At 37.2% G+C, this 217018-nt stretch overlaps 6 protein-coding genes across 9 annotated transcripts; 3 read left to right on the forward strand and 3 right to left on the reverse strand.

Annotated features, from left to right (window-relative positions):
* Positions 1-10167: 10167 nt before the first annotated feature.
* Positions 10168-58851, reverse strand: LOC138323553 (voltage-dependent calcium channel gamma-5 subunit-like). Its single transcript, XM_069268233.1, has 4 exons — positions 58048-58851; positions 19366-19455; positions 17380-17514; positions 10168-12585 (listed from the first exon to the last, which is right to left on the reverse strand). Exons 1-4 carry the CDS (start codon positions 58301-58303, stop codon positions 12296-12298), a joined length of 771 nt encoding a protein of 256 aa, XP_069124334.1. The 5' UTR covers positions 58304-58851; the 3' UTR covers positions 10168-12295.
* On the forward strand, positions 30355-34862 carry LOC138323552 (alpha-(1,3)-fucosyltransferase C-like). The gene is made up of 2 exons (XM_069268231.1): positions 30355-30583; positions 31976-34862. Exons 1-2 carry the CDS (start codon positions 30500-30502, stop codon positions 33044-33046), a joined length of 1155 nt encoding a protein of 384 aa, XP_069124332.1. The 5' UTR covers positions 30355-30499; the 3' UTR covers positions 33047-34862.
* Positions 58852-93047: 34196 nt separating the features above from the next.
* Positions 93048-189004, forward strand: LOC138323554 (cGMP-dependent protein kinase 1-like). 3 transcript variants are annotated; one of them, XM_069268234.1, is made up of 17 exons: positions 93048-93750; positions 132249-132415; positions 147370-147483; positions 149067-149172; positions 163315-163378; positions 169446-169523; positions 169743-169837; positions 174274-174345; positions 177498-177569; positions 178160-178247; positions 180908-181047; positions 181599-181688; positions 182111-182252; positions 184226-184389; positions 184881-185003; positions 185348-185477; positions 185839-189004. In XM_069268234.1, the coding sequence occupies exons 1-17, from the start codon at positions 93410-93412 to the stop codon at positions 185935-185937; spliced, it is 2085 nt and encodes a 694-aa protein (XP_069124335.1). In that variant the 5' UTR covers positions 93048-93409; the 3' UTR covers positions 185938-189004. The 3 variants fall into 3 exon arrangements, with proteins under 3 accessions (XP_069124335.1, XP_069124336.1, XP_069124337.1); XM_069268235.1 differs by lacking the exon at positions 93048-93750 and adding an exon at positions 114279-114592; XM_069268236.1 differs by lacking the exon at positions 93048-93750 and adding an exon at positions 126561-127568.
* Positions 189005-199054: 10050 nt separating this feature from the next.
* LOC138323557 (DPY30 domain-containing protein 1-like) lies at positions 199055-204118 on the reverse strand. Its single transcript, XM_069268241.1, has 5 exons — positions 203984-204118; positions 201164-201318; positions 200602-200724; positions 199970-200197; positions 199055-199603 (listed from the first exon to the last, which is right to left on the reverse strand). Exons 2-5 carry the CDS (start codon positions 201308-201310, stop codon positions 199544-199546), a joined length of 558 nt encoding a protein of 185 aa, XP_069124342.1. The 5' UTR covers positions 201311-201318; positions 203984-204118; the 3' UTR covers positions 199055-199543.
* Positions 204119-204141: 23 nt separating this feature from the next.
* On the forward strand, positions 204142-212471 carry LOC138323556 (protein SPMIP2-like). 2 transcript variants are annotated; one of them, XM_069268238.1, is made up of 6 exons: positions 204142-204276; positions 208770-208993; positions 209228-209286; positions 209876-210081; positions 211573-211633; positions 212019-212471. In XM_069268238.1, the coding sequence occupies exons 1-5, from the start codon at positions 204198-204200 to the stop codon at positions 211629-211631; spliced, it is 627 nt and encodes a 208-aa protein (XP_069124339.1). In that variant the 5' UTR covers positions 204142-204197; the 3' UTR covers positions 211632-211633; positions 212019-212471. The 2 variants fall into 2 exon arrangements, with proteins under 2 accessions (XP_069124339.1, XP_069124340.1); XM_069268239.1 differs by having other exon boundaries at positions 209876-209973.
* An 89-nt stretch (positions 212472-212560) lies between these two features.
* LOC138323555 (transcription intermediary factor 1-beta-like) lies at positions 212561-216665 on the reverse strand. The gene is made up of 2 exons (XM_069268237.1): positions 216536-216665; positions 212561-215117 (listed from the first exon to the last, which is right to left on the reverse strand). Exon 2 carries the CDS (start codon positions 215086-215088, stop codon positions 213118-213120), a length of 1971 nt encoding a protein of 656 aa, XP_069124338.1. The 5' UTR covers positions 215089-215117; positions 216536-216665; the 3' UTR covers positions 212561-213117.
* Between the last annotated feature and the right edge of the window lie 353 nt (positions 216666-217018).

A 217018-nucleotide genomic window follows, 5' to 3' on the forward strand; every position in this document is an offset into this window, starting at 1 on the left:
AAGAGACATGGTCACTTCCGCCTACAACGACCTAGGCCGTTTTTGGCTCACTGGGCGTGACCTATCTTGGGAACGTTCTTTGTCATACTGAGCTTGGTCAAGAGAACTGTCTTGGACTTACCATTGGCGACACCGGACGGTGTATATCCCAGAAGGCTTGGCTAGACTGGATGGAACACATCTTAGAAATAGGCTTTATTTGATTGGAAACGTCTGCAAGTTCTTGGCCATATCATGAGGGGTTAATTTGTTATTGCGTATCGAAAGGTTCTTGGGCATGTTCATGATAATGTCTTGCTAGAGATTTCTTAAAACTATCATCGGTTATACTGTAGAGTGAGGGTAGATGTTTCTGGAGTTAGTTTTTTTTTTTTAAATAACCCGTTTACCTGTCAGAGAACAGAGGGAGCATTTCCTTTAGTGGGCCAGAGGGGAAACTTTATATAAATGTTGGGTTCTTTGAGTGTAAATCTTGTAATTCAATAAAGAGGCGAAGGATTACCGTATTGTTGATAACTCAATAGAAGTCAATATAATACAAGAATCAATAATGGTTTTAATATTATTATTTCCCAGTCAGCAAATCTCCGGCCAATACGAGTTAGATGACGAAGTTGAAATGTAAGTTAGGTCAACATGTTTGATGTGTATCGCATACGGTTGAAGAGTATGACAGTAGTATCAAACCTTGCTATCTCAAGGTGTTTTATGGTAAAGAAAATAATATAATTTATCCGTAAAACAGTATGAAACCTTGCTTTCTCAAGGTGTTTTATGGTAAAGAAAATAATATAATGTATCCGTAAAACTGTATGAAACCTTGCTATCTCAAGGTGTTTTATGGTAAAGAAAATAATATAATTTATCCGTAAAACTGTACGAAACCTTGCTATCTCAAGGTGTTTTATGGTAAAGAAAATAATATAATCTATCCGTAAAACAGTATGAAACCTTGCTTTCTCGAGGTGTAAGAGTATGAAACCTTCCTATCATGAGGTGTTTCAAGGTAATCTGTCCTGAAATAGTACGCAATCTTGCTATCTTTAGATTATGGTAAAGCTTTAACTAACCTGCCAACCCGAATCTTTTAGAAAAAATGAATGCCGATGAGTAAAGTCCATATCGTATTAGAGTTATAATAAGTTTTAGACTCGTTTAAACAACAGGGTATGTGTACACTCAATGTACGGTTATATCGTCCTTCCAGTACACGTGCTTGTTACGTCGGACCAATTTTCTAGAAATCCAAAAGGACTCAATATGCATCATTTATAGAGGTGCCTTCATCCATATATCTTGTGTAATACAAATAGTGTTCAATATCTTTGTTATATTTCTATATTTTAATCGAGTTATTTTTAATTAAACTAACTGTCATTACCACTATTGACGTGTTGTTGTTTGTGTCCCCAACTTATTACATTTGTGTTAGTGACAGGCTTATTTCTACAATAATAACACGTAAATACTGTTTGAATGGGAATATTGAAGCCCAAACCTTGGCCATATGGGCGGGTTTCTCTTGGAAACGTTCTTGGTCACACTGGTTAGGAAATTTCGGAGAGTATTGTTATACCGGGCGGGGTGTATCTTAAAATGTTTTTTCCCTATTCTGGTTGGTATTTATCTAAAATTTTCTACTTTTGTGAAACAGTATTTCTCGGAATCATTATTGTAAATATTTGCTTGAGTATATTTCGGAAAGAGACATGGTCACTTCCGCCTACAACGACCTAGGCCGTTTTTGGCTCACTGTGCGTGACCTATCTTGGGAACGTTCTTTGTCATACTGAGCTTGGTCAAGAGAACTGTCTTGGACTTACCATTGGCGACACCGGACGGTGTATATCCCAGAAGGCTTGGCTAGACTGGATGGAACACATCTTAGAAATAGGCTTTATTTGATTGGAAACGTCTGCAAGTTCTTGGCCATATCATGAGGGGTTAATTTGTTATTGCGTATCGAAAGGTTCTTGGGCATGTTCATGATAATATCTTGCTAGAGATTTCTTAAAACTATCATCGGTTATACTGTAGAGTGAGGGTAGATGTTTCTGGAGTTAGTTTTTTTTTTTTAAATAACCCGTTTACCTGTCAGAGAACAGAGGGAGCATTTCCTTTATTGGGCCAGAGGGGAAACTTTATATAAATGTTGGGTTCTTCGAGTGTAAATCTTGTAATTCAATAAAGAGGCGAAGGATTACCGTATTGTTGATAACTCAATAGAAGTCAATATAATACAAGAATCAGTAATGGTTTAAATATTATTATTTCCCAGTCAGCAAATCTCCGGCCAATACGAGTTAGATGACGAAGTTGAAATGTAAGTTAGGTCAACATGTTTGATGTGTATCGCATACGGTTGAAGAGTATGACAGTAGTATCAAACCTTGCTATCTCAAGGTGTTTTATGGTAAAGAAAATAATATAATTTATCCGTAAAACAGTATGAAACCTTGCTTTCTCAAGGTGTTTTATGGTAAAGAAAATAATATAATTTATCCGTAAAACAGTATGAAACCTTGCTATCTCAAGGTGTTTTATGGTAAAGAAAATAATATAAATTTATCCGTAAAACAGTATGAAACCTTGCTTTCTCGAGGTGTAAGAGTATGAAACCTTCCTATCATGAGGTGTTTCAAGGTAATCTATCCAGAAATAGTACGCAACCTTGCTATCTTGAGATTATGGTAAAGCTTTAACTAACCTGCCAACCCGAATCTTTTAGAAAAATGAATGCCGATGAGTAAAGTCCATATCGTATTAGAGTTATAATACGTTTTAGACTCGTTTAAACAACAGGGTATGTGTACACTCAATGTACGGTTATATCGTCCTTCCAGTACACGTGCTTGTTACGTCGGACCAATTTTCTAGAAATCCAAAAGGACTCAATATGCATCATTTATAGAGGTGCCTTCATCCATATATCTTGTGTAATACAAATAGTGTTCAATATCTTTGTTATATTTCTATATTTTAATCGAGTTATTTTTAATTAAACTAACTGTCATTACCACTATTGACGTGTTGTTGTTTGTGTCCCCAACTTATTACATTTGTGTTAGTGACAGGCTTATTTCTACAATAGTGACACGTAATTACTGCTGGAATGGGAATATTGAAGCCCAAGCCTTGGCCATACGGGCGGGGTATCTCTTGGAAGCGTTCATGGTCACACTGGTTAGGAAAATTTCGGTCGCTGGGCGTGACCTATCTTGGAAACGTTCTTTGCCATACTGAGCTTGGTCAAGAGAACTTTTTTTTTAACTTATCATTTTGTTTGCGCCACCGGACGGTGTATATCCCAGAAAGCTTGGCTAGACTGTTTGGAACACATCTTAGAATTAGGCTTTATTTGATAGGAAACGTCTGGAAGTTCTGTGTCATATCGTGAGGGGCCAATTTGTTATTGCGTATCGAAAGACTCTTGGGCATGTTCATGATCACTTGCTAGAGATTTCTTAAAACTATCATCGGTTTTACTGTAGAATGAGGGTAGATGTTTCTATTAAGGAATCTAGAATTTTTGGCCCTGTTTTGCGAGATATCGCTTGGAAATCTTTGCTATGCTGATGAGGGACTTTCTTTGAAACGCTTTTATTTACACCTGGTACATATACTGGGATCGGTCAATTTTAAAAACGTTTCTTGGGGATTATGACGATCCTTCATTAAAAAGTTATAGCAAAATTACAGATACAGACTTGTATGACAAGCCTATGGTGAAAATGGCAGAAGGATGCAAATATACGATGTACGGTCATAGCCAAAATGGCAGTTCTCTGTTGAAAATGTTTCAGTCATAGTAGCATACCTATCGATGAAGATTTCAGAGTTTCCGGGTGTAAAGAGAACAATTCTGAGGGGAAAAGTATCAGCGGCATGTAAAAAGCAACATAAAATTATATAATGCTTTTGTGTTTGATGCTTATATACAATCTTCACATCATTTTTTTTTACTTTGGAGATCCAAATCAAGTGACATTTTACACGTAGCTAGGACAAAAGCTGTGTGCGGCCTAGTTCGAGACACGCAGGAAGTGACCCTGCCTCTTTGTAGATTTTATACGCACTACAGTCGACATTTCAAGCCAAGATAATTTACGGTAATCTGATAATGTCCGAAAATATCAAAATTTCTTGGACCTGTTTGATATAAATGTAGACAAATGTTGATGTGAAGGTCAGCCCTTTTCACAGACACTTATTTTGATAACTGTTAATGGAAAGAAACGACAATAAAAGAAGCGGCATTGCGTCTCTAGTGACCTTGGAGCGCTTCGGTAATTTAGTAAATAAATTCTATTACAACGAATTTACCACTTTAACCACCATTTATTCTAGTAGTGAGGACATAACACCTTTTTTCAGTTTTTTTATTATCTATGTTTCGAGTATTCCACGACCTTGGTTACAATCAACCACTAAACATTCAAAAAGAAACTAGGACTGGTAAGACAAATGAGATTTCATAGATAAGATCTAGAGACGTGGATGTTGATGATAATAACATGCGAGAAATTTTTATGTAGAGTAGAAAAAAGTATAAGGAATTTCTGGTGCGACAACATTTTTAATAGGAATGCCATGTCAAGAATATTAATTTTAATTGTATAGTTAATATGGTATCTTGCCTAAGTTTTGAACATTTTTAATGTTGTTTTTAAACTAGTTATACGATCAAAATTCAGGGCTGGGATCTTCCTCTCTTTAGAGGATTTCCTTCTGATTGAACAATATCTATGAGAAATAAATCATGTCTGATGTGTCCTGTACATCATAAAATGACCCTTTGAACACTAGGGGAATAGTTTCTTATTGATAGCCTTTAATTAGTCGAGATACTTCCTGTCTTTGCTGCCTGAATCAATCTCAAACCGAAAACTTCTTCCTTTTATCAGTCAGGATACTTTCTTTTCTTATTTTTCAGTGGAACTTATGCAAACTTTAGATTAGATATCACGATTTTGTAACCATCAACAGGACAACAAAATGACTATTTTAACAAGCTAGACTTTCTTGAAACCCAAACTCAGCTTTCAGGGTTTCCCAGCATGAGAGATAAATATCCTAATGTGAAGGATATCATGTTCGTGCTTTCTGGAAATCCCGGGAACCCCAGCACGAAAACACGACACGTCATATTGCAATCAGACGCGCGCGTGATTTATCATCCAATCAGAAACGTGTATGCATACATGTAGCAACACTGGAAGGCGTTTGGAGGATTGGAAGACAGTGTAAGAATAGTTCACTTCTCGTTTGTTGCAAGCACTTGGTTTGTTAATATTCCTTTTGTTGACGAAAATATGTGGTATTGTGTGACAATATATTTTTTTCAACTTGCTGTTCAAATAGTTTTGCCAGTAGAAACATCAGTTTTATGTCATTAACAAAGTCCTATAGTATTTCTGAGTACTTTGAAATCATTAATTTTCGTTGGGCTTAATTTTTATCCTTGACTTGAGTAAAACAGTAACTATATTAACCATCAGGAAAACAAAAAGCGAAAACCACGAAAGTAAACCCCCACGAAATATAATACTTTAACAGTATGTGTTAGTGAAATATGTCATCTATAGTTATAACTTTCTTCTTCTATTTAGCTCGACTTTCCAAGAAATTGGGGCTTATGGAATCACCCTGGCGTCGGCGTTTGTTATAGGGATTGTATTTCGCTTTTATGTTAACCATTCTTATATGGAGCAATTCCCCTAAAAAAATATTCTATTTGAATGTCAACAAGTGGATTACTAGCGGTGCATGTTAATGATACACATTATTAAAGTCTCAAAGAACAAAGACAAGATAATTTGTTTATAACTGACCTCTATCAGAGGGCATCACACCCACCCACAACAAAGACTCGATAGTAGGACGAACAGGGGCATCACACCCACCCACAACAAAGACTCGATCGTCGGACGAACACAGACACAGAGGTAATGTTTACATTTGACATCCACCATTTTGAACAAAAATGAAAGCACTGCGCGTATTATATATATATATATAGACACAATATACATTTTTTTTTTACATTTTTCCAAACTTTTATGAAAAGCAACCCTACATGTAATTTGCGTCTAAATGAAAACAAGGCCATGTGTTTCCTAAAAAGTAGCCCCCTGTATGTTGCATGAAACATTTTGGGTCATGGAAATGACAGCTTCTGCCGAGGCGATGATTTTTGCAAGTTTCAAGGACAATATCGATAATTTGATGTAATTCATTAGTTAAATGAATCCCAATTTGTTGAGGAAAATACAAGAATAAAAGAAATAAACCTAGATAAGATGTAAAAACTTGTAAAACTCTATATAATAAGGAAAAGTAAACGGCGCCATTTGTTAACTCAAGCAAAAGTAAAATATAGCTCTATGTTGATCTCAATTTACTGTTTGATTAAGGATTATTAACGGGGAATAGTTTTACACGAAGCTAAAATTCATTTGCAGGACACGTCGGATAGAATGTTCCGAGGGAAACAACGTGTTTTGTGATAACATTGATCGTCCGCGAACAACAATGGAGTTGATTAGAAATAAGCACTCTGATTCCCCGTCCAATATTTACACACGTTCTATGAAGTATATTTCCCAAGCATCTACCACAAACAACATTAACTAGCAACAATCAGACGAACTGTCAAACTCGTTTAATCAGTCGAGAATTTTCCATCGCGTTTGTTGATATTGCCCGAAAGAGCCTGAAAGGCAATGAAGACATTCAACGGCATCCGATACAAACGTCTCAATGATCATGTCTCGTCCAACTAATTCTGAATCGGCCGACAACAGATCCGGCTACAGCTCAACATCCGTCCGATATTAGCGGGTTCGATAGATATGGTCTGTCCGGCAGCCATATTGATTGTTTCTTTCAACATTTGTTGAAATAACAAGAACCATCTGTCTCAGAAGGTATAATCTGTAGTTTAGTACATATATGGGGTCAAACATGCTATCTGAAATAAAGGGCGCAAGTCAACGTCTACATCAGATCGTTTCAAAGTTGACACTTCCAGTATTTCCACAAACCTACATCGACATCCATCACAGCAATGTGTTGAATAACTACCGGAATAGTTTGACAACCGTCTACCAAGACAAGCACATCAATAACCCACCGAAATATCCATTTCAAGTTGAAGATTTATCGTCAAGTAGAAAAATATCCCGAGAATAGTGCTTCGAAAAGTGTTGGTTGGTTTCGTGATTCCGACTTCGGATATTTAGAAAAACGCGGTCTTTGACGTGTTGTGTTATTTAATTATAGAAGAATTCACATCAAATATTGAATTTTGCCACATGCCTTGTGCGATTTGGGAATTGTGAGTAAATCCAGATGTACGGCTTTGATTGTGATGACGTAATCCTATCGGGTATATATCCATTCTGTGTATTTGATGTGACAGCAAAGATTGCCATATATTGTATAGTCATATTTCGTGTAGACAATTACCAGTTTCAGTTCTGAGTAGAGATACATAAAAATATGGCATGCTATAAATGAATTCAGGACGCAATATTACAATAGGATCCCCAAGATACGGGGTTTAAAACCCGCGTGCTTATAGCTCGTAATGATGCCGTGATTGCAGATTTCATGTACAGAGACATTTAAGTTGCTACGATAATTTCTCGTATATTTGCAAGGAGTATGCATGTTATTTTCATACTATTGTTTCGTTTTAGATTAAAGCAATTCATGATTTCGATTCTTCCTTGTCACAACAAGAGAAGGAGAGAAGGACACGCCATCAGGCATCAATAGCCTACATCATTATACAATATCGTCAAGAACACACCAATTGTCAATGTCTTTATACAATGTTATCAAGGAGACCCCAATTACTTATGTCATAATACAATGTTGTCAAGGAGACATCAATGTCCTACATTATAATACAATATTGTCAAGAACTCACGAATTGTCAATGTCATAATACAATGTTGTCAAGGAGACCCTAAATACCAATGTCTTTATACAATGTTGTCAAGGAGACATCAATCCCCTACATCATAACACAATATTGTCAAGAACACATCAATTGTCAATGTCATAATACAATGTTGTCAAGGAGACCCTAATTACCAATGTCTTTACACAATGTTATTGAGGAGACATCAATGACCTACATCATAATACAATATTGTCAAGAAATCACCAATATTGTCAAGGAGAACCCAATTGCCAATGTCATAATACAAGCAGTCTCGAGGCCTAATACTTAAACAGTCAAATATGAAACTAAAAAATACTTTCTGTTGAATCAATGTTTCAATGCATCACATGCACCTGTAATGGAAGATGGGGTGAGGTATTTGTCAAAGTTGGGACCAGGAATGAGGTCGCTGTGTCCTAATGGCTACATTGTCAAACATTCTAAACACACTATACATTTATATATTCTATACTATTCTAAAGGAAGCACAAATAGGACAGTTTCTGTAGAATAGACGCATATTAATGGGGGTTTTTTTCTCGGGGAATCCGACTTTTCTTTCCTACCAAAACTTACCAAGTCATTCAAAGACGTAGGTTACTAATATGGCTTGTATAAACAAACCAACAGAGATAAACTTGATGACGAGATTGCTACGTCTTAGGAAGGAAGACATGCAATTCTCTACATAGAGATGAACATGGTGATACTATACAAAACGCATAAAACATTTACGATATAAATAATCAATTACTTTTACTGGTAGGAAATAGCTGTGATACGATTATTGATCGACACACAAGGTTAAGTAATCCCTATACACAGTCGTTACGGGGGTTGTGTTGTGTTGACATCAATGTTTCCAGGACTGATGCAATATACGTTGAAAAATCTTACAGTGGACGCTGTATAGAAATGCTCGTACTATTGAGTACTTTCATGTGGCATTGTACATCAGTTAAGTTTTTGTACATCTTACGTTCATTTGGTATCCAAAGTCAATTAGGCAATGCAAAATTTGAAAGCAAAAGAAAGGAAAGTACTGCGAGAAAAATCACAGACCTACGGTCATGCCCGGTAGCTCCAAGTCGAACTCATGACACAAAGGTGAAGGGAGGGTTAGTGATAGAATATTGCTATACTACCGCAGCCTTCAGCTCAGAGAAATGGCGTCTAGTATGCTCTTTTTGCATATTTTTGGCTACCTTTATTCAATGTTTAGCTGTATTCATCTAGAAACTAGATTATTTGTAATGCATGCATTCATTTAATTGTAAATGAATTTGGGTTTTTGTGTCCTTGTTATATTTCTAATATTTGTTTTAGCATCACGTATAGATATACAGTAGTTAATGCTATCATTTGAAAGTTTTTCTTCCTTTTCAATAAACGTTTCATGTAATTGTATGTGGGTCAAGTCCCATAACTGCTATATATGGTAAAAAAAAGTCGAAGGTAATTGACCCAGGGTCTCGTGGACATCATTGATAACATGGATTAGCCAATAAGACTGGTTCCCGACCTCAGTTACCTCCCTTGCGCAAGCTACACACAGAAGAGCGCGGCCTGACGGAGAGTAGAGAACTAAGGGAAGGGAACCAGTCGCAGAATAAATCTATGGTTTTGGAAGTATTCTATTATATATTATGTTTATAACATTTCTTACCAATTGATTAAATCAATCATTAATACTACTTTTCATCTGATAATGGTGACGATAAACATTGTACTGGCTACATGTCTAATTCACCATTAGGAAGTATAAATCAAAGGACTCGGGTTACCAGCCTCTAGAAATGACAAAGATGGACATCTTACCCCAAGAGTACAATGTTAGATTTTCTCGATATTATTTTGTGCACTTTCATCATGACACGAGTACTTTGGTATTGTTTAAACATACTTATTGAAGCTGACACACACAAAATTCATTTTTGTTTTCTTTGTAGGTTTAATTTTTGACACCTAAAAGATAATTGCCTGTCATGCCAATGAGGTTGCATTTGTCAAGTTTGCAAACGCTATATATTATGGAAAGATTCTTACAGTATAGTATGTGTTTTAAATTAAATGGCATATGGCGTTTATCAAAATAAAATATTTTGCGTGAAGAGAGGTTGGAGTTAAGCTTACTATTAGTTATTAGGGTTATTTCCCCTAGCAAAATTCAACACTGACCATGTACATCATATGATAACTCTGAGTCGTCCTTTTACAAAAAAACATTTTATTTGAAACAAAAACAAAACGTATACAAATTGTGTTCTTTACACTTGGTGTAAACATTAAGACAACTTAACGGTAGGTTATGTTGTTGACATGCCTGTAGCTGTCGATATCGTCAATAACTTCTCAGGTATTTCATAGATAAATAATTATATAATAAAACAATAAATATATAGATCAATATATCATAACTCAGTGTATACATGTAGCTGTATTTTCACAGCATGAACAAACCTAAGAAAACATAAACATTTCAGCCAAACAACTGTTAAACCAACTGATTTTCGCGCGGCGACTGAATGTCGCATTTTTCTCAACAATGACATTTTCACGACAATTTATTTTCGCGATCCAGACCCTTATTATTCTACTTTGCTTTTACTTGAAATAATTTTTCAATTATTTATTTTCGCGATCCAGACCCTTATGACTCTAATTTACTTGTGTTTGAAACAATATTACGAGGATTTATTTTCGCGATCTAAACCTTATTATTCTATTTTGCTTGTCGAAACAATTTTTCGATTGTTCATTTTCGCAATCTAGACCTTTTGATTCAGATTTATATTGTTTTAAATAATTTTTCGATGATTTATTTTCTCGATTTAGACCCTTATGATTCTACTTTACTTGTGTTTGAAACTATTTTTCAATGATTTATTTTCGCAATCTAGACCTTTTGATTTTACTTGTGTTTGAAACAATTTTTTCGATGATTTATTTTCGCAATCCAGACACGTTTAATTCTACTTTACATGTGTTTAAAACATTTCGTGGTAAATTATTTTCGTGATTTCCAATCGCCTGCAGAATACGTGAAAATAAATAGCACACGAAGACAAGTTGGTTTACAGTAACTCTCCGTCGGTATATTATTATAGTGAATAAGACTGTCAGGCTGATGGAGGGAATCCGACTTCACCTTTCGGTAGTACAATGCAATCTGGAAAGTATCTGTATAGTATTGGAAGACCTCTTATTTCAGAAAAGAACATCGATCACTACCGATGAGGAAATGTGTCTTCATGTGCATGTTCTATCGACCATACGAAATACCTATAAAAGGCATGGACGAAAACAATACATTACCAATTTTACTATAAGCTAAGTCCAGGTTCATCAGCATTCTTAATTAAGAAATCCCGAAACTTCTTCAAAGGAAAGCATTACAGAAGTCAAACCAAAGTTAAGGGGCTTTCGTAATCTTTTGTAAAGCTTTCCTATGAAGAATTCAAAGTTAAATAATTTCTTAAAGTTAAGAAATATAGGTGAAACTGGGCCCTATAGAGTCGTTTTGGACGAACATGTCACAGTTCGTAATGGTCTAAACTCTGTGAGCCTCGTTTTGAATGACACATGCTTATCTTCTTTAAATATAGAACTATCATGACCTCGTCAAGAGAACTGTCTCACTGCAATGACTTTTGCTTGCTTCACCATGTGGGAATCGACTACAGCCTCGTCTTGAGGGCACATTGTGGTTGAACATTTTCAGCTTCAGTTGGAATGGTACTTGCAAAGCTTCGCAATATGAGTAACGGCCACGGTTTCGTCTTGAAGGGTAGGTCCTAGCCCCGTTTTGATTGGACGTGTATCAGTCTCGATTTGGCCGACACTTTTTAGACTCACTTTGGATGTGACTGTCACAGCCTCATTATGGATAGAACTGCATAAAGAAACACTTCTGATTCCCATAGAAAACACACAAGCGAGCTAGTAGTGCAATAATAGAAAATTATAAGACAATTCATGTATATTGGAAGACGTTTTCAGAACTTATAATGACAACTGTAAATGTTTTCGGCTTGTACCAGAAAGAGAAGTCAGCATATTGAAAGACTGATTTGTACATGATACCATTTCGATGTATCCCATCGCCAGACAAGTACGTATATACATCTATATGAATAGGTTGTCGTCACGTATTCAATTCGACGACAGATCAAACAAGAACATATCACCATTTTGCATTTTAACAAGAAACTATTTCGGCGTAGGCGCCAGAAATATTGGTGCATTTAAATGAAATATATGTAGTTCCAGTTCTGTGTTTCTCTCTAGCGGACATAAACTTATCAACAATGTCTGCATATTGGCTCGCGATAGAATGCCGCTACATCATATGATGACTGTTGGGTTTGCAGTCCCCGTGTCGCTTTCCAAGAGTTCGTCAAGGCCCGGGATCACGCGGACCATTTCTTCCTTTCGTGAGTTCCTTTGGAGATAGAGCGACACATGAATGACAGCCGAAAGCATGGCACACAGGAAGGCTGTGCCGGCGAAATAGAACGACCATCCGTACGTGTAGCTAAACGAGCCCTCCTCTTTATCTTTTTCCTTCATTCGATGACCAACCTCGTCATTTATCACAGAGATGTATAGGATCAGGCCCACTGCTAGGCTTAGGCCTGTGAAAATAAACATATACAAAATCAAAGCCAACTGCTAGGCTTAGGCCTGTGAAAATAAACATATACAAAATCAGGCCCACTGCTAGGCTTAGGCCTGTGAAAATAAACATATACAAAATCAAGGCCAACTGCTAGGCTTAGACCTTTAAGAAATAAACACATGCGGAATCAAGGCCAGTGCTACAGACATGTAAAAATTAATATATGAAGAATCAGGGCCAATGTAAGGCTTAGACCTGTAAAAATGAATTAGTACAGAATCAGGGCCAATTTCTAAGTTTAGACTTGTAAAAATAAATATATACAGAATCAGGGCCAACTGCTAGGCTTAGGCCTGTGAAAATAACCATATACAAAAAAGGGCCAACTGCTAGGCTCAGACCTGTGAAAATAAACATATACAAAATCAGAGCCAACTGCTAGGCTTAGACCTTTAAAAATAAACACCTGTGGAATCAAGGCCAGTGCTACGTTAAGACATGTAAACATTAATATATGAAGAATTAGGGCCAATGTAAGGCTTAGACCTGTAAAAATGAATTATTACAGAATCAGGGCCAATTTCTAAGTTTAGACTTGTACAAATAAATATATACAGAATCAGGGCCAACTGCCAGGCTAAGGCCTATCAAGTTGTTAGCAGGGCCACTACAATGGCAGAAATCTAAAAGAAGATAATGGTAGATATTAATTTGTGAAGGTTCTAGGCCTATATTAAATTTCGGTTATCATGCTCTATTTGCAAATGTAAAATAATTAATATTGAAATACTGATACTTGTTAAATGTCTTATTAAAAAAATCACAGACCATGGATTCGAGGCTTGCAAGACCTAGTATGAAACCTTAGCTTTACCTTATTGAATGCCAGGATGCATAGTCAACGTAACGGATACATTTGCTAACAGACATGTAACTAAAAATATAGTCAACTGCCATTCCAAGTTTCCTAATTCTGTCACGCGAGCCTGTCTCGTGGAGAACGACGGTACCAAAATACATTTTAGCAATGCAGACATCTTTTTGTAATATCTTCTCGTGAATAATTCATGTATGCAAGCACATGTTGCACTATTTCATTAACGTTGCACACACAAACACGAGACATCTCCGAAAGCTCAAGGACATATGCCACACTTTATTTCAATTAGGGGCTAAACTAGTCCATGAAACCAACACGGCACGGGAACCCGTTTCTTTATTCGCCCCTATTTACTGACAAACAAATCCAAGACATCGTCAGAATCTACTGTATTATACCATACGTTGGCATCAGGAATATTCAATCGAAATCTCTAACCATGGAATTAATTATATTTCCTCTCACTTTAACACAATTACGACAAAACAAAAGAGTAAAAAGTTAATTAGAAGTTCGTGCTTTCAGATTTTAATTGAATTACATTAACCGATATTAGTAACACAGCTTATAAACCGTTACTCTGCGAATTAGAACGAATACAGGCGGACCCGTAGGTTTGATAAAGGTACCGGCTTTTGCGAAACTCGCCAAATAATTTAAATAGATAAACATGCCGTACATTTAACGTGCCAGAGAAAACACAACAATACCAGCATCTAACTATTTCAAATGTCATAAATGAGGGATGCTGTTAAGAGATCTGACGATCGATCGCTGCGGAATCATGACGCTTTATAGATCAAGATAAATGCTGTAATGGACGATTTTGTTTCCTGTGACGAGAAAGCGCCATGACCTATGCTTCCTCGGCTCACACTTCTGACAACGTAATGTATAGCATGTCACTGATCTATTAGTTTTCTTATGAAAGACCTGGCAGGGATAACAGTATTATTTTAAGTTAAACTCTAAAACGACTATCAATTTTATATAAACGTAGACGGAGATTTCAGAAACAATTGTTGGCTTTGCAGTTTTTTTGCATGTTAGAATCCCTTTTTTTGGTATATGATCAATAAAAAGATAGTAAGTGACACGACGTTAACCTAATTTGTTAATTATTTTCACACCATTAAAGAGACACATACTGGGTGATTTTGATGCACTGAGTAATTAGATAAGCTATTATCAATGTGCAAAAATAATTCCATTTACGTGTGTTTTCAACAATATTTACTACAGATGCTTTTGGGTCTTGATTAAATGCCAAATAATATTACATAAATCCAAGCGTTTTGAAAGACAAGATCTTTTGAATGTTTGTAAGAATCAACCAAAAGCCAAAGTCATCAGAGTGTGTTTTCTCACATGGCTAGCCATGTAAGATAGAGTTGTCCCATGAAAGACAGCTATGTAAGATAAATCTATCTTACATAGCTGTGACGTCACAATTGCCGAACAATCAGATGACGTCATATCAGCCAAAGTTGACGTCATTTTTCTTCTATTTCGATTGATTTGCCGGATTTATTTACCATTTCATTCGTTTAATTTGCATTTCAAACCGTTTTACCTAAGATTTCTTGTTTATATTTATTAATATAAACCAAACTTTGATGAGCTCTTTCGAATGGCGCTCTTATTTTTAAAATCGATCAATTATTTAAGAAGTTAAGATTTTGTCATAAAATGGCTGCCTCACCTTTCGTGCATCTAACTCGACAAGCAATGTGAGAAAATAACTCTTTCATATGTAAATTATGTAGGATAGAACTATTCCACCCTCGGGTAAAGAATTTTGGGTAAGAAACCTCGGCAAGCCTCGGTTCTAACCCAAAATTCTGTACCCTCGGGTGGAATAGTTCTATCCTACATATGTACATATGAAAGAGTCATATATTCCTCTATGAAGTATCTGTCATCAGAACCTATATTCACACTCTTTTAAAAATAGTCTGTTTCTTTGTTATGCTTTCGAAGACTCACATATATGGTGTGTCTTCTTGTGATAGTGGAATTCTTGTCTACTTTGGTACTTTATAGTGCACTTCATTGAAACATTCTGCAGAAGACACCAAGCAGGGCTACCAAACCAAGGACTGGGTATATTCGTGTCTTACATCCTTGTACTAGAGGAACTCTCACCCTTTTTATTGTGCTATCTCACCGAATCATGTCGTCAAAGACACCAAACAAGTACACCACACTCGGACACATTATACGGACAACTGCTTAACCAGTCGTCTCTCTTAGGACAGAGAAATACGACGCTATTTCAATAAGGAAAGAAGAGATATGTGCCCTAGACCAAATCATTATAGAATACTACACGACTAATGGAAGAATAGCATTGTTAGCGTCCACCGTCGTCCTATACAATGGCTGTGTACGCCTGCTGGAGCATGCTAAGTGCCAATATAAAGATCTGTTCATATATATGAAATGTAAAACTGCTAATAAACCTTAGCCATCAGGGAAATCGGCATTACAAATTCAGCCTAGTCGGTTCAGTTAAGGACAGTGGAACTAGTCCCTATGGTGCCTTGGCACATGTCTGGCATATATATGTCCTTGTAATGACGGGTTGCCATGACGACTCTCAAACTAAGGACACGGCCAGTAATGATGGACGTTATCAGACTAGCTGTACATGTTAGGTAAGTAAAACAGATTTGAAATAATAAAAAAAAGGAATGAGTTCCATACAGTTCCATACAGAACATGTAAATAGGTCTGCGATCTTGGCATTAATACCGGGGAATTGGAATTCTTTATTCTTCATGTGTATTGATCTTCTTCGCGAGGCAATGTCTTCTGATACATTTTATTTTATCCAAATGCAAAAATAAATTTGTAAAATGTAGATACCAATCTAGCACAACATGGTCTTAGAAGCCATTATCATTTATAAATTTTATAATAATACAGTTTGCAATTATTTCTAGATCATGAACAATAAAATCGTAAAAAATTCCGACAATCGGGAGATATTAGAGTAATTATATAAAGTCTTGAGCTTCCATGTCTAGGGGGGTTCCTTTCAGATAACGTTCCATAATGAGTTTTGCTTTGTTGATATGATGTAACATTACTTCAATTAGTCCCCGAATATTTCCACAGCACAAATAGAAGCAGTAACTACAATCTGATAATCTCTCTGCTAGACACATCATATTCTCCACACCAGCAATTTACTGCACACAGAATACACGATCGACATCACACTATAATGGATAATACCTCTACTGCAACGCGAACCAATTCCTGCCTAAATGCACACACTCCTATCATTAACTAAGCTATACATATTATTGTAAGTCGTTTTAATTGATTTGTTGCACTCTGTTATTCAAAAGCGTATATGAATGAAGAAGTACACCAAATGTGAGTCGATGAAGCACCTTATATGGTCATATTAAGTAGTCTGCTTCCAGCATTTTTGGCTCAGATAATGCAGCCTATTTCAAGAGCGTCTTTGTGAAGCGCCGCTCAAAGAAATATGAAACAGTATTCTAATTGACTCTTTATACTATGTTTTTAAATTCAATGCGTTTGCTACAAGATTCGTTATAATAAATGTATTTTAGTTTTCAAACGAAAACATTATTTATAATGAAAATACTATATGTAATAGTTTTGATACGAAGACGATCCGCAATAAAAACTATCGTATGTGGGGAAGATTATGTAGACGACAAAGAAAATTATCATGCATACGATAAAGGAGATGGTTGTGTAGACGATGGAGGAAATTATTATGTAGACAGTCGAGATGAACGTGTAGATGACAGATGAGATGTTTATGTAGAGGACAGAGGAGATGATTATGTAGACTACAGGGAAGATGATTATGTAGACGACAGCGGAAATTATTATCCAGAGCTCGACAACGTAGATGATTACGTAGACGACATTTGACGATCACCTTACCCGCTAGTATATAGATGACAGCAGAGATGAGCGTCTTGATGTCCTGCCGGAGGTTGCCTAACACACTAAGAACCGCTGCGACGGTGAGGAGTATGAGGGAGAGCACTGGTATCATGGCCGCCACTCTGTTGGATTCTAAAAACCAAACAATAAATCTAAGACGCACATACAACAGATTGACGCAAAAGAAGACGTACGTTAAAAAAACTTACTATCGATTTCTTAACGAATCAAATTCAATTTAATTCTTTCTAAGGATTCGCGTGAGTGTAGCTTGTGTTTTGGTATTTATCTAAAATAATGTGACTCGAATTAATATTGTAAATTAACTTTTCTTAGGTAAGGGATCCATAAAATATCAAGCATTTCATGTTTATCTTTTCTTTTAAGTGAATAGGCTATTCACAAAAAAACGGTATCTATGTTGTTTTTTTTTGTTTTTTTTTTTAATTTTAAATACATTGGAGCATAAAAACGTTACCATGGTGACTCACACGGCAACCCTCTGAACTTCTATAAATAGACGCAAAAACACTCTTAATAACCTTTTATGGTAGAATATATGTGTAACCATGTCTTTATAATTAAATTATTCGGTGTTTTAGGTCTATTTTTATCTTCATTCATCGTAATTTCTGCTTTGTTAACAAGTTACTTTTATCACGCAATACGATGTAAATTTTGCCGTTTTTCAACAACAAAGGGTGGCTTCCTTATGAGGTTTTGCTGATCGTCACAGCGACGAGGCACCGCGAGTGCTAATTGAAATGGCGGAGATCCCAAGGGGAACGACACCACGACGAGAATATGTACGTGTTCAAGTATTTAGGTCACATTTGTTTATAACCAATGAATTAACGAGGAAATATGAACTCCGTAATTGCTGTTAATATAGATTGTAAGGATTGAGGTCCCAAGTGTAAATATTCAACTGGTGTCATAGTAACGCAAAAAACTCACTTATGAGTACATCTAATATAGAGAGAGGTCACCCGAAACCAATCCAATCGGAATCCCTTCATTCTGGACGTAGAGGATGAATATTTATCGACACTTTTAAGAAGTTTTACAATCAATCTGACGCCGGTCGTTTTATTAGATTGCCATATGTAATTGTTTCACAGCTCTTCAGGGACTTTCTTAATCTTCTTAATGGTCTTCAGCGGAGGAAATGTCAATCAAGCGTGAATGAACATGGATCAAGTTTATAAGTACATTAACAATAAAGGGGTTTTGTTAATAAGTCGTTTCGTAAGGGCGACTTTTTATAGTATAATGTAATCGTTATCCCGTATGGCGCATGGACGGAAATTAAAAAAAAATCTACAGCTTCTCCATAACTACATTTTATGTTTCTCCATAACCATGTCTTCAATCTGAAGTGACTACCGTATGTAATAATTACAGATACCTCCGAATGATGCGCTCCTTCCATTTGCTATTTTAACTAAAACTTGTTTGTGGCAGGGGAATATATTGACACTAAACTGATTTGTGCCATTTTGTTGTTTTCGAAGCGGTACAAAAATCCCCAAAAAAACACTTATCTGTGAAGAAGTCTACAATATTAAAGCTACAACAATACATAAAAACAACAACACAACAACAAACAAAAATAAATAAAAAGTTGATATTCAATGATTCTCTTTGAATGATGTTTGCTTGGTCTTATTTGCTGCTGACAAATCTAGCAACACAACCCATTCCTGATATCTACAGAGTTACATTGAATTGTATATATATATATATAAATTTCACATAAAGAACCTTACAGATGACAATACAATTTAAAAATAATGCATTTGAGATTTAGAAAATAAAACGAATATACCATTTTTATAAAATCGTTGGAATACAACATGGTAGAGAGAGACAATGACAATTGCTGTCTTCGACAAGGGGATATTTCATAAACGGTTCTTGCTTATTTCAAATCTCAGATGATCCGTTTTTAACTTGCATTGTCAGCTTTAACCAATAACTTACTTATGATGGCGAACGATGTGTCTTGTCCTTCGACACGATCTGGGTCTTCAACAATGTTTTCCACCGTTAAACAACTGGCACCCGTGCTATCTGAAACAGAGATTTCAAAGTTAACGTTAGTCGATTTTTATAAGAAATTGTTATTTTATTCTGAGAGGGTCAATCTACATTGCTACACATTCCTATCAATCATCAATTATGAACATTTTTTGAAGTCACTATGATGATAAATCAAGCGACTTACAATTTTCATCACCAAATTTCTTATGTAACAGAATCATTAATGTAGAAAGTTTAATAGAGTTATTTGATAAAATTCAATATTTTAAATAACGAAACTGTCTGGCGAACACCAAATTATTTATAACGAAACTGTCTGGCGAACACCAAATTATTTATTGTTTTTTTTAGATAGACAGGAAAAATGTGTGCAAAATAAGAGGCCATTTTTTTTCTTAGCAACCATAGACAATAATATATCTACTTTCTAATATTTAATTTCAACCCTGTACAATATGGTATTATCAATACTTGTGAAAATAGCACATAAAACATATTTGTCACCCTGAATTGTAATCAACGTCATATTAAATTCGATTTATACACGTAACATATTGGATTTATCTTGATTCTGAAATAAGATACCTTTTAATAATCCAAAGTTGTATGATGAGGCAGAACCATGCATACATTCTCAAACCATTTAGTTTTTGTTACATTTCCTAATGCAAAACAATACCGAATTTTTAATAACATATAAGATATTCTGTTTTTTTTTATGTCTAATTTTGCATAACGATTACCAGCCGGTCTAGTTGTTCTCTTTTCCAGTTTTGATTTCTTCCATACGTGACAATATGAGCTTGACGTAAACTATTTAGAGCGTCTCTTTGGTAGTCGTTGCAGACCTTGTAAGCTATCTAACTGGTAATGGTTGAGGCTTCTCTCACTATGACTAACCATTTTATATTTTTAACTAAACAAGTCATCATCCATTCCAACCGTGATGCAATCCTAATAGGTAAGTGTTTGTCTATAATAAAGCAAGCCTTTAGCGAAATAGATATTCAATGGTAGGGCAGTATAATGACATTTACGCTGAACCCGCCATGACAGTAATTCAATGGCCGCCGTTGTTCTTCGTTTTCCTCCCGTTCTGGTAACGACAGGACCCTAAATAATTGACGACATCAACAGAGATGTGTGAGCAAGTGGCGACACATGGTGGTGACTTGTCACAACGTCAATGTTCCGTGATAAGGGAGGTGCGATGCCATTATCTTGAATGTATTGGTTTCCATGTGCAAAGAAGACCAGTTGGTGACCGTGAGAAGGTCGGAAAGTGCATAAAATGTTAAGAAATAATATTCCATATTTAGTTTGTAGGAGGAATGGATGTCGGACTGTCATCATATCGATTTTAAGTTTCCCCAGATTTCTCCAGTGTGACCAGATTTTCCAGCCTTAGAATGCTTTGTATCTGATCCAGTATTTCATGTTTATTATGACGCATTTATTTAAATTAAATCAAAGAACTATTAAAACTAACTTGCAAAATTAATCAAAACCAACTGCATTAATTAAAACCATATTCTAAGAACCATTTAACTAATTTGTAAGTCCAAGAAATCAAAGACACCATCGCCGACTCTATAGCGTCGTCTTTTAGATTATGTACTTCGATCCTTCACCTAGCCATAGATTTCTCAGTATGTTACCATATCGAGGAGCCTAGCTATAGGTTACATTGGGTTAGGTCACACTACATTAATGACCTCTGTGACAAAGGTCATCCACTTCTTGAAATGCTCATGGTTCAAGTGCTCAAATATCTGGACACATTGTCAAATCAAAGTTCCAATGTTGATAACCTTATCTTTAAGATAATTTTAGTTTTTAGTGTATCTAAATATTAACAATATCATATTCTCTCACACCTACTGTCTGGTCCAGGGCAATACACTCATGTCTCCTGCAGCTGTATTGCATGGCTACCCATGCAATGAAACCTCGTGACGTCAGAGCGTCAACCAAATTACTATTTTCTCGGTGCAATTTTAACATTGTTTTTTCAGAAAGTAGACTAGATTTAATTTAAAAGATACAAACAACGGAATTTGCGTCGAAAATATCAAGCATATTTTCATTTATGGGAAATTGACTTGCATTCGCGGTTTTTCGAATTTATTTCAAAATGGCGGGAATTATATTTGTAATATTGCAATAAAACGTCGAGTTATGAGAGAAAAAGACTCTTTCATACGTTGATATGAAGGATATGGATATTCTACCCTTGGAATCACAAAATGTTATAAAACCCTCGACAAGCCTCGGGTTTTACAACATTTTGTGACCCTCGGATAGATATAATCTTGTCTTTCTCTTTTGATACCACAGTTCTAACATAGATATAATTTCAAAAATGCTGACTTAATGTTATCTAAAAAAATTTTCAGTTACAATCAGGATTCTGATTCTGTCAATATGTCGAAGTTCTCCGATTTGTTTCTCTCTAATATTATATTTATCTATTAACCTTTGAATGTTTTGGAATCTTCCAATCTAAGGCTGTAGTTTATTCTCGTTCTCTCATTAAAAAAATACAAAAAAATGTATATGTTTAAGGTTAGTTCATTTTGAAGCCATAGGAGTGCGCAATATATTATATATATCTAATCCGAGTTACCATGCTATAACACGCATTCGTATATAATATCACGCAGTCTTTAATTAATACGCCCATGTAATCAAATCGTTATGCAATCGCGAACCACGTGATTTCCCCATTAAAGTCGACTCCAAACTTCACATCACTTTGTAAAGGTTACATAAACCTTACTTTTTTAATTTTCTAAAGAACTTTTTCTCTTTTACGTAATTGCGTTTTTTGGATGAATACGTAACGTCTTCATGATCGGATTTCATTACAGAGGATTGCCTAGTGTGCCGGAATAAGATCAAATTCGTACTTATCGTTTACCTACATGTAAATCGGAGTTGGTAAAGATGTCTTAAAACTCTAAGGGTACAGGTACTATATTATATGATTTGCAAAATTTTATCAATTTATCACCATTGTCAATTTGAGGTTATTGTATATTTCATCATTTATGTTGTACGGGAGAAGACGGACCATAAGTTCTTAAAATTGTGTCCGATCCGATTTATATGTCTGCAAATACAATGTCTAAAATATCGACATTTCGTGTTTTTTTCAAGGTTTCTTCCACCATCTAAACCTCGTACGTCCTTAAATGACCCTGACTGTTAACAGGATGTTAAACTTATCAGACCAATCCAATCGTTGTTAGCAATGTATTTTTTTTGTGGAAGCAAACGCCAAGAAAAACCAAGTCACATTGGATTGTTTCATTAACGAAGCATAGTAAGGACAACTACATGTAGATCATACCATACGTATCTGATGTAATCTTCGATAAGAAGAGATATCAAATAAGTTTGTGTTCTATCTAATTATGGACTTTTTCAGTCGGTAGCGGAGGTACCTGTGCGTGATGCGGTTCTAAATTGACTTCAGTTAGAGGTTATTTCCATCCGCTTAGAGACATGACTTTGTCACACGCAAATCTTGTCTGGGGCTTGCGTTGTTCCTGGTCTCTCTGACGACAAACATTGCGATGGCTATTTATTGAGTTGAAACAATGAATCTATACTGTACCATCTTTCGGATCGTTTGTTATTGCCAAAAGCAAGGTTATCCTTTATCCTTTTTTATCCCTTTGATTTAAACATATTTCATAGTATCTGATACATACAGAGTGATATTCATTTATCTTTATATATAGTTTTTATCATAAGTTATGATTTATAAATAAATGACAGCCACATTGACCGGGCCGCAACAAAGGTGGGGGAAATATGTCGCTTACGGAAAATGTGTCGTTGTGAAACCCAACATGGTTTTTACTCATCCTCGATATTTCATGAGTTATTATCACTGTCGTAATATCAACCCCTGGGTAATGTTAGATCAAAACTGAAGGCTCTTTCCGCGACAACAGATGAGACAGGTAGAATAAGTCTTTAAATGAACAGCGAACTAATCGAATAATTGTACACTGTAAGTCTTTGAAGATGGACGTTGCTCTCTGTAGTTGTCAATGGAAAACTATACAAGCTTATGATTGGTCAGTGGGTTTTTTTTCTAAAATGCCTTCGGTTTTACTTTGACATATTCCAGGATAGGGATATTACGATAGTGATAGTACCCCTGGATTATCGAGGATGTACTACGTGTGTAATGACTGCAGAGAGGGTTCTAGTGAACTGAGGCGTGCCAATTCGATGGAGGTGAAGAGACGTTTTAATGAAGAGACGGAAGGAATGACCAATGTCCCGTGTCACATGGCTGCGGCGAAATGAAGGTGAAATGGCATGGCAAGGAAGGGATACAATTTAGAGAAGTTGGATCAAATGTCAAATCGACAAGATAAGAGGAAATGGCGTTAAATGGTTCATGGGTAGAGAGAAACTTCAGATGGACGAAAAGGGGCTAAATGGCAAATGGCCAAAGAGGTGTGTCAGTAAAAGTCATCCTAATACCTTGTAGATAATTCGGTGTGAAAATTTCATTATACAGTTTTCGATAAGTGTTCTCTCGGACACTGTCCGAAGAAGTGTGCTAGTCACCATGGGGTTGACACCTCACCTTAGATCGATATCTGCGGAGCCGAATCGCGTGTCAGAATACGGAAAGAATGACAGAGTACCACTTATCGTGGTAGATCGGTGGCGATTGTGTGTGCGCCATAGTCTGAGGAGCTAGTGGCCCTAACAGGATGTAATACCTCCGGTCATCCCCGGGGGACAGGGAGCCACGACGAAACTAGATTACTACGCCACGAAAATAACCTCCGATACCGCAGTACAACACATCCGCTAATCGAATGGGTTCTGTAAATGGCGTAATTGACATGTAAGGGGTCCGTAGTTTATTTGGATAGACTTTTGACCGTCCAGTTAAAATGGAGAAAAAGTAGTAAATTGGATGGAAGTTTAAGTACCAGCTGTCTGATAGCGCAATACAACATATACTACTTACTAATCGGATGCCTCTTTGTACAGATAGTGGCAAAAAATGCTAGGCAGAGGTTCATAGCATATTTGTATAGACTTTTAGCTGTCTAGTTAAAATTGGAGAAATGCATTTTAGAAGGAAGGGTTTAGATATAGCCTCCGATACCTCGATACAGGGCGGGTAAAGGCATGATGCCTGTTGCCCAGTTGTCATTGTCTTTAACATCTGACAATAAAATATTCTGTGATGAAATGAATACCTTGATACAACATATTAATTTTTTTATAGGATTTTTTTTTTTAATTTCCATAATGTGCACGTAAGAAGTTCATCATGGTTTATTTGAAGAAACGTTTGCGTATAACTGGTTATTTACGCGGGTCGAACTATTTTTGTGATTTCAGCAAAAAACGAGAAAATCGAATTTTTTCGATAATGAATTTTCGCGATTTGACTTTTATGGTATAAATGATTCACCTTTTTCTCAATATTTGGCGGATCAAATTTTCGCGATCATAGCAATGACTCGCAAAATCGCGAAAATATCATCCATGTGAACATATTCGGATATGCGATATGAAAAGTAAGTGAAGTACCACGGGAGTAAAAAGAGTCAGAAAAAAGGTTTCATAACAGAACCATCTTGAGTATTATCCCTCCGTTACCCAAACTATATTTCATCAACACAGCAGTATTTTTGTACAGTGGAAATAAAAGGTAGCTTGCACGAGGCAAGCTTGCGTCACACGTGCTCTCTATCTGTGTCCGTGGTGATGAATTACGTGAGACATATCCTACGCTCTAGGCTTATAGATGCATTACACTTGCAGAAAATTACAGCCTCGTAACATCTATCACAAGTGGCAGGAAAATGGTCGCCGAAATGACAAAGACTTTTCCCGAATTCGAATTAAATGCAAGAGAAGTCATTACGAAGTCTTTATAAAGCAGCACATATCCCGATAGAACGCACGCACTATAGATATCAATGTGGCAAGCTTGGGTAAAAATGCTTTTTGTGGTGGTACGGCACAGGAGAAGTATAGGAATGATATTTGTGGAATTGTTGGTGTTGATCGTAGGTCGATAAGAACTGCTCCCTCCAATCCCACTGTGGAAATGGCGGCCAGACTCCAGACATCAGATTGGCCGGTGGAATTAATAATCAGTGTCTATTCTCTCGTTTAGACGGCAAACAAGCCACGCCGGTTTGTACCATTGATCCCGGTTACAATTGACCATACTTGTCGCTGAATTCATGCAACGTCTGGTTAACAAGTAAATGTGCTGCTGTTAACCCGCGAAGGTGGCACTGCTATTTTTCCTAGAATAGATGGCGCTGTTAGCAATACTAATTCAAGCCACCAATTTCCATATTAACAGGTGGTATCGACACTAGCTATTTTTTCCAAACCATTACTTACTTACTTACCATCAGTTGGCGCAAGGAGCAACAAAATGAGGCATTTTGTAACACCAGATGTAAATTTTAAACTACACTATATATAAATATTATTTTAGCAATAGGTGGTACAAATAACACTATACAAAAAGACTATTTTCAACAATGGGCTGCACATGTCCAGCATCATCCAAATTCCTTTAGATACAATTGTACATTTTATTAAAATAGATGACACATTTTACTGACCTAGTATACCACACAAGTATACCAAAATAGTACTTTTCAACACCATGTTGCTATGTTGCAACACTTAGCTTAAAAATGATCTCAAAAGGAAGAAGTACTGTTTACATAAATAAAGTAAACTATTACTAACAACAATTAACCGAGTAGAATTCTTCCTTCAACAAGTTAGACTGTTTGCTACATTATTCAAACTAATGTCGTATAGTATACCACGGTGGTTGAGTGGCTAAAGTGTACCGACTACTACCCCTTCACCTCTTGACACTATATGTACGAAATCCAGCCTGTCAGCATGCCGCAGTGAGACAACACTATAGATATTCCACTATCACAAAGAGACACAATACGAACAAACCGCAGCCTCCCAAACCACATGCAACATACCGCATACACAGGATGGCGTCCTTAAATGAACCAACGTAAAAAGTGACAAGGCACTAACCATTGTACTACGCTTTCTTAATCAGACTCTTGCAGATGACAGGACGTGACACAAATTAACCACAGCCAAGATTAATACATGTACGTTTAAAAAACAAGTGAAGCTGCTGTTATTTTACGTTACAGATGTTTTAAAGTCAGTGAAACCATTTAATATAGAATGAACTAGAACTGTGGTATAAGAGGACAATTTATACCCCGTAAAAATGGGACATAACTATGAAAAAGGTGGATGTGTCTCGTTCCGATATAGATGTATTGAAACCTAGTGTCATTCAAATTTCTCCAGTAGTTTTGGAGAAGACGGTGGATCGTGGTACTACAGACGGACAGTCAGAGAGACAAACAGACCGAAGGGCAATATGAATATTCGGTATAGTTTTTGTAGGGGTAGGGGTGTATAGAGTATTTTCAGAAGAAACTGTTAAATGAATATCATAGAATCTTTACTTTTCAACTTTTCAACAACAATGGTTTCTGTTGTTTTTTATTCTAAATAATTTATTATTTTTGTGTTTTTGTTTTGTTTTGTTTTTATTTTGTTTTGTTTTTTATTTGTTTTTGTTTTTGTTTTTTTGTTTTTTTAGGTGGAACAAGGGTCACTGTTACTTTAATTATATTGAACACCTCATTTTGCATTAAATGTAGTGCTGTTAACTGCATTATACAAAGTCCTGACTTTTTAAGTGAAGAAGGAAATAAACAACGACATTGATGGATAAGTAACAAGTCAATTCGCGCATAGCAAAGTGTTCATTAGGAAACAAATAGATGCCTGACTCTGCACCGCTAGATCAATATCAAGTATATGTACCAAAAGAAAAATCAGATTTCGAAGAAGCTGTTCAATTAACGAACTGTGAAACGTTGCTGATCCAGAGTTGCATTATCAGATCTTGAAATCAAGCCGAAAACGTGAACACGGAAGAAGATTAAAATAATCCCATTCCGGTAAACGATGTTTGTCTTACTTGCCAGAATGTTTTTGATTGATTACTTTTTGGAAGAAATAACTTAAACCGATATGACAGAATGATAATTGTTTTATTAAATGCTGCCAAAAATAAGCAGAGATGTTGTAAGCCGTATGTTGTTTAATTTGTCACTCGGTAATACCAGTTCTGAGCTGACGTAAATAGTATTGTTCTTCATAAAAGACATACTTTCTTGCTTGCTTGCTGAATCATTCTTATTACAGAAAATCCATTAATACAGTTGCAATTGTCATTCTGATAGTTGCAAAAATTAAAAAAAAAACCGAAACGATATTATAATCAAATTGTCAGAATACAATTAATCTAGCTTAAATTATAAAACGAAAACTGCTATGAGAGCGTCTTAATAAAAAGAATAATAAAATCTCTTTAAGCTGACAATGTTATTGGTTGTTGCTATAAAAATTTAATCCGTCAAGTTATAAACAATATAGAAAAGCCATTTGTTATCACATCGTTATATTGCGAAAATTAAATTCCTAAAAGTTTCATTTTCCCATTTTAAAACGAAAATCGCAACATTTTGACACAGGGCGATAACCAGGTATCTACATGTATTGCGTTGCATTTCCAAAAATACATTTCAACAAAACAAAATAAATCCACCAAAAATCCACGATTTATTGAAAAGCTTATCAATTACAAATACTTATGTGATTGAGATATCTGGGACAATTTCTTGCTTGAGACTTGTTGCTGTCTATCTACACATAAACAAACGAGAGGTGTCGTTAGACAATAGTGTTGGTGCCGAAACATCGACTCATCAACAGTATCTGATCTCGAACACATTGATTTCGCCAGCACCTATCATGTGTTTGTGTTTCCATTACACAAAAACTTCCCATAAACACCACATACAGATAAAAGCATCTATTTTCAGAAACAGCAAATAAAGAACGCTGATAAAACTACGTGTAATTTTTCAGCGATTTTGACAAAATGTTGGTTATGTTGTAACGATAGATTTAATGCAGTGATGTCGGCGTTTTGAAGGCGGAGACAAAAACGATCTAGGATACAAGTGACAGACGTGCTAATGGAGTGTCATCCGCAGCTCCAGGAACTATAGCGATGAGTACTGAAAGCATAATAAGGAAGTATTCCAGACCAGCTTCTGTATACTATTAACATGGAAATCTATGTGACGATAAAATTTACGCTAATTACGCAAAGGTCGTTTTAGCGCGAAAATTTTCCCTCGCGTAAATATTTTGTCTACTGTATGTGAAACTATGTTGCAAAAGATTAACAGTCATTGTCGTGAAATAAGGATGTTGTGAAATAATTGAAGATGTCGTGAAATAAGGATGTCTTGAAATAAGTATGTTGTGAAATAAGAATGTCGTAAAATAAGGATGCTGTGAATTAAGGATGTCGGGAAATAAGGATGTCGTGAAATGATTACAAATACAAATCGCGAAATGAAACACTCGCGAATATATCCGAGGTTACAGTAATATGAAATATTCGCTGTATAGACACATTAATTGTTTTCATGGTTGCTGGTGTACCACGAAAATAAAAAAAAATGTTTTATACATTACTGGAATCATTGTTCAACAAGACAACCACGCACTTCTTCACCAAGAAACACTGCAGTATTTTAGTAACTTAATTCAGCTGAGCAACCCTTATCGACAAATAAGGTCTTCTGGCCACTCTGGTCATGACCGTTCGGACAAATGTTTCAAAGTTGGAGCGATATGCTCAATCATGTCTTTTATAAAAATGATTCATTCCTTCAGTGTACAGTCGTAAAGAGAAGTTGAAGCAGAAATTCGATAACCTTGTGAAGGTGTGAAAGTCGATAAATATATTGAAAAGGTTTTTTTTTTAATCAAGCGTTGTTTAACACAGGGAGGTTTTTAATTAAACTATTATATCTTGAGAGTACGGTAAGGGCGTTGTGAAATAGGTCAATTGCTCAGAAGTGAGTTCTATTGTCTGTAGTTCTTATGCGATACCATAAAAACGGATTTATTTCTATTTATCTTTATTTATTTATTTTTATTTTTTAATTTTATTATATCTTATGTTTTTGTTTTTTGCTAACTTTGCTCTCGTTAAACGTCTGTATCCACTCGTCATTGTATCAACATGCGTAACTTTTACGTGTGAATAATTTCGCAAAAGATGCACACTGCTAACAGATTGAAAGTAGGCAAGGAGAAAACCCCAACAAGCGACAATACCACTTTTACAGTACATGTATACAAGTATAGTTTTGAGTAAAACAAGTATCTGTGTATGAGTAAGTCGATGGTATCAAACTAATGTTATTGATTAGTTTTGTGGAATCTTTCCAAAATGTGCACATCAGAGTTTAACTGCTACTGTGGTATAATGCTGTGACAATACTAGTACAATACGTCAGTGCATTGAACACTATGCATTATTCAGCTGATCATCCCAACATCATTTTCCCTCGGTACAACACCCTCGATGGCAGATGATCTGATATGAGATTTGTCCCCAGAAAACAATGCTCTGCATTTATCTTGATCTGAAGGAAGTATACAATCAACTAATGCACCCTTTTAAACTGATCTTAACTTCCATTGTTTTTCGTGTACATAAAAGAAATGCCACGAGTCATTGGTTACCAGGACAGGACAAAAAACAAATATTAAGCAATTTATGTGAGCAGAATGTGTATATATTTCTGCTCGAACTATGAGAAGAATAATACCGCCTGGTATTCCAGTATATACAGGGTATCTCAGTACAAAGCCCCGTCTACAAAGATAACTTATAGTAATTATATATCTTATAACAGTAATGAGGACGGTTTTTATTTATCTTTTAAATGCTTCAAACATCGTGGAATCCATACTTATAGTAGCTATCTATCCGAACATTGATAATGTGATATAACATATTGTAGCTTCTTTGTGAATAATCCTTTGTATACATTTATAGATCTATTTGTAGTGCCTAATTAATGAGATCATCCACCGGAACTCTACAGCTTAATGTACTGTAAATTATTACCGACTGATCGTCTACATGACTCCACTTATTACTACGTATACCCGTGCCCAGAGCGCTGTGGTAAGAAGTATGAGCTGGGATAGGCTCTTTTCTAAAAGGGTACGTATGACTCTTTACATGTAATTTGTGATGCTGGGCTTGGCTTAGGTTTCTTCTAAATAGCAACCAATAGTTAAAGGCCATTTAAACCACACTCATCTCCATTTGTCTAACTATTTAACCTTCTTAGTAGATTACCAAGAACCTTTCCTTTGATTAACAAGGTTAATATAGCTATACTCAATAGCTTCTGTGTGTTTTGAAACTTTTGAAATTATTGCTCTTTAACATTCCTTGAACATTTCTTTTTTTTGCAAAATTTAGGATTTATTTGCTTCTTACAGCAATACTTTTGGCACTTGGCTTCACTAGATGCCTTTAAATATTGAACAGTTGATTGAAGCAGTGTAATCAATTTTGCACTCTTGTTTTATTTTCGATATCTGGTGCCGAATCATTGAGACATTCGATCGTGTCAAGGAAACAAATCCGACTTCGTTTGAAAGTAATTGTTGTTGCGTGGTTGGCGCTATGCATTTTGGAAAACATCGTAATATAGACAGGCGATTTAGACATTGGTTGATAGAACATTTATTTGAAATCCATACATTTATTAGAATTCATTACAGTTATAGTATTTATCAGAATTCACTGTTGTTCTGGCATTTATTAGTATTCACTGCAGTCGTGGTATTGTTTTGTATTCACTGCAGTCTTGATGTTCATTAGTATTTATTGTGGTCCTGATATGTATTATATTTCAATTTATTCTTGACCTTTTGTATTTATATTCATTGTGATCCTGATATTTTTAGGATTCACTGCAGACTTGACATTTATTATGATTCACCGAAGTCCTGACAATTATTAGGATTCACTGCTGTCCTAATATTTTTAGTATTTAGTGCTGTCCTGCCATTTACTTAAATTCACTTTATCATTTGAATGAATGTTTGCTGACTAACACAACTCCCATTAATGTGTTACTGCTTAATGCATTTCATTTCGCAATTAGATAAAACCCTATCTGTTTTTATCAATTAAGCAATTACGATTCTATTTGTAAATAATTGATAGGCTGATGTAATGGCTGTCCAACTCATGATGACATACACAGATACTGTTCCTACTTGGGTAGATAAATTTCCGCGAGATTAGATCAAATGATTACATCATATGTCTATATCTTGCGTCAATTTTTATTATAAAAGCCGTATATTTACATTTGTTGCCAACTACCAAACCCCTGGATGGACAGTGTAACATGTATTTGATGATATAATGAGTCTAAACTGGCGATAAATTCGGACAGGTTTACTGTTTGTTTCCGTATCTAACAATTACACGACAGGGCAAGCGTGTAAAAACTACAGTAAAATATAGCCAGTCGTAAATCGTATTGACATTAATATGTGTGTACTTAAATGGAAATAAAACAAAATTTATTTGTAGGAATTTCACCGGAACAGATGGAAATTAATTGGATTGACGTCGCTTTGTTCTCTGTGCTTCCTTGCGAAACTTCTGTGGAGAATGGGCGCTCCAACAGCAGATCCCGATATGAGAGTCCCGCGGTTTGTGTACTTTTGGAATCGCCCGACCTGGGCAGACGACACACTCTTTGAAGATTGTGAAGCCAAATGCCTTCTGATTGATCAAGATAAACACCATAGTTACAACGAATCACACGCGGTCATATTTCATCTGCCACATTTAGACATTGAGGACTTCCCAGAGAAACTTTCCGGCCATATTTGGGTGGCCTACGTGATGGAATCTCCAGAACGCATGCGCGCCACTTTTAGTAACTGGCGGAATGTTTTTAATTGGACCATGTCATATCGCCGTGACTCGGACATCCTCGTTATGGCGGGAAAATTCTTCTTGAAACAGCAACAAAGTGAAAACATCCGAGCATCTGTGATGTGGGACCAAAAGGTCAAGCCTATTTCCTGGTGGGAAGAAAATTGTCACACTCAAAGCCGAAGGGAGGACTATGTTAGTGCACTACAGAAGTATGTGACGGTACACACATTCGGTAGATGTGGTAAATACACTTGCCCAAATCCCGGATCTCAGGGATCCCGGGAAAACTGTCTACCCGCTATTGAAAAAGGTTATAAGTTCCATTTAGCGTTTGAAAGTTCACTTTGTAAAGATTACATCACGGAGAAAGTGTTCAACATATACCGTTTAAACAGTGTTATACCTGTGGTACGCGGAGGGGTCAACTACAACGTCTACCTCCCCCCAGGATCCTATATCGATGCCTCAAACTTCCCCAGTCCATTTGCTCTAAGTAAGCATTTAAAGAAACTACCCACTAAAAATGCTAATTCTTTTCAGCCATTTCTTTATAAGAATTTCTATGATATTCGTATTGACGAACGAAGACGTTCTTTTTGTGACCTCTGCAAGCGTCTTCATGTTACTAACTTGTCTGAGCGTGTATATGCAGATTTTGAGTCATGGCTTCAGCTTAAAAGAGGTTGGACTTCTTGCTCTGGACCGAGAGACATGTAAACATATGTTATAATTACAGTAGGCGAAACTGCCGACTAGACCATGAAATATTAAAAGTATAAGACGGCAACATTTAACCACAGTCAATACCGTGGTTCGAGATTCCAAAACGACGTGGGTAAAGTACGATTATAATTAGTTACGAAAGTTACCGTCGATAAGTCCCACTATCCGGTGATTATGCCTTCACAGAAATCATATCAAATGATGACGTTACAATCATCGAAGGTAGGGCTCGAAAACACCCAGTCTCATAATTGAGATAGCGCATCAATAAAAGAAATGCGGCATTGCTTCAAACACTGAACTGAAATATTCCATGTCGCCAAATCTATTTATTCGCATCTATTATTCGACAGTAGCTGACCAGACTGCGAAAATGATTATAAATTTCCAGTGCAAAGGAAACCAGAACTCATGGATTAAAATTAATCGGTTTCTGTAGCCAAAATTTATACCGGAACGATTAGGTTTAAAGCATTGGAATGAAGGTCTGACCTCCGGGCTTCACGACGAATATGTTATGTCAAGATGGACACATCCGTCGCTAAAACTAGACAAGCGTCAGAAAGAACCAGACGATATGCAAATTAAAATTCTGAAAACATGGATGACATTTTACGGAACTTAAATCTTGGAGATTACTTCAGGCATTGCCAAGGGATTACGTAGTCTTGTAAATATACTAAATGTTATGTGTAATGTTTGACAGGGATTCAACGCAGACTACAATTGCAGAAAGATTGACGACTGTTCGACTGGTATCCATGTCTGCCAGGTATCGAGAAAAACTAGACACCGTGAAATATGCCTTCTATTATTTTCGACAGTCTGACTCCACGGCAGACTTGATTTGTAGCGTTCAATTTTTACGGGTGTTTGCACAAACCATCGACATTTATGTCTACGTATAAAGCACCTTACCAAACGCATTCAAACGTATGTAGTTTCTAATATCATAGGCTTTCATACACATTGCACATTGTCAGGCATCACTCAGTGACGATACGTGATCTTGGAAAACCTAGAAATCCAAATGTGTTTTTCTCCATAGACTCACAATGTTCAACCAGATGAAATTGAAGATGAAATTGTAAAAATAATATTTTCCTTTCAATTTTCATAAATTCGTGTTTGAAAGTATTTGTATTGTTTAAAAACTTAAATAATATGCAATCACAGCTCAAGATAGATAAAAAGAATAACTATTTTTTGATAGCCATTATGTTATGGCCAAAGATAAGAAACTATATTCGAAGTCTGGGGATTCCGTCTTTGCATACTGTATTACGGAGTTAGCTCCCTTGCGGATATGTATCAATTGTGACGTCGTTATTTTGTGGGCGCAATTAATGTCGGTTTTTTTTCTCTCCAAAATTATGACGTTAAGCTCGCAAACACATGACGTCACAATTAATACCTACACGCAAGGGTAGATAATTAACTCTGTAATATGCAAATACAAAATAGTTTCTCAGTGGTTTGAGAATCCAGCTTTACACAAAGCACAGTAAAAACAAACCGAAGCCACCATCGCGGAGGTTAGCCACTGGTAGAAAAATCAACACGGAGAATAATTCAAACCAAGTCGTTGATATTGATTTCTTGAATAAACGATATATTTCATAGATAAATTACGAAAGTTTTCGCTACTGGCAGTAGTAATACGTCATGCACTTTAGTCGGCGGATCGGATAAACCAAGGCTGAGCGGCTCTCAGTGGACCTGCTAGAGCGATACACAGATAGCGGTTAGGAGATTCTTGAAATTTTTGGAATTTCTAATTCGGATAAAACTTTAAAAAAAACCAAACAAAAAAAAAGAAAAAGGCCCATGGGCCTTAACGGTCATCTGAGTACCTTGGCAATAATCATATAGGAAATTAATTAGATATAGTGTCATGGTTGCCATTTTCGATTGGGGATCAACCAGAGATGTAACGACACTTTGTTGGGACCATGTCAGGCTCCTTTCATGCAAGTTTCAGCCAAATCGAACCGGTAGAACTTGAGAAGAAGTTCAAAATGTGTTTTCAAGATGGCAGCTGTGGTGGCCATCTTGGATTTCGGATCAACCCGAAAAATAAGAACACTTTGTCGGGACCATGTCAGGATCATTTCATGCAAGTTTCAGCCAAATCGCACCGGTAGAACTTGAGAAGAAGTTCAAAATGTGTTTTCAAGATGGTGGCTTTGGCGGCCATCTTGGATTTCGGATCAACCCGAAAAATAACAACACTTTGTCGGGACCATGTCAGGATCATTTCATGCAAGTTTCAGCCAAATCGCACTGGTAGAACTTGAGAAGAAGTTCAAAATGTGTTTTCAAGATGGCGGCTGTGGCAGCCATCTTGGATTTCAGATCGACCTGAAAAATGAGAACACTTTGTCGGGACCATGTCAGGATCATTTCATGCAAGTTTCAGCCAAATCGCACTGGTAGAACTTGAGAAGAAGTTCAAAATGTGTTTTCAAGATGGCGGCTGTGGCGGCCATCTTGGATTTCGGATCGACCCGAAAAATAACAACACTTTGTCGGGACCATGTCAGGATCATTTCATGCAAGTCTCAGCCAAATCGCACCGGTAGAACTTGAGAAGAAGTTCAAAATGTGTTTTCAAGATGGCGGCTGTGGCGGCCATCTTGGATTTCAGATCGACCCGAAAAATAACAACACTTTGTCAGGACCATGTCAGGATCATTTCATGCAAGTCTCAGCCAAATCGCACCGGTAGAACTTGAGAAGAAGTTCAAAATGTGTTTTCAAGATGGCGGCTGTGGCGGCCATCTTGGATTTCGGATCGACCCGAAAAATAACAACACTTTGTCAGGACCATGTCAGGATCATTTCATGCAAGTTTCAGCCAAATCGCACTGGTAGAACTTGAGAAGAAGTTCAAAATGTGAAAAGTTTACGGACGGCGGACGGCGCACGGCGGACGGCGGACGGCGCACGGCGCACGACGACGGACGAAGCATGATGACTATAGGTCATCCTGACCCTTCGGGTCAGATGACCTAAAAAAAAAACCAAACAAAAAAACTTAAGAAAAAACCCAAACAAAACATAAATGAAAAGGTATCATAATATATTATTTAAAAACGGCGTGTTCATTATCGTCCAGCTAAACGTATGAATATCAAAAATTCCTTACCGCGAATTCATTTGAAACATATAGTATAGAATTTGAGAAAGTAAGGATATATAATTGGAATACATAAATGTACTATGACTTTAATCCTTATCTGAAAGACTTAATGGGATAATATCGCTGTTTCAATAATCTTCCAGACTTTTGTAATTATACATATACTCGAATGTATCAATATGCGAGATTCATTCCTGAGTTTCCATTACACTTGCACAAATAAAAAAGACCACCAAGCTGAAGTTGGTTTTCAAGACCTGTTTCTTGTGACCGGAAGTCATTTGACCTATACGCACGTTAGTGACCCTTTATTTACGCTTATACAAACAAATGTTCAATCCTTTCTTCAAAAAGGTTTCATATCTTTTTTAGTCATAATTGATTTGTTTGTATCGAGAGCATGCCGATGAAATGGCAACATATTCAAGAGTTTGCTCTTTTAATGAGAATGTTACGCAAACCAGTGGAGCTGTAAAACAACCAAGAAGAAGCAAACGCCATAAAGATTGCACTGACGATAGTCCGCCGTGCCCTATTATGGCCGCTTGGAGACCCAGACTGCCATCAAAAGTCGGAATAATCCTGCATTAGGGTAAGACTTCAGTGGTAACAAACTTACGAATTCAGGGCGGAAGTTGTCTTTATTGAGGATCGATAAGATTGTGATATGAAGAATACTCTACAAGTCACTATGAACCATTGGAAGATAGGGTATAGTTGCCTCAATTCGAAAGAAGAATAACACATTAAACATTTTATTTACAGCAATATCTGTAAACTATTAATGTCACCGCCTTTATACATCAAAGAGGGACGGGATGGAGTGTGGCAGAACAGGACTTAGACGTCATGGGACAGAGGAAAGACAGGAGAGGACGGGCGTGGGTGTCAACAAATTCTCCTCCTCGATTTTATGGCGGAGATATACAAAGCATAGAAAAATAGTAAAGATGCCCATTACAACATAAAGAGATATAATTCTGAAGCCATGCCTATGTTATGGTCTCAACTACTTCGAGGTCTATGACCTGTGGACGCATCAATATTCACTGTAGTTATTCGTCTATATACCCCATCGATGGATGCCTAAATTAGTTACCAAAGAGTCGCTCTACTTATCAGAAACAACGTTAGCGGCCCTGGCACAAATTGCTTTCCTATATGTTGTAAATTTGGCATTTCGGTTAATTTAGTACTATTCCAGCATCTCGTCTATCTAGGAATCGCCAATAAGTGGATAAGGTTGTCACAAAATGTCAGTCAGCGGGGTAAGTATATATAAATGAAACAGTAATGATTAACTGTAGTGATTCAGACATTTCAGTACGCCTTTACACAATTTGGCGTCAGTTTATAGTCATAACATACTTGGTGCCAGAAATATTCCTCCTAGTACTCATTTTAAAGTAATTTTGCTTGCTTGATAAAATCTTCGCATATGAAGCGGGTGGCTTAAAACTGCAAACATCAATGATTTTAAGAATATATCCAAACACATGTAAAGTAGGTCTCTAACGTAGCATTCTGATCTAGATTACCGGAGTGTTTTTCCTTCGTTTCACTCCATTTTACTGATGGAATGAATCAAAGGCCAGAAACTCTGGTAGGAAAGAATACTACTGTAAATTGCAAAGGAATGGATTTAAGACGTAACAAGTGACAAGTCGATGGTGTTTTATTAAAAACTTGACAATAAATAATTTCCATGGATGTAGCCAGGTATACCACAATCGCCGATATGGAACGTTACATGTAAAGTTTTAAAAAGTATGTTTCTGTAGGAATGAAACGTTAATGGAAAAAACAGAAGGATTCCAAACGCCAATCACCCTCGGAAGTTAAATCATATAGGAAGCAATTTAACCCCTCATCTGAAAACCATTTCATATTGTTCTAAAGTGTAAGCTTGGAATTTAGATGGCCATTTTCTTCGGTGCAGGAAATACGCAAAAGCCCTTTGAAATGACTTCCCTAACATAGTAACCAAATTAACGTTGAATTAGCATTTCTTAAATAAGGATTAACATGTAATTGATTCAAACCAACACAGTCTAATAACAGTCTTAAAACATCACAGAGATACAAAACGCATGAGAAAACTCATTTCAAATGCTAAACAGCGTATTTATTTTCTCGTAAATCGAAAACGTCATGCATAGTGAACCTTGGGAAGAGCAAACAAGTAATAATTTACAAAGAAATTTCAATGACAATAAAATAAAACGCGAAAAGCGATTCCATTTCAGGCATTTATTGCAATTTGTACCGTACAATAACATTTAGAAGGAAGAGAGTGATGTCATAAAGGAATTGAGAATGCGAAAGTTTGGCTTTGGTACATTTAGATTTCCAATCGGTATGCATATGTGTGCTGGGATAAGGGTGGGGTGTAATAATGTACTTTAAATCAATTTTGCTTGCAAAGAACACTTTATTTGCTTAACAATTCACTTTATCAGACCATAAATGAAAAAAAATGAATCCCAGTTTGTAACGTCGCTTCTGATTGACTGAAATAAAGGCGTAATAATTTCATAAAAAAGAGTCCCAGAATTTTGAATTTATTATTTGTAGTAAATTGAATTAATTTGAACATATTCTTGTATGTTTTATGATATAACACACAAAAACTGAGTGTTCTCTCACAACAAACCGCTTCGCGTTTTATTTAAAATGATCTCAGATTTTTGTGTTATATCTCCATAATACAAGGGTATGTTCCAGGGAGCGGAGTTCTTCTAACTTGGATAAACAAGACTTTCTGATATGGCTGTCTGTGGTGGGAGTAGTGAAATACTAAAAAAACACTGCATTTCCCCGTATACAATATTTCGCATCTGTATTATTCTGAACGTGTTCATGAATATACTATGTTTCATACATATGTTCGTGAAATATTTAAATTCGTGTTCGACCAATCTCGCAAAATTACGCAAAATTTGTATATTTCAATGTGTGCCTGTAAATGCCCATACCACCAACTCTTACTTGAAGATAAAACTTATCGTACATGCTTGAAAAACTAAATAGGTCAAAACATGATATCCAGGGACAATAAACATGTGAATTTAAGTGAATCTGAACGGCTCAACACACGAGGGATCTTATGTTATGATATCGCTCAAGAAGATATAAGGGCAAATATAAAGAAACTCGGAGATTTAGGGAATGTATACAATATAGAGAGCACAGCCATATGTTCCTAGTTATTAAGGGTCATCTACTTCGTCAACAGTGTTTTAAAGTACATCTTATAATCTATTAGATCTGCCTTAATTTAAATCGACACATGCAATGGGACACTTAATGGCCCATTGTTTCATTTTCAACTTTAGCTATCCGCATTATCTTATTCAATTGAAAACTGTTTACAGTCACAATTGCCTATCTAAAAAGTAGCTTTACCATCGATCTTGAACAAGATATTTCAATTTTGACGTTTTTCAATTTTTCCAAATAAAGACATGGTTAATGACTTTGATGCCAACGAACGCAATTGGCCGATTAACCTCTTTAGTTTATGTGTGCGTGTTCACGACCTGAAACGGCTTGCTAAGGTAGTTTAAAGGGTTGACCAATTATCACCAGCAGACGATGACTCGCCTGACGAAGTGCAGGCAATGATATGCCAGTTGACAGGGCAGCACGCCAGATCTGACAGGAAACATAGACAAAGGAAGAGCATATTTATTTGATTAGGATTGACCCGCTGTTAGATAACTCTCCATAAACTTGCGTCAGTGCACCGGTGTGTAAGATTACAAACGACAACAGTACAGATGATTAGCAGGATCAAAGGCAGACGCAATACTCTCTTTCTAGAACTTCAATGGTAACCCCGTTCATCTCATCACATCAGTTCAGAACAGTGCGAAAAACGTAGAAATGCACCGTCTGCTTCGTCATTGAAAAAAACCCTGGGGTATCTTATTGTATTGGCTGATTGATGGAGAACATATGAAGCCGCACATATCCTAATATGGTTAGGGAGACGGAATTATCTGGTCGGTGACACGGCCGTACCGCAGCGCCCCCTCGTTAGAAAGGATAAAATCAGCAGCGCCATCTATCAGCGACTATCCAATGATGACAGATTATGATACGTCACATCCTGTTTAAATCAAGCAGCTCACTGTGACTTTTAACTTTCTGGTTTGTGGTATATCAATGTTGATTCTTTGCTCTTTTTCTGTAGGGATTCATTGTTCAAAATGATTCGCCTTGGGTGGCACTATTTATCATTACGTAACTCAATTTCTTTTTGTGTAATCTAACTAATATGGGCTATTTTGAATTAAGGTATTGTTTTTCAAGGACATTGCTTGCCAAATATTTAGATTGAAGATTTTTATTAGAGACTGTTTTGAGACACATGGAGGCTCATCGCCAAAACCAACAGAAACAAAGATACGAGGATTCCTTGCGCCGACAAAGGACGGGGCATTTCCTTTTGAAACAAAGGTAATAAAAAACACACACTTACAGCATACCGGAATTTTTTGTTATAAAAAAAAAGAAATAATATGAAATGGAAACTTATAAAAAATCTTTAAATCATGTTTCAAGCTTTCAAAGACCGTACTAAATAAGATTTGTATGGCTTAAGGGTTGACATCATTAAAATTGTCTTTGATGGTATAGTTACGTTCGTCTTTGTTATGTAAAACGGACATGTCATGCCGGTTCTTTAGACAGAAATAGCGTAATTTGATTTTATATTGATATTTTCTGTACGTTTTGATTTCAGATACGTTTTCTTCCGTATTGTTAATTGTACATTGTCAACATTTCTGATATAACACAACTGACAATGTTTACCATTGGTCAGCAACTGATCGATACTAGTAGACAGAAAATACATTCGGGATTTATCAATTTAATCTGTTTTGTGTGTTCGTTTAAGGAAATAATACGACTTTTTAACATACAATTGTGTTTGATCGAAGATTATATACAGCCAGTAAGAGCCCGAGGCAGAATTGTTTGCATCTGATGTATGTTATACAAAATCTATTTAAATATCATGGATTTGGCATGTATTTTAATTTTCATACAAATCAATAATTATTTTAAAAAAGTTCGAATATTCAGAGTAGAAGATCACGTGTCCATAGTAACAAATGATGTCATTATGTGTATAATTGTTCCAACAGTTTCTTTAGTTTGCGTCAGTGGAAATCACGTAAAAAACGTTGTCATACCATTAGAAGTTAAGTGTAAGCGACCATTTTAATATAATGACTATCTGCTCAATAAAACTACTAACCAAAGTGGTATATTTGGACAGTTTTAGACCCGGTTATAAAAGAACACTTGACTATAAAAACATTTTTTCTATGGTCACTTGGAAGGTCTTTATTGATATGTACTTCAAAATAATACATAAGTAGAATGAATAATACATTTCTAGATTGAATAATACATTTCTAGAGTGAATAATACATAAAAAGAGTGAATAATACATAAAAGAGTGAATAACACATTACCAGAGTGAATGATACATTACTAGAGTAAATAATACATTACTAGAGTGAATGATACATTACTAGAGTGCACGTAGTTAAGTTGTTTTTTTTATTTTGTGTGAGCGTTTGTATCAGTGGGAAACATAAGGAGTATATGAAATCTAGAGAAGTGTAATATTAATTTTAACTAATGAAAAAAAACAATATATAAATGTAACAACAGTACAGCAGAAAAGAGAAAAAGAGTAAAATAAATATATACAACTTCCTGGTATATATATCTATTGACAAATCATTAAAAGTAAAATGACAACAAAATTGTAACCCAGCATAGACATTAAAGGTAAAAATACGACGCTTTCAGTGGAAACTAACTGAATTTCAGAACTCGGTCATCTGCTGTATATATCCAACTCCCTTGGTACCTGCTGACAAACGACGCCATAAAAGTATACTCCTACATGTTTTCTATAAAAGCGTTGATTTTTTGTAAATAATGTTCCTTTTGTGCTTATCCTACAACTATGGTAGTACGTAGACGATGATACTAGGCTTGTATTATTGTTCGAGGCGTGAAAAGGCCCATCATAAATTGTCTAACAGTGATGGAGACCACGGGGAATAGCAGAATATCGCTAATGGAAGGTAGCACTTACACGAGAACTAAATAATGCTCGATGTTTTATGTACTCAAACATTTCCTAGTGTTTTCCCTACTTTAATATGCAACTTGATAAGACACAGTGAATTAAATTATGCCAAATCATGTTAAAATCAGTGAGTTTGTTTGTCCACTAAACGAAAAACTATGAAATGTGTTAATATGTGGCATTAAATTACACCAGATAATTTTCAATAATTATAAATCTATGTCTAAATATCCAGAGAACATTTGGTATTACCATGCAGGATAGGAATATATCTAGTGTATATGCATAACACAAAGAAGCAGATAAGACTTAAGATATATTTATTAAGATAACCCGAAGACTATAATCCACAAATGATACAAAACAAGGACATAGTCATTCAGATCCCCCGCCAATGGAGATATCAAAGCTGAAGTAAGTTTGATTGTGGAGACTTATGTGTATGGAAAAAAAAACAGGAAAAAGGAAGTTGAGCTAAAGAAAGATGGAGTATAATTCAAGTAGAGCGGGGCTGCAATTGTTGAATCAGGTATACAGCCTTGACATTTATATTAGACTATATACACAAAGATGGATGGAGTTTTGCAAAGTAACATTTACCATTTACCATGATATTTTCAGCAATGTTTCCATGGTAACGGAAAAATTGCAAAAAATGAAAACCTAAAAATAGCAAAAGGTACTACTAGACCATAAAAAGAATGTGTCTATGAAGTTTCGTGGAAATATCTCTGCTGGTTTTAGAGTTATGCTCCGGAAATGAACCTGCTACAAAAATATGATATTTTCAGCAATGTTTCTATGGTTACAGAAAAAAAGCACAAAAAGTGAAAACCTAAAAATAGCAAAAGGCACTACTAGACCATAAGAACAATGTGTCTATGATGTTTCTTGGAAATATCTCTGCTGGTTTTAGAGTTGTGCTCCGGAAATGATTCTTACACAAAAAATCTGTCATTTTCAGCAATGTTTCCATGGTTACAGAAAAAAGTACAAAAAGTGAAAACTTTAAAATAGCAAAAGGCACTACTAGACCATAAGACCAATGTGTCTATGAAGTTTCGTGGAAATATCTCTTCTGGTTTTAGGGTTATGCTCCGGAAACGAACCTGGTACAAAAATATGATATTTTCAGCAATGTTTCCATGGTTACGGAAAAAATGCAAAAAAAATGAAAACCTAAAAATAGCAAAAGGCACTACTAGACCATAAGACCAATCTGTGTATGAAGTTTCGTGGAAATATCTCTACTGGTTTTAGAGTTATGCTCCGGAAACCATTCGTACGGACGGACGGACGGACGGACGGAACCCATTTGTATATCCCCCGCCAACTTCGTTGGGCGGGGGATAATAATATTCAATACTTTGGCGTATATGGGGCTACTCACTCAGTAAAAACATATAAAACTAACACAGTACACAAACTTAACTTTGCTTTATGAACAGAGAAGCAAGGTGCGTTCCAAGATAGTAGCTTGACTCTGATCTAAGAGAATAAAATAGCTAGACTCGATAAACCCTAGAGAAGCAGAAATAGACTCGTTAAATCAGAGAAGCAATAGCAAGATAAGACTGTCGCATGCATCTGTGAGAAACCACTTGACTCGGAAGATTGACTCTTAAAGAAGTGGTTTGACTCCAGACTACAAGCGATAACTGTGAGAAACCACTTGACTCAGACGATTGACTCTTACTTAAAGAAGTGGTTTGACTCTAGACTGCCTAGGGCATGCAAATCACTTAACTAACACAAATAGTTTGATAAATGTTGAAGTTATATTCTAATGAATGGCGATTGGGGTAAAAATTCCCCTGAATTAAAAGCCTAAAAACCCCTTCTAGAGAGAGTAGCTCAACTTAAAAGTAATGTGAATAGGAGCAAGATAATTAAAATTGTGCTAGTAGGAAAAAAGAAAAAGAAAATAACATGTACAAGAAGATCACGAAGAAGAAAAAACAAATACATAGAGAGATATGGGGGAAACAAACCAAGGTGCAGCTGGGGATGGTGGGTGGGTAAGGCAAGAGCCTGGAAACTGAAGCTGACCAATACTCACACCCCTCTAGGACGTAATTGCCGATTGTTCAATTACTCTACACCCCTGCTCACTTGAATACAAGATACACTCATACCATCGGCTAAATACAACTTGATAAACTATTGACTATCTGACTTATTTACAACCTACATGATCACATACTACATTAAAACTGCAAATGTAAATATAAAATATAATTCATGCAAATAAAACTTAAGCAAGTAGAAAGAATGGCTGACACAAAAGTTATGCATAAACAAAATTTTGATTAAAATTAAATTATCATGTAAAAGAACCTATCCTATACTTTACAGAAGACAATGCAGTTGAACAAGCCTTTTGTTATTACGGCATGGATCTTAGCTAATCATGTAAAATCAATATTCGTTCTGTTTTGATAAAAACATTTTAATGGACATAGTTTTTGTTATCTTTTTCACATCGTTTACTTTGTACATTGTATAACATGGCTATATTGCTGGGCAGAAACTTTCCATAATTGGAAAATTATCATCTGGCGAATCCATTTGGTTGTACTTGCCATCCGGACTAGATGTACAATATGTAAGCTGTCACTAGAAAACAATAAAATAGGGTGAGATTTTCACAATGCCAACATGGTATAGACTGAAAGTGTGAAGGAAATCTAAAAACAGATAACATTACTAACAAAAGGAGATTTTGTTCCGTTGTCGTTGAATCTAGAGCATTCTCTAAGATTTTTCTATCTTTGAATAGAAAAGGAAGAAGCTCCATATTTAATCTTAACAGAGTGTAGACGCTTAGTCAATGTTAATGAAATTTGGCAATTCTTTTATGTCGCAGAAGTCAATAGAAAGACAAATAGGTCTTATTTCACACGTCAAATTTACGTAATAACTCTAGAGTTAATAGCACCCGCATGGTGCTTATTGAACAAAACTGAATTCGCAATGCGTTACATCACACAACAATACGATAAGCTCCCTATTTACACCATTGTCTACTGTTCTAACATGATTAATCCCACTGTCAGGCTTCTGGATATAGGGGTAGGACAACTCTAAGTTACACACTAATACTTACGGTAAACTATTTTTCTAACGTAACTAGATCAGATTTATTGAGCATTACCAGAGTGTAGAAAGCTGCTGAATTAGGGAAATTTCCCATAGATTATCATTATCGTCGACACTTGAATTTCGATTGCTTATGAAATAAATGGTACTGATTGTACCTGTCAATCCATGACATGATTCTTAGATGCGACTTAATGTCGAATAGATTTTTATTTGCTGTTTCTCTCGTCTTTCTGCAAACACTCGTATTCGAATATATTTTCTTTGAGGCATTGGATGTCTTTAGTATTACAATTAAGTTTGTATAAATCTTGCGTTATTTCAAGATGGCGACTACCAATATATACCAGCCTACTAGTATCAGTAACAACAGTTTGCCATATGGTAAGGTATGGCGGTGAGTACATTATGCATTTTTAACGTAATAATGACGTCATTTGTCCAGTGTTGAACCTGATAAAGGTTAAACAGAATGATAATATAGTACCATAATTCAGTATTGCTTGTAACAAGCATTTCCATGAGCTTCAAAATTTACAAAATAAATAATCTGCCCATAAAGGAAAATTACATATTTGTAACGTTGCTTTTGATTTGCTGAAATAACGGCGTGATGATTTTTCAGAAAAAGAGTTCCAACGTGAATTTGGAATTTTGTAGAGATTATCTATAGTTAATTTAATTTAAAGTATTAATTCAAATATATATTTATGTTATGGAGATATATCACAAAAAATCTAATCAAGTGAATCCTTTAATAAAGTGGGATTATTCTTCTACGTATTCATTGTATCTGGCACGTCCAAAATGACCCTGACATTTAATAGACCGTTAACCTTATAACGAAGTGTATAAACGTTACCACAAGTATTGGTCAGTGACCACAGAACGTTTCTAAGAGTGAAATGACCAATAGATACCAGTGTTTGGACAAATACATTTCAATGAATGTCCATTTCCTTCGCTTCAACAGCATAATCAATATATACACAAAAGTGATATACTATATTTCTCCCGCGGGGATGTTTTCATTATATTATCATCTTCTCTTTAATATAGTAATGGAGGAAATTAAACATTTCTGATCCTGGACGAGAATTGCCAGAATAACGACCATTTATCAACAAAATGGGGTACACGTGTTCGCTGTGTTGACTAAATTACGTCACATCAAGTCCATTAGCGGCTTGAATGTACTCTTCTTAGGTATAAATCACATTGGAAGTCACGTTTCGTTTCACTGTATAGATGTTTTATGATATTTACAACAGCAAATAACTCACTCTCTCCCTCAAATTGTTTGGATACATCTCGAAGGAATTTAAAAAAAAAACACTTGATGGTAATTATGAAAATGTACATTTCTTACACGTAATAAGGTATAAAATATATATTACCCATTTTAACTGATTATAATCTATCTGCAACAAGAATAACAAGGCAAAATTCAGGAATTAATACCTTTGACATTACTTCCCTATATCTTTTTGCTAACTGGAGCACTTCATCCTAGACCACGTAATATAGAAAGTAAAAAAATAAAAAAAAAATACTCTTAATTCTGCGAATATTCATTTAGTTATATCTAGTTGCAATAAAGCTGAAAATGAACTGAAAATGATCCTACCTTACTGATATTTTATATGTAAACATACTTATTTTATTCAATGAGTTTTAAATTTACTAGAAAAAAAACCCTTACTCAGCAATAGGCGTAGAAGGAGTGCATCGACATGTACGGACATAAGTCTAATATAGCATATATAGTGACATTTAATAGCTAACCCCAGTGGTCGTAAGGTAGCGTTATCAAGTGGTTAATTCGTCTCGCTAGCACAAGGAGACAATACAAATACCACAAAAATGATCGAACCATACAGAATGTAACGTCTTTAAATAACCGAAGTTGTTGTCAGGACACTGTGTAAAATACAAACCAGTCCGATGTGATATGCAAATAAAGCTCCAAAGAAACACCTTACAAATTAGTTGCAATAAAATGTTTTAAAGCAGATAACTGTAGATATCACAATGGTTTTTTTCACTTCTAGTATTAAATGAATGGAAGTAATAATAGACTGGTGTAAGAGAAGTATAGAGCAGTTTCGAAAGCGATAACGTCGGAAATAGGTAATGTGTATTTAAGTCTTCAAATAAGATAACACAGTCGAGGTTGGGATGGGGTAAAACAAATATTTTGAATTAAAGAGACATTGAAACATTTTCGACAATCAAAACCTGTCTTTATGTCGACTATCTGTCAGATAGACGGAAGAGGCAGTCACGCCTGTTAGTAGCTAATACAAAAAACAAAATAAACTTGAACCTGAAACGTCTTCTACGAAAAATGTCAACGGCAGCCCCTTCCATCTCACAAAACATACACGGAAATCCGGGAGTCTGTGTCACTGACATAGGAGAATATATCAATGTTGTGAGAAGCACTTTGCCCGAAATGCGACAGAGTACTTACCGTCATGTCAACTTAAATGTAGTTCATGCCACATGAAACTGAGAACGGTCTTATTCGACTGCCAGTGCCAATTACACCACCAGAAGAAACCGTCAGCTACCTATCGTCAAATCTCGCTTTCGTTACATCGAAGGCATAATTTCTTCACTAGAATAAACAAGCAGGCCACTGAACTGCCCATTGGTTGTCAGGAAGTTAACCGTATCAACCGCCACAGAAACTGACAGAGATTTATATTCTGAGAAGAGTGAATGCGTTCGGAGACATTACTTGGCAAGTTGAGATAGAACATAGGTCTGTTTTCAAGGATTTTTTTTGTGGAGAATGAATTAAAAGGTTACTTCGGAATTGTAAACCAATATTTTTATGATGAAACTAATGCGAAGTAGCATCAATAATTCCAAACGGCCTCATTTCTGGGAAAGTAAATCGTTTAACACTGGGGCGGAATAACTTTCTGAATGCTATCACGAGAACTCCCTGTTGTGCACTGACGCTTGCGTGGCTAACCAATATGATCTTTCACCAGCTCTATTTTTGACTTTAGTTCGTTCACTTGACACAGCGCAACAAAACTTTATTAAGTAGGGCAATGTCACTGACATGATATTACGTTAGGGTAAAATAACACCTATTATTTAACCAATTCATTCCTGAAGTCGTATTTAGAATCTTCTAGTTCAAAGGCTGGAATAGTCCATTTTGGAATTGCAGGGATGAATGAGCATTTGTAATGAGAAAACCCGTACTCACGATCTCGCCATCGGCTGGTCTAATTTTCCCTAACAGATATAATGGAATTGGACATAATTCACTTTGTTCGACATCATCGAAGTCTTTCAGTGTATTGACAGTATTTGATTTGAAGTTCGCATTAACCTCCTCCCTAATGCATTCTTCACCGTCATGACTGCCCTCCAATTATTTTCCACATATTCCTTGATGATAATGAGAACTGAAGGATTATTTTATTTGTATTAAGTGTTGGTTACGTCCATCCTACGGACAAGAAGAGAAAGGCATGTGTAGACATTGTGGATCATAGGATGTGACTTGCAAGGAAAGCAATTACACTTGACGTTTCCAGTCAAACACCCAAATGAAAGTTTCCTTTGTCCATATTATGACTTCTTAAACCACTTAAACCATAAATGCTCATTAAATCCAATTTTCTTCACCACTCAAGCTGTTACTTTAAATTAGGTCCACGCTAACCCAGTGGAAAAGATGTTCCGAATCCCACATTTGGCCTTTGCCAAGTAACTATTGATCGACGCGTTTTTTCCATATACTCCGGTTTTCCTTCACCACCTAATCCTGGCACGTTCTTAAATTACCATTGATGGCCAGGTAAAATAAAATAGACTTAAACTCAAACTCATTATCATATCTATTGTAAGTTGATTGACTTCATCACCATCTGAAGCTCGGTTTTATCGGAATATCTACGTGACAGGGAGCGGTATAATCACTTAAGATACGGCGGAGGAATATAAACTGCTTCCGTTCTAATGGATCACATTGGCGCCATCTTTTGCAATGGATATGTGCTTGTGTAGAAATAGGTTATATAACTTAACGTGTAGCAATAGAAGTACTATTGTGTGGCTGATAAAATCATGTTCTGTAACAGAAGTACAATATATACAAAGTAATGTGACAGGGCACGCCGTGATCCAGGTCGTGTTTGTACCACTGGTGCCGAATATCTTGTCGGATATGACTCGGTGGCGACAACACTACACGTTCTATCTGATGCATTCTAGAACATATTTATTAACAGCAGTCGATATTACCAAAACACGTTGCCAAGAAGACTTCAAAACTCCCCGCTCCTGCCTCTTATTTTCAAATAACGACCGTTCAAAACGTCACGTTGGATGATCTATTCTTATACCGTTCAAAATATAATAACAGTGCTTTTCAACCTGGGCTTGATGTATGTACTGTGTAAATAGTGGCGGTTTGGCTCCGTCATAACGTGTGTTTGTATCCATCCATCACCCGAGCCACCAAATATGGATCTGTGATACAGTCTGACACCGATTGTCGGCCAGTCTGGGGTATATATAGCTGTCACGGACACTCACAAACGCTGTGCTGACTGGTGCTATTTTCCCATTAAATGGACCACCAAACCCCAAGTTGATGATCTGAGTTATAATACTAGATTATTTCCTATTTTTATGTATAGTTGTCTCGACCACTCACAAACACTGTGCTTACCAATTCTTAAATTGACAAACCATCAAACCCCATGTTGTTGATAAATTTTCTCATTCGAATTCTAATCCTAGATCATCTCCCTTTCTTTTGAACGTATAATGCTATTTCATATTTCGAGATATTGTGATTAAGATAAGTCAAGTATTAGCTAGCTGTCTCGGCCCCTTACATACACCGTGGTGCTAGTATCACTCCATACACAGCCAAGCATCTTTATCTCGAAGTGGTCTCGATAATACTTCGAGTTATCTGAGTATTCGAGAAAATGTTACTTTCATACACAATAAAAGGTTTAGCAATAGGCAAGAAATGCGTGTACTTCGAATTAAAAGGGGTATAGGAGTTATACATGTATGTGTTCGAGAAAAGAATCACAATAATGAAGAGATATTCGATAACTAACTATCAAGTGTGAACGTTAATCCTATGTAGATCGATACGCCATGTCATACTAATGTGTAGAGGATCGGTGAAAAGATTTTCTTATTAGAATAACTACAAAAATTGTAAATGATAATATAAATGAAAATAATTTAGTTTGTTGGATTCGCGCTTCAACTTTCGATAGAGTTTGCGTAATTTGTTTTTTCTTCTTATCACAAGAAGTCTTTCTTCTCTGATTACTAAGCTGACCAAGAAGTGCCATCTCGCTATCTCGCGACCTTGCAATCTCGATAAGTCAATTAACCTCAATCATCATCCACACTAAAAACGACCCTTATTAAACATTTTCAGACGCATTATTTTACGACCACCATCATCAGCCCTGCTCACTGTGTTGAAAGAGCTCTTACAGTCGTCTGGATAACTGTAACTATGCAGTGCATTAGATAACAGCACAATGCTGGCAGCAACACACAATCTGCATATTGAGAGGAATGCAATACGAAAAAATATAAAACGACAGAGATCAAACTTCCACGAGTGCTAATTGCCTTCTTAAACAATTCCCGAGCAAGCTAGAGACGACATACGGCGATACTCTTCGAAGAATCACGGTGCATCATCCATCTTTATCAATAGATGCACATCCATTTCTAGAAATGCACATTACAGTGTAATGGGATGCGTTGTCAGTTTCAGTGATTGAAGACTACGCTGATATACTGCAGATGTGACACGTAAAGTTGCTATATATCACACAGAACTCAGAATGTACAAGATAATATACTCAGTTTGTCATCATTACTGTCAGCATCTTTCCTTTATGCGATGGTTCGATGGTTAAGAATTGACGAAGAAATAATTTGAAATATTATTTTGAATTACCATTTAAACTGTATCCGCTTTTACGATCGATTTTTTTCTGAATACTTTGAGCTTACTTTTAGCTTTATTAGATCCCTTGATATCAATCTGTCATTCTGCTATGAAAAAAAATGTTTAAAATGGCAATATTCATGGTTCATTATTGACAAGTTCTATTGATTTTAGCCTTATTTTAACACTTTTTAAAGCCGTGTTGGCTCTTTTTGTACATGTTAGTAGTTACGGGTCCCCACAATCGCCATTGTATATAATGAAACATCTAATTTTGGGGTATTTGACCTGAGCTGGAATTCAAATTGCTTATTAAAACGACCAGCATCTAATTCTAATTAAGAAGTTCACAGAAATGCATGGCTGTTAGATAGAGGACCATTACTTCCTATCTCTGTGACAGCTAGTTACCAATTACTGACTTCTAATTGGCTCTTTAAAGTGAAGATGAGCATTCAACAAACGAAAGAGGCAAACTAAGTGGGTGTTGCAGTAATTTCACTGAAATATGTTATTTTTCTTCCATTCTGTATATGTGTGTCTTTTAATTATAATCTCCCCAGTATGGATATTGGGAAATAGATATCTGAAAATTGCAGTAAACAATTTGAGAAAATTTCGCCATTTTCATTAGGTAACCTGATAGGACAATAGAGTGTGCAATGCCATTCCTACACATCCGTCACGTGATTCTGTGAGGAATATTCTGTGTTCTACCGACACACTGTAGTGTCTGCCGCCTCTGCTGAACGTTCACCTAATACGAGGAGTACGACCGGTTTGCCCATTGTCAGTATGATGTGACTGGGCGGGGTGTGCTGCGCGGTATCTTTAGCGGTAATCTTCAATGATACAGTACCAGCAATGTGTGATTGATTTTAAGTCGAGTCCAAGCACCATATTTCTCGAAGTCGAAAACTGACTTGAGTGAGTTATGTACATCTGGAGAGAAAAAAAGGTTCAATTAAGTCTGCATTTTGTTTCGAGAAATCGTGGCCAGAATACATACTTTCAAATTCTGTTGAGTCCTAGTACAAATACATATAGAGGAACATTTTAGAGTCTCACAAACCACAAAAGCTAGCACCAAAAGTAACATATCGCATATAGGGGAGATCGTTCGTCCATCCTTAAACCACCTTAGCTGTCGATAGGGGGACGGTGGAGATAATCAATAAACCAATTAAAATTTTCATTTTCAAAAGAGTCTCCATATAAACAAATTTCTCATTTTTTTATTTGTCTGCGTCCTATTGATTTGAAGAGTGCGAGTCTATTCCTTATATCTATGTATCAATCACTCGAGTGACTGTCGGAATTATATGGGTACTTGTAAATAACAGATAAGAAAATTATTTACATTAGACCCTCAATACCAGTATATGTATATATTACATCGCTACAGCAAATCCAGGCCAATTTTAACGGCTCGCGTAAACGAACCCTTAACTTAATTACGTGCCGTCAGCGCTTCACTATGAGGGATAGACGACGATTTAAGTGGTCAAAGTATGGGAGAGCTTAGTAAGTTGGTGAGGATTGACGAGGAAGGGGAAAAGTGCAACTCCAAATAAAGTGTTAAAATGATTAAACGTGTTGTACTTCACAGGTTCCTTCTCAGGGAGTAAAAAAAGAAATTAAAGGGAAAAAACAGCCATGAAGCTTTTGCAAGTAATAAACAATGGCGGCTGCAGAATGTAAAAACAAATTAGATACTATGTTCTTTAATCAGAATTAGAAAAAATGGGCTTATATCAAATAGAGTGCTACTCCTGTTATTGAAACGAAGGAAGAGACATGCAGGGCCTATGCCTGTTGCCCACTGTAAGTGAGATCTGCACCATAAATATTTTGAAATCAAAGAATACCAAATGTTTATATCATGTTCGTTGGTCATTGCATAAGAAAGCCCAAATCGGCTCTCCCCACTTCGATAAATAATGCTTGACTTTCCATAGGGAAATTATTGCATGATTTCAGGATAAAATATTCTATTAACTTCTGTATGATTTGATTAGGTCTTTAGGATAATTTTATGTTGAGGAATTTGTTTAAGTTAAGAAATATCGAAGAAATGAAACTCTGAAGTTGAAAATGAATCGATGACTTTTTTAGTATTAAATATATATTACACTTTATAGAATGTACTTTGAAGATTGATATCGGGATGTTTTGGAATAAAAGGTAAATAAGAGTTTACCATTCGTCCTTTTACATGAAGGTCCCCTTAGTGACGCCTCGGATAAGACAAACCTAGCGAAACAGAATGTCTCAATGTCGTTTAAAAAGACAGTGAGAGAAGCACAGGCTTTGTATTACAATCACTCCTTACATTATTCACGAGCTTGGGGTCGATTGCACACATGTATATGTAGAATAAACCGAACTCCGGAGAAGCCGTCTGACCAAAGAAAAGGTTTTAAAAGGACACCATTATCATAGGTATTTTCAAAGTTGTATAGTCCATGTCTGCGGAGATTTTGACGTATAGCCCGTTATTTTCGCGGGCATGATATTTGCGCGATTTCGTGGGTCATCGAAGTGATCGCAAAATTTTGATCCGGGAAACATTATCCAAATATTGACTTTTTGTAGGTTATTACGGAGAATTGTTAAACCTGAGAAATGTGATATTCCCCGAGGCCGAAGTCGAGGGAAATATCACCTTTCAAAGGTTTTACAAATCCTAGTATTAACCTACAAAAAGTCAATAATTGTTTTGTTATATGAAACGATGCCCATTTAAAAACCAAATTTGAAGGAAACATAATGACCATAATTTAAACAAAAATTCAAGAAAATCTTCATCCACATATCCTCAGGTATCCTAAATACTTTTAGCACTTCTGATAGGTTTCTACGTAATCTTCGAACATATGGCTACATTTAACATGTGTAAAATATTTTTGCCTACCTGGCAATGTTGTCTGCCATGTTTGCTTATATTATGGTTATTGCCCGATGATCGCCAATGCTCTATTTTTAATGGTCAAAAATGTAGAAGCCATAGGGACACAATCCCTGTGTCTATTTATAGTCAGGTTACCGGATTTGCAATGTCAACCTCTGAACAGGCGTTCATCGGTCTCAGGTTGATATTACATTTTGTCAAGACCTGTCTGGGAGTTGTAGACCAATCAGAAAACGGCAAACTCACAGTCATATAACAAATAGAATTGGTTATATTATATACCCTTGAAGCCAAATCGCAAAATTTGCATTCGTTAAAATTTAATTTTGCTAGATTCCGGTCCAAATCACAAAAATGTTGACTCACGAAAAAAATCGGCTATAAGGTAATCACGAGTGTACTGACAGGTCAAAGGTTAGCACCGTCACGTGATTGTAAATTTGATCAAGGATAATAAATCGTCCTAGAAGGAAGTGCTGTAGAGAAGTTGCACTTTGTAGGTCCAAATCGACGACGCATGCACTGATAATGACATTATACAATAAAGTGTCTTCAATCGAGTCATCCTTGCACGCCGTGCTGCGTTTTATACAGCAACAATCAAATTACAGATCCACATTATTAAAAGGACGTTAAAAAGAATGCATAAGAAATAAGGTTAAAAATAAGGTAATATAATTTACATTATTTGGATCAGTACATAATTATGTAATATGATTATGGGCAAGATATAAAGAGCAATACAGATATTATTTCTGCAATGCATATTACATAGCTATCATTGCATAGTGTCAAAATGGCCACCTTCTCAATAATTTGAACGGAATTTTCAGTTTAATGCCAAAAACTAAAGCATTGTGATTCACATTAAAACGATAGTTTTCCAATTTCAAGTTTTTTATTCAAATTACGATGCGTTTAGCTAATAGTAAATAATGTTAAAAATGGTTGGTCATCATATGCAGGGCACAGGGAAATGGCGTCCCATGCAGTGGAGTAAAAATACTCTTTCATGTGTCGATTTAAAAAATAGTGATATTCTACCTTCGGGATTACAAAATTTAGTAAAACTCTCGGCAAATCTCGAATCTTTTGACCCTCGGGTAAAATACCCTTCATACATATTGCAATATGAAATGAGTCTTATAATAAAATTAAAGCATGATAAAGTATTACAGCGCTATCTTCGACGTGCTTCGCATATTACCGTCAGTTGGAAGTTGTGATCAAATTAACTCCAGGCAATTAAACAAGACAATTCTATCACATCGTATTACCCAATATGACGACGGTTCACGATGAGGGAAGTCAATACCATGTATCGTGTGTTGAAGGCATTTAACATGGAAAGTGGATAAATCAATGTTCCTCTGCCAGCTCGCTCGCGCAACACTGCTCAAACACCTCTCAAACAAAAGCTCAGAGAATTTCAAAATAACAAAAGAAACTTTCAAATTGACTATTTTTTTTTAATTCTATGACATGCTATGACGTCATTGTTCATTACATCTATAAATAGATGAAGAAAGAACAGAAGAATGAAGATTTACACAAAGAGGCCGTTTGAGTTGTTATATCGGCAGAAAGAATAGTTTTTGGAAAAGATCCCACTGGGCAAGACGACGCATGGAAAAAGAAAGAGTTTATACAGATCATTCGGAAACATGACCGTGGTAGGGGAGAGAATTATTTACATTGTAGTTTGTTTTATATTATCTAAGTTACTTAAGATTAACTCCGTCGTATCTACCAATCAAATGCGAGTTATAATCGGTTACGCCATTTTTGTTACGTTATGGACTGTTAATATAATTTTCAGCCGATAGACATACTTATTACAAACAAGATGAAACTATTATATAGTTTCAGCAAGTTTTTTTAAGTCCTATAATTAAGATATGGAAATTGAACGTGATAATGATATGTGTTTTTGATGCATACCAGTTGAAATGTATTGTCCGCAAGATCTTTTTTGTCTAAGTATCGTTTGTTTGGTCAACGACAACATATGATAGAACAATCGGTAAATCATACGGAGTAATTTTACAATGACCACTGAAGCACAGCCACTATCTTGGAATTAAGTAAACTGCGATATGATACCTTAGATAGTTAATTATATCATATTTGTGAATCGGCCTGTTATAAGCCTGTTGCTTTTTCCTGGAAACCGGTACAGCTGGAGGACACTGTACTAAAGGTTACTTATGTATGTATAAGCTAGTAATCCTCTGTTGTTGTCGCCCTACCAAAAATATCGTCTGCAGCAAGAATTTAAGACTGACAAGGCAAAGTTCGTACTCTTGTAAACCTTTGGACAAAACGTCATTAACAATCTTTATAAGTTCCCTCCATCTCCAATGCTAAGAATAGTAACTATAGGTAAAGTACGTTATCAGACATTTTGGGACTAGCTTTTTAAAACACGATCAACCCTTCACCACATAAATCTACCTTCACCATATCTCTGATGCTATTTCTAAACTACCCTTGTCATTGTTTAAACTAGTAAACTAGTTCCTTCATACACGAACAATGCGTCGATTCCCTTTTCCTGCTTAAATTCTACATAATTATGTTCTTTACGGAGACCAGAATATGTCCAAATAGATAAGACTTCATATGCCCATGTGGCTAGGATGAGAAGAGAAGAAAGCCAGTTAATAAATAAAATCGGCTAAAAATACCAGCTGCACTTGGCTAGTATAAATAAAGAGCTATTGTAGTGCGTACTTGTTGCCCCATGAGTAAGGTAAAATGAGCCAGTTATTAGCGTCGTTACTCGACATAACAGGTTGCATGCAAAAGTAAAAGATGGTTTACCAAATTTAGTTGTTTTGGTTTTTTATAACGATTAAACTGAAATTAGATTAAAACTTTTTCATGTAATGAGGTATTGAAAATCGTTTTAAGCTTTTGATAATGAACAATAAAAATACATTTGCGAAAATAATTGGTTAATTTGATATCGCATGTCGACACATGGTTTTTTACGCATTTATCATAATAAAAGCAGCCAATCTGAGTTTTTAATCGTATCGAAATCGAAACGGAAACAAGTCATGAATTGACAACTATCCATTATGCTTTTCAATTTCATATCTCGACGATTTAATGCATAAAGCTCCAAATGGCTGAAATGTCTATATATTGTAGTACTGGGTTAGTCCTATCAACGAAATCGAAAGATCATGTTGTATAGTCTGTATAAAGAAAATATCCTCATGTCGTTTTCTGGCAACAGATAACTTCCATACATCTATGGGAAGCGATTTCCCCTCGTCGATGTAGGTCTAACATGTTGTTCTACCGGGAGGGACACACCGCTCTATGGGAAGGGACACCTCGCTCGGCTATGTAGGTCTATGGAAAGGGACACCCCGCTCGGCTATGTAGGTCTAAGGGAAGGGACACCTCGCTCGGCTATGTAGGTCTATGGAAAGGGACACCTCGCTCGGCTATGTAGGTCTATGGGAAGGGACACCCCGCCCGGCTATGTAGGTCTATGGGAAGGGACACCTCGATCGACTATGTAGGTCTATGGGAAGGGACACCTCGCTCGGCTATGTAGGTCTATGGGAAGGGACACCTCGCTCAGGTATGTAGGTCTATGGAAAATGATACCTCGCTCGGCTATGTAGGTCTATGGGAAGGGACATCCCGCTCGGCTTTGTAGGTCTAATATGTTGTCATATTGACAGGGACGCCTCGCTCTTATATGCTTACCACTAAGCCAAGAATTTAGGTTTAATATCGATGTCTTACTCACCGTCTTCTGCTATTGTGCACACCCTCCACAGTCCAGACCGGACGTTAATGTTGATCGTAAAGGTCTGATTCCCATATTCGGCGGTGACGGGTTCCACGGTGAAGAGCCAAGCGTCCGTGGAAACAGACAGCACAAGTGTCACTAGGGCGATCGCGCCCATGGTAAAAGACACAATTGTGAGAGCTTTGGGACCACAGTGCATTTTGACTTTTGTTTTTATTTCACACCAAATCCATGCCAGTTGGAAAGATATCATCTACGCCCTTAGTGAGGCCAGAGATTATTTGATGACGGCGAGCTACAGGTGGGTAGTAATATATAATACATGTTCAGCACTATGATAAGCTCCCATCCATAGCTCGTGAATTTTCATTTAGTAAGGATCAAGATGACACATACTAACTACAGGAACTAACCACTTTACTTTACTGCACAGACTCCAACAATACAAACACAGGTACATCCTCTGTGACAAAATGGCACTATACTGAATTCCGATATGTTGTAAAAACACTGTGATATTGCAACTGTTCCAGTGTCAACTGTCGTACTAAATCGTCCTGGGAACCACCTCGGTCCAGAAGGGCCGCATGTGATTGGCCCGGAGCAACTATATTTCTCCTCCCTCCTCACAAATGGGGTGTGGCCTAACTCGTGCTGGGGAGTTTAGGCCCTGATCGAGAACATGCATATCTGTGGTGCATGCGTTAGTGTTTCGGCGTCAAGCACATGCATTTCATCTCGTGCACCATGGACACACGCCACACCGAACAACCCACACAGAACCACCAGTCTGTCTCAGTCCGTCTCGTAGACGTTGTATAGATCATATTATGACGTATCGCGGCTTTCCTACTGAATTTTGCAAGCTATTGATTGGGAGCAGACGACCAGAATTGGGAAGCCCGCGAACCTCACCAACGTATATGTATCTGTGTACTAACTTTTATCTTCCTAAACAGCAAATGCATCTATCATTGTGTTAATTGTCTTAAAACCTTGAGGGGAAACCAGCCATGCAATAAATCAAAGTTTAGACCAGATTGAAAAACGAGATTGCTTTTTAAGTCTTCCCCAGTATAGGCACAACATAAAGTTTGGCGAATTTGATTTGGTTTCGTTTCGTTTTATCAGTTTAACGTCATTTAACAGTCAGGGTCATTTAAGGATATTTCGGATTTGTTGGTGGAGGGAAGCCGGAGTACCCGGAGAAAAAACCCTAGCAACTGCCCATATGGAATTCGAACTCGCAATTAACACAAAAGTGGAGGGCTTGTGGGAATATGTCTGGATATCTTAACCATTTGGCTACCGTGGCCACTTGCGAATTTGAAGTGATCGTTCTCTTTTTCGGATTTGAACAATCAGTCTATCTATGCATCTGTTAAGTTTAGTATAGTAGCTCTACAAGACGATTTGTACAACTTTCGGAATATAGCATTTTATGATTATTGCACATACGCGTATTGGTATAATTTTGAAAGCAATAAACGGAGTTATTACACAATAACTGCAGTATGTTTTAACTTTTTGGAGTCAGATATTTAATGAATATATGATCGATTAAAAAACCAGCACAGTTTTATTCAAGTAGAGGTGTTCATTGAACAAGGAGGAATAAAGGCTAAAGTACGTGGTGAATTGATTAGTTCCATTCTCGGCAAGGATGGAGGTTAGAAAACAAGATATCAGGGTAACGAAAGTAAATTTTATTGGTTGTTACAATTCAATATGGCTTATTTCATAAGTGTCTTTTTAACATATGAAAATGTGTTTCTGATATATAGATTACATACAAAATATATTTAATTGAAAAGAAAAGCATTAAAACAAAACAAATTTAACAAACACAACCACGTTTAATCAAAGGACCAATCAAACATAACAAAATAGGGTAAATGAAAGGACAAGCGCACTAGATAATACCCATTTGACTTCCGATGGCGATTACAATATCTCAATCACCAGATGGCGCAATATTGTGGGCGGAAGTGGTGAAATATTCAATTGACTCATGACCCTGGGGATTTTGGTAAATCCGGAGCAGATAACAGATTGCGTGCTGTACCAAGTGAATGTCCGAAGATAAGGACAATATATGACCACTGTTATATTTTGTTTATGGTCTTCTTTACGGACTGCCGTTTTCAATGAGTTTATCGACTTAATAATTCCATTCATGGCTTACCGAGGACAGAGGTGAGGAAAAAGCAAACAACACTGTCAACCAACTTATTATTGTGTGCGATTTAATCTCGCGAGATAAACAAAAATGAAAGGAAATGCCGACCCATGTCAATAATCTCAATGCTAATCCGCGCATTAACTTGGTTCGCAAAATTCGCGAAACTAAATTGCACGCGAAAAAAACTGGTTTAGAGTATTTCGCCAGGCATATGCGAAAAAATAGCCACTTATAGCCAGTTCTGATGTAATGATTATCAATAATACAGTTACATTTCATTTGGTATTCACATTTAATCGTTTCATGGAATTTTTAGAAATAATTTATAAAACAATGGCTTACAAAATATTACATGATTGAAGCAATATATTTTAGGTTTGTGAGGGAAGGTGAAACACGGACATTCCTATCTGAGAAATCAAACGGAATTATTAGCCAGACAGGGACTTGAGACTGGCTGAAGATCTCAACCAGAGATTTACTTTTCCCGATATTTTTTCTACCAACCTCAGACGGATATGGTTCTTTAGTCACCAGGAACAAGGAAAATCGTCATTATTGATCTATAAGTCCCATGGGAGGAACGGTGCAGTGAAGGCCATGAAAGGAAGAGGACAAAGTATGAGGCACTGTTGATGGCGGAAGTCTGGATCGGAACTGGCAGATATTGAGCTACCCTGTTGAGGTTGGATGTAGAGGCTTCCCTGCACAGTCTTGTGGCGAATGCTATCTGCATTGGGGTTGTACAAGACAGCATAGCGAGCTTCATGCTGGGTGTGGATGAAGAAAGACACTAGTAGCTATACACCCACCACCGACGCGCATGACTGATCATCACTGTTGACCCCATCAATAGAGAGAGGGATGGCCTCGGTTGAAGACGTCGGCGGTATTGCAGCATACCACCACAGATGCATAAAGGTAATTAATTTATAAATAAGTGGCCAAAATTATACGGCACCTATAAAAACTGGCTGACTGAAAATGAAAGGTGTTATGCTCCTTTCGGGACACCTTCTCGTTTATCGTTGGTGTAAACCACATGCCAGAGACGCCCAGGGAATAGACAATACATGTATAATGGATACAAATGTGCCATCATCAGTTTCCAAAACCCTATTGAGAATAATCTATGGATACTCTGGTGTGTCTAATTACATATAAACTTTACCTCTTCTCATATTCATTTCCTTAAAACAATCACAACTATGAAATCTTTAGAATAAAAGAAGCAATTTATAGGACCCAAAAGTATAGCAATCGTCAGAAAGCTGAAGCATTGACTTATTGTATATTAAAAATGCTCCACCGCTGTCAAATGATATTTTTTCACCATCAAAAACAGGAGCAGACGATGTAGTATTTTTTCTTTAATTACAAAAGTTACTAACTTTACACCATTACTACCTTCGAAAAGTTTGAGCTTAAATAATAATAATAATAATAAAATCTTTTATTTAACCAGGGTTACATATTTAGACAAATCTAATTTACAATATGGCCCTGCATCAATATATACAGTTATCACAGACAACAGTTTAATACAGACAATACCTTAATTTAAAAGACATATACATTCATATCAACATGTAAATATGGTTGCTTTCTAAACTATTGGTAGAAAGTATAAAACTAAAATTGTGAAAATACATCCTTTAAATATTTTTGTTTAAAAACAGCAACACTGGGAGCATTTCTAATATCATTGTTCAATCCATTTAGTAAATTGGAACAAGTGTAAACAAATGAACGCTTAAAATAATTTGTTCTAGCATTAGGAATATAAAACTTATTTGAAATTGAAGATCTGGTATTTCTCATACTAACATCCCTAATATAGGTAAACGTGTTACTGAAGACACTAGGAGTATCCCCATGTAAAATTTTGTAAGCAAGAACAGCTTTCCTAAAAATAAGATAGTTTTCTATTGGCAGCCACTTCAACTGAGTAAAAAGTACTTTGGATGGTGTTAAAATATCTCTAACATTTAGTAAAACTCTTGCTGCTCTTTTTTGTAGCTTGCACAATTTATGAATATAAGATTTGTTACTGGCCTCACTCCAAACAATAGAACAATATATAAATTGTGGAAAAACTATACTGTGGTAAACTTTTTTCAGAATATCATTTGACATAAATGGCCTTAGCCTTTTCAGAACACCAATCTTTTTTGAGACTTTCTTTGATACATAGTCAATATGGTCTTTCCATGAAAGACAACGGTCAACAAAAACTCCAAGGAGTTTTGCACAATGTACAGATTCAATATGAAAATCATTTATATTTAAATTCAACTCTCGGCATTTGGATAACCTCTGTGCTGATCCAATCATCATGCACTGGGTTTTGTTCAAATTCAGACTGAGTTTGTTTTCTCCTCTCATCCACAGCAGTGGCCCAAGTATTGAACCCTGTGGTACTCCAATATCTATAGGTTTAAAATCAAACATGACATCCTTGTAGCTTACTGCTTGTGATCTGTTTATCAGATATGATACAGCATATGATTTAAGTTTATGTAAAAGAACAGCATGATTAACAGTATCAAATGCTTTTCGAAGGTCGATAAATACAGCTCCAGTTAGAAAACCTTCATCAATATTTTTAAGCCATTTATCTACAATATTAACTAAAGCTGTATCAGTAGAATGATTTGGACGAAATCCAAATTGACAATCACTTAAAAGTTTGTTCTTAGAAAGAAAATCATACAGAGTATTGTGAACATGCTTCTCTAAAATCTTACTAAGAACACATAATACAGAAACAGGTCTGTAGTTATTGACCAAGTTGGATTCACCAGCTTTAAAAATAGGAGTAACCTTGGCCTTCTTCCATTCAGAAGGAAAAGTTCCATTAGAAATGGACATGTTAAACAAAAAGGTCAATGGTGACACAATAGAGTCACCGGCTATTTTAAGTAGTTTCACTGAAATACCATCAACGCCAGTAGCCTTACCATCAGCCATTTTCTTGATTTCACCCAGAACAAAATCTGGTGTAATATTTGGTATAAAATAAGGACTGTCTGTAACAAAATTATCTACTGTTGGTAAACTATCATCAAAGGTTTTACCAATTACAGATCCAATATTACAGAAAAAATCATTAAAGGCATTAGCAACTTCTACTTTTTCAGAAATAGTACTTCTGTCAACTTTTAAATTAACGGTCAATGCTGATTTTTTACTAGGTAAAAATTCCTTTATCTTTTTCCACAGTTCTTTAGAATTCTTAGAACATTGCATTACAGCTTCTAGGTTTACTTCAAATTAAAAATATGAAAAATAATTAATTGCATCCCGAAAAAATTCCCTTGCACTATATCCTATATGGAATAAAGTAATGATTGTGCCTGCACCAAAGGCGAAATGAATTATCTTATTTTCATTTTTTGTTTTAATTAGGCATATATATACACGATTAAACACCAATTATTGTCCAAATGATGAATATCATTTATGCTCTGTCGGCGGTGGAGCATCTTTAAGAGACTCTTTCATATATGGATATTAGAGATATGGATATTCTACCCGAAGGTCACAAAATGTTGTAAAAACCCGAGGCTTGTCGGGGTTTTTCAACATTTTGTGATCCCGAGGGAAGAATAGCCCTATCCTTCATAGCCAAATATGAAAGAGTATTTTTCTCCTATATCTCCCATGTAACGTCTTATTGCAATTTTACTACTGTGATTTTCGGTCTTCTTGAAATAAATTCGAAAAAACGTGACTGCAAGTCATTTCTCCATATATGAAAATTACGTGATATTTTCAACGCAAATCCCGTTGTTTGTATCTTTTATTAAAGTAAATCCAATTATTTTCTTTAAATGTACCGAAAAATTAGTTATTTTGTTAACACTGTGACGTCACGAGGCTTTATTGCATGGGTAGCCATGCAATATAGCCTCATACGACATGCGTTAATTGCCCTAGACCAGCCAGTATTACACTCGTAGATATGAAAGAATAATTAGTTCTCTCATACATTGTACCTACACGTGTAAAACTGGATTCACTTGCAGCCATTTGTTTTTCGAATTTATTTCAAAATGGCGGAAAATGATAGTACATGTAGTAAAATTATAATGAAACGTCATGGTTTGAGGGAAAAATACTTTTTCATACGTGGATATGAAGGATATTCTACCCTTGGGATCACAAAATGTTGTAAAACACTCGGGTAGAATATCCCTATTCTCCATATCCACATATGAAAGAGACTTTTAGTATATAACTAGGTAAAACATTTAGTCAATCTCCGGTATATTCTAATCACCCTTGTGATTTATAACTCGTTCGACCTGTTAACTAATATCATAAGATTGGTGCTATCGTTTCTCTGTGACCCCCTTAAGGAACAAGCTCGACATGTCCTCGATCGATTCCACAGCTTTTTTTCGCCTCTGACCTTGACAGAATGACATCTATCTCACTTTCGTCTTCAGGTTAAGCGATTGAAGCCTCGTTCCCATCAACCTTCTGATCGCCAATCGTTTAAGTGGCACTCGGAATGGATTGATGTATTAGGCATCGTTCTAGTAAGGTGATGATTCTCCAAGGCAGTTTTGCATTCGTAATGCGCGTAATTCACATTCAAATAGGATTCAGCCGTTCGTTTATGACAATAAAACAGCGTTTAAGGCCCGGGTGTAATCAAATCTATCTATTTATTAAGTTAGATATTTTCTTTAAAAAAATCATAAAAGGCATGGTGTTACCAACGGCTGTTTGATTTTTATTTCAAAAACAGTACCGCCATCATCTGATTCGAGAAAACATATTAGTTATTTATTTTTGAAACATTCCAGTCGCCCACAGGCTTCGGAGTTGTCCTTCCGCAAAAGAAATCGACAAGTGCCGTTAACCCATTACTCTCATTTATTCGGCTTTTATAAGTTTATTTTCTTTTATCATTTTACATTTTGCAACTCGATGGCAATGGATTTAGAGTGTCCTCATCGAAAAGCGGTTTCTCACTAGAAAAGCGCTTGCTTTTCATAGAAAGACTCGTGTTTTTCAGATTGTCATCAGTCGAGAAAATCTGAATAATTACAACAATTGCATGGTTTTTTTTTAAAGAACACGAGATCCACCTCTCTCTATCATGCTAATTAAAATTAACCATGCTGCAGTATTCATAACATCCATTTATGTTGATCACGGTGTTTTTGGTGTTTGCAGAAACATTTGTTGTTAACTATTAGAATTGGAAAATATTCAATTTGATAATTCATATATGTTTCTAATTACAAAGAAATAGTTAACATATTTTAATGATTATATCTATATCAAATTATATTTGTTTTAAGAAATAAAAGTGAATTCCCTCGATTGTCCTCTATTGTAATCTCCTTACTAGAAAGAATCTAAAAATAACACAGTTGTCATGATACAGAACTCTCTAGCAAGGAGGCAGATTTAAACTGACACGCAAGATTAATACAAGTCGTTAACTTAGGCATTTGGTAAAAGATCAAACTTTTTGAGAGAGTCTTTCGGGAATATGTAAAGCTTTGTTGTACCAAAAGTTTACTGTTCTCCGCACTTTTGATCCTCCTAGCGTGTCCCGGGGGCCGGGCTGATGGGTCTATCACTGTAGAGGACCAAGGATGTAATATATTTCGTCAACCAGAGAGGGCTTTACGCCGATCGATCATCGATTTTTCTGACAGTTATGACGTCATCAAGCACAAAATAAATAAAATGTGACAAGGAAGAACTCAGAATGCGCCCCGAATAACCGGTTCTATAACCTCGCCATGAATATTTAAACCGCTCCATTGCCAAACTGTCTACTTTGTCGAGTACACGGACAACTCCAAAGCAGAGCAGAGATAGTTTTGACAGCGATACAAGTCAAACATCCACACATTAAATCGGTTTTAGTTTTCCAGATCCCGCTGGGAGCACGAATAAAGCTATATATCTAAGAGTGTTTGGTTATCCGCCAACTTTGCGATTTAAGTACGATCTGTTTTTGTTCTTCCTGTGCTTTGCAATAGGCTCTAAGAACTACACAGCGACGTGGCCCACGAAAACGTTTTAGACTAAATATCAGCGTCGTCAGACACAAGTCGACGTGAAGACCCAACCACAACGTCTTCAGATATCAGCCGACGTATAACCGAACCTCGGCGTTTCCTCAAACAGCAGGTGACACATTAGCCTAACCTCAGTGTTCTCAAACATCAAGCCACGTATTAACCTAACCTCAGTGTTCTCAAACCTCAGAGTTGCCACGTATTAACTAATCTCAGCGTACTCGGACATCTGCCGATTAACCAAACCTTGACGTCGACAAACAAAGGGCGATGACGTCCCAGAAATGTATATATTACCGCTTCATTGTGCTGTATAGTTATTTATCACACTTTTGTCTTTGATAATGAACGTTTTGCCCATGCGATACTGGTGCTGTCCGTGCCGCAGCGCCCGGACTGATATCACATTATGACGTCATAATTTGATATCACCCGGGGCTGATATGAGTTATCGGCCCGGGCTGATATCACGTCATCCGGGTGGTTCACTCCGGATTTGAGAGTTGCCGCTTCGATTCAGTTTCCTGCAGACGATAAGTTGAATAACGTATACAATTGTCAATTTCAAAATAGCTCTCGGATAAACGTATTGAGAAAGATATCAGAAGTCAGAAATAGTCTGTTTCATGATGATTTTACTGGAGATTTTGTCTGAACTATGGTTTGTTTAAGGATGTACTCCTCTGAGAAGTCAAAATTTTCTTGTATTAAACTTTTTTTCTCATATAGATTTTTGGAAATAGGAGTTCATGCCATAAAAGAAAATAGAAGAAAAAACATATGTCCGTGTGCTCTTTTTTGAGCTATTGTCATCCAAAGATACCTAATTGACAAAATATTAGATTTTATGGGAATTTTGCCGTTTTGACCATATACACAATAGATTAAAGCCACAATTTCCGAATGAGGTGTTTGATATGTATAGATGTTTGTAGAATTTATTTTCTAGTAGTCTTCTTTAAAAATATACCAGTTTTGATCAATAAGACTTACATTTTTTCTCAGAATAACAACATATGCTACCCCTACCCCTTAATTTTGAGCTTCAAAATGCACCATTTTCAGCAATTTTTGCCAAATTTAGCCCTTTATAGAAAAAGTTCTGGTATTAAACTTTTGTTAATATTTTGCATATCAACAGGGAAAGGGTTGTTCTTTCCAAATCAGGCAGAAAAATGGGGGGTCCGTGTGCTTACTTTTTTGCCCCATTTGAATATTTGTTATTTTTCAGTATTTTCGAGTAAAAAATAATTGTGCTCAAATTACCATTAAATGTAAAAATAAAGTGACAAAAGTGTATCATTTCACACATTAATGCTCAATATTTTAATTACCACGAACCCAGTAAAGATTTACAGCAAAAATTAGCTCGATACAGCTAAAAATACTGGCGCAGTGATGATTTAAGTAAAAACAATTTCAGTAAAAAATGGTAAAACTGTGGCTCTACTCAAAGCGAAAAAAGACACAATTTCAAAATGGCATATCAACAGGGAAAGGGTTGTTCTTTCTAAATCAGGCAGAAAAATGGGGGGTCCGTGTGCTTACTTTTTTGCCCCATTTGAATATTTGTTATTTTTCAGTATTTTCGAGTAAAAAATAATTGTGCTCAAATTACCATTAAATGTAAAAATAAAGAGACAAAAGTGTATCATATCACACATTAATGCTCAATATTTTAATTACCACGAACCCAGTAAAGATTTACAGCAAAAATTACCTCGATACAGCTAAAAATACTGGCGCAGTGATGATTTAAGTAAAAACAATTTCAGTAAAAAATGGTAAAACTGTGGCTCTACTCAAAGCGAAAAAAGACACAATTTCAAAATGGCCGCCAAATGGGCCATTTCTTAAAATCCCCATATAAAAAAATCTACTAAAGCTAGAAATGTAATTTTTTGACAAAATTTGCAACTGGTAACTTCCTACAGATATTGATAGATTTTATTTGAAAATCTCATAACTTCTTTGATCTATGTCGAAACGAGACTTCAACGGGACTGAAACCTCAGAAGAATACAACCTTAAATACAGATTGTAACAGTAACGCACGAAATGAGATTTGTCCACATTGCCGAAAGCAATGCATCGTAATTCATATTTATAACACAAAAAGAACGTATTTGGTATAAATAAAATCAACGACATGCGTTTGTCAACAAGAAGAGACGCAGGAATAAATTACACGTTTAATAGTTTAATTTTCCCGTCGAATTCATAAGTTTTGTCCGTTGTAAAACTGATCATTCTGAAATGGACCCGCTTTGCCATAATTTGTTGAACTTTATCAATTTTTTAAGTGATAGTAAGCCTTCACTAGGATCTTGTTAAATTTGCTTAAAATACATATTTCAACTCGTTCATTTAACCAGGGATTATGTATTTGTAAAACATATACATGTAATGAAGTTTTTCCACTACTTCAACATTAAATTGGCCTTCATCATGACCAGTGGAATGTCGGTCATTGATCTATACGTTTTAATACATGTTTTAAAATTGTTAAAATTTCTTTCCTTTTTTTTCAAAATGTGTGATAAAAAGGTTATGATATGTCAATTTTGATATCGCACCCTTTATCAGCCCTTGACCTGATACCTGATATGGCGGTCTCGGGCTAATAAAGGGTGCGATATCAAAATTGTCCTATAATAACCTCTAAATACTTGCCTACTTTGTCCCGCATTACTGTTCGTATCCTATTATGTAATCGTGCTCGTTTTGTATGTCTTGATAAAGGGGCAGATCGCATCGAAAATTTGACAATTTGTTTTTGTCCACACGGTTGGAATTACTTCCTTGTCCCATATTTACCATTTGAAGTAATTCGTATCCAACAGACTTAGGTTTGATTGGATCCCGTGTCACCTGGAAAATCCTGTTGATATTCTTTCTTTGACCCATACATGAATGTATATCGACACATATTCTACCTATTTACGACTTTTGGACAACCTAGAAATTGAGAGGAAAATTATGTGCTCGATATCTCAAACATATAAACAGCATTATAAGCTTTATGTTCCTTAAAGATGCTCCACCGCCGACAGAGCATAAATGATGTTCAACATTTGAACAATAATTGGTGTTTAATCGTGTATATATATGCCTAATTAACACAAAAACATGATATAAAATGATTTATTTCGCTTTTGGTGCATGCATATTTTTTGCGAGATGCAATTAATTATTCTTCATATCTTTAACTTGAAGTAAAATTAGAAGCTCAAACTTTTCAATGGTGGTAATGGTGTAAAGTAAGTAACTTTTGTATTTGAAGAAAAATACTAAATCGTCTGCTCGTGTTTTTGATAGTGAAAAAATGCCATTTGTCAGCGGTGGAGCATCTTTAAGGATTGTTAAATACGCCGACAGAGCATAAATGATATTCACCATTTGAACAATAATTGGTGTGTAATCGTGTATATACCTGTCTAAATAAACACAAAAACTAATATAAAATAATTTATTTTGCCTTTGGTGCATGCGCAATCAGTACTTCATTCCATATAGGATATAGTGCCACGGAATTTTTTCGGGATGCAATTAATTATTTTTCATATTTTTAACTTGAAGTAAAATTAGAAGCTCAAACTTTTCAATGGTGGTAATGGTGTAAAGTAAGTAACTTTTGTAACTGAAGAAAAATACTAAATCGTCTGCTCGTGTTTTTGATAGTGAAAAAATGCCATTTGTCAGCGGTGGAGCATCTTTAAGGATTGTTAAATACTACACTGTACTAACTTAGTAAGTATGGCACAGAAGTTAAATAGCATCGATATATATACAAAAGCAGCTCGCAGAATCGTTTGGGTGTAGTAGAAATATCTGAAATGATTTTACCCTTTGACAATAAACTATGGTGTTCCTAAATATTTGTGAAAGCCGTTTTATGGAACTTTCAGAGAACCGTTATTGTTTTATAGTAAGTTTACGAGGATGTTCTGGCTAAGATGACGTCAATAAAAGAATTCAACAATCTCCATGACGACTATCAAGGCCGGTTCCGAAGGCCGGTAATAGAATTACAGTCGTTTTATTATCATAGGCCGATGTACATGAATATATACATATATCGTACACGTGCATAGTTTGCTGACGACATGTGACTATCCTGTGTATTGAATATGTAGGGTACAATGTATGTAACGTCCGAAGTTTGGTATCTACATATTCATCGTGGTTTTAATACTACGACTGCGACTGGTTTAAAATAATGATAATAATAAAATTCATTTTGAATCATATCTAACCACTCCACAAGCAAAATACCATCTAAATATGGTGTTCTTTGTTTCTCGGTCACAAAGTTATTAAAATATTAGCAAATCTGACCTCTGTGACCTTGAATGTAGGTCAAGGTCATTGATGTTATCAAGTTTTGAAATCGTCTAACCAAATCATAATCCAGGCTTAATATTAAGCATCTGGATAATTCTATATAACAGAGAACACATCAGAAACCATGCACGTCCCTAAGAGATTTCCAAGGCTCAAAATTTGATGACCCCTCAACCTGACTTAATGACATTGATTTGGAGAAACGAAAATCAGATACCAAAGCGCATTGTCTACTAATTCAGTTGATATAGTGTGAACTGAATATCATAAAACTTATTTTATAGATCATCTAATTCCGATCAGTCCTCGTTATTTTATTGTCTGAATGAACAGCCATGGTCATGGTTGACTCCCGTGTAATCGATGTACATGTTTTGCGTGTGTGAAGTGCGTGCGTGTTTTTGCTGACGGTACTGCAGTATGTCCGTGTTGTGTCTCTTTGTAACAGTGGAACTATATATAGGACTTTTATAGTGTTGTCCCACTGAAGCATACTACCAAGAACAAGCATACGCCACCCGACCACGCTATATCAACAACGGACATGGTTGGTCAGAGTGGGTTGACGAGATAGTAGAAGATAAGAGAATGGTAACATAACCATCCAGGACTCCTTCCTGAGTCCCCGATGTGGAGAAACTGTAGATCACTCCAAGCTTCTGGACAGGTAAACTTAGTCTTCACCTCGGGTTACTTATCTTAGTGACGGCACTTTGTGTAGTTGTGTAGGATAATTTTGAAAGAAAAATCATCGCTCCTTCTAACGGTAGTAACCGTAACCGGTGTTTTACGAAGACGTGCTAGAAATGTGATTGTTTTGCCGCTAAAGCTAGGTGGGTTAGAGCTTTGGGGTCGGTGAGTTTTCCCCCTATGTAGAGTATGATTTTTACTATATGATTAGTACTAAATGAAGTATGTAGAGAATGATTTTTACCGATTTTTTTATCTAGACCCCTAAAACGTCTAAAATGGTCTAGGGCACTCTGGTGGGTCCATAATTAGTCTATAAACTGTAACTAATTCTCAGATCCCTGTCGTTACCCTAAAAGGTTGAAACTTGAAAGAGCCATAGACCGACACAGTGCGACCATCATGCGTAAACGTACGTAATGACATCCATTTTTAAGGAGGTGTTAGGGTGGGGGAGGTGCTTGTCTTATAGGGTTGAGTTAATTAAGACAAAGCGATTTATAAATTTGATTATAATCCGGATTTCATATGTCAGGTAACGTGGTCTATTTGATGTATGTTGCATAATGCAAGAAAGATAACTCCCATGATGACTTTTATCATCTTTTTGAGATTCAGACAAAAAATATCTACCATCAAACACGCAAAAATGTATTAAGGTGGAAAGGGTTACCCCCCTTCGAATGTTAGCTACTATCGCTATACATTGAATAGATAATGTTTTATCATTTAGCATGTGTCCGTAATTGTAGAGCAGGATGACTGGAATGTAATGAAATTTGCACAAATATTATTAAAAGAGAGAGAGGGTATGCTTCCTTTCAAAAAATATTAATAACTAAAACAAGATATTCATAGATTTTAGATAAAATTATATTAGGTCGGGTATATCAAGAAGAGTTGTTTCCCTTACATTACAATAGGATTAGCCGTGTGAGAGTGAGGGGTAAGGGGGTTACGTCCGAGACCCACGTGGGCGAGTATATAGTCCGCTAAACCTGCTTATATAATTAGGCCTTTTTGTCTTTTTTTTTATGTTTTTTTTATTTTGATAATATGCATGAGGTGTCGGGTTTGTGGTGTTTTTTCGGGTTCTTCGGCTTCTCTCACCCAACCAGTTTAATCTGTCATATCCTCCAAGAGCCCTTTTTTCTTTTAATAAGACGCAAAACAAAATAAACCTAAACCTTATTAAATAAGTTGATTATTTTGTAAGAATTATTGAAGTTTATGCTACGCATACTATGATGTAGATTACACATGTTGTTTTTTTTCTGTCGACGCGGATGTTTGACGATAAGCTTTAAACATTTTAAATGTTATTACATTTGCTCTGTGTAGGCCTATCTTGATCACAGTATCAGAATTTAATCATACCACGCTGTTTGTTATCAGAAATGTAGTTGGTCGAGAACTAAATGAACAAATGTGAACGTTGTTATTATGTAACGCGTACCTCACACATTGGTGATGTGGTATAGTCTAGTGCTTCCATTCTCTTTATATAGTATTTTAGATGAGATATTCACTAAAGCTTTATATCCGTGTAACCCTTGAACTTCTGACCATGTATGTATGTCCGTGCACACACCCTTGTGCCCGAGTATGTCTATTTGTCCGTATACTTTTGTTGTCCATCCTGTCCGTAGTTATCATTGCTTCGTTGTGACCAGTGGTCGGTGTTTATTTTTCCTTCTTCTTCGAGTAATCCATCTCCCCCCCCAGTGATCCCCCCCCCAGTGATCCATCCCCCCCACCCCCCCCCCCCCCCTTTTTAATCTGTGACGCTCTTGCTGTTTAATAGAACAGACAAACAAAACAAACAAACAAACAAACAAACGAAAAGTGGCACAGAGAATCGCTGCTGGAGGACAAGTCAGGAGTGCCAAGATAGATAGCATGCACCGATAAACCTGTTAACAAATCCGATTGATATAAGTGCGAGATACAAACATGTACCACTATAACATTTCACGTCTACTTGTATTTAAGTACATACAGGAACCAAAAATTTCTATTGAGTAAAAACCGTTCAATCTTGCAACCTTGTCACAAAGATGTTGTTTTAAGTTGTGGACGGGGATACACGAATATAGTTATTACTATCCTCGATACCCCAGGGGTTACTATTGCTGTCGTTATATCCCCGTTAGTAATAGTAACCCCTGGAGTATCGGGGATGAGTTATTACGTACCCGCCCTACTATGCTTTCTAGCCAGGTACAAAATGGTCCCTGTTTGCTATATAGTGGAGAAGAGCGACAGTAAATATAATCTAGGTTTCTAATTATTTCATGTTTATAGATGAATGTATGTATCATTTTTGCGTAAAACCAACATACCAATCATTAGTAATTAGTAGTATTACCTACCGCTCACAAGACGTCAATTTCAAAATGTGTAGAATTCCTGTACCTTTTTCTATTGATGTTAGTTTGATTAATTAACGGCCTATTAAAAGCCAGGGTCATGTACGGACGGCCTCCAGTACATGAGCTGTTTAGTGTGTATGAAGTGTGTGTTTTGGGGAGACTGCGGTTTATTCGTGCTGTGTCCACCCCATCCGGTCACATTATACTGATAACGGGCGAACCAGTCGTCCCACTTCCGTTTTTCCTATTGAAAAGACATATTTATATGTAACGCACCCCATCCGGTCACATTATACTGATAACGGGCGAACCAGTCGTCCCACTTCCGTTTTTCCTATTGAAAAGACATATTTATATGTAACGCAAATGATATCCGACTATGACTTAAATCTTTTATTCGTTGCCTTGTAGGTAAGGGATATAAAACTGGCTCAATAACATGCATACAAAGGTGTAAATAGCTTTTTCACGGTCTTTTTTTTTTAATTTTTTTTTATTTACTCTATTCCACTGGCAGTAATGGTCACCAATTATAGCTCTAAAGACGACACTGGTCTATGAGTCTAGAAGTCTTTTGAGCAACAATATTACAGCCAAATTTGAAGTTACTGTACTGTGCCCCTCTCCTCTCCCTTCGCCTTTTAGAACTTTTTTTTTCGTAATTGAGGTGGCTGCTACAATCATACAGCGCGTGCCGTCTACCATATTAAATGTACAAAACACATTTCTTTACCTCGACCGTGGATGAGGGAGTGTATATTACATTGAATATTACCAGAATGTTTTGCGCTGGGCTTTTTTCCGAAGGAAAAGGAAAAACGAGATATATTTGAAAATGTGCATTAATGCAATGCGCCTCTGACATCCGCTTCTGGATACTGTATTTAGATCCAATCTGACAAGGCTGTATGAAGTGCCATAGCATAGGAAGCGTTAGGGTAAGGCATCGTTATTTTGATGGGGTGAGGGTGGGGTTTACCCCCACAACCGCCACACACACACACACACACACACGCACACACACACACACACACAAACACATGTTTGCCATTGATATTTCCCCACTGCACGGAAGAAATCATGTAAACTTTTTTTTTCTGCATAAAAAGAAATCAAATATATGCACTTTCATCTAAAAAACTTTGCACGTCTTTCAACAAAGCCATTAGAATAATACTATGATGATAAATGCTTTAAAATGTCAGAAGTGTGATATGTTATACGTTGTGAATACATTCGTCTACAAGAAACAGCCTAATATTCTTTGCTAGCAGTGGGTATGACAGCCAGAATGTTAATATTCTGTTTTGTGTTCATGACTTTTATACAGGATATCCCTCCACTCAGAAAGTGATGAGCGGAATTATCATAACTTTGTTGATGATTATGGTGATGATGAGGATGAGGATGAGAATGATGATAATGACGATGATAATGATGATGATGATGATGATAATGTGATGATGATGATGATGGTGATGATGATGATGTGATGATGACGATGATGATGATAATGATGATGATGATGATGATGATGGTGATGATGATGATGATGATTAATGATGATGATGATGATGATGATGATGATGATGATGATGATGATGATGATGATGATGATGATGATGATGATGATGATGAATGATGATGATGATGATGATGATGATGATGATGATGATGATGATGATGATGATGATGATGATGATGATGATGATGATGATGATGATGATGATGATGATGATGATGATGATGATGATGATGATGATGATGATGATGATGATGATGATGATGATGATGATGATGATGATGATGATGATGATATTGAAGATTAAATGATGATGGCCAATGATGATAATGAGGATGATATGATGATGATGATGATGATGAAGACGACGAGGAAGCGATAAGGGGGAGGATTGGTTATGTATTTCCACATATCCCCACCCCCCTAAGTAGTACATTATATACTTATTTCTTTAACAACTACTTTATGCTAAATGTTGCTCGCCTTATGTTTGTAATAAGTTACATAGATTATATCTACATACTTATCCAATTAAACAGAAATCTCGCCCAGCATGTAGTTAACGCTAATGAAATCAACGAAAATTATATCTTAAATGGTTTTGTCAGCGCTTGTGTGTAAATTTAAGCATACATGATGTATCGCGTCTGGTTTATAGACACGTCAAAGGTTTTTTTACTCCGTATATTTATAAAATTATATTATTATTATTATTAAAATTATGTTTTGTTTGTGTATACCGTTATTTGAAAATTTAGAACAATTTAAAATGCGTGTGATAGCTGCATTCAGTATTCATGGCTTCTTCGCAACTATTTCTCGACAATTGAGTTCGGTATTAAATGCAGAAGAGTCCTTATGCTATTCCTAAGCGAATGTCTTTGCGAAGTACATAAGGCTTAGGCTATATATAATATGAAGTTTTCACGTGCCATTTCTGCTTTGCAGTATACCGTACATATTGGAAGAAATTCCCTTTGCAATTGCCATCTACGCCATTGTCAAATGATTTTATTGTTTTAGCAATGTTCTGATGTTATAATCATATGACTTAGTGAACATTGTTGTCACATGACTTTGTTGACATTGTCATCACGTGACTTAGAGGACATTGTCGCCATAGAACTTTTTGGACATTGTCGCCATGTGACTTTGTATACTGTCGTCACATGATTTGTTAGTTTAGAGCTTTCAAAAAATTTCATGTTTCAAAAGTCAAAAGGGGGCATTTTAAAATTCTTTCCCATTAACTGAAAGCCATTGATCTGAAGAGGTACTCTGTTAGCATCATAAACATCGTCTATGGTTATACAACAAATGCCAAACTCGCTTACAGATGTAAAAACAGGTAAGACGTTTAATGTAGTGTCGGAATGCTATCGGGCTATGAGTGTAAGCATTAAGAGACTGGGATACACACCTACACACACTGACAGCACTTGTTTTGTTTGGCAAGCTTCACTCCATTTGTTCTTATTGCAAAATTCGGAATTGTTTTGCTAACTTTAAGTTGAATAGCCATCTGTTTGAATTGCTGCAATTTACAGTCGATATGACGAGACGTCTGCAATCCAAATATTTCTAATATCTAACAGTCATTTCCTTCATTCTGACATCTAGGTCTCCCTCTGTTAAGACATCCACAAGCTCCATCATTACATCTGCTGTTTCGCAATTCTACTTTCTTTCTTCTCAACTCTTCATGTTTCTTTCCATTCGACCTTCACTTCTCATCCTTTCCCTCATTCGACCTACACTTAAGTTTCTATCTTTCTCTCGATTCGACCTCTATCAATCCGACCTACACTCTCTCCCTAATCAACCTACACTTCCAATCTCTCCTCAATAGACCACCGCTTCCAACCATACCCCAATCAACCTACACCCCAACCACTCCCCAATTGTCCCATACTTCCAACCACTTCCCAATCGTCCTATACTTCCAACCACTCCCCAATCGACCTACACCCCTTACCACTCCCCAATCGACCTACATCTCCAACCACTCCCCAATCGACCAACACCCCAAACCACTCCCCAATCGACCTACACTTCCAACCATCCCCAATCGTCCCAGACTTCTAACCACTCCCCAATCGACCTACACTTCAAACCACTTCCAAATCGACCTACACTCCCAATCACTCCCCAATCGACCTACACATCCAACCACTCCCAAATTGACCTACACATCCAACCACTCCCAAATTGTCCTATACTTCCAACCACTCCCAAATCGACCTACACCTCCAACCAATCCCCAATCTACCCACACTTCCAACCACTCCCCAATCGACCTTCACTTCCAACCACTTCCCAATCGACGTATACACTTCTAACCACTCCCCAATCGACCTTCACTTCCAATCTCTGTGCAATCGATCTACACTTCTAACCACTCCACAATCGACAAATAAAACATAAACCATTGATACATATCAGGAATTGATAATGAAAACTTCAATATCTCTGTGTAGTTCCATGGTATCATTGATGATATGGCTATATTATGCATTTATGGCCTCGACATTGCTGCGAAGGTTTATTTATCCAAAGGTACAACATTTCTCGGGGGCTTTTCCGATTGAATTCATATCACCCTGCCACTGGGGACACAAATTGTTTATTATACTTATACTAATAATAGGCAATTCGCTATTTCTTATGTTAATTGCCGTTTTAAGTTCGCTCCGCCCGTCTTTTTCCGTGCAATCGGAAGGGGAGATAACATCGTGAGGAAGATGTGGGTTGTGGGTTGTATTAGGATCGTGAAAGGACGTTCCAGTTTGTTGTTCGAGAAAGCTGGAATACCCGTGGAAAAACCACCGACGAAGCTGTCAGTACATGGCAACTGGTCCACATAGTATTCGAATTCGCGACCCAGAGATGGATGGCTTGTGGTAAGATGTCGAGACATCTTAACCACTCGGCTAACGCGGCCCAATAGTATACGTGAGAAAGATAGACAGTCACCTTGAAGGCACGAACCCCAGGGTCTGAAATACGTTGTTTTATTCCCCCAATGTTTTATTTCCTTTCGTAGTGTTGTATTATTACAAACAGTGTTGTTAACACGAAGTATATTAATAATTGCAATGTATGTATTTGCAAAATGTGTATGATTTATACTTGCATTTCATACATTGTAAGTCGGGCTCAATTACATGCTAACAAAATACAACGTAATGGCAGAAGAATGTCTGAATGAATGATTGCATTATAATTATTTCATGTAGAGTGCTGTTTGAAATTAAGTTCATTGCAAGTACAGAAAATTTAAATCGCATAGGTCGCGTCCGAGTCCGCGCACGTAGTACGCCTAATATTGGGCTCTATTGAAGGTCACACAGGTTAGCATTGGGCTCTATTGAAGGTCACACGGGTTAGTATTGGGCTCTATTGAAGGTCACACGGGTTAGTATTGGGCTCTATTGAAGGTCACACGGGTTAGTATTGGGCTCTATTGAAGGTCACACGGGCTAGTATTGGGCTCTATTGAAGGTCACACGGGTTAGTATTGGGCTCTATTGAAGGTCACACGGGTTAGTATTGGGCTCTATTGAAGGTCACACGGGTTAGTATTGAGCTCTATTGAAGGTCACACGGGTTAAACGTGTTCAATGTTATTCAAATGTTTATTCTATAGATATTTTACTTTGCCTGTAACATGCCAGTCTGAAAGGCTTAGTATTGGGCTCTATTGAAGATCACACGGGTTAGTATTGGGCTCTATTGAAGGTCACACGGGTTAGTATTGGGCTCTATTGAAGGTCACACGGGTTAGTATTGGGCTCTATTGAAGGTCACACGGGCTAGTATTGGGCTCTATTGAAGGTCACACGGGTTAGTATTGGGCTCTATTGAAGGTCACACGGGTTAGTATTGGGCTCTATTGAAGGTCACACGGGTTAGTATTGAGCTCTATTGAAGGTCACACGGGTTAAACGTGTTCAATGTTATTCAAATGTTTATTCTATAGATATTTTACTTTGCCTGTAACATGCCAGTCTGAAAGGCTAGGAACTTTGTCCAAACTAATAACCTTTACCTCAATTCGAGGTCAAAGGTCAAACAGACTAAACACTTGATAGAACATGCCTGATATTGAGCGAGGGATGAATGGATACAAAGTTCATTCAAACCTTATGACCTCTACCGTCATTCAAGGTCACAGGGTCAAATCGGCTTAACTACATACAAGCTTCTTGCATTATGTAGGAGATCCAGGGAGCTGATGTTGGGCCTGCAGCATGCTGGGATTCAGGACTACCAAAAGTATTCAAAGTAATGATAATCACTTCGGCTACGATTAAATGACTTCTCTTTAAGTAAGACCGCCACTGACTAAGACATTGGGCGTGTATCATTCGGGGATGAAAAAAGTTAAACGAATAACCTTAAAATTTATTCAAGGTCACTGTAGTTAGATATACTCAAATCTTTTAACATTAGGATTCCTGTCATGATATTGAACTTGTTAATCGCTGGGGCCCATGGGTCTCTTGTATGAACAGAGTAAACGTAGTGAAACGAGATTTGATACACGTATAATATGTCAATCAATTCAATTTGATTTATAAGCGTGTCTAGTTGGCTATATAGATAAAAGAATAGGGTGATATAGCAAGAGATTTAATTTAAGTCTTCATTATAAGTCCAGTGGTCTAGATTACGGTGTAATATATATTGTCAGTTCTTCAGAATTAGGTGATCGAATGTCAGTAAGCCCGTCCGTGATCAGGTTTGAAGAAGTAAACAAGATAAGATATTTATGTTATTTATTGATTTACCAATTTAATAAGTTCTAAGATGTGATATGACCTTATACCTGGCTATTTTATGTACATATCTCAGATAAGCTGTTTTCAATAGGACTTTCCGTGTCTGATCTCATTTCCCAATGCCCTCACCACTCAAAATCCCGTTCTGTATACAGACTCTGCAAAAATATTCCGTTACAGAACAACATCACATTCTCCCAACCCCATCCTCCGTACCCGATACAGACCAACATTCCTTCTCCAAACCCCACCTTCCGTAACCAATACAGACCAACATTCAATTCTCCCAACCCCACCTTCCGTATCCGATATAGACCAACATTCAATTCTCCCACCTCACCTTCCGTACCCGATATAGACCAACATTCAATTCTCCCACCTCACCTTCCGTAACCAAAGCAGACCAACATTCAATTCTCCGACCTCACCTTCCGTGACCAATACAGACCAACATTAAATTCTCCCCACCCCACCTTCCGTACCCGATATAGACCAACATTCAATTCTCCCACTTCACCTTCTGTAACCAAAGCAGACCAACATTGAATTCTCCGACCTCACCTTCCGTGACCAAAACAGACCAACATTCAATTCTCCCACCCCACCCTCCGTAACCAATACAGACCAACATTCAATTCTCCCAACCCCATCCTCCATACCCGATAAAGACCAACATTCAATTCTCCCTACCCCACCCTCCGTAACAAATTCAGAACAAGATTCAATTCCCCAAACTCCACCTTCCGTACCCGATATAGACCAACATTCAATTCTCCCAACCCACCTTCCGTACCCGATACAGACCAACATTCAATTCTCCCACCTCACCTTCCGTACCCGATATAGACCAACATTCAATTTTCCCACCTCACCTTCCGTAACCAAAGCAGACCAACATTAAATTCTCCGACCTCACCTTCCATGACCAATACAGACCAACATTCAATTCTCCCAACCCCAACTTCCGTATCCGATAAAGACCAACATTCAATTTTCCCACCTCACCTTCCGTACCCGATATGGACCAACATTCAACTCTCCCCACCTCACCTTACGTAACCAATTCAGACCAACATTCAATTCTCCCAACCCCACCTTCCGTAACCGATATAGACCAACATTCAATTCTCCCAACCCCACCTTCCACATCCAATACAGACAAACATCTAATCCCCCCAACCCACCTTCCGTACCCGATATAGACCAACATTCAATTCTCCCAACCCCACCTTCCACACCAGATACAGACAAACATCTAATCCCCCCAACCCACCTTCCGTACCCGATATAGACCAACATTCAATTCTCCCCACCCCACCTTCCGCACCACATTCAATTCTCCCCACCCCACCCTCCGTAACCAATATAGACCTCATTCAATTCTCCCAACCCACCTTCCGTGCCCGATACAGACCAACATTCAATTCTCCCACCTCACTTTCCGTGACCAAAACAGACCAACATTCAATTCTTCCACCCCACCCTCCGTAACCAATACAGACCAACATTCAATTCTCCCAACCCCATCCTCCGTACCCGATACAGACCAACATTCAATTCTCCCAACCCCACCCTCCGTAACAAATTCAGAACAAGATTTAATTCTCCCAACCCCACCTTCCGTGACCAATACAGACCAACATTCAATTCCCCAACCTCCACCTTCCGTACCCGATATAGACCAACATTCAATTCTCCCAACCCACCTTCCGTACCCGATACAGACCAACATTCAATTCTCCCACCTCACCTTCCGTACCCGATATAGACCAACATTCAATTCTCCCACCTCACCTTCCGTAACCAAAGCAGACCAACATTAAATTCTCCTACCTCACCTTCCATGACCAATACAGACCAACATTCAATTCCCCAACCTCCACCTTCCGTATCCATATAGACCAACATTCAATTTCCACATACCATAAGACAACATTCAATTCTCCCCAACACCCACATCTCCCCTTCCGTACCCGATTACAGACCAACATTCAATTCTCCCACCCCATCCTTCCGTACCAAACAGACCAACATTCAATTCTCCCAACCTCACCTTCCGTAACCAAATTCAGACAAATTTAATTCTCCCAACCCCACCTTCCGTGACCAATACAGACCAACATTCAATTCCCCAACCTCCACCTTCCGTACCCATATAGACCAACATTCAATTCTCCCACCCCACCTTCCGTACCCGATACAGACCAACATTCAATTCTCCCACCCACCTTCCGTAACCAATACAGACCAACATTCAATTCTCCCACCTCACCTTCCGTACCCGATATAGACCAACATTCAATTCTCCCACCTCACCTTCCGTAACCAAAGCAGACCAACATTCAATTCTCCTACCTCACCTTCCGTGACCAATACAGACCAACATTCAATTCTCCCACCCACCTTCCACCAATCGACCACATAATTCTCCCACCACTCGTACCATACAGACCAACATTAAATTCTCCCCACCCCACCTTCCGTACCCGATACAGACCAACATTAAATTCTCCCACCCCACCTTCCGTACCAATACAGACCAACATTCAATTCTCCCACCCCACCTTCCGTACCATACAGACCAACATTCAATTCTCCCCACCCCACCTTCCGTACCGATACAGACCAACATTCAATTCTTCCCACCCACCTTCCGTAACCAATACAGACCAACATTCAATTCTCCGACCTCACCTTCCGTGACCAATACAGACCAACATTCAATTCTCCCACCCCACCTTCCGTAACCAATACAGACCAACATTCAATTCTCCGACCTCACCTTCCGTGACCAATACAGACCAACATTAAATTCTCCCACCCCACCTTCCGTAACCAATACAGACCAACATTCAATTCTCCCACCCCACCTTCCGTACCCGATACAGACCAACATTAAATTCTCCCCACCCCACCTTCCGTAACCAATATAGACCAACATTCAATTCTCCCACCCCACCTTCCGTACCCGATACAGACCAACATTCAATTCTCCCCACCCCACCTTCCGTATCCGATACAGACCAACATTCAATTCTCCCCACCCCACCTTCCGTATTCTATACACACCAACATTCAATTCTTCCCACCCACCTTCCGTAACCAATACAGACAAACATTTAATTCTCCGACCTCACCTTCCGTGAACAATACAGACCAACATTAAATTCTCCGACCTCACCTTCCGTTACCAATATAGACCAACATTCAATTCTCCAACCTCCACCTTCCGTGACCAATATAGACCAACATTCAATTCTCCCACCTCACCTTCCGTAACCAAAGCAGACCAACATTCAATTCTCCGACCTCACCTTCCGTGACCAATATAGACCAACATTCAATTCTCCCACCTCACCTTCCGTAACCAAAGCAGACCAACATTCAATTCTCCGACCTCACCTTCCGTGACCAATATAGACCAACATTCAATTCTCCGACCTCACCTTCCGTGACCAATATAGACCAACATTCAATTCTCCCACCTCACCTTCCGTGACCAAAGCAGACCAACATTCAATTCTCCGACCTCACCTTCCGTGACCAATATAGACCAACATTCAATTCTCCCAACCTCACCTTCCGTAACCAATATAGACCAACATTCAATTCTCCGACCTCACCTTCCGTGACCAATATAGACCAACATTCAATTCTCCCACCTCACCTTCCGTAACCAATACAGACCAACATTCAATTCTCCGACCTCACCTTCCGTGACCAATATAGACCAACATTCAATTCTCCCAACCCCACCTTCCGTACCCGATATAGACCAACATTCAATTCTCCCACCCCACCTTCCGTACCCGATACAGACCAACATTCAATTCTCCCATATAGACCAACATTCAATTCTCCCACTTCACCTTCTGTAACCAATACAGACCAACATTCAATTCTCCGACCTCACCTTCCGTGACCAATACAGACCAACATTCAATTCTCCCACTTCACCTTCTGTAACCAATACAGACCAACATTCAATTCTCCGACCTCACCTTCCGTGACCAATATAGACCAACATTCAATTCTCCCAACCCCACCCTCCATACCCGATACAGACCAACATTCAATTCTCCCAACCCACCTTCCGTACCCGATACAGACCAACATTCAATTCTCCCACCCCACCTTCCGTACCCGATACAGACCAACATTCAATTCTTCCCACCCCACCTTCCGTACCCGATACAGACCAACATTCAATTCTCCGACCTCACCTTCCGTAACCAATACAGACCAACATTCAATTCTCCCAACCCCACCTTCCGTACCCGATATAGACCAACATTCAATTCTGCCACCCCACCCTCCGTAACCAATACAGACCAACATTCAATTCTCCCACGCCACCTTCAATCTCCGTAACCAATACAGACCAACATTCAATTCTCCCACCTCACCTTCCGTACCCGATACAGACCAACATTCAATTCTCCCACCCCACCCTCCGTAACCAATACAGACCAACATTCAATTCTCCCAACCCCACCTTCCGTACCCGATACAGACCAACATTCAATTCTCCCACCCCACCCTCCGTAACCAATACAGACCAACATTCAATTCTCCCACCCCACCCTCCGTAACCAATACAGACCAACTTTCAATTCTCCCACGCCACCTTCTGTAACCAGTACGGACCAGCATTCAATTCTCCCACCCCACCTTCGGTACCCGATATAGACCAACATTCAATTCTCCCACCCCACCCTCCTTATCTAATACAGACCAACATTCAATTCTCCCACCCCACACTCCGTAACCAATACAGAGCAACATTCAATTCTCCTAACCCACCTTCCGTACCCGATACAGAACAACATTCAATTCTCCCACCCCACCATCCGTAACCAATACAGACCAACATTCAATTCTCCCACCCCACCTTCCGTACCCGATATAGACCAACATTCAATTCTCCAACCCCACCCTCCGTAACCAATACAGACCAACATTCAATTCTCCCACCCCACCCTCCTTATCTAATACAGACCAACATTCAATTCTCCCAACCCCATCCTCCATACCCGATACAGACCAACATTCAATTCTCCTAACCCACCTTCCGTACCCGATACAGAACAACATTCAATTCTCCCACCCCACCATCCGTAACCAATACAGACCAACATTCAATTCTCCCAACCCCACCTTCCGTACCCGATACAGACCAACATTCAATTCTCCTAACCCACCTTCCGTACCCGATACAGAACAACATTCAATTCTCCCACCCCACCATCCGTAACCAATACAGACCAACATTCAATTCTCCCACCCCACCCTCTGTAACCAATACAGACCAACATTCGATTCTCTCACCCCACCCTCCGTAACAAATACAGACCAACACTCAATTCTCCCACCCCACCTTCCGTGCCCGACATAGAACAACATTCAATTCTCCCACCCCGCCCTCCGTAACCAATACAGACCAACATTCAATACTCCCTCCCCACCCTCTGTAACCAATACCATTCTCCAATCCCAACCTCCGTAACCAATACAGACCAACATTCAATTCTCCCAACCCACCTTCCGTAACCCAATACAGACCAACATCCAATTCTCCCAACCCACCCTCCGTAACCAATACAGACCAACATTCAATTCTCCCAACCCCACCTTCCGTACCCGATATAGACCAACATTCAATTCTCCCACCCCACCCTCTGTAACCAATACAGACCAACATTCGATTCTCCCACCCCACCCTCCGTAACAAATACAGACCAACACTCAATTCTCCCACCCCACCTTCCGTGCCCGATATAGAACAACATTCAATTCTCCCATCCCGCCCTCCGTAACCAATACAGACCAACATTCAATACTCCCTCCCCACCCTCTGTAACCAATACAGACCAACATTCAATTCTCCCAACCCCACCTTCCGTACCCGATATAGACCAACATTCCATTCTCCCACCCCACCCTCCGTAACCAATACAGAGCAACATTCAATTCTCCCACCCCACCCTCTGTAACCAATAAAGACCAACATTCAATTCTCCCACCCCACCATCCGTAACCAATACTGACCAACATTCAATTCTCCCCACCCCACCTTCCTCCCGTTACAGAACAACATTCAATTCTCCCAACCCCACCTTCCTTACCCGATACAGAACAACATCACATTCTCCCAACCCAAATTCCGTACCCGATACAGAACAACATTACATTCTCCCAACCCCACCTTCCGTAACCAATACAGAACAACATTCAATTCTCCCCTCCCCACCTTCCTTACCCGATACAGAACAACATTACATTCTCCCAAACCCACCTTCCGTAACCAATACAGACCAACATTCAATTCTCCCAACCAAATCTTCCGTAACCATTACAGAACAACATTCAATTCTCCCCGCCCCACCTTCTTTACCCGATACAGAACAACATCACATTCTCCCAACCCTACCTTTCGTACCCGATACAGACCAACATTCAATTCTCCCACCTCACCTTCCGTACCCGATACAGAACAACATGACATTCTCCCAACCTCACCTTACGTTCCCGATACAGAGCTACATTCAATTCTTCAAACTCCCCAAAATCCACCTTCCGTGACCAATATAGACCAACATTCAATTCTCCCAACCCCATCCTCCATACCCGATACAGACCAACATTCAATTCTCCCAACCGACCTTCAGTACCCGATACAGACCAATATTCAATTCTCCCACCCCCACCTTCCGTACCCGATACAGACCAACATTCAATTATCCCACCCCACCTTCCGTACCCGATGCAGACCAACATTCAATTCTCCGACCCACCCTCCGTAACCAATACAGACCAACATTCAATTCTCCCAACCCCACATTCCGTACCCGATATAGTCCAACATTCAATTCTGCCACCCCACCCTCCGTAACCAATACAGACCAACATTCAATTCTCCCACCCCAATCTCCGTAACCAATACAGACCAACATTCAATTCTCCCACCCCACCTTCCGTACCCGATACAGACCAACATTCAATTCTCCCACCCCGACCCACCCTCCGTAACCAATACAGACCAACATTCAATTCTCCCAACCCCACCTTCCGTACCCGATATAGACCAACATTCAATTCTGCCACCCCACCCTCCGTAACCAATACAGACCAACATTCAATTCTCCCACCCCAATCTCCGTAACCAATACAGACCAACATTCAATTCTCCCACTGCACCTTCCGTACCCGATACAGACCAACATTCAATTCTCCCACCCCACCCTTCGTAACCAATACAGACCAACATTCAATTCTCCGAACCCAACCTTCCGTACCCGATATAGACCAACATTCAATTCTCCCACCCCACCCTTATGTAACCAATACAGACCAACATTCAATTCTCCCACCCCACCCTCCGTAACCAATACAGACCAACATTCAATTCTCCCACCTCACCTTCCGTACCCGATATAGACCAACATTCAATTCTCCCACCCCACCCTTATGTAACCAATACAGACCAACATTCAATTCTCCCACCCCACCCTCCGTAACCAATACAGACCAACATTCAATTCTCCCACCTCACCTTCCGTACCCGATACAGACCAACATTCAATTCTCCCACCCCACCCTTCGTAACCAATACAGACCAACATTCAATTCTCCGAACCCAACCTTCCGTACCCGATATAGACCAACATTCAATTCTCCCACCCCACCCTTATGTAACCAATACAGACCAACATTCAATTCTCCCACCCCACCCTCCGTAACCAATACAGACCAACATTCAATTCTCCGAACCCAACCTTCCGTACCCGATATAGTCCAACATTCAATTCTGCCACCCCACCCTCCGTAACCAATACAGACCAACATTCAATTCTCCCACCCCAATCTCCGTAACCAATACAGACCAACATTCAATTCTCCCACCTCACCTTCCGTACCCGATACAGACCAACATTCAATTCTCCCACCCCACCCTTCGTAACCAATACAGACCAACATTCAATTCTCCGAACCCAACCCTCCGTAACCAATACAGACCAACTTTCAATTCTCCCACGCCACCTTCCGTAACCAATACGGACCAGCATTCAATTCTCCCACCCAACCTTCCGTACCCGATATAGACCAACATTCAATTCTCCCACCCCACCTTCCTTATCTAATACAGACCAACATTCAATTCTCCCACCCCACACTCCGTAACCAATACAGAGCAACATTCAATTCTAATAACCCACCTTCCGTACCCGATACAGAACAACATTCAATTCTCCCACCCCACCATCCGTAACCAATACAGACCAACATTCAATTCTCCCACCCCACCTTCCGTACCCGATACAGACCAACATTCAATTCTCCCACCTCACCTTCCGTACCCGATACAGAACAACATGACATTCTCCCAACCTCACCTTACGTTCCCGATACAGACCTACATTCAATTCTTCAAACTCCCCAAACTCCACCTTCCGTACCCGATACAGACCAACATTCAATTCTCCCAACCCACCTTTCGTACCCGATACAGAACAACATTACATTCTCCCAACCTCACCTTCTATTCCCGATACAGACCTACATTCAACTCCCCAAACCTCACCTTTCGCACCCGATACATACCAACATTCAATTATTCGAGCCTCACCTTCTGTACCCGATACAGACCAACATTCAATTCCCCCAACCCAACCTTCCGTAACCCGTACAAGGGAAGCATCCGTGGGGAGGGCAAACTTGTAGGTCTGTATAGAGTTAAATCAGAGTTAAAATATTTTGTTGGAATAAAAACCTCTTCCCGTATCATATAAAAACTCTCATACAATACCCCGGGCTACACAATTCCCACTCATTCTTTCTTTACATTGTGTAGGCCATAAAACCCCACTCAACCTTCCTGTACACTATACAGACCTTCAAACAAGTTTTCTCACCACTCAACCTTCCTGTACACTATACAGACCTTCCAACAAGTTTCCTCCCCACTCAACCTTCCTGTACACTATACAGACCCTCAAACAAGTTTTCTCTCCCACGCACCTTCCTGTACACTATACAGACCTTCAAACAAGTTTCCTCCCCACTCAACCTTCCTGTACACTATACAGACCCTCAAACAAGTTTTCTCTCCCACGCACCTTCCTGTACACTATACAGACCCTCAAACAAGTTTTCTCTCCACTCAACCTTCCTGTACACTATACAGACCCTCAAACAAGTTTTCTCTCCCACGCACCTTCCTGTACACTATACAGACCCTCAAACAAGTTTTCTCTCCCACTCAACCTTCCTGTACACTTATACAGACCCTCAAACAAGTTTTCTCTCTCCACTTCAACCTTCTCCTGTACACTAACAGACCCTCAAACATGTTTTCTCTCCTTTCAACATTCATTCCTGTACACTATACAGACCCTAAACAAGTTTTCTCCCTCACTCAACCCTCCTGTACACTATACAGACCCTCAAACAGGTTTTCTCCCCCACTCAACCTTCCTGTACACTATACATACCCTCAAACAAGTTTTCTCCCTCACTCAACCTTCCTGTACACTATACAGACCCTCAAACAAGTTTTCTCCCCCACTCAACCTTCCTGTACACTATACAGACCCTCAAACAAGTTTTCTCCCCCACTCAACCTTCCTGTACACTATACAGACCCTCAAACAAGTTTTCTCCCCCACTCAACCTTCCTTTACATTATACAGGCCCTAAAACAAGTTTTCTCTCCCTCTCAACCTTCCTGTACACTATACAGACCTTCAAACAAGTTTCTCCCCCACTCAACCTTCCTGTTCAATATACAGACCTTCAAACAAGTTTTCTCCCCACTCAACCTTCCTGTTCACTATACAGCTAAACAAGTTTTCTCCCCACTCAACCTTCCTGTACACTATACAGACCTTCAAAAAAGTTTTCTCCCCCACTCAACCTTCCTGTTCACTATACAGACCTTCAAACAAGTTTTCTCCCCACTCAACCTTCCTGTTCACTATACAGACTCAAACAAGTTTTCTCTCCCCCACTCAACCTTCCTGTTCACTATACAGACTCAAACAAGTTGTATCCCCCATTCAATCTTCCAGTACACTATACAGGCCCTAAAACAAGTTTCCTCTCCCTCTCAACCTTCCTGTACACTATACAGACCCTCAAACAAGTTTTCTCTGCCTCTCAACCTTCCTGTTCACTATACAGACTCAAACAAGTCAATCTTCCTTTACACTATACAGACCCACAAACAAGTTTCCTCTCCTCTCAACCTTCCTGTACACTTTACAGACCCTCAAAAAAGTTTCCTCCCCCACACATACTTCCTGTACACTTTACAGACCCACAAACAAGTTTTCTCCCCCACTCATACTTCCTGTATACTTTACAGACCCACAAAAAAATTCCTCCTCCACTCATACTTCCTGTACACTATACAGACCCTCAACCTAGTTTCTCCCCACTCAACCCTCCTGTACACTATACATACCCTCAAACAAGTTTTCTCACCACTCAACCTTCCTGTTCACTATACAGACTCAAACAAGTTTTATCCCCCACTCAATCTTCCTTTACACTATACAGGCCCTAAAACAAGTTTCCTCTCCCTCTCAACCTTCCTGTACACTATACAGACTCAAACTCAACCTTCCTGTACACTATACAGACCCTCAAACAAGTTTTCTCTCCCTCTCAACCTTCCTGTACACTATACAGACCCTCAAACAAGTTTTCTCCCCCATCATACTTCCTGAACACTATAAAGACCCTCAAACAAGTTTTCTCTCCCTCTCAACCTTCCTGTACACTATACAGACCCTCAACCTAGTTTTCTCCCCATTCAACCCTCCTGTACACTATACAGACCCTCAAACAAGTTTTCTCTCAACTCAACCTTTTTTTAACACTATACAGACCCTCAAACAAGTTTTCTCTCCACTCAACCTTTTTTTTTACACTATACAGACCCTCAAACAAGTTTTCTCTCCCTCTCAACCTTCCTGTACACTATACAGACCCTCAAACAAGTTTTCTCTCCACTCAACCTTTTTTTACACTATACAGACCCTCAAACAAGTTTTCTCCCCACTCAACCTTCCATTACACTATACAGACCCTCAGACAAGTTTTCTCCCCACTCAACCTCCTTTGACACTATACAGATAATCAAACAAGATTTCTCCCCACTCAACCTTCCTTTACACTATACAGACCCTCAAACAAGTTTTCTCTCTACTCAACCTTCTTAGACACTATACAGACAATCAAACATTACACTATACATGCTATACAGACCCTCAAACAAGTTTTCTCTCCACTCAACCTTCTTTGACACTATACAGACAATCAAACATTACACTATACAGACCCTCAAACAAGTTTTCTCTCTACTCAACCTTCTTTGACACTATACAGACAATCAAACATTACACTATACAGACCCTCAAACAAGTTTTCTCTCCACTCAACCTTCATAGACAAATCCTGGTATGCAAGTTTTCTTTCCCCACCCTAATTTCCCTATGTTCTATAAAGACCCCGGTGCACCATACAATTTTGCCCCTACTAAACGGTCCCAGACCCCTATCTTTTTCTCCCCTCTCACGACTGATCTGCCCCCTCCTATGCAGACCCCACGTCCTATTACTGTTTTTACGATGTAGACTTTTTTTAATGTACCTTTGCTCTTTAATTCACTCTACCACACTATTCCTGATCGTGACCTTGTGACCCTTGTTTCTGCAGCTACCTTTACTTTCAGTAACTTTATCCGCACGTGACCGATAGTATGTGTTTTAATATATTACATCATGACGAATAGTAAAATACGACCTTTGTCAGTGAAGGCGAAAGTTGTTTTGATATAAAAGCGAATATCGGCAAATTACCCAGCAATAATGTTTTTGTAACGACTGTATAATTGAGTTCGTTAAGACTGGCACAGTCACTCTGCCGATCTAAATATACCCTATAACATCTGTTCTGGGGCTTTAACAATCACAATATAACTCAAGAAAACTTTAGTTTCAGGCTTCCAGAATCTCGTAAAAATGAGGACGTTACTTTGTGTACGGTTAATGTATGACCTGATGAGGTAAACATGTTTGGAACTTCCAGCATCATCAACATGCCTGCCAGGCCCGAGTTCAATGAGTAACAGGGTTTGTGATTGGTGAAGGGGTAGAGAGGCAATGGTATGGTTCGTATTGGGTGCATGTATAGGTCGAAATATACGGGATTTTAATTTGGATTGACATCTACCTAATGGGAACCTGTTTGATCTCACTATCTGTTGTATGTACTCTGGCAGCCTGGACTTGTTAATGTCGGACGGCGCTCGGAGTTCTAATAAACGCAAATTGACTGGCGTTATCTCTGATATGACCGACTGTTCAATTCGTGCATTATTGGCCTTTTCTCATTGCTCTCGTTCATTACATCCCTTGTCCTATTCAACAATACAGATTTCATTCACACCGCTATGAAACACCGATAAATCCACGGGGTATTATAGTTATCTCGGCCAATTTGTGATGAAAGCAAAAGCCATGCAGGTGGAATTTAAACGGTCGAATTTTAATTTACTTGTAAGCGAACGTAATATTTCCCTAACACGCGGATGTTTTCATGTACAATCATTTGATTGGATCGTGCGTCATTAAGTGTTGCCTGTTGTAAAATAAATCGCGTGAATTTTCTACCCCTTTTAATGTGAAGTCATGCGATAACAGGACCATCCCTTGTCCAACTTACACTACATTAGAAACTTTCAATTCGAGAATTGTTGATGGAATAATGACCCACAAACATTCAGTTGTGAAACCGTGGCAAATACCCGAGGCGCCATTTTAAATATATTATTGAAGATACTAAAATCCTTTGTTATACTGTCACGTTAATCACAATATTTTGTGTCTAACTCTTATTACTTGATAACTAGTTCAATCAAATGTTCCATACTGCGCCCTATCTACACGTGCTTTGGTCAGGCGCTCGAGTTGGCGCTACGTTTTGCCGTGATATCTATATATTATCCTAGTACATTGTACATCCCTGTAGCGCCTGGCCCACCATCGCATACTTATGTAACGAATATATGTGATTCGGTGGTAACTAATTACATACTGTCGACTTTCCGCAGGTAAAGCTCCCTCACAGCCGCCGGGGAGAGCTGATTTATTACCTGCCCTTGATAAGAGTAAGACTATAACCTAGAGGGTCATGTGACATACCGTTGTACAAAAAATAAGCCAGCTGTGATCAGATGTATACAACTTAAAGCGGAGCCGTCCGAGCGAGAGTGGTTACAGTTATATGGACGGCAATATCAAGTGTGAGATCACATAGTTTAAAGCTGTGTTAGTGAGAGTGTGTACACTCAGTGAATGAGCATATAATAGTTTGGCTTCATGTTTTCATTCAAGAAAAAATAGTTTGATGAAGTTCAAATGGATGTTTCCGGTTTAGCAGACGACAGCAACCTGTCGGATATAGCACCGGACATGGACAACAACAATCTGAAAATGGGATCTCTACAAGATGTGCAGCTCCTTTTAAGGAGCAAAGATGAGCAAATTAAAGCCCTTCAGAGGCAGTTGGAACAAAAAGAGGAAAAGATTTTACAACTTCGTAGTCAATTGGATAAATATCAATCTGTGTTTCCTGCAATTAAAGCGTCGGTTGGTCCAAGGAAACAGCGAGCCCAGGGAATATCCGCCGAACCATACTCTCTTAAAACAATACAGGATTTTGTAGGACAATCGGCCATCAAACACAACAAAAGTAACAGGTAAGTTTATCTTGTCATTTGCAGGAGGGGGCATAGAGGATGTAAATGGGTCGTTCTGTAGAGGGTTCGGACAAGGATAACTCGCCATTGTCCAGGGTGTAGTGGACATGATTCAACTGACCATTTATAATGATAGTCCTGACCGAATTGTCAGTCAAAATCTCTGTGATTTATTGCCTTGTCATATTTTGAATCCTCTAACCTCGAATGTTATCTGGTAAAATCAATTATATGGGTATCAAGCGATGGTCAGGTATGTCAGCGGCGATTTGGCCCGTCCGAAGCGGGTGGAAATATCATAGAGGCTCGAGATTCCAAGCTTATTGTAAAATGTACACATTATCTAAGTGTCGGGACAACCAGTGACACTCTTGCGATGTCGAAAGTAAGTGTGTCACCGTTACGCCGTAGGCTTCGTGTGGGAAAACTACAGACTGTACATTATATATATAGTAGATTTGATGATAGGTGGAAAACGCGACATCTTAATGTGTTAAGTGACGGGCATTAGCATTATGATTTATGCTTAGATAATAATAAGTTACTTTCTTTGAAAAAAATATAGGCACATGTTGAACATGACAAATTGTGTGCACTGTGTTGACGCTGGCTTTTGTTAGTGTGTTTACATGGTGCTGGTACCACGTTTACATGGTGCTGGTACCACACATACATATACACGTACGATACATATACACGGAACAAATGTACGCCGGAAGGCGATAGGAAAACTGCTTGTTTATCAACTCGACCTAACCCCGGACTCTTGACACTTCCGCGCGTGAGTCCGTCACTTGTTCATCAGGGTGTGGTAGTTTGTATCAACTTATTTATTTGTCAAATACCCTCATGATTGAAATACGTGGTAATTTGACACACCAAAAGGTCATGTTTTGTATCCGTCATCGTTTCCGTGTGGTCAGGCTCCCCTTGTGGCGAGGTCAGTTTACGATACTGCCCGCTAGAAATGGCAGCCGTATAAATACAAATCCTGTTATATATAAACCAACGGACCATTTGTAACAGCCCAGCCCTTCTCAACCCTTGATTGACCATCAATCTTTTTGCATGATTGATAAGAAATTATGTACTTCTTCAATCAAGTTGCGACGGTCTGAGTTGTTTGAAACACTTTTCTAGTTTATTTATCTGTGCTTTGTCGAACCCCGATCGGCGAGTATGATAATAATTAGTTTCTAGTATTATAGGAGTAAACCCTTAAGGCCTACTCTCGACACTCAATTTTGGGTTTGTTTTCAGAGTAAACAAATCAACGTGTATGTAGATACTTGAAGTCTAGTGCTACTGAAAGAATTGCTGTTTGGCATATATATTTATTGTACCCAGGGCACTTGTGGGCCATGTACTTGGCCAAACCGGGCATCGGATCGGAATGTCCGTTAAGAGGAAAGATGGGCAGGAACTTGGTGAGAGTGTGTGTTAGGGGGAGAGGGGTGGGATGTATTTTATCTTATAAAGAGTTTTGTTACGATTCTTATGCACACTGATATCGTAATTGAAGAAAAATGTGTTAACAATCTAGTGATTATGACAGTACTATTTATTGTTCTATGAACAAATTAAAACTGTACAGCCATGAGCAAACACTAGAATCAGTCTATCGGCCTGGCCTTTGTTTGTTGTCGGGATTTCAACACTTGTATCAGTGATATGGAGAATGGTACAGTGATAAGGACATGGTGTGTAGACCTTTGTCGGCATATATACGTCTCAGTGCAACTAGATTTGCCTTCATTAGTTAATTATATTATCAAATCTGCGAAATATTGTAATTTTATACGAATGTTTTCGCTCTCTCGTTACAAAAATTAGACCAGTTTAGAAAGCGACCATATCATACATTCCTCCGTCCTTGGATTCAAGTTTCCTGTTCGATACAAAAAAAAACGTGCACCAATGTTGGCCCAGATATTTTTGCCATGTAGGTGGGCCGACTGCCGGTTCGGGGTCCTTTCAATCATTTCAGTTACAGTAGTACGCCATGTGCTTACTGATAAGTTTGTTTTTCTAGCACTTTCACATTTACCCCTAACACCGTTAATATCTTCATTCTGTCTGGACTGTATCGGAGACGAGTGCCAATCCGTGTACCGTATTTCTGTTTAGTGTTTATTTGTCCGTCCTGTTACACGTAATATGCATCCTTAATGACAATTTTACTTATTTAAGTGAAGAATTACATTTCAATGGAGTTTCTCTTTGTCCGGATTTGTGTATTCGAACCCCACAGTATGGCGTGTGTATACCCCACCGATAGCGTGTCCGAAGTTGCATCGAGGTGTAAAACAAATATCATTTTAATTCCTACAGATGTACACCATGCAGGAGATTCTATTCTTCGGGGTTTAAATAAACATTAATGATATGTTCACGATAACTTGATAAGGACATCTATTACTGGTATTTACATGTAGGGCGAGGATCCCCCTTGGTATTTACACTGATGGTTTAAGATTCGCTGGCACGCCTTGGATGCCTGTTGACATAGAAATAGTATTTCTTTACACGACATCGCCACATTGTCACATCAAATAATCATAGAAGTGTAAGCTGATGTGACACAAACGAAATGTGGAAGCAGAACAGAAAAAAACATGCAAGGATGTAATAATTAATTTTGGTGTCAGTTTGGACACTACAATCTAATATATTAACGTTTCTCTTACGGTCTGCCAACTCCCTCCTGTAGACCCCAAAATCACGAAACGGTCTCGAGTCTAAATCAATCTAGAGTTTAGACTTAGCCAATCATAAATGACGTTACAAAAAGTTACTTTATTTTTTACTGGTTTAGTAAAAATTTAGGTTTTCGACTTCGAAAACAACATTGGGGGGGGGGGGGGAGGTTGTTACTAACCATAGTTGATGGTTTTATCCGGACACTCCGGTGTTCTTTCAGGGGGGGGGGGAGGGGGGAAGTTGTTACTAACCATAGTTGATGGTTTTATCCGGACACTCCGGTGTTCTTTCATCCCTTAAGTCTTCCATGTACATGACACTGGATGTTAATTAAAATTCTCAAATTCTCCCATCTCCCGTCCTCTAGGCATGTTAGAATAGGTGGCCTGTTGCTGACAAATGGTGTTATAATAATTTCACAATAAAACATGTAAAATACTTCTAAAATAAAAGATACTAAATTCAAATGATACATCGATTGAATGAATGTGTTAAACTATGATTAATCAAATACCTGTATTTCAATTTGGTCTAAAATACATAATTATGGATAGGTATTTTCATATTTACGTATGAGTTATTACATTTATACTTGGTTGTTTACTTTGTTTTGTTTTGTTCTGGGTCTGATTGTCCTCGCTACAGTCCACTACACACGTGGCTGTTATACTGGTGAAAGATGTCAGTGGCCGGAGGTCTATATCAGGCCAATCTTGTTAACTGTAAAGACAACCGTAGGCATATAATTGCTCGTAAACATGGCAACTGACTCCTAAATAAAGCTCATACCTACTTACAACTCTTAACGACTTTTACACGTGCTCAAAACTATGTTAGCAAGTTTACACGTGCGAAGTTTCACTTCACAATAGACACATAGATCACAAATGGTCAATATTGGTGCGCGGTGGTCAATCTTTCACGTACAGGACAGTTGCCAGACCAATGACTGAAGATCGGTGATTTTACTCCGAGTACAACAGCTTTTATTCACCGCCGTCGCATGGTACATCCTTGAACATACCAAATAAAGCAACCCTAATTGGTCGTTAATAAATAATGAGTATCGCAATGCTGTGCATAACGATGAAGACTATCTCGAAAGACCCGAACATTACAAATGTTCATTACTTACTCGACGCATGTGCAACCAATACAATACCAAGAGACTCATGTCTAAGTTGAGGATGTCAAGAGGCATCGATCACAGGGACCTGGGAATTATTGACAGTTTATATCAGTATGGACCCCCTAGAGTGGTCATACATTTTAGGGTTCTTTTATAAACTGTAACTAATTCTCAGATCCCTGGGGTTTATAGGCCTTTATAGACCGAAGATAAGGAAAATCGGGTTTTATTTTTACCGATTTTTAATCTAGTTCCCTGAAAACGCTTCAATGACCAATGGACAGTAGGATACAACATACGTCCGAATATTTATCTAAACTGTGAGTAATTCTCAGGCCCCTGTGAACACCGTCCCTCCGTCACCAAGTAACACGTAGCTTTGCCACCAGTCATCAATTTCACTGTTGACATATCACATTGACTTTACAGATGTTGTAACAGCCTCTTGTAACACCGGAAAACATCTTAACTAGACTTCAACTCTGGCCAGCAGTCACGTGGTTCGGTGCAATGCTATTTACCAAAGTTCACAAATGAAACCACCGGTAGCGACGACAAACGATGCAAATTAATCCCAACACAGACCATAATTAATGTTGATGTAATGGAAATTTAGTCCGACTTTATTACATTTAAATCTACAATATTTACCCCTGGGTCTCTTCAGGAACAATAAGGCATTTGATATTAATAATAGCCTTCCTTGTTCGTCTGGTCGACCGACTTCAAACTTTCATGCGTTTTATACAATGTAATGGGATTTCTCTTGATATATTACGGAGCTTTATGTATTAATATACACGTGTAAATGTCTTTCTCTCTCTAAATATACAATGTATAAATGTCTACAGTTAAATCTTTGTGTTGATGACAAATACAACTGCTTTAGTCACCGCAAACGTTATATACATACGTACGACTGGCACATAATGACAGTGTCTGTCTGTTAAATGTGTGTATATATACAATATACAAACATATTAGTATATTTATTTAAATCAAGTAACAGAACAGAAGTTCTGTCCCAGGTCTCAAGGTCAACTTGCTACAACACTGTGATAAACCAAGGTCAGTCAACTCGTATCCCAACTCTATTGGGAACTACCTTTGACCCTGAATGTCTGCTCCTAGTGTCGTCACTGGGTCAGTATGCCAGTCCATCTTTGGCCCATATCACATGACGTCAGATAAATTTTGATTGGATGAAGATGTGACGACGTAATGACATATTGACCTCGGATTGCCTTCTTGTCATAGCCTCATGCTGATTCAAACCCATTCACCATACGTCTGAAGTAGAAGGAATGACAACCGGAAGTACCATTCAGCCCACTCTGTCATTGATATCACCGGGGTATCATGGCGCGTTACAACATCGCTGTCAGATAACCGGGCCAGAGATTCTATTTCTGTAGGTGTTGTTTAGTGGTTAACTCAGCTTGTTGACAGATCGTCAACACGCAATGTCCATGACATGAAAATACATACATTTAATACACATTTCAAAGTACATGTAAATTCGTTTAAAAGCTTGAACGGAATAGGTTACTCATAACGTTTTGATGTATTGTATGGCATAGTCATTGAAAAACTTAGGTTCAGAGTGCATACGACCATACTAGAAAGATGGGTATCAATCGGGTCAATAATGAAATAAATGTAAGCTTACACATCTGGGGTCACTGGGGGTCACGGTCACTGGGTTAATAATGATAACAAGGTCAAGTAAAGTCACTCAAATTTCATTCTTGAACATAACTGTTTAAAATGAGTAGAAATATACAGGTAATTATAGTGCAGTTCACCAAATTAAATGGCGGTTATATTGACAATTTTGACCTCGTAATCAAAGATTCACGTTACTTCCGGTTACAGATAAACCATTATGTTATCCATCCTTTTAAATAAAATACCAAATACACGTCTATAGGGGCCTCATTGACCGAGTGGTTAAGATGCCCCCACAAGTCGTCAATCTTTGGTGGTTTTTCTCCGGGTACTCCGGTTTTCCTGTACCATCAAACCTGACACGTCCTTAAATGACACTATCATTTGAAAGAACGTAAAGCTAATCAAACCAAGCTTGTCGATATTATTGTGGGTTTCTTTTACGATTATTTCACATATGTCGTATAGGCCACTCGATATGACCGTACATAATTCTACAATCGTAAACGGACATTATACCCTTGAGTGTGAAATGTGTTTGAAAAGTTTAAGGGAATTTAACAAAAGGGATGTCACCTTCCCATCACAATCTCATTATCCGAGGCCATAAGGTCAGTGCTGCTTTGATCTCGGTATCATATGTACATGTACAATGGGGTGGTGGGAGTGGCGAAGAGGGATCGCCAACCATTTACTACAGGTAATGATAAAATAAACAATCTTATCGCCATCATATTCATTTATTCATATATCTCTTTCAGAATAAATGGACAAAATACTATGTCAGTTCCTGTTTTCATTTATGTAAAATCAATTCACTACCACCTGACGTAGGGAGTTCTGAAATACACACAACCTATTGCCTGAAACAACTGATTTATATTTATATATTTACGTTAACTACTTCCGGGACAACCAGCTTCTCTACCATGCCCTAGACTATTTCTGTTTCAGTTTAATTCCTACCATTTCGTGTATTCGCTTCATGTTTGTATCTCTCTTCTGTATAACTAACCCCACAAAGTTTCTGTAAAGTCTTCCGGTAAAAATACACTACTTCCGATATGGAGTGCATGACTTCCAGATCTTTCTGGGACATTATTTCCGGTACAACTGATATCGTAATCTTTTTGTGGATTAGTATTACTATACCAGTGCAGCAAACATCTATGCAATAAGTATCTCAAGGCTATACATTCGTGCACTACCTACCGGTAGACTTCTTCCGGCACAATTTGTTGCGTTTCTGTACACACTCGCTTCCGGTGCTAATCTGTCAAAGTTCGTAGGTCATTATTATCTACAACTAACCTTGACTTGAAACTATTGTTCGGAAAGTTTCGCGATGATAAATCAAACTCAATCTTTTATTGTGGCATTGTATTATCATTCAATGGCAAACGATCCTTGTTTTGGCATTAATCAAACATAAACACCAATGATATGATTTTGTTGTTATGTTGACAGATGGCAGTAGGTAACAGCAGCACATTGATTTATCGACTATTTTTTACTTCAAGAGAAATATAACTTTAATGTAACAACGTAAAAATGACGCTTTATAATTTCTTAACATGATAATCATCACTTGTCTTTGTTGATGATATTGCAATACAAATGGGAGGGTTTCCAGCTATTAATCTTAGGTCGTTGCCTTTTATCCTGATACTCCGGTTTCTCCCTTTCCAGATTTTAGCACGATCTTTAATGTCAATGGCTTTTAATAGGACGTAAAACAAAATAAACCTTAACAATAGGAGATACCAGGTCACTAAAGTTATGTTAATGTTGGGGTAAACCATATATTCATGTAGGTACAGTACCTATGGGTAAATCAGGTAGGTCTTTACCTACCACTTTCATGTTATGTACTTGAAACACAACATGTATACAAAACACCATTGCTATCGTTTTCTATTGATATACATATATAAATCAATCTATCGTGCCCAGTTATCTCTATATTTCTGGTATTTAGGCGATACAGCATTCCCCATGTGGTGACCATAGGGGGAAGGGTAGCCTATTTGAAAGCTGAACGCGTATTTATGTACACAACACTTCGGGCCTTCTATAATACTAGACTGAAGCCTTTGAAATGCATATCATCAAAAAGTGTATCGCTCTTTAATGAGTAGGGTTGGTAGGGTATTCTGGCGCTTTTATCTAAATCCAAGGTAAGCTTATCCAAATACTGATTACATTGTACACGAGATCTAATTTGTATCCCGGTACTGGTAGATCGATACCCCCTGTATGGTACGGATGATACTGCATGTAAATGATACGTTTGTATATAATGCCTTGGTACTCAATTTTTGAAAGGATAACCCGGTCAGAATTATTTTGTTCCAATTTTACGACAATATTGCTGACCTTGTTTTTGGAAGCGATTTGCCCGTGTGTGTGTGTGTGTGTGTGTGTATGTATATAGTTTTGATAATTTGAGGATCTACATGTGCTACCTATTTCTTGGTATATGCCAAAGGAGAAGTTAGGAAGTAGAAAATCTGTTATGAGGAGAGAAAAGATACAATTCAAATCGTGTCGCCTTTAAGAACATTAAGGGCAGCAGGTACAATCTAACACAATAGTCATGCAGTTTGCATATACGTTGATTGAGGGTTTCGAGGACAATGGGGTATTGTATAGGAGAGTCTTTATAGTGGTTTTTGTACTTGTTATGATTTTTATGTATATGTTATCACCTTTGAGCTATCAAAATGTCGACGTCTGGTGTCGAGGTTACTCAAGACATCTAAAGTCTAAGTCTGTTGTAGGGGTCAGAGGAAACCCGGACTTATCACTTAATTTAATGTGTAAGGGTTTTACGGACAGAAGGTCTCTTTGTCAAGAAAAGGTACACGTATGCAGTGTCAATCTTGATCAAATTCACACATATTAAGTGTTTTAGGTCATATATCTAGGCTACGGTATTTCATTTGTACCGTAGTCTGTCAGGTACTCAATCACTTCCTTATATCAAGATATATAGGTATGCGTACTATGTGAACAGAGGCTGGTCTATTGGGGAATGAACTCTAAAACATACTCTCTCATACTACCATAAACTGTTATTGTTACAGTGAATACCTCATGTCTACCGAGTTACCTCCCATTATCGTAAACAGACCGTGGGAATCATATAGCTGGCGTCATGTTATTGTACAATCATTGTGACAGAGATCTCTGTGCCATCACTGCCTTCTGCTACAGATAAGCGGAAGTGAATAGTAGGGATGGGTGGAATGACAGAAAGGTAGAGGATAGTCGTTAGAAGTAGTGACGACAAGGGGACATGGGGATGGAAAGAAAGGCCAATAGATGGAAGTAAACAAGGTGAATAGGGTGACACAAAATACATTATAGGGTAGACGGTATCAAGACAATAGTAAATAGGAAGACAGAAGATATAGAGGGTGGGTGTAAAACGGATAGATAAATGGAATGAAAGAAAAGTAAAGCATAGTCGGATAAAGTAACAGGAAATTAGATGTAAATAAACGTTTGTATGTTTGTATGGTTAACATCCTATTACAGGCGAAAGTCATTTAGTATAAGGACACAGAGTTGAAGAGGTGGGGGAAAGTAGGAGTACCTGAAAAAAAAAATCACCGACTTGCGGTCAGTAGAGAATGGAAGCAGTGATAGGAATAAATGAATAAACAAGATAATGGGTAGCAGACGACGGATAATAGACACAGACGTGGATAGAAACATGTAAAACAAGAGGTGACTAGTTGGGGAGAGCAGAAACTTGGCTATCAGGCCGAGTTTGACAAGAGCATGATGATATATCTTTAGACTGGCCACCAATCTCTAGAATATTAAAAATAAATCACTTAAATATTTTTGTCTCTACTATATGTCTGATTCTAGACCAAAGTTTCAAACTAGGGGGAGATAATCTAGTATTAGAAGTCTGTGATGGGGGTTTTTTTTGGGAGGGGTTTTATTTTATTTTAGTTTTTTTTTTTTTTGGGGGGGGGGCATGGTTAAAAGATAGTCAACAAAATTAGTAATAAAATACAGCCAGTCTTGGCGGGAAGCAAGAGCGCTTAGAACGTGGATTCCAATCCATTAGAAATAATCTCAGTAAGTTATGCATCGCGTAATAACTCGTACAAATGTTAAGCTGAAATAAGCTGGGAGTTTAAAATGACGCAATGAGGTCTCTACAAGATAGCTAATGAAGAGATACCAGAAATACTGACTATCTGCCAGCATCAAAGTTATTTTGTAAAAACATAATTTTTCAATGCCACAAATCTGGCGTACGGTTGATGTAGAGCCAAGCGTGTGTGATTGGGTACTTCCCATCTTCTTGGCTGTCTACGTCACGAAGTAGTGGGAGGGGATGAAAAAGAGGGGGAAGGGAGTACCAAATCAACATGTAAACATTGTAAACATTTAGTCATGGCGTCCATTTTTAGCCGTGACATCAGCATTCCGTGCTCGAAGTGCCCCGGAAAATTTTATATGGCACGTTTCATTTCCACAAACGAAATGACCCCCAAGACACCTGTGCCAAGTCTATCATTAATTATGTGTTCCTGCAGATGGCGTTCCCATCATATACTTGACAGAACCTATAGGTGGCGCTGTGGTGCACACACAGCATACAAAAAATTCAAAAAAAAAAAAAAAAAAACCATGAAGATCTCAATGACATATTATTGCAATATTTGTGATGCACGCCCTGAAAAATAATATTTGTTTACATGTGTTTAAGTCATAATTTACATCGCGGGTGGCCAGATGTGGTGCTTAACTAATAAAGAAAGACCAGCTACAATATACATGTACACTGTCATCGTTTGTCTAGCACAGGGACTTAATAATTAATCACAGTTTCCATATATTTGTACCCATTCTAATGCGTGTAAGTAATTTTCAGACGTTTTAGGGGAATAGATAAATATTGATAAAATTCATACCACAATAAAGGTATCTTGGCCCTTCAAAATGGTCGATAATAATTTGTGTATGGATACAGTGAGAGATCTACATATACATGTATGTAACTTGTAACTAATTCCTAGGTCCCTGTGAAGATTAGTGCTGATGTACTAAACAATATTTTCTGTGGTCCTAACAACCGTATCACCGTGTATGTTCTGTAACCAGGGGCGTAGCTAGAGTCATTTACATGTGCAAGCACAGGCGAGGGGTCTGGGGCCTAGGCGGCCCCCAGTGGGTCCAGGGCAGCGCCCTGGTTAGGGGGTTCAGGGGGGCGAAGCCCCCGACGGAAAATCGTTTTAAGGAAATGTTTAGCCCCGAAAATGATATTTGATAATGCTTGGTATTGCTAAACTATATTTATTAAAATCAAAGGTATAGGACTGTTTTCTACCTGTACCTGATAATTATGTGTTAATGTTTAGTACTTAAAAAGTATATGAAAATCTCATGATAAGTCCTGCATGTAACTTGAGTGACTCTAATGGGATTTGATGATAGATTGACGGAACTTTCTTACGTTATCGAATTTTTTTATGTGTAAAAATCGAATTATACATATATGTGAAAAAATGAATGAATATAAAAACAGCGCCTCATATTGTAAGGCATAAAAGTCGCACTGATTGAAAAAATAGTTGTCGTCCTTTGACTTTGCGTGTCTTTCGTTTTAATATTGAACAAGCCATCTTGTGTCTTAGAAGATTCATATTAACGCATAACGTATATTTCAGTATTATTAATTTTAGATAAATCATCTACGTAAACGTTTAGGTTATTTTAACTTTGATTTTAATTTACATTCAAGACTTTGACGGATCTACATAGATGTTTTAACTTTACAAGACAATGAATAACCCATACTAGGATTTTTTATGTGCAAGCCCGGGCTTTTTTTTTAAAGAGCAAGCTACGCCCCTGGTAACCAATGGAAACCAACAGGTCAATTACCCATAATGCAAATTAAACAGAAAATCATGGTAGTTGGCGTAAGGCACCAGAAGAAATGTGAAAAAAATCCCATTGTTGATAAGCATTGGCATTATATGTTCAATGTGAATGGTCAAATTTAATTTAAACTGATCAATAAGAATATTATTTGTATTTTTTTTAGAACAAAGTAGAATAATGATATATGATGTATTAGAAACTCCTCCATTGTCTTTCCTGGCAGCAGTGGAACCTTCTTTCTTCTAGCTATTCAAAAACATAAGATGAATGAGAATGGATTTTTTTCTTTTTTTTTCAAGAATCGAGACCAATGGGCAATTTTATTTGTTAAGAATCCTCTCTTATTTAACATTTTTCAATAACTCTTCGACTTTTTTGAAGATTGTTGGGTCAAAAAAAAGTTAAAAACCTTCAGATTTTGTGGACGGGTTCCATAAATTTATGTAGTTATTTCCTGTGACGGAGTAATATAACTTTGGCACTTTAATGACCTTGACTTGTGCTCACTTTGATATTTATAGAAATAGCGGAAACAACTTAATGGTTGTCTCCTGGTGTTCCGGACGACCTGTAATTCTGATATTTCTTCGGTGTAATTTGTACCTGATGAAAAATAATAAAGTTTAAAATAGTACATAGTACTGACTCAGATATTGAAGAATTTCCTTCCTGTGTTCTAGAAATTCCTGGTGCAATTATTGATAGCAACCTGAAGTTAAGTGTTGAAACCATCTCTTTAATAAAATATAATTAATCATCTTATCTATTAACTTGACTTCGATGAAAGTTAAAGTAAATTTGCATTGAACTACGCAAATTACCAAAAAACCATTGTCATAAGGTTAATTGTTTGTGATATCAATGAAGATATCAAAAAGTCATTAGCAGATAGTTTATTATAGCATTATACCTATCAATGGGTATACTTTGTGCGAGTAAATTTTTTTGCGTCTGAAATGAAAGTTCAATTAAAAAGGTTTTTTCCTAACTCGACTTGCGGTTACAGGTACCATGGAATTAGAGTTATCTCCCTTTGTACGACCTGGTCATTTTCTTGTCTAGAGAAAGACCGCAGACAAATGGTATTTTTTCACTGTCAAAAAAGGATCAGACGATTTGGTATTTTTCTTCGGTTACAAAAGTTACTTACTTAACACCATTACCACCACTGGAAAGTTTGAGCTTCTAATTTTACGTCAAGATAAAAATATTAGAAATAATTAATTGCATCCCGAAAAAAATCCGTGGCACTATGTTCTATATAGAATGAAGTTCTGTCTGCGCATGCACCAAAGGCAAAATAAATTATTTTATGTTATTTTTTGTGTTGATTAGACATATATGTACACGATTAAACATCCATTGTTGTTCAAATGATGAGTATCATTTATGGTCTGTCGGCGGTGGAGCATCTTTAATTAGTTGTATGACTCAGAAGCATTACGTAATGTGAAGATGTTTTAGTTCATCTTCATGCCCGAGGGGCTTTTCTTATGAAGTTTTGTTTTTATGAAAGTTTTAAAAGGTTTTGCCATCTTATTTATGAACTGAACGTGTAAACAAATCAAAATATAAAGAGTACATGAACATATAAATGAATGTTATATACATGTAGTACATGGTGCTTTATTTTGTACGTTATGTATAGATCCATACATTGAAAACTTCCAATTGTTTTGTTAATAGCACATACACGTATGGATACAAAGGAACTGAAAGGCAGTAAAAACATACGGTTAGTTGGAAACGTTTTACAATAAACATACGGTTAGTTGGAAACGTTGTACAATAAACGTGCGTTTTAAAGTATATTTCTATATTGTAAGAGCGTGTTCTTTTGTATCATGGACACACAAACACATACATTATGTGTATTTGTATTCATAAAATGTACGTAGCATATATTCACAATTTTATTTCAAACAAATCATCATCTTCAAATAGAATATTAATATATTGAGCTCCAAAACATTGCTCTGAGATAAGTGTCGGATTTTCATTTTGACTAATTGGTTTAATCTTTGTACATTTAATATTTATTTCATGTATGATTTATTACTGCGTGGGTTCTTGTTTTCAGTAGATTCTCGTAATAAACTCTTTGTTAATTATTCATGTTCATTCATTACAATGGAATAGATATGACGTCAATATTTGCAAGAGTTACGGGACTTTAAAAATCGTCAAAACATATAAATCCATGATTTCCTCTCGATAACTTTAGTATTTATTGTCCGATTTCAACCAAATTTGGTATATTGCTTAATATTAATTAGATCTCGCTTAGTTTTATACTTGTAAAAATCCGCAAATATTTGCAAGAGTTACGGGACTTTAAAATCGTCAAAACAGATAATTTCTTAGTTTCTGCTCAATGACTTTTGTATTTATTATTCGACTTCAACCAAATTAGGTGTATTATTTTATATCATTGACATCTCAGATGGGTTAGATATTGGTCAAAATCCGTCAATATTTACAAGAGAAACAGGGCTTGATAACTTCCCATAATTATTAAAGTTGTATGGTCTATAACTTTCGCTCTTTTTGTCATAGTGAAAACTGTTTAAGTGTTATACATATTTTTCTCCGTCTGTCTGAGGTTTAAACTTTCTAATTTTACCACTTTTTATAAAGTTGCAGCACTGGAAGTATCTTTAATTATAAAAGTAAAAAATCTTTTTAACGTGTACACGTGAAAAATAGGCTCGAAAGATGCCGAATCATTCCGAACTCTTCCGAACATCGTCGCGACAATCTCGAAGTAAAACGAGAGTTGTGAAACCAAGAGAAAATATCAACAATTTTTCATAAACAAAATATGTGGTCGACCTCATCAGACTCTATCTACAAAGAAAATAATGCTCGCACATTACAATATTTGATGCACACAACATTTTACGGTAATGTGTAATTTGGCTGTTTCAAATACTCAATCTGTGGACATATACTAGCATGATTTGCTCATATAGGCCAGAAGGAAAACGTAAACAAACACATGTGTGCTTACGCTAGTTACCTGGCTGACCACGTGCAGGTCGTGTCGAACGTCAGTCACGTGATACGATTAGGAATCCGACAAAACCCGAAGTCACTGAACATGGCGGTGATTGAAGGCGCTTTATTCAAAACCAGGAATATATGATTCCTAGATTTCGGCTCTCTTATAGGCCGACTTATGCTTTTGGGGAGCTAAATCATCAAGTTACTTGTCAATGTTTAAATATCAAATGTTTAAGTTACATATCGTAAACAGTGAAATTAGCAGCAATACAACTTTAACAATTACAAAATATTTTCAGCTGTAAATAACTTTTTTGCTGTGCAGGCGACCCATCCACTTCCGTAGAATTATTGTATCGGATATCACAGGGTCCTGGAGCGTGTTATACCGGTATCATAGGGTCCTGGTGTGTGTTATACCGGGTATTACAGGGTCCTAGTGTGTTATACCGGATATCACAGGGTCCTGGTGTGTTATACCGGATATCACAGGGTCCAATTTTGGGTACGGGTTGGTGGGTACGAGTTGGAATGGTTACGGGTTAACTATACCCCCAAAAAAATTACCGCCCCTATTTCAGCCGCTCGGAAATCTGAAGAATGAAAGTCCAAATGTTATCCCTTCCCGTTTCTGGTGTTTGCTTTAGACACACTGAAATCGTTATCATTTGAGCACTTGAACCGGTATGAAAACGAAAGTATAAGCGCAAAAGGGAACAAGATTAAGAAAACGAATGAATAAATGGCGGGTGTTTATGTTGCAACTGTGAGAACTTTTGACAGAGATGTTGCTGTTCCATTTACCGTTAGACGCTTAAAGATTTGTTCGATTCTATAAACGCAAATGACCAAAATGTGATCGATGTGGTAGACGTAAAATTACATGGCTCATAGATAATCCAATGCTTAAAACTACGAACCTATTTTCTTTTTCTGCATCAAAGTCATTGTCTATTAAATATTACTTTTATATTTTACTTTTACTTCATATCATGCCAACAACAGCAATACAACTTACGAATGTTTTTGTTATGATTTTTTTGTTCTAAAAGATGATAGCAAGGTCACAGAAACTAAAATAAGAATTAATGCAATTGAAATTAATATGACGATATTGATTGCTTCTATAGTTTTGCATGTGATAAAGTCTGCCAATACTTTAATAACTAATCAGGATTATATCTACGATTTACCATGTCTACACTGTGTTTTTTTATATTTGATATATACACATTTGATTTTGTGTGACTCCAAAACATTCCAATTATTACATTTGCATACTTGAAAATTCTTTTTTTAATGTAAGTTTACATAAAAAAAGGATTTTTATGTACGCAAATGCACATCTTCAGTTTTATTGGGTGTGACAAAATTTTACAGATTTCCAATATTGTAGATCAACAATATTTATGATTCTCCTACAGTGTTTTTAGTAGAGTACGTTACACCTGGATGAGTAATAAAATCACGGTTGATTTACAGTATAATGTATTTGAATTTGTTGATAAATATATTGTTTGTTTTTTTAATGCCGAGGCATGGGACTTAGGTATTATTGTTGTTAATAACTGTTGAATATATCATTATATTGGTTTTAACTTGTTCTTACAACATTGTTCAGACAACAATTTAGTCTTTAGGGCAAGTCAATAGCACAGAGGTCAAAGATGTTATTTATATCTTTGCTGTTGACTCTCAAAACATAAAATGCTACAACCTGCATGTACATAAAACACAAATATAAAATTTGGCCTTGTGTTTATGTTTGTATACATCATATTCTCATTTTTTTTTGTACCGCTCGCCCCATTTTTTTTTTTTTTTTTGAAAACGAAAATTAAAAAAAAAAAAAAAAAAAAACTCTCGCCCACTTTTTTTCCTAAAATCCCGAAGAACTATTTTTCAAATTGGTATGGCTTTACTTGCTGAGTTTAGGTAAGATAAAATCACAAAATTTTTTGCAGTTTTTTGCAGTTAATGAGAAATGAAAATTTCACTATTCATGGATTAAGCTAATCATGCTTTGAACAACCGGGCCCTGGTGTGTGTCGTCAGAGCTACGATTCCGGTCCCATTGCCCGTAGTGTTGCAAAACATCCAGCGGTGAAAATGTTGCATTTCATGTGTGTCTTGTAATTTTTTAATTAAATTCAACAATATCAAACACTTTTAACATAAAATGATTATTTATTTACCCACCTCCATGTCTAAATTATGTTTGAAGCACTTTTGAATGGCTCACATCTCCGACACGGCTCACTTGGCCGCCATGATGCTTCTCGTTAGATAGTCTCGCGCTCCAAATATGGCACCTAGTACCATATATGGAATGACCTACAAATTTTCACTACGAAGGAAATAAATATTACAAAGTTTTTAACATGAACTTTAAGAATTCTTTTTTGCTTAATTCTTAATAATACTTACATTTGTTCAGTTTCACCATATTTATTCTTAGTTTGCTGGCCTTTTAAAACTTTTAAACATATTTTACCTGTTGAGTGTTTCATTCGTCACGGTTTCCGGTAAATCAAACATGGCGGCGTATTTGAACAGAATTATACATGTGTTGTGTTTGCCTTGGATTTAACCACTAGTAGTTGATGAAAGATTATAATCGAAAGGTTTGTGAATGAATATTGATCATAGTTGTCAGAACAATACAGTACATAAGGATAATACCGAAAAATATATTTTATCAGTCTCAAAGTGCCCGATGTGGTCACATCGGGCTTGCAACACTAGCGGCAACGGGTGGAATTCATACCCTGCCGGGAACGGAGTGGAGGCGGTATGATTATTGTTCTAGGTTAAGCTATCACAGGGCCTTGGTGTGTGTTATACCGGGTACCACAGGGCCTTGGTTTGTATTATACCGGATATCACAGAGATCTGATGTGTGTTATACCATTTAACACAGAATCTTGGTGTGGTTTAAAAATTTATATCGGATAGCACAGGGGCCGCGTGTTATATATCGGATATCACAATGTCCTGGTGTGTGTTATATTGGATACCACAGGGTCCTGGTTTGTTATATACCGGATATCACAGGGGCCTGGTGTACATTATACTGGATTTCGCATGATTTGGTGTGTGATACACGGGTTATCACATGACCTTGTGTGTGTTATAGCGGGTATCACAGGGTCCTGGTATTTTTATCCAGGTCATCACAGGGTCTCCTAGTAGGTGTTATACCGGATAGCACAGGGGCGTGGTGTACATTATACTGGATATCACAGGTATCTGACGTGTGATACTGTTTTACAATGTACACAGGAGATCCCGGGGTTTTGGTAATTAATTATGTTACCAAACATTCACAGAAATCACCAAATTCACTATGAATATGAGGACCAGGAAAAAAATTGATTGAAGGCTATACAATGAGGGGTAATCTCAGAAAGGATGGGGATATGTATATGTACTTTTAATATATCTGTAATTTCCTAATAGTACCCGTATGTTTTGTATCTCCTAGCGCGTGTCAGAATGCTATCTTATGGCGTGAAGTTAAAACGTCGCATTTTTATCGTGTTTTCATCTACACGTGCCAATTTCACGCGGGATTGGTGTGAAAAATGTTTTTAACATCATACCTCTGAACTACTATAAGAACAACCGACGCGTTTTACATACATGTACCCCATAAAGAGATGAATGAAGGAAACTCGCCATAAAACTTCTGTGTAATAAGCTATGTGAAACTAATTGACAAATCGGAATCCGAACACTTCTCCGACAGCTCGGAATGTTGATCCCTCTACATCGGACCCCGGACCCAGGGAAGAGATTACTCCGGCCAAACTGACGGCCGATACATCGTTCCCCGGCGCGTCTGAAGTTTTAAAGTGACCTACGAACTGGTCGATAGATATATTGATAAATAGCTGTAATGCATCAGCGGGTATTTAGACACAGTTATCAATAGTTAGATCTCTTGAATGTTTCTTCTTGTACGAGGCGATTTATAAGTCCTGAGTGGGTAAGACACCAGCATCAGATAGTGCTGGCAGTACCCCCCCCCCCCCCCCCCCCCTAATCCTAGCTGACAGGGCGACACTCCTCCGCCCTTCGTCAACGCGTGGTCGAGTACTAAGACTACATGTACGTTTGTTGTAAAAATCTATTGTCTGTGACAGACAGGTATTTGGCCGAGCCAGGTTATTGTTCGCCGATTCCATACTTGAATTCTGTTCTGTGTATGTCAGCTTACCGATCCAGGGGGCAAAGTGACGATTGGACGCAAATTCAGAATCTGTATTTCAGTGTTTTGTGTCTCTGGCGTGCTATCCATTTTGAAGTTTTGAGTTTTAATGACACATTTTGATATTTTGCAACGATTTGTGATATTTTGTTGTGTTCAAAATCACAATGAAATTATATTATTATTATATAAATGCCTTATGGGTTAGACAATGAACTCTAAAGGACAACTATCATACTATTATGATATTTCAGTGTTGTCATCATCCCACGGAATTGAGAGACAAAAAACAAAAGAGAATTTTAAAACAAACCAGAACGCCAAACATGATCACAAGAAATAATGCTACATAGGAACTTACAACTATGTTGGTAGCGTGCTGTTCAAACCGGCTGAAATGTAATGTGACGAATTGAAATTGAACTAGACCCACACGCGTAAGTCTTTGTACTTCTAAAGGAAGGTTACCCCGTGCATGTAATACAGACGTAAGCATTGACGAACATTGATAGGATCATCGAGTAAAGAGGATCAATGGTCACGTGGTTTCATCAACTTCCTCGCGGTGCCGGAGGCGACATCTTACGGGATCAAAGGTACCAACACGTAACATTTGTCGATGTGGCGACATCTAACGGAAATTCAAGTATCGACAGTCAGGACATGTGGCGACATCTAACGGTAACGTTAGGTGGCGATGCTAGATGTGCGTAGGTGGATACGTTGTGTATGTGGCGACATCTTGCGGCAATGGGTACAGGTAACTAGACGGATGCTAGACAGATAATTACGCCTATTTGCCTCCACAACAAACCGTTTGGCGCATCACAAACCGACCAGCTCCGTTTGATATAGAGATGTATAGATGCGGTAATATATAACCAACAGTCTCTCCCTTTCCTGAATTGTTTTTTGTCCGAGACACCACGTGGCTGGCATAACCTTTCCTATTTTTTACACGGCGCTTGTAATTTGCAATTATTTTTCGTACTGTTTTAAAGATTATTGTCAATAGTTGATGCATTCTTAAGATAACTTCGATCTTAGGATAAGTTAAAGTTTGCCTTGCTTATCCCGAGCTGCCCCGGCTTTAGGAGCTATACAGTAACTTTGATGATGATGTTTTATTACGTCCGGATTCACCATGTAAGATGGGTGGTTGATGGAGTTTTTAGTGGTTTTCTCGTTGTTGTAGTAATATGAATTTGATGATAAGAGGCCAATGGTCCCCTTTTATCAAGTAACCTTTGGAATAGATAGCTCTTGTAATCATAACCGTGTCTCGATGGAATTGCCGGAGAATCACTTTCCCCGTGTGCCTGACGGGGCCTGACGATTGAAACTTGTTGAAAGGCCATGTATTACGGAAACTTCCGGGGAACTGCGAGGCACTAATTTTATAAAATGTCATCGCTGGAAGGTTGTTGTATTAATTTACGACATTAGCATTTATATAATACAATTACTGACTTTTAAGCTGCATGATAGCAGACCGTATCATTTCAACGTGTTGATTGCATGTGGCGGAACAGAACACACAACGGACTGTGTGTCCGATGTTTAATGTGACCAGATCTTGTTCAGAATAAAGGGATGTACAATTTCAGGAGGAATTTTCCGGATTATCGAATCATTCTAACATTGTTTCAAAGGAAAATAAAATATTGTGGCGAGAGTGTTAAAATTAAGTTCCATGTTAATGTGTGACAAGTATCGCAGAGTCAAAAGAATCTTCGAAAGGAGGAAATACGGGAGTTTCTAAATAATATAGTGCGCCTGATTTACGAGGAAACTCAGTGAATGCCATATACTGTTAGAGTTATAGCAATAAATAATGTGGAAGTGTCATGGAACAATTCTTCAGTGATATGCAGAAATTATTTATTTGAAATTCGAAAATTTTGTTAAATGCAATATTCTACAATGGGAACATTGAGGGAGCTACAGATGATGCTTCGGGACAAAATTGATGAACTGGTTCAAAGAGACGAACTTATTGATGAGTTAGAGGCGGAATTGGACCAGAAAGACGAGATGATAGAGAGACTTCAAACACAACTCGACAAGTACAAGGCTGTCCTCAAGCCCGCACACGAGCTTCCTCATAAACAAGTTCGTCTTATCCAGCCTAGAGGAAAGAGGACCGCCATTTCTGCCGAACCTGGCAAACCGGGCTCTATGATCACCTTGTTTAAACCAAAAAGGGTTCCGAAAGATGTGGAGTAAGTATACCTAAAACGCCCCCTATCGGACGGTTTATAGATTAGAGGTAGTGAAGGTAACGACGCACCCTTTCGAATGATTTATAGAGGAAAGGGGCCGGAATTAAGCCCCTTCCGGACGGTTAGCAGACAGACGTGAAATATTAGACGGCTATAAGGTATAAGGTGACTGACGACGGTGTCCATTTTATAACACCTTTTTTTTGGGCGATTTAATATATATGTTTAGATGTATGGTGTATTAAATGTATATCATACTTTTTAACAAACGAATAAAGAATAATGATCCCTCCCTTTCGGACGGTGTCAGGACGTATAATAGAAAACAGATACGGAACTATAACGCCTCTATGGGACAATTTGTAATATACGGGTAAGAAAGTATAACGCCCTCTATCGCACGGGTTATAGCAGGCATTTGATAGAATATAACGCCCCCTATCGGACGGGTTATAGCAGGCATTTGATAGAATATAACGCTTCCTATTGGACGGGTTATAGCAGGCATTTGATAGAATATAACGCCCCCTATCGGACGGGTTATAGCAGGCATTTGATAGAATATAACGCCCCCTATCGAACGGGTTATAGCAGGCATTTGATAGAATATAACGCTTCCTATTGGACGGGTTATAGCAGGCATTTGATAGAATATAACGCCCCCTATCGGACGGGTTATAGCAGGCATTTGATAGAATATAACGCTTCCTATTGGACGGGTTATAGCAGGCATTTGATAGAATATAACGCCCCCTATCGGACGGGTTATAGCAGGCATTTGATAGAATATAACGCTTTCTATTGGACGAGATGTAGTAAATTCCAAACCTATCGGGCAACTACATATATGTAATAGTATATGCATAACGACTAGACAATACGATGATATTCTTTTATTGCCTATGCAAATGTGATGGAATGATACACAGCGTAGCAAACGGGCGGTAGTGGGATGTAGTGTCCAATATTGGACGGTTATAGGATATTGCGTCTAATATCGGACGGTTATGGTAACTTATGGGACATATCGTCCTATATCAGCCGGTAATGTAGTATAGCGCCTAATATAGGACGCTTCTGGAGTAATACGTCCTATATCTGACGTTTATGGAGTGTAGCGTCCAATATTTGACCGTTAAGCAGTGTATCGTCCGATATTCAACGGTTATGGATATAGCGTCAGATATTTGAGGTTAAAGAGTGTAACGTCTTATATCTGACAGTTTATACTATAATGAGAAAGGGTTGAACAGACTTGTACCGGAGAACTATTGTTTTACTTTCCCATTTTTTATCCACATCAACATAGATGGTGTATTATGTCTTACAACAAAGTTCCTCACACATGATCAGACTACTTTGGATCTGACAGTAACTACACACTCAAAGAAAACAATGTATAATGTTGTGTAAAGATTTAAGCTAGTTGGATACTAGGTACGTATATCGCTGGAATAAAAACAGGTAGAGAATAACATTTTTTGGCAGCAACATTTAATCACAGGTGTTACAGTCGATGTCATGCAGGTAATTAGTAAAAACAAGATTATATTTTTAAGCACAGGTGTAACACAGGTACTGATAGGTGTAACACAGGTACTGATAGGTGTAACACAGGTACTGACAGGTGTAACACATGTACTGATAGGTGTAACACAGGTACTGATAGGTGTAACACATGTACTGATAGGTGTAACACAGGTACTGATAGGTGTAACACAGGTACTGACAGGTGTAACACAGGTACTGACAGGTGTAACACAGGTACTGACAGGTGTAACACAGGTACTGACAGGTTAACACAGGTACTGAGGTGTAACACAGGTACTGACAGGTGTAACACAGGTACTGACAGGTGTAACACAGGTACTGACAGGTGTAACACATGTACTGATAGGTGTAACACAGGTACTGATAGGTGTAACACAGGTACTGATAGGTGTAACACAGGTACTGATAGGTGTAACACAGGTACTGATAGGTGTAACACAGGTACTGTACTGATAGGTGTAACACAGGTACTGATAGGTGTAACACAGGTACTGAAGGTGTAACACAGGTACTGATAGGTGTAACACAGGTACTGATAGGTGTAACACAGGTACTGATAGGTGTAACACAGGTACTGACAGGTGTAACACAGGTACTGATAGGTGTAACAAATGTACTGACAGGTGTAACACAGGTACTGATAGGTGTAACACAGGTACTGACAGGTGTAACACAGGTACTGATAGGTGTAACACAGGTACTGATAGGTGTAACACAGGTACTGATAGGTGTAACACAGGTACTGACAGGTGTAACACAGGTACTGATAGGTGTAACACAGGTACTGATAGGTGTAACACAGGTACTGATAGGTGTAACACAGGTACTGATAGGTGTAACACAGGTACTGATAGGTGTTACACAGGTACTGATAGGTGTAACACAGGTACTGACAGGTGTAACACAGGTACTGATAGGTGTAACACAGGTACTGATAGGTGTAACACAGGTACTGATAGGTGTAACACAGGTACTGATAGGTGTAACGATAGGTGTACACAGGTACTGATAGGTGTAACACAGGTACTGACAGGTGTAGGTGTAAACAGGTACTGACAGGTGTAACACAGGTACTGATAGGTGTAACACAGGTACTGATAGGTGTAACACAGGTACTGATAGGTGTAACACAGGTACTGACAGGTGTAACACAGGTACTGATAGGTGTAACACAGGTACTGACAGGTGTAACACAGGTACTGATAGGTGTAACACAGGTACTGATAGGTGTAACACAGGTACTGATAGGTGTAACACAGGTACTGATAGGTGTAACACAGGTACTGATAGGTGTAACACAGGTACTGACAGGTGTAACACAGGTACTGATAGGTGTAACACAGGTACTGACAGGTGTAACACAGGTACTGACAGGTGTAACACAGGTACTGATAGGTGTAACACAGGTACTGATAGGTGTAACACAGGTACTGATAGGTGTTACACAGGTACTGATAGGTGTAACACAGGTACTGACAGGTGTAACACAGGTACTGATAGGTGTAACACAGGTACTGACAGGTGTAACACAGGTACTGATAGGTGTAACACAGGTACTGATAGGTGTAACACAGGTACTGATAGGTGTAACACAGGTACTGACAGGTGTAACACAGGTACTGACAGGTGTAACACAGGTACTGATAGGTGTAACACAGGTACTGATAGGTGTAACACAGGTACTGATAGGTGTAACACAGGTACTGACAGGTGTAACACAGGTACTGCACAGGTATGTAGTGTACACAGGTACTGATAGGTGTAACACAGGTACTGATAGGTGTAACACAGGTACTGAAGGTGTAACACAGGTACTGATAGGTGTAACACAGGTACTGACAGGTGTAACACAGGTACTGACAGGTGTAACACAGGTACTGACAGGTGTAACACAGGTACTGACAGGTGTAACACAGGTACTGACAGGTGTAACACAGGTACTGATAGGTGTAACACAGGGACACTGATAGGTGTAACACAGGTACTGATAGGTACTGATAGGTGTAACACAGGTACTGACAGGTGTAGCACAGGTACTGACAGGTGTAACACAGGTACTGACAGGTGTAACACAGGTACTGATAGGTGTAACACAGGTACTGATAGGTGTAACACAGGTACTGATAGGTGTAACACAGGTACTGACAGGTGTAACACAGGTACTGACAGGTGTAACACAGGTACTGAAGGTGTAACACAGTGATAGGTGTAACACAGGTACTGAAGGTGTACACAGGTACTGAAGGTGTAACACAGGTACTGAAGGTGTAACACAGGTACTGAAGGTGTAACACAGGTACTGATAGGTGTAACACAGGTACTGATAGGTGTAACACAGGTACTGAGTGTACACGTATGAGTGTAACACAGGTACTGAAGGTGTAACACAGGTACTGATAGGTGTAAACACAGGTACTGATAGGTGTAACACAGGTACTGATAGGTGTAACACAGGTACTGACAGGTGTAACACAGGTACTGATAGGTGTAACACAGGTACTGACAGGTGTAACACAGGTACTGACAGGTGTAACACAGGTACTGATAGGTGTAACACAGGTACTGATAGGTGTAACACAGGTACTGAAGGTGTAACACAGGTACTGACAGGTGTAACACAGGTACTGATGGTGTAACACAGGTACTGATAGGTGTAACACAGGTACTGATAGGGTAACACAGGTACTGAAGGTGTAACACAGGTACTAGGTGTAACACAGGTACTGATAGGTGTAACACAGGTACTGATAGGTGTAACACAGGTACTGACAGGTGTAACACAGGTACTGATAGGTGTAACACAGGTACTGATAGGTGTAACACAGTACTGAGGTGGTACTGATAGGTGTAACACAGGTACTGACAGGTGTAACACAGGTACTGATAGGTGTAACACAGGTACTGATAGGTGTAACACAGGTACTGATAGGTGTAACACAGGTACTGATAGGTGTAACACAGGTACTGACAGGTGTAACACAGGTACTGATAGGTGTAACACAGGTACTGACAGGTGTAACACAGGTACTGACAGGTGTAACACAGGTACTGACAGGTGTAACACAGGTACTGACAGGTGTAACACAGGTACTGACAGGTGTAACACAGGTACTGATAGGTGTAACACAGGTACTGATAGGTGTAACACAGGTACTGATAGGTGTAACACAGGTACTGACAGGTGTAACACAGGTACTGATAGGTGTAACACAGGTACTGATAGGTGTAACACAGGTACTGATAGGTGTAACACAGGTACTGAAGGTGTAACACAGGTACTGATAGGTGTAACACAGGTACTGATAGGTGTAACACAGGTACTGATAGGTGTAACACAGGTACTGATAGGTGTAACACAGGTACTGATAGGTGTAACACAGGTACTGATAGGTGTAACACAGGTACTGATAGGTGTAACACAGGTACTGATAGGTGTAACACAGGTACTGATAGGTGTAACACAGGTACTGATAGGTGTTACACAGGTACTGATAGGTGTAACACAGGTACTGATAGGTGTAACACAGGTACTGACAGGTGTAACACAGGTACTGATAGGTGTAACACAGGTACTGATAGGTGTAACACAGGTACTGATAGGTGTAACACAGGTACTGATAGGTGTTACACAGGTACTGATAGGTGTTACACAGGTACTGACAGGTGTAACACAGGTACTGACAGGTGTAACACAGGTACTGATAGGTGTAACACAGGTACTGATAGGTGTAACACAGGTACTGATAGGTGTAACACAGGTACTGATAGGTGTAACACAGGTACTGATAGGTGTAACACAGGTACTGACAGGTGTAACACAGGTACTGATAGGTGTTACACAGGTACTGATAGGTGTAACACAGGTACTGATAGGTGTAACACAGGTACTGATAGGTGTAACACAGGTACTGATAGGTGTAACACAGGTACTGATAGGTGTAACACAGGTACTGATAGGTGTAACACAGGTACTGACAGGTGTAACACAGGTACTGACAGGTGTAACACAGGTACTGACAGGTGTAACACAGGTACTGACAGGTGTAACACAGGTACTGACAGGCGTAACACAGGTACTGATAGGTGTAATACAGGTCTGATAGGTGTAACACAGGTACTGATAGGTGTAACACAGGTACTGACAGGTGTAACACAGGTACTGACAGGTGTTGCTGACAGGTGCGTGTTGATGTTTACTCAAACAAGGCCTTTATAGCTAAGAGTTAGTCATAATGCAGTTTCCAACATAAGGTTATCGAATTTACGGACAACAATACTGTTTGAGCTATAGACCCAAGAGGACTATTATATTTAAACACTACGTTGTGCGTTAATACATGTAATTCTGTTTAAAATAACAAATAATTATTTAAAGTTATTGGCGTAAAATGTCTGTAATCCAAGTCATAACTAATTAATACTAATTTTATTCTGTAAGTACGTTTTAAAGAATTCTTGTTAAAATATCAACTGTATATGTACACTTTAATTGACCTTGGGCAATGTAGTGAAAACTCAATTTTCAGCAATTTCTAGTAAATTGAATCCGGCAACAAGTGTTAATAAAAGAAATTGTAGAAATTCCTGAAAAGTGAAAATACTGTTTAATAGTTTATTTCCGTGCTTGTGAAATTTTTCCAATTATTTTTTTTTATTTCAAGATGCTCCACCGCCGACAGAGCATAAATGATATTAATCATTTGAACAATAATTGGTGTTTAATCGTGTACATATATGCCTAATTAACACAAAAAATCATATAAAATAATTTATTTCGCCTTTAGTGCATGCGCAATCAGTACTTAATTCCATATAGGATATAGTGTCACGGAATTTTTTCGGGATGCAATTAATTATTTTTTATATTTTTAACTTGAAGTAAAATTAGAAGCTCAAACTTTTCAATGGTGGTAATGGTGTAAAGTAAGTAACTTTTGTAACAGAAGAAAAATACTAAATCGTCTGCTCCTGTTTTTAATAGTGAAAAAATACCATTTGTCAGCGGTGGAGCATCTTTCAAACGATAAATTTAGAATATTTTTTTTGTTTTATTTTGCGAAATCATATGCAATCATTTCATAGATGGATATTATAATCTATTCATGTTTAATTGATAGATCTAATACTTTCGCGACCAATTAATGTCCCACAAAATAGCCAGCTGTACCGTTAAATGCTAATTAGTGTGAAGAAAGTAGAACATTGACGTATGTAATTGGAGAAGGGAGATGAACTGAAGCTAGGGCGTTCTAACCCAAAGTCATCACAGCAAATATGCCATGAATTCACACAGAAATTCTCTCAACAAATTCAATTTTTGCCACGACTGAGAAGTTTTAGGAATTCTGTTTTGGTAGTTTTAAATAAGAAAGTGTTCAGGTGAGCCATAAATACGCCGTTATTTATGTGTTTAGTTGGTGTATACCGGTATCGTGTTATCTTGTCTTCTTTTTAATTACCAACAAACTTAACCTTCACTGGGACAGTTGTTCGAGGCCAAGATCTTCTGATGATTAATACTTCACCGCTGACAGACACTCAAACTTAGACATATGATTATTGAAAGACATGAAATTGTTTGTCGAAGAGATTTAGTTTTTGCCATTTTGTGGTGAGGCTACACGCTCGGTACATTCCACCGTGGGTTGTTGCTGACGTTGATGACGTCACAGAAAGTGGGGAAACATGGCGGCGATCCGAAGATGTCTGGAATAGCGATTAGCCTGGGAAGAGATTGTGAGAAGAGAACTGTTAGCATGTGGCTTGCTTCACCTGTGTCGGTCGACCTGTCATACAAATTTGTGATATTTTCAGTCTGTTATCGACATCCTTATCAAACGTCTGCAGGATGATTCTTAGCTCAAGGCTAAGGATGGCTACATCGTTTCGACTGCCCCCTTCCCACATTCTCTACCCCCTCCCCCGATGGCTGGGAAGTTGTTATAGGCCATGCCACTATGCCACCTTATCATCTTATGTCATCAGAATGTTCAAACATGTTAAATGTAGCGGGTCCCATTTGAAAATACTTCTTAAGGAAAGGCTCCGCTGAAAGTTGGAACGTTCATTCTCACGTACATGTATAAAAATGTACCAGAAACCTATAGTAGCCTTAGGGAACGGGCATGTCTTCAATATATTTCACGTGTCGTAGAATACATGTACACTGCAAAACATTGTCAATGATTAAAGAAGAAGGAAAAAAACCACAAAAGAAAATTGTTAGAATAATAATTATTTAGTAAAAACAGGAATTGTGGATAATGTACAAATCATTTCCCTGGAATATACAAATTTCGATTACTTTTCGAAGATGTAGAAAAAAGTACTCATATGTTGCCATCCGTAGCACTTCTCAATTGATTCCGTTTCTAATTAGGTGTGGCATGACGTCATCACGCTTTCTGGTACTGACGGATTCTAAATGGCTGAGTCACGAGGTATTGGCCTCTAATATTGAATATGACACCCGTCATGTGCAAAACGAGGCTGGCGGAGACTTCGTGAATTGAGATACTCCAAACTGGTGCCGCCATACTGAGAGCCAATTACAGCATGACAGGTGCTCTATTTGTATAACGACCTCCCCATCCGTAATATCCATACTCGCCGCCTGTAGGGTACACGGGCATCCATTTCGGAAGCTGGTAAGAATGTCATTCACTAAGTGAAATGGAGAACTACACAGAGAGGTGGGCTACAGGTTCAACTATACTGGTAATAACTCACCGGCAGGAAACGTAGCATTAAACAACGGGGAAACACCATTTAACAGAGGAGGGCGCATAATACAATGAGGAAACAAATCATAACAAAGGGAATGAATATCACAAAACACGGAACACGGCATTGGGGTAAGAAGACATCATACAGAAAGGAACAACAAAATCACAAGGCAACATCAAGCAACGGAAAACACACTACGAATGTGGAAACAGAATCAAGCAAAAGGCAAGCATGCAACCAAGTAAAAGGTGGCTAGTCTACCAAGCAAATGAAAAAGTCATTATGCAACATGAAACAAATCGTCAAGCAATTATTAAACAAACGTCCGCCAAGCAACATAAAACAAAGCGACAGGCAACATGGAACAAAGTTTCAAGCAACATGAAAAACAAAGCGTCAAGCAACATGAAGAAACGCGGCAAGCAACATCAAAAACAACGCACCAAGCAACGAGAATTACATCATTATACGATATGAAACACAGAAACAAGCAATGGAAAACCGAACAACAACGAATGGTTATCACAAATTCAAGCAATGGGCAACACAAATCCATGGAATGGAAAAACAGCAGCACGCATCGCTTGGAAAACAAGACAAAATTGACTTGAAATAATAGGCAATGCAAAACAGACATGTTTGCCCAGTAGCAACAATTTCATATTTTTAATTGTTTATCGTCTGGCTATCAGACTTGTCAAGTTCATTTTTGTCCCTGGAGCAGTTCCGGCAGTAACTTACTAATGAACAAATCACGCATTTTATGTTAAGTGTATCCATTCAGACCAAAAACAATATTTTATATCTCAAGGTCATTGTTGAGACGGTGCGACCTTGTTTAGTTTCTGCTAAGCAGACCCGTTAGGTCGGGTATTAATTTTGGAAATTCGTGTTTGATAACGCTGAAAACAAAAGTAATCTTGATTTGATTAAAAACCAATGACATAAAAAAGTAATTCGCATGGAGCTGTCTTATAATTTGAAATATATTTTAAGATCGAAATTTACTTTTTCTATTCCTCAGAGATTTGTTTAGTGATGTATTTTGTAGAATATTGATTAATTGATAACACCAAGTATATGATCTTAAGAACGGCCCAAATATATGCAAACTGTAACCATTTCTCAGGTTCACTTTGGCAGTACCTTAATATTGACAGATCATAAATCTCCAATCTATATAGTATTATGGGTTCCAGCTTACATATGTAATTAGGGGTAATGGTGGGAGATGGTAGGGCTCCCAAAGGTGTATAAATTGAGGAATATGGTGCAAATACATGTTTTAAAAGGACAATTTTCAAAATGAGTGGAAGGATTCCTGAAGCTCAATGGTAACCTCGGGATCCAACTGTGTTTTAATCTCTGTGCTCGAGATATTTATGAACATGACTCAGGATACGCTTGATCATTAAAGACAATAACTTGATTTTATTCCCATAAACTCGACCGATATAGAGTCTATTGAACACGATTCAGCGTACTGTCAAATTCCACACCTGTCTCGAATCTAATTAGAAATTCCTGTAATTGGTACAAACTGATAATTATACGATTATGTAACCCCTGGTACGAGATACGGCCTTACCATTCCTGCGTGGCTTTATGACTTCCATCGATCGACCAGCATTATACCGGACAATCGTATTAACAGTAATGAAATGTGTACATCCTCGGATATTAGCCCACGTGTTCACGTGATTTTCTTTAAACACCTGTAATGGGTGATTAGGAGAGCTGGCAGGTGTGCCAGCACAATTTCTGATTAGGTACACACGAGATTCTCGAAACGACTATATTTGGTACTTCTTGTAACTCTTCTGTTGTAGAAATGCTTGACTCGATCGGCCATGTTGTAAACAATCATCTCTGTCAACCCAAGAAACGATGTCGGTTATGTTGTCGAAGCATAGGCGACTGTTTCCAGTTGTCTCCCCTTTCGTTAGAGGAAACGTAAAACATCGTCGCCATGACCGCCATACATGGTTGAATGAAGAAAAATTTCGTCCATTGTATCCAGCGGGGTGTAAATGAACGGAAGTTAACATGATCAGCATCGAAAACTTAAATAATATAAAAAATTTAAATTAAAAAGAAAAAAAGTCTGGGTACATTGTAAATAGTTTGGGCCTCGACCTCATCACTACTGCGTTATTCCTACGCATTTTGATATCATATCAACACACAAGAATGAACGTCACATTTTATGATATTATGTAAGCGAACGAAGCATTTCTGTAATTCTAACAACGCTATATGGTTTTAGTATGACAAGTATGTTACAATATAATCCATAAACTATACATGCCATGATCAGTTGGTGCATTACAAGTAACACTATAGCATGCATATATTATCCCCGAGACAAGAGAATTATCTATTGATAATATGTCCAAAGATATATATGTACTTCCATTTACATATATATGTAAAAACTGTTATTTTTTCTCAGGTCCCTGTGCATACACATTAAAGGCCTTAGATCGCTCCTTTTGGCCGTCATTTTCTGAATAAAAACGAGATTTAGACCACGTTTAATGGTTTATCATTAAAATTTATGGCTATTTAGTATGTTGATTTTAATGGTCAGGAAATGTGGGCGTGTCCGCCAGCTGACTTCGGCCACACCCCGGGGGTACAGACCAGGCACATCAACCCCTCTATATCCGGGCGGACAAAACGTTACGGCTGGTGATTTGTTTACCATTAACTCGCGTGCCAGTTATTTCTAGATCTTCTTACCTTTGCTGTTGGTTGCAAACGATTTGAGAATCTCTAGGCATTAAAGAAACAAAATGTAAACTATCGTTTTACGGCTTGATATGAGTAGGCTGCCGGGCTTTCCCAACTATCACGGCTTTGTATATATACCATCCACAAATACCTTACCGGTCGCCCTGTAAAGACACGGCATTTACAAAACGTTTGAAAGGTTCCGCGATAGGCCTTAAAACACATCTCTGTTAGGTTGGGTTTGGCTTATCCGGGACGGCTGCCGGTGGGAGAATCAGATATTAAACTCGGAAGGTACTCGGACCTCTCGGGGAGTTCTAATAGATAAGATGTTCCGATGGAATGTTGGTTCAATAATTCCAAGTGTGTCATTGTTACCAATGTGTTAATATCAACCGACGAACTTTTTTCCGACTCACTGGACATTATAGTATGCCTGAACAAGTAATGACGAATTGATTCCGTTGTCCTAAAGGTGTGTTTGCCGTGAAATTGTCGGCTTCATGCGGATTTTAATCATCAGTGTCTTTATGGCTTTCCATGCATGTATTGTTTAGTCCGTTAATGACGCACCGGGACAGTGGATATTTCCATTTCAGACAAACAACAGTCACTAGATGTCGTTATTCTCACTCTATATGTGTAGTATTGGACCGGCGCCACGCCTTAATTTCCACAGGACAGGCTAATTCACACACCAGCGCCAAATACTCTAGTGGGAAAAAAGAGATAATTTGAAGAGATCATAAGTAAGAGCGATTTCACTTGGTAGTGAAATGATCCCGAAAGGGAAGAATTAGAGAACAAACGGGCTAACTGGAGGACTCTACTCGTGTTTGAAATAAGTGTAAACGTGTTACCAACACGTTTTCAATGAGAGAGAGTTTCCCACTCTCTAATTGAAATACTTACATTTCTAATTACACGTGAGGGTATGCCAGCGTTTCATGTGCACTGACAGCTGGGGTATTCATTTCCAGTGTGTGGGAGTCAAGTTCCACGACAAAAATACAACCGGGAATCCTAGCTTACCCCCTTTAGGCATATCAGGGAAGTGGTGAGAGGGGCGTGTTGGGGTTCCAAAAACTCGCCCCCTGCAGCGATGGACCAAAGGCATAAATCAGTACTAGTAATGTGAAATTACGTCACCTTGCGTTACAACGGGGAGGGGGTTCGTCACAATCTGAAACAAGTGATAAGGGATTACTCTACCACGCTCCCTATACGTTTCTATGGCGATAAGGGGTGAACCTAGTGCACTTTCTAAGTACACACAAACTGTTATAAGACCGTCACGGAATCATTATTTATTCTTTTGTGTAACCAAAAGTTATTTCTGATGAGGAACCAAGACCTGTTGGTCAACAGTCTGGCTTACGACTGACTGGACACAGGATGTATACCACTTCTAATCTGTAATTACACGTGTTTTTTTATTCTCTGTGTTACAAATATCCTTGCTAGCTTTAATTGGTCTGTGCCTTGTAATTCTGGCCAATTGTTATAGCTGACAGTTGGCGTTACATATCCTTACTCCCTATGTGGAATAGTATGCTTCATTAAATCCGTCTGATGACAATTCGCCTGTGGATAAAAAAGTGATACGGATGCTGTGTTCTAACAGGAACCCGTTGGTTTGGTACCGTAGACGACAGTGCTGAGACATAATGGGGACACTCAGGGACCTTCAAATATCACTGAATGAAAAAATCGAGGAATTACGACAAAGAGACGAGCTAATTGACGAGTTGGAATCGGAATTAGACGAAAAGGATGTTTTGATAAAGAAACTACAGAATGAGCTGGACAAATATAGGTCCATTTTAAAACCAGCGACAACGCCTCCTGTGAAAAAACGCATGGCCATGACTAGAGAGAGAATCAAGAGGACAGCTATATCGGCCGAACCCGCTTGTCATTCTGTGTTGAGTCTATATAAGGCTAAGAGAATCCCTAAGAAATCTCCGTAAGTATATTACTTCTAGTTAGTAGACATCATTTGATGTTGGTTTGACAGCTTAGTGACACTTCAGGCTTCTGTGATGCATGGAAGTAATCCAACCGGAAGTGCACTCCAAGGGAAGATAATTAGGCGTTTAAAGAGATCCTTTTAAGTTAAAGAGGCGTCACATGTGTATGTGTGTACACGTGCCATTGTAAGACCAATTATTATATTCTTAAAGTGCATTTGCCTTGTAAAAGTTGTTTACATTATATATAAATATATATAGGACGTATGTGTCGAAGCGTGATGTATTGTTTACACTTGCATAAAGTGTTTACATATGATTTTGTAAGATATATAACGCACGCGTTATATACGTTCTTAATTGAGGGTTTGAAAAACATGATTATTGTGGTTAATAACAGCTGATAAAGACGTAATTAATCATGGATATATATACATGTATGGGAATTCTCGAACATTGTGGTTCATTAAAAATAAAGCTGTTTCATTAAGGATGGCTTATACAGCCAAGTATGACAACCATTGTGCGGGATGATAACATCATGGAATTAATTGCTTCTTGTACATTATGTGTACATATATACCATAATGAATGGACCAAAAGTTGTCGAAAGGATGTGAAATCTCATCAAGCATTGGGTAATGGGACCGGATGTATAATTTATTTGTAAAGTCGTTACAATCTAATAAGGTTAAGATAAAAGCCATTAATCTCTATTTATTTAAATTTGCTGTCACTGGTTTATCATTAAAAGTAAAACTATCCAACAAAATAAACACCGGTTGCACGTGCTTCCACAAACACACGTGCAAGTCCCCGTCCTTGCCGCACGCGCCATGTCCAATGATAAGATCTAGAACATGGAGTCTGTTATCCTCCGATATCGCGGTATCTGTACTTCCAATGTTCTCCGTAAATTACCCCAGCCGCCATTGAGGCGTCCATAAAGGCCCGTTCATGTACCCAAGTTCATGCACTTTCAATCTCGCGTTAATATGTTCCAATCGAGCAACCGCTTCCAACACCTCCCGTATCGTAGATTAAGCTTGGTACCCCAGAAGTTATATCTCGGGAAGAAACATTCGAATTCAGATGTTCCAAAAAGTTTTGTTTAAATGTCTGAATGTTATCCGACTTGGAAATGTGCGTGGATTTGGCGATAAGATTGGTATAAGCGTTTCACTTCTTCCAAGTTTATTTTTAGATGCACTTATTGTAAATCATTTATTGCGATAAGCTTTGGATACAGAGGAAACATTCCACTCCAATATACTGACATTCAACTGATAACGCTATACATACATGCTTCTACCTTCAAAAGATTCCACACAAAACCTGCGATATGTTTTTAAAGAGCGATCTGCTGACACGGACCAGGATCGGCCGGCTAACTGCTTCGAGGGCATCATTTAGCGTGTGACTGATCTAGAACGGCATGTCGGACATGCACTTGCTAACACGTGCAGTTCACGGTACTACCTATACATGTCCCTTATCTTCTAAAAATCGTTCACACGGACCAGATAGTCTGATTTCCTTGTTTCCTTTATCATTCACTAATAGTTTTATAAAGCCATGCTCCGTTTCTCGGCACACACGTGTTGACGCGCGTGTATAACAGGTCACGGTTTGTGACTTGCTAGATCCGAGAGTAAAACATCACCATCTACAGAACAATCAAACGTATTTGGGCGAAGAGTCATTTTTTCTATGTCGACATTAACCTTGTGGTATTCAGACATCTTAAATTGATTGAGAATCTTTCCATCGCTAGCTTAATGAGACAATAATCCAGACATCTTAATTTGATTGAGAATGTTTCCATCGCTGGCGCAATGAGATAATAATCCAGACATCTTAATTTGATTGAGAGTCTGTCCATCGCTAGCGTAATGAGACAAAAATCCAGACATTTTAATTTGATAAAGAATTTTTCCATCGCTAGTATCAAACACATCAAAACCATACATAATACTAACAGTACATGCATGCCTTACTGACATAAGCTGTTGATTAAATCATTGATGACCAATAAATAAAGATTTGATTTTAAAACAACACGACATCATATAATATACAAAGTAAACACGTATGGCGGACAAGAGATGGTGTAGACGCGACGGTCATACTGTCGTGACGTAAAAGGTATCCAACGTGACGTCAAACAGCCAATGAAAAGTGTAGAATATTATAAGTTACAACTATAGATATCTACACAGGTTGGCCTTCCTGATCTACGTACATCATGTATTAGCTGTTCAATCGCAGATACTAAGAAAGTTCTATCTCAATACGGGTTGTTCTGCGGCCGTGTTTTGTTCTGATTAAAAGTGAACGCCGTGGAGATCTGACCTCAGATGTATGATAACAATATCCGATAAAGATGTTGGGTTCATTATCGTATGAATTGCATTTCGTCTGATGGTCGATGTTTCGTTTCCATGTTTTATTTGAGGTGTACATAATAAGGTCATGTATCAGATTTGAAACTTGAGTACGGCGTTATGCAAAATGACGGGGAAGAAAAATATTTAAAAAAAAAACAAAAACAAAAAAAACTATAAGCATAATATGTTTTTTTTAAATGACATTGTTAAATAATAAGATCTCTTTAAAACGTTACATCAAAGTGACACTTGATCTGGTAGCAGTTTTATCTGATTAACTCGACTGACATTTATATTACAGATGTATTTCTGAAGCCATCTGTAAGATGTTATAAAGTAAGTCACAGAAACAGAAGAATCCACTCGTTCTTATTGTACACTTAGATTTCTTGTTTTAAGTGGGTCCCACCAAAATTATTTTCCTCACTTTTGGAAGATTCTTAGCAATTACCACACACTTTTAAGTCGTTAAATTTTATTTCTCAGGAACCATTTTCCCATAGTTTTAAAACTTTTTTTTTTATAAAATTATGTATGTTAATCCTTTAAACGATTCATAATAATTTTAAATGGAAAAGAGTCAACAAATTAAACTGGATTATCATATGTATCGAAAATAGAAGATGCAATTTCTCTGTGTCCGGTGTTTCTTTAATATGTGTCGTGTATTTAAGAATTTACAATACGCATCTTATGATATTATTGCATGAATGTTGTGTATGTGTGTCATGCAATTAACATACAAATGTGAGACAGAAATGAAAATAACGATGGAATTTGTTAAGATTCACATGGATATATATTCTAATAAATCCTGAACTGTTGATATGAATCAAAATGACGTAAAGCACTTTAAAATACCATGTGGCGAAGGCCATCAGTAGGCAGTGTGCGCGTGCACTGCACGTGTGACGATACAATTTTTAAACGCGTGCGTACATCATTTCTGTAAATACTATGTAATTGAATTGATCCCAAATTTCCGGTGTGTTATTGGTGTGAGGGCTTTCTGGCTCCATAAGGAAGCTTAGTATTCCCAGATTTATCAAAATATCAGCTCTCTAAATCTTTCGTCTAACCTATTATACTTACCACCTGTCTGTAAATACCAGCTGGAGGCCATTGACATAGCTACCATACATATCTACATATCCCCGAAATTGCATCATATATATTTACAGAATTAGACAGACGATTCACCAAGAACAATGCATAGCAATTCTTCTTAGTGATTGCTTTTTTTCTGATATGAAAATAGCAAAGTTCTGGTTTAAATCAACAATAAAATCGGTATGCATTTGATAGCGGATGTTTATATATACAGACGGCAGCCGTTTGTGTTCTGTTTTCACCTTGTTGCCTTCCATTCAAGTTAGATATAAACAAATTGATACAGATGTATGGGAGTTCGTATTATATTTCCTGCTGTCTATCCTATGAGTTATAATACGTTTGCCTGTTGACCTATAGTTAAGTCCTTAAGACCAATTAATAGCTAATATTGACATGTTTATGCATAGATACTATTGACCTTCTCTTTCCAAACCTATCCTTTTACGCTACCCTTTCTTCTGACCCCTTCGATTCTGTTTTGTGATCGAGATTCATAAATGATGACTGCATGGGTTGTCTGCCCACTTTCAATCTGTACGGATTGTCATATTGTGTGCTTATTTTAAATGTACATGTATATTTCGTGGGGATAACACTATATTATATTGATGTAGCAGTATATTTCGTGGGGATAACACTATATTGTATTGATGTAGCAGTATATTTCGTGGGGATAACACTATATTGCATCGGGATATCACTATATGGTTGATCCATATAACAGTCTCCATTACATGGAAAAACATTCACCCACAATGAATGTGTATCTGAATTAACAGTGGAATTTGCGGAATTCACATACAAACATTAGTTAGTTATATACTACCAAAAGCAATGTTACTGGTGTACTTACCCTATCTAGTAAGGGAGATTCAAGAACAGTCCGTCTATATTTGTTATATATAGAGATAAGAAGAACTACTATGATTTTCTTCGTCAATATAGATACAATCAAGGTGCCCGACATAATGAAACACTTGATGGATTGTCTTAAATGAACTTTCTAATGAAATCTTCCCTTGTTTGGGATGGAAACTGAGAGGGATGATATTCTTTAATTAATGAAGCATTTAAGGATCCAAGGATCGAAAAAAGCCCTCTCGACCTCTTTTGTCAGCGTTCTCGCCTTCCTGGTTACGTGTAAACGACTATCATCGTTTCGTTTTATTTTTACAGTACAAAGGACCTCATCAGACAGGCTATACTTGATAACGACTTCATGAAGAATCTAGACATGGGACAGATCCGGGAAATTGTGGACTGTATGTATCCAGTGGAATATACACAAGAGAGTCTCATTATAAACGAGGGGGAAATAGGCTCTCTGGTGTACGTCATGGAAGGTAAGGGCGATAACTCTAAATTTAATTCGTATAGTTCTCACAATATTTCCTTGCGTACGTCATGAAATGAAGGGCCGATAACTCTTGTAATTGCATATCTCAAATCGTCTGGTAAGATCCTGGAATGAAGGGGCGATAACTCTAGTTATTGCCAATCTGATTTGTCTAATGTAGGTATCTTGGAAGGCAGCGGAGATAACTCAAATCTCTTACCCTTAGCGAAACGGTGAAATTTTCTTTGTTAAAATGTAATATGAATTCATTGGCAATATCGTAATATGTAATGATGCTTTGTTTGTGTAGGGGCGATAACTGTAATAATTATGAATTTCACATATTCAGCGAAGCATGTAAGATAATGCTGATTTTTTTCTTTCGTTACGTTGTAAAACGAATTGAAAAAGGCATTTTGATAAAAATAAAAAATTATTGGCTTATTTGTTATGCCGATCTTAAAATGATCTTAAATGAAATTTCATTTAGCTATATGCGCACGATAATTTTGTATGTAATACAGGACTTTCATTGTGAAACAATCTCGATAGTGATGAATTTTCCGATGTTCTCCGCGAAATAGTTCTAGTCATTGTTTGTTGATAATGACGTGTAAGCGGCTTATTAGCTCTAGCCGACCATTTTGTCGAACAAATTAAAGCAATGTGTAAACTGCGTGTAAAATGCGCATTGTGAGATTTGCTCCCGCCGTGACAGACCACGTGGGGCATGTACAGGTCATGACTATTAACTGATCTTGTTCCGGAATTCTTGTCCGGAATCGATAGTGTTTAGGGATATGTCAGGTGCACTGTACTGAGTAAAGTGCCCTCACATTCATCACATGTAAAGTACATCCAGGATGAACGTAAACTGTAGCTACATATCGGGTAACTTGCCAGTATTCTCTGGGTGTTTCGTTTTACTCCGAACCAAACACACCTCCTTCTCCCAACGTTACGTGCGCGATGTGATCAATAAACAATAACATCGTATAGTTTACATATTCCATCCGATAAGAATCATCAATGAATAACAATCAATGAATCCAAATGACCTGTAGAATACTAATCTACTGTCTCTATGATAGGTAAACATGTCTTAATATGTATCGATGTAGTATCCCTGTTATTCATAGATTTAAAAAGAGAAACTATCGTTTGAAAATTTCGTTAGGACATGCCATGTGTTTTAAAATCTCCTCAGGAACAAATCTAGGTCGGAGTGACTTTTCGTTCCGAAATTTCTTCAAGAACAGATCTCTGTCGGAGTGACCATGTGTTCCGAAATTTCCTCATGGAGAAAACCCAATTGGAGTGAACATGTGTTCCAAAATTTCCGTGCGAAAAAATCTTACTAGAGTTGACCCTGTGTCCATAGACCCTCTCACGAAGAATGTCCGTGAATTCGCTTGATTCATGTGAATAACGTCAGCCGGCATAGCCCAATTTTCACGGTTCATTCGGAAACAATTCATTGCTAAGTATTTTAGATATCATCAATTCCACTTGCACCAACTGTTACAGCTCTCGCACTTGTTAAGAGAATGTATGTTACGTACATAAAGCTAGCGGAGAGATGAATGGTTGAGATGATTGCTAGATAGGCAGACATTCCGCTAATTGATGTCGACACCTACCAAGTACCTACTGTTCTGTTCGTTGTATCGTGGTAAGAATAACTAAACACTAAACGGTTAGGTTTTCTTGTACAGTGTGGATACGGCAGGTTACCATGACGTTGTACTTATAACTAAGGTTAGGCTGACATTGTATTTAGCATTACTGTAGGGTTAGGTTAGCATAACTGTAGGGTTAGGTTAACATAACTGTAGGGTTAGGTTAACATTACTGTTAGGGTTAGGTTAACATAACTGTAGGGTTAGGTTAACATAACTGTAGGGTTAGGTTAACATAACTGTAGGGTTAGGTTAACATAACTGTTAGGGTTAGGTTAACATAACTGTAGGGTTAGGTTAACATAACTGTAGGGTTAGGTTAACATAACTGTAGGGTTAGGTTAACATAACTGTAGGGTTAGGTTAACATAACTGTAGGGTTAGGTTAACATAACTGTAGGGTTAGGTTAACATAACTGTAGGGTTAGGTTAACATTACTGTAGGGTTAGGTTAACATAACTGTAGGGTTAGGTTAACATAACTGTAGGGTTAGGTTAACATTACTGTAGGGTTAGGTTAACATAACTGTAGGGTTAGGTTAACATAACTGTAGGGTTAGGTTAACATAACTGTAGGGTTAGGTTAACATAACTGTAGGTTAGGTTAACATTACTGTAGGGTTAGGTTAACATAACTGTAGGGTTAGGTTAACATAACTGTAGGGTTAGGTTAACATAACTGTAGGGTTAGGTTAACATAACTGTAGGGTTAGGTTAACATAACTGTAGGTTAGGTTAACATAACTGTAGGGTTAGGTTAACATACTGTTAGGTTAGGTTAACATAACTGTAGGGTTAGGTTAACATAACTGTAGGGTTAGGTTAACATAACTGTAGGGTTAGGTTAACATAACTGTAGGGTTAGGTTAACATAACTGTAGGGTTAGGTTAACATAACTGTAGGGTTAGGTTAACATAACTGTAGGGTTAGGTTAACATAACTGTAGGGTTAGGTTAACAACTGTTTATGTAGGGTTAGGTTAACATAACTGTAGGGTTAGGTTAACTACTGTAGGGTTAGGTTAACATAACTGTAGGGTTAGGTTAACATAACTGTAGGGTTAGGTTAACATAACTGTTAGGGTAGGTTAACATAACTGTAGGTTAGGTTAACAATAACTGTAGGGTTAGGTTAACATAACTGTAGGGTTAGGTTAACATAACTGTAGGTTAGGTTAACATAACTGTAGGGTTAGGTTAACATAACTGTAGGGTTAGGTTAACATAACTGTAGGGTTAGGTTAACATAACTGTAGGGTTAGGTTAACATAACTGTAGGTTAGGTTAACATAACTGTAGGGTTAGGTTAACATAACTGTAGGGTTAGGTTAACATAACTGTAGGGTTAGGTTAACATAACTGTAGGTTAGGTTAACATAACTGAGGGTTAGGTTAACATAACTGTAGGGTTAGGTTAACATAACTGTAGGGTTAGGTTAACATAACTGTAGGGTTAGGTTAACATAACTGTAGGGTTAGGTTAACATAACTGTAGGGTTAGGTTAACATAACTGTAGGGTTAGGTTAACATAACTGTTAGGGTTAGGTTAACATAACTGTAGGGTTAGGTTAACATAACTGTAGGGTTAGGTTAACATAACTGTAGGGTTAGGTTAACATAACTGTAGGGTTAGGTTAACATAACTGTAGGGTTAGGTTAACATAACTAGGTTAGGTTAACATACGTAGGTTAGGTTAACATAACTGTAGGGTTAGGTTAACATAACTGTAGGTAGGGGTTAGGTTAACATAACTGTAGGGTTAGGTTAACATAACTGTAGGGTTAGGTTAACATAACTGTAGGGTTAGGTTAACATAACTGTTAGGTTAGGTTAACATAACTGTAGGGTTAGGTTAACATAACTGTAGGGTTAGGTTAACATAACTGTAGGGTTAGGTTAACATAACTGTAGGGTTAGGTTAACATTACTGTAGGGTTAGGTTAACATAACTGTAGGGTTAGGTTAACATAACTGTAGGGTTAGGTTAACATAACTGTAGGGTTAGGTTAACATAACTGTAGGGTTAGGTTAACATTACTGTAGGGTTAGGTTAACATAACTGTTAGGGTTAGGTTAACATAACTGTAGGGTTAGGTTAACATAACTGTAGGGTTAGGTTAACATAACTGTAGGGTTAGGTTAACATAACTGTAGGGTTAGGTTAACATAACTGTAGGGTTAGGTTAACATAACTGTAGGGTTAGGTTAACATAACTGTAGGGTTAGGTTAACATAACTGTAGGGTTAGGTTAACATAACTGTAGGGTTAGGTTAACATAACTGTAGGGTTAGGTTAACATAACTGTAGGGTTAGGTTAACATAACTGTAGGGTTAGGTTAACATAACTGTAGGGTTAGGTTAACATAACTGTAGGGTTAGGTTAACATAACTGTAGGGTTAGGTTAACATAACTGTAGGTTAGGTTAACATAACTGTAGGGTTAGGTTAACATAACTGTAGGGTTAGGTTAACATTACTGTAGGGTTAGGTTAACATAACTGTTAGGTTAGGTTAACATTACTGTAGGGTTAGGTTAACATAACTGTAGGGTTAGGTTAACATTACTGTTAGGTTAGGTTAACATAACTGTAGGGTTAGGTTAACATAACTGTAGGGTTAGGTTAACATTACTGTAGGGTTAGGTTAACATAACTGTAGGGTTAGGTTAACATAACTGTAGGGTTAGGTTAACATAACTGTAGGTTAGGTTAACATAACTGTAGGGTTAGGTTAAACATAACTGTAGGGTTAGGTTAACATTACTGTAGGGTTAGGTTAACATAACTGTAGGTTAGGTTAACATAACTGTAGGTTAGGTTAACATAACTGTAGGGTTAGGTTAACATAACTGTAGGGTTAGGTTAACATAACTGTAGGGTTAGGTTAACATAACTGTAGGTTAGGTTAACATAACTGTAGGGTTAGGTTAACATAACTGTAGGGTTAGGTTAACATAACTGTAGGGTTAGGTTACAACATAACTGTAGGGTTAGGTTAACATAACTGTAGGGTTAGGTTAACATAACTGTAGGGTTAGGTTAACATAACTGTAGGGTTAGGTTAACATAACTGTAGGGTTAGGTTAACATAACTGTAGGGTTAGGTTAACATAACTGTAGGGTTAGGTTAACATAACTGTAGGGTTAGGTTAACATAACTGTAGGGTTAGGTTAACATAACTAGTACTGTAGGGTTAGGTTAACATAACTGTAGGGTTAGGTTAACATAACTGTAGGGTTAGGTTAACATAACTGTAGGGTTAGGTTAACATAACTGTAGGGTTAGGTTAACATAACTGTAGGTTAGGTTACATACTTAGGGTTAGGTTAACATAACTGTAGGGTTAGGTTAACATAACTGTAGGGTTAGGTTAACATAACTGTAGGGTTAGGTTAACATAACTGTAGGGTTAGGTTAACATAACTGTAGGGTTAGGTTAACATAACTGTAGGTTAGGTTAACATAACTGTAGGGTTAGGTTAACATAACTGTAGGGTTAGGTTAACATAACTGTAGGGTTAGGTTAACATAACTGTAGGGTTAGGTTAACATAACTGTAGGTTAGGTTAACATAACTGTAGGGTTAGGTTAACATAACTGTAGGGTTAGGTTAACATAACTGTAGTTAGGTTAACATAACTGTAGGGTTAGGTTAACATAACTGTAGGGTTAGGTTAACATAACTGTAGGGTTAGGTTAACATAACTGTTAGGGTTAGGTTAGCATAACTGTTAGGTTAGGTTAACATAACTGTTAGGGTTAGGTTAACATAACTGTACGGTTAGGTTAACATAACTGTAGGGTTAGGTTAACATAACTGTAGGGTTAGGTTAACATAACTGTAGGGTTAGGTTAACATAACTGTAGGGTTAGGTTAACATAACTGTAGGTTAGGTTAACATAACTGTAGGGTTAGGTTAACATAACTGTAGGGTTAGGTTAACATAACTGTAGGTTAGGTTAACATAACTGTGGTTAGGTTACATTACTGTAGGTTAGGTTAACATAACTGTAGGGTTAGGTTAACATAACTGTAGGGTTAGGTTAACATAACTGTAGGGTTAGGTTAACATAACTGTAGGGTTAGGTTAACATAACTGTAGGGTTAGGTTAACATAACTGTAGGGTTAGGTTAACATAACTGTAGGGTTAGGTTAACATAAGTGTTAGTAATAACTGTAGGTTAGGTTAACATAACTGTAGGGTTAGGTTAACATAACTGTAGGGTTAGGTTAACATAACTGTAGGGTTAGGTTAACATAACTGTAGGGTTAGGTTAACATAACTGTAGGGTTAGGTTAACATAACTGTAGGGTTAGGTTAACATAACTGTTAGGGTTAGGTTAACATAACTGTAGGGTTAGGTTAACATAACTGTTAGGGTTAGGTTAACATAACTGTTAGGGTTAGGTTAACATAACTGTAGGGTTAGGTTAACATAACTGTAGGGTTAGGTTAACATAACTGTTAGGTTAGGTTAACATAACTGTAGGGTTAGGTTAACATAACTGTAGGGTTAGGTTAACATAACTGTTAGGTTAGGTTAACATAACTGTAGGGTTAGGTTAACATAACTGTAGGGTTAGGTTAACATAACTGTAGGGTTAGGTTAACATAACTGTAGGGTTAGGTTAACATAACTTAGGTTAGGTTAACATAACTGTTAGGGTTAGGTTAACATAACTGTAGGGTTAGGTTAACATAACTGTTAGGTTAGGTTAACATAACTGTAGGGTTAGGTTAACATAACTGTAGGGTTAGGTTAACATAACTGTTAGGTTAGGTTAACATTACTGTAGGGTTAGGTTAACATAACTGTAGGGTTAGGTTAACATAACTGTTAGGTTAGGTTAACATAACTGTGGTTAGGTTAACATAACTGTAGGGTTAGGTTAACATAACTGTAGGGTTAGGTTAACATAACTGTAGGGTTAGGTTAACATAACTGTTAGGTTAGGTTAACATAACTGTAGGGTTAGTTTAACATAACTGTAGGGTTAGGTTAACATAACTAGGTTAACATAACTGTAGGGTTAGGTTAACATAACTGTAGGGTTAGGTTAACATAACTGTAGGGTTAGGTTAACATAACTGTAGGGTTAGGTTAACATAACTGTTAGGTTAGGTTAACATTACTGTAGGGTTAGGTTAACATAACTGTAGGGTTAGGTTAACATAACTGTAGGGTTAGGTTAACATAACTGTAGGGTTAGGTTAACATAACTGTAGGGTTAGGTTAACATAACTGTAGGGTTAGGTTAACATAACTGTTAGGGTTAGGTTAACATAACTGTAGGGTTAGGTTAACATAACTGTAGGGTTAGGTTAACATAACTGTAGGGTTAGGTTAACATAACTGTAGGGTTAGGTTAACATAACTGTTAGGTTAGGTTAACATAACTGTAGGGTTAGGTTAACATAACTGTTAGGGTTAGGTTAACATAACTGTAGGGTTAGGTTAACATAACTGTAGGGTTAGGTTAACATAACTGTAGGGTTAGGTTAACATAACTGTAGGGTTAGGTTAACATAACTGTAGGGTTAGGTTAGCATAACTGTAGGGTTAGGTTAACATAACTGTAGGGTTAGGTTAACATAACTGTAGGGTTAGGTTAACATAACTGTAGGTTAGGTTAACATAACTGTAGGGTTAGGTTAACATAACTGTAGGGTTAGGTTAACATAACTGTAGGGTTAGGTTAACATAACTGTAGGGTTAGGTTAACATAACTGTTAGGGTTAGGTTAACATAACTGTAGGGTTAGGTTAACATTACTGTAGGGTTAGGTTAACATTACTGTAGGTTAGGTTAACATTACTGTAGGTTAGGTTAACATTACTGTAGGTTAGGTTAACATAACTGTAGGGTTAGGTTAACATAACTGTAGGGTTAGGTTAACATAACTGTAGGGTTAGGTTAACATAACTGTAGGGTTAGGTTAACATAACTGTAGGGTTAGGTTAACATAACTGTAGGGTTAGGTTAACATAACTGTTAGGGTTAAGTTAACATAACTGTAGGGTTAGGTTAACATAACTGTAGGGTTAGGTTAACATAACTGTAGGGTTAGGTTAACATAACTGTAGGGTTAGGTTAACATAACTGTTAGGGTTAGGTTAACATAACTGTAGGGTTAGGTTAACATAACTGTAGGGTTAGGTTAACATAACTGTAGGGTTAGGTTAACATAACTGTAGGGTTAGGTTAACATAACTGTAGGGTTAGGTTTAACATAACTGTAGGGTTAGGTTAACATAACTGTAGGGTTAGGTTAACATAACTGTAGGGTTAGGTTAACATAACTGTAGGGTTAGGTTAACATAACTGTAGGGCTAGGTTAACATAACTGTTAGGTTAGGTTAACATAACTGTAGGGTTAGGTTAACATAACTGTTAGGTTAGGTTAACATAACTGTAGGGCTAGGTTAACATAACTGTAGGGTTAGGTTAACATAACTGTAGGGTTAGGTTAACATAACTGTAGGGTTAGGTTAACATAACTGTAGGGTTAGGTTAACATAACTGTAGGTTAGGTTAACATAACTGTAGGGTTAGGTTAACATAACTGTTAGGTTAGGTTAACATTACTGTAGGGTTAGGTTAACATAACTGTAGGGTTAGGTTAACATAACTGTAGGTTAGGTTAGGTTAACATAACTGTAGGTTAGGTTAACATAACTGTAGGGTTAGGTTAACATAACTGTAGGTTAGGTTAACATAACTGTAGGTTAGGTACATAACTGTAGGTTAGGTTAACATAACTGTAGGGTTAGGTTAACATAACTGTAGGTTAGGTTAACATAACTGTAGGTTAGGTTAACATAACTTAGGTTAGGTTAACATAACTGTAGGGTTAGGTTACATAACTGTTAGGGTTAGGTTAACATAACTGTAGGGTTAGGTTAACATAACTGTAGGGTTAGGTTAACATAACTGTAGGTTAGGTTAACATAACTGTAGGTTAGGTTAACATAACTGTAGGGTTAGGTTAACATAACGTGTAGGGTTAGGTTAACATAACTGTAGGTTAGGTTAACATAACTGTAGGTTAGGTTAAACATAACTGTAGGGTTAGGTTAACATAACTGTAGGGTTAGGTTAACATAACTGTTAGGGTTAGGTTAACATAACTGTAGGGTTAGGTTAACATAACTGTAGGGTTAGGTTAACATAACTGTAGGGTTAGGTTAACATAACTGTAGGGTTAGGTTAACATAACTGTTAGGGTTAGGTTAACATAACTGTAGGGTTAGGTTAACATAACTGTTGGTTAGGTTAACATAACTGTTAGGTTAGGTTAACATAACTGTAGGTAGGTGTAGGTTAGGTTAACATAACTGTAGGTTAGGTTAACATAACTGTAGGTTAGGTACATAACTGTGGTAGGTTAACATAACTGTAGGTTAGGTTAACATAACTGTAGGGTTAGGTTAACATAACTGTAGGGTTAGGTTAACATAATACTGTAGGTTAGGTTAACATAACTGTAGGTTAGGTTAACATAACTGTAGGTTAGGGTTAGGTTAGGTTAACATAACTGTAGGGTTAGGTTAACATAACTGTAGGGTTAGGTTAACATAACTGTAGGGTTAGGTTAACATAACTGTTGGTTAGGTTAACATAACTGTAGGGTTAGGTTAACATAACTGTAGGGTTAGGTTAACATAACTGTAGGGTTAGGTTAACATAACTGTAGGGTTAGGTTAACATAACTGTAGGGTTAGGTTAACATAACTGTAGGGTTAGGTTAACATAACTGTAGGGTTAGGTTAACATAACTGTAGGGTTAGGTTAACATAACTGTAGGGTTAGGTTAACATAACTGTAGGGTTAGGTTAACATAACTGTAGGGTTAGGTTAACATAACTGTAGGGTTAGGTTAACATAACTGTAGGGTTAGGTTAACATAACTGTTAGGGTTAGGTTAACATAACTGTAGGGTTAGGTTAACATAACTGTAGGGTTAGGTTAACATTACTGTACAGTTAGTTTATCATAACTGTAGGGTTAGGTTAACATAACTGTAGGGTTAGGTTAACATAACTGTAGGGTTAGGTTAACATAACTGTAGGGTTAGGTTAACATAACTGTAGGGTTAGGTTAACATAACTGTAGGGTTAGGTTAACATAACTGTTAGGTTAGGTTAACATAACTGTTAGGTTAGGTTAACATAACTGTACAGTTAGTTTATCATAACTGTAGGGTTAGGTTAACATTACTGTACAGTTAGTTTATCATAACTGTAGGGTTAGGTTAACATAACTGTTAGGTTAGGTTAGCATAACTGTACGGTTAAGTTGACATAACTATAGAGTTAGGTTTACATAACTAGGGCAAGGTTAATAACCTTGGTTAGTTTGACAACAGTCTTATTTATAAGTAGGGATGACTTGATGTTGTACCTTTACATAGGATTTTAATACGGCAGTTCACTTTCATTAGGACTAACCTGTCATTTAACCTATAACTACCTGTTCTGATTAACTTGAAATTGTTTAACTTGACATTGTTTAACTTGACATTGTTTAACTTGACATTGTATAACTTGACATTGTATAACTTGACATTGTGTAACTTGACATTGTATAACTTGACATCGTATAACTTGACATTGTATAACTTGACATTGTATAACTTGACATTGTTTAACTTGACATTGTTTAACTTGACATTACTTCTATAACCAGGATTCATTCTCCGATTTCTCGAAACAAAAGTGCAGACTTAAAAAATTAAAAACTCAAAACTGAATTTTTTAATCTTATAACTTAGATGAAAACAAAATGACTTAAGTCCATTTTTGACTTAAGCTTGTTTCCAGAAATCGGACCAAGGACTAATATGATGGAGGACCATGGGTTGTAACTTGCTTGTTGCTTTTGGAACCGCAAATGTTAGTTCTAGTACCCCAATGTTTGCCCCTTCAGACTGATTCTTGAACATAAAATCGTTTATCCTTATTGGTGAGGCCTAAATTTTGCTTTTGAATGAGAATACAAATTAGTCTTGAAGTATCGTTTTACGAATTTCATTTACTTGATAAATAGAAGATCCTTTGTTTCTGTGCCAGAAATGAAGTTTAATAGAATTGGTGTGATATACACCATTCACATGTAAAATAGAGCATATCAATATTTTAACATGCCTTTCAAAATTGTTAGATTCGTAACTTCAACATGTTTGTAATATTATTTCTGGAATAACGCGTCTTCACACATTCCTTAAGTATATTAACATTAGAATCTGAATCTCGTAAACTTTTGATATCTATAAAATTCCGGAAGTCTTCCGGCAAACATCTGTCTAACTTACGGAAAGTAGTTCCGTATCCTTCCGCTGACTGGTCCAATGTTAGGGCATGACATGTATCCTCACCCCAACCCCCACCCCTCGGCCATGATTAGTATCCAATTATCTGATTCTGGATGTGCCAGTTCGTTGCAAGTATCGACTTCCGTGACAGCGTATCGTAATGGATTCAAATCGGTACCACAGTCAACCTGGCTAATACCACAGGGACCTGAGAATTAGTTACAGTTTATATCAATATGGAACAACCAGAGTGTCTATTGTGTCAATTTGACCATATTTAGACTACTACATGTAGAATATGAATGTAACCGATTTTTATCTTGATCCCTAAGTCGTCTAAAAATGTCAATTGAAAGTCAGGTTGGTCTATATTGATTTAATCTGTAACTGATTTTCATATCCCTGTGTCTTATACTACTCGTCGTTGTATTTTACTGTGATAACGGATTTAGCACAGGGACCGGTCACAATTTACCAGAATGGGACTTTCATAGGGACATAGGAGAGGGACGTGTGTTCTGATGTCGTATTCGAATACGAGAAGTATTATCTATAACGGTAATACGAGAGTTTCGAGATATCAAAACGAAGAATATAAAGTAAGATTTGCTGTCGATTTATCCTGGGTTCCGGTGATTGCGACGGCATATTTTGACGTGAATTTTGTGACGTAACAATCGCCGGAAGGTGAGTCATATCGACTGTGAACCATACTTTACCTTCGTCGTTTACGCATCTCAAATATCCCGTATTACCATTATAAAAAACACTAATCCCGCCCTCGTCTATTGCGACAGTCCCCTGTGGTATTCTGTATGTAGTTTTGAAACCACATTAAGTTTTGATATCATGCGTTAAATTTTAAAACACTGAAATCATTCATTCCTTCCATGGTTATCTAGATACTGGGAAATTGAAAAGTTTTCTAATCATTCCCAGGTCTAATTACGACTATGCAACCCCAGACGTTTCCTGTGCTTTATTGCATGAATACACAGAACTGAACATTTCTATACAATTTAATTTTAAGTACAGTTAACGCACAATTGCGTCCTTTATAGAACACTGGGCTCTATTACTGATGGACGAGCAAGCTTCTCCGTGTTGATGGCGTTACTTGTGTCTAGTGTAAACATCCGGTCGTCTTAGAAGCAGGCATGTTGGTTTAGTCAAATGGAACAATTATCTAAGAATAAGAAAGTATTATGATAGGTGCAGGTAACCTCATCCCCTCCTTCGCAACATCTTCCAACTTTTCTGCCCTCCTAAATCGATTTCTATGTTGATTAGACCAAATTTATAATCCTGTGTATTATTGCCGTCGTTATTTTCTCAAACAAGACCGTTGCTTGTTTCGGAAATGGCGAAAGGAAATGTTTCCTGTATGGAAGAATAAATGAATGTTTATCTGGATCAGACCGACAGGTTGGCAGCAGGTATCACGTGTTTATTTTGGTTCCAATACAAGCCATCAGTCAGCACTATCAGGGGAAACATGTAGTTACGGTAATTGCGGGAAATGAGGAATGTACTTCCGATTTAACCAAAATCTACCTACGTGATTTTGGGCTAGAATCTCGACTTCGGCGATATGTATATGCAGTTTAAATCTTAACTATTGAAAAGATATGTTTTCGTTCATTTTGTTTATAACTGTCAACATTTATCTCTCTGTCTAACAAGAAAATGGTCGGCGTTTCGCCAAATGCGTTTTTGAAATTCATACGCCGTACGTCAGTAATCAGTATACTGTATGCTCATGTACATATACTGAAGCCAATAAAGATCTATCCAAATTTATAAGCTCAGATTTTCAATATGTTTCTTATTGACAATAATGACAAAATGGTACTCTATTTTATTGAAATCAACAAGTAAATTGCAACAGGAAAAATAAACTTCCTGTCATGACGTCATTAAGATGGCGGTCATCACGAACCAATATTATTGAATATATCATAATTAGAATAAAATCTGTATGTAATGTGAATTAAAAAAAAACAAGGTAGAATATTGACTTTGTGAAAGGACAAATAAGATTGATGACAGAAGAAGTAAATGTAAAAATGGCACGAAAGACATACATTCTAATCTACCACTCAAAGTTATTTTCCTTCGTTTCATTCCGTCTGACGGAATGGAACGAATAAAGACGTGTATAACTGATCGAAATGAAGGCATACACGGTGCATTCATGCGAAATGTATACAAATAAGCGAATATGTATACTCATGTACGATGTTGCCTTTTCTTTTTTGTAACTTACGATTTCAACAAAACATGTCTGTCACGCCCATCGTGTGTTACAAGAGGCGGAACACACGGAGAACACATATGTTACACATTTTCATTAATTACAAAATGGTAGCGAGTTATTTATAAACAATCCTCAGTGTTAAAACACAGTTTGATGTAATTAGTTTTGGTTAATTAGTTAATTTCCGTTGTTTAAGCGTACCATTACGGTAAAGCCGTCTATTAGTAACTAAATTTAATGCGACCATTTGCTGCTGTGAAGTAGGTTACAATCGGAACATCTCGCCCACTTTGTTTAGTTTCGACAAAAATGACGAAGTAATCCGATTGATGTCGTTTGCACTAGATCCCTTCGACAAACCTCTCGGAATCAATTATAATATGTTTTTATTATCACTGCCTATTTAAAACAACAAAAAATAACCCTTTTAAGTACGTATGTAATTAGCAATGCTGTATTGCGACAATGCAAAGTAAACAAACAAATTACATTACAAAGCAGCTACAAGTAAAGCAAATTAAGACACATGTCAAAAAAATGGATAATATTTCAAAGCGATGCCAGCTAAGAAGCACAGAGAGCACACGTATATAATTATTGACAGCGGTATTTGAAGCTATAGGTTTTTAAAAATCGCTTATGCTATGTAACATTTAGATTTGATTTTGTTTATGCCTTTAGCGTAAACAATTCGAAATTTTTTTTTCTGAATGGCTCCTGAATTAATTGAACAGTGGAATCTATTTTGAATAACGACACCATGATGTATCATTTCAGAGAACTAAAGCATGATCCAATTTGGTCTATCAGAGTTACTTCCCTCCGTTTCATTCTGGCAATACTGACGGAGTAAAACAAAGGGAAGTAATTCTTTATAAATCAGAATGATGAAAATCATATATTCGATGTACAAGTAGTTAATCTGGTCAGGTGGCTTAATGGTTGGTTAATGTGCTTGATAATATAACTACATACATGTATGTAATAACAAATCACACTTAGGCTAGCAAAGCATAAACTGTTTGTTGTTGAAAACAAATTAGTTAACAGCAGTTCATCTGAGAACAATTACATACAAATGTATGTATCCATTACGGGAGTTTCGAGGTACCAAAAAGACGTGAGTGAAGTACAACTTACCCTCGATTAGCCCCTTTCGGTGATTGTGCCGTCACAAATATCACGCCAAAATACGACACTACGGACGTATAGTTTAAATACATGTATGTAACCACTTCTGCTATTTATCGTTTACATAGTCCCTCATATCAAATGTCAGTAGATCTACGAGACAGAAAATACCCACACCGCTTCTTTTACATAAATTGCATCTTTAATCTTGATAGGATAAGACGGGGGAGGATGCAAAATGTCGTCAACCACTGTATATACTGTAAAGGAGTCTTGTGTGTCACGTGATCGAGTGTGATAGGTAAACAAAGCCGTAAACCCGGACATTGTGGTAACGATGTGGTGTCGGCAATGACAGGTGTACATGTGCTCTCATTGTCAACTCTCCTTTTACAAGACAATCGAGATCGTAAATGGGACAAGAGTTCCTCCTCCAAAGGACATCCTGTTGCCGTCGTTTCCTTGAACAGATCATTAAAACAAATAGAGGGAACTTCTTATTTGTTATTAAACCATAATTGCTATAATAATAATATCAAAGTAGATCTTTGTATATCATTCACCTTTTGGTTTTCAGAGGGGAAGGTAGAGGTAACAAAAGACTCAACGAAACTCTGCACCATGGGACCGGGAAAGGTGTTCGGAGAATTAGCCATCTTATACAACTGTACCCGAACAGCAAGTGTCAAAGGTTAGTATGTGTGGGGTCAAGGGTCATTGTACCCGAACAGCTAGTGTCAAAGGTTAGTATGTGTGGGGTCAAGGGTCATTGTACCCGAACAGCTAGTGTCAAAGGTTAGTATGTGTGGGGTCAAGGGTCATTGTACCCGAACAGCTAGTGTCAAAGGTTAGTATGTGTGGGTCAAGGGTCATTGTACCCGAACAGCTAGTGTCAAAGATTAGTATGTCTGGGGTCAAGGGTCATTGTACCCGAACAGTATTGTCAAAGGTTAGTATGTGTGGGGTCAAGGGTCATTGTACCCGAACAGCTAGTGTCAAAGGTTAGTATGTGTGGGGTCAAGGGTCATTGTACCCGAACAGCTAGTGTCAAAGGTTGGTAAGGTTTACATCTAGAGTAAAGAGTTTACGTACCCTTATATCAAGGGTCAAAGGTTATTATATCCGTACAGCTAGTGTCAAAGGTTAGTTTGTACCTGTTTATCTAGGGTCAAAGTTCATGATACCCGCCCATCTAATGTCAAAGGTTGGTTTTGTAACTGTACAACTAAACTAGGCTCAGAGTAAGTAAAATTGTTTGATCATTAAAGATGCTCCACAGCCGACAGAGCATATACTCACCATTTTAACAATAATTGGTGTTTAATCGTGTATATATATACCTAATTTATATATATACCTAATTATCACCAAAAAAAATATAAAACAATTTATGTTACTCTTGGTGCATGCGCAATCAGTACTTTATACTATATAGGACAAAGTGTCATGGGATTTTTTCGGTATGCAATTAATTATTTCAAATATATTTATCAAGTAAAAGTAGAAGCTCAAACTTTTCAATGGTGGTAATGGTGGTAAGTTAAGTCACTTTTGTAACTGAAGAAAAATACTAAATCGTCTGCTCCTGTTTTTGATAGAGAAAATACCCATTTGTCTGCGGTGGAGCATCTTTAAGAATATTTGATTTTAAGAATATTTCATGCATTTTCCTTTTACTACATTTTTTATATTTCAAAAAATCACTACTGAAAGTTTAAAGTTACTGAATCTTTTGCTAGGATAATTGTTCTATAAACTAAAAGAGTAACATCGATGCAAACATGGGGATCATATTGGCCATGTGTTTCATCAAAGTTCCTTACCTTAAGGAAATTCCTTTACTGTATGACCCTGACAAGGAAACAAAACAAACTGTTCAGCTTACTTTTTCATTTAATTAATACAATGTTGATGAAAAATGGGTTCACGTAGTAAATCGCCTTGAAAAAAAGTAAAACCTGAACTAGCTGATTTTCAAAATATTTAAAATGCTTGTCATGATTTTATAAGCATGCACGTGTACATGCACGAACAGCAGAACAGGATTCAAATGTCAATATTATTGTTTTATCCGTGTCGTTTGGTACCTGTATGACTGATTAGTGTTATATAATAGGAAAGGAGAGGTTACTTCCCTTTTGTCGTTTAGTGACAAAAGAATTTCTTTAAACCAAAACGTTGGTTTTTGTGTTTAACTAGAAATGAAGAGAACGCTTTTGATTTAGTTGATATTACAATTTTTCTGTTATGATAACTTTTTTATATGTTTTGAAGCAATCACCGCCTGTAAGTTATGGGCCATAGACAGACCATGTTTTCAAAGCATTATGATGAGGACTGGACTCATGAGACATACAGAAAACAAGGAATTCCTTAGAAGGTAAGAGTTTGTCTTTTCTGTATTTATTGTTATTAATATTATGTTGACTAAATATGTTATTTATGATTTAAAAGATAAATCGTGACATTATTTTTTGTATCAGTATTCAGCATGCCAGCAGTGGGTTGAACCGAGTTTTTGTTAGAGTTACTCCCCTTAGAACTTACCTTGACATATTTGATGACGGTGACGTACAAATGTATATTATTAAATCCATATTTTATAATCGAATCTTTTGTGGATCATCACAGTAAAGTTATCAAAATTTTCTATCTTAATTGCATATCGCTGTGTTTACAAATTCCGAGCACAATAAAAAGCCGACAATAGAAAAAATGTTGTATGATACTTCTCTTCATTTGGCCTATTTCCTTCCAATGTACGATATAATAATGTCAACGGTATTTGCATTCTTGATATAAAATGGATCTTTGAGTGTTGTTTAATACCTCCTTGATCATCGTCTTAATTTCTTACCCTGAGTGAAGTGTCCGTCTTTTTGAGTTGTCTAAAAACATCAACAGTACAGCAGTTGTATGTTTGGTTTAGTGCTCTCTAAAATTATACAGTATAGATCTAATTTTAAAGGGAAAAATGTATAATGATCTGTATTTATTATATTGATATAATTATCTTTTTATTAGTGTGTTTGCACTTTTTATATGAACGTGTTACGATATAAACAAGAAATGTTCGCAGAGATTAATACTGTCACATTATTAAAATTGGAGTAGTCTCCCTTCACATGTAAGCTCTTTAGAAAACGGCCCAGCTTTTTAGATGCCCATCCCGACAGAGCATAAACGATAGCCATCATTTGTCATTTATCTAATTAACGCAAAAATACATATGAAATAATTTACTTTGCATTTGGTACATGCGCAATCAGTACTTCGTTCCATATATGACATAGTGTCATGACGTGACGCAATTAATTATTAATTAATTATTTTTGATAAATTTATCTTGAAGTAAAATAAGAAGCTCAACTTTTTTTCAATGATGGTTATGGTGTAAAGTAGGTAATTTTTGTTACCGAAGAAAAATACTAATCCGTCTGCTCCTGTTTTTTTAATACCATTCGTCAGCGGTGGGGCATCTTTAATATGAGGAAACGATATATTCCATGGTTCATTAAAACTTAAGATATCAATACCTAATGCTGTGCATCGTCCTCTGTACGCCATTTGGTGTCTTTAAGCTTTTCTCATTTCAAATTTCTTTCTCAACGGAAGGGCCAACTGCAACTTTTTTGGAATGAATGATCAAGTGTTGACCTATGTCCAAAATATAGATGAAAAACGAGTTTTCGTTCCGCTGGGCCTTTGACCTGAAACATTGGAATTATGTAAATTAACGTCAGCCTATAAAGGATGGCTATTATTCGGACTCCAAAAATAGATATGGCCATTTATTAACAGGCAGGATCATTTAAGGACAGCACCGTGTTGCGGTGTGTCAATGTCTGTATTTTTGGGAGGCTGTTGTATATCCATGTTGTGTTTCACTGTAATAAAGGAACTGTTACCCATTTCATAGTGCTATCTCACTGAAGCATGCCGTGAAAGACACCGAACAAGTACACTCTACACGGTCAAATTATACTGGCAAACCAGTCGTTCCAACAATATGACTACGTGATCACAATTTTCATGAAAACAAATATGTCGAACATCTCCTCATGTTCCGTCGATGGGATTCAGTTAAAACTTGATTCTGAATACTTTTAAAAAATCTGATGTCATTGTTTGGACGCACTAATCACGATCTTGGGAAAACCCTTAAGTATAACGCAGGTGCATTGAATGAACTATTGAATTTCTTCGATAACACTTTAAAATGAGCAAACGGTTCTAATACAAGAAAACAAAATGCGAACCTACCGCAGTATCCCAAAACACACAAGAAAACGCCGCATACAAGACCCTTTTATACAAGATCTAGAAAGACCATTCTTAGATAGCCTTAGCTGGTAATAGGGCGTCAAACATCATCAGCCAGCCAACAAACAAATAAACAAACAAATAAACAAAAACAAACAAAAACTGGAAGTTGTTTTTATTGTTAGTAAAGACTTTGAATTAGAAATTTTGTTTTCTTTGGACGTTATAAACGTACACAACGATGACTGATGCCATTCCTTTGGTTAACCCGGTCATATTTTACCACGGTAATATGATAATCTATTTCTGTGGAACCCTCCCGATGCAAATTAGGTCGTATGGTAATCGCGCAGACCTCTTGTAGTAGCTTCTTTGACATGCAGGAAACATGTATTTGGAACAGCAATCACAGGCCTTCGGTACATATCATATCTTCTGTGTGATAATGGTGGTTCACGGTGAGGGCTGATGGCTATATGGTATTACCTTCATTCTCCACTCGTACAGGTCAGGTGAAAACAAGCGTACAGGTGTATGCACTAGAGAAAGTTAATTCTCTGGTACACCAATACACCAATGAGGTGACGAAGCATGTTCTCCCCATGTACTGAAGCAATAAAGTGATAACAGTCGGTTTGGAGTCTGTTTATAACCTAATCCCGATATCGTTTGATAAGACTTGGCGTAAACTGATGTACAAAAAATAAGTATCTTAAAAGGTTTGAAAGATGTCGATAACGTTGTACATGGAATCTGAAGGCTATGGTGATTTAATAACGATGTTCTTACATTACGTGATCAATCAAACCGCCATCACGTGATCAATCAGTCCATTATCACGTGGACCATCGGTTCGCCATTACGTATGATCCATTTCTTTGATATTGCATGGTCCATCAGTCTGTCATCACATGATCCATAAGTCCACCATCACGTGATCCATCACTTCGACATCACATGATCCATAAGTCCACCATCACGTGATCCATCACTTCGACATCACATGATCCATAAGTCCACCATCACGTGATCCATCACTTCGACATCACATGATCCATAAGTCCGCCGTCACGTGGTCCATCAGCCCGTCATTGCACATCTTGGCGATTAAAGAAAAGAAAAAACGTTGATAAGATCGTACAGTAAAATGGATTTTCTAAAAACAGATGCTTCATCCCTTGTATCCGAGATGTCAGTGAGATATCACGTGATCATGAACTAGATTCCCGCGAGATTTACACAATCTGCATATATACATGTATGCAGTGTGTTTTTTACTACCAGAAGTCCACCACCAATTTATATACTTTGTATCTAGTCATATCACTTGATCACCAAATTAGTGCATACATGTAGCTGCAATTAGAGTGGACTATGCGACTGTATTTTTGCGTGTCTTTACTCTCTAGAGCGTACGTATCCCCATTGCAGCCACCAAACCAATCTAATTAAAATACAGATTCTTATTATCACTGCGTTGAATCCCGAAATGGGTCATGTTCGGATGACCTTTATACCACGTGCACTTCAGATCAAATACATTTTCTGCACATTGCTCCATCGGTAGACAACGCCATTTCGGCCTCGGGATATATCACTTACTCGGGTTGATAACTCACCGTATCCACCTGAAAATAGGTCGATAATTGTATATTATATTATATTATCTTATATGATAATAAGATAAGAGAGAAGTATTGGCCAAATAGACCATTAGTCGGTAGTTTCCAAATTAGTTAGCTTTCTGATATGCTAAAATTTTCCTATTTATTGAAACGAGATATTATACTACGCATCGTATTGTCACACGTGTATATTCTTCTGTACTATTGGCTTTGTCGGTTTTATGTTTTAAAAAGTCATATCAAAATCATATCAAAACTTTGCTTGAAAATTGAAATATTTTTCGTTGCAAATTTGAAGAAAAACCTCGAGTTGCAAATTTTGAAAGAATTTTAAGAAAATATGATTTTGGATTCCTTTATGTAAAATAAGGGGAAAAAACGACTGACGCATCCTGTGAATACTGGAAAGCATTAATGCGACTTACCGCAGCCAAGCTTCAGGCAGGGTGAGGCCAGGGGTTCTATTACTGCTAATCAGCACTGAGCCTGCTTTGAAATTGCCTGAATATGAAAACTAGATGAAAGTAATACCAAACACACATATCTCGGGTGTAGTTTCATAAATATCCCTATAAAAATTACATATATGATTTAACAGCCGGTGGTAATCGGATACCAATATACCACCGTGATGCCAATCAAAAACCCAAACACTTTAATCTCAAACATGGTTTTTTTATGGTGAAGCTATTTTTGATGCAGATTAAATTGTAAACATGATCACGTGACGGATATTTAAAGCGTTTGGAGTGTTGCGTAGTAACCTTCGGCACCGCCTAATCAACACTGCAGTATTATGTTAAAATTATCAAAATATATATTTTGTTAACAGTGCCTGTTGCTCTCTATGATAAGCGGTCTAATCTACTCCACTGGCCTATATCTGTCTGGCGGAGTGTTTATCAACCCACCCTCTAACAGTTGCCAATACCTCAAACAGCTCGGGATATTGTCGATACCTCGATATCGGACAAGGACAAGAGTTGTCATCAGAGGAACGTTAAATTCAAATAATGCGCAAAACGTTAAAACTTAGTCATTTCGAAGATAAATGAAAACATTCACAAGAACGAAAACAAGTATTAAACGATTTTAAAGTGTTAATTACTTTTATTGGAGGACATGCGAGGTTTGTTTCTCTTCTTTAGCACAAATACTCAACAAATCGAGCTTAAGAGAAGTACTCTCTAGCCTAGAGGTAGGGGTATATTGCGGCTAGTGAGTCAGGATTACATCAATAGTGCAGTAGGAAGGAGTAAGCATATTGCAATTCCATTATTTATCACTCTTAGAAATATGAATCATTGATTTGGATTAATATATTTAGCCATATATTGGGAAAAAATACGGCCATGTTCAATTTGGAAGGGGTGCTATATCGACTCAAATGTCCTACAGAATAGGCCCTGCCCATGGGATTACACTGCTCTGAGGAATTTCTCGTCTCATACGGGAATCGAACCTCTGGCCACCAGTTGAGTAATTGAAGCAAAGGGTTGTTAGTTGAACGTCCTATTGGTAGCAATGGTCTTTTAAGAACATGCCAGGTTTGTTGGTGGGGAAAAGCCGAAGTTCCCTAATAAAATCTACCGAGCAGTGGTAATATGTCGGCGCATCTTAATCCACTCAGTCATCGCGGCCCAGATTTTGTGATTTTCTGTTGTGAACAGTACTAGTCCATGCATTGTGGCACAGTGAGGACGACAGCTGCGGTGTCTTTCTGTGGTTACATTCGGGATTAGCTTATTTCCGTTGGATAAGAATTTGCATACAAAGGGTTCCTGAGTACGTAATCGGTCTTCGGTTCGCGACGGTATGCAGTGAGTAAATGTTGGCTGAATTGTCTTTCTGTTAGAACAGGTGGTGCTCTTTACATGTTGATTGAAGAATTCGTTTTACTTTTCCAGTCGCAGTTTATCTTCAACTGTAGACCCGAGAGCGCATGAATACCGGGCTTGCATGGTCGTAGAACTTGAAAGGATCCCCGTAATTACTGAGCTAATGAAAAACACCCCGGTAACTGATCATTTTTCATTTTCCCATTTCAATTAATGTAAACATCGACACGTTGTTTAGCGTTATTCCCCCGTCTGTAGCGTGTATGGAGAACAGGTGCGTCGAAATTACCACTCTTTACGATATGTTACTTTTATAGGAACTCATTTACAAAAACATTCGACATGTAAACCAAACTTTCTCTGAATATCCATACTAATATTTACAATCTAACCCAAGCATTGACCCAGCAATGAACATAAAGAAGAACATTTATGCGATTAATTTCCCCAAATTCTATCCCGCCAGACGGATATTAATAAATATTATATGCAGTCTTTTATCCCCGTAAAGTAACCTTGGTAATCTTAATGTATTAATTGGTTGCGCCGAGGGTGTGAGTCATGCCGCTTCCTAGCGCAAAATCATCAGACAGTATCGGCAGTAGAACCGTATAGTCGGTTTCTTCTTTGCGAGTTACAAATTCGCGATTCGACATCCAAAGAAAATACATGTATTACAATAATGATAATTAAAATCGATATCTGTCTAAAAGATTACTTTATCCGTTTATTACCGTATTAGTCGGTTTCTTCTTTGCGAGTTACAAATTCGCGATTCGACATCCAAAGAAAATACATGTATTACAATAATGATAATTAAAATCGATATCTGTCTAAAAGATTACTTATCCGTTTATTATAATTTAGCCGATCAAATTTTCGCGATCAAATCAAGTTTCCGCGAAAACATGAAAATATTATCCTCGTTAAAAATACCGACTACACCGCAACTTGAAAAATTTAAAGAATAACGATCTCAAAACGTTTTTGGTTTTTAACGAAATATTTCCACACGATTCATTTTTCTGATTTCCTCACAAAATTAATAATATTAATAAATGACAAATCATATCTTTAGATCATCGTTTGCGGAATATGTTGTATATGGACGCTTGAGGAAAAACTTAATCACCTTGGAATGACCTTCGGATGCACTTGACCCATCTTGCCTGGGCGCCATGCGTTGTTGACGTGATTGCAGGCGCACTTGCTTTATGACGCCGAGCAAGAACATAGCCGAACAAGAACATAAAGACGCACTTGTTCGTCGTAATGATGTCACAAATCACGGATAACGAAGTACGCGATGATGTTACACATGAAAGCATACAATGCTAATGTACTACTGCTGCATTCGTAACGACTGCCAGTTGTTCTAACCGATTGCACACTTGTGCATCCTTTTGATACCAAATCAAGGGCTGTCCTAGACTTGAAGGACAAGCTAAATGGACGCCTCGTGATACATTCAGCATGAAATACATTCGTATTGCAATATCTAACTACTCCACATGTTTTCTGTACACTTAATGGAACGACGATTATTGCTTCTATGCTTGCTTTTTAAATTGTTATTGACGTTCTTGCAGTGACATTTGTCTGTCTAGAGTGCAGACTCTTAGAAGGACTGCAAAGCTTTCATTTTAACATCAAAGAAGAAACAACGTTTATAAGAAAGATTATTAATATTTTAATTTAAAGGCGTTTTAACCGGTGGATTTGCGCATAGGACAGACAGTATTATCGACGCTTAAGCATTAACACCGTTTGCTATAAGTCATGCCGACTGGTTCTTCTAAATGGATCTAATAGTGCTGAAACAGCATGGCGGACATGCAACAGCTTATCATTAGAATAAAAATACTTATTTCGACCGTAGCATACAAGGGACATGTTATATACAATGTAGCTGACCAACCGATTGCTGCATTATCAGCAAGGGATCTTTAATAAAAAACACATTTTGTTTTTGGCCTCCGAATGAAATGTCGCCGTTTTCTGTTTGTATGATATATAATCCCCACACAAGTCGTTGCCCCCCTCCGAGCTAGCAAAATTAGCAGGTTATCACGCGTGATGACGTTTACATGGATATTAATGACCCTCTCGTAACCGCAAAGGTCAGTCTTGTTTTCCTCTTTGAAAAATAAGGATATATAACCGGGGAGTAAACGGTAGCACCTGCACCAATACATTAGCCACTAACTAGACATGCTTTTAAACGTTGATGCTATCACCCGTCCCGGTGATTAGCCCGATCACTAAATTAGTCTTGACCTCTGGATAAGGGCCAACTATGGAACTGACCTTTCCGGCCACGTATATCTTTATAAACATATAATTGGAGACCTGTGAACCGGAAGTTGTGTGCTATTGGAGAAGATCTGGTAAATATACATCATTTCAAGGACAAGGCTTCAACTCAAGCATAAACTATACCAATATCTAAACGACTTTCTCGGACGTAAATTTCGAAATAGTTTTACATTTGACTTTTTTAACTTGATTGCTAAAATGCATCGCTGTATTTTTTTGCAATTTTTTATCTTAGACACACAAAAAAAGGTTTGAAAAATATGGTTTTTTTTCCTCAGAAAAAACCCCCCACTTCAAACGAGTAAGGTAAACCACATTCAGCGCATGCAATTAAGCTTTAACATCAAAACGGCGGAAATGGAGGAAAAAAACTCGAGACAAGATGCATGTGTTTCGGCAAACACTCGATGCCGTTATCGGCCATCTTTGTTGCGCATCCATCTGTTTGGAAAATAAAGATAAAAATCTTAATTGATGTATTTAGATACGCCGACTTGTGAGATTGGACGGTACCTACCACATGCCGCGACAACATGGTCAAAACACGTGGTCAGTTCCAATTAATCAAACTTCCGCGCATGCTCCACCGCCAGGTGTGAGGTCTTCCATGTCTCTTGCCATATCTGATCGATACAGTTCGTAAGGTTTCAAACTTCAGACGATAACCTTGAACCACGGTAATAGCGCGTGCTCCCTAGGTTACATGGAACCACGTGATCTGTAAATGCATTGAGAGATTAGATAACTTACAATCTTCTCATCAAAGTTTCCTTTTCTCTGTGTTTATGTAAGGCCTGATAATTGCCTAACACCGAGCTTGCTTGTATCTATTTGGAGGAGATGCATTTACTCAATTCGTGATTGGAAGCGAATTCGGTTTCATTTGGTTCTTTTGTTGCACCGCGATAACTCGTGTCTAGTAATATTATACGACTGGACTGCATGCAGCTGTTATCATTAAAAGAATCTATGGTAACTTTGATCCTAATATACCGGAACAGAACTCTTTTATGCGATAAACAAGGCTGTAAACAGTGATTTCCAATAACATGTTTTGATGACGTCATACACAAAATATTGCTTGAAAAAAATCGTTTCCAACTAGCAAGCAAATTCTTGATTTAAACAAACTTGTTCGTATTCAATTAAAAAAATTACGGTTTTTTTCTTGCCATTGTCAAGACATTGTTCCAAGTACATGTATGCAAATTCACTTGCATTGCCTTGATTAAATGGGTCACGTCTTTTTGGGATTTGTTTGGGGATGTCAACTGATACCGTTAATCCTGAAATATCAAATTTTGACCGCATACAAGGATAACTGAAGTTTTGATACAGGTGCAGATGGCTAACATCCATACAACTGTTAATACTGATTTAATATTTTTAATTGACAAACAATAGAAACATAATTTTTTTACAAATAAATGTTGTACATTTTTGTACGGTTATTTTGGTATGCAAAAAAATGTTGGTTATGTTTGAAATTATAGAAATACGATTATGTAATATTGAATAAATACTTAATCGATCTAGATCACAAAAAAAGTAAATACATTTTTGTATTAATTTAACTAAGACATGTTTTGATAATTGCATACAATCTTCGTAATAAAATATGTTGCATTGATAGCTAAAATTAGAATAACCAATAAGCAATTAGGGCGTGCTTTAGCACATGCGCTGTTCGAGTTGTTGCTGTGAACGTTTGATGTGGTAAGCGATGTTTATCATTATCTACGTGATTACGTAAATGCAAATGTATCAGAACATTGCTGGTTGTCGGTATGATTAAACAAATATAAACAGATAGTCGATTAATAACTGCTAACTAGTACATAGAAATAAAAGCATCATAAAAGCATTTGTCGATGCCGATCTGACATAAACAGCAGTAAAACATTCTCCAACGCCGCACTGAACAACATAAGAAAAATGAAATCCAAGCGCCAAATTGAACTAACCATTCTCAAGCGCCACATTATTCCCAGTTTCTTACTGAACGAAAAAGTAATAAAAACAACAACAACAAAAAACATGTGCCGTTCTAAACAGAAAGGCAACGCAACCTTTTTCCTTGCTGTACTAATGAAGAAAACAAAACCATTCTCATCTCAGAAGTGGCGTTCACTGAACAGCAAAACTGTCAACATCAACTTCGCACTTAAAAGCAAAACTTTTCTCATGTACCATATTGAACAGGAAAAGAGCTACAATATACAACTGTAATATAACAAAACCATTCTCTTCTCCATGCTGAAATAGCAAACTTAGACAACCATTTTCTACAGTGCTTTACTGAACACCAAAACAACTCGACCATTTCTCACATTCTGACATGAACAATAAAGCCGTTCTCTCCAGCGCCGTACAGAAGAACAAAACTACAACGCTTTTCTACTTGTGACGTATTGTCGTGGACTTGACTCAGGCTACCATGCTCATTTGTACTCTGGCTTCAAAGATGCATTGATCAAGAAATTACTGTATTAGAAGGATACATCTGAAACTTTATTGAAAGATAAACGAAACCTGACTGTAGTATCATACTTAAAGACATAAGATGTGTTTTTTTTCTTTACTTTCCACAACGTCTTTTATCAATCATCTCAGGGACATTATGTATGAAATGTTAGAGATCCGACAAAATGTTCCAATAATTATTCAAACGTCAATGTGACATTTTGTAAATGTCACACATACATGCTATCTCTTAGTTGACAATGGTTTGAGCTGTTTGAACTACAAGAAAGCTTTAATTATCCCCAATGTACCGGTTCGTGCACCAAGATTTGACATGGGTTATAATTTTGGCAGTATGCAGGATATGTGTTTGTATGACTATGATCAAAATCGCTGTCTGACACTAAACGATGCCGTGTACGTCCCTTTGTTGTTATGGTGTGATGTTCCGTCCGAAAATGTCATAGCAACGTCCGGTCTATCTTGTTCAGACGTCAACGGATCTCACACACAGACATGTTCCGGTATGAGGTATGCTTGTTATTGCTAAGCCAGACTGGCCTTGTATCGTTGGCCGTTTATATCGGTCATCTGGTCATATCCTCGGTTTCTAGGTTTTCGTAATCATATTAATTGTATTTAGGTTAACGTGAAGAGGATTATGGTCCACAAAAGATATGCTGGGTCATGACCCATCACACGACGACCTTCATCAGAGCACAGACACACCAACAAAATCAGATGTTTTAATTAGACATCAATCGGCAGCAGACTCCCTGTAGATTATCCAGATCTCATTACAACTTATAGGTATCACTACACCAAATCCGTAGACCCATCAACATCTTTTTTATTGTTTTACTGTGATGCACTATGTTTTTATGTATTACTACGCGAACTGTGCACCTGCCGGACAGGTGATGATGTGATTACAAGTTTTTCCCCCTATCGTTCAGCAGGCCAACTTACAGTAGTACCTGTAGACAGATTATCCCCCTTTAATGTAGGCGCGTTCGTCTGTGAAAACCTAGACTGATTTACAGATCGGTGATGTGTCGCACACTCCTGATGCCATTCACACACATTTCCTAAGGTCATTAATTGTCCCTATAGTCAGAATATGTCTGGCTTTTTTCACTTTTCTCAATCTACCATACAAATGGGCTTTTCTTTTTTCCCCCAAATTCATTTGCCAAAAGTCAAGGTTTCTAATGTACCTACATGAGGGCGGGGGTTCATTACGGGGCGAGTGTTATGTAATATACCTTTAGGCACAGGCTATCGTCGACCTACTATTTATACACAGAAAAGTCAGGAGTAACTTGTGGTAATAATATAATAATATATGCGTAAACACTGCGCTTTGTGGTAATCTCCAAGAAAAAGGAGCCCTAAAACTATCGGGATGAGTATGATATGGTTTCAGAAAAAATATATAAATACGTGTACATCTTTGCTAAGGTCCCACTCGAGTTAAGAGGACTGACAATAAATATACAATAACGTGTCAACAAACACCAAAGCGACCTCCGAGAAGGGTAAATATCTAATTATTATATAATTTCTCATTTACAAGCAGTTGTACAATTTACTTGCGGTTTTCGTTGTCATGACAATATGACGCCCCAATAAGTGTTATCACGCGCTATGACGACATTGAACGTGACATTATCACGCCACAAAAAGTGTACCCCTTCATCGTTCGACAATGATTCGGTGTTATCACGCGCTATGACGACATTGAACGTGACATTATCACGCCACAAAAAGAGTACCCCTTCATCGTTCGACAACGATTCGGTGTCATACGATCGTTGTCTTTCAAGTACGATGAGGACATCGATGATGCTATTGATATAGCTCGGGAAACCTTCGAAAATTGTTTTGTTAATTCACAATGCGATCAGCACCAAACAGTATCAAATCATGGACTAATGGAAGCGAAACTCAATTGTTGTTGTTATTTATCTTGATGAACCGTCGACGAAGGTGATACTCTTGACAAGACTGCTGCTAGTATAAAGAGACATTCTTATGCCAAGGCCTAGTTGCCAGGATAAATAATCATTACACGCCGACCTGCTTTTAAAGGTACATTAGTTGTCTGTGAGGCCATTTGTAATGCTTCCATACCCTGTATTGCCAATTGCCAACTGCATTTGAATTGATATGGAGTAAGACAATAGGAAGGCATGCGGTTAACCTAGGTCCTTCAAGAAAGTAGACATTAGCATTCCCAGATACAAACTAACAACTTCCTCCTCCTCCTGCTCTTGCTCTTCCTCCTTCTCCTCTCTCCCTCTCCTCCTCCTCCAATCCCACCATCACCTTTCCTACTTACTATTCCTCTTGACGAAATAACTGCATCTTTTACAGTTCAGATATATATTTCTCATTATGCATTGTGTATCAGATTTTATAAACCGCTTGTTCTTTCTCCTGTTTAACGCTCAACATAAAGGAGTTTGATGGGAGCTGTTTATTACTAGTGATATGTTTAATGACTTTCATAGTATATTTGTTAAATCAAAGTTTAGACCTTTTATTTGTCTTTTTACGTTGAGCCACACCGATGATACGGCAGACTCCCAATATACCAAACTGAACCGAACCATAGGTATTTAGCACGCTGATAAGTCAAAGACCCACTATAGACTAATATATAGTGTGTATATTAGTCTATAGTGGGTCTTTGGCTTATCAGCATGCTAAATACATATGACTGAACAAGGATATCGGTGGAATGTTTAACATTCTACTTGTACAACAGTTCAGAATAGGAGATTATCAAATGATATTCAGTATTAAATACGATTCATTTTATTCAAAATTTTCGTATTTTGGATTATTGTTCTTCCTTTTCTACTCCTTCATTCATTGTTTGGGCAATTTATTTAGTCATTTCAAGTTTTGCTTTAGTGGCACTCTCTTTGGGTGAAGGATGATGTTTAACATCTTGTAAGTCGTCAAAATCCTCATCTACCTTCTTTTCTTCCTCGTTCATTGCCATCTCAACATGAGTATCGATTCCTCCATATCTCGATTCCTTCATTTCTCGATTCCTTCATTTCTCGATTCCTTCTTCTTGGTGAGCCGTTGTCAATACAGTGTTATCACCTATTATGTGCTGTTCTGTGTGCTTGGCAGTACGCTTCAGTGATATCGCACTATGAACATTGACAAGAGGTTCTAAAACAACACAAACATACCGCAGTCTTTCAAAGTCCACAACCTTTATGACCATAGCTTTTAATTATACATTAGAACCACTATTACCACCTCTCTCCATTGTCCACCTCATCCCAAACCACGTCCTCATATCGTCCTCCCTTCCCTCTATTTCTCCTCCCCCTACCCCTTTTACCATCTGTCCATACACCAATTCGAACCTCGTTTGACCGCCTCCCTGTATGTTTATAAAAGCCGTACCCTTCTTGCCTTCACGTCTATGTTTATATATATAAGCTGTACCCTACGGGCCGAGCTGGCCTCTCACCTTCAGCACCCGAGCACACTTTATCAGTGAATTTAGACATCTCAATATACTTTGATGCCTAGCTGTTTAGCACGGCTCCGACAGACATTATCAGGCGTGAGAGTGGTGCAGCGCTATATACACTGGCCCAGAGCTTCAGACTCCTCAGTCTGCTATAGAATACAGGCGATTAACACTAGCGGGTACTAATTGTGTTGGATATTATTAATTGTCTTACGTTATGGTTCATCACGGCTGGCATGCGAGTGACCGAGGTAGACCATAGGCTCATTAGGCGCAGATTCGAACGTGTAGCCAAGAAGTGAGTGTCACAATCGCAATGAGCTTCAAATTTATGACATTTAATTGTTGTTGGGTTTTTTCATTGATTTTTCATTAATTCAAAAAGTTTCCAATTGTCTTTTCTTTTCTTGTTTTCTTTTTGATTTTTTTTTCAGATTTTCTGATGGATTTTGCATTCTTTAAGTTAAAAAGTGCATTTGATATTAAAAATGCTAACATCGTAAAATTTCACCTTTCAGCGTCCCAACATTCAAACACCTACCAGAGGAGTCGCTCAGTAAAATCGCCGACGTTCTCGAGGAGGTGAGTGTTTTCACAGATTGCACATTTTAATGATGTAGAATTAATCACAGGTATATTTACCGTTTCAATTTACAGAAGTGAGTATATGTCCTTAGGGAGGGAAGAAACTCATTTTGATTCCAACGTGTAGTTTTAATATCTGTTGCTTAAATCTGATATACTTTTGATATTACTGGATTAGCTCCTCTCTAGAATATATAATTGAACACAAATTAAGACACGTATTCAAGAACACGACTTAGTAGTCAAAATTATTATATTTATATACTAAAAAAATGGCAATAAAATTCTTACACATACACAAGGACGACAGTCTTGCTCGATTACATATTTTTCAGTTGTTGTTTTTTTCTGAAATTTTGCTAGAACCGTTTTATTTTATCAATTGTTACTTTTTCTCAAAAATCCAAAAATGGAAGTTCTGTGGTTTCATACATCTTTACAACTTTATTTATTGCTTTCTTGCATTCATACGAAAGAATTGATAGCAAAACGTATATAACACACAGTAGATCAAAACAACAATTTAGACATTTATCAAGTTAAAACTAAACTAAATGTGGAACTATAAGCTGTGACATCTACGTGTTATAAATGCATTGTTAAGTTTTTGCTTTGGTGGTAATGAATGTGTGATACTGGGTGTTATAAATGCATCGTAATATAAGTTTTTGCTGGGGTGTTAATGAATGTGTGATACTGGGTGTATATGTTTTCACATAGAATAACCTCTCTAGAACGCCGTAACATTGACCAGACACATTTACACATTGCTATTTATCTCCTTAGCCTGATCAGACCTAAGTAAGAGGAACAAATTGGAGATAGAAATCTCCCTCACCGTCCTACGATAGCGTCTGATAGCATGGGAATTGTATAATGTCGGAATCTTGGGAAAGATATTGAAATTCTTACACAGTCACCTTGTGACCTGAATGGGATCATCATTGTTTCATTGCTGTGCCGTTGCATCACATTTGATAACGGTTCTCCAGAGTTACACCTAACACCAACATTTAGAATATGAAAAATAGAAATAAAAGTGTTCTTAAAAAGTTTAGTCTCTATGATTAGTTGACGTTTGCTTTTAGCAGAGTTCAATGCACTTATTTTTTATTTCTGTTTATTAGAATATGTACATGTATATGAAGGGATCATTTTGCATTTATAACATGTATGTTTCAAAGACAGTAAATATGGGAAAATATAACTATACTTAATGTTTAAATTCCCTTACTCTCTCTCTAGGGTTATAAAATTGCATCGTTGCATGTGGAGTTTGAAGCGTAAAGATACTAAACAAAATATGCGTCTTATCAAAATTGATAGAATTTGTAAGCTGATTTGATGATATTTCAAAACCTACAAGAAAAAAATGTATTGGAATTTTCAGAACATCAAACGTATTCAGTCTCGTCGCCTTTTGGCAGACCATTCGTTTTTGAGACAGGCAGCATGATATTGATAGTCTTTTAAACGTTACAGTTACAGCTTAGTTATTATTAACTATCTATTGTATAAATTCACTTATTTTTCGTCATGAGGTATTAAAAGCATAACTATGATTATTTTGGACCGTGAAATGCCCTGAACGATTTATAACATTAAGAAGTCGCCCTAACACCTCTGAGTACTTGTCTTTATATTTGTACATATAAAAACGTTGACTTGGCTTTTTTGTCAATTACCGTCATTGACATTTGAAAATGAAATATATCGTTGTCCATTGAGTTATATTAACGCTGTCGCAATCTTTTGTTTTCGTTTACTTTGATGGAAATCCATATTAAAAACCGAGGAGTTGATAGCCGTCATATGAGGAATAGCTCCTACATCCTTCTTCATGTTTTATAGTCCACCATTGACAACTATTTTCAGGAAAAAAAACGAGGCCGATCCCTGTTCAGGTTCGATCAATCATATCTTTATCATTCATAAGCTGTTTTGTTAGTTCATTGTAACTGCTTAAATGATATTTTTACGTTCCCTAGAATTACGACCTAGTTTAACTGTATACTGTTTACTCCGATGTTTTACAAAACATACACAGACATGGTTATAAAAAGATGAGTAAGTGCAAAGTTTATCAGATAAGTATATATTTTTCGCACCAACAGGCCCGATTTCGTAGCTAGCGTTGACATTTATGAATATTTTTTGAAATCCAAAATAAAATACCAGAATGATACAAAAATAGCATATGATTCAACTATTATGCATGATTCATTTTATTTACATCCTTGTGTATTTTTGTTGATCGTCGAGCACTGAGAAAACCATGAAATGCATGTGAGAAATTAAAGAGTTTATCTCGTAAGTGTTCGGGGGTCTCCGACACAAATTGAAAACGTCAGTCATGGATTAGTTATGTCTGTTGATGTTGGAGTGCTTCTGTTGAGCTGTCTCTGGCTATTTTTGACTTTCAACTTTAAATTCACTGGCTTAAGGCTTTGCTTTAGTTAAAACGTTATATATAAGTCGGGTGCTGGTTGGTAATTTCTGACTTGTTATGTGGTTAGGTTACTAGTTGTTGACTTTAGCTACGTTCTGTGTTTTATTGTAAGCTTCTGATAAATATGTGATAGTTAGTGTGTTAGGTGAAAAATACCTTGTCAGTTGTGTTTATTTGTTAGCTTCTGATTGGTCTATTTACTCGATAGTTTCTGATTGGTTATGCTTAATTGTTGGCTTCTGATTGGTTTATCTACTCGATAGTTTCCGATTGGTTATGTTTAATTGTTGGCTTCTGATTGGTTTAGTTTCTGATTGGTTGTTTTCAGTTGCTAGCGTCCGATCTAGTCGTCAGCTTGTGATTGATTGGTCATGTGTCAGTTATATCTTCATAAGCAATTCCCTACCATCACGACGTTTGTTTATGTTTCGTATTACATCTAACATCTCATTACATTAAACTCCAAGTGTTTATCGACTGTGACTGGGCTTACTGTTGGGTTTATTATTCAACATAAAAAACACATTTCCTTGTCGGCATTTCCTAAACAATCTTCACTTAAATTCACCTTAGGTTCAGAATAACGAGAAAATTAAACCTTGATTAGTGTTGGGATTTTAGGTGTTTCAGTGTGATTTCGGTTCGGTCTGGTCTATCTCTTTGGACGATGAGTCAGCCGTCGGCAGATCCCAATAGATCAGAACATAAACACAACTATTGGTTCTAAAGATGATTACGATGTTAGAGACTGAGATAACGGGACGATAGACCACATGACCTCTCCCAATATAATCGTGTTCCGTCCTTTCCTCATCGCGATTTAATCTCACTATAACTCAGCAGATCCGCGGCTTCCTCCGCGCACTACTTTTCCTCGGGACATATCTGTTATCGCGAATATAACTCTATAAACGTTAATGGCTTTTAATTATTTTTTTTCTTTATTTTTACTCTCTTTTCTTTCTTTAGTTATCTTTACAAAATCTAAATTGCACGTCCTTTTAATGAAATGCTTAAATACATATTACTCCGCTTTTTGGTCACAAGTCAACAGTTCGAATTATCGAAAATAGTTGAAATAGTATTACCTGATTTACCTGATCTTCGGTCTAAATAGGCAGCAATTTCTCTTAACCTCCTCAACTTACACTTGAGTCACTTAGAGTCCTTTTGTCACTTAGAGTCCTTTTGTCACTTAGAGTCCTTTTGTCACTTAGAGTCCTTTTGTCACTTAGAGTCCTTTTGTCACTTAGAGTCCTTTTGTCACTTAGAGTCCTTTTGTCACTTAGAGTCCTTTTGTCACTTAGAGTCCTTTTGTCACTTAGAGTCCTTTTGTCACTTAGAGTCCTTTTGTCACTTAGAGTCCTTTTGTCACTTAGAGTCCTTTTGTCACTTAGAGTCCTTTTGTCACTTAGAGTCCTTTTGTCACTTAGAGTCCTTTTGTCACTTAGAGTCCTTTTGTCATGTATGTACACACAAAACTTACAGTGTAATACAACTATTCAATTATATCGTTAATGAAGTTTTTATACGCCATGTTGAAGTCAAAATCAACGTAAAAATAGTCCTGTTTTCGTCATGCAAATGAAGCAGTGGTCAGATGCTAAATGCACTCTGTGTGGCATCATTGAACTAATTTCGTGTACTTTAAGGTTCACGGTTATTTTTTACAACCAAACAGTCACGAATAAGTTTTAAAGTAGGTTATATAGCCAGATAAGATGGTGGTCGGGAATGCAGCAGCATTTTTCAGTTCGTAAGACAACGCCGAGGAACGCACGAGGAAATATACAATGATGCGTTAAATAAGTAAATAAGTTTATTTTGACATACTCGTTTAGCGTGCCATGGATAAACGCCGTGTGCTGTCTATACATTCCGCATACATTTTTCATCGCCCAAGGGACCAACATCTTAGTAATGTCTAAAAATATTAATTTGACATGATTCGGTATATTTTTGAGAGCTGACTTAGTTGTCATGGACATTTGTTTAACCAAAACAGAAGATTTTCGTCCTCTGTATGTGAAATTGAGTTATCATGGACATTCGCTAAACCTAAGCAAAATATGTTGTCGTCTACATGTTGAAGTTATTTAATTAAAGGGCTTAAATGCCACCGAATATCATAGCTTTTGGCATTATATTATGTTTATAAGCTACAATATATGCAACAAACCTATTGAATGCAATGAAAGCAATAAAATCATAGTAGGTTTGTAGAAATACCTGTCCCAACAAAACACGTTCACGGATTCTCACATGTAAAGCACATGCTCTTGTACCACGTGATTTATCCACCATATGTGACAGAAATGTGGCTTCACCTTACAACTGACATCTTCGTTTTATAACACTAATGTAAGCGTGTATTACAGGAATGGGATATGTATAAATCATAGATCTCTATATGAATCTTTAGATTTTCATGTAATGTGCTTTAGAGAAACCATGTCATATTGTTTTGAAAACACTGTCAAACTTCGTTAAATTGAACTTTAATAACTCGAAACCCACGTTTAATTCGAAGTACTTTGATGGTTTCTACGAATTTTCGGACAGTTTTATAAACTCTAATAGATTAGAGTCAGCCGTACAGTTAAGAAGAGCATGACTTCACATACTTTAGGTAGATACAGACGATAGTTTGAATCCTGATTGATGACGAGCCGACATGGTTTACGTCGGCCCGATAAAGCCTCTAGTTAGCCTACTGACCCTGATAGCTTGCCTCGCTACAATCAAAGACAGTTGTATCAATGTGTATCGCGATAATTAGTGACTGAAATACACGTGCCCTCCTCCCATCTTCATTAACACTTGCTATTCCTAGGTTAGCGTCTTTAATCAACGTCATATCATGGTTTGTACTACAAAACGGACACGGAATTTTAAATTATTTCCGGAATATTTGAAAGTATACATACGCGAAATGTTGGCCTCAATACTAGTTCAATATTTATGTAATTGTATGTCATGAAATATTTATACAATTTTACTCATGTTTCATACAAAGGTTAATATTTGGATAAACATAGCTTAGGTAGTAACAGGTGGCTAGTCTCCGCCTCCTGTCACATCAAACACTACGAGGTAAACCCGTGTAATACTGACACACTTAATACGATCGCGTCCGTGCATTATTTAGACACGACCTACTTGTGTTTACAACATTTACGTAGCAATCATAAGCTTAAGTTACGTACGAATGTTGCTTTAACCCCATCGAAGTGTTGCCTCGGCTAATGCAAATCGGTCTATCTTTGAAATTCGTTCAGCACATCTCCAGAACACTTTCCCGTATTGTAAGATATGGCAACCAATATGCACTGTAACCGATGTAAACTGCCAATGGGTTTCGTTTCACGTTTCATTGTATTTACTTGTTTTTCATACATTTGACAATTGTATAATGTTACTTGAACGGTTGTGTGGAAACCTTTTGGATTGTGATGCCCGCTAGGCCTTTGGCATCAGACACCTTTCACCTATGACCTAAAATGGCGTGATCACGTTTAGACTCAAATCTATGCAAAATATTATCATTTAGCTTATGGCATATGCTCAATTTGACCTACATTTGTGTGACCTAATTACGATGTGTTTTTGTTCCAGGCTCACTACAACAATGGCGACTATATCATTCGACAAGGGGCGCGCGGGGACACATTCTATATCATCGCAAAGGGCAAGGTCAGTGACGCATCCTTTCATTTGTTTCTATTTTCTAGTCATTAACATTAAGTTCATCTTCATTGGAATCGCCTTTAGTTTGGTCATTGTGACAAAACCGTATAGCAACTGTTAATTCGAGGCGAAACGAAAGCATACTCACTTCCTCAAAGATATCTATGAATTTTCTCGAATGTAGAAGACAGTGTTTGATATTGTTGTATTTTTCTCTGTCGCCAGGTGAAGGTCACAAAGAAGACCTCAAAAGCCGGAGATGATCAAGTCATTCGCTTCCTACAGAGGGGCGAGTTCTTCGGAGAACGCGCTCTTCAAGGGTAGGTACAGAGGTCAAACTTTTCATTTAACTACACAAACTGTCTCAAATAGCTTTATTCTTTTATCATTTATGTGACCTGTCAGAAAATCGTTGTTGTCAACAATAGCTATACGATACACAGGTAAAACGATCATTTACATGTGAAAAAGTGTTCAATATATGTGATAAAAAATCAACAATTCGGAATTTTTCTGATGTACAACTGTATACATGTTGATATGTCTTTGAAGGCTAAATTATGGATTCAGCTGTTTCAAAATTTAAAGAATATGGCACTTTCAATTCTATGGAGGTTCTTATGTAATTATGATCCGTTCGTTGAGGCATATCTCACAACATTCCCCGTTTGTCATTTTACAACCAAAATTTGGTTTCTCTAAAAGTTCTTAAGTTGCGTATGAATCATATTTGAACAGTGTGAGGAAATAGACAGAAAAGCGATAAAGATTTCTTCCGTCTGTTAAAATGACTTTTGGAAGTTATTTGTGACTTGACTAATTGTCTGGCAGTTGTAGTCGTGATCGCTACAATGATAGGTTCCTTTTATTCTAGCCTTAACGTTTCTATGCCGGTAAAATCACGCATATCTGACAATATGCCTGAACAATCCCAGACACAAGCCTGGCAAAATACACTGACAGATTATCTTGTACTTTTCTTCTGAAAATAGCCAACATGCGTTTTAGTCGAACTTTTGGTGAACTGCACCAAAGGTTTGTAGCATTGTCTCCACAGAGGGCAGCTTCACTTTCGCATGCAAAACATTATTTTTGTGTAGAAAAAACCCCTTTAACATTATTTGACTATGTGTTTAACAACAACAACAAAAAAACACCAAGAAAACTGATTTTGCGAAATTTATGACAAATTATGGATCCACCTCCTTACAACAGTTTCTCAGAAAACTAATGGGAATTGACATCAGATGACAACTTAGAACGGTGATTTTCGCGAGGAATTATATTTCTTTACACTCGCGCCCAATTTGGTGTCTGCTAACTTAGATACCCACGAACACATATATAGCCTGTATATCATATTGCTGTCAAAAATTGACAACGCGAGAAATTTTTTTCTCGCGAATAAGCATCAAAGAGGACAGTACATTAATATGAAGCATTAACATGCACAAAACATGTTTTATTCTTCCACTGGAGCTAAGAACAAACATGCACTTAATTAGATATATATGATATATTAAGATATATGATAATTCAATTGTCATATTTTCATTACCAAATAACAACAATTCAAGATAAAGAGGTGCATCTTAATTAATACAAACCCTTCTCAAAAGCCCTGCACTATATGACATAAGAATGGACTAGAATGATGCATATGCAGAAAAATGTATTTAATCTTTGTAAATTAATATGTAGCGATGTCTGAAACAATTAAGAAGTTCCTAATAATCTTACAGAAAAGTAACGCCATTGTTTACATCTGTGAAACCATGGTGTAGCATATCATCTAAAGAAGGCATTAGACGTAGATGACTCGAGACCATATCTTGCTCACAGAGATTTAGCCCGGGGTTAGATCCACCCTCTCAGTGCACCAGTGAGAATAGTTCCTTTGTATATATCGTAGTGGATATGGGCTTTTTGTATTACATAATCGTGAAAAAGCAATTTCGGATCATAATAAAATTCAGTAATGTAGGCAGTTTCGCTTTATCTTACATTACTTTCTAATTTGTAAATGAAAACCAATCGCAAAATTTCGTTTTAAGATCCTTGCGTGAATCAGAATTAGTTTAAGATATGACGTGTAAAGCACGTGCACAATGCCATAACTACTAAGTCATCAGATGCCAAAAATAGCATTCTCGCTAGAGGGCGTCACAATCGTCACATTTTTTATGTAGAAGATGTTTGGAACATCAGATTTATATTAATGCTCTGTATCAGAATGTGTAGATCGGATGAATCAGTTTGATAATGCCCCTTCTTCCTCTCCAAGGCTAGTCTTGTATCAGAATCCGTCATCTTTGTGGTCTCGTGTAACAGTTATATCCTGTCAAATACCGTTATTTTGCGGTGATGTTATTTTCAAGATTGCATAGGTCATCGTCGCGATCACGAAAATTTCATTTGTGGAATATTAAGAAATTGTTGAATTATAGATATTCTCGGTTCCACATCGCGAAATTTTATTCGCTAAAGTTTGATTCTCTAGTTTTAGGACCAAATCGCCAAAGTTTTGACTCGCAGAAATAAGTTTATGTGTTTTTCAATTTCAACTAGGCCGAAGTGACGGTATTTATTAGGGTCGGGCGATCGTTATAATTCGAGAGATCATTTGTTTTAAATCCCTCTCGTAGAGTCCGCGGTACGTTTAATATCAACCAGACTAAAAGGGGGTTAAAAGTATGAAACGCGACTTGAAGAAATGGAAATAGGTACACTCTTCTGATCATCGCCATGGATTATTTCTCAAGGTTAAGAGCACGTTATCTACCGGTTATATTTAGCAAGCATCCTATTCCTTCAAAATCAAAAATGATAGAATCTAGGTATGACAGCGGTCATTTTGTCGGCTTGGCCATCAAGGTGCCTGTCGGTGTAGAATGAAATGCCAGACCAGAATCGAGTCTGGGTTATCGCAGCTGTAATCCTCAAAATGACTCATCACCTATTCAAAGAACTAAAAATAGTGTCTGTTGAAAAATGTTGGGATATATTGTGAGCTTTGGAAGGCAATCGCGTGCGTTTTTGGCGTATGAAGCTCTGTTGCAAATATATATAAACCGGTTCAATATGACACGCATTAAGTGTGAGAGTCAGAGAGGGGTCGAGTGCCAAACGGAGGCAGTAGTACATCTCAATGGGCCGGCCATTTAAATATACAAATGTCTGCAAACCTAACAATTACAAGTTGATGGCGCCGCTGTTGAAAGCCATGCTGTGTGATGTTTGTGAAACTCGCGTTTATATCCGTCTTTAATGACCGTCATTGTGTAACTGATACAGATTCAGCACCTTTTGTCTTCACTCTTGTTGTTTCTTTAAATGTGAATAAAACCTAAATTTCTGAAGACACACCCGGTTTAAGAGTTTAATGTATTTATAGATTGACCACTGGCCACAGAATGCGTTCATCAACCTGGGCTTGCTGTATTCTTCACGCTGTATATAGCATGTATTTGATTATTTGCACATGAGTAAAGAGGCTCAGCGGAAATAAGAATAATATTTTTGTTTATGATAAAACGGTACAACATCAACATTAGTCGCCATAGCCGGCGGAAGTGTGGCTATCTTTCCTTGATAAGGGTCAGAAATACATGTTCTTTATATCAAGGCCACGCGCGATACCAATTACTTGCCAATTTAATGCTAAAGAAGCAATTTCGTCTTTTTAATGCTGCCGATAAGAGATAGTGAAATGCATGCTGTTTATGAGCGAGCTCTTGCCACGCTGTCGCATAGACGAGGAAAGGTCATTACACAAATATCGATTAAGAAGTAGTTAATATTTCTTTGTTACATATAGATAAAGACAGGAGCGATGTCATTCGCTGATTTAAGATGTTATGGTAACATTCTGTCGAGGACAAAGACTCTAGAAACATCCAAAATGTCAATTGTCGGGTTACGTTGCCTTTCCGCATTTTTCGCTTCGTTTCCCATTTCATGGATTAAGCATTTTTTTTTCTATAAATATCTATAAATAAAGGTTACCATCCATCAATCTTTGGATTTTGAAATGCCAGCGTTTGATGTTTATGCCCACCCATGCGTGAATCGGGGCCTCTGACCGCATCAGGGCGATGGCCCAGGACTGTAATCTTTCCTTGATAGTTTTCCCAGTCCAAACTTGCTGCTATATTGGACTAGGATCATTCCACTGTCGGGATCTTATTCTTTATCGTCGTTTAAATGTTAACCCCCTCCCCTCCTTTCTCGACATTTATCTGTATCAGCCTCGCCTTGTATTAATCCAATTTCATCATAAAACCTATGTGAAGGCTGACCCGGTGTCTTCAGTACATTGATGTTCAATTTAGCGTAGATATAAAGTAAACTTGAGTCACCGAGTACCAGCAGGAGACTCGGTGTAACGCCTCGACGTTAGGTGGTCATGACATGTCAAGACGGCCGAGTCTTGGTGGACTGTTTATAAAATGAAATATATTCTGTTGTTTTAACATATTTCGTTACAAAATAAACATATGATAAGAACAGCATTATAGCTGAAGTTGGACACACGATATCTTACATCATTTCTTTAGTTGGCATAGCAAATATTGATATTCATTGACATTGATTTTGCGATATTTTTTTTTATTTTGCAATTATTTTCGTTATAAAGAAAAAGCCCAACGGCATATGTTTCATTTGTTTTGTTTTTCAGAGATTTTCTTTCTGGTGTATTTTTCTGTCCGGACAGTATTGTTTCTTTTTTATTTCACCATGTATTATTTTGTTACAGGGAAGATGTCCGAACGGCCAGTATAGTCGCTGCTGATCCGGCTGGGGTAGACTGTCTGGTGATAGATAGAGAGTAAGTATATTTCTACAAAGCCTTGTCCTTCTGGCATTAAGTGGACAGAACCACTAGACATTCCCATCACGTTACCTGTGTTAATACGACTGTGACGTAGGGATGTTTGGGCAATTGGCGCTGTTTATTTAAACGGTAGACAGACAGTTATGTCTGCGACTGTGACGTCATTCCTTCGTTCCATGAACAAGAGTACATCTGTACCTTTATACGTGTGGTCAACTAGTAACTGGACAACGCCGGTCAACTGCCTCGACTTACTTATAAATGCACTCTCAAAATCCCTAAATCCATTTACTAAACATACCATATGTTTGGAAATGGTTTACATATGAATATGATAACCTCTCGAGCTCCTCAATGCTTCTGAATGCCATATGGCAACCTTTTGATTTGAGAGAATTTATGCTTATTGTAATATCTGACAGATCCCAGCAACTCCTTCCACAGATAACCTGGCACCAAAGAGACGGCCATTCTACACTAGCGCCATCTGGTGTGCGGATAAGGGTCGCCCCATAAGTCAAGGGGAATAACAAGTTTGACTGATTTACTCTGAGTTTCACCTAGTCCGACCTTAATAAACAGTGGAGGGATGATGAATCTTCCTCATCAAGGCCAACATAATATAGATAAGGATTCTGACATCCCTTTAAACTCCCCTGATATGTAGATATGTATAGACCCTCCGTTGACGAACAGATATGACAGGGCCCGTCAACACTAGTCCATCAGAGAAACGAGATACACTCCAGCCGCAGTAGCTGTATGTGCTGATTTCCGTTTTGTTTGCTCTTATTAACATATATTTGTTTTGTTACTTACTAACAAGTTAGCGTTGTTACTGAACAACTGACTGTTAATTTGTTTGTTTCTTATTAATAGAATTACATTTGGTTTTTTTACTTATTCATTTAAAAAATAAATTTTGCGGATTTTAGAATTTAATATAAATTTTAAGCAAATGTACGTCATGTAGGTATCCATTCGCGGACATAAACTTTCGCGAATTTTCTTGGATCGCGAACTCCGCGAAAGTAAATCGCACGTTGGTTTACAATACATAAATGATAGGAACTGGTAAAGTATACTATACCCATCACCTGTTTGTGAGCACTCAACCTTAATTAAGGATGAAAAAACTACTTTACTTTTTAGCATTTTTTCTTTGTCTTAAGAAACAAAGATCTGAACATGAGTGATGTTTGGATGCTGTGTTACATAACACTCTGTTGTATGCTCGTAAGTGAGCGTGAAAATCGGTACCGGTGGATGGGGGTTGATACCGTACCGACACGTGATACCAATCTCCCGTTTAATTGGGTGTTGACAGGTACGGCTTTGAATTATGGGATCTTAACGAGGGCAGACAATTCTCTCAATTCAAAAGTCAAACTTTGACTAATGCTTTCAATCTGGATACTTCGATTGGCATGCAAATTCCGGTGAGGCTGGGCGTATCAGCTCCCGTCCGTTTTTAGTGCGTCATTATAGATTAGTAGATAGTTATGGCGAAACCGAAAGTCAAGGCACTTTTTCCCTCTATATATAGATATATTTACAATGAATGTCAAGGTCAAATTCAAAGACAGCAGGTGATTCGCGCACAAAACAACTTGTCACTCATTACCTGATGTTTGAGGCGAATCGTTCCCGATTATGAATTAGACGGACATAAAATGTAAATCCGCGAAGCACAAACTATAATGATAAACTTTTATTGATCCGTAAAAACAGAAAGTAGCGAGATATAAAACGGTCACGATCTATGAAGTGTTGCTTAAATCGAGGGTGTAAGGTTTCCTTCACTGGTGTGTTCCTAATCAGACTTAGAAAGTGTTTTGTTTCGATCCTCTACAGCATGACGTTTACGTTGTCTCCTCTTATATATTGTTCTGTTTCTATTACAAAGTAATTCAACTTTTTTTTAAAGTTTTAATATAAAAGGGGTTGTTTTTGTTGATTTTTGTTATTTGTGTTTTTTTTTCGATTTCTGTAATAATTATTTCATTGCTGGAAAACAATAATTAAAACGTTATTACTGACATTCAAGGTTTTCGAAACATTGTGACCAGCACATGCATATTCTAATTATCGATGACTAACATCGGATGACTCGACCTATTGACCTGGTCCCCTCCAGTTCGAGTTAAAGGGATTTTACTGTACCATTAACAAACAAGATGGCAATTCATCTCGAGAAGCGATGATAATCTACGTTTGCCCTGGCGTGGGGTCTTGTTAGGATAACGAACAGTTGTGACGACAGTTACGAGGATAGATTCTGTGAATAAAATATCTAGAGCCTGTGGTTGGCTTCATCACTTACGATGTGTATAAATGATACAATTCCAGAGATACCTGTGTCTTCAAGGTAATATATCTGCCTCCAAGCTACATAGATTCTACACGAACTTGGCTTGGAGACAATATGATAGCATTATCACATCTAATTAATCGCGGACGCTCTCACGCGTGGAATCGTTCCGAAAAAGTTCCATGCACTACGTACATGATCGACTGGCGAATTCAGTATAGTAAGCATATTTATAGCTGATCTGACTAATCCTTATAACCAATCATATCAATTTGGTGAAATGTTTATAACTTTCAAATTTACGAAATGCATTTCTCTTAAAAAACAATAGCGTCTATTCTCCCAAATTCAGGTAATAATGAGTACCTCGAAGAAAATAATAGCACAAAAAATACAGCAACTCAAATATCCCATCGTCTATGTCTTGTACTGTTTTTGCCATCATCAAATCGAACGGGAATGCTTTGAGCGATTTTCTACTTTTCACTTTTGCGCTGAAATATTTCACCATGCCAATGACCTTTAATAAATGACGTTCATAAAGCCAATCATTCGGAATGTATGACTTTTTCGATGTAAATGCAGAATTTCGATTGGTCTAAAATTTAATCATGGACATGGAAACATTGACTGGGCATTGGCAGGTTTTCTAGATTAAACAGATGAAAATAATTAGTATCGAACAAAGTGCAAAGGTCAACAGAGAGCAAAGGTCAAACCATTTTTAGGGGATATTTACCATTTGTTTACCAATCCGATATACACACGTATGTTACCTGTCTCTAGCATGTCAGATCAAAACCAAATTGTTAACAGGTTATCATTGCGTTTGTAGGTCATACTCGCAGCTAATCAGCGATCTAGACGAACTCAAGCGTGTGTATGAAGATGAGGATGAGAAAGCTGTGTAAGTATATATTGAGAACGTCAGTGTTGTACTATTTTTATTTATACCTTAATGGTTATTTTACGAAGGATTACACTTTCCAATGGAGAGTGCTTCTCCTTTAACTCGATATCGAAACGTGCAGATGCAAATTTACAGATTTTATTAAGCCCAATAACTATATGGTAGCCATATGTTCTGTCGTAGATATAAAACAAGGTTAAATACTGTAATAGTTGACCATAGTTTCCATGATTCTTACAAAATACATAATGTGCATGAATACTACTTCAAAAAATGAACTGTTTGTTGTATGAAAGAACCTTATCTTGTTTTTAAGAACATCAGACTTCGTTGTATATATCATTGCTACTATTGTTTCATAGACTTTCCACGAATATTAATACCCACAAAATGATACCAAGACTCCAAACCACGAAAAAAGTATACACGAATATTTCATGTTATGCAGTATTCTTGCCATATATTATGCAACTATGCTGTCAACTGTTTTGATATTAATCTCTGTAGATGAATTATATATTACACTCAATAGATTACAAAATCAAGTTCGAAAGAGCTTTGTTTCATATGTCTTTTTGAAACTTCAGGTTCGATCCAGAGTTTGTCAAACTCAAACTTAGTGACATCAGTATCATTGCCACGCTTGGAGTTGGGGGTTTCGGTCGTGTGGAACTGGTAAGTACCCTTCGTTAGTATTTGATAACATATTTGCCTCATATCTACACAGGCATATTGTCTTCAGATAAAGGTCTATTTCAGGTGAAAATTTCAAGAACAAATTTGCCTGAAAAACAAGCAAAACATTAATTTCAGGTCAAAACTTTGACCTGAAATTAACTGATATTCATATGAAATTGACCTGAATTTCACATGAATAATGTTTTCTGAAGTTTTCTACATGTGAAATTTACCTCAATTTCAGATCAAGAATTTTTCATGTCAAATTGACCTGAAGATGTATTGTCAGTGTACTGTCATGTTTGTATCGTGTACCGAATAATCCTGTTTACATTTGAGCGACTTTACGAGAGTTTTTGGAGTAGTTTTATTGACAGGCATATACTGTAAAGATAGCGATTTACTTGCCTGGCGAGTGGTTACTTACCCACCCTTGTGGAACAGACACCATCTATCGAACAACATCAACAGAAGATTTATGTAAGGGAGGGGGAGGTTGTGATGTTGCGTGAGATTATCTAAGATCTTGGCGAGCTCAACTCAGAAACGAAATTATAGAAAAATGATATAATTTATCACCGTTCTATAAAAAGACCATCTTCACACAACAGATGCGTACTTCACAGCTGACATCGGAATATATGTAGATCGGTCGTTGGCATTTCAGCAAGATTTAGGTATATCTTGCAATAGGATATATACCACGGATTCATCAGTTTCTATAGACCCGCGCGGCCGTTTACCGGTCTGTGGTTCGCTGACTACCCGACAGGCATATACAAGCAATAAACGGTATAACGACGACGGGGAAAAACCATCAACTTAGCACATTAAACCACAGTGAATGAACAGTTTATCATTTTCCTAAACAAATGCATATTGGAAGTTGTTAATTGGCCTGGTGTTTATATTGGTGTAGCTTTCCCCAAAATTACTTCGATAACACTAGTTATATATACGCAATAGTTCCCCGATCCTAAACGCATGCCATTGTATCCCACGATTTGCAGCCCTCCCATGTTGCGACCCTGATCTATGCATTTTTTCCACCTAATTGAAACTCACTCTCGCTCATAAGATATTGTCTTGGCTGCTTGCATTGTTTGGGGATATTACGTGAGCTAATTACAAACTAAATTGAATACTGCCAAGAATTACATCATGGTTGGGGTACCTAAAGCATAGATGTTGTGCATAAAATGATTAGGACAATCCAACACGCTATTGGACCACAAAGGTGGATTAAACTGGGATAGAACATGACATTTGTTAGTTTGTCCCACTAGTGTTTTTGCGAACCGATAACCATCCAGTGCCCTCATTTATCGGACGTGTTAGCATGTACAAAATGTATTTAGCAAGTTTTCCATTGTAAGGATCATACGTATATTAGGCAGGTCGTTCATTGGCTGATCATTTAGTCAGCAAAACTATTGTTAAGCATGCAGTAAGCAGGTTTTTCATTAGCTGATCTTGAAGTAAGTAGGTTACTTTTTTTGGCTCATCATGTAATGCTATAAGTCAAACATTTACTGATTTTATAGTTCGTATAAGAAATAATGACCACCATCTAGTAGAAGATTTTGTCATGAATTATGGCATTTGTAAATCGTTTATTGGCATTATTTCTTTAAGCTAACTATCCTTCGCAGTTTCTAAATTTCGCGATTTCCGCATCTAAGTAAGAACGCACGATATCAGGTAAACTTTAATTCTCCGAAATTACCTTAAGCGATTTTAATTTTCATTGTTCGCAAATGAAAATCGCAACGAAAAAATAGTTGATTCGCAGTAGTAAGCTCATCTTCCAATGCCGACTCATACACATATTGAGTAACATCGGGTCTATATTATAAATAAATTATGCCCAGTAGCAGTGAACCAACTCTTTCCCCAGAAATATCGTATCATCTTGGCACTTTGATGTGTTACAAAGGTAGGTCAAGCGTTTGACAAGATCGCCATTTCGAGGTTCCGCCATAGACATTACAAACATCGTCTGAGAATTCCGATAGTATACACCTAAGTTTTCGTTATGTTGTAAGAGTGATATATTAATGCAGCACACGGTCTTATGTGTCACTGAATGGGTTATGAAGCACGCCCTATGTAAACACCAACACCCGAGGGACACCCCTCCTCACAACAAACGAGTAAACCAGCAAGTCATTACAGTTGCTATGTAAATGGTCTCGGCATCGGTGCTCAATAATGTCACGTTCATTTAGTGGGTATACATTCTCATGCAACCGTTGCTGCACCATACCACCTGCGTATTCGGCAGATAGCAAAACCTTGACCTCGATACCTGCGTCCATTACACCACTCTCAAGGAACGCTCTAATACCCAATCTAACACCTAACCTACTACAGATAAATGTCTTACTAAAGTTTTATTTCAACGTTCTTAATGCTAATATAGTTTTGTATGTTAGGCATGTGTTATTTTGATTTGTTTCTGTTAGGTTCAAGAAATCAACGATAACACAAAAAGCAACTTTCGTTTGAAATACTCCAGAAATGCCATATACTAGAATAGCATTATACCCCAGGGATTTCTGACCTACTTCATATAAATGTCTTACTAAAGTGCTATTTCAACTTAATGCTTCATTTTTTGTATGCTAGATGATTTTGATGTTTTTATTTTCATTTAGGTACAAGTAAACAACGATAATACAAAAACATTCGCTCTGAAGATACTCAAGAAACACCATATAGTTGAGACGAGACAGCAAGAACATATCATGAACGAGAAGAAGATAATGTCCGAATCCAGATCAGACTTCATAGTCAGGTCAGTGGACTTCAAATCTCGCACTATCGCAATTAATGATGATCATAAGTTAGTATATGGTAGATGTACTACAAGCAATCATGAGATGCATCGCACCATCTGGCACTGACCTTGAAAAAGGCACGAGCGTGACCAAGCTTTACATAGAAAGCTGTCGTGCACGTGCTGTTTGTTTATCTAGTGCTGTGTTTTATTACTAAAACTTTAATGCGTCGTTACAATAGCTCTGCCAAAATGTTACTATGTATCTTAAATCGAGTGCAGCTATGGCAGTGTGTATGCATCCCTCTGCTAACACGCCCTCGCTCATATCGCATCACATCATGCTCATAATATCGCATCAAATCTCATACGCGCAGCACGTGAGCGCACATGGTGAACTCTATTAATAACATAAAATTCACTACAAGTCTCTTATCTCGAAAACGTCTTGTCTGGCAAGTTTTGGAGTTGAACTTAGTCTTCCCTTTATCTCAGTATATATCGACCTTCAATCTTGCCTGTCGCCATGATTACCAGAAAACAGTTGTAAATGTTGATTTGTTTTACAGATTATACCGAACGTTCAAGGACCGAAAGTACCTGTATATGCTACTAGAGGTCTGCTTAGGTGGTGAACTTTGGACAGTCCTTCGGGATAAGTGAGTAGCCGAACCCTTCCTTACAAATACCTACTGTTTCCTTTGAATTATATTGCATAATAATCCTGTTTCTCTTGCAGTATTATGCACCATATGTATTCATGCAATGAAATCGAAAGTGGAAAATATTTTCTCCCTACTTCAATCAACTGCAAAAGGTTTCTAACTGAAACGAAATAATATGAAGACGTAATCTTAAAAATCAGGTGAATAAAAATTAAGAAAAATTTAAGATATTGTCCCTGTTCAAATGTTTGAACGAGCAATAAAGACATAGATTATTGTACACTGAAATATTCTGTTTGTTATAGGGGCTCGTTCGATGACAGTAAGATAATGAAATACTGAAAAATTCTGTTTGTTTTAGGGGCTCGTTCGATGACAGTAAGAAAATGGAATACTGAAATATTTGTTTGTTCTAGGGGCTCGTTCGATGACAGTACGACGCGATTCTACACGGGTTGTGTGGTGGAAGCATTCGCCTATCTACATAATAAGGGCGTGGTGTACAGAGATCTCAAACCGGAAAACCTCCTCATCGATACTCAGGGATACGTCAAGTTGGTAAGTATAGCTGATATAACATTTTTCAAGGTCAAACATATAATAGAATGCGTAAAAGTGCAAAAACATATACTAGATTCGTGAAACGAATTAATAGGGAGAACATTGTACTTTCAAATAAGGCACTAAAAAACAAAAGTCATTCTACTTTTAGAACAACCTCCATCTATCATCGGTCTCAGGATCCTTAAAAATCTTAGAGTACATTTTGGAAAAATCAAACAAAAATACTTCACTTTCTGTAATGTCATCTTTGATTGGATAAGTCTAAACTTAGGCTCATTTTGCCTTCATGTTCTTCGGGCCTATGATTGACTGAATGAACGTCAGTTATGATTGGATAAAACCATGTTATACTTGTCATACAACGTCATCTTTGAATGGATAAGTCTAAACTTAGGCTCATTTTGACTTCATGTTCTTCGGGCCTATGATTGACTGAATGAACGTCAGTTATGATTGGATAAAACCATGTTATACTTGTCATACAACATCATCTTTGATTGGCGAAATAAAAACCTATGGTCAAGGGTCAAATACGTATTACCGAATTTATGTTAGTGGTAACACACAAAACAGTTAATGGATCAGAAATACATTTGTATAACTCTGGTATAATGTTTTACTGTGAACCCAACTTTCCTTCGAGTGCGAATTACTTTCGCGAATTTCGCGATCTAAGTAAATTCTCATATTTGTATTTACATGGTTAAATGGTTAAATTTCGCGAATTTGTTTGGAAATCTCGAAATTTACTAGCCGCAAAAGAAAGTTTGCTTACAGTAGTCTAATGGGTACTGTTTCGGTTCATCAGAGCATGACTAACAATCTCTGGTCACATCTCATTACTACCTTTTCTCCTTAACTACTTAAACTTATATTATCATAATTTGGTGTATATGCGCTGGTTAATTACGCATGTAATTTCAGTAATATCTCGTATACCAAATAGACTACCCTGATAATCGTCTCGCCAAGTCAAAATCATTCCGACATACATATATCTGGAAGAGAATACAATATGTTTGTTTTGTCTGACGCATTCCTTACACAAAACATTCTTGGTTACATGTCAAAATCTGTCGTAAAGTACAGCAGTTATAATTACGCACATGATGTATAAATAGTGTGGGTAGCTAGGTACATTCACACGACAGGCTTACATTGGGCTGGTGTATCTGTAACAAGGCCATGTGTACGTAACAATTAGTGTAGTTATAGGCTTAATCACGTCTAGTCATCACTCCATAACACTATCAGTGCCCCTCCCCATTAACTCATCCGCCAGGACATTGGCCTCAACGGCAACTACACATGTCGCTCTGGTGGTTCCCGTACTGTTCCTATACGTTCAGAACATCTGGGACACCTTGGGAGCTTACCCTTTTATACCAATACAAAACATTGTGTATTAAGTATGACTACTCTAGTTCTAGTTTCTGGATACCGTCTTAGAATTGATGCGAGCTGGCTATTTCATGTAACGATTGGTAAGGTCTAGAGAAATGCTAGCTCTCACCAGTCCTACACTCTCAACGAAGTCCCTTGTCCTTACTTATCCTGAGGTGGGGTCCATAGACTCTCACAAACCTTACATTGAGGCCCCTCTTGCTCTCACCAAGTCTTCTTTGTTCTTACCAACTCGTGAATGAAGTCTGGCTAGGTCTCACAAACTCTAAGGTGATGTCACGCTCCAGTTCTCGTTAACCTTGCTAACCCGGTTCAATATAGTGATATATTCCTTACACAAGTTCTCATCAAACTTATCGAGGATTAACCAAATTGCATCATACAAAGTATGCAATTTGTTTATGTTGTGATCGACTTGAAGTTGATTTTAGGTTGTAACAAACAAAGAAATTTCATTCAAATTATGATGTATATGATTTAGGAAGGGGGTTCTTAACAGATCAAAGATATGTTTTCTGCCAAGGAAACACTAAAATCAGCTATTTTGCCTTTCTCTTTAACAGGTGGATTTCGGGTTTGCTAAGAAGGTCGGTCTGGGGAGGAAGACGTGGACGTTCTGCGGTACTCCAGAGTATGTGGCACCGGAAATCATTCTCAACAAAGGTCACGATATATCTGCTGACTATTGGTCTCTAGGAATACTCATGTTTGAGCTGCTTACAGGAAGGTAAGGTTTACTGTACATTACAATAATCTGCTTGTGTTATACATGTAATTTTGGGTCGTTCGTTGTCTTATATATATAAATATATATATGATATGTCTTTTCGGTATAGTCGGACATATGTACCATTACACACTAGCCACTAGACACTAAGATGTTGATAAGGAGTGCTCTTCTGAATTCCAATACTAGATTATCTCCCCCTTGTTTAATAATTCTGGAATCGAACTCGCGAAGAAAAAATCATCAAGCCAATTTTTTGTGTTATTTCTTGTGTTTTTGAGAATGGTCTAGAAGTCTAAAATAGAAATAAAAAGGAATACTGCTGAGTGTCTGTGTTTCTGATCTAAACGTTGTCCGAATATTCATATTAATTAACAATCATAAATTCATACAGAATCAAATGTTTTGATGCAAGATAGATACGTTATTCTGCCTTGGTTACACCCAGAACCATTTATTATCTGTTATTAACCATTCTTCCTTTATTACAGTCCTCCTTTCACTGGCCAGGATCCAATGAAAACATACAACATCATTCTAAAGGGAATCGACGCCATAGACTTCCCACGAAAGATTACAAAGAACGCTCAAAATCTAATCAAGAAACTATGCAGGTATAATCTATACAAACAATGTCCAGAATTGGTAGACCTATACAAAAGTATAGTTCCAGAACCCATAAGTTAATTTTCCGGTTTTGATCAATACATGATAATTAATGATAATTATATGCCATTTAAAAATGGTAAAACTGCTGTTATATAGTTATGTATCTGATTGTTTATCTAATTTGGGTGTTGAAAAAGATTACATCAATAATTGCCTTTCACAATCATTGCTTGGCTTATCTTTGTGTGTAAAAAGATACATTTTTCACAAGAACTTAGTATCCTTAAACTCGCTACTTTTCGAACAACAAATCATGTGCAAATGTCATTCACAACTATATATTTTACAGGGAGACGCCGTCAGAACGTTTAGGGTTTGGACGGGGTGGAGTGAGAGAGATCCAAAAACACAAATGGTTTGAAGGTTTTAACTGGGACGGTCTCAAGAAACGGAGTCACAAACCACCTATTACTCCATCGGTAAGTCGCTTTGATGAGGCATAAATACTCAACTGGATTTTATTGTAAATGGGCCCAGTTTCACGAGCATTCCTTAACTTAAATAGAAACTTCGCTTCAAATTTTCCATAGAGAAGCATTACCAAAGAAAAACAAAATCATAACTTAAGGAACTTCCCTTAATTTCTGCAATGCTTTCTCTTTTGGGAATTTTGATTTAAAAATGTTCGTGAAACAGGACCTTGCTTGAAGTTAAATATGTATTCCATTATTGATACAAATAGATGTTTGCAATTTTGAATGGTTTGATATGTGTATTTTTCGGAAGAGTTAAAAAAAATTAAAAGACCTTTCCTGATATTTATATTTTTTCTTTTGTTAGATAAAAGGCACAACAGATACCTCAAACTTCGACGATTACCCAGAAGAGGAAGATGATCCTCCTCCAGATGACGTCACGGGCTGGGACAAGGATTTCTGAGGGCCGAACTAATGACAGACCTGATTTGACATCCAAAACTGGAAGGAAGGAGAGCACAAAGTGATTGGTATTCTTATCAAAGCGTGCATTCTGAGGAGTGTGAACATTAGATTGTCAAACAATTCTCCTGTGCAGGAAGTGACGTCAAAGACATTACCGTCCGTTCTTACTTACATCCGATCAGGCGTCACCATGGTGATGAAGTGTCCCTAGACACGGTGAAACGGCGCCATATTGTAATACTATGCAAACCGTGAAATGACTTGTGCTGCTCCCATGGCCGACCAAAGTATGGCGATTGACTGTGATAGTACGGTGTGTGGTATTCTGATCTCCGTGAGGCATTTAGAGTTTTAACTTTCCTGTATCCGCTGCGTGCCTTGCTCTCATATTGACGAACGCCATTAAGGCTATCCCCATCCAACGATAATGAGCCACGTGCTGCAATTTTGGCTCGAATTTCGGATGCCTTATCAGCAATGATTTGAATAAATTAGTTTTAACTGATCGAATTTGTCCTAAATCTGCATTTTCTACCAGAGTTATCGTTCCTTCTACTCAATTCCAATAATGGGGTCGCGAGGAACTCTGGGAAAGATGGCTGAATCTTACCAAAAATCGTGCGCTTGTGACTGAACTTTCCAACACCGTCCAGTTGTTCTAGGAACTAAATAATGACAGTGTTAAGAGCGATCGTGCGAGACATCATCAGGATTGAAACTTAATGAAGGTGTATGGATCCATAAATACATGTAAATATATTAATGGATAGCTTTGAATGGCAGTGGCGGATTTTATTGTTAAATGCAGCTAAAATGTTAGTCCCATGTGTATTGATTTGATATATGTTAGTAATTAGGGTAATTAATGGTTAACTATATAATCAGACAAAAGTTGCGAGACAAAGAAAAGAAAAATACCACTCTTATCGTCATTGAATATTCAATTAACTGAAGTTTCATCGAAACAAAACATTTTCTTCATAATTCTGTTCTGCTCTCATTGGTTCGTTATCATGGTCAATGAAACAGGGAATTGCGATGTTCAAAATTATTTTGTGTTTCTCAGTCAGGAAACATATACTTATGATTAATTTGATCTAAATAAGCAAAAAACAACGCAATACGTATCTTGTCCCGATTCCATGGCCATAAAACCGTACAGCAGAGTTATTGAATTTCTTATGAGGAGGTACTGCTTATGTCGTGATCTGTTTTTGTGAGAAACGTCATTACTTTATGGGGAACAACGATTTTTTTCACACCATTTATTGGGATAGATAATTTTTAAATGAAAGACCATATCGGCTTTGTCTCGCAGGAGTAATATTTTCATGACTGTTGATTTTGAGGGAGATTATTATTAATAAGTGGTGAATATTTCTATAATACTGAGTTACCTAGTTGGCTAGCATTATGTATACATTATGTATAAACACATCCTCGATACTCCAGGCGTTACTTTTACTGTCGTTATATCCACCCTTTGAATCTCTAATTGTAAAACTGAAAGCACTTCAGGAGAAAAAAACCTGACCAATCACAGGCCTTCAGAGATTTCCTTTGATGATTACATGGAGAGCAACATCCAAAGTCACAGAGTCAACCACAGTGTACCGTTATTCAATTCTTTTGGTGTATATCAGTTTTGCTATGACGTAGTCCAGGGGGTAGATATAACGACAGTGAGAGTAACCCCTTGAAAATCTAGGATGGTATCAACAGTGTGTGAGTGGGTAGAGAGTAAGGATATATATATAGATTAGTATAATGTACATACGTTTCGTGTTTTTGTGTCTCCGGTTACAGTTGAGCTATGTAGTTGTTGGACTGTATTTATCGTTACGTTTTTATTATTTTACCGACGAGAGAGATGTTGTAATCAGTGTACTCACTGTGTCAAAGTGACATCTTAATATTTGTCCAGTTTGTTTTGGCCAGTTCTACCGCACCGCGGTCATCTTTTAAAAACCCTGTATTCTTTCTCCTGCAAATATATTGAAATTATTTGGTATTGTTTTAAAGATACCTACACCGTAATTTAAAAATGTATTCGGACATCGGAATTATTTGATCGTCCACGTGTATTTAAATTGGTTAAGATTTTGGCATATCATCGTTTCTTTGGTAAAAATGTCATATCCTCATGTAACTTTGGTTTAGAGATAATTTCTTGTAACATTGGTTTGAATTGGCCATTTGAACATTGGTCATGATTGGCTCTTGTAACATTTGCTTGGACTGACCTTTGGCTTAGATTGGCTAACACCTAGATATACTAATTTCATAGAGATATTTAATAAAAAATAATTGCTATCTATTTAATTACAAAAAAATCTATCATTGATATTCATCAATTTGACATATATTATGTTATAGAGTGGCAACACAAAAACCAGAATTTATACTTGCTATTATCCAGGTATTTTTTAGGTTTTACCCTTGGTTTCTCCTTACATTTCCATAGCATAAAATTCAACAGCAAAACCTGTTCTGAAATAAAACAATGATATGGCTATATTTATACGGATAAATGTTCACATACGTTTTCTATTTTGTTACGATTTGTGCTGTTTTAAAAGAGATACGTGGTACAAAGTTTTTACGTTGGTGCTGTAGATTAACTGGATTGGATTGTCTACCCTAGTCTTTTCTTCTTCACGCTAGGCTTCGCTCCAAATTATGACAATTACATCTAGGAGAAATTTCCGGCAATCTTCGGAAAAATGGAAGGCTGTCGGAAATTTCTCCGATATGATGTGATTGCGAATTACAAGTGCCACCTATCGGAGAGAATTGGTACTGGGGAAAACAATCCAGTCTATAGATTAATATGTTTATATCGTTCCGTTCAGAACTGATGGACGGTTCGCCAATCGAGAACCTTCGTCACTTTCGGTACTTTCCGTGTATTCTCGTTTAAGGAAAGTGCTGAAGGTTCCCGATTTGAGGGTTCCCGTGTATTACTTGCCATTGTCGGGGTTCACTAAAGGGTTGATGTGCCTTACATAGTGGCGGTGTGTACTCGTGACTATTTAAATAGAAAATAAAGAAATCTGAAATACTCATACCTGTTTTTTGTCTGCTATTTCTAAGGAATCATTCGTCACTGTTGCAGTGTATGTCAGAAATACTCTGTTCTTGGTATTTGCCTCTGCATTTTCTACAAATTCCAAGAAGTAAATTATAAATCACTCCAATTAATTAATGACAGCAAAATGATTCATTTTGATGTAACACTAAAAAAGATACTTTAAAATACATTAGATTTACACTCACAATTGAACCAAGCATGATACAAAAAGCATACTGTATTCATTACAGGAAGGGTGTTATAATTGTACCTGCTGTCACCACTGCATGATCGTTAAGGCGACTTAAATTTGGGTCTTATATATTTTATCTTCTTTCTAACTTACTTTATTTTTCTTAAAATTACTTTTTACACTGCCTCATTATTGGTCTTGAGTTAAGCGCTCGCCTCCTAGCCAGGACACGCTATTGTCTGTAAAAGCGGTAGTTTAGTTATTGCTGCTCAGTATAAAAGAAGTGGGACGACTGGTTTTGTCGTTGTCAGTATAATGTGGTGTAAGTTGTTTGTGGCTTTGACGGCATACTTCAATTAAATAGCACTATAAAAGGACAAGAGTCTTACTAACCACAGCCTTCCAAAACATACAGATTCACACATGTCTTACTTACCACAACCTTCCAAAACATACAGACATTCACACATGTCTTACTTACCACAACCTTCCAAAACATACAGACATTCATACATGTCTTACTTACCACAGCCTTCCAAAACATACAGATTCACACATGTCTTACTTACCACAACCTTCCAAAACATACAGACATTCACACATGTCTTACTTACCACAACCTTCCAAAACATACAGACATTCATACATGTCTTACTTACCACAGCCTTCCAAAACATACAGACATTCACACATGCAACACACTGCATACAGGGGATGACCTAACATTGAAAAGTGCTCACAAGCATACTACAGTAGGTACAGGTAAATCAAAACAGAGAACATTGGGAGGATGGGGGTATAGGGATGGAAAGGTGTGTATTTTTCAATCAATCTGTCTTTTTGTTCGAGGTTTTCTCGTCACTCGGGACGTATTACCCCCTCGCTTAGACTGGTCCCCTTCCCTTAGTTCTCTACTCTCCGCCAGGCTGCGCTCCGCTCACTAGGGACCGGTAGTGGGTAACCATGATGATTTCTTTTGATTGGTCAATCTACATATCCGGTTCGCTGGTACCACTTTTTTTGACGTGGGAAACCCCTTTACGCACGAAGCGACGGATCTTAACGTAAAGAATAAATAATTTATTTGAACGATATATAAACAAAATTAAATAAGATCTTAAGTTTTGAAATCATTTCGTGCTAACAGAGTTTAGAGTGTTCATAGGAACGACGTTAATGACGTTATTTTCTCTTAACGGAAGTAGCCGTCTCCATGATGACATATCATGCGCAGAAATGATGCGCACTACTCTGGAGTTGGAATTCCCACTCAAGATGGCTACCCGCTACCGGTCCTCAGTGAAGCGTACGCAAGGGAGGTAACTGAGGCGGGAACCAGTCTACCCCCTCGCTTCGCTTGGGAGTAATAAATCCTTTATTATTCGATTGCCAAGCAATAACCTTTACGTACAAGAAAATACTGTTGCTGACGGTAGCAAGTAAAAATTATTGCATGGCTTTTGAGTAATAAGGGATTTATTACATCCGAGCGAAGCGATGGGGTAATATGTCCCGAGTGACGAGAAATCATGCAAAAACTGACTTACTGCATACTTCTGAACCTCGAACAAAAAGACAAATTGATTGAAAAGTTCACACCTTTCCGTCCCTATACCCCACTCTCCCATACTATTAAGCTTATAAAAACAGATTTTAAATATGCTATTTTTGTGTTGATATTTGTTTATTGTGGTGCACTTTATGATTTCCAACAAAAAATACAGGTTGTATTTGACGTAATTTCCATAAAATGTGCTTGAAACGAAGTCCACAACGACCCTTGTCTAGAACGATCGCATCGCTTATCGCCCCTGATATCACCAGGTGGCCGTAGATTCGTGACGTCATCTGAGACCAACAGCTGTGACAAGAGCCGGGAAACTCAATGGGGCAGTGTTGCGGTATTGGCGATTATAGATATTTAAAACAGTCGCGCTACGTGTAGTTGCTATATTGAATAGTGGAAATGAATCCGTATATAATATATAATCTATAACATACAATGATATAATAAAAACGATAGCTTACTCATTCTTATCGTCATATTCTGGGCTATAAAATTGTTATGTTCAGTATGTTAAAGATGCTCCGCCGCTGACAAATGGTAAATTTTAACTATCAAAAACAGGAGCAGACGATTTAGTATTTTTCTTCAGTTACAAAAGTTACTTACTTTACACCATTACCACCATTGAACAGTTTGTGAGCTTCTAATTTTACTTCAAGTTAAAAACATGAAATATAATTAATTGCATCCCGAAAAAAATCCGTGTTACTATATCCTATATGGAATGAAGTACTGATTGCGCATGCACCAAAGGCGAAATAAATTATTCTATATTATTGTTTGTGTTAATTAGACATATATATACACGATTAAACACCAATTATTGTTCAAATGGTGAATATCATTTATGCTCTGTCGGCGGTGGAGCATCTTTAAAAGCCATTTGACACCGTGTACGTGTGTGCCACTGACTCAGGTTCAAGGGGGTTGCGCTTGACTTTTGTCTGTAACTTAAAACTCAAAACATAGACTTTAAAGTTAAACCAACAAGAAGAAATATAACTTTACAAGAAAATGGACCCAAATTACAATGAGACTACATGCTACATGTTTATAAAAAAAACCGCCATCCCTCATACCCTATCCAAAACCCTATCATATCGCGATAAACGTGCCCCTATCCCGCCTTATGTACGTACTGCACACCTCTATATTTCCTATTTAAAGCTTAATCTTTCAGAACACCGCACAGAAAGGGCTAGACTTATTTATTTTCTTAAAGTTCTATAATGAGTTTTACGGATGTGTACGAAATAGAATAACATGTACAGTAGTAACAATACACGCACGGCCGATAAAAAAGACGGGACACAAAACACAGAAACTAGATACAATGACCTAATATGGATGACATGTACTCGTGGACAAGATACACATGTAATAGTTCAACTAACACAGGACCATGAAACAACATATATTTCTTATAAAACACAAATCATTTACAAGACCGCTTCATTATATTTTCTAACCGTGCGGAGTTTTGGAAATAAGAAACCTGTCGACCTTAGTAAATTTTAAAAGTACAGAATACGCACAGACCACAGCACACTAGATAGCCTATTGACCATTATGAGACGATCTAGGGGTCTAAATAAAATAAATCGGTAAAATTCGCATTCTACATATATATACGCAAGTGTACTATGTAGAATATAACAGGAACTTAATGAGTACTAAAATTGGCCAAATTTGCGAGCATTGTGGTGTTTTGGGGGTTCGGGGGAGACCCTGATAAAGATATTACAATTTAGAATGACTGAGATATGAGTTTCACGATGTATTTTGATGATTTTACGAGGGCTTAAGGCGAGATATTTTGTTTTTTGGGGGTCCTAAGGTCTCCCCCGAGAAGGAAAAATATTACTAAATGTATTTATGATTGCTGAGATGAGTTTTACGATGTATTTTGATGACTTTAGAGCGTTCTTAACATGGTAATTTTTCGAATTTAAATTCCTGCAATTAAATAATGATAACTGTGAATGTCGTCATATCATTATGCAACCCTGCTCGATCTGAACTAGTCCGCTAAACCTGCCTATATTATTAGGCTTTTTTCCCCCTATATATTAGGCAAAAAAAAAATTAAAAAAGCCTAATGATATGAGCAGGTTTAGCGGACTAGATCTGAACATACCTGTTTCACACCACCGGCACATTGTTGTGTAACCCAAAATAAATATGAAAATCCCTAAAATGAAGTATGAAAAATGTGCAGAAGGACCTCTTTTATTTTTAATGCGCATTTTGAGAACATTTCAGTCGAGGAAAATGGGGGGCAAAAGGACACAACTTATAAATTATTGATTTTTTTCTTTTAATCTGCATGTATTTTTCATGTCTCCGTATGTTTGTAACAGATGATTTTCTATCAAAACGTAGGTCTAAAGAGGTGGGCCCCAATAATTGTCCATTTTCGCTACGATCTTATTTCGCTCATAAAATTACCAGTAGATTCTATGTATATCAAAACTCCTCGGTTAATTTTATGTGTAAACTATAAATTACATACATGCACAGTCGTATTACTCCAGGGTGGACTGAATAGGAAAGAACTACTTATTCATTCGTGGTTTAACCCCTGGCACACCATAAGCCACATGACATATGTACCCGCGACATTAATGACATCATTATTTACATGTAGTGACGTCATTTCATAGGTTATGACGTCAATAATGTGTCATTATGTAGGGGATAAATCACGCTACCCAATAAGTCGAAATATAACATATTTTTCTCCGTGTGTATTTCCGTAAGTACTAAGACATGTGGCTAAAATGCACATGCATGTTGACAGTTCCGCGATCGGCACATCGGCTTCCTGTAGTTGATTGTCTCAGATGACGTCACAACTCATCGGAACTCAAGGGAGGTAAGTCATAGAAAAAAATATGTCGTCGAAAAGATGTGAAGATTGCTTTCATTAATTTTACTATTTAGAGACAAAATATAAGTAAATATCAAACTGGTATATGTTTAGATAGGCATTACAAATGTTTCTAGCGTATTATCTCATTTTCCATATCCGTTCTCTCCCATACTATTAAGCTTATGAGCATTTCTCAGTACATTTGTATTAGGGTTTCTTTGCTCAATGTTAATTCATCAGTTTGTCCGTGTCCATTGTAAGTAACACAAGGATTTTGCCATGTGTAGAAATAAAAAAAACTTTGACTGCAAAATGCTGCATCAAAATATTTATAGGGGATATGTACATTATGAAACAATCAAATTATTATCGAACTCTGTTCAGCGATTGCAAGAAAAATAATTAAATGAAGAAAAGAAATTCTCAGAAACTTTTAATGTAAGTAAATTTTATTTAAAGTTATTCCCATCTGTGCTTTCAATTGACAGAATGCATTTATATCAATTCCAAGGCATCATTTGCTGATGATAAATGGTCCTGAGGAGTTTAAAGTTTTCCTTACAATACGAAGTTGCTATCATATGATAATTAATTGAAATAATAATTAGTGAAACTTTTTCGATGTAAATTTTTTTTTTTATATTTCTTTTATTTTCTAATTGCATTGTATTTTTAAAAATCTTTTCACCATTGGTTAGTTGGTCTATTGATTAATTTCATTATTATGAAAGGGGCTGGACATGAACTGATGCTTCGCTCGGGTGTAATAAATCCCTTATTACTCTAAAGCCATGCAATAAACCTTTACTTAAAAAATAGTAGTAATCACTGGTAATATAAGGGGATTAACTGTAACATGCCCACATAGTACCTGTGTAGGTACAAAATATCAGAGTTACCGGGATTGTTTCTATAGAGAAATGAAATAAAACAAGATCTGCACCCTCCGCGTCCCAAATAGTAACAATATTATCCAAGTTAATTTCTTAAACTTTAAGACATGAACTGATGCTTCGCTCGGGTGTAATAAATCCCTTATTACTCTAAAGCCATGCAATAAACCTTTACTTAAAAAATAGTAGTAATCACTGGTAATATAAGGGGATTAACTGTAACATGCCCACATAGTTACCGGGATTGTTTCTATAGAGAAATGAAATAAAACAAGATCTGCACCCTCCGCGTCCCAAATAGTAACAATATTATCCAAGTTAATTTCTTAAACTTTAAAACTTATTAAAATGTGTTATGTTAAAATGATTAAATATTAATCTTGGATAAAAATGCAAAGATATGTAATAGAAATGTATGCATCGTTCGAAAGATCGATTTTAGTTACTAAATATTATGATATTAATCTCAAATGATGCTTTTCTTTCTTCTTTCAATCACAGGTGCGCTATGTACCAAGGTGTAATCAAAGCTCCCCAAAACCCTGATTGGCCTTCCCGTATTTTTGCACCGATACAAATATATGCTACATCTACATCTACGTTTGCATTAATTCATAGGAGTGTTGGAGGTCCTTACTATAAAATATGACTTCATATAAGATAACGCCTATCAGCGATTGTTTCTGTGCCCTGTGGAGAGTAAGAGGTGCAGTGTATTGAATGAGCTAGAGAGGATGAATAAGATCGAGAGAAGGTGATATTGAGATTTATTCTTCTTCGTGGTAAAAGAATTATTTACACAAAAAAGCAAAAACAAAACACATGAGTCGGATAGATATTGGACACGGTTTTCTGGATTGCGTTTACTTTTTTTCTCTACCCGGGTATTTGGGTATTTTTTCCGTTACAACGGCCCTATGGACCATTCTGCTCTGGAGATTCTTTTTAAACTTAAGTAAAATTTAAGTTGTTTTTGGCTATTGAAGAAAATGAAGGTTAATGTCATTCAAGGTACTTTTGATCCCAACATAAACGTCTGTGGAGCCCACAATTATGGAAAAGTTGTGAGTTTTAAAAGTTTACAACCGACGACGCATGACGCCTCACGATATTAAGGTGATTGACACAGGTCAATTAGATTACCCAGACTAAATGTAATTGGCGAACAGTTGATGTTATTAATTAGCTACTTTCATATTCAATATGAGGAAACTGCTCTATCGATATAATAACCAAAACTGGGGCAAACTGAGCCAATACGAGACAAACATATTGGTAAGTGACATGGAGTGAGCAATTTGTATGCTAAGACAACAAAGTGAGCAATTTGTATGCTAAGACAACAAAGTTTATACGAATGCAATAGGTGGTAAATAATCAAAACCATTCCATACATTTAATGTTTTTGCTGTTTAAAAGCTCACACGAGATGTCAATTCAATTCAGCGATGACATTCTAAATTTACTTTGTTCATGATTTTCGTGCACAAAACGTCACGTGTTGTTTAGCTCAAGCAAATCGCAGTGGTTCGCGTTGTCCAGAAAAGGTGGAAATGAGCATATGAAAATCGTTCTTTCTTAATTGTGCCGGGGTCATGCTACATTTCTATGTACAGTACATCATCTTACTAAAGGTATGGTAAAATACAGTGGAAACCTTGGTTGAGAATGACAACGATCACAAAACAATCTGGATACAAGTAGTATAGTATTGGATCGCACAATGTAGAGCATGACTTTTACCGATTTTTGATCTGGCACTCTGGTGGTTCCATAATTATGTAAACTCACGATAGGTAATTCTCAGATCTGGATGACATGGATGGTTAAATATAAGTAATATTTGCCTAAATGTTTGCACGTTAACGGTGTGTGTTTTCATGATAAAAATAGTTACATCTTACACATACATGTATGAAAACACAGCCATAGCATATAGCCGAACAAGGCAATACTAGTTCTGAGGATATGCAGATGTTGGTGGGGAATTCGAATGTTCAGCCATTCCGTATATTGGAAAATTAAAATAAAATGCTTCCATGTATGTAGGATTTGATATTTTTTTCAAATTATGTAATACAATAGTTCCGTTTTTTCAGTATTCAAAGATATGCTACTCGACTTAATCAGTTTATCCGTTTATTTAAAGTTATATGTGCCATAATTGGGCGAAAATTTTGACATGCTATTTTATCATTGTTAATCTATTAAAAACCATAAGGTTTGATGAATAAAGCTGTAAAAATCATTCAAATAGCTTCAGATGACTTGTAAACGTTAGTTATAACACAGAAATTTTTTACTGTAAAATTGATGTTTTTATGCCTTAAATATGTTTACATGGAAACATACCTGCAGAAATCACTTAACAATTACTAATAACATTGTAAAAATGTAACATGAAATTGTAGACCACAATTTGGCTTCATGGTCTGACCGTATGTACTCATTTCACTTCACTATTGATGTAAATAAATGATTTTTGGCAGTACTGCCAAAATTCATTTTCAGCTCTTATTTGTACATGTAAAATTAAAACCTATGCATTGAAAGTACTGTAATTTTCAAAACGTTGGTAATTTTTGGTGATAAACAACATATTAAAAGCTTATCTTGATTCGTGAGTATGAAAAATACGGCACATATAACTTTAAGCAAGGTTTACATAGACAGAAGACTGTTCCATCTATTTGTGTAAAGATTTCAATACCACATATTGATTGGCTAAGATATTCATCTTTCAGGAAAAATTGCGTAAGGCCAAAAAATGTGTCTGTTTAGGGTTAAGCGATCCATTTTCCCCCACTTTTCTACGAAAAAAAAATTAAAGTCGGGATTTCGATCTTAGGCTCCGGTTCCGGCCATTATTTAGATTGAAAAGACACTATTTTTCTTTTTTTTTTTTTTTTTACACATATTTTTCTGGTCTAATCACTGTATGTCCCTCACTCCCGATTTAAGCTAATCTGTATTTTGTTTATATTCATATTCGGTGTCTTATTGGTAGCTGCAATATTGTAGCTCAAAAGACTTTTAGACAGAAAATGGTGTCGTCTTTAGAGCTACAATTGGTGCCTATTACTGCTAATGGAGCAAATTAATGATTATTAATCATTTGTTTGCATTTTATCGTACTTGTTTGATATCGATTATCTACTAGACAATGAAACTGAACCACATAAAATATCAAATTCTCATCGGGGCATTATTTTTTTTTACATATTACATATGAAGGTCTTTCTGACGGGAATTTATACGGCGAGTCCACAAATTGTGAATTTGACGTCTTGTGAGCTGTATGGTAGATATTAAGAATGGTAGTTATGTTGTTTTGGACAAAAATTATATGTGAAAATAATCGGAAACCTACAAAAAAGTATGAAAAACTGTGCCCGAGTGGTTTTCGGAGGCAGTGCTCCACTACGACGCATAGGGACCAATTCGTACCCGGCCGAAAGGTATATATAGTAGGCCGGGTACGTATATTCGTTCTTATTGGTAGTTAGTGACATAAGGACAGTCACTACTGTTTTCAATTTTTTTTGCCTGTATCGATGTTTATGTTTTGGGAGACTGTGGTATATTCGGACTGTGTTTTCTTGTGATAAAGCGGGACTCTTGTCATTTTATATTGTGCTATCTCACTGTCTGTTCAACAAGCCGCCAGACAAACAACGTACCCAACCCGGTTACATCTCGTTATAATAATAGTTTTACAAAAGAAAAATCTTTACTCGATAATAGTTAAATCTGAAGAAAACGAGGAAACTAAAGATAATTAAATAAGGCAATAATTGATTTCCTTTCGACAGAAAGTCGAGTTTTTTCCCTGATTTAGCTACATGCGCCTTAATTGTATGGTCATTTGTCTTACTCGTGATAAGGACACTTTCGGCTCTACTAGAGTTACTTCCCTTCACTTCACTCTGTCATCGTTCTAATAAAGGCTCCTTATCTTAAGCGACTTTCTTGAACTCGATTCAAGTAATGCTTTCCAATGGAAAATTTTAAGTTAAGGGATTCCTTAAAGGTAAGGAATATTCACGAAGCTAGGCCCTAGTTCACCATGGTCATGTCCCAAAATGATGGATTTGTTTACCAGTAAAACATTAACCCAATCTGACCTTAACCTTTCACAGGATGACCCTGAACTTTAATCAGTTGACTTTGATATACAAATGTAATTAATTTTCAATATATAACCTTCATAATGTAAGCACAAATTGTTCATAAGAGCAAAGGCAACATATTTCGGGGACCTTTATATATCTGACGTTGTGATCGTCACATTTTCTCCTATTATTCATGGTTAAACTGTAAATAAGTTAGTTTTGATAATGCCATGCTAAAATTCAATGTCTATTGGTCATGGCCTCCTGTCAATAGTATCAAATTAAATCGGAATGAACATCTAGGAGTGTACATGTTATAATACTCAAATTTCTGTTTGGTTTGAGAAAACATTTATACCTAAACAATTCTAGTATAAGCAATTAGTGTAATACAAAAATAAACTTGAGTTAATGTATTCCAAATTTATTATATAACATTAATATAACATTTGCAAACTTATAACCTTGGCGTTAAATACAAGAGTTATCTCCCTTCCATTTACACACATCCTTGCACACTTCATTATCATCAGCCAAGATTTATCACACTATAGTTATTGTGTTTAAATAATCATCAATAATAGCAGCTGGGCAAGAAAATGTTCCAGTTGCACTAAAATCTTTAATATTATCACAGTAAGGCCATTGAATTCCAACACATTAAGGCCAATATTCACATACATACACAGTCTGTTACTTTGGATTGTGTTCCAGAATCATGTAAATATTTGGCAAATATAGGTAACTTGAAATTCTAGAACTTCAGCTTCTTTTCCTCTTTGGCTTTACACTTTTTTAATTATAATTATATAAATCCTATCTACATATATAAGTAAATGCCAGCAATGTCAATGGTATGGATTTTTGATTTCTATGACTTAGAACTTTTAGATCTGTCTATGATGCTTCTCCCTCTGCGGGAGCCTCGCCTTCCTCCTTCGCTTGCTCTGCTTCCTCCTGTGTACAAAAACGTTCAAAGTTTCAAATCTACCAGAGTAAAGATTCTATATTTTGTAAAGTTTTACAGTCTATCACACAGAACCTACTGATCATATTCTGATCTACCATAGTTACTTCCCTTCCTTTACACTAGGTCACCGAAGTAAGTCACTGAAGGGCCTGATCCCAAACATGAATGCATGATATTGCCCATCTATATATGTGATGTCAATATATTAAATATATAAAATCAGAATCAGAACTAAAGTGTATTTTTAATATATGGGAAAATCCAAAATATAGGTGTTAGTGACCTTATTTTGGTACACAAAATATTACTAAACCTGAATAAATTTATCATAAAAACAAAACAGATATACACACCTCTTTTGGTGCCTCCTCTGTCGTCTCCTCAGCCTTCTCTGCGTCTCCAGCAGGTGCCTCTGCGGCCTCGCTGGGTTTCTCAGCTTCCTCTGTAGCCCCGGGTGCTGTCTCTTCCTGTGTCTGGGTTACGGTGGGTTTGATTTCTTCCTCTGTAGGCTCCTGTGCCTCCATCACAGGGGGTAGCTTTGTTGGGGATGAACTCTCCTTCTTAGCACGCTCTTCTTCTGCCTATAAGGGTAGACAACTCAAATTTCAATTCTGTACTCAATTCCTATTGAGTCAATCATGCACCCAAAGTTCAATTTGTACTGTTTTTTAGTTGAGTTGAATATGAACTTGAGTTCAATTCTGTACTTAATACTTATATTTTGTTTTATTTACAAAATACTTGTTTCTATACTGAATTCTGATTTGTCAATCATCTCCCATGTAACAATGTATTCACTGGGAGATCTGCCCTGTGACGTTGTTTTTAATTATCAGTAATACATTATTAATCATTAATATAAATTGTATAACTGTAATCTTAAACTTGTCCACCCCTGCTAATTTAAAATGAACTCTTCCTGTCTCAGTATAAGATCCTATTAATTTGTATTTTAGGGGGTAAAATTTAGAATTTATATAATAACCTTTCTCCTCTCTTCATCCTCCTCTGCAATTTTCTTAGCTTCTTCTTTCCTTCGTGCCTGAATTTCCTTTTCTTTTTCAAAGTTGTCTTGTTCTAGGATAAGCATCTTCTTTTCATTTTCTTTCTGTAAAACAAGATTATTTATTAAACGAAAATGAAGATCTCACAAAATTAGCCATGTGACTAATATTATACATTTGTATATAAGATACATTGATAGCCACAGTCATGTAAGAACATGCCAGGTTTGTTGGTGGAGGAAAGCCAAAGTACCTGGAGAAAAACCACTGCCCAACGGCTAGTTCCTGGCAACTGCCCCACTTGGGATTCAAATTCAAATCCCAGAGGTGAAGGGCTTTTGGTCATATGTCAAGACATCTAAATCATTTGGCCACTGCGACCCTTCATTTATATATAATATAACTGGGAAAATATCTAGTGTTGAAATAATAACCTGTTCTTGACCCAGTCTGCAAAACTTATTTTTCGAAATCTTTGCCCTTGTGCACACAATTTTTACAGCCAAGTGTCTCACATCTATCAATAGTTGGTTTACTCCTTACTTGGGCTTTGTACAATTCATTCTCCTTCATTTTATACAGCCATTGTGCTATATACTCCACTGGATCCCGCGGCCTTTTTTCTGCTACTTCTGCCAGACAGGTAGCAAGGCAGGACCCCAACTGTTTCTTCAGATAGGCAGAATCCATTTTAGTATCTGTGTCGGAAGTAAATAAATTGACCACAATCAGAAAATTAAATAAAAATTGTTGCTTCTAAGAAAGTGTTTTTGAGTGGGATAAAAATAATAAATCCCTGTGAAAATACTTAAAATGGTTAAGGACTTAGGTAAAGAAGACTCAAAGAATCTTGATCACCAAATTAAATCGTGAAAAAGTTTATTTAACTTGTGATCGGTCCGGAAAGGCGATATTAATTAAGTTGATTTACAGTATAACTTCAGGTGCAAATTTGAAATAATTTGTTACAGGTACAACAGCTTACATTTTTATTATAAATTAATTTTATGCCTTAATTGTGATGGGAATGGTCTGAAGATACATGTATTATCTGTTTAAATTTTGACATCCATTTACTTCAGATGTTCACAAAATTATATAATTAGATATCCATTGTTTTCATTTACTTCAGATGTTCACAAAATTATATAATTAGATATCCATTGTTTTCATTTACTTCAGATGTTCACAAAATTATATAATTAGATATCCATTGTTTTAAGAAGTTTAAATTTCATCATTATTTCATCAGTAGCAACATAAATGAAATGTATATATGATCAGAGTCATAGTGGTTAAATGGAAATGCTATAAAACAGTTTTTTTTTTAAACTGTCACAATTGCTGTGTTAAAATGTATATGAATGATGAAAATGATTCAATGTAATCATATTAAGATAGACCGTCCCTTCTGGTATCCTCTCAAGGATTTTGTTCATTTTCTGATATTTTGATTTTAGGTATACCCTGATCACAAAAACCACATAAAAATCATATGTCACCGAGTTAATTTTTCTTCCAGAGTTGCTTAAAGATAGGTACTAATGACTTTTTATGGATTTTATGGATTTTTAAATAAATAATATTTCCTCCCTGTAACATCCCTTAAAATATAAATGATATGCCTGTGACGTGTTCATACCTTCAGTAGGTGATATAGAATTCATAACTATATCCAATAAACTGGGTTTTCCACAATAAAATAAAATATCATTATTTTACAATTAGATCCAGACCCAATTTTAGTGAAAAATTGCATCGAAATAGTCATGTTTTCTTTTTTCTGAAAAAAATAATCTCAGGAAAAATCGATTTCGACTTTTTTTTTCCGACTATTTGCAATAAGAAAAGCTAATAAAAAAGTATACCTCATCGCGTTATTTTTTGAAATATGACCAATTTGCTTCCTAATACTCTAAAATTTTGCCCTCAAAATGTAAAAAATAGGCGAATCCGTAGCACTTGTTAAAGTTTTATGTTATTCATTACCCTTGTTAGCTTTCTAAATATATTATATTATTGGAGCATACCAGATAACATAATAATTACATATCTTAATGATTTCATTTATTTATTATATAAAATATAACAAACCAGTTTGCAAGCTACATGTATCTGCAGGAAATATATCAGTTTTTTCTGAGACAAATGTTTTGCTCTGTGTGATAAGGTATTAAAATGGATTATTTTCCTTTATAGCATCTTTTACATTATAAGTAAAGTTTTTAACAAAAAAAAAAAAGAAAATATTTCCCAGCAATTTTATTTCCGAATTTTGTTTGTCCGTTTCCAGACGAAAATTAGTTTACGGGTATCTCACGAAGAGTGCCTATATTGAAGCTCGAAACTCAAATTTTTCCATTTAAAACAATACTATTAACTTCCTTCGGCATCCATACACTGTGTACATTTATTTCTATTCTGCAAAAAGATAGGTATACAATTATAACGATAACGGTCATTCATCTACTACTGACATGAAGTTCTTCATTTTGGGTCCCCGTAAATCCATGTGTATTCCATCTGATTGTTTAGCGACTATTATGATTCTTGGAATTTACTTCATGCATGAATCTTCAAACTTACACTTTATTTACCGATTGTCAACACTTGAAAAGGTTCTAGATGAAATACTTTCTCGAATGCAGATTTCAGAAGCGAGTTGTAAAAGATGGTACAGAGAAATAAAAAAACATTTGCCGGGATCCGGATAGCGACGTTACAAACGTATGACGTCACAGAAGGGACGGTCTACGTTAATATTAGCAGTAAACTTGATTGTCAATAATGATTGACATTAGTTTTACATGTTAATGTACATGTACACAGTGGTGGGGTGAACATCATGAAATCTTAATTGGATGATCCCATCGTTTTCAATTTTCTTTAAAAATAGGAGATTAATTTAATCAATCCACATTTATCATGACAGCAACTGTGTCATTTTATTTTCTGTGATCAATACACGTGAACAGGTGAAAGGGTGGGGGGTGATAAATGATGATGTTAGTACATTCTCAGACAGTTCAGACATACATGTAAGTTGATAAGAAATTCGAAATCAATGGCACATCTTTCAAATCAAATGTATATAGAGCATTTACATCAGCTGTCAATATCAATGATTATTTTAATAATGGCCTCTGTTCGTAGACCGAACCGTCACATTTTATCGATGTCGCTTCCTTCGCAACCGACACGTTGTGCCTTATTAATCGTACATGACAATAATAAGAACTATATAAAGTGATGTTATACTAAGAAAAATGTATCAGTATCATTATCGATCATTATTTTATTAAAAATCACATATGCGTAATGATAATTTCAAGAAATGCAGGGCCTAAACAAAATAAGTCTTACCGACTTCAGTTCTCCTCTTGTTCCTATGCAGCCTCGTTTCAGAATGACAACTTCCGGTTTTTCTTAGTTACCCCTGACAATGGCGTCTCGTTACTAACCAGGGTTAATCAGGTGTGGACAAACCTCGTGTACAGGTGTGTAAGGCGATCCGTGTGGGGATTTAACTGTCAACAGGTCGGAGGAAGTAGCTGATCATCTAAAGCCACCGGCTGCAATGGCTACCAAAGATCCGGAAAGCATTTATAACATAATCGACAGTAATGAACCCTGGAGAGGAAGAATGCTTTTCACAGGTAATAATGTTTATCTTCTATTTTGAAAACTTAAAATTAAGATAGAATCAATTAAATTTTATTTCAAGTTTAAGTGATTATCTTAATCTTATTTCAAAACTTACATTAGCAGTGAAAGAGGTGAGTTAACTTTTTTTCTAACTGATTGAACTAACAGTTAGCCTACTAGCACGGTATAGATAGACTAATTTCAATATTGGAACAGAATTGGGTAACGTTAAGTTAGTCTCAGTTTAAATACACCAACGCAAACTCAAGTGAAAGCGCTGTCCAATACACATTTCGAGTTAAGGTAGTATTTACACAAGCAATTCTTATCAAAGTTTGTTTACATAGGGTGTTAAAACCTGCTGCGGTATTATCGGTTTAAATTCAAGAGAACTTAGCGTAAGTAATGTACGTTAGAGTTGGGTTTATATTGTACGGGTTATTTTAAATTAGAGACTACAAAGAGATATTAAATCTGTAGATGGATTAGATTAAACACACATACCGATATCGTTATAAAGGAAAGGACATAGTTTTTACTTTGAGTTTGAACATTAAAGTACATCTTGTATAATTTTCTTTCGAGTTACGGTACTAATATGAGACTTAATGTGCTTATAAAAATTATAAATCCTAAATAGAATTAATTTAAAGTAAAGTACATTTTGTACCACTAAAGTATTCTCGTTTTTGTAATGATAGACATGTAGTACCACTAACAGACATGATTAAATAAAAATAATGTGATTAATGTGATTTTTAAAAAATCGTTCTTTAAATGCTTGTAAAATATTATACCTTTATCAAATTAATCTATCGATATACTCAATGCGGTAAGCCTGTAAATCTCTTTGTTATATCAAAGACTTTGGCACAATTTATTTTGGCAGTCGATGACGTGACCCACAGGGACCTGGCACGAAAAATTTTAACTAATAGTATACATATATATATATATTATAGTATCAAGGGTATGAACTCGGCGGTCGAGAAAAACCGACCTATTTTTTTTAAAACCGTGATTATTTTAATAAATGGGTTTTATACAACATTGACGGATATCTTACCTTAAAGAGAAATAAATTATCTTTCCATTGAGTGCTTGGTGAACAAAAGTGGCCAAGTATTGACGAAGTTATTGCTTGACGAATCGGGAAATTTACGATAAATATGCTAGGTAGACATTTCCTTGTCCGGTAGAAATGTCGTCTCGGTTCTAATGGGTACCTCAAAAACCAAGCCAAAATCACAAAATCTACGCTTGTGGTGGTAAACAGTACCCATAACTGTGTTCATCCACAATCTCCTTTGGAGGTGTCATGACCCGTACTTTGTAGAAACTCAATTTAAACATCGTGTAGCTCACTTACTTTAACCGTCTCGACTTTACATATCGTGACTACATTATGCAAATTTATGTAGTGTTGTGCTTGTGAGTTAACTCGAGAAGCGTTCCGAAGAACAAACGAACATGGCGGTGACGGTTAAAGTAAGTGAGCTACACGATGTTTAAATGGAGTTTCTACAAAGTACGGGTGATGACACCTCCAAAGAAGATTGTGGATGAACACAGTTATGGGTACTGTTTACCACCACAAGCGTAGATTTTGTGATTTTGGCTTGGTTTTCGAGGTACCCATTAGAGCCGAGACGACATTTCGACCGGACAGGGAAATGTCTACCTAGCATATTTGTCGTAAATTTCCCGATTCATCAAGCCATAACTTCGTCAATACTTGGCCAATTTTGTTCATCAAGCACTCAATGGAAAGATAAATTATTTCTCTTTGAGGTACGATATCCTTCAATGTTGTACAGAACCAATTTATTAAAATAATCATTGTTTTAAAAAATAGGTCGGTTTTTCTCGACCGCCGAGTTCATACCCTTGATACTATAATATATATATGTATACTGTTAGTTTTAAAAAATCGTGCCAGGTCCCTGTGACGTGACCAGCATTAAGTCGTTAACAACTTCCGACTAAAACAATCAAGTATACATGTAGTTACCTGTACTCAAATTTAGTGGATTATTCGTAATTCTGTATTTAATTTGAGATGGCAATGATTTTCTTGTCTATTCATTTTGAATAGTAATTCACTTGAAAAATCGATAGGCGGAAACGGTTGGATTCTTTTATTATACGCGTGTACAATGTTCAACACAATGTTCAATTTATTATAGTATCAAGGGTATGAACTCGGCGGTCGAGAAAAACCGACCTATTTTTTTTAAAACCGTGATTATTTTAATAAATGGGTTTTATACAACATTGACGGATATCTTACCTTAAAGAGAAATAAATTATCTTTCCATTGAGTGCTTGGTGAACAAAAGTGGCCAAGTATTGACGAAGTTATTGCTTGACGAATCGGGAAATTTACGATAAATATGCTAGGTAGACATTTCCTTGTCCGGTAGAAATGTCGTCTCGGTTCTAATGGGTACCTCAAAAACCAAGCCAAAATCACAAAATCTACGCTTGTGGTGGTAAAAAGTACACATAACTGTGTTCATCCACAATCTCCTTTGGAGGTGTCATGACCCGTACTTTGTAGAAACTCAATTTAAACATCGTGTAGCTCACTTACTTTAAACGCTTCTCGACTTTACATATCGTGACTACATTATGCAAATTATGTAGTGTTGTGCTTGTGAGTTAACTCGAGAAGCGTTCCGAAGAACAAACGAACATGGCGGTGACGGTTAAAGTAAGAGAGCTACACGATATTTAAATGGAGTTTCTACAAAGTACGGGTGATGACACCTCCAAAGAAGATTGTGGATGAACACAGTTATGGGTACTGTTTACCACCACAAGCGTAGATTTTGTGATTTTGGCTTGGTTTTTGAGGTACCCATTAGAGCCGAGACGACATTTCGACCGGACAGGGAAATGTCTACCTAGCATATTTGTCGTAAATTTCCCGATTCATCAAGCCATAACTTCGTCAATACTTGGCCAATTTTGTTCATCAAGCACTCAATGGAAAGATAAATTATTTCTCTTTGAGGTACGATATCCTTCAATGTTGTACAGAACCAATTTATTAAAATAATCATTGTTTTAAAAAATAGGTCGGTTTTTCTCGACCGCCGAGTTCATACCCTTGATACTATAATATATATATGTATACTGTTAGTTTTAAAAAATCGTGCCAGGTCCCTGTGACGTGACCAGCATTAAGTCGTTAACAACTTCCGACTAAAACAATCAAGTATACATGTAGTTACCTGTACTCAAATTTAGTGGATTATTCGTAATTCTGTATTTAATTTGAGATGGCAATGATTTTCTTGTCTATTCATTTTGAATAGTAATTCACTTGAAAAATCGATAGGCGGAAACGGTTGGATTATTTCATTATACGCGTGTACAATGTTCAACACAATGTTCAATTTATTCCGTATGTTAGTCCACTTTGGGTAACAGTTGAAAAGTCAAAACGGAAGGTAATGATCCTGTATACGTACAAGTTTATTCATGTCAGTGGATGGCAGAATGACAACAAAACCTGGGGTAAAAGATAAATCGATGACAAACTCGCTAAAACGGTACTGCTAAATATGAATAATGCAACGGTTTTCCTATAGATCTCCATTCAACCCCGCTGTATTACCAATTGCATTTTGTAGACCTAGAACGATAAGTCATCTGTAACAGGTACTATCAGCGTTAACGGTGTACGGAATTATTAATACCACAGAAACTCTTATCGGCTGTTAACACACAAATTACACACCGATTACATATTAATCACACAACAGCGATTTAGCAGTGTATATGTATTCTCTATTTCTAATGCTATCTAGCTGAAATTGCTGAACCTGATAAGTTCGCCTTCTGTGACGTCAATATCATTATGACGTCATCAATGTAAAGTCGGCGACCGCACTTCCCGATTGTCAATATCGTGACTGTCCCCTGTCCGGATTTACACCTACGTTATATTTCATTCTTACATATAACTACCAATGTGATTCACAAAATTGTGTATACACGTGTATGTATATAAACTATCAATTAGTGTATGACAATGAACATTAGACTACCTATATAGGCAACATATGGTACACTTTATGTTATTCCTACATTTTGACGCGCGTTACACTCCGTTGCCGTTATCCCCAAATGTTGACGTGTTATTTTTTCGAAGGCGAAGCCCAAGAGAGAATAGATCTCTCCATGGAGACAGTTCTAGATGTATCCCGACACATAGGGACATACAATTGAAATTATTTCATTAAACCGAACATATTTAAAACTAGCTTAATCTCTGGTAAAAGAACTCATAAAGATATTTTATGATGTTGACATGCATTACACTTTATCATATCCCCTGACGTTGGTCAACGTGTATTACACTTAATTATATCCCAAAATGTTGACGTGCATTACACTTTTTATATCCCCCGATGTTGACGTGTATTACACTTTTTGTATAACCCCAGATGTTGACATGATACACTTTATTTTTGACGCATGTTACATTCTGTTCCAGGCCCTGACGCCAACAGGGACCATCGAGTGACGGTAGACCAGGAACACCGACACATCGGTATCGGGACCATGTCAGCCGAAGGTACGGGTGAGGCGGATTACATCTGGAGGGCAGGCGCACAGACCCCACATCCCCGTCCTCGTTCACGTATGGTTGGGGAGGTGGGCTGGGGCGTGCCCTATATGACTGACTGGAAAATGCCTCGTTCTGGCCGACAAGTCGTGGTACGTATCTTTGCTGAAAATGTCATTCTAAGGATTGAAGAAGGTTTGTTTTTGGCAGTGTCATATCATTTTCCCCGTTATACCCTTATTTGTTTTTATCATAAAAGATTGTGGATATCATATACAATATTAAGGACAGACACACTATCTAAATTTCTTAAAATAGTATACAATGATATTAATAAAGATATTAACCTGAATGACCATTTCATATCGTAACATCTCATTTTACAGCTGGGAGAATTCAGGCAGGAATGTGAAGATCGCTACTCTCACCTTTATCAAAACCCCTGGTAAGTTGTGGGGACGAAGATTATACACTATATAGTGATAAAAAACTACAATGTATGGAAAGTTACACGCCCATATACTATATACACTTATCTTAATAATGTTTGTATAAATATTTATATGTCAGTTCAACCAGAAACGGTATTGATTGGAAACTAGCAAAATCATTAATAAATAATAATACACATAGTATGATAGGTCATTATTTGTTATACATTAATCGACATCTGTTGTTATTGGCATTTAATTCAAAATTGTAATAAACATCGTTGGATACACAAAAGGCAATGAGTGGCAGCGAGTGGAATCGCTCCATGTGTTTCACACTCATGCTCATTCAGATTCGATAAACAATTAGACGCATGCTTGGCGCGTGATAAACTTGTAGAAATTGACCATGACGTCATAATACCGAGACAATAAAGCATTGCCTCACAACACCAACAATGACATCGCGTCATCAATTGCATATTGCGCAATTAATTAATATAGTTCTAAGTGGAAAAACGGAACCCTGTGGATTAATGCAACTTGTGTTGGTATCTTCCCGTGTGTTCCCTAAGATCACAAACACTTAAACATTTTTTACAGGTACCCAGGGCCTAGAGATGACGTGACTCCAGGATCGGATGCCTCTTTGGTGATGAACGTGTATAGGCCGAGAACCACCCCCGGGAACACTCGTGCAGGTAGTAGTCGGTCACGCCCACCAAATAGTCCCCACAGAAGGACAACAGAGGGTACTACAGTTAATGATGGGCGGACGTCCTATAATATACTTAAGGTCTCCCATACAGGTATTGGACGTTGTTTAAGTAGACAGTAGATGATCCTCCCGCCTTTATGCTGTCAAGGTTTTAGAACTGCTTCTACGGATTACATGCACTCTGACATAGATGAATTCTTTATTTGCATATTACGAATTTATCTCCTCTTGCGAGAAGGTATTGACGTCATCAGTTTGTGAGCGTAACATCAAACAACGTCATTTGTGCGCATAAACTAATGACGTAAAGATAAATACATTTCCCGAGGGGGCATATAAGTCTGCAACATGCAAAAAATAGACTTCTTTCCTTCATATACTCTTCCAAGGTTTGGAATTTTAATTCTTAAATAGATATGATCTGTGGCTCAAGTTTCGTGACAGATGCTTTGGCGGACGTAGCATTCAATTTGCTTCTTTTATTCTTTTATTGTTTTCTATCTCAGTTATCAGTAGAATCTGTCCAATATTCTTTCCTGTCAAGCCTCAGTTTTATTAATATTCCTTGGCTTAAATATGTTTTCTCCAGAAGAGGTGCCAATTTCTCTAATGAGAAATGGAAGGTCTGTACTAAACACTTACAATGAATGGCATGTGACAATCAAGTCTTCCGAATGTTGTCCAGTTCAACCGATCGAAAATGTATTACGATAGAGTTATGTTGCAAATGATTGACCAAAACATTAAATTGAGATCAATATCCTTATGATATTTTGATACATATTTTTGTAATATATTCTTTTATCCAATGGTATTTCTTTTGTATTTCCAAATATAAATTCTGAATTTACATATTACAGAGTTATCTGCCCTTGTGGGTATGTATTGATTGTGACGCAATGTGTTTGCGAGCGTAACGTCATACTTTTCGGAGAGAACGACGCCCAATCTCTCCCAGGGTGCATTGCGGTCCCCACAATTTCAATGAACCACAAAATAATGACGTCACAATGGATACCTACCTACAAGGGAGCTAACTCTGTAATATGTTATGGCGGAATACATGTACCTCCTCTCACGAAAATCGTATTCGCTATTTGTATTTACCTGTAGCTAGTCCCCATATCATTTCTGTCCTATTGTAGACCTACATCTAAAAGAATAGTCTAGTATAAATAGTGGCTTACATTTCCCTGTCTGTTTCTCATTGGTATGGGTGCAGTGTCTTCCTTGGAAACCTAGTCTAACAAGGTGATAAAGCTATAACTACGTATTAACCTAACCACGAAATGTTGAACCGATTTACTGTATGTATTTCATAATACATTAACAAAATATACAATTTATTATTAAAAGGGAAAATGATTGTGTGTAATGTTAACTTATTGAAAATTCGTCATACTGTACGAGTGTATTGTAATGTAGGAAAGACATCGTAGTCCGTTTCTGTATTTTACCTGTATTTAACAGAAAACAATTTGAAACAAGTATTTTGGGAAGATTAATATATATTACCTGATAAGATGTATTAGCAGCATATACATTTGTACGTAAATTAAAAGAAATTATTCCTCTTTTTCAGGCAACGTTGATGAGCAGCCGAGCAGCTCCGAACAGGACACATCTGTCACAGGCGAATAGAAGTAAGTCTTGCGACCAGAGTTACTTCCCTTGACAATTTAAGTCAATTGATAATCTTGTATAATAAGATGCATCCACATTCTCCAAAATATCGACGGGCAAATTATTACTGTAAAATTATTAAACCTCTCGCTATACTCATTTCTTTATGTTACTAAATTTTATTGAAACCGAGATTACAATCAGAATGTTGTAGAAAACAAAACATTGTAAAGTTGAAAAATTCAATGTTTTAGAAAATGGGGTTAAGTTTATTCCCAAATGAATTAGTGGTTAGAATGGACAGTATTATACAGAATAGGTTATACTCGATCAGTATTTTTAAACAAGCAAAATTACTTACGATAGCCATATATAACATGCGCAACCTGTATTTTGTTATTGCAGGGTTGTTCACTGGACTAATGCTTTAGAAGTGCTGCAGACGTTTAAACAGCTTATTTAGGACTGTTATCTGATTGGATAAATCGTGGTCATGTGATTTACCGTGGGACGTGCAATACACAGCTTAGGATTTTCCACAAACCGCATCAGTATTAAAGACGAAGACACGTGTAGTCTTGCCAGTGACACTTAAACTCTGCATGTTGTACGTTCGGTATATCTATTCTTTTCTGATAGATACTTTTACATTTACTTACATTAGTGTTCATGCACCCATCAGTATTTCCTTTATTACTTTACATTACTATTTTAACTTATAAGTATTTGCACATGTAATAAATGTTAGCGCTCTTTATGCACTATAGTATGTTTTTTAGACACGAACTGCTCAACTGTCACTTTAGGGTGGCGGGTGTGTAGCTATGTTACATTTTAGAAATAAAATCTATATTTTTATTATGTCTTTTGTTATGATTTGCCACAGTAAGAAAATTGTTATAAAATGGAACATTGAGAGAGAAAAAAACGAAAAAAAAACATTTCAGTGTAATTTTGATGCTTTTTATTCTTGCAAGAAATCTTTCGCTGCGGAAACTGAACTAAAAGGTGGCCTTGTTTCCTTGTAGTATGATTATTATTATTATATCGAAACTACTGATTATAATATCATTATTATATGTTTATTGCACGACAACATAGCCTACAGGCCATGTCAGATACACGTGAACAAATATCTATACATATTTAATGCTTTCGGTTTGAAGTTCAAGAATGTTTCGTCTTCTGAATCTCAAGATAATTTAAAAACCAAACTGAAGATGGGCAGCCAATGGCACAATGATGTTATATCTCTCTGACTATTTTCTTATACTGTTACACTATTTACAATGTAATTTCATTGATGTCTTTTCGGTTTTTGGTAATACAAAATGTCTAGTATTATCACAGTGTAATGGTAGTCATTGAATTTCTATCGGTTCAAAAATAAATATAGACGTTTTTCTTTATTATCACACTTTTCACTTACAGCCACGACCATGTCATCAAGAACAGATGTGTGTCTTTGGCACAGTAAAATGTAAAAAATAGAATATTCTTCCCGTCAATAGAGTTGAAAGATACGAATGTGACAAGCCTCATTTTTATCAAAGACCACAAACTTGTCGCCATGAACATCTATTGCCAATGGATTCTGTATTCCGTGTGCTGACGTCAGCAGTTCCCTGACACGTGTCCCGTCCCCAGACATCTGTACGACGTTGTGTGAATCCTCACCACACACGTAGATGTTTCCCTCCCTGTCCACGTCTATTCCCCTGGCACCTCTCACAACGCCGTCAGCCTTCATCACGTCTGTGTGTCGTTTGTCAGCCGACAGTCTGGACACTGTGACTCTTCTCTCATATTTGTTATAAACACTAACGAGTATGTCGTCAGTCACTGTATCCCGGGCCAGGTTCCAGCAGATTGTGTTATATTTGTGCAACATGTTGAAGGCTCCGCCCTGTGTCATACTGTACACTCCTCCACGGTCATCACTCACTACAAATCTCCCGTCTTTATGTGTGATACCATATAGAGTTTTCCCTGTGTTGATGACAGATGACAGAGATAGTTTTGAATCCTCCACTTTTACTATACGTACACCTACCCTATGGCCAGTGACTGCCACAGTATTGTTGTCTACCAAACAAATATCGCAGGGATTCCCAGGAATGGTCAACTGATCCAGGAACTGCCCCTCATCTGTAAACAACTTCAATTTATTGTTATTGTAGTCAGTAAGAACTACATTTCCATCAGGAAGGTACACAACTCCAAATATTATACAGTCGTACTGATCTTCTGGAATCTTTATCCTGAACTTCCTTACCTCCTTCACCTGACGTTCTGGCAGTGGCATTGTAAGGAAACCAGGATCAACAGGAAATCGTCGCCGTTGTTTCTTGATAACGATCTTCCCTAACATGGCATCGTCTTGAGTGCCAAGTTTGAGAACCTGATGCTGAATAGTGACGGATGTATAGGGCTCCCTCATAGCTTTGATCATATCCTGACATGACTCGACCTCGGCCTGTCCTCTCTGGTACATCATTATAGCCTCCATGGTGTTGTTGTCCGCTGAAGCTTTGATGGAGGACTTCAGAGTATGAAGCATCCCCTTCATCAGACGATCACATTGCCGTAGTGACACCTCAATTTTCTCTTTCTCACCTTTATACTTTGTAACCAATTCTTCTGTGACGGCTTTCTGACATTCATCTAGCTCTTCATCGATCCTTTTGCGAAGATCTGTGATACTCTTCAGAGCGAATTCTTGATTTTGCACCAAGGTTTGGATCTGTTCATCAAAGTCCTTCATTAACGACTTCAGGACGTCGGCCCCTTTCTTCAGAATCTTTTTCGAGTCTTCTAGTTGTGCCCCGCTTTTTAACTTCTCTAAATACTCTTTAGTGGTGATAGTAAATTCACATTGTTTGTGGAATTTAATCATACATACATGGCATCCAAGACAGTTGTGCTTCTCACAATACCAAAGCAATTTCTTTTCATGTTGATGGCATTTAGGGACCGATTCTTCCTGTTTTGACTGATTGATACATGTATCAAACTCGCTGATATCCAAGATATCACATTCACTGTGCAAAATATCATGATGCTGTTCCTTACAGTTCTTACAAAAATTAATGTTCATCGTCTTGCACCAGAACTTGGCTGGGGTGGTCAGGTTACCTTTGGTCTGGCAGGGTTTGCAGTACGGGAAATCAGTCGAACGTTCCTTTAGCTGGATAAGGTCCTGGATCACAAAATTAGTCGGGAACTGTTCCGCCCATTTCTCCTTAGCCTCCTTTTGATTGGCAGGTGAGGTCATCCTCCGACAGATCGGGCATGGAAATAATGTGTCCGGCACCCTTTTGTCGGACAGTTCCTTAGTGATGTAGGTTCCGAGACATTCCTGACAGAAGCTGTGATGACAGGGTAGGGACTTCGGTTGTCGAAGTATTTCTAGGCAGATTGAACACTCAAGTAAGTGTAAATCAAGTTCTGAAGGACGCCCACCTTCTTCGGCCATTGTAAGGATTGGCAATGATCAAGGTCGACCTAAAATGACAATAAAGTTTTATGTTTAGATTGACAAAACAACATAATTAGATAATGCTTGTAAGTTTATCAGTTTTACATAGTGGCCTGAATTGCTGTTATACATTGTAACTTGGTTGAGAAATAGTAAAGTGCATTCTATTAGAAATATTATTTTACACATTCATATTGCATGCAATTTGTAATTTGGTTTTCCTTTCTTTGGCTGTTTCTGGAATCATTATAATGAACTTATATCATAAATACATGAACAATGTGTTGGTGAGATAGTAGGGTAAGAAGAAACGTGGATCGTATATTATATCTATGGAGGTCAATAGTCATTTAACACCAGTTTAATTTTGTATCTTACACTCATTTCAATTGGTTAGATGTTTTTATTGTATAATTCAATTTAGTTTGCAACAAGCCCACAAAGGAGGAAAATGTCGTCATCGTTTGTAACGTCACTTCTGATTGGCTGAGATAACGGCGTAATTATTTCATAGAAAAAAAAAAGAAAAAAAATATTCGAATAGATTATCTTTAGTAAATCACTAAATTTAATTATAAAGATTAAGAGGAATAGGCTTTCTATGTTATGGGGATATAAAAAAAATCTGAGTGTATTCTTAAGAAATCGTGAAATTAATCCTTAAATAGACTGGGAAAATGTGCGTTGAATATTATGAGGTTATACACAAAGAATGTTTTCGCGAGAAATTTTATAAGCGGCACGACAGTTGATATAATGTTCAGTGTTAAGTCAAGCTTTGACTATCACCCTTTATGTAAGTATATCAGATGCTTAGTACATGTACATATATATCAATGAATAGTTAATGTGCTTAAATGGAAACTTGTGTCATAATGCTACTGCATCAAAACAGAGGCGCCAGCTTCTAGTTTTGAAAAAAATATAGAAGCCCACTCCTAATAGTAATATATTCATATACATTTGCATATTTATATATAGTAGGGGTAGGCTATTGTATTTTTCTAAAACGAGAATTAGACGCCTGTGATCTAAGTGTATAAGTCTGGTATATATATATATATTAGGCTAGAGTTAAAAGTATACAAGTCTGGAATTGGAATCAGGGGAAAGTAATGCCTACTTTCGCTTTGTACTATAAATCTACTATGAACTCTGGAACATCACGCCGGTATTAGATATTCGTGTCAATTACAAGATAGAGATTGAATTGCGCTGGAATTGGAATCAGAGAAAAGTTGTAAAATACTACCCTATTTTATAAGAACAGTCAAAAATATGTCCACTTTCGGTTTGTACTATAAATCTACTATGAACTCTGGAACATCACGCCGATATTAGATATATATTGGTTTCAAACACAAGATAGCGATTTAACTTCTGTACAGTATCTATATAAGTTCAATGTCTACATAATCACACAACTAGAAATCCAAGTACTAACCCTATAGACGTCAGGTTTTTGAGATATTATCCTTTGTGGGAGGTTCTTGCACAGTCTTAAAACTTGTCCGGTCCTGCTCGATTCGAGTACGTCATGGTAATCTCGTACGATATATAGTCCTACTCGATCGATTCGCTCTGAAATCAGCTACCAGTGAACTCGACATCGGTCTGTACTTTAGTTTATATATCGATGTTTTTGTAATTTTGACCTATTAGGGGTCTAGATATAAAAATCGTATGGTATAATAGGAGATATAAATTTAAGATCGCCGAGACGAAAAAAGTCTAGTTTTTAGCTGATTTAAAATCATAGATGGTCATTTAGCGCTTCATGTAATATTTGCCTCTGTTCAGTTGGCATTCATATTGGCTATGCATGCCAACTAAAAGACGTCCAATGCTTATATTTACATTTGGTTACAATTTCATGATGAAATCAAAAGGGATTTTGTATCTATTTAAATTAATAATTTGTTATCGT

This window comes from Argopecten irradians, chromosome 5 (genome assembly GCF_041381155.1).
Source record: "Argopecten irradians isolate NY chromosome 5, Ai_NY, whole genome shotgun sequence".
In the NCBI taxonomy this organism is placed as follows: Eukaryota; Metazoa; Mollusca; class Bivalvia; order Pectinida; family Pectinidae; genus Argopecten; species Argopecten irradians.

Excerpts from the sequence above, each read along its gene's own strand:
- LOC138323556 (XM_069268238.1), top strand. The coding sequence starts at position 204,198 with ATGGCTACCAAAGATCCGGAAAGCATTTATAACATAATCGACAGTAAT. Across the intron at positions 204,277-208,769 it reads AGGAAGAATGCTTTTCACAG|GCCCTGACGCCAACAGGGAC; the intron begins GTAATAATGTTT and ends ATTCTGTTCCAG. Across the intron at positions 209,287-209,875 it reads CACCTTTATCAAAACCCCTG|GTACCCAGGGCCTAGAGATG; the intron begins GTAAGTTGTGGG and ends CATTTTTTACAG.
- LOC138323557 (XM_069268241.1), bottom strand. The coding sequence starts at position 201,310 with ATGGATTCTGCCTATCTGAAGAAACAGTTGGGGTCCTGCCTTGCTACC. Across the intron at positions 200,198-200,601 it reads AGGATGAAGAGAGGAGAAAG|GCAGAAGAAGAGCGTGCTAA; the intron begins GTTATTATATAA and ends CTACCCTTATAG. Across the intron at positions 199,604-199,969 it reads CAGAGGAGGCACCAAAAGAG|GAGGAAGCAGAGCAAGCGAA; the intron begins GTGTGTATATCT and ends TTTTGTACACAG.
- LOC138323555 (XM_069268237.1), bottom strand. The coding sequence starts at position 215,088 with ATGGCCGAAGAAGGTGGGCGTCCTTCAGAACTTGATTTACACTTACTT.
- LOC138323552 (XM_069268231.1), top strand. The coding sequence starts at position 30,500 with ATGACTCCACTTATTACTACGTATACCCGTGCCCAGAGCGCTGTGGTA. Across the intron at positions 30,584-31,975 it reads ATAGGCTCTTTTCTAAAAGG|GAATTTCACCGGAACAGATG; the intron begins GTACGTATGACT and ends ATTTATTTGTAG.
- LOC138323554 (XM_069268234.1), top strand. The coding sequence starts at position 93,410 with ATGGATGTTTCCGGTTTAGCAGACGACAGCAACCTGTCGGATATAGCA. Across the intron at positions 147,484-149,066 it reads CCGAACAGCAAGTGTCAAAG|CAATCACCGCCTGTAAGTTA; the intron begins GTTAGTATGTGT and ends TATGTTTTGAAG. Across the intron at positions 149,173-163,314 it reads AACAAGGAATTCCTTAGAAG|CGTCCCAACATTCAAACACC; the intron begins GTAAGAGTTTGT and ends TTCACCTTTCAG.
- LOC138323553 (XM_069268233.1), bottom strand. The coding sequence starts at position 58,303 with ATGATATCTTTCCAACTGGCATGGATTTGGTGTGAAATAAAAACAAAA. Across the intron at positions 17,515-19,365 it reads CACATCGTTCGCCATCATAA|AATCCAACAGAGTGGCGGCC; the intron begins GTAAGTTATTGG and ends TTTGGTTTTTAG. Across the intron at positions 12,586-17,379 it reads TGTCATCTATATACTAGCGG|GCCTAAGCCTAGCAGTGGGC; the intron begins GTAAGGTGATCG and ends TTATTTTCACAG.